Source organism: Ostrinia furnacalis, unplaced genomic scaffold (genome assembly GCF_004193835.3).
Source record: "Ostrinia furnacalis isolate ACB-3 unplaced genomic scaffold, ASM419383v2 OfSCF7586, whole genome shotgun sequence".
NCBI classification, from domain to species: domain Eukaryota; kingdom Metazoa; phylum Arthropoda; class Insecta; order Lepidoptera; family Crambidae; genus Ostrinia; species Ostrinia furnacalis.
Genome location: NW_021137825.1, coordinates 1 through 264,223, shown reverse-complemented (window position 1 = coordinate 264,223; position 264,223 = coordinate 1). Strand labels below are relative to the sequence as shown.

Here is a 264,223-nt window from a genome sequence, read left to right as displayed (position 1 = left end):
CCTAAACGCTGTTACGTACTTTCGGATCTATCTGTCACTGTCGCTCATGCTGACATCTCGTTTTGTGTGAGAGGGATGGCAACATTCAAAACTTCGGATAACGTTTTTCGGAGCAACCCTGGTCACAATGGGTGCGTTTGACGGAAGAAAGCTAGCGCTGAGAAACAAACTATACAGAGTTGTCGGCGAGGACACGTTCGCTAACTTCAGTAGTGACGTGTTTCAATTATTTTTTCGCAGTGACAACGCCTACCGCTTTTCTCCGCAACCCATTGTATCCAGCAGGGTTATTCCGAAAAACATCCGAAGTTTTGAATGTCGCCATCACTCTCACGCAAAGCGAGATGTACCAGGAGCGACGGTGACAGATAAACCTGAAACTACGTACTACCCGTTCGCGCTAAGTTTGGCGGTCCTTGGAAAGCGCGTCCCCTCCTCCAACCGCGATTAAACGCAATTAGTTAGTAATTAAACGCAATTAGTGTGTCTTATTTTACGCAAATACACAATGTTTATCAATAATAATAAATAAAAAATATTTTAAATATAGTTTGTTAAAGTTATAGACGCTTCTCTTCGAGTGAAGTCATATCGCCAGCGGCAAACTTATCGCGAACGGATAGTAGTGACGTGTTTCATTATTCGCAGTGACAGCGCCTACCGTTTAGTGACCGCCATTTTGCTTACAAGGGCTTCCAAGCGATTTTCTCCGCCAAACGCACCCATTGTAACCAGGGTTACTCCGAAAAACAACCGAAGTTTCGAATGTTGCCATCACTCTCACGCAAAGCGAGATGTACCATGAGCGACGGTGACAGATAGGTTTCAAGTGATAACCACGGTTACTTGTACTGCAACCGGAGCGCGGAGTAGTATTGCTGCGTCATAGCAGTACCTCTTGCCCTTCGTGTATCCACGGAAGACAAGAGTCGTGGTATTCTTTACGACACCTCGACATGATGCTGAGAGGATACCGTTTCGGTGACACGCACATTACCTTTTATTATAGTTACCATTAGTTTTAGTTTTATTATAATTTCTATGCCAAAATCAAGTGGCAGTGGGCGGGGCACTCAGATCATAGAAAGAGAATAGATATGAAGTCGCGCGTAACTACAACGAGAACCAGTGTCCCCATATTTCCCCCACCACAGCTCCCACACACACATTCAACTGTGTAAAAACAAAGCGACTGAGAGTCTACGACAACATGTGCAACCGGCTTAAAAGTGCTGTGATTGGCCAGAAGGCGTGCCTTATGGCCAATCAATGGCCGCGTGACGTTACGCACACTTTGAAAAAAGCAATTAGAGAGAAGAAAGATAAAATGGAGTCGATAAGATATCGATACTTTAAATCCTGGGGGCAAGGCTCGAAATTGGTTTAAAAAATGCTTGTATGAAAACCTTTTTATTATTATACGTTATTATTATGTTCTTTAACGATTTTTGCATAAAGGAGTCAGTTCCATTTTGTATGGACGAAAAACTCAGAATCAATTATTGGGACTAAATGAAGTTACCTTATATTAATTTACCCCAACCAAAGCTCAATGTCGTTATCGATGGAGTATAGAAGTTATAGACTGACAAAGTTTGTATGAAAAGTCATGGGTTAAGTAGGTACTTGCGATTTTTACCAGTATTTACAATATTGGTAATATATTATTATTTACTTTAATAATAATAACAGGATCACTGTAATTATTATTAACTACTATCGCGCATTAACTTTTTAATTATGGCGAAATTCGTACCGCCTATGTTTATCAAAAATAATGCCTATATTAGGCTTTCAACTAGCTCTTATAGTAATTACATAGTTGACAGTTACTAATCCCTTCTACTATTGTTATTGTTTTTGTAAAAACTTAAAAATCGCAAGCAACTCATGATTTTTTCATTCAAAATTAGAAAATAGAAAATAATAATTTACTTCTATTTATCGATAATAGGAAACCGTATTAGAACACGAGCCCTGCACTATGTTACGACCGGCACATGCGGCCGTACTGTGTATTTTCACGCGTCAGTGGATATCGGAAGAAATAAAATACATTGCGCAGTAGTTACGCATGACATAAAGTGGTTGCTAACTAAATCGTCAATGTACAACGTGTTTGAATTTTTATCACCACTAATTTCGATATCGCAGTAAATGTCACGGCACTGAATTCGTTCGTAAAAATGTTTAGTTTTTTTTATTTATAAGCAAAATACCAATGGATTTGCAATACTTACATGTGGTAAATGACTTCATTGTTCCTGTAGTTCTTCGTTTCACTTATGTTATTGCACGTTACGACGCATTATCCAACAATATCGGAGAACATTTCCTCAGTACGACTGAATCGCGACTAACCTGGCGTCGCGGGCGATGTTCGTTTCTGGGCATATCGCGGAGACACGTGCCACGCCCCCGTTTCACATCTATTCCCTTCTATGATCTGAGGCGGGGCACATAGCTCGTAGAGACGATGGCCGTTGGGGCAGGAAGTTCTCGAGTGGCGACCACGGGCTGGAAGATGTAGCGTGGGCAGGCTTCCGACACCGGTTCCGGACGATCTGGTAAAGGTTGCGGGAAGAGCCTGGATACGAGCAGCGCAGGACCGTTCATTATGGAAAACCTTGGGGGAGGCCTTTGTCCAGCAGTGAACGTCATTTGGCTGAAATGATGATGATGATAATTTTCTTGATGATGTTTTGTGTCGCTGAATAAAACATTTCATTTTCATGCCAGGAGCGCGCCGAAGAACTGTCATCGCTAGACAGCTGCGAGTACATTTGGGCGGGCGGCGTGGGCTTCGCGCGCTCGCCGCCGCGCGTGCCCGCGCACGAAGCCGCTCGCACTGAACTGCTGCGGCTGCTACTTACCTGCTGCAGCGAGACCGTCTACCAGCCCGCCAGCAGGGCCGCCACGCACCATAACAAGTGGATCGCGTGAGTACACACGAGCTGCTGCAGCCAGACCGTCTACCAGCCCGCCAGCAGGGCCGCCACGCACCATAACAAGTGGATCGCGTGAGTACACACGTCTATAATAATATATACATATACATATACTCCCAAGCCGCTTTCGGCTACGGTAACTGCGACAAAATTCCATTAGTCCGCAATAAGAGGGCTACCACGCTGGGCTGCCCTATCATGTGCCCTCACATGGCTACAGTAGCCAATCTTGTTGGTAAACGTGCGCGAACAATGCCGACACGTTAGGACACCGCTGATGTAGTTGTAGGTGATAGCCGCTGCTGGTCTGGCTTTAAGAGCATCGCGCTTTGAGTCAAGATCAGATTTCCGCTGCTCTTCGAAGTCGTTAACTTTTTTCCGCACCAGGCGCCTCCACTCCAGGCGGTGGCTAGCAGTTTTTTCCCACTTTAGGGGCAAATGTCTGCGGCATTGAGGCGTACCTGATGCGTCGGCAGCTTCGTTGGTGCGGTCACGTCTGGCGTATGGCTGACGAGAGGGTCGCGAAACGAATTTTCTTTTCTCCAGGTCCTTCGACGGGCAGACCGTCTACCAGGCCGCCAGCAGGGCCACCACGCACCATAACAAGTGGACCGCGTGAGTACACACGAGCTGCTGCAGCCAGACCGTCTACCGGCCGCCAGCAGGGCCGCCACGCACCATAACAAGTGGACCGCGTGAGTACACACGAGCTGCTGCAGCCAGACCGTCTACCGGCCGCCAGCAGGGCCGCCACGCACCATAACAAGTGGACCGCGTGAGTACACACGAGCTGCTGCAGCCAGACCGTCTACCGGCCGCCAGCAGGGCCGCCACGCACCATAACAAGTGGACCGCGTGAGTACACACGAGCTGCTGCAGCCAGACCGTCTACCGGCCGCCAGCAGGGCCGCCACGCACCATAACAAGTGGACCGCGTGAGTACACACGAGCTGCTGCAGCCAGACCGTCTACCGGCCGCCAGCAGGGCCGCCACGCACCATAACAAGTGGACCGCGTGAGTACACACGAGCTGCTGCAGCCAGACCGTCTACCGGCCGCCAGCAGGGCCGCCACGCACCATAACAAGTGGACCGCGTGAGTACACACGAGCTGCTGCAGCCAGACCGTCTACCGGCCGCCAGCAGGGCCGCCACGCACCATAACAAGTGGACCGCGTGAGTACACACGAGCTGCTGCAGCCAGACCGTCTACCGGCCGCCAGCAGGGCCGCCACGCACCATAACAAGTGGACCGCGTGAGTACACACGAGCTGTTGCAGCCAGACCGTCTACCGGCCGGCAGCAGGGCCGCCACGCACCATAACAAGTGGATCGCGTGAGTCGTGTTCCTTAGCCAGGTCCACACTTGTGGATCCACAGCTCTTTGGATCGAGATTCGTGTGCCTAAAGCTGCGTTTCCAACAGAGATGCGAGGATGCGGAGCGAGGGATGTGTTTGTAAAGAACCAATAGAATCGCTTCATTTACCGAGGAGGTATTGAAGAGAATAGAAGATTTGCGGCGAAGTACATTTCTACCAAAGCGACGAAAGAGAGAAGATGAGACGAGAGATCTTTTCTCTTCTCTGTTTGATCCATTTTCACCAAAAAAGCGGAAAATCTATTTGCTTCCAAGATACACTCTTACTCCTTGCCTTTACATGTCATTTTAAGCTAATGTATCCACCATCTTCTAATAAAAAAGCCACGATAGCCGAACGGTGAAGGGGTCGGAGTGGCCGACTCCAGATCCGAGGAACGCGGGTTCGAATCCCACCGCCGCTCGACTATTGTGGTGAGCCCACTTACGAGTGTGGAGTGTTACGACACAAGCTCATTTAGCTTAACACGAGGGGCTAACGGGACTATTAGTAATTTGGGCAATACAAATTGCTAATAATCTTTTAAAAAAAAGTTGTGCTTTTCTTAAGGCTATGTAACTTGGCATATAAATTGCAACAATTTCTTGTAGATACCTCACGAGTCCCGAGAATCGTCACGCGCTGCCGCTGTTCACATCGCTTCTGAACACAGTGTGTGCCTACGACCCGGTGGGGCTCGGCCTGCCCTACAACCACCTTCTGTTCAACGACACCCTGGAGCCGCTGGTGGAGGTAGGTCTTACAGTGATGTCATCAGTATTATGAACACGGTGCAGGGTTGCATGATTTAAATCAAGTTGATTTAAATCATGATTTAAATCACGATTTTTATTGCATGATTTTTTAAATAAAAATCACTGATTTAAATCAATATACTAAAATGGAATTAATGCAACGCTGGGAGTGCACATTAATCAATTGTAATGTTCAAAACAATGTTAATATTAGGTGTTCAAGTATGAAATAGACGTTCTGTATGGAAAATTAGAAAAAAATAAAATTGATACTTGTAAAAAGATATTCGTGTTTTTGTAATGAAAACAGACACCACTTAGGACGAGCTGTTTTTGACGAGTTTTTTCTTGTTTCAGTAAAAATATGACATACCATCTTACATAATTTAACTTTTTTGGCTTGCTCCCAGTACTATACCTCAATTGTACCTAAATAAACATGTTTTCCGCATGAAAAACTAAGGCAATGATTGCAAAATCGAATAAAAATCAATATAAATCAAATAAATCACGATTTATTCAAAAAAATCTGATTTTTTTGATTAAAATAAAAAAATCATGATTTTTTTCCACCTTGACACGGTGTAGTGTAAAGCTTCGGCCAAACCAACGCGTGCAGCTCGCCTCGGCGATGGCGATCACTGCGCGTGCATAGCTCGCCGCAACCAATGACAGGACGCGTTGATGTGAACTCATCGCTACATAATTCATACACAAAATCTGATCGCCATCGCGTAAGCAAGCTGCACGCATTGGTTTGGCCGAACCTTAAGAAAGCAAATAACAAGCCCCCTTACTATTAAAACTTACACGCTCGTTGAACAGTTTTTTAAAGTGACGTTTAGTATGGAAATGTCATTTTAAAACAGTGTCTAACAACTGTGTAACTTTTTATTAGTAAGGGGGAAGGTATTTAAAAGCCTATTGGTAATATTAAAATTATGAAAATCACACTCATGTTTGAATGTGTAAAAGTGCTTCTTTTAAGCCTATTTACAGAAATAAATGAGTATTATGAGTTTTTTATGAATTTATTTACAGGTAGCACTACAAATCCTAATTGTGACTTTGGACCATGACACAAGCAACACTCTCAATGAAGAAACTGATGAAGTAAGTTATTATGTAGAACATTAAAATTTGACACACTGACTTTTTATACCAATTTTCTTAAATAAGTAACTCCTCTTTCCCACTGTTTGAAAAATTACCAGTTTTTATTGGCACAGACTGACTATAGATAGTAATAAGAGTAGAAAATAAACCACATTATTGACAACATTTACTCCAGTACGTAAAAATAATGGGCACATTATTACCCATACTGTGCCAACAGCCCCAGGCTCAGCATTTATCATCCTTGTTGTTGGCATTGCGCATCCTTTTGAGGAGATCCCTTTTGATTAAATATGAAGAAGACATCAAAAATCCACTTCGCCTACGCACGTGAACAAAGTAGAATAATCCTGATAGGATGAAAATATTTTTAAAAACCTACCCTACCTACTTGCATACATAAAAAATGACTTTTTTAAGGCCTATTCAAACCTGAGCGATATTCGCTGCCGCTGTGGGTAGAGGTACATACCGCGCGGGTTTCGTTCAGGTATTTAGTATCAAGTACCGCGGCTAGAGCGTTTTCTCTGCCGCAGACGGTAGCGAATACCGCTTAGGTCTGAACAGTATTATTACCGCATACCCACTGGGTTTTCTCTGCCGCAGACGGTAGCGAATACCGCTTAGATCTGAACAGTATTATTACCGCATACCCACTGGGTTTTCTCTGCCGCAGACGGTAGCGAATACCGCTTAGGTCTGAATAGGCCTTTATGAGTTTCCAATTACCCCCAGAGTCTACCAGACAACCTGTTCATCAACTACCTCTCACGCATCCACCGCGACGAAGACTTCCAGTTCCTTCTCCGCGGCGTGACGAGACTCCTCAACAACCCGCTGGCCCAGACCTACCTGCCCAACTCCGCCAAGAAGGTCAGCCTGCACCAGGAGCTACTGGTGCTGTTCTGGAAGATGTGCGACTATAACAAGGTGCGTGGACTACTGTAACAAGGGGCGTGGACTATAACAAGGTGCGTGGACTATAACAAGATGCGTGGACTACCATAACAAGGTGCGTGGACTACTGTAACAAGGTGCGTGGACTATTATAAACAAGGTGCGTGGACTATAACAAGGTGCGTGGACTACTATAACTCCCAGTTCCTTCTCCGCGGCGTGACGAGGCTCCTCAACAACCCGCTGGCCCAGACCTACCTGCCCAACTCCGCCAAGAAGGTCAGCCTGCACCAGGAGCTACTGGTGCTGTTCTGGAAGATGTGCGACTATAACAAGGTGCGTGGACTACTATAACAAGGGGCGTGGACTATAACAAGGTGCGTGGACTACTATAACTCCCAGTTCCTTCTCCGCGGCGTGACGAGGCTCCTCAACAACCCGCTGGCCCAGACCTACCTGCCCAACTCCGCCAAGAAAGTCAGCCTGCATCAGGAGCTACTGGTGCTGTTCTGGAAGATGTGCGACTATAACAAGGTGCGTGGACTACTATAACAAGGGGCGTGGACTATAACAAGGTGCGTGGACTACTATAACTCCCAGTTCCTTCTCCGCGGCGTGACGCGGCTCCTCAACAACCCGCTGGCCCAGACCTACCTGCCCAACTCCGCCAAGAAGGTCAGCCTGCACCAGGAGCTACTGGTGCTGTTCTGGAAGATGTGCGACTATAACAAGGTGCGTGGACGTCACGACATTTAGCGATAGCCGAACGGTGAAGACGTACCGGAAAACGCAGCGTGGGACGTCCACCCACAAGGTGGACCGATGCCCTGATAAAGGTAGCGGGAAGGCGCTGGATGCAGGCCGCTACCAACCGTGCGATGTGGAAGTCATTGGGGGAGGCCTATGTTCAGCAGTGGACGTCCTGTGGCTGAAATGATGATGATGATGATGATGAACGGTGAAGAAGTTGGACTGGCCAGGAACACGGGCTCGATCCCCGCCGCTCGACTATTGCAGCGAATCCACTCGTAACACCATATACATTATCACGAAGGGTTAACGAACAATTCGTAAATACATATTGCTAAAACAGAACTGCGGAGTTACTCCGAAAAACGTTGTCCAAAGTTTCAAAGTTGCCAGCCCTCTCACGCAAAGCGATGGCACGTGACAACAAATAGACCCACGTATAGATCGTTTCATCGAAGAAGACGCGCCCCACCAATTTTTGGTCGAAGAAAGCGCGGGGTGCGGGGAGTTTGATCTGAGCAATCCGAGCGTCATTATTGTAGTGTGCGTGTGCACTCATAGATAATTTAGCGTGTACCGATAACACTCATTAGCGGAAGAATGGTGGGGCGCGTCTTCGTGGATGGAACGATAATCCGTGTTACAGAGTAGCCCTGCTGTGACTGCTGTTATAGTCTGGCCTGTGAGTACGTAGAATTTTATCCAATGACCCCAAGCTACCCATCCTTATCGCTCGCGCGTAATTATGTTGCTATCGCGCTCACACACTCACTGCGGGTGCCAGTCGCACAGTCGCGACAGCAATTATAATTACGCGCGATCGATAAGGATGGGTAGCTTGGGGTCATTGGACAAAATTCTACGTGTTCACAGACCAGGCTCTAGATGCTAGCGATTAGTCATTGTTTCATATTCAATTTGTGTAATATAAATGTATGATGTATAAATTGTTTAGTATTTAACTTGTTGCTTCAGAAATTCATGTACTACGTGCTGAAGAGCAGCGATGTCCTCGAAGTACTGGTGCCGATCCTCTACCACCTCAACGATTCGCGCGCGGACCAATGTAAGTGCGAAATATGCATATAAAATACTTACAGACGATGATTATGAAGAATATAATGTGATGAGACTAAACTGATGCATTAGACTAATTTGTATGCCGACAAGGCTGATCACGGCTTGAACACATATTTTGTTTGTACATCATACTGCTTACCTGTGTTTCACAAATAAATTATTTGAATTTGAATTTGTACCTTTTTGCAAATACTAAATTGACAGTTAAAAGGGACGTCATTAGGGCACTCAGAAACCATTTATTTCTATAGTAACGTAGTCTAGTCTAATTTCACATTTTTGAAGTGCTTTATTCTGGCTTGTTATTGACGCAATGTTGCTTCTTTGTGTTTTTGTTATTTTTATTTTTTTTTAACATCCTTTATTCATATTTTTTCCAACAACAATATAATTTTATAAAAAGGAAAACCTGTCATTGGCTATAGTATCAGTCTCTTATAACTAACATTTTCAATGTGTCGCTGTTGGTTTCTATAAATAAATAAATAAAAAATTTAAACCGGCAGGCAGTGGTGACTGAGTTTGTTGCGGCGCTTCTTCTCAGCACTTGCCAAATGTTTGTCTCGAAGCGCTGGTAGGGCAAAAAAGAATGAGACATGTATAGGCTCCTTAAGAGCATTTTACGATTTGCAAGTACTAATTTAATTAGTCTAAACAAATAAAGATAATTTTGATTTCATTTTGTTTGTTTCATACAGCTCGCGTGGGCCTAATGCATATCGGCGTATTCATCCTTCTTCTCCTATCCGGGGAGCGCAACTTCGGCGTGCGTCTGAACAAGCCCTACGCAGCCGCCGTGCCCATGGACATCCCGGTGTTCACGGGCTCCCACGCGGACTTACTGGTCGTGGTGTTCCACAAGGTGGTCACCACGGGCCACCAGCGCCTGCAGCCGCTGTTCGACTGCCTGCTCACCATCCTGGTCAACGGTCGGTCCAGCTCTTTTATCATATAATAGAGAACTTTCCCTTCTTTTGTGGGTCATAAAGGTAGCAGGAAAGCGCTGGTCGCTGGCCGCTAACAACCGGTCAACATGGAAATCATTGGAGGAGGCCTATGTTCAGAAGTGGACGTCCTATGGCTGAAATGATGATGATGATGATCATATAGTAGTTGTCGTTATTCTATTTTGTACAGTCAAAAGTCAATAGTACATCAGACTATACATTTTTGGTATAAAATAGCACCTATTTAGGCAGGGAAAATATGCATTGATCTGCATGCTTCCTGCGGGGACAGGGTAGGTTGTGTGGTGGGGTTCACCAAATCAGAAGAGCGAGGCATACTCATTAAAACATAACTCTTTCTGGCGCAGTCGGGTAAAAAGAACCCAGTGCTCCGTCACTCACTATAAGTAGGAGGGAACTGGGATCCCGGGCAAAGCCTTCTCTTATGCAAAATTGCACCTATTTTCCTTTTATGCGCTGTTCGCACGTGGTTATTGCGTTGCTTCTCAGCACTGGCCCATTTATTGTGCTGAAGCAGTGGTAGGGTTAATACTGAGCCCCGATTACGGTAATTTTTAACATCTCCAATCCAGACGCGTTTCTGATTCTGCAATACGATTGGTCAAAACAGCTGACGTACGCTGTTGAACGACCAATCGTATCGCAGAATCGAGAAGCGTGTCTGGATTGGAAACGTTAAAAGTTACCGTAATCGGGGCTCTGGGACGTGTAAAAGTGCTTTTGAAAAGCAGTGAGTTTTGAGTGAGATGAGTTTTATATTAATAGTTCACATTCTTCTCATTCCAGTGTCCCCGTACCTCAAGACGCTGTCCATGGTGGCGTCGACCAAACTCCTGCACCTTCTGGAAGCGTTCAGCACGCCGTGGTTCCTGTTCTCGCGGCCGCATCACCACCACTTGGTTTTCTTCCTACTGGAGATGTTCAACAATATGGTGCAGTACCAGTTTGATGGTCAGTTGCTTTTGTTACAACAAGAATAAATGTGTCTATCTTATTTATTTAATGAAGACTAACTTTTGTCGTGAACTCTTTACCAGAGACGTAGGTTCACGTAGTTTTTAGAAACCCTGCCATATTTAAAAGTTCTGATACTGTTAATTCTTAATAGAAAGAGAATCGATTGGTTTGCTATATTTCGGTATAAATTGATCCTTAGGGTTCCCTTATCTTCGTTTTAAGTAAATGCTACTACATTCTTCTTACACATATCACCTAACGCAGACACATATTTTAAAATCATTTCGCTGTTATCGTGCCGTGGCAGAAGTGTGCTTGCTACCGATGTTAGCATTTGTGTGACGTCATTAGTTCCGCAGCAGAGGTGTATTACCAGCGTTATTATTTTACCCATAGGTTATATGTTACCCATGTTATCATTTGTGTGACGGCACAGGCGAAGGTGTGCTGCCGACGCTATCATTTTTGTCACAAATGTTCTGTATAATTTGGAGTTTCGTGATAGTGGTATGTACGCTAACAATGCTTTTATTTGTTTGACGTCACTGGTTCTGAAGCAAAGGTGTGCTACAAGCGTTATCATTTGTCTGTAGGGTTCCCAACCCTCCCGGATTGCCCGGGAGACTCCGGAAATAATGGTTAACCTCCTGAGAGCAATATTTTCTCCGGTATTTCTAAAAATTTAATGCATCCATTGCTGCTCGTACTTGTTTATAAATTTTATCTTTAAAAGAACCAATCACATGGACCAGCATTACTAAACTCCAGGAATTATTAAATATTGATATAGATAGTGACAAATTGTACGATGAGGTTGGACTTTTGCGTGAGGTGCAACCACATCTTATTGAAGAAAATTGACTTCTTTACGAAATCGAAAGACAGAAATCCCTGTCCTGAATTAAAAAAAATGGTCACGTTTGTTCTTTCCATTCCTGTCTCTATTAATGCTTCATTCGAGCGCGTATTCAGCGTGATGGAGCAAGCGTCGTCCCTGACGTTATTTCTGTTTATCGCCAGGTAATTCGAACCTGGTGTACACCATCATCCGCAAGCGCGCGGTGTTCCACAGCCTGGCCAACTTGCCTCAGGAGCACGCCGCCATCGCGCGCTCGCTGGCCGCCGGGAAGGGCCGATCGTTCTCCGCCGCTAAGCCCGAGCTGCCCAGGTAACGAGGAATCGGTCGCGATCAGGGATGTTAAAGATATGAATTTTCGATTATGTATACAGTTACGGATATTTTGGTTTATCCGAAAGTTTCGGATAATTTCGGTTACGGATATTAGGATTTTAAAAATGTAAAATTAAAATGCTACGCGACCCCCATCCACTTTATGTCCTATGACGACACCAATGATAAAGATAAAACAGGCGGGGATATTACATGGTGCCAAAGAATGCCAGACAAGTAACATATATAAAAAATATAAAAATTTAGACTCCGCCTTAAAATATCCGAAACTTTTGAATCGGTTTCGGTTACGGTTACGGATATTTTTTTATTTCGGATATTTATTTATTTTATTTATATTTATTAAAGAAACATACAGCCTAGTTTGACACATGCAGCTTAAAATTAATATCCGATAGTTTCGGTTACGGTTACGGATATCCATAACATCCCTGGTCGCGATACGCGGATGGGTAACTTCAGTCAGTCTGTGACCACGGCCGGTGCAACCGGTCGTAACGTCAGGCAAATACAGTTAATATTTCAATGTTACCTATCCGCGTATCGCGTTAAAACCTGTTTAAATTAATTCAATCCAAATGGTTTTCTATTGAAAAGATTTGAGCCGCTACGTATATTTAAACGACGATAGTCGAACGGTGAAAGTTTCGGACTGATCGATTCGTGAACCCAACTAAAAGCATAATTTTAGCTTATCACGAGTGGTTAACGAGATTATTAGTAATTTGTATTTAAATAAATAAAGTCGTTTATTATTATTCTTAAAAATCTAATTGCTAATATTTAAAAAAAAATGGTCCACATGCTCGAAGCACTTTGGTGCACTGATAACAAAGACTCACAGACAGTCGTCCACTTATAAGGTAGTAGAAAGGCGCTGGATGCAGGTCGCTACAAACTGTGCAATATAGAAATCGTTTGGGGAGGCCTATGTTCCGCAGTGGCCGTCCTATGGCTGAAATGATGATGACAACAAAGTCCATTTTGGGTCATCATCTTACTTTAACAACTAGCAACAAAAATACACCAACTCAGTTTTTTACTATGAACACTCGTTCTATCATCTAATGTTTTGATGACGGTATGCGGGAAAAGAATCTGTAATCGAATTTTTGCCAAAATAAGACAAACCACGCGTTAAAATTATTTCTTTATAATATAACTTTTAAAAAAAAACCGACTTCAAATGCGTGAACATAAATAATACCTATTCAACAAAAAAATAATCGTTCAAATTGGTTCATAATCGGCGGAGATATTGCGTAATAGAAAAGTTCATCTCCAATTTTCCACCTTTGGGGGTGAAATATTTTCTTCAAATTCGCATGAAACCACCCTTTTGATAATACCTATTCAACAAAAAAATAATCATTCAAATTGGTTTATAATCGGCGGAGATATTTTTTTCACCCAATTTTCCACCGTTGGGGTTTTTTTTATTATTAAATTTAAATGGGACCACCCTTGAGGTATTACCTATACGCCGAAAAAAGATTTGTTCAAATCGGTTCATAATTGGCGGAGTTATCGCGTAACAAACATAGAAAAAAAAACATACGGGTCGAATTGAGAACCTCCTCCTTTTTTTGAAGTCGGTTGAAAATGACTGATAGCTGATGTTCGCTTATGTTTGAGCAGGTCGCGCAGCGCGGAGTCGGTGTCGGAGGCGGTGATGGAGGGCTCCCGGCCCGCGCAGCCCGCCGAGCCCGGCACGCTCAACCCCACGCTCGCCGAGACGCCAGGTAACGCTCGCCGAGACGCCAGGTAACGCTCGCCGAGACGCCAGGTAACGCTCGCCGAGACGCCAGGTAACGCTCGCCGAGACGCCAGGTAACGCTCGCCGAGACGCCAGGTAACGCTCGCCGAGACGCCAGGTAACGCTCGCCGAGACGCCAGGTAACGCTCGCCGAGACGGCAGGTAACGCTCGCCGAGACGCCAGGTAACGCTCGCCGAGACGCCAGGTAACGCTCGCCGAGACGCCAGGTAACGCTCGCCGAGACGCCAGGTAACGCTCGCCGAGACGCCAGGTAACGCTCGCCGAGACGCCAGGTAACGCTCGCCGAGACGCCAGGTAACGCTCGCCGAGACGCCAGGTAATCTCACAGGCTGTCCGCGTAAACACCGTGGCGACTTATGTAGGTACTATGGGCTACTGTTCTAGCTACCAATATCCGGTCATGTTGTATTGTTCTATTCCAAAGAATCACCATTTATTTTATTTTTTTANGTTTGAAGTAAAAACTGTTTTTTACTAAGTACCTGCTTAAATTTACAATTCTTTCAATATAAGGTTTATAGCCTTTCTAAATTGAGGCAGTGACATATTGAATAAATCTACATCAGAGAAGCTGTTGTCGTATAGTTCCATTATGCGACGCAAAGGTGCACGTTTACCTGCATTTGTTTTGCACATAATATTATGAAAAAACAAACGATGGACGTATGTGTTTCGTATTCTTAGTGACCGACTTGGTAGGCGAAAGCGTATACAATTAACAAATTGAGAACAGTCAAAGAAGTTATGACAAATGGCAATGCTAGATTTTGTATGGAAGGTGGCGTCTTTTTTTTTTCGCGAAAAAAAAAAGACGCCAATTTCCGGCATTGTCTTTTTGTATAGAAAAATACAATCAAGTACTGATCGCCTTTTGCTTAGTGTAGTTAAAGAATATTTATGCAAGAGGTTATCATAAGAGGACCTAGAATGGTGACATCTGTAGTTTACAGAGCGTAGATATTTACTTTGAATCGATTCTAGCAAATCACGGTACTTTTGATAAAAAGGATCCCACCAAAANAGACTGAATCATGACATGAACTTGAGTTGGTGTCTACTAATAGGCAATAATGAGTGATTTCATATCATCATCCGTATGTTATATCCTGATTGAAAATAAAATAAATCGCACAATACAAATTTAATGTAATATCAATCAAATTGCATTAAACGCAAATAATCGAATCAGAAGTATCCATCTAAAGACTGACGATTTTCTTAATCAAAAAGTTAAAACGGTCCAATAAAATAATAAACACACAGTCCTTATTCATTGCTATTTTATTTTCTTCAAACTTTTAATAAGTAAGATTCCAAGACTCGAGTGTCGTATCGTACAACACTAGCCGGCGCAGCAAACGAACTTGTCGCCGCCATTAGACACGTGCCGCCGGCCGCCGGCTAGCGCAATGTACAGTCACCAAAATAAAATTAAGAAATGCAACAAACTTTTTTTTCATCATCATCATCATCATCATGTCAGCCATAGGACGTCCACTGCTGAACATAGGCCTCCCCTAATGCTTTCCACATTGATCGATTGGTAGCGGCCTGCATCCAGCGCCTCCCTGCCACCTTTACGATGTCGTCGGTCCACCTTGTAGGTGGACGTCCCACGCTGCGCCTTCCGGTACGCGGCCTCCATTCCAGAACCTTGCTGCCCCATCGGCCGTCAGTTCTGCGCACTATGTGCCCTGCCCATTGCCACTTTTTTTTTACTATTCAAATTAAAATTGTGTTTATTGTTAAATCATAGGTACATAAGATAGGTCATAAATAAATACCAAGTTGGAAAATGATTCGGAAATTTTATTTAACTAAGTAGATGAGGTAGGTACCTACCTACCTCATCTACTTTTCTATTGTAATAGAAATGATGACATTAACGATTAATTTAAGAATGGACTTTGATTTAGGATAGTTGGAATATCAATACAAACAAATTGAAGAGTTTTATTTGCTTCAATAGTCTAATTTAATGTTTCTACATAAATTGACTAGGCCATTGAATTACATTCACAAAACAATAAGTTTGATTAATTTTTAATTATTATCTGTTATAGGATATTTTACCATGAAATACTCAAACCACAATTTAGATTAGAATCAATTGAAATCGAAAGCAAGCAGATAAAATAATAAATAAATACGTTTATTTTTTGTCGACTGTACGCCTATGCCAACTTTTCGGCTCTTGCTTTGGCGGCGTCGGCGTCTTTGTGTCAACAAAGGACGTGCGGCTTGTCGGCATTTGTCGGCGCGTGCGCTTTGATCAGTGTTGCCAGAAGGTTACTTTTGTAACCTTTTAGGTTACTTTTGAACTGCGTTGGTTACTTTTAGGTTATACTAATGAAAAGGTTACTTTTAGGTGATTTTTCAGAAATTGTAGAATTGACTTTTACAGGTTATTCAGTAAAAAATATTAATAGTGACAATTTAAAAATTATGTCATAAACTGCATTTAAACATGAATTTGATTTATTATTTGTTAAAGAAAATGAGTTCTAGCGAATGTTATTCGATAATAAAACGCAAATCCATGAAACGGTTTTATACGACCGGTCACTTTTCGGTCTTCATGGAATGGTCAAAATTTCGAATTTAGGTAAACGATCGATGATCAATTGTATTCATTTTCCATTCACACAACAACCACCTTACACAATCGCTCGCTTTTTGCCAGAAAATGTAACTTTGTAAAATCATTATAAAACACATACCTACTGAAAATTTGATGAACTTGTTCAGTGTACCGTATAGATGCCCCCATTAAATGGAATGTAGCTAGTTTAGAAGGACCCTGTATAGCCTACATTCAGGCACCATCAGTTACATATTCATACAAATGAAAGGCAAATCTAAGAAGATAGTACCTAAATTAGTTTCATAAGTAGCCATTTTAATTAATAATATGTANTGACATCTGTAGTTTACAGAGCGTAGATATTTACTTTGAATCGATTCTAGCAAATCACGGTACTTTTGATAAAAAGGATTCCAAACCTGTGTGGCATATTCGACTTGAGGTCTAATAAGTGATTTATAAAGCAGTAGATAGGTGCCAGATTTTTTGAATGGCCTACAAGTTCTCATGACAAAACCATAAAGTTGAAAGGCCTTGTTTATAATATGGTCAATGTGGATGTCAAAATGAAGCTTAGAGTCAAAAAACACGCCAAGGTCTTTAATAAGTGAAACGTTTTCAAGAGGGGTATTACAAAGAGAATATGTGAATCTAATTATATTACTTTTTTTAGTGAAGGTGATGAATTTACATTTAGGCAGGCTAAGAATTAGTTTATTTTCTTGACAATAGGAAGTTAAACGATCCAAATCATCTTGAAGTAGAACACAGTCATTAAATGTTTTTATACTACGGAAAATTTTAAGGTCATCAGCATAGAGCAAGAAATGTGAATTTTTAAAACATGTCGTTATGTCATTAATAAAGATTAAAAACAGAAGAGGACCCATAATTGAGCCTTGCGGCACACCGGATGACACATTTATTTCATCGGATGAGAATCCATTAATGACCACCCTTTGTGTCCTGTTTGTGACGTAGGATGAAAACCATCGCAATAAGTTTCCGCGTATACCGTTGTAAGCGATTTTTCGAAGGAGAATTACGTGATCCACCTTATCGAAGGCCTTGCAAAAATCTGTATAGATTGAGTCAATTTGAGTGCGCCTGTCCATATTTTCAAATAAAAAGTTAGCATATAACACAAGATTACTTACAGTCGAGCGGTTTTTGACAAATCCATGTTGTTCAGGGATAATGGAGTTATGTAAGCTTGGATAGACACAGTTATGGACTAACCTTTCCAATACCTGCGATAAGGTGGACAGAAGCGAGATCGGGCGGTAGTTAGAAATAACATTTTTTGATCCTCCCTTGAAGACAGGGGTAATATTTGCTGCCTTCCACACCAGTGGTACGTGTCCTTCGCGTAAACTACGGTTGAAAATATGAAAGACAGGAATGCTAATGGAGTCTGCAGTATGCTTAAAAAAGAACGGCGGAAGACCATCAGGTCCTGAACCCTTAGCTACGTCCAATGATTTAAGTGTTCTAATTATCGTGTCTAATGAAAAGGAAATATCACTTAGAATGACGTCATTAGTAGTAGTACATGGCAAGGAATCCAGGTCCACCGATGCTGCATCACTGTCCACATACACGGATCCAAAATATTTTGAGAACATGTTGCATATATCCTGCGGGTTGTTGGACTGCCAATCATTACATGTCATATTATCAGGAATGCCATTCTTATCCTTACGTGTTTTCACAAATGACCAAAAGAACCTCAAATCCCTATGCATACCAGTTTCGATTGAACTAATATAAGTATTATAACAGTTTTTGCATAGTGATTTAAATCTCCTACGATAAACTGCAAAAGTCTCATAATCCGACTTGTTACCGTACTTTTTCCATCTGATCCACGCTTTTTCTTTGTTTTTAAAAACATGGATAAGAGGGCGTGAAAACCAAATTGGAAATTCTTTTGATTTAGTAGGTCGTAATGGCACATGTTTTCGAATAATTTTATTTATCTCTTCGTAAAATAGGTATACGTCAGATTCCAATGAAAGCCCGTGCAGTATGTTTTCCCAATCAATAGAATTTATTTCATTATTAACATCCTCATAATTAGCCTCAATAAATTTATACTTAGGTTCTGCACAGCGAATCATTGGTTTTTGTGGAAAGTCTAAAAATATGTGTGCTATAAAGGGTGGGTGGTAATTATCTATTTGAACCAGGGGAGACAGTGGCAGCTCACAGGTACAAGTATCAGTGTTACTTATAAAAAGGTCAAGAATACGATCTACGCTATTCTTATATATATTATATTGTTTGGCATTCAATAATGATAAGAAATTAGAAAGTAGACGGTAGGTAGGTGCAAGAGATTGAATATCTCGCATAATAGCATACTTATCATTAAAAACCCATTCCACGTGTGGTAGGTTAAAGTCCCCAGAAATAAAAAAATCATTCACCGCACAAGAGGTCAATTCATAATTCAACGCATTAAATAATAATTCATATGTGTTCACGTTTTGATTTGGTGGAATGTAAACGCCACAAACTACACTACACTCATGGTGTGCAGATGCTTCGAATCTCAAGAATACATAATCAATATTAGACGGTACATTGCAACATAAGTCACCCTGAGACATTGGTGGCGGCCTGATTACGCAACGAACGGCACTTAAACCACGTCGCACCGCCACCAATACACCACCCCCGTCCAATTTACCACATGCCTCCCGGTCTCTGTCACACCTATATACCAAATAACGGGAATCCACCAGCTCACAATCGGCAATATTAGGTATTAACCACGTTTCAGTCAATATTATTATATCAAAACACTCTGCGAGAATATTATTGTATAAAGTATTAAGTTTGGTACGTAAACCCCTGCAGTTTTGATAATAAACTGTAAATTTGCTATCCATTTTCATTAAAAAACAAATAAGTAATTGTTACCAAGCTAATAAAAAAATTTAAAGGCGATAGTTTTTTACTTAGTATGTCAATGAAGTGACAATTATTACAATTTAAATAATACATTACCATCGAATCGGCAAATGAATGTTTTATCATACACATCATCATTGTACTCGTAGTATTACACTCACAAATTATCACAAAGCGTCGCATATAACCATATAAACAGTAAATAAGACTATTAATATTATGATATTTTTTAAATAGTTTCCGAAGGCAGGTAGCAAACATTACTGCGCCGGGATACACGGCACGTAAGTATCCAAGCGAGGACACAGAGCAATGCACGCTTGAGAACGCGCACTGCCAACAATCACAAATAGTAAACATTATGCTCATAATCTCACAATCACGTACAGAAAGTTGACAAATATCAGCTTCTCCGATAAAACCGCTCAGAACCAAACCAAACAAAAAATAAATATGAAAATCTAGACTATGTTTCAGCAACATCAAGTGGTTTAATTTTAAGTATATCTTTTTCAGAACGTATAGTAAACGCAGGAGAAGTGTCCTTTGCACGAACAAAGATGTTTCCATGTTTGACCCAGATGAATCTCCATCCATGTTGTCTAACTGCATCTCTTGCTCGACGAAATAACTTTTTGTTATTTAACGTTAGATGCTCGTTGATGTAGATCTTATGAGACGTTCCCTCTATTTTGAGTTGTTCAGAAGTAATATTTTTCTTCAGGCGTGCTGCCGATATAAAGTTGTCACGCGATATTTGACTTGAGAATCTAATAATTATATTCTTCGGTCGTGAGCTGGTCGGATTCATTTGTTGTACTCGATGAACTGCGACAATGTCTTGTGAAGTCACTGGCTGTTTTATAATACTGGCTATATTATGTACTACATTTAGCAAGTTCTCGCCACGCCTTTCCGGAACATTACTGATTTCGGCATTACAACTTCTCGATATTTGTTCCATGTAATCCAGCCTTGCCTGTAGCTCACCAATTTCCTTATGATCTGTCTCTGATGATATAGTACTTGTCTTTTTCTCCAGCTCGCTCAATCGATGGTCAACATCCTCAACTTTCCTTTTCAACTCATCAAATATGTCACTCATTACTCCTATTGAGGTCTTGACATCCTCAGTATCCTTTACCAGTTTGGAGATCTTTTCGTCCTGTCGTGAAAAGTAACCCTCCATCATGCTGAGAATTTTATTTTGGAAAGATTGAAGTTCATTCCTGAAGTCTGGATCTATGGTACTTGAGGCTGTTTTACGAAGTGTCACAAATGATGGAGGTGGCACCGTATCATGGTTTTCGTCCACGCTCATGTCACCAGATCTGAGCGGACCCTCACTATCGTCTGATTGATCCTTTTGGCAGAAGGTGATGTTAAGGTTGTCCATGGTAGCAACAGCACGCAGTCGCCTCTATACTAGTTATTACTCTGTGCCAAATACACAAGTCGCTAAAGCGCTGCGTCGTCGTTCTGCCGCGAAGCCGACCGGTTCGAATACACGCACACTGAGAGACAACTCGTACGCGGGAAGCGCTTGCACGCAGGCGATGCGGATGACGACGCGCGCGCGAATGATGAACTTTATGGCAAAAACTATCGCGGCTTAATTGGGTCAGGCTCATTAAAGCCGCTTCTTCACCGCAGATGATCGGTAATACATAATCGAATGTTGATAAGTTAAAAGCTATAAATTTTTGTAGGGTTTTTAGTACAGCAACTATTTATAGTCAAAATTAAGTAGGAATAAAGCTAAAATTATAAAAAATATTTTATTTAAAAGCAGGGTTATGTTTTTATGAAGCACGTTCTGTCTGTTGATCTTGTTAAGATTACGAGGATATAGGTCTCTCTGCCCATATTTGACGACATCAACATCTAGCAACTTAGTAGAACGATTGGAAATTGGAAATGACCCACATCTTGAGTGACATTCACTAAGCAGATTACCGGAAGAAATAGATTCGATCTATGACNCTTTTGACACTTTACCTGGGATTTTACACCTTCAGAAGCAGCACAAATCGTTGCACTATTGCAAGAAGGGCTCAGCCAGCGGGCTGTCGCACGTCAGCTCCACATAAGCCAGTCCTGGGTTTCGAAAGTTTTAAGTCGCTTTCGGGAGACTGGTGGCTTTATCCCGAGACCAAGTTCTGAACATTGCCGGTGCACATCGCAGAGGGAAAACCGTTTTTTCATGTCAACTTCTCTACGAAATCGTCATTTGCCTGGTATCGACGTCCAGCAAGAGCTCAGAAATGTTCGTAGGACAGCTGTTAGGAAGTGGACAGTTCGTCTAAGATATAAACAATAGAATTTGACTCCAAAAAGGCCTGCCACAGGCTTGAAAATGACGGCAGGTCACCGATAAGCACGCTTTCAATTTGATCCTACACATCTCGATGGGAAGTCGAGCAAGCCACCCCCATAAGCCAATGTTTTAGCGAACCAGCACTGCACAAATCGCTCCCCAGGCCGTCTATAGACCCGACCTCTTCGACTGCTGCACTGTAAAAACAGTCTGCATTCATCGGAAAACAAAACTCGCCTCCATTACTCGCCTTCCGAGTGCGAGATAATTGAAAGCGTGCTTGTCGATGACCTGCCGTCAGTTTCCAGCCTGTGGCAGGCCTTTTTGGAGTCAAATTTTATTGATCATATCTTAGACGAACTATCCACTCGCTAACAGCTATCCTACGAACATTTCTGAGCTCTTGCTGGACGTCAATGCCAGTCAAATAACGATTTCATAGAGAGGTTGACATGAAAAAACGGTCATCCCTCTGCGATGTGCACCGGCGCTGTTCAGAACTTGGTCTCGGGATAAAGCCACCAGTCTCCCAAAAGCGTCTTAAAACTTTCGATATCCAGGACTGGCTTATGTGGAGCTGACGTGCGACAGCCCGCTGGCTGAGCCCTTCTTGCAACAGTGCAACGATTTGTGCTGCTTCTGTAGGTGTAGAATCCCAGGTAAAGTGTCAAAAGAAGCAGAGATGTGTATGGATCAACGTGTGAACGCAAAAAACCGATAACACGTGCTTTTTTAGGGGGTAAATAGGCCGCAACTCGCGACGTATCAAACAGTTGGTATATGTCTTTTTTCTTACTTCTTCACATCAGCCGGGATATCTTTTTAAATACCGGTGTGATTTAAATGAATTTGGTATCAATTTAAAGTTAAAAGTTTAATCTTTAAAATGTTGCTACTTTTTTTGTTACTAACAAATTCGTTAGTACACAAGATCGCGTGGAAACAACTTCATGGAAGTGATTCCATACTTTTGCTCGCGAGTGTAGTTCATTCTTGTAAATTGTACTTGATGAAATTTCATTTCATATTATTTATTAATATGTAATTCAAAGCAAAAAAGGCTTATTACATCTGAATTGTCAAAAAATGACAGCTGTCAGAATTCCGTCGAATTAAAAATCGGACTTTAATATAAGTATTATAACAGTTTTTGCATAGTGATTTAAATCTCCTACGATAAACTGCAAAAGTCTCATAATCATCTCATTTGATGAGAGCTAGAGAAAAACGGAAATGAGTAGCTGGAAAGATCACTGGGCAACTAAGTATGAAAACTATACGAGGGCTGCACTAAAAGTATCGGGAATGGAATATTTCCACTGTTCCAGTCATATTAAAATCTATTTAATTGCAAAGTCCAGGGTTTTAAAAATCGTATACCATTTATTTATTTAAAAAAAGATTCTCGGTCGTATCACAAGGTCTTGTCAAACTTGTTTAGTCGTTGAGAAAATGGAATTGACTCGAGAAAATTCAAGAGCGATGATTTATTATGACTTTTGAATAAAATTTTGTAAATGTAAAATGGCAGATCGATAAATAAATAAGAGGTACTTACATAAAGTAAATCGGTTCCCGATTGGAGACTGCGTCTCGCCAAACGTATTTCAATGTCACCTCGATGGACTGAAGGAAGACTTAAAGAATGACTGGCAGTGACTAGTGGGTGATAAAATTTAGAGATCCTGTGTCCAGCACTTGACTGAAATATAAAATACTAGCTTTTGCCCGCGGCTTCACCCGCGTGAGTTTAACACAAAAACAGTGTGTTGACCGGATGATTTCTGCATTTGGTAATGAAGTCCCATCCAAAACCACAATTTATCGCTAGTTTCCTGAATTTCAACGTGGACGTGTCAAGCTCAGTGATGATCCCCGTCAAGGTCGTCCAAAAACTGCAGTCACCTAAGAAAACGTTGATGCTGTGCGTAAGCTGATTGAACAAGATCGACATGTGATATACCGCGAAATTCAGGCAACTTTAGACATTGGCATGAGTCAAATACAAATAATCTTGCATGAACAATTAGGTGTAAAAAAGTTGTTTTCCCGATGGATACCGCATTCGCTCTGTGAAGAGCAAAAAGCGGCTCGCGTTACTTGGTGCGTCAGAACTCTCGGGAGATTACATGCAGGATCCTCAAATGCTGTATACAACATCGTATCAGGTGACGAATCATGGATATACGCGTACGAACCCGAAACAAAAAACCAGTCACGAGTTTGGGTGTTCGAAAATGAATTAAAGCCAACAAAAATTGTTCGTTCACGGAGTGTTGCAAAAAAAATGGTGGCCACGTTTGTCTCCAAAACCGGCCATGTTGCGACTATTCCTCTTGGGGGACAAATTACGGTTAATGCAGATTAGTATGCTAGCATTTGTTTGCCACAGGTCGTTTCTGAACTCCGTAAAGAGAACTGCAACCGCCGCATCATCCTCCATCACGACAATGCGAGTTCTCACACCGCGCACTGGGCAAAGGAGTTTTTAGAGCAAGAAAACATAGAATTATTAGTCCATCCGCCGTACAGCCTTGACCTAAGCCCTAATGATTTCTATACTTTCCCTTAAATAAAGAATAAATTGCGTGGTCAGAGATTTTCATCACCTGAAGAAGCTGTGGAAGCCTACAAAACGGCCATTTTGGAGACCCAAACTTCCGAATGCAATGGTTGCTTCAATGATTGGTTTCGTGTATGGAAAAATGTGTCAAAGTTCGCGGAGAATACTTTAAAAAGCAATAAATACATTTTTAAATAGTAATGTTGTTTCACTTCCTTGATTCCCGAAATTTTCAGTGCCGCCCTCGTACTTCTCCCGCAGTTTATAAAAACAAAAGATACACAAAATGAAATGTGGATTAACACTCAATAATTTAGAACTACCTACTTTAATTTCTGTAGGAAATATTTCGAAAATAGGTCAGATTATGCCCAAGGACCTTTATTTATAATATTCATTACATGTCAAATTGTGACATTGTACGGGAGTATTTCCATCTCTCGTATCCACCTCTGCAACTTTTGTGTACTGTGTAGCCAGGCTTGACTGCCAATAACAACCTAACCAGTGAAGGTCAAGTTTGTCCCGGGGGAAAGTTAAATTACCATTGGACCCGCAACGAAATTACAGAAGAACATAGGAGGAGTTCGAAGTTAAGGTTCGACTTCCCTCCAGTTCCCTCCTTATACTTGAGTTTGTAAACATACATCTACAAGTGGAATTTCAATATATTTGTGTATTATTCTATGTTTATTACCCTCTTTATTAATATACTAGCGGCCGCCCGCGACTTCGTACGCGTGGATCCCGTTACGTTATAAAAGGAACTCCCATGCAAGAGACTTGTAGTTTATGGGATTTCGTGATGAGTCAGTGAGTCAATCAGTGACCTTTCGCTTTTGTAGATATTAATAAGATTATTTTTATAATTAAGATTGATTCGTAGCTGTATTTTTACTAAACGGTATTCTATGTACTGTAACTGTACCTATTAATAAATAAATAAATAATGTATTTTTGCGACCCACAGCGATAGCAGCCATGACGGAGCGCGAGTCGGCGCACCCCGCGCCGCCGCCAGAAGGCACGCAGCTACTGCCGCGCCGCAGCGGGGATGGACAAGACTTAGCAGCGACTACGCCGGAGCCAGACAATGATAAGGACAACGACGACGAAGGTGATAGTGAGCGGGTGAGTTATTGTTGAATTCCAGCCCCTACAGACATAGTCACAAGCCGCAGCGGAGACGGACAGGACCTAGCAGCTACCACGCCCGAGCCAGAGAATGATAAAGACAACGACGACGAAGACAATGAGCGGGTGAGCTACAATAGACTAAGCTCCAGCCCCCCACAGCTATATCCAAGCTACGGTCAAAACCTTCCAGACAGATAGTGAAAATGATGATACTGAGCGGGTGAGTCGATAGGAACTCTTTTTAATCCTGTGACGTCACACCCTGCGCCTGCGCCGCCGCGCCGCAGCGGGGATGGACAAGACTTAGCAGCGACTACGCCGGAGCCGGAGAATGATAAAGACAACGACGATGATGATACTGAACGGGTAAGTCATTATGGAACTTTTATTGAGCTCCCTACATGCTATAGCCATAGCAACGGGCCGTAGCGGCGACAGACAAGACCTGGCGGCAACTACGCCTGAGCCGGAGAATGATAAAGACAATGACGATAATGATAATGAGCGGGTGAGTCGACAGGAACGCTCCTTAGACCTGTGACGTCACGCCCGACGGCACGCAGCTGCTGCCGTGCCGCAGCAGCGACGAGCAAGACCTGGCTGCAACCACGCCTGAGCTAGACAACGACAAAAACAATGATGATGATGACAATGAGCGGGTGAGTTGTTGTGGAAAATTCCTAAAGCCATAGCGAGGAACCGTAGCTTAGAGGTGATAAACAAGACCTTACAGAAACTACACCCGAACCTGACAACCACAAAGACAATGACGACGATGATACCGAGCGGGTGAGTCAATACGAACTCTTCTTACGACCTGTGACGTCACCTCGCGCCGCCGCCTGAAGGCACGCAGCTGCTGCCGCGCCGCAGCGGAGACGGACAAGACTTAGCAGCGACTACGCCTGAGCCGGAGAATGATAAAGACAACGATGTCGAAGACAACGAGCGGGTGAGTTCTCAACGAATCTCAAAGTGTATATCCATTGTGAATTTACACGCGGGACAGTGCGGTTAGTAAGTGACACATTACATTGTTAAATGTTCTAACCTTTAGCTCCAACGACAAAACCGATTGGCTTGTTGGCCATTATTAACGTACGGATAGGAACGCTTGTACCAACACCAACCTCAATCACTGCCCTATGGATCTAACAATTTTTTCATCATCATCATTCATTTCAGCCATAGGACATCCACTGCTGAACATAGGCCTCCCCTCAATGATTTCCACAATGACCGGTTGACAGTGGCCTGCATCCAGGGCCTTCCTGCTGTCTTTATGAGGTCGTCGGTCCACCTTGTGGATGGACGTTCCACGCTGCGCTTTCCGGTACGTGGCCTCCACTCAGAACCTTGCTGCCATCGGCCCTCAGTTCTGCATTCTATGTGCCCTGCCCATTGCCATTTCCTTACTTTAAATTATTTTTTAAACTAAAAAATTCTATTCTGAAGACGAAAGTCTACAACCAATGTGTGTTACCTGTGATGACTTATGGCTCGGAAACGTGGCCCCTCACTATAGGCCTTATACAGAAGCTAAAAGTTGCACAGCGTGCTATGGAGAGGGCTATGCTCGGTGTTTCTTTACGAGATCGAATCAGAAATGAGGAGATCCGTAAACGAACTAAAGTTGCTGACATAGCCCGACGGATTAGCAAGCTGAAGTGGCAGTGGGCAGGGCACATAGTACGCAGAACTGACTGCCGATGGGGCAGCAAGGTTCTGGAATGGAGGCCACGTACCGGAATACGCAGCGTGGGACGTCCACCCACAAGGTGGACCGACGACCTGATAAAGGTAGCAGGAAGGCGCTGGATGCAGGCCGCTACCAACCGTGCGATGTGGAAGTCATTGGGGGAGGCCTATGTTCAGCAGTGGACGTCCTGTGGCTGAAATGATGATGATGATGAAAAAATTGTAATATCTGATTGCAGAGAGACAGCATAAGAAAGAACAGCACCGGCTCCGTCAAGTCGTCGTCCGAAGCGAACGCTTGGCGGCCCAGCAGCGCGTGGGTGGCGAGCTGGCGTGCCAAGCTGCCGCTGCAGACCATCATGCGCCTGCTGCAGGTGCTGGTGCCGCAGGTCGAGAAGATCTGCATCGACAAGTGAGTGCTGTCTTAGACAGCTTCAAGCTGCGACTGCACAGTCAACTGCAGAGTTCTATGGACGCACATACACGAACCGCTCGAGCGGTTGCAACTGATTCGGGCGGTCGACAGCACGGCGAATTCTCATCGTGCGGTCAAGCAGTCGCCAGCCATACACTGACTGCTCGAGCTGTCGACAGCTCTCGCGCAGTTATCTCCGCCCACTTTCTTTATACCACGGCGCGCGCGCTTGTCATTTGTTGAGCAGTTAATACCAACTGCTCGAGCAGTTATCACTGGCAGCTTCAAGCTGTTCGACTCTTGACTGCAAGAGTATGGCGGGCCTTACGACCGTTACATTAGGCCACCATCACGTCACAAAATAGGAGCAGAAGACGGAGCACGGACATAACACGAGCGAAGTGTCGAAAGTGTGCTGGTGCCGCTGGTCGAGAAGATCTGCATCGACAAGTGAGTGCTCTGTTGTGATGCAGTACAGACTTCAGGCAAATAAATCCTGATGTTAAATGAAGATGAGGACCTGGCCTCGAAAAGACCTAAGTTACGTTGCTTGTAGAATACACCAGCTTGCAACGAGCTCCAGAAAATGCATGCGAGTTTAACTTACCACTAGCGTGGTGCTTGAGTAAACGGACTGCGTAAGTAAGATCTCGTGCAGACTTGCGTACAAGCAATTCCTAACTGAGCAAATAGAGGGGTTATGTTTTAAGACAAACTTACGTTGGACATGGATCTGCATCCGCCGCTTGTTCCTGCCTATTAATGCACGCCTGCCTCCCGCCGCTTGTGTCAAAACGTCACACGCATACGCGCCACACTGCGCTGTTCATACTATTTTTCGATACAGAAGCGCGTGTGGACGCCCGCGTTAGCGGAGGCCCCAAGGGCAATTTGGTAAGTTTAGGTAGCGTATAATTTTTTTTATAGAAACGTAAGTACTTACGCATGGCGCTACTGTTTTCTGGGGCCATCAGAGTGGTACCATGCCTGGTCCTCTGCTGGTTTAGATGACAGCCACGGAAACGCGGAATCTAAATGGGTAGACTACTACTGGGCTCTACTTTACAGGGTGTTAGGTAAATGGGTATATGAGCCGACACTAGCCCATGTTAACATGGTCATATAAATGGTATGATGAAGTCAGAAAATTGATATCTTCATTTTAATTGTTTTAATTTTCATACAAATCGGATTTTATAAAATTTATTTTGTATGAAAATTAAAAAAATCAAAATGATGATATCAAATTTCTGACTTCACCATACCATTTATATGACCATGTTAACATGGGCTAGTGTCGGCTCATATACCCATTTACCTAACACCCTGTATACCCCCTAGTGTATTGTATGGAAAGTGTTCTTCTTCGTATGATGTTTCTGATACATGAATATTGTGCCAGGGGCCTGACGGACGAGTCGGAGATCCTGCGCTTCCTGCAGCACGGCACGCTGGTGGGGCTGCTGCCGGTGCCGCACCCCATCCTCATCCGCAAGTACCAGGCCAACGCCGGCACCGCCGCCTGGTTCCGTACATACATGTGGGGAGTCATCTACATACGGTACGTACTTGTTACAAATGTTCTAGCTGTTACAGCGTAGTAAGCCCGGTTTCCACCACGGAGCTGTGTGGAGACAAGGAGTGTTTTGGAGAAATTTATCATAAACCAAAAAAACACCATTTTAAAAGCAGATTTTTTTGCAAAAAGTGTATTTTTTTTATTATTTGTTGGCATTTTCTGAGTATTTTATGTATTTTTTTAGTATCGCCTGTTATTTAGCATCATTACTACCCCTTAGTTTAAAAGTTATTACGTTTTCTTTACAATAAGTAATTGGAAGAAAAAAAATTATATAAAAAATAAAAACTTTAAAAATATTTGACCTCTTTTTTGTCGATAAAAATAGGTCTAGTTTCACCTATTTTCATATGTACACTTTATCGTGACTCACACTGTATTGCTATCGCGACTGTGCGACGGGCGCCCGCAGTGAGTGTGCGAGCGCGACAGCAACATAATTACGCGCGAGCGATAAGAATGGGTAGCTTGGGGTCATTGGACAAAATTTTACGTGCTTACAGACCAGACTATAGCAGGAACTTACAGCGTACTAGGTCTGGTTTCCACCACGGAGCTGTGTAGAGACAAGAGATGTGCGGTGAAACTGTCCGCACCTACATGTGAGGCGTCATCTACATAATTTAAAACTTTCTCGTTCTAAAAATACTCAACGCCATATTTTTATGAGTTACGTATGTATTCTCGGCTTGCAGCATTTCAGCCGAAACTTAAACCATGAGTACTCATAAAAATTTCGCGTTGAAACCCATGTTTTTCTATTTTACTATGCCAGAGTTCGCGGGTTCGATTCCTCCACAACACGATTCAAACATTTGTGTACATTAATATATCTTGTTTATATTGGCCTGGGTATCTTCTAGTATGTTGATTTAACTAACCCTAGACGATCTGCAACAATTTTTGGTAATGAATGGATACTTACCAGCGTTCTCTGACGTCTATATCAAGTGATGCCACGAGATTAGTGTGTGCTACCGTAAACTAATGAGTTGTAAATGATAACACTATAGTTGATTCGACCGTTTATTGCCGCAGCGCTCGATTTGTATGACTGCGACATGTTCTAATAATTTTCTATTTCCAGGAACGTGGACCCGCCCATATGGTACGACACGGACGTGAAGTTATTCGAGATCCAGCGCGTATGAGGCCGCACGACGCCGCGGCGGCGCTCACCAAAGCTACAGTCTCCCAGCATTTACCTTGTTTGCGGTTGTCACGCGCGGCTTACCTTGTTTATGTATGGACACTCACGGGTAAAACCACGAATGGATTTTGCACTTTGTGTCTTTGGTGAAAGGTTTAAATCAGTTGAGCAGTTTGTCGTTTCTTTTAGGCGAATGTACAGCTTGTATACAATGTGTGTGATGTATATTCATAATCCTACACATACAAAGTGCATTTATTCTACTACGCGAACCATATCTTTTCTATTGACCCAACGTTGGAGTATAAAAAAATATAAAACCCATAGCAGCTAACATCTAGTGAACTAAAGACAGATTATTGCATTGTAGTTTTATAGTAACGTATTAAGATTCTAAAGTCCCCGTAAAGTGCATTATATCGACCTAGCGTGGTTTGGAAAAACCTTATATCCAGTAGGTAGGCTGATAATGGTAAATGAATTAACCGTTTTCATTCGTGCCTTTTACACGTTTTGTATAGTTCGTACTTCGAAGTAGTCACATCCAACGGGAATTCTCATTAAGTTGTGTCCATATTTTTGGATCTCTTTCACTTGTAGCGGTATGAGGTAAAGTCTGGTCGCCGAGCAGATAGAATTTCGTATAATGACCACAAGCTACCCATCCTTATCGCTCGCATCAATATAATGAGGGCTATCGTTTTAGCGCTCACCAGTTAGCGCCACTGTAGAGTAAGGTCCTGTCACTTGCTAGTAGCGAAGACAGTGGCACCATCTGGTGAGTGCTAAAGTGGTAGGAGGACTATCGCATTTGCACTCATCAAGATGGCGCCACTGTAGAGTAAGGTCCTGTCAATCGCCAGGGGTGCCAACTGTTAAGTATAAAAACGATAGCCCTCATTACGCGCGAGCGATAAGGACCGGACTTTAGTGACAAATAAACCCTTCAATACTACCGAATAGTAATATCGAAGTATCTTGGGTCGTGTGAAACGAAATAGGCTATCGATGTTGTTAGCGAAACGATTTTTCGCCAACGCTAGCAGAGCTGTCTGACAATCGACACGTCTTGTAAATATAAACAGGAAACAGGATAGTTAGTTCGTCACTAAAATTTTATTTTTCTAACACAAATTGAGATTTGCGGATGAGAGAAAATGAGTTACATCTTAGGTTTAAACGCTGTGCGTGACAACAAAAAACTTTTTTTTAAGTCGTGTAATCTCGTCGTAGATTTTTGGAATTTTTCTCGAAGGAATATTTTAATTACTGCTATTTTGTGAATATGTATTTGAAACAGAGCTATAACAGTTTTTATCATTAATTGCTTTGTCTCTTTCTTTCAAAATGATGATCACTGTGTTGGAACGAGACAAAACAAAACATGTTGTAGGACTTTTGGTTTGAATTAAAGAATACAATTTATTATAACTATTTTTTACGATTGTTGAGTTTTCGATGTATCGGCACAGTCGCCCGACTCATTACTATTAAAATAACATAAACAATATTAGTTACTTACTTTATTAAGTCAATAATATTAATAAAAACTTCCCTAACAGTACAATACCTATTGTCATCTAGCTGAATTTTAGTTCTGTAAGTAAATAAATGGATTTGTACGTAATTATTTAATAACTCGTAGTTATCGAACGAATAGTCTTATGAAAATTAAACCATAGTTATTCCGAATGTATCATTTGAATTTAAATGGAAATATTTTATCAATTTTATATGTAACAATATGAATAATGATTATGAAAAATATAGTTTATTAGGTTTACGAAATCTTATGATATACAAGTGCTTACTCTCTGTTTCATACTGTGGCTGTATCTAAGTGACAACTCGACTAGTCATATTTAATTATTATCTTAACTATAGACCAAGTATGGCATGTGTATCTGAAATCTGAATGGTCACCAACTCCGAAGCTTATGGTAATGTCAATTTATTTATATTATTATGTATCATAAAAAATATATACCTACATTCCTATTGTATGAGTTTACAAGCTATTTTGCTATATTTAAGAAGCATGTAATTTTGCTTTAATCGCTTTTTTCGAGTTTAATGTTCTTTTGCAACTTATTTGAATAAATGTGTAATGTTTATCTCGAAATAATTCACACATGTATTGTATGGTATGAATGAGACGTTATTGTACAGTCGATATCAAAAATTAACTTCCAGTTATAATGTACAATGCGTAATGCGGAAAATATGTACCCACATATTTATGAGCTCTTACTTTTGCTGTCGACTGTACCTGTAATAACAAGAATGTTGTAATATTACCTGTAATTAATATGTAAGTGTTACCTAATGAACACACTACCAAATACTTTAAAGAAAGTTATGTGCACCATTATTTTATTTTATTGTATAATAACTATAGCTTTAGTTACATGAAAATTAGAATATTCTATTTATTTTCTTTACGTACTTAATGTTATTAGTTGAAATATATAAGATTGAGCTTGATTTCGTTTTTGATATCTAGGTAAATAAGTTTCAATAATAATTCGAATCACAGTTATAATAATTTATTTCAATCAAGCGTCTGTTACAAAATTCAAACTGATGCTATCATACAAATAAATAAGTTACGCGAGTAACAGCCAAATAATGCCAATTATAACTAAACATCACATTCAATACTATTGATTAGGACTAGGGCTTATTAGCATAGCTGGGCACCGTTAATCAAATAGTTAACTTCGTTAATCGTTAATCCGTTACTAAAAAAATTAACTTCGTTAAACGTTAAAACGTTACATTTCGGAAGATTTAACGCAAGTTAACGTTAATCGTTAATCCGTTAACATGTGATATTAAGACGAATAAAATACCAATAAATTCGAAAGCTTGTATACTCTGTCTGACTCTGTAGAATTTATTCCTCTTTTATGTTTGCGCTACAAGCTTTCCAAATTATTTGAACCTTGCATAATATAAATTGTGGATTTTTAACATCTTAATTAAGAAAATTAAAACCTAAAAAAATCATATGATGTACATTCTCAGATCATAGTATGATCTGAGTGTACATTACTATAAAAACTACCAACGAAAATTGTTTTGAACGAGATCTAGTAAGTAGTTTTTTTTTATTACCTCGTAAATCGTAAACCGCTTACCTATTACCGCGTAATCTTTCATACAAATAACTCAAATTTAAAAAAAAATATATTAATCAATGGTACGGAACCCTTTGTGCGTGAGTCCGACACGTACTTGGCCGGTTTTTTTTTTCGTTTTAGTACAACTGCATTTCAGAATAAAAGCTTGTTTTTAAAAAGTTTTTTTTTTTAATTATAATTTTATTATACAAGACAAATCCAACAAACCCAAACTCGATAAATTTCCTCCGTTTCGTTTAGGAATTCCTATGGCCACTTCCTGACTCCATCATCAGGACCCTGGACATCATCTAGTACTAAAGTGCTCAAGAAGATAAATCCAACGAACCCAAATTCGATGCGATTCCGCCGTTTTATTTAGGAGTTTCTATGGCCGCCTCCTGACTCCATCATCAGACCAGTTCAATAGNACGTACTTGTCAGAATGCGTTTTTCAGCGTGCCTGCTGTATCTTTTTGATAAATAGTAGGTACTGGATTAACGATTAACGGACTTAGGATACTTTAACGGAAGTTAACGAGTCCGTTAACAATTTTTAAAGTTAACTTAAAAGTTAATCCGTTAATAGAAATGTTAACTTCGTTAATTAACGATTAACGGATTAACGAGTTAATGCCCAGCTATGCTTATTAGGTACATATTTATTATCATCTAGTAGAAATTAAAGAAGATTAATGTAACACGATCAGGAATATAGTGATTTAAATAATTAATTAAATTAGGTATAGATCATTTTCATATGTAATATTAGCAAGTAGTAATTAAAATTTATAAAATATCTATAGCACCAAGACTTCTATATTTATGATAAAGCAATGTTTGATTCGATGATTAGTAATGAAATATTTTGTGTCGAGTTTCGAATTATAATATGGAATTTTGAAAAATCTCAAGTAATGTTTTATAACTTGTAAACTTTATTCCTGATCGTGATTATTCCAACTGAAATTGATAGTAATCTCAATTGTGCGTCAAAGTTTTGAATATATCTCGAGAGATTCTCAAAACTCACAACTTTAGGAGCTAGGGTAAAAATATAACATCTATGAGATCATGGCATTAAAATAGTCTAGACATAGCAGGCTAGGGTGGCCTAGGCCTTTTGAAATAAGTACATTGAAGACAAAAATAGAATCTTAGGGCTCATAAGAAAATAAATCACATTCTAATGTAGATTAAAATGTACACAGAGATTTAAAATTCCCGCTAACAATATTGGAAATGTAGAAGTACCAAACACCAGTTTATCAATTACCTCAGTCAAATTCAGTTTTCAGGGTCCTATAAGACTCTGCCCGTTTCTTTTCCAATAATGTACATAGCTCGTTATATGGACACTACCCTATACACTGGACGACATACTATGTATAGACGCTATTCTAAACATTTTATACATACAGCTGCAGTTAAATATTGGGGTTTTAAAATTATGCTCACCGCATAAAACTGCATACAAAACTAAGTAGAGATATCTATTTTGTTTGATATTGAACACCACTTATTGTTATGTACAATAAATTACAATGTTTTAAAATGCGTGATAGATACAAAGGATTAATTTTTAAAATGCCTTATTAAAATTTCGTTACATAGTTTTAGTGGTCGCGAAAGTGGGGAAAGTCTAAAGCCTGATCCAGACGAGTGTAACGCGTAATGTAATATAATGTATCGTGTAATGTAATGGAAATAGTATGGGCAACACTTTACATGTAATGCTCGTAGTGCCGTCCACACGTAGAATTACACATTACACCCGTCTGGGCCCGGGATAAATAGAATGAAAATTAGGCCGAAACAAGTGCATACTAAGATATCTTCTGCTTGGAAAATATCACTAGCATCTGGTGAATTTGGGAAGTTTTGGGTGAATTATTATAAAAAAGTGATTTTTCTAACAAGTGGCATTTGAAGATTTTTTTTTAAATTCAACAATGAATTTTTGAATAATTTTAGTTTCTACTAATACAATTTAGTAGAGATAAAACTTATTGGTTTTCTAATACGCTTGTTGCGTTGTAAAGATGTTTTTAAAAATATTAAATTTAATAATCATATCTAAATTAATCATTTGAAATGATAAATAATTCATTTCACCATACTTGTTTGTCATACAAAAATGTCACAACTCAATAAAAACATCAAAGCTGTGACCTCATTTCACAAACCATTCAAATTCCATACAATTTTATATGTTTTTGGAAGTTCATTTTCTAGGGTCCCTATCTACCTTCACACCCATAGCAAACAATTCCCTGTACTTCAAAATGAGGAACCATTTACTGGAATACCCAGTTGTTTTAATAAATTAAACTAACTTATTCGTATATTGGATAGATAGGCAGTTTCTATCCATTGCGGTAAAGTTTATACACACGGAACTGACTATTTATAAATTCCTAAGTCATTTAACAAAAGAGACATATTGTATAGACATTTTGTCTGTTTAATGTAAACTAAATCTATAGTAAAATAAATTATTATGGCTAAAAAAAATAACATTACTTCTCTTTGTACAGTCGCAAGCACATTGTTCTAAAATCGCACCTGTTACAACTGCATAAAGTGACTTGCACTTAGCTTGATGTGCCGACGCTGTACAAGGAATAATATCTATCACTAACATTAAAATTACACGGATGAAATGTAACATTACAACTCGACTGAGCTAACTGCGTACCTGGCTGGAATGCGACTATCCCTCGCACTTACCCGCGTTCACCCTGTCCAACCAGAGCGTCAGTGTGACGTCACGGCCTCCGGGTACGCAGTCAACTCAACCGGGTTGTATAAGTGTCACTTATGAGATTCGTAATGTATCTACCCTTTATTTCATCACACCAATCGTCTCTTCGCACTAGTCTTCATGTTATCAACGCATTAACATTGAAGAATTATTATTTATACATGTATATTGGTTACACTACAGCACGTCAAGCTTGACACATTTATCTTGTGGCCGCTCTTATCCCACGAGTAATTGGAGTGACTTTAGTCAAGCAGCTGTCAATCTTGACCTGCAGTCGTGTGTACTCAAAATGTACTTACGCAATGGGTCTGATTCCGTACCATACATTTGTCCCTTTCCCTCCTTCGTAAAAAGGGTTGGTCTTTCAATACAAATTTTGAACCTTCAAACAAAATTCTAAGGAAGGAAAGAAATAAACGACTGTTACCGTGGAATCGAGCACAATATTATCACGAGCGAAGCTTTACCATATTTTACCATTTCTAGTCTAATATTTGTAAAATTGTAAATTTACAACATACGAGCGCCTCTTACGACTCTTGTCATTATACATTATTATTTTTAACTGGGATGAACTTCAATGGTTGACTAGATTTCACTAGAAGACGATGTTTCATAAATGAAGCGCAACAAGTGACGTTCAACGTGTGGTAGGTTACTAGAAACATGACTGTAAAAGTGTGACGTTTCGTATTGTACAATATTGTTAAAATTGTTGACCGTCACTGTTACCAATATTTTAAAAATATGTGTTAAGTTACCATTTGTTTCATGGTAGAAGGATGATGCGCATTGAAGTTACAAAACATCGTACAATCGCTTCCTTCTTCCTTAAAAATCTCACAATGCGATTGAACAAACAAATTGGCCCTTATTATGCCATTACTAAGTTCTCTCGCTACATTCTCCCATCCCAGTTAAAGTCAAGTTTATTAAAATGTACGTACTAAAGTTATTTTATTATAATCAATACACATAGCGTCATTTCCTGGTCTGCGAGGCCTCCATGCCTCGCGGTGCAAGCCGGGAGTATATCCTAACTAGGCCTACGGGTAAGGTTCGTCAACAAATAGGTCATTTAACTTAAAAGGTATAGTCAATTTTGGTAGTGACCTAAAACTGTGCATAGATTGTAAAGTATATGGTACATAAGAAGAAATAATAATGAAATTATGGTTCTGAAAATTGACTGACGGGTTCATGTAACCGAAACGACATATTGTAACTTACATAGGGACAAATGAAGCGACATGAAACATTTCGCTTCATTTGTCCCTATGTATTTAGATAAATATAAAGTTTGGAGTGTTCATAAAGCATCGGGGCATTAAGCCGCTTGTACATGCTAAGAAATATATAAAGCCATTTTTAGTCACTTGTCCGGTCCCAGCTCTGCGGAAAACACGTCTTCATGAAAATAAAATTCTCTAGATACTTATTTGCTTAATTAATGTAAAAAATCTGTACAACTTTGTTTCTGTTAAAACTTAGCACATGTCTGTTGGATTGATTTATACCTATCATTATAAAATTATATAATGTATAATATTAGTCTTCACGTTAAATGCATGCTGTGTTTGCCTGTAATAAGTTAATACATTGAACATGTACCTATTCTTATTAAGATTTATACAATTGTATGGGTGTAATTAACTGTTGGTGAACCAAATAAATAAAATAAAAAAATAAAAAAAAAAGAAAAGTCGCCGGGCCTACGCAAGAATTCCTGTAGTTTCTACACACGAACTGTGTACAGTTGCCGTCAGATATATTGGAGCAGACAAAGTGACAAAACACGTCTGCGGCAGACACGGTGAAATTCTTTCTTAAGGCCTATTCAAACCTGAGCGATATTCGCTGCCGCTGTGGAGGTACATACCACGCGGGTTTCGCTCAGGTATTTAGTATCAAGTACCGCGGCTAGAGCGACCTGAGCGATATTCGCTGCCGCTGTGGGTAGAGGTACCTACCACGCGGGTTTCGCTCAGGTATTTAGTATCAAGTATCGCGGCTAGAGCGACTTGAGCGAATACTGCCGCTGTGGGTAGAGGTACATACCACGCGGGTTTCGCTCAGGTATTTAGTACATATCAACTATCAAGTACCGCGGCTAGAGCGTTTTCTCTGCCGCAGACGGTAGCGAATACCGCTTAGGTCTGAACAGTATTTTTACCGCATACCCACTGGGTTTTCTCTGCCGCAGACGGTAGCGAATACCGCTTAGGTCTGAATAGGCCTGTAGCGTGTACAAGAAGTCTACCCTGCGCTTGTTGTTACCTCACTTTCAGAACAAATAATAACTACAACTCGCACTAACCTCACCGTCCCAAATCAGCCTAGATGATATACTCGGGCCCCGGGCGCTAGCTGAGTGCCGAGTATGGCGGCGGCTCGCGCTCCACGCCCGGCATGAGCACCGCCACGCTGTAGGGAGGCGGCGCCTCCGCCGTCTCGCGCGCCACGCTCGGGACAGGTCGCTCCGGCCCCAGTAGCGTGGCGAGGGAGATGTCGTCCGATGGCTCGGAGGGAGCTTGCTGGAAATAATAGGCAGGTGTTATTATTGTAATAGTTGTCGACGACATGATTTGTGATAGATCCAGTGAGTGGGGTAAAACCTGATAGAGCTAAGTGCGCACCTCGCTGGAATGCGACTCTCCTCGCCGCGTTCATCCCGTTTCGTCCCAGATTGTATTTAGAATTTTAGATTGTGATTGTTGTAGTTGTAAATTTGAAATCGAAGTCGTCGATGTTAAACTTTCCCTTTGCAGTTGGAGAATTGCGCATTACCCAATTATGAGAATTATTTGAGCTTTATTTTTAGTGCATAGCCGCAGAGCTAATGGCCGTTGGGGCAGAAAATTTCTCGAGTGGCGACCACGAGCCGAAAGACGTGGTGTCGGCAGGCCCGTCACAAGGTAGACCGACGATCCGGTGAAGGTCGCGGGAGGTGCCCCACGTGGCCCACTCACCGGCTCCCTGTGCGCGGTGGAGGTGACGCGCTCGGGCGGCAGCGCGGGCGGCGGGCGCGCGCGGCACAGCGACAGCGCGCAGCCCACGCCGCACCGTGCCCCACGTGGCCCACTCACCGGCTCCCTGTGCGCGGTGGAGGTGACGCGCTCGGGCGGCAGCGCGGGCGGCGGGCGCGCGCGGCACAGCGACAGCGCGCAGCCCACGCCGCACCGTGCCCCACGTGGCCCACTCACCGGCTCCCTGTGCGCGGTGGAGGTGACGCGCTCGGGCGGCAGCGCGGGCGGCGGGCGCGCGCGGCACAGCGACAGCGCGCAGCCCACGCCGCACACGCAGGCCACGGCCGCGCACACCACGCCCGCCTCGCCGCCGGCGCCGGCGCCGCTGCCTTCGCGGACGATCTGCAATCGCGACGAGATCCTTAGAGCGCTTGTAGACGTCCGTTTTTTTGACCGGACAACGGCCCGATATTTTCACCGGATTCAGCGGTGGCGTATGGTTTATAATGAACGTATGCACATGCATCGGACATAGGTCCGGCGAGAAAATTGACAGCAAACAAAGGATATCCGTTTTTTGACGGCCTGTCGTCCGGTGAAAAAACGAACGTCTACAAGCGCTCTTAGGCCCTTTTCACATGTTCCGGTTGCCGGCTATCCGGCGCCGGGTACCCGGTGGTGAAGTGTATGGGCATGCCGGATTAATTACACCGGAACATGTGAAAGCTACGTACCATGCCCATACACTTCACCACCGGATACCCGGCGCCGGTTAGCCGGCAACCGGGACGAGTGAAAAGGGCCTTAGGCCGCTTGTAAACATCCGTTTTTTGGACCGGACAACAGCCCGATATTTTCACCGGATTTAGCGGTGGCATATGGTTTATAATGAACGTGTGCACATGCATCGGACATAGGTCCGGCGAGAAAATTGACAGCAAACAAAGGATATCCGTTTTTTGACGGCCCGTCGTCCGGTGAAAAAACGGACGTCTACAAGCGCTCTTAGGCCCTTTTCACATATTCCGGTTGCCGGCTGACCGGCGCCGGGTACCCGGTGGTGAAGTGTATGGGCATGCCGGATTAATTACGCCGGAACATGTGAAAGCTACGTACTATGCCCATACACTTCACCACCGGATACCCGGCGCCGGTTAGCCGGCAACCGGGACGTGTGAAAATGGCCTTAGGCTGGTTTTAGTGTCACGCGGACCGTCCGGTGCGGACCCGCTCCGCACGGCCAATCTGTATGAACTTCTAGGGAGCGATTTAGAGTAATGCGGTTCGAACCGCTCCGCTCCCTAGCAGTTCATACAGATCGGCTGTGCGGAGCGATCCGCACTGACAGTCCGCGTGACACTAAAAGCAGCCTTAGAAGGAAGACATTTGAAGCGAGATTAGAAAGGATTTGTCACAGCGGCACTGCGACACATCTCAACTTCGCTATCATCAGATTACAATATGTAGAACTACGGAGCGGCACCGCAACGTCAACGTCCGGTGACGAACTTGGATTGCGACGTCATGACGGGCGAGTGCTGCAACCTCAGCGCCTCAGACAAACGTTTGCCTTTCATTAACACTGACCTGCTTATCGAAGTAGTACTTGGCACCAGCTAAGAAGACAGTAGCCAGCGCGAAAGACACCAGCATCCCGAACTTGAGGTGGGGTGCCATACCAGGCGAATTCTAGAGCCCCAGGGTCTCTTGACTACTAACCTGCTTATCAAAGTAGTACTTGGCTCCAGCTAGGAAGACTGTAGCCAGCGCGAAAGACACCAGCATGCCGAACTTGAGGTGGGGTGCCATCACGGGCGAATGTTATAGAACCCCATCGTCTCTGACTACTGACCTGCTTATCGAAGTAGTATTTGGCACCAGCTAAGAAGACAGTAGCCAGCGCGAAAGACACCAACATCCCGAACTTCAGGTGGGGTGCCATTACAGGCGAGTGCTGGAGCCCCAGGGCTGCGGTCCGCAGTAACGTATCGGGAGTGACGCTGCGAGCCGCCGCCAGGCTGGCGATGGTGGGCGGCGCCTTCTACCCCTCACCCTTACCATGCCAGCACTAACCTGCTTATCAAAGTAGTATTTGGCACCAGCTAGGAAGACGGTAGCGAGCGCGAAAGACACCAGCAAGCCAAACTTGAGGTGGGGTGAATTCTAGAGCCCCAGGGTCTCTTGACTACTAACCTGCTTATCGAAGTAGTACTTGGCGCCAGCTAAGAAGACAGTAGCCAGCGCGAAAGACACCAGCATGCCGAACTTGAGGTGGGGTGAATTCTAGAGCCCCAGGGTCTCTTGACTACTAACCTGCTTATCGAAGTAGTACTTGGCGCCAGCTAAGAAGACAGTAGCCAGCGCGAAAGACACCAGCATGCCGAACTTGAGGTGGGGTGAATTCTAGAGCCCCAGGGTCTCTTGACTACTAACCTGCTTATCAAAGTAGTACTTGGCTCCAGCTAGGAAGACTGTAGCCAGCGCGAAAGACACCAGCATGCCGAACTTGAGGTGGGGTGCCATCACGGGCGAATGTTATAGAACCCCATCGTCTCTGACTACTGACCTGCTTATCGAAGTAGTACTTGGCACCAGCTAAGAAGACAGTAGCCAGCGCGAAAGACACCAACATCCCGAATTTCAGATGGGGTGCCATAACAGGCGAATTCTAGAGCCCCAGGGTCTCTGACTACTGACCTGCTTATCGAAGTAGTACTTGGCACCAGCTAAGAAGACAGTAGCCAGCGCGAAAGACACCAACATCCCGAATTTCAGATGGGGTGCCATAACAGGCGAATTCTAGAGCCCCAGGGTCCCTGACTACTGACCTGCTTATCGAAGTAGTACTTGGCACCAGCTAAGAAGACAGTAGCCAGCGCGAAAGACACCAACATCCCGAATTTCAGATGGGGTGCCATAACAGGCGAATTCTAGAGCCCCAGGGTCTCTGACTACTGACCTGCTTATCGAAGTAGTACTTGGCACCAGCTAAGAAGACAGTAGCCAGCGCGAAAGACACCAACATCCCGAATTTCAGATGGGGTGCCATAACAGGCGAATTCTAGAGCCCCAGGGTCTCTGACTACTGACCTGCTTATCGAAGTAGTACTTGGCACCAGCTAAGAAGACAGTAGCCAGCGCGAAAGACACCAACATCCCGAATTTCAGATGGGGTGCCATAACAGGCGAATTCTAGAGCCCCAGGGTCTCTGACTACTGACCTGCTTATCGAAGTAGTACTTGGCACCAGCTAAGAAGACAGTAGCCAGCGCGAAAGACACCAACATCCCGAATTTCAGATGGGGTGCCATAACAGGCGAATTCTAGAGCCCCAGGGTCTCTGACTACTAACCTGCTTATCGAAGTAGTACTTGGCACCAGCTAAGAAGACAGTAGCCAGCGCGAAAGACACCAACATCCCGAATTTCAGATGGGGTGCCATAACAGGCGAATTCTAGAGCCCCAGGGTCTCTGACTACTGACCTGCTTATCGAAGTAGTACTTGGCACCAGCTAAGAAGACAGTAGCCAGCGCGAAAGACACCAACATCCCGAATTTCAGATGGGGTGCCATAACAGGCGAATTCTAGAGCCCCAGGGTCTCTGACTACTGACCTGCTTATCGAAGTAGTACTTGGCACCAGCTAAGAAGACAGTAGCCAGCGCGAAAGACACCAACATCCCGAATTTCAGATGGGGTGCCATAACAGGCGAATTCTAGAGCCCCAGGGTCTCTGACTACTGACCTGCTTATCGAAGTAGTACTTGGCACCAGCTAAGAAGACAGTAGCCAGCGCGAAAGACACCAACATCCCGAATTTCAGATGGGGTGCCATAACAGGCGAATTCTAGAGCCCCAGGGTCTCTGACTACTGACCTGCTTATCGAAGTAGTACTTGGCACCAGCTAAGAAGACAGTAGCCAGCGCGAAAGACACCAACATCCCGAATTTCAGATGGGGTGCCATAACAGGCGAATTCTAGAGCCCCAGGGTCTCTGACTACTGACCTGCTTATCGAAGTAGTACTTGGCACCAGCTAAGAAGACAGTAGCCAGCGCGAAAGACACCAACATCCCGAATTTCAGATGGGGTGCCATAACAGGCGAATTCTAGAGCCCCAGGGTCTCTGACTACTGACCTGCTTATCGAAGTAGTACTTGGCACCAGCTAAGAAGACAGTAGCCAGCGCGAAAGACACCAGCATCCCGAACTTGAGGTGGGGTGCCATAACAGGCGAATTCTAGAGCCCCAGGGTCTCTGACTACTGACCTGCTTATCGAAGTAGTATTTGGCACCAGCTAAGAAGACAGTAGCCAGCGCGAAAGACACCAGCATGCCGAACTTCAGGTGGGGTGCCATAACAGGCGAGTGCTGGAGCCCCAGGGCTGCAGTCCGTAGTAACGTGTCTGGAGTGACGCTGCGAGCCGCCGCCGGCTGGCGATGGTGGGCGGCGCCTACTACCCTTACCATGCCAGTACTAACCTGCTTATCGAAGTAGTACTTGGCTCCAGCTAGGAAGACAGTAGCCAGCGCGAAAGACACCAGCATCCCGAACTTGAGGTGGGGTGCCATTACAGGCGAGTGCTGGAGCCCCAGGGCTGCGGTCCGTAGTAACGTGTCTGGAGTGACACTGCGAGCCGCCGCCAGGCTGGCGATGGTAGGCGGCGCCTCGCCTACTTCCACATATAAGCTGGCGCCGCGCCGCCCGCCCGACGGCGCCGGTTGCGCTGGCGGGCTGAAGAATGGATTATTGTTATTTATATCGGGCTAATCTAGAGGGCATATGCTGGCGGGCTAGAGATTGGTTTTCATTATAATATTATAATATCTACGATAAAGCCATGGCAATAAATACAAGACTATTCAAACCTCTCTTTCTCACCACAGAAACTCTTGTCAATGTGAATGCTGCAACATCAGCAATTCAGCTACGTTCAGTTTGTATTTAGGTTTGTTGTTGACACAAGGACTTCAGCTTGTCCGCCAGTGAAATCGCTTACGCACGTGGGATGTGTTCAAAAGGAAAAGTTGAGCTCACTTTTTTCTCACTAAGGTTATGCATCACGCAAATTACGCGTTGCCAGGGCTGGAGATAACGATTGGTCACGGGCTCACGATTCTGCCGTAAAGCGTCCAATGAAAACACTTTATCATTTTGGAGGATGACACATCATACATTAGCATGAAGCAGTTATGCCCAATGAAATCTTACGGGAATCACATCGCAGGCGATGAAATGTAAAAAGGCAGTAATGACCTCCTAATGGTAGATGAGAGAAATGCCAGCTCTAGTAAAACAGTAAAATATTTCTAGCACATGCTCCTNCCGAACTTGAGTTGGGGTGCCATAACGGGCGAATGCTGGAGCCCCAGGGCTGCGGTCCGTAGTAACGTGTCGGGAGTGACGCTGCGAGCCGCCGCCAGGCTGGCGATGGTGGGCGGCACCTTCTATCCGTCACCCTTATCATGCCAGTACAAACCTGCTTATCGAAGTAGTACTTGGCGCCAGCTAAGAAGACAGTAGCCAGCGCGAAAGACACCAGCATCCCGAACTTCAGGTGGGATGCCATCACGGGTGAATGCTGGAGTCCCAAGGCCGCTGTCCGCAGCAGGGTATTGCGAGTGACGCTGCGAGCCGCCGCCAGGCTGGCGATGGTGGGCGGCGCCTTCTACCCCTCACCCTTACCATGCCATTACTGACCTGCTTATCGAAGTAGTATTTGGCACCAGCTAGGAAGACAGTAGCCAGCGCGAAAGATACCAGCATCCCGAATTACAGATGGGGTGCCATCACGGGCGAATGCTGGAGCCCCAGGGCTGCGGTCCGTAGTAACGTATCAGGAGTGACGCTGCGAGCCGCCGCCAGGCTGGCGATGGTAGGCGGCGCCTTCTACCCCTCACCCTTACCATGCCAGTACTAACCTGCTTATCGAAGTAGTACTTGGCACCAGCTAAGAAGACAGTAGCCAGCGCGAAAGACACCAGCATCCCGAACTTCAGGTGGGGTGCCATAACGGGCGAGTGCTGGAGCCCCAGGGCTGCGGTCCGCAGTAACGTGTCGGGAGTGACGCTGCGAGCCGCCGCTAGACTGGCAATGGTAGGCGGCGCCTTCTACCCCTCACCCTTTCCATGTCAGTACTAACCTGCTTATCGAAGTAGTATTTGGCACCAGCTAAGAAGACAGTAGCCAGCGCGAAAGACACCAGCATTCCGAACTTCAGATGGGGTGCCATAACAGGCGAATGCTATAGAGCCCCAGGGTCCCTGACTACTGACCTGCTTATCAAAGTAGTATTTGGCACCAGCTAAGAAGACAGTAGCCAGCGCGAAAGACACCAACATCCCGAATTTCAGATGGGGTGCCATCACAGGCGAGTGCTGGAGTCCCAGGGCGGCTGTCCGCAGTAACGTGTCGGGAGTGACGCTGCGAGCGGCCGCCAGGCTGGCGATGGTAGGCGACCCCTTACCATGCCAGTACATACTAACCTGCTTATCGAAGTAGTACTTGGCACCAGCTAAGAAGACAGTAGCCAGCGCGAAAGACACCAACATCCCGAATTTCAGATGGGGTGCCATAACAGGCGAATTCTAGAGCCCCAGGGTCTCTGACTACTGACCTGCTTATCGAAGTAGTACTTGGCACCAGCTAAGAAGACAGTAGCCAGCGCGAAAGACACCAGCATCCCGAACTTCAGGTGGGGTGCCATCACGGGCGAATGCTGGAGCCCCAGGGCTGCGGTCCGTAGTAACGTGTCGGGAGTGACGCTGCGAGCCGCCGCCAGACTGGCGATGGTGGGCGGCGCCTTCTACCCCTCACCCTTACCATGCCAGTACTAACCTGCTTATCGAAGTAGTACTTGGCGCCGGCTAAGAAGACAGTAGCCAGCGCGAAAGACACCAGCATCCCGAACTTGAGGTGGGGTGCCATAACAGGCGAATTCTAGAGCCCCAGGGTCTCTGACTACTGACCTGCTTATCGAAGTAGTACTTGGCTCCAGCTAGGAAGACAGTAGCGAGCGCGAAAGACACCAGCATCCCGAACTTGAGGTGGGGTGCCATTACAGGCGAGTGCTGGAGCCCCAGGGCTGCGGTCCGTAGTAACGTATCAGGAGTGACGCTTCGAGCCGCCGCCAGACTGGCGATGGTGGGCGGCGCCTCGCCCACTTCCACATATAGGCTGGCGCCGCGCCGCCCGCCCGACGGCGCCGGTTGCGCTGGCGGGCTGAAGAATGGATTATTGTTATTTATATCGAGCTAATCTAGAGGGCTAGAGATTGGGTTTCGTTATAATATCTACGTTAAAGCCATGGCAATAAATACAGGACTGTTCAAACCTCTCGTTCACACCACAGAATCTTTTGTCAATGTGAATGCTGCAACATCAGGAATTCAGCTACGTTCAGTTTGTATTTAGGGTTTGTTGTTGACACAAGGACTTCAGCTTGGCCGCCGGTGAAATCGCTTACGCACGTGGGATGTGTTCAAAAGGTAAAGTTGAGCTCACTTTCGAAGCCGAAGCAATGCATCACGCAAATTACGCGTTGCCAGGGCTGGAGATAACGATTGGTCACGGGCTCACGATTCTGCCGTAAAGCGTCCAATGAAAACACTTAATCATTTTGGAGGATGACACATCATACATTAGCATGAAGCTGTTATGCCCAATGAAATCTTACGGGAATCACATCGCAGGCGATGAAACGTAAAAAGGCAATAATGACCTCCTAATGGTAGATAAGAGAAATGCCAGCTCTAGTAACTGTTAAATATTTCTAGCACATGCTCCANCCCAGGGTCTCTGACTACTGACCTGCTTATCGAAGTAGTATTTGGCACCAGCTAAGAAGACAGTAGCCAGCGCGAAAGACACCAGCATGCCGAACTTCAGGTGGGGTGCCATAACAGGCGAGTGCTGGAGCCCCAGGGCTGCAGTCCGTAGTAACGTGTCTGGAGTGACGCTGCGAGCCGCCGCCGGCTGGCGATGGTGGGCGGCGCCTACTACCCTTACCATGCCAGTACTAACCTGCTTATCGAAGTAGTACTTGGCTCCAGCTAGGAAGACAGTAGCCAGCGCGAAAGACACCAGCATCCCGAACTTGAGGTGGGGTGCCATTACAGGCGAGTGCTGGAGCCCCAGGGCTGCGGTCCGTAGTAACGTGTCTGGAGTGACACTGCGAGCCGCCGCCAGGCTGGCGATGGTAGGCGGCGCCTCGCCTACTTCCACATATAAGCTGGCGCCGCGCCGCCCGCCCGACGGCGCCGGTTGCGCTGGCGGGCTGAAGAATGGATTATTGTTATTTATATCGGGCTAATCTAGAGGGCATATGCTGGCGGGCTAGAGATTGGTTTTCATTATAATATTATAATATCTACGATAAAGCCATGGCAATAAATACAAGACTATTCAAACCTCTCTTTCTCACCACAGAAACTCTTGTCAATGTGAATGCTGCAACATCAGCAATTCAGCTACGTTCAGTTTGTATTTAGGTTTGTTGTTGACACAAGGACTTCAGCTTGTCCGCCAGTGAAATCGCTTACGCACGTGGGATGTGTTCAAAAGGAAAAGTTGAGCTCACTTTTTTCTCACTAAGGTTATGCATCACGCAAATTACGCGTTGCCAGGGCTGGAGATAACGATTGGTCACGGGCTCACGATTCTGCCGTAAAGCGTCCAATGAAAACACTTTATCATTTTGGAGGATGACACATCATACATTAGCATGAAGCAGTTATGCCCAATGAAATCTTACGGGAATCACATCGCAGGCGATGAAATGTAAAAAGGCAGTAATGACCTCCTAATGGTAGATGAGAGAAATGCCAGCTCTAGTAAAACAGTAAAATATTTCTAGCACATGCTCCAGATAGAAGCTTGCAGTGAGAACGAGAGGAAACAGTTCTTATTGGGACAAGAAGTGTCGTGATCTAAGATCGATATTCTCCACATTTCCAGCACACAGCTTCTTTTTCTACAGCAATGTGGGCTATCGTTTTTATACTTAACAGTTGGCACCCCTGGCGATTGACAGGACCTTACTCTAAAGTGGCGCCATCTTGATGAGTGCAAATGCGACAGTCTTCCCACCACTTTAGCGCTCACCAGTGGGTGCCACTGTCTTCGCTACTAGCAAGTGACAGGACCTTACTCTACAGTGGCGCTAACTGGTGAGCGCTAAAACGATAGCCCTCATTGTTTCAGTAGCAGGTTAGTCGTTTTCAGCCAAATGACGTCCACTGCTGGACAAAGGCCTCCCCCAAGGTTTTCCACAATGAACGGTCCTGCGCTGCCCGCATCCAGGCTCTTCCCGCGACCTTCACCAGATCGTCGGTCCACCTAGTAGGAGGCCTGCCCACGCTACGTCTTCCAGCCCGTGGTCGCCACTCGAGAACTTTCCTGCCCCAACGGCCATCGTCTCTACGAGCCATGTGCCAGCAGGTTAGTACTCACTTATAATGTCGATGCGGCCGGTGCGGGCGGCGCGGCGGGCAGTCGACGGCGGCGAACCGGTGCACCGGCGCCGCCATGCCCTTGCGCGCGCCGCCCGCCACGCAAACGCGCGTGCGCCCGCGACCTACACCTGCAAGCAACCACGTCAACCTTACAACCCGTTCGCGCTAAGTTTGCCCGTCTCACAGTGTTTTAGAAACGCTCAAAATCGGACATGATTAAGTTAATGCCATCAGTCGATAGCGTCTTATGTTTCAATCACAAGAGTGAAACTCACGTGTGCTCATTTTACTTGGTTTTTGAGAAAAAAATTGTGAAAGTTGGCCGTTTTTAAAATTCCTAAAAATGAAAAAAAATTTTTTAAATAAATTAAGAGGGTTTGTAAACTTGTGATATAGCTGATTCGATTGATCATTAAAAGACGCATGTATTGTACTTTATTTCATTTCTACAAGTCAAGTAGTTCCAGAGATTTTAATTATTTTTCATTATTTAGACTTTATTTTTTTTCTTCCATCCTAAATGGAATCCGCAATTTTATTTAATACTGAACAATACTTTGGTATAGCCTCTATATAGAAATGTTTTTATCTTTCGTGGATCGTGTCTTGTACCAGAGATATATGAATTTCTTTTTTTTATTTTCGCCTATACCATTTTTTATAGCAATGTTTCATCGACGCATTGGAATATGATAAGGCGTTTTAAAGAATAATTACAAGGGGACTTCGTCATCAAAAATACGTGTCTCCCGTGCCAAATACATTGTGTCGTTTATATTATTATGGACTTTTCATCCTCTGTACTGTGTTCGGTATCTCCAGTATCTTCGGTGTCTTGGTGTTCGTGTTGGCAAGGTTGAAGTAATGAAAGTACTGCTTTAGAGAAAGGTATTCTTTTCAATTTAATTTGCTAAATGGATTTTAGCAATCTCCCTACGAGTGTGGACCCCTTCCCGTGCCACACACAACCCTTCATCGGAGTATAGTTAACGTCAGATTATATTTCAATGCGTAGATGAAACATTGCTATAAAAAATTGTATAGGCGAAAATAAAAAAAATTAAAATTCATACATCTCTGGTACAAGACACGATCCACAAAAGATAAAAATATTTCTACATAGAGGCTATACCAAAGTATTGTTCAGTATGAAATAAAATTGCGGATTCCATTTAGGATGGAAGAAAAAAAATAAAGTCTAAATAATGAAAAATAATTAAAATCTCTGGAACTACTTGACTTGTAGAAATGAAATAAAGTACAATACATGCGTCTTTTAATGATCAATCAAATCAGCTTTATCACAAGTTTACAAACCCTCTTAATTATTAAAAAAAAATTTTTTTCATTATTAGGAATTTTAAAATCGGCCAACTTTCACAATTTTTTTCTCAAAAACCAAGTAAAATGAGCACACGTGCGTTTCACTCTTGTGATTGAAACATACGACGCTATCGACTCATGGCATTAACTTAATCATGTCCGATTTTGAGGGTTTCTAAAACACTGTGCGTCTGTGGAATGCGCGTCCCCTCCCCCAACCGCGATTAAACGCAATTAATTAGTGATTAAACGCAATTGATGTGTCTTATTTTACGCAAATACGCAATTTTTATTCAGAGTCCGGCTTTTGTGTTTTTGAACCTGGCAACCCTAAGTCTACAGAAGTACCTACACCTGCAACACAAGTCTACACAATGACCTACACATGCAAGGGACCACTACATCAACCTTACTCACTACAGAAGTGCCTACACCTGCAAGCAAACACGTTAACCTTACTAAAAATCATAAAACTCATTTATTTTTGCAAATAGGCTTTTAAAAAGCACATCCCAGTATTAACCCTACCACTGCTTCGGAAAAATAAATGGGCCAGTGCTGTAGGGCTTACAAGGTGTCCCAACTAAAACTGAGCGGGTGCCCTATTAACATACATTTCTTCCTTTCTTTAAATGTAACCTTTGTATTGTCTTGTTATATGTATGTTAATAAAGTTATTCTTATTATTCTTACATTTTATTCATTCTGATTGGTTATTCAAAACATTTCGCTGCTCTGCTTCCTCTTGGTTGAAACTGGGCCTTGACAACTACACTACAGAAATAAGCTGTAACAGGACCCAGTAACGATCAAGCACAAAGGTTGTCAAAAATCAGCCGGCAATTACTATCAATCACCACTACTAGCTGACCGGTCGAACCTTGTACTGTCTGTTTGTCAGAAATAATGTAAGATTCTAATTGTGAGACAATTTTTCAAAATGGTCCAGTAGTTTGGAGTATATTCAATACATGAAATCCAATAGGCAGAAGTTTGCAATATCAAATAATTAGAAAGGAAAGGTAACCAGAACAGAATGCTGACTTTTGTGGTCACACACATATCAAGCTCAAAATTTTTACCGTCTCAAATAGATTTTTATTTAAATTTAAACTCGCATTTTGTTTGTACTTAAAAAACTTTTATAGGATTAAAATACATTTTGAACTTATTGAAATTGAAATAATAAATAAAAGGATTCAAATTATTAAAAAATTTAGACATTCCTCGGACTAATGAACACTTGAACAGCTGGCAATGTTGCAGAAATATTCATTTGATAATATTAATCTAGATAATAATAACACACAGTAAGAAAAAGCATATTCATAAATTTATTTACCAGAAGATAAGGAAGATGGAACACGGTGCCTGCCGCTGTAAGCACACTGGCTGCGTTTATCAATCCAGAAATGCATCGGTGCTCGCGGGGCGCTGACTTCCAACCAGGACCGAGGGGCGCCAGGTCACTGCTCATTCATGCTTCGCAGTAACCTGTTCTAGTTTCCGAATGGAATTTTTCACACTAAGCTCCAATCCACAAATAATTTCGTCTATTCCAACACATTTAGATTTAATTACGAACGACCATTCAAAATCACTTGGAGATGAAAATAAGAGATGAATGATTATTTACAGCACTATTTCTTTACCCTATAAATTATTTACACATTATTTTTTCACATACACATTTTAACCACACAAAAACAAATAGATATATCTCATTCACCTACGAATAAATAAGTATTGAATAAAATTTATCAAATTAAAAACTTGCATTTGCTCTTGACAGCCATTTCTTTCACATTTTGTGGGCGGGGTGCGCCGCGCGCGAAGCGCAAATCAAAACAATCAGTGCTACCAACTATAAATTCATAATAAAATCAATAAAATGTAGTTAATCAAACTAATTACTTTTAATATTTTCTAATAGGATAATAAATGAAATCATAATAAAATATTTGATAACTGATTTAATTACTATTTATAAATCATGAATACTTGTTTAAATAGAATAATACTAGATACTTCCGGAAAGTTCTACTTCGCTTTTCGTTCAGAAATCAGTGAGCCTACTACACGCTCCGAAAATCGAATCCCTTCATTTTTCGATTCGATCAAAAAGTGCAACTTGTAAAGGGGGGCGTCGTCTTTTTTAAACTACACTTAAAAATCTTGAAACTAACTGTGACCACGGGAGCGAAGCGATTTCGGAAATACAACTTTCAGTTTTATAATTTTACCTAAGGAGAAATTTCTAAACGAAATCTCCAAAGCTATAAATACAACCTCCACTGTTGCCAACATTCATTCATTTTATGACGTCTGTCAGATAAATCTGTTGGTGTTTTGTGTTGACTGCTGTTTTTATTTATTTTGTGCTATTTAACTCTACTGTCCTACATTTTTACCCAAGTGCCAGTTATAGAAAGCATATACTTTGTGTTGAGTGTTGAGTTTGAAACAAACATGACTGTTCATAAGTGTGTTGGATATAGAACTCGCGCCAGCAGGGAGTGTGAACGCACGAATCCGACATCCTACTGCCAATGCTGGTCAAAGCGAACTCCAATGCAATGGAAACAGCTGAATACTTGTTCTTGTGGAGAAGAATACGATGGTAAGCTGTGGCTACCTTTGTATTATTGGGCAAACATTTTTTTAAATCACATCAGTTGTTCAGAATTCTTAAAATCTGCTGTTATTGTTATGGTAATCATAACAGCAGATTCAATAGAATCTGGATGCTGGTTCTCAAAACCAAGTCATTGCCAAAATAAAAAAAGAAGACAATAATTAATTAGTTTAAAAAAATGCCAATTCCAAGAGCTTTGTGATGTTATACAGTCTAGTTAATATTTAACTTATTATTACTTAGATTTTCCTAACATTACCCTCAAAATCTTACAATAATATATTCGGAGATACCATCCACATATCATTTAAGTCTGTAAAATGAAATCAATAAAATTAATTCAATAAAAATGTTAAAAAACACTGTCTTTCATAGAATTTCCATGCCCATCTCTACCTCCATTCTTTTACTTAGTTTATGTTATTTTGTTAAGGAGAGTCACTCCTTCTGGCACAGGTGCCATTGCACTTACAAGAAAGAGTGCACTTCAAATTCTATTAATTATTGTTGTTAACAAAATAAACATTTTACATTTTCATTCAAACTTTTAGTAAGCGAATGGAAATGGGAACATCCAGCTGACAATGGACTGAGTTGGGTGGTGATCAGCGACGACCAGAAACAAGTGACGTTCCACCCGTTCTACAGCTCCGGCACGGCGGCTGTCCGGGGAGACACGCCGATGAAACTGGACTACCACTACTATTGGGAAGTCAAAATGCTGACTGAAACATATGGAACTGATATTGTAAGTTTTTTTTTTACTTATGTAGTAAAATTCGTGTTCGTTTAATTGTTGCACTGCACATCAACAAATAAATGGAAAGTAAAATACATTATGTACTATCGGCAACCAGGGTTCGAGGATATATATCAAGGGATATATATCTTGATATATATCGGATATATATCCGATAAATATCCAGCCGGTTTTGATGATATATATCAATTTTTAAAATTTGTAACTGTATTTGTACTTTTTCATATAAGATTTTTGTTTTTTAGTTGATTTTGCCGTATTTAGAAGAAGATTTTATGTTTTTGCTTTATTTGTCTGATTTTAAGTTTTAAAAACATTAAAAACATGTTTATGTGACACATATGCAATGGTATTCATAAATAATACAATAAAATAATAGTATAGCTTTCATACAAATTTGATATATATCAAAGTTGATATATATCGGATATATTTCATAAATATCCGATATTTTGATATTTATAATAAATATCGGATATTTTCGAACCCTGTCGGCAACAGTGTTAACTATCCATTGCCTGTCATGTCATCTCGTACTATCACAAAGAATCACCATTTGATGAGAGCGAGAGCAATAACGGAAATGGATAGTTAACAGTGTGGCCGTGTGTACAGTACAAAGTAGAAAATTTGCGCATAATGCACCCATTTATTTATTTGCTTGTCACGTCACATTTACATTCAACAAAGGTTAGTTAGTTCGTTAACATGAATTGCTGGCATACATTTAAACCACTAGTCACTAAACATTGGAGATAACAATTTATTTAATCCATTTGCAAACTTCTCCTTATCTTTATCAAAATATTTTAGTTTCCAACATCACTTTATTGTTTTATGAATCAGGCAGACTGACTAAACTGATAAATTGTCATTGAACCGTAAACAAATTGAAACTAGGTCGGTCACATTTGTACATCTTTAACATTTTAGCTATGTTTTAGTAATCTACTAGACTATTAAGGACAATAGCAAATTCACTGTAGGACATGTACTTTTTTATTTTAATTGTAATAAATTGAATATTAAATTATTTACAACGTAGCAAATTATCATAATCTTTTAATTATAAATATTAATATGGAAAACAATCCGTATGTGTACATACATATTTACATAAGTCAAGGTAGAAAACTTTAAAATGCTATAAATTGTATACAGAGTCTGCCAAGTTCACAATTGGGCAATTGGACTTGAAGTGTAATATTTTTACTACTGTAAGATATTTTCTGAATAGTTTTCCTTTCGTTTGGCAGAATGCCCCAATGTCAGGCAGTTGGCAAATGCATTGACCGGAACTGGTCTGTTTTATCTATTATTCACTTACGCATTTAATTTTATATGATTACTAGCTGTGCCCGCGACTTCGTACGCATGAAAATAGTTTGAATAATATTTCCCGTTTTGCCTCATTTTTCTTTACTCCTCCGCCCCTCTTGGCCGAGCATTGGCGTAACTATAGGGTGGCCGAGGCCCCCAGGAAAAATAACCCTATAGATACGCCAAGGGCCCCATGCACAGATTTTGCCATAGGCCTCGGATGGTATATTTACGCCACAGTCCGAGCGGTCGTGGTCACGTTGAGGCGTTGTTCACATTGGTTTTAGAGGCGGATGGATACAGCTCTCCGCACGATCGTCCGCCATCTCTCTGTGTTCTGGCATTGCCTTTCAACTAGCCGAGCATACATACCCCCCGATCTCATTCTTCCTAATATCATTCATGATGCATGTGACGCACGAACATCTCTCATGCAGTGACGTAGAAACTGTATGCGTAAGAAAACTGTATCTCTGCGCTATAACTAGGTATACTATAGATAACAGATCTCGGATGTAGATGTCCTTAACACGTTTGTTAGATGTAACATTGTGTGCTAATTGAAGGGCAAAATATCTTATCGTGCAAGTAACTAATAACTATAAGAGAATAATCAGAAGCTAACCGGCCGACCTCGCGAGATGGGTCAAGACCTCGCAACTATTTAATATGAAGTGGACAATTATTCCTATCATGGAGAATTCGAGACTTTGTCTGGTTTATCAGCATCCTGCTGCATTATATAATTTATCTTGTTACACAATAGTCGTGAAAGGCCAAAGAAAGTTCAACACTCGGAATCGTTATCAAGCTTTCTATTATACACGTCAGTTTATTTGTCGTTTCTGTGCAAGTGATGCTCCACAATCGTTGAGTATTGAAATCATTTCACAAAATGACATTTATGTAAATTATTGTAATGAATATAGAATCATATTCTTGTCTTCTAAATTTATTCTGGCCACTATTTCGGGACTGGAGCAGACTACAAGTGTTATAATAATTCTGTTATGGAGCACCACAAGCGCGATATACCGCTATTTTCATACAGCCACTCCAGCTATGTTCTTCAGATTTTCATTCAATCCATCTCTCATTGCAACTGCGTTTACCGAGCCTCCAGCTCGACGACAGTAAAAGAGATTTACTAGGCGCGGACATTTTGCGTCGATCTGTACCTCTAGCATGAACAACTTTCGTCTTCGAATCGTTTGCGTATTCGACAAAATTCGATACTCAATCTTAGAATTAAACGATAACGTGACAGTTTTGATTCTCAAAATAAGTTTCGTGCAACCATTTCTCATACTAAGTTCACTTTACGACATGTTCACAAGTTGTTGCAGTTTTCGTACTAAATCTTTTGATGGCGATTCGAATACGCAAACGATTCGAACTCGAAAGTTTTTCGTGCTAGCCGTACTGAGCAGTATAGTACAGTCAGCATCAAATAGTACATGACACCCATAGTGGCCAAGAAGTTGACAACCTTATTCCAAATTATAACAAAGGCGTGCTGCAAACTTTTTGGCTAGTTTATGTGTCGCGACCTATTTGACGCTGACTGTTTCAAATAACGCGGCAAAGTATCGAAATTTAGAAAGCCCTAACATTAAACTTTGTCCCCAGATGGTGGGCCTGGGCTCGGAAAAAGTGAATGTCTCAGACTTCCAGTTCAAGTTCACGTCTCTCCTCGGGCTTGACACGGAGTCTTACGGGCTCTCGTATACGGGGGCCGTTCGGCACAACGCCTCATCTAGCGCTGAATCGCCTGGTTTCTGTAGGGGGACCATCATCGGCGTTAGGGTCAACATGTGGCAGGGGACCCTGGAGTTTTACCTCAACAGGCAGGCGCAAGGTGGGTGTCATCCAACCACTTATTGGAAAGAGGAATTGTTTGTCTCTCTGTCTGTCAAAATACTTGCAACCACTTCCGAGTAGCGAGGAACAATCGGGGAACTACTGTTAAAGGCTTATCGCCGATCGTCTTCAAACTTCAGATAATGTAAAAGTGTTTAGAAATATGTGCACAATTTTGTTATCAAGTACATGTATTAAACACTAGCTTTCCGCCCGCGGCTTCGCCCGCGTGGAATTTTGTCTGTCACAGAAAAACTTTATCGCGCGCGTCCCTGTTTCAAAAACCGGGATAAAAACTATCCTATGATCTTTCCCGGGACTCAAACTATCTCTATGCCAAATTTCATCAAAATCGGTTGCGAGGTTTAAGCGGGAAAGCGTAACAGACAGACAGACAGACAGAGTTACTTTCGCATTTATAATATTAGTTGGGATTTAAAGGTCGATGTCCTTTACTCATCAATAGAACAAATCTTGCCAATTTGCTTGTAGCCTTATTACATAGATTTTATTTATAATTCTTCTTCTTCTTCGTCGCTACACTCTTGGCAGGAGTGGTCGTGGTCGTCACACTTGGTGGCAAGCTTCACAATCTGTCGCCATTCCTCTCGCACTTTTTTTACTTATATTTACATGTTATTCTCATGTTCTTTTTAGTATTTGTTTATCGTTAGTTAGCAACAAGACCAGGAAATTTACATGGTACTTATCTTAATTATCGTCATAGCAATAACATACAGACGAAACATTCGGTCAGAGGCCGCTTAGTAATCGGTTTAGTAATTAAATATTTCCAGATAATACCTACTTGGATCATTCTAAATATTTTGTGTGCCAAGACTGCCAACACTGATTCTTATACACGAAGTGTAAATTCTGCCTTCAATCTGTTATATCCCAATTATTGAGATGTATACCTAGTTGTCCCCATCGGTTTTAATGAAAAAAATCAGAGGCTATATTCCTTTGTGAAAGAGTACGAGTAAAAGCCCCTTATATCGGTGTTATTTCGAAGTAGGAAATGGGGTAGTTATAACTTACTGATTTTCATTTTTTTTGAGAGAGTTGCACAGCATGTGCCCTATCAAGCCTTAGATAACGTCCGCATTTCTTGCTAACTACTTTACAAAACTAGCCCGAAGCGGAAAATCGTCAATCCCCAGGCCTCCCGAACCCATTTGCCTCTAGACTCTAGAGAGTGCTCTTTCAGAGAAAACCAAATGCCCTGATGCTAATTATTATTATTATTATGTACACACACACAGTTTTGTTTTTTAAATATTATCTTTTTATTTATAAATATCTTATCACATCTTTTCTACTTCGTCTATATCGTATATTATTATTTTCTACTACGTCTGTATTTACACTTAAAATTATTATTTATGTATGTATATTTTATGCAGTATAGGTTAGTGTCCGTGACTCTCACTCGTCATGGGGCACACTGAAAACCCTCACCGGGGGCCACGGCATATGCTGAGTGGGGTCCCATTGCGATGGGCATCGCTGTGCGACAGGGTGGCACTGCTTAGTTTACTTGCTCATTCATTGTATGTTTTATGTCACCTCTGTCTCATTTGCTTTTTTTTTATTTTACCTCTTTTGTCTTTTGTGATGTCCATGGCAATAAATGTTTATTTCTTTCTTTCTTTCTAATCCTGATGTCATCTTCCAGGCATATCGTTCTACAACCTGCGACGTCATCAAGAACTCTACCCCATCATCTGCTCAACGGCCGCGCAGTCGTCCATGAGACTGATATACGCCGCCTCCTGGCGCGCGTCACTCCTGGTGGACGCAGCCAAGATCCTGGCAGCCTCTGTAGACCAGGTCAAGCTGCCCCCCGGCCTGTTTTACGCGCTGCGCAACCAGTTCTGGCTCACGATGCCTAATGGAGGTACGTCGCGGTATAATAGTTCCAACAGCTGATATACGCCGCCTCCTGGTGCGCCTCACTCCTGGTGGACGCAGCAAAGATCCTGGCAGCCTCTGTAGACCAGGTCAAGCTGCCCCCCGGCTTGTTTTATGCGCTGCGCAACCAGTTCTGGCTCACGATGCCTAATGGAGGTACGTCGCAGTATAATAGTTCCAACAGCTGGTATATGCAGCGTCCTGGCGCGTCACTCCTGGTGGACGCAGCCAAGATCCTGGCGGCCTCCGTGGACCAGGTCAAGCTACCCCCTGGCCTGTTTTACGCGCTGCGCAACCAGTTTTGGCTCACGATGCCCAATGGAGGTACGTCGCGGTATAATATGTAGTTTCAAAATCTGATATAGGCGACGTCCTGGTGCGCGTCACTCCTGGTGGACGCAGCCAAGATCCTGGCAGCTTCTGTGGACCAGGTCAAGCTGCCCCTCGGCCTGTTCTACGCATTACGCAACCAGTTCTGGCTCACGATGCCGAATGGAGGTAAGTCGCGGTATTACTGGTAAACCAGCCACTGTTACAGACCACAACTTCTTTTAAATAACACTCCATTATCTATCTATAAAAGCAAAAGGTCACTGATTGACTGACTCACTCATCACGAGATCTCATAAACTACAAGTGCTAGGAGTCTCAAATTTTACATGGGGGTTTCTTTTAGAACGTAGGTGATCAGTGCTCACTAAGAACGGATTTTACGAAACTCCACCTTAGAAGGTAAAACGGAATGGACGCGTACGAAGTCGTGGGCGGCCGCTAGTATCCAAATAAAGCGTAGATTACATACAATCAACTAGAAATTGCTATTTTTAGTTGCATTAAAACTGATAAGTAGTGCCATATGACTGTAGTTGTTTGTTTCATTCATGGTCACCTCTGATCTTCACTTTCCAATCAGTGTGTACGAAAATATTTTGATGTTTTTCTAATTACCTACAAAAAATAAACCAACATAGATAATTCATAAAAACAACCAAACAATTCCAATCGGTTATCGCTTAATTTATAATTAGTTAGCTATAATTAGTGGGGCAAGCTTTAATTAACCCACTCAGATAATAGTACACAAATATGTATCTTGTGAAAGTATGGCGGGTCGTGTGAGTTGTTCTTTATGGCTTATTTATTTATTTAATGCTAAATTAAATACCTAAACTGGCACAAAACGAATGCCTTACTATGNGTACTATAATGAAGAAGCGGAGAAGTGTTTTAAATAAATAACAAATCAGATTTCATTATTCAGGTAACCAGGAAATCTGGTTATACAAAACACTTTTCCGCTCCCCCTTGGTGGAAACCGGGCCTAAGGGTGTATTTTGGTGGACTACCGGCTTCTTTAGTGCAAACGGTCAAGTTGAGCAATCTATGTAATTTTTATATTATATCTATTCACTGTAAATTGATTACAAACATCCAAATTTATTTTTGATTAGCCTTGTCTCTTTATAATAGGTCTAGCCAGGCCTGTTCATCTCCGCAAGTTTACATCGAAAACAAAACACGCACAATGGCCCACCTACAGGATACTATTCGACAAGGCCTCACATACGAGCGAACATTGACTCACGCACGCGTATTCTTGTGTATGATGGAAGAAAATAAAGAAAATGGTGTACTAAATACTGTGCAGTATTTAACTGCCTAAATAATAATAAAAACACAGAATGTACTTTTTTAAGTTGCCTCAAGGCACTGAGAGGTAAATAAGTAGTTAATATTATTCATGATAATTAATGCTAAAATTAAATCATGTATAGCCATTTTCCGCAGTTTGGCACCTCACGTCACATCATTTTACCGAAGTCAGCCCTATAGCTTCGGCGCAGTGCCGATCACTGACGTTTGTCAACAAAATGGTGCTTGACTCTTGAGACAGGCTAAATTACACCATATTGTTAATGACATTGAGCATACATTTTTTTAAATACCTTCGCGAAGTAAAACTTCTGTACGTAGTACTTATTATTAATCTGTGGTCTAGCGCATAACTTAGTCAGTGCCTGAGGTATAGGAGCGGCACGGGAGGATATTTTTGATGACGTCAAACGTTAGCGAGACTTCAGATGTGTTTCAGATTTGTATTCAATAGTCACGTGTATTCTATCTCTCCTACATGTCATTGGCAGAAGACAGACCGTCCCTTAAAAAAATCTCTGTCACGTCATAAATGTCAATGCTACCCTACGAAGGCACTGACTCAGTTAGGCCTATAGTTACCAACATACAACACCATAAGGTTTAGGTTTCATAGCCTGTCCTTTTGGAACCCACCAACAATCAAAACAAAAGGTCTTCACAAACTATACCTAGATTGATATCTCGCCAGTTAATTAGTACTATTATAAAACGCGATAACCACCCGCTGACCGCTGACCTACAACGTGAACCCTGTTTAGTTCATTATCACTACGAGAAATAGAGTGAGTTACAATGTGGGAGATTGCGCTATCACTGCATTATAAACTATTAAAGGGTATGTATTAGTCTTAGTATGATGTAGCTGAACAATATATTTTTTTATGTGACCTAAGGTAAGCGCAGGTAATACCGACAGGGGCCCAGTACTCGTCACATTTTACAAAAACGCTTGTTAAAATTTTCCACCAACATTAAACTTAACATTTTTTATGGCATCATATTTTTGGTATTTTAATGTATAAGTTGAAATAACAACAATTAGTTAAAACATGCAATGGATACCGAATAAAAATTTTTGAAAATTCTCTTTTCAAAATTTCTCATTTTTTGGCAATTTAGGCACTGAATTTGGAATCTGACCCGTCAGTTTAGTTTTTACTTTTTGCAAAATCTATCGGGTTTAGGGAGGTGTGATTTTTTCTGTAAAAATGTTAAGTAATTTTTCTAGCCACACAACTCATAAAACGACTCTTTTTTTCATTAGTTTAATATAATTTACGTGTGACATTTATTGGTTCACTAAATTCCTTGCTTGACCCAGTACTCGTCAAAATTAACACTATTTTGACGACAATTGGGTCATGCTTATTGTATTGCACCTAAGTTCGTCAGTGAATTAATTTTGAACTTTATTGCAAGGGAATAAAGTTTAAATGACATGCAGGTTATTTAAAAAATAGCAATATTGCACTTGCAGTGACGATATTATATTTTTAACAGAATCGCATGACTGTACTGATTATTTACAAAATTATTATCATCAGTAATATACTCGTATGTATTTCAAAATGTTTTCTCCCTCACTCTCGCCGTGATATCACAGGTAAGTAAAGTACATAAGAGTTTCATAATACAGAATCCAAAGTATGCGCTCACGTCTCCATTCAAGCATTACACACTGATTAAGAGCTTACAGAGGTATTCAGGACATAGGATGTCGTTTCCCGAAAGCCCAGCCGAGTTGGATCTCTTCTAGAAGTTGGACCTACCTACTCGTAACTAGAAGTTTGGTACTATTATGCTTCAACAACATAGAGTTTCAAGTCGAAAATCTTCGAGTGGATGCAGCCAGTGCTGCATAATGTCTGTACATTATGGTATAATTTTTATTTTGTCCATGTTTATTTTTAGACATATTAGTTGAGAAGCTCTATTGAGGCCATCAGGCATTGTGCATATAGGTCTTCTAACGTCTCAGCGTAGTCCACTCCAGCCTTAGGCTTTAAAACATATTTCATGGCGGCACAGAACAGTTTTGGATATATGTATTCTCCCTGTCTTCTTACCCCTCTCTGCAAATGGATAGGCTTCGAATTCTGATCTTAGAAACAGACGGATATTGAAGCGATTGTGTGTCGTTGTAGTTCTCACTAAAAAGACGGTATAGAACATCCCAAGTCTTGATGGAATTGCTGGTTTTCTCATAGTCCACAAACGGAAGGCAAAATACTTCTGTATAATCATCGTATGTATGTGGTCTACTGAAGCCTTTTCAGAAAGCAGCTAGTTCGGAAAGCTAGGAGTAGTAAAACATCCAAGTGGAACAATTCGTCATAACTCTCGATAAATGTACAGATAACCCAGAAGTATGATGAGTATACATACAATTCTTTAATATAGTTTTGGTAGTATTAGTAATTTATGCAATACAAATTGCTAATAAACTTTTTTTTTAAATACCTCAAGGACAGTTGTTCCTACTGCTTTCAGAAGCTCAGCCGTGTCTCCATTATTTATTACGTGGTGTCTTATTGTTTTAGCAATTTAAGAGTTATTACATGTAGGTACTCTTTCCCACGGTGACATCCCGTTTTATGCAGGACCCCACTTAGTAGTAGTACTATAAGTATTTTCACACTATCATCCTGTTTGCAGTGTTAGTAAATTAAGTTCTCAAAAATATAGAGAGTACCTAGTTTGAAACTTGAAGTTTGATGTATTATTTAATTGTTAACAATCACAATTATTATTGTGGTTGGACGTTCTACGCTGTACTTTCCGGTACGTGACCTCCACTCCAGAACCTTGCTACCCCATTGGCCGTCAGTTCTGCGTACTATGTGCCCTGCCCATTGCCACTTCAGCTTGCTAATCCTTCGGGCTATGTCAGCGACTTTAGTTCGTTACGGATCTCCTCATTCCTGATTCATAAAGAAACACCAAGCATAGCTCTCTCCAATCTCCATAGCACTCTGTGCAATTTTGGGCTTATTTTATAAGGCCTATATTGAGAGGCCACGTTTCCAAGCCGTATATCATCACTGGTAACACACACTGACTTTCGTTTTTAGGCACTGAGGTAGGTACTGACGCGCTCATAAAGGTAGCAGGAAGGCGTTGGATGCAGGCCGCCACCATCCGACCGTTGTGGAAATCATTGGGGGAGGCCTATATTCAGCTGTGGACGTCCTAGATGATGATGATGATGATGATGATGAATAACAATTATTAAAAATAATTTTAATGAGCAGGACTTCATACACAAAAGCTGTCAAAATCGCTTCTTAATGTTATTTGTATTAAATTGGCATAGATGATAAATACTAAGAATAAGAAATTTATTTATAATATTCATTACACGTCAAATTTTCAAAAAATATGTAACATCACTTACAAAAACTTCAATAATTCATCAAATCTCTGCGAAGATGTTGCTTGCACTAGCTAACACTCAAAATAATTATACTTTATTACCTAGGACATAAGGTTCAAATTAGTGCCGAAAATTGACGAGTACTGGGTCACTTTGACGATAATTGGGTCAAAAGTGTCGAGTACTGGTACAAATGGGTATTTTTTCAGTTAAATAATTATTTGAATTAATTCATAATACCTACAATAATGAATAAAAATTAACATAAAACAGGAATAAATTATCTACCTGGCCATGTAATCAAATTTTTTCAAAGTCAAATAGTTTTCTCGTACCAGCGTTGCAAAGTTAGCCAAAGTGCAAAAAGTGTCGAGTATACCTACATTATGCAATAAATGATTTTGATTTGATTTGATTTGATTTGATTTAGTTGAGTAAAGTGCATTCTTCAGTCATATTCTAAACAAAGAACTAGGTGCGGTCACAAGAGCTAATGAGCAATGAGGAAATCATACCTGTGAAACTTAGAGAAATTCTTCATTGATTTATTGTTTTGGGAATATTGCTCCTGCGTGCTGTTTTGAAATTGATTTTTTGTCAATTTTCTATATATCAGCGTCTGCACATCTGACTATAATTTAATTTGTTGCAAAATAACACCCTTTAGGGCCCGTTTATATGGGATGCTGAGAGGCCGCGCGGCGGCCGGGCGATAGCTTATTTGGTACGCCAAAAGGCCGCGTGAAAGTTTTTGCGTCGTCTAACTGAAGCCTTATGATTACAAAATGTGCTCATCTGCATAGTGCATTGTACTTTTAGATATTTTCGTATGGTCCTTGCCTTGTTTTGCGATCGCGAGAACTTAAAACAAGCCTAGTTTTCTATTGCCCGTTTTCACCATCAATCCCTAATTATTAAGTGAAACCTTTGAAAACAAAATTCCTGCTATGTGTTACCATAGGAGTCACTTAAACGGTCATAAAGTTACTAATTCAAATAATTGTCCATGTAAATGCACCTTCACACTGCTCTAAGCAAACAAAAGATGTAACCGTGACTCGTGTAAAATGTGCATACAATCCATTTGACATCACTTCACCCGACTTGTTTCACTCATATGCTGTGAGCATCCTATTCAGTTGCAATAAGAGTTATATTGCAACAAAAATGTGAAGTTTGATATGTAGTTCATTATACGATTATTTAAGTGCATCCTCGTTGTTTAAATTAGGACAAANATTATATCTATTCACTGTAAATTGATTACAAACATCCAAATTTATTTTTGATTAGCCTTGTCTCTTTATAATAGGTCTAGCCAGGCCTGTTCATCTCCGCAAGTTTACATCGAAAACAAAACACGCACAATGGCCCACCTACAGGATACTATTCGACAAGGCCTCACATACGAGCGAACATTGACTCACGCACGCGTATTCTTGTGTATGATGGAAGAAAATAAAGAAAATGGTGTACTAAATACTGTGCAGTATTTAACTGCCTAAATAATAATAAAAACACAGAATGTACTTTTTTAAGTTGCCTCAAGGCACTGAGAGGTAAATAAGTAGTTAATATTATTCATGATAATTAATGCTAAAATTAAATCATGTATAGCCATTTTCCGCAGTTTGGCACCTCACGTCACATCATTTTACCGAAGTCAGCCCTATAGCTTCGGCGCAGTGCCGATCACTGACGTTTGTTGGAACCCACCAACAATCAAAACAAAAGGTCTTCACAAACTATACCTAGATTGATATCTCGCCAGTTAATTAGTACTAGTTATTATAAAACGAGATAACCACCCGCTGACCGCTGACCTACAACGTGAACCCTGTTTAGTTCATTATCACTACGACAGATAGAGTGAGTTACAATGTGTGAGATTACGCTATCTCTGCATTATAAACTATTAAAGGGTATTAGTTGAGTAAAGTGCATTCTTCAGTCATATTCTAAACAAAGAACTAGGTGCGGTCACAAGAGCTAATGAGCTATGAGGAAATCATACCTGTGAAACTTAGAGAAATTCTTATTTGATTTAAGGCCTATTCAGACCTAAGCGGTATAGCGAATACGCTACCGTCTGTGGCAGAGAAAACCCAGTGGGTATGCGGTAATAATACTGTTCAGACCTAAGCGGTAATCGCTACCGTCTGCGGCAGAGAAAACGCTCTAGCCGCGGTACTTGATACTAAATACCTGAGCGAAACCCGCGCGGTATGTACCTCTACCCACAGCGGCAGCGAATATCGCTCAGGTCGCTCTAGCCGCGATACTTGATACTAAATACCTGAGCGAAACCCGCGCGGTATGTACCTCTACCCACAGCGGCAGCGAATATCGCTCAGGTTTGAATAGGCCTTTAGGGTGGATTCGACCAAAAAAGAGTAAATATTAATCTCAAAATAAATCATCAGTCATTCGACATACATATTATTTACCATACTGAAACTGTCAACGTACCAGTTATACCAGGAGTTATTCTCAGATAAAAGTTTTGTCAAAGCGGGCCTTATTGATTGTTTTGGGAATATTGCTTCTGAATGCGGTTTTGAAATTGAAATTTTGTCAATTTTGACGGGGGTTTTGGTCAATTTGATATGATTTGATTTGATTTTCTTTATATCAGCGCCTGCACATCTGACTATAATTTTTGTTGCAAAATAACACCCTTTACGATTACAAAATGTGCATTAGCACTCCTAGTTCTTATCTCTCTCTTTCTTTTGTTCCTTGATTTTTTTTTGTTTTTGTTTGCGTTCGCGAGAACATAGAGCAAGGCTAGTTTTCTTACTACATAATTTAAATGTAAATGCACCTTTACTTACACTACATAAGCAAACAAAAGGTTGCATCGTGTGCATACAATCCATTTGATATCACCTGGCTTGTTTCACTCTTAAGCTGTGAGCATCCTATTCAGTTGCAATAAGAGTTATATTGCAACAAAAATGTGAAGTTTGATATGTAGTTCATTATACGATTATAATTATTTAAGTGCATCCTCGTTGTTTCAATTAGGACAAAGTAACGTTCATTCACAAGAGATAAAGAGATTTAATTTTAATGCAGATTGCACTGAGAGCAAACAAGAACATTGTAGTATTTGTAGTACTTTTGACTGGAATCGTATGCACTGAGAGCAAACAAGAACATTGTAGTATTTGTAGTACTTTTGACTGGAATCGTATGCACTGAGAGCAAACAAGAACATTTTAGTATTTGTAGTACTTTTGTGACTCGAATAGTACTATAAATATTTATTTCTTTATTACAATAGTATTGCGATGCATGCAGAGGCATTCGCAAGATAAAAAGGCTTAACGGAGTTTATAGCACATGTATCTTTATGACGTAATACTATGGAATCGAAAATATCGAATAATTTTGCTGGAAATTCCCAATAAGTCAATTAATCCCCCTGTTGTTTGATCACTGATCACAACAAACTTCCATAGTCCGCGACAAACATTAACACAAACCTTATACGAAAAAGACGGTATTTTGAAAATAATATTTATAAAACGATCAGCTTACTGCGCACCTCGCTAGAATGCGACTTTTCCTCCCATTCACTGCACACCTCCCCGCGTTCGCCGCGTCCGTACCAGAGCGTCGGTGTGACGTCACGGCTGCCGGGTGCGCAGCTCACTCGACCGGGTTGTAACATCCCTTAACAAGATTTTGAGACATCTTTTTTTCTCTTTTCAGGTTACATAGAACAAGAGGCTAAAGAAAAAGATATGGAGTGTGAACAACAGAAGTCGGCCAACCTGGTGAGTGAGGAGCAGACCAGCTTCTACTTTTGCTAGCGATTCGCTATCCTGGGATTCCGACACTAGCCAAGTTTTCCAGACTTAAGGCTGATTTTTCAATCGTCGGATAACTTCTAACTGAAGAATAAGTTTGGCACATTGACAGTTAGTATGGGAAATATGTCAAAATGACAAGGTTATTCTTCAGATAAAAGATATTAACTGACGATTGAAAAATCAGCCCTTAGTCTAGACTTGCTTGTCCATGGTGCTATCATAGACGAAGCGACGATTGCCGAACGGTGAAGGTGTCAGACTGGCCGACTCGTGATCCGAGGAACGCGGGCATATTTGGCTTACCACGAGGGGTTAACGGAATTAGTAATTTGTGTTTACAATTTAATATTCTTTTAAAGAAAGTCCTGAACTAAAATCTAAAATTGGGCAATCGAGTTGAGATAAATGGTAAGATAAAAAATATTACACGTGTTGCAGTTGTATGACTTTTGAGTGTGAGACTGTCTTGTGACTTGTGTTTACATTTAAAATCTTCGTTACCAAAGGATTAATATTTAAACAGAAAATTTAGATAAAAGTTTAAATGTAACTATTCGAAAGTCACTTTTTTATCATAAAACTGAAGTTACTTTAATAAAAATAAATGGCTACGTCGGAATCACCAGGAAATGTTAAATCTAGTGCCATAATTATATAATCGTAATCTCCTAAGCATTTTAAAACCCTAATCTAAATGCACTTTATTTTCATGGGCACCAAATATCATTTATCTAAATTATAATCACACATATCGCTAGCTTATTCAATGTTTATTTATTATAGATTGTAGTGTATGTATTATTGAGTATTCTTCATGAAATCAACAAAGCCTTGTATAAAAAATTTACAATTTAAGCTACGTGATTGCATGTGAAACCATTGTTCTTTAACATTTAGAAAAGAATTGTAGAGTATTGTTTCTATCAAATAATAATAAGATAAGAATTTAAAATTGTTAAAATTGAAAGGGCGGGAGCGGAAGTGAAATAATTATATTTTTGCTTAAAATAATCGTTAAAAAAGCTTTGTTAAAATTTACTTGATACACAAATCTAGGTTTGATAGAGTAATTCTAGCTTTGCTTATTTAGATTTTGAGGCTTGGTGGAAATAGTAAGGCTATAGTCTCCTTTATGTAGGCGCGTGTAGTGTCGCCATAGACCGCGTCACAATGGGTGCGTTTGGCGGAAAAAATCACTTGTAAGCGCTTATAATCAAAATGGTGATCGCTAATGGTAGTTTTCGGTGAGGAACACGGCTACCTAAGTAAACTCCGACAAACTTTACTTCGACATTTCTGAATATCGACATGACTTTACTTCGACACTACACTACTCCGACAAAGGATATTCGCCTTTGTCTAAGTAGTGTAGTGTCGAAGTAAAGTCATGTCGATAATCAGTAGTGTCGGAGTAACGTAATGTCGAAGTAACGTTTGTCGGAGTTCAGTTTTTGAGCCGAGGAACACTTGCTTACTTCAATAATGACGTGTTGTTACATTGATTTTTTAGCAGTGACAGCGCTTACCGCTTAGCGATCGCCATTAGCTTATAAGCGTTTACAGGTGCTTTTTTCCAACAAACGCAGCCAATGCTTACTATAGAATGCACTGTTCTGGTCTCCGTCCATAGAAACGTTTAACGCTGACGTACCTACGCCGCGTCGCCGCGTATAGCGTTTGAAAGAGACCGTAGCCTTAAATATTTCAGGGTTACTCCTATGTAAATATCTTCGTAGCATTGTTTTTGAGTTTAAGAAACGCACTCGCCTTATAAGCACTGTAAGTCCTCCATATCACCCTCGGCGTGCTATTGGTCCCTGTGCGCAGACGCGGCCATCGGGCGCGGGTCTGAAGCGGCGCCACTGGCAGACGTGTCTGCCGCTGCGGCCCCCCAAATAAGGGCCTTGGACCAAGCTCACCATCTAAGGCCCCCCGAGTGAGGACCTTGGACCAAGCTCACCATCTAAGGCCCCCCAAGTGAGGACCTTGGACCAAGCTCACCATCTAAGGCCCCTAAGTGAGGACCTTGGACCACCAGCTCCGGTCCAAGCTCACCATCTAACCGGTATAAAGGTGCCTGTCCACTGAAGAGGAGCGGAGAGGAGAGCGGAGCGGATCGGTGCCAATATTAACTAATCTATTTAATCCGGTAGCCCAGCGACCTAAGATGTTTTCTAGCCTCTGATAAAATAGATGTCGCCATTGACCTTAATCTTGTGCAGTGTCACACTAGTTGCTTAAACCAATCTCTGCTCCGTAAAATGAATTCTTAATCTAGCTTGCAAGATTTTTTAAGCAAATTGTGCAAGCGGAGCGGAGAACAGAATACGGAAATGGAGCGGACAAGCAGAAAAAAACCGCGCTCTGGGCTCCCTTACTTAGTAAATGGATTAACACTCCGCAACTTCGCTCCGCAATTCTTCCTCGCTCCTCTGCCTCACTGCATCAATAGACGACGTAGTCCACTTAGAGCACCCGCCCAAATAGCACCCGCAGGAAAAGCACCTGGCCTAGTCCAAGAGCACCTATCGATAAATTTATAACGCTATTCGTGGATTCAAATTTATTTTAACATTTTTGTCCACGAACAGAGAACCCGAAATATCGATAGGTGCTCTTTGTGGACTAAGCCAGGTGCTATTTGGGCAGGTGCTCTAACTGGACTACTTCCAATAGACAAAAAGAGTCTGCAACTCCGCTCCGCTTTACTCTCTTGCTCCGCCTCAATGGATATGCACCCTTATGTATTTAAGGCTAAGTTCAGAGGGAAATTAAACATAGATTTTTAATAATGAGAACTCAAATATAATGTTCTATCTAAAACTCTAGACACAGGAAAAATCATTTTAATATTATCTCTTGTGCCAAATACTTCAAAAATCTCCTACATTTTGGCCAATATGATCTTGTATGCAGTATGACTCTTATTTGACTCGGTCAGGAACCGTGAAAATATTTCTTGCATTGTTTTAATTTCATTTACTTTCATATCATTTGTCTCTGAATATCAGATAGCTAAATAAGTGTTCAGTATAATTATGATGATTTTCTCGTCGATAGTGAAAATATTCTTGTTGATGATGTGTAGAATTACTTCTTTATAATATGCATTTTTGTGCCAGATCTGAGTATTTTGTTCGAAATTCTTAGACGTGCGGAATTCACTAATTGTTCAAAATGTTCTTTGTAAAACTTTGTCAGTCACTGAATATGCAATGTGTAATAATATCGCAATATTATAAATTTAATATAACGCCCCAATAGATGTCTTTAATATTCTTCATTTTATTCATAAGGCAGTTATTTTATAATACCACATCTGAATGTTAATTGTAAATGTAGTGTAGGTATACGCTTGCACACAGCATTTATCTATGTTATAAAGTTATTTCGAATCGAGTGCATTATCCGGCTTACACATTGTTTGTAAAGTACTTTTACTGTCACGTCATATACGGACGAATGCACGGCAAATTATGTCACCGTAAAATTATGAATTCCGTCAGATTATAAGACGTAGTTAGATTACAATCTAACCTAACCCACTGGTAGTTTACAATCTCACGTGTTAATATTAAAACTAATGGTGCAAATTATTTAAAAAATTTAAAGTTGTAGTTGTGGACTTTGCATAATTGTGACAGCATTTGTAGCATTTACTAGTTTTTTTTTTGGTGGAGGGATATTTATAGATGAATTAGAAAAGTACCTAATTATGAAATTTGTTAAGTTTTGATAAAAAGTTATCACCAGACAGAAAATCTCAAAACTAATATGACAACTTGACAACGGCCTTCGCTATGTTTACTTTTGTCTACGTCTGTCTCGTCTAATTAATGATGTAACCAAATTATCGTCAAATTACTCAAAAGATATTATTTTAATACGTAATATAAATGGAGTACTTAATACTGTCTTTTTGTAATCAGTTGTAGAATTTAATTACTTATACTAAAATCAAAATATTTTGATCTCTCAATGAACTAATAAGGTTGAGGCCGATAGCCGTAACCGTCTCAGAATCTTTCTAGTAAATATACTAGATATATCATCAATAGATGATTTGATGAAATGTAATGTGTAATAATAATATGTCGCGGCTAACTTGTTAAATGGGCTAGTAACTGGAATAGCTAGACTAACTGTACATTATACGCCGGTAACTAAAGCCCGGTCTGTGAGCACGTAGAATTTTGTCCGATGACCCCAACCTTATCGCTCGTGTATATTGCTGTCGCTACTGTGCGACGGGCGCCCGCAGTGAGTGTGCGAGTGCGACAGCAACATAATTATGCGCGAGTGATAATTATGGGTAGCTTGGGGTCATTTGACAAAATTCTACGTGCTCGCAGACCAGACTATAGCTCTGGTATAAGGTGGCGAGGTGGTTAAGCTGTGCAAATAATGTTTATTTTCATGTAAGACTGTAATTTGACTAAAAGGTGAATGTTATTGTTTTCTTATAAAATAAAATAACTGTGATACACTATATCATATTTTATTGTTATCCTCTAGGTTAGTAAGTAAGTATACTACTTGGCGTACAAGGCTTTGTTGTTTGCCTTCATTTCACTGGGTTCCATTCATGGTTTCCACTCATTCCTCATAGTTTTTGGTTTTTATTTATTGTTGGCACTAGAACTGGTAGCTGTGATCACTATAATAATGAATTTGCTAATTTGTTCTAAAGAATCCATAGCCTTAGCTTAAGGCCTTAGCAGTCAAATTCGAGATTGGCCAATGGTATAATATCTTAAAAAGTTGAAAGACTGAACATCAAAATCTGCAGTTATTGCTCTTAAAAAGCAAAAATTCATTTGAAATATTATGCCCTTTGCTGAGGGCACTGCTAGCACAGTAAAAAATTCTAGTATTTATTCCCAATAATTTCATTGTTGTATTCAAATACAACTCAAACAAAAAAAATATTTTGCAATTATATTCCCACTTAGAACGACACACTTATCAAAAACTCTGTGCTAGTGCTGCACTCTGGCGGCAGAACATGGCAGTTACGTTCCAGACTATGTCCTAGGTCCCCTAGAAGGGGCTGGATGGGACAGAGGGCGTCCACAACAGTCCTCCATCGCGTTCGGCCTTGAGCTTCGCGTTTGATCTCGCTCCAAGTCTTGCCGATTTTCTTCGCCAAGTCCCAGAAGGGACAGCCTTTCCCAGATATAATTTTAACAAGATGATAATAAAGCCATCAATTGAATTACAGCTCAGTGAGATCCTGCCGAGCCAGTACATGAACGGTTTCTACGTGGACAGCGTGGACCGCGACTATCGCGTCGTGGTGTGGGAGTAGCAGCCACCGACTCGCCCAGAGGACAGATGATCACTGAAATACCTTCAGTTGGGCTGAGTGTGAGTTAAGATCAAACGTCCTCACTATACATATAGTGAGTGCGTTAAAAAATGTATGAAAATTTTAGTTCTTGAACGTTTCCGCTAGGGGCGCTGTACAATCCGTCATACATTTTAATGTAATTTTTTTACGCGTTCACTAGTAAGCACGTTTGATGTCAACTCACACTCAGCCCTGAGATACTTTCACAGATTCTATTTAAATACCTTCGGACACCTTCACAGAGTCTATCTAAGGCCTTCCACCAAGGCAGAGCTTAGCGGAGAAATGCTTGCTGTGATTGAATAACCAATCAGATGTCATTCTGTCAACTTCATTCGACCTGAATGACCACTCATTGGTTGTTCAAAATACTTCTCATCGGGAAACCTTCAAATTCCACTGTCCACCATGCTCTTTAAACACTCGACATTAGAAAAACTATTGCTTCAAATACGCACCATTGAAGCCATTCAACAGAATAATATTATTTATTTATTTATATTAGGGAAACAAACAATTTTGATATACAGACAAATAATCACACAAAAAATAGGACAAAAATCAGCAAAGTTTCCACAGTTAAAATTAATACAGAGTGCAGACTAAAAATTAAATTATTAAATACTTCTTCGCTCCGTTCCACCTACCTAGATGGAAACAGGTCTTAACCCTAAGCCTAGGTGCGTACGTGTGATTTGTCATCGTGACAGAATGTCTCTCTTTTTCTGCCTACAAAAGTGTAAAAGAGACAGATATACTGTCACAGGGACAAAAACTCACCCGTGCGCGCCTAAGGTAATACAATTCTTTGCACCACTATGCCAAAAGGAGGTATTTCCGTGGTTACAAATAGTTACTAATACTTTTAAGATGGTTGGTAGATTGTCGTTAGTCGTAATCTTCTGCCCCAAACAATCCAGGGTATCGGAACAGTACAAGGGTGGCTCTAAGAAATCGTATACCTAATCATTATAGTAATGTAATAGCTGACAAATAAGTACTTGCATTCAAATATTTTGCATAGTACCTACCTGTTTAAAAAATATATTTGTCGTTTGTTTGTTCAATCCTTTTGTGCCAGCTTTTGTGAAACAAAACTAGATAACTGCCACTTTTATAGTAGTTTAAAGGTTTAAACATTAACATTTAGGTATACGTTCATGACTTTATGTGTAAGTAGAAATAAATTCCAAATTATGTTATTTAAAATCATATTAATTTGGAAATCTTTAATGAAATCTTTAGAAAGCTAGTGTATGAATAATATTATGAAGTTTAAATTATGGATGAAATGATAATATCATTGATAAACTAAATGAATTTTTCGCTGCTAGTTTATTTTTTAGCTATTCTGGAAAAATGGGTGGAGTTTATATTTATTAGGTTTTCCTTGCTGTTCTCTCATTTGATAGTTGCAGTACTAGGCTATTATTTAGTACGTGTAGTTTTACTATGATGTCTTGTAGCTTAATTGCATTAAGTTAGACAAAAATTGCTTTAAGTATTTTTATAAGAGCATGCATCATCGAATAAGGATACATTGTAAGATTAAAATAACATTTTAAAACGTGTTAAATATTTGTTTTATTATAGCCACCATATCAGATTGCGATATCCTTCCTTTCCTTTCCCTTTCCCTATGGATGGAAGATAGTACCGTGGGCACGAATAACTCTCTTAATGTGATTGATCCATAGGATTGTATCCTTATCCTTATGGGTTTCCGCTAAAACGTCCGTGTACTATTACGTGCTCTGTGCGTCCGTCCCGGCATAACGATTAGAATAACGTTATCATTAAAGCGGTACTGAGTTGGCCAACAACTGTGTTCCATTGCTCTTATGAAAAAGTAAATTGTCATTTTCAGTTGACGTTGTCATTTTTGCTGTTTATTTTTTTTTTCAGTCGATTTGTGATTTTTGGTGAGTGCAGTTGTTTTGCTTTGTAAATAATAACCAATTTTCGTTGGCGACATAACGTAATGTTAATAACTGGACTTAATTAGTTGTTCATTTGTAGTTAATATGGTCGCCAAATAAATAAAGATTCTTTACGAGTAACTTACACTTTTTTGCAGGAATCATAATTAAAATTGACCGTAAAGTCTAAAGTAGTTCGCCCTACTTGCTGTTTCTGGGTTTTGATCGACGTTGACAACAGCGAAGATGTCTCACCACGTAAGTATGCCCTCTTTATTCGTTTATTATACATATTTTATAAGTGGTATAGCAAGGGCGGTCCCAGATGACGTCAGAGCGTAAATAGGTCGAAGGGAGCCGGGAGTAGCCTTGGCCGGGTCACAAAAACTAGAATACAATAACATTACTTCCGAACTTAATTAGAATGAGTAGGGTGACTCACCTAATTCATAGTTTCCATTAGGTACAAGTCCCTATTTATATCTTGCTGACTTCTATGTACTGTATGAATATTAGAGTATATTTGGGCGCGTGAGGTAGATACGCGCATAGTCAATTTCGTAGATGATGAGTTAGAACTGAAGAAATAGATGTTCTAGATTTCCAAGACGGCCATACACTGTTTAAAAAAAGATTTGCAGGCTTCATTAAATTATTATCTTTATCTTGTTTGTATTTATTTATTATATTCAGGTAAATAAATTCTATTTACAATATCATGATTGAAAAAACAGTAAGTTGAATAGAAAGTACTTTCTTATCTCAAAACAGGTTACATTTACAAGTAAAAAGTAAACAAAAACATTTTATTCTATGAACGTAAAATCCTTTTTCCATAAAGCGTGAACCAACCGTATTTGGAGCCCCGAACTTCAATGCGCTGGAAGATGCCAACACCCTCCGAGCCGCCATGAAGGGCTTCGGCACGGACGAGCAGGCCATCATCGACATCCTCACGGCGCGCTCCAACCAGCAGCGCCAGGCCATCTCACAGGCCTTCACCCATGAGTATGGCAGAGTAAGTATTTTTTTTTTATCTTATATCCGTGTTCCCAGCGGCAATCTGTAGGGAACTACAATAATCCATTCATGTGTCCGTTTGCACTGTTCTTTGTCATGAGTAGGGTGGAGTCCAGTGACTCAGTTGCCCTCAGTGGTCATGGTTTCTCAACTGTCCTGGAATCTACTAAGGAAACCCCTGACACTAGATCTTTGTAGTCTGCTGAATAGGCAGAGTAAGTAAACAAAACCTTTTTAGCTGACTGCACTAGAAGGAGAGCTTAAAAAATCATTACAGTTCTTAGCATTGCTGTAATGTTTTTCTGGTTTATTGGTATTGATTTTTGCTAGCATAATGTATTCTGATGCATCTATCCTCCCTAACTAGCACAACTTCAATTTTGAGTTATAATTGAATTAATTAAAGGAATTTCAGTCATAGTGGTTATGTCCAGCTAACTCTTACTTAAAAAAACTATTAGAATTCAATTGACCTACCACAAACCAAACCTGAGACTGGTGGACTGGCTACGCTCAAGGCGATTCATCACGTAACTACGCCAAAATAGTTCTGTAGTGAAAATCTTGTTGATAAAAAGTTCATTATTAAAGAACTCAAACAGGAACTGACTCAGAGTAGTAAATTACGTAAAACACCATACACTGACTCAAGGCCGCGCGTCTCGTAGTGATTCATCACAAAAACTCGTACTATGCTACTTAATCTACGTTAAATTATCAAGGCCATTCAGGTAATAGCAGTATAGTTTAACTTGCGATAAAAACAACGATATGAAGACCGAAATGATATCTGGGTGAGGTTGAGTGAGACTTAGTTTTGTCCAGGGCCGTCTTTAACCTACTAGGGGCCCTGGGCGCATAAGGATCAAGGGAGGCCCTTCTCATCTGGAGAAAGATCTTTTATGAGAACAGACGGGGCCTCCTCGATCGCGGGGCCCTGGGCACGTGCCTGGAATGCGCAGTGGGAAAGAGGGGCCTGGTTTTGTCGCCGTGATTTTAAAACATTCTTCCTCGGTCCCTCGCTGATGAAGATCGCGCCCACATAGTGTTCCTCCACAAACTGCGGTCATAAGCTGTGTGGACCGCACAATGCAAACTTCCATACATACATACGTCTATCTATATGGAGGTAACTGAAAAGTGCACGTACCTCCGTACATCTCCATGGACTTGGTATGAGTTACGAAATAGTCACGCACGGCGACAAAAGATATGACAAAAGTCACCCGAGTGTGCGAACCCTTAATTAAAAAACTTGTGGCTCAATTAAATTGAGTCATACTGGGTTTTACTTGAACATGCAATCATCATTATAGATCTGAAGAATAAATGCACATCTCAATTCTCAGTGTCTGTTCAATATTAATGAATCAGAAAAAGCTTACAACTGCAAAAACACAAATATTAATGAATCAGAAAAAGCTTACAACTGCAAAAACGCAAATCATGTTTACCCTTGTGTGGTAACATTCCTTGACATTCGATAAATGCCGAAATTCGTTTTGAATATTTTAAAGGTTGGTGCAGTGGGTACTTGCATTATTTGTATTCAGAGAAACCAAGCCTTATCAAATAAATTGGTTGCAGTACACATACAATGTTTCCATAGCAATCAATATGTAAATATTGATATGATATCACAGATTGTTATCAAAAACATTCTAACTGCATAGACCTACATCAAAAGCCTGTAACCACTAACTATAGTATCTGTGCACTAACCATACAAAGCTGTATTAACCGATTGAGTCCCAGACGGCATTAATTAATGTAATAACAATTGATTACACAGGCCTGCAAAATGAGGGTCATAACTTCCTCTCTGGAATTTGATAGCTGATTCTAAGGTATTTTGGTGCGCTGATTACGAATATGTACTTAGTTTTTCTCCATCACCTCCAGATTTTTCAAAAAAGGTACAGATAGAAAATAGGAAAAATATCACAAGTTTTCACATAAAAAAATATATATTTAAAGAAGTAAATTACTTTTAACTTAAATAACTACTAAAATATAATAACAACTTATTACTGGTCTAAATTACATGTAAATTTTATTTGTGGAACCTGGTCCTTTTTTCCTGGAAGCTTCGGTTGTCCGATTTTCGCTTAAATTTCCGGTTTGGATCGTCACGCTTCAATAACCAACAATAGTCCGCCATCATGCTAGTATTCGATCTTCCTTGATACTGGACTTCAAGCTCTTTCAAATCTTGGTGAAATCTTTCGCCATGTCTTCGTTAACTGACTGACTGACTTCTGGGAAGTAATCAATGTGCGAATTAAGAAAATTAAGTTTAATGCTCATATTACAACCCATTACACCAAAATTTGTAATCATTTTGGCCACCATTTCTTTATAGTCGGAGCATAGACATATCCATAGCATAGTAGACGAAACGATTTTGAAGCAATTTTTCTGTCCTTTTGACCACCTTGCGAAGTTCTAATTAACAAGTCGTACAAGTTTTATGAGGAGTCCAAGTTTTGTCTTGATTACAACGTATCCAAAATTACTTTTGTAAATATTATATTTTTCACGAAGTCTGTAATGCTGTTTCGTTGTTTTAACACCATAAATTTCCCGCAAATATTACAAAAACTATTCGGAGAATTTAAACAACTTCGCGATGATATTTTAAAGTTTATATCCAGTTCAACTGTTAATTTTCCAAATCAGTGCGGGTACTTACACAACAACCCTTTAGTTTATCTTTATTTCACCCTTTTCTAATAATATTTACAACAATTAGGTAATATTACCTAATCATTATGTATGCATGAGCTCATTACTAAATTAAGCCAAAATACCCCTTTTTCGACATGTTTAATGCGAATTACTTATACTCATATGTAGTAATTAACAAATTACTTATTTGCATGTATTTCTATGTCCCCATACATTAATTAAATGCAATAAAAATTAAGCTAAAGTAATTTAATGACGTTTTATAAATTTTAAAATGTAGGTGCTCAGACATTTTTGAGCAAAATCTTAAATATTCAATATCGAAAAATCCTGACGTGATGGATTTTTTTTATTATTTTTCTCGTAATCAGCACATCAGAAACTCTAGAAAACGTTACTCAGATTTCAAAGAGGAAAACCATTGCAGACCTGTGTTATCTATTGTGTCTAGATTCGCGGAGCTTGAAGGATTAATTAATTTCCATGTTAAATTTTATATTAATTTTGTAAATATAATCCCTAATGAAATTACCTATCACTTGTGTAATTTTAAATGATTATAATTATGAAATCGCACTTTATAGTCAGGAATGAGGAACCATGACAAATTTTAGATTAGTTAGAATAGAAAAAAATCGTAACATCCGATATTTTAATCTAAAATGAGTGCATGATGCTGGCAAAGAAATCAAAATCATTTTTTTATGACGCTGAGGGTACATTTCACAGGCCACAGGATTTCAAAAATTGTGGGTAGGCATACTTCTCGCCTGACAGCCACGAGTCCGACTTAACCAGCCGAGATTCCATTTCTGTGGAGGGTAGTTGACCGGAAAGCGTGCATAGTCGATCTGTTTTAATGACTGTGAATTTGAGCGTGCATCCTTGTGTCGAACGTTGACTAGCGCTAAAAATGTTTGGGACTATTCCCACCTCTCGTTCCCACCGCTGCAACTCCTGTGTAGCCAGGATCTACAGCTTGACCGCCAATAAAAACCCAACCAGTGAAGGTCAAGTTTGTCCCGGGGGAAAGTTAACTGTCATTGGATCCGCAAAGATATTAATCAGTCATTGGACCCGCAACGAAATTAATCAGATGGGACCTCAGTAGAACCTAACTAAATTATAGAAGAAGGAAGAAGAATGACCGTTTCATTTGCCCTAGGACCTGATCGATGACTTGAAGTCGGAGCTGGGCGGGCACTTCGAGGACGTGATCGTGGCGCTCATGCTGCCCCCTGAGGAGTACCTCTGCAAGGTACGTTATTGGGACCTTTAACTTTCTATCTCTTGGGTGACCAATCCTAGCCTACCCTAGCGGTAGGGTTTTTAAAATTATAAGTTGTACACTGATTCATGTTATTAGATCGATTGCATTTACACATACATGAATCATTTCTGTGCCAAGACTTATGCAGTGCCACGGAAATGATTCGTTCATTTCTTTATTAATTGACTAGCTTTCCGCCCGCGGCTTCGCGCGCGTGGACTACATTATCCACATATTTTACGGAACCCTATTTTTTTCCAAAATAAAATTTAGCCTATGTTACTCGTGGATAATGTAGCTTTCGAATGGTGAAAGAATTTTTAAAAACGGTCCAGTAGTTTTTGAGCCTATTCATTACAAACAAACAATGTTTTCCTCTTTATAATATTAGTGTAGATAACATCATTTCTTTATTCGTTGTGCTCTGTGTTTTTATCCATTTACCCCTTCACGAAAGGTCACTTTAATAACTTTGCTGACTTTAGCCAAGTCAAGCTGACTATGGAAATTGCAATCAATTATTTTTAACAGAAATGTCATAATTTGTCTCGAGTTGAAGGAATCTATGTGCTACCCTAATGCCATTGAGTACACTATTGATTGACCGTGCTTATTAGGAACTGCACCACTGCATGGAAGGCATGGGAACAGACGAGGACACGCTGGTGGAGATCCTGTGCACGCGCACCAAGAAGGAAATCGCCGCCATCGTCGAAGCCTACGAGCGCTGTGAGTCACGCTTCATACCTTTCTTACCTATATACATACAGCATGCAACTCACTCAGGAGTTTTAATGAAACTTGGAAAATTATTCTTCAAAATTTGAGCATAAAATACATTTGAAAATGTTGACACATTTGCTCTATGTCTTCGTGTCTCCATGGTCAGAACATTCGCTCAGCAAGCGAAAGGCTTTTTCTTTTTTTTTTTTTTTTTTCAAAGTTTTTAGTTGTAAAATATTGTGATGGATTAAATGAGGTCCATATTATCACGGTAATACTATCTATACAGTATTCCAACTCGGCCATATTTTTCAAATAAATGTCAACAGCCGCGCGGTACGTCACGGTATGACAACATGCGATAGGGCTGCCCACCTGCAGACCCTCTTTTCATTACATCTGCCTAATAACAATTTCTATCTAATTTTGTGATTGTAATTTTTAATTTTATTTTGAAAAACAGAATACTTCGTGAATGAAATAGGATAAAAATGCATGTTGTTTTGTGATTAGTAGATTTCATTTAAAAAATATATTTGTAATGATATATGATTTAGTAACAAATCTTATAAACCGACCGCAAAATGTATGCGTCTCGACTGAGGCGTACAAAATGCTTGATTATTATACAGGGTGTTAGGTAAATGGGTTTATAAGCCGACACTAGCCCATGTTAACATGTGCATATAAATGGTATGGTGAAGTCAGAAAATTGATATCATCATTTTAATAATTTGAATTTTATTACAAATCTGATTTTATAAATTTTATTATGTATGGAAATTAAAAAAAAATTATGATGATATCACTGACTTCGCCATACTATTTATATGCATATGTTGACATGGGCTAGTGTCGGCTTATAAACCCATTTACCTAACACCCTGTATAAATAGGTACTTGTAATTATTTTTATAAAAAAAGAGCGCTTACTGTTTAAAAACAACACATCGTCCGTTTATTGCAGTGGCACATTCGCGACACCCCCGACTTTTGCATGTCGAGCGCATACCGAGATTTGAATTTCGAAGGAATTCTCGGGTTTCGTCCGTTTATATGAAGTTACAATACTGTATGATAATATTACCGTGATATTATCCATATCGTTTTCAATCCGAATTAAAAGTAAACGAGTAAATCGATTTTGCAGTAGAATTGCTGACTAATAGTCTTGCTATGCTAGTCGTGCTTGGGAAGTCACGTGAGTTGGTCTCGGTTGACATCCCTAGTCATTGAACTTGGGTGCTTTACCAATTACCACTCGCCCTTGAACTTGGTTGTCAGTAGACACTAAGCGGATGTATAGGACTTTATTTGCAAGATCGTGGAACGAGTATTACAGGGAGCATACAGGATGAATAAAATATGATAGTAGCACTTATTTTATATCCAAGAACTTAATCTTAATTTGATTTTTTTTACACCAAAGTAATTGCACATTATTACGCCGTGAGACTCGCTATTTCTATAAATACGTTTACGGAGTGATCGTATCAAGTGTTATGATGCTCAAGGTGTCAAGCTGTACTAAGCATTTTGGGCAGGCCTCCCGCTAGGTGGACCGACGATTGGCGAGAAAACCATTATTTTGTCCAGCAATCGATGTGATTTAGCTTTTTGACGATTTGTCAAACAAACGAATCATAAAACTTTGAATAACCATAAAACTTGTCCCGCAGTGTACGACCGTCCGCTGGCGGAGCACATGTGCTCCGAGACCTCTGGAGACTTCCGCCGCCTGCTCACGCTCATCGTCACCGTAAGTCTTCATCATCATCATCACCTTATCATTCGCTGATACTAACTAAATGAATAGCTCCATACATCTAAGATACCCCGCAGACTAAACACTTATGCTGGATTTCTATATTCAATCCTAATCCAAATTATACGGATTTGGATTGTCAACTGTCAAATTTTAATATGTTTTTGGCCAAAATGACTGCGGTTTTTGATGTTTTTACATTTTTATATTGTTTATAAGACTATTTAAACAATATTAAAGTGTAAATGCATCGAAAATTTTGGAAATATAATCTAAAACTGAATTCAATTTGACAGTTGTAATCCGGATTTGGACAATGATTGAATATGGGAATCGGGCGTTAGTCGGCTGATAAACTTGGTCTGCTTTCAATTTGTATGAAGAATCGACCGATACCAAATCGGTGTAATGTGCGAACTTCCATACATGCTCGTAGGGTTGCCAGGTCCAAAAATACAAAAGCCAGACTCTGTGCTTCATTTGACCGGACATTGTACCCTAAAAGCCGGACATTTGCAATTAGTGTCACAGCTCAGCATCGGTTGCCCAACGTCCTGACTGATGTATGCGCTTCATATTATTATGTGGCTCGACTTTTGCGGCAGCCAAATAAAAAGCCGGACAGGCCGGACAAGACCGTAAAAAGCCGGACACCTGCCAACCCTACATGCTCGTACTGAACAGCTCGACCATATTATCGGTCAACAAAATGTCTGTAGTCTGCGGAGTGTCTAAAAATGGGAAGACAAAGGCAGTACATTTCTGCCTTTCTTGCCTTAATTTTTAATATCCGACCCACTAAAGAATCTTGACCTATTGATTTAAGCAGTTTTTACGTAAGCCTCCATTATTTAATTTTTGTATTTCCATAGTTGTCATTAATATTATTAGATTGTTTGTTTCCTCACCATTTGTTGGTTATTTATACAGGATGTTTGGGACATTTTATCTAAAAGTTATTAATGAAGCAAATAAATTCGGGGGAAAACTGGTGTTAATGAATCTAGGGCAGTAGCCAGTAGCTACTTTACTATACTGTTTTTCAACAAGTCCCATACACCCCGTACTTCGATCTAACACATGGATACCAGACTAGAAAATAGTTACAACACGATACTAAACAATGTAACCCATCACCATCAATATTATAATACTTAATAAGAAATATGCTTGTGCGTTTGTTTTTCGTTTGCACACTAATCATAACTAATTAATTAACTCTTCAAATTATTATCATAATGATTAAATTTGGGAGATAATCGTATGCAATGTTTGGTGTTTGTTTTTGAATTAAAATATTAATTTAAAGTGTGTTGCAGTACATCCAATCGATAAAAAATACATTCAATGCTAAGTTAATTTAATCTGATATTTTATTACATTTTCACACGAAACGGCTAACACAATACAACTGCAAGTAATCATGGGAGACCCTGAACTACATGACTCATCAAAGCACCAAGGGCTGGGTAGCACCATGTCATGTTTACTATTTCCCGGTACCATTTTTAATTTATGCCACGTCAAGGAGTGGCTAAATGGGACATGGTTCTAACTAATCGAATTACGGTCAGCAATGAAAATTGAGAGAAATAAAAAAAGGATATTGTTTTGTTTGACAGTCTTTAATTTAAAATGAGAACTTTAGTATGAATGTGTATGTATGTCACCGTAAAATTGTGAATTCCGTCAGATTATAATCTGACGTAGTCAAAGTCAAAGTCTAAGTATTTATTTGCAAAGAATAGGTACAATGGTTTAGGTGTTAAATTTAGGTAGTGCTACTATTCTGCTTAACAATATCAGCATGCAAATTTTGTGTCTAGTGACGTAGTTAAATTACAATCTAACCTAACCTAACACACTGTTAGTTTACAATCTAACGCGTTATATTATAAACTGACAGAGTTCACAATTTCACGTTGACATGTATATCGCTTAACTGGGTCAATGCCTGAGGTATGAGAGCGGCAAGGGAGTGTGTTTTTGTAAACACCAAACATCAACGAGATTTCAGATCTCCTTCAATGTGTTTAGTACGAGTTTGCAATTGCATCNTATGATTAGTGATATTATGAATATCAATGATTATGTTTTTAAATATGTAGGTTTTAAATTTTTTATGAAGAATGATTATTATGATATCAAATTGTATGAGAAATATTTTCGGACCTCCAATGATAGGAATTGAAAAGTTATGTAAGAAAATGCGCTACCATTAAGGAGACCCCTGACACTAGATCTTTGTAGTCTGCTGAATAAGCAGAGTAAGTAAACAAAAACTTTTTAGCTGACTGCACTAGAAGGAGAGCTTAAAAAATCATTACAGTTCTTAGCATTGCTGTAATGTTTTTCTGGTTTATTGTTATTGATTTTTGCTAGCATAATGTATTCTGATGCATCTATCCTCCCTAACTAGCACAACTTCAATTTTGAGTTATAATTGAATTAATTAAAGGAATTTCAGTCATAGTGGTTATGTCCAGCTAACTCTTACTTAAAAAAACTATTAGAATTCAATTGACCTACCACAAACCAAACCTGAGACTGGTAGACTGGCTACCCTCAAGGCGATTCATCACGTAACTACGCTAAAATAATTCTGTAGTGAAAATCTTGTTGATAAAAAGCTCATTAATAAAGAACTCCAACAGGAACTGACTCAGAGTAGTACATTACGTAAAACACCATACACTGACTCAAGGCCGCGCGTCTCGTAGTGATTCATCACAAAAACTCGTACTATGCTACTTAATCTACGTTAAATTATCAAGGCCATTCAGGTAATAGCAGTATAGTTTAACTTGCGATAAAAACAACGGTATGAAGACCAAAATGATATCTGGGTGAGGTTGAGTGAGACTTAGTTTTGTCCAGGGCCGTCTTTAACCTACTAGAGGCCCTGGGCACATAAGGATCAAGGGAGGCCCTTCTCATCTGGAGATAGATCTTTTATGAGAACAGACGGGGCCCTCCTCGATCGCGGGGCCCTGGGCTCGTGCCCGGAATGCCCAGTGGGAAAGAGGGGCCTATTTTAATCTATTTCAAAATGCATGATGCTGGCAAAGAAATCAAAATCATTTTTTACGACGTTGAGGGTGTACATCAGGCCACAAGATTTTAAAAATTGTGGGTAGGCATACTTCTCGCCTGACAGCCACGAGTCCAACTTAACCAGTCGAGATTCCATTTCTGTGGAGGGTAGTTGATCGGAAAGCGTGCATGGTCGATATGTTTTAATGACTGTGAATTTGAGCGTGCATTCTTGTGTCGAACGTTGACTAGCGCTAAAAATGTTTAGGACTATTCCCACCTCTCGTTCCCACCGCTGCAACTCCTGTGTAGCCAGGATCTACTGCTTGACCGCCAATAAAAACCCAACCAGTGAAGGTCAAGTTTGTTCCGGGGGAATATTAAACTGTCATTGGACCCGCAACGATATAATCAGTCATTGGACCCGCAACGAAATTAATCAGATGGGACCTCAGTAGAACCTAACTAAATTATAGAAGAAGGAAGAAGAATGACCGTTTCATTTGCCCTAGGACCTGATCGATGACTTGAAGTCGGAGCTGGGCGGGCACTTCGAGGACGTGATCGTGGCGCTCATGCTGCCGCCCGAGGAGTACCTCTGCAAGGTACGTTATTGAGACCTATAATACTCTATCTTGGGATGACAATACCTATCCTACCTTAGCGGTAGGGTTTTTTAAAAATTAAAATTGTACACACAATTTGGCATTTACACTGATTCACGTTATTAAATCAATTGCATTTACACATACATGAATCATTGCAGTGCCGCGGAAATGATTCGTTCATTTATTTATTTATTCATTGATAACATCATTTCTTTATTCGTTGATTAATAATGTTTTGTGTTTTTTATCCATTTACCCTCCATGAAAGGACTTTAACGATTTTAGTGGCTTTTTGCCAAGTAAAGCCGAGGTTGCAATTTGCAATCCATTATTTGTATTTGAAATGCCACGATAGCCGTACGGTGAAGGGGTCGGACTGGCCGACTCGCGATCCGGGGAACGCGGGTTCGGTCCCCGCCGCCGCTCGACTATTGTGATGAGCTCACTCGTCGTGACACAAGCATATTTAGCTTAGTACGAGGGGCTAAGGCCCAGAATAGACGGTGAAACGCAACTGCAAGTTTGAAACTTTCAAACTGTAACCCTGTTTTATGCAAATAAATATATTTGATTTGATATTTGAGAAAAAGCTTACAACTGCAAAAACACAAATTAATCATGTTTACCCTTGTGTGGTATTGTTCCTTGACATTCGATAAATACCGAAATTCATGTCAGTCATGTGTGGTCTCTCAACGGACGCTATGGCAGAAACTTAGATGCAACTCAAAAGTAACTAGCAGTTGCAGTTTCGTTGCAGTTGCGTTTCACCGTCTGTTCTGGGCCTAACGGTAATTTGTGCAATAACAAATCATAACAATCTAAAAAAAACAGAATCTGTCTTGAGTTAAAGGAATGTAAGATAATCCTGAGGATATAGAGTATAATTTATTGTCCAGGAGTTGCACCACTGCATGGAAGGCATGGGCACAGACGAGGATACGCTGGTGGAGATCCTGTGCACGCGCACTAAGAATGAAATCGCCGCCATCGTCGAGGCCTACGAGCGCTGTGAGTCACGCTTCATATTTTCTTACCTATCTTCATACAGCATGCAACTCACTCAGGAGTTTTAACGAAACTTGGAAAATTATTCGTCAAAATTTAAGCGTAAAATACGCTTGAAAATGTTGTCACAATGAGGGTTTTCGTGAATGAAAAATCCGCCTGATGGCAATACGTAGACACGAGATCCAAATGCTGCATGATTGGTTATTTTTGACATGACATTGACAGATATGTCACGCAGCAGTCAGACCCCACATCCACGTCCCGCCATCTAGCGGATCTTTCATTCGCGAAAACCCTCATTGCTCAAAGTCTTGGCAGCTCAGTGGTAAGAAAATTCGATCGCCAAGCGAGTTTTTTTTATCGGGCCTAAGTAGAATTTTTCACTGATAGACTCCATGCTTGGGAAATCACGTGAGGAGTTGGTCTCGGTTGACATCGCTGGTCATTAAACCTGGGTGCTTTACCGATTACCATTCGCCCTTGAACTTGGCTGAACTAAGCAAAGTGAAGGACGTTATTTTCAAGTTTGTGGAATGAGTATTACGCGGAGTATACAGGTTCTAAGATTTATAATATACATATTATTTCTTAAAATTTGATCGTAATTTGTTTTCTTTTTTCACTGAGCCACAGATAATAATATAATGCACTCCTCAAATGTATTTAAATCCCAAGGATCACTATCTTCCTTTTGGAACTATTAGGTACTATGTGTTCAATAAATGTCGAGTTGTTTGTAGTATTGTGGGTAGGCCTCCCACTAGCTGGACCAATGATCTGGTAAAAGTCGCGGGAAGCACTTGATTGCGGGCAGTGCTTGACCGGTTATTGAGAAAACCTTTGAGGGAGGCCTATGTCCAGCAGTGGACGTGATTTGGCTGAAACGAACAAACAAAAGAACCTAAAGCTTGGTCCGTGAGCACGTAGAATTTTGCGCTCGCACGCTCACTGCGGGCGCCCGTCGCACAGTCGCGACAGCAATATAATTACGCGTGAGCGATAAGGATGGGTAGCTTGGGGTCATTGGACAAAATTCTACGTGCTCACAGACCAGACTATAGTAATTGGTGAAGTAACCATAAACCTTCCCGCAGTGTACGACCGACCACTGGCGGAGCACATGTGCTCGGAGACCTCTGGAGACTTCCGCCGCCTGCTCACGCTCATCGTCACCGTAAGTCTTCATCACCATCATCTTATCACTCATCCTTGTGCCACATATTTGCGACTTGAGGTAAACACGAATACTTGGCTACGTACGCTACACATGTAGTGATAATTCAATTCAATTTGTTTATTTAGATATAACAAAGAGATCCACATAGTAATGAGAGAGAATGTTCAAGTTGCGATGTGTGTGGCCTAGGGGTCACTGAAATATGCAAGTGCTTAATTAAAAAAGTGGGAATAAAGACAACATGGAAAACTTTTCTTTCTTGCCTTGGTTTTTTATATACCGCACTAAAAAAAATTGGCTTATTGATTTAAATAGTTTTTTACGTCAGCCTTAAATTCATTAAAAACGGGTTCATTACTTATTTGTTTCTATTTCCACAAATATTGTCATATTATTTGTCTACTAACGATTTGTTTGTTATTTGTACAGGATGTTTGGGACATTTTATCAAAAAGATATCAATGGAGGAAATAAAAACTAATGCTATTGAATTTATGGCAGTAGTTCTATACTTTTAAGTGACTGCCCATAGTCCCATACACCCCGTTCTTCGATCTAACAAAACGATACCAGACTAGATAATAGTTACGACATGATACCATAACAATGTAACCCATCACCATCAATATACGAGTATGTACTTAAGAAATATGCTTGTGCGTTTGTTTTTCGTTTGCACACTAATCATAACTAATTATTAATTAACTTTTCAAATTATTATCATAATGATTAAATAATCGTCTGCAATGTTTGGTGTTTGTATGTATTTTTTGAATTAAAATATTTATTTAAAGTGTGTTGCAGTACATCCAATCGATAAAAAATACATTCGATGCTATGTTGATTTAATCTGATATTTTTTAGATTACATTTTCACACGAAACTGCTAACACAATACAACTGCAAGTAATCATGAAAGACCCTGAACTCCATGACTCATCAAAGCACCAAGGGCTGGGTAGCACCATGTCATGTTTACTATTTCCCGGTACCATTTTTAATTTATGCCACGTCAAGGAGTGGCTAAATGGGACATGGTTCTAACTAATCGAATTACGGTCAGCAATGAAAATTGAGAGATTAAAAAAAAACGATATTGTTTTGTTTGACAGTCTTTAATTTAAAATGAGAATTTTAGTATGAATGTGTATGTATGTCGCTTAACTGGGTCAGTGCCTAAGGTATGAAAGCGGCAAGAGAGGGTTTTTGTAAACATATGATATAACATGTTTTTGTAAACACCTAACGTCAGCGAGATTTCAGATCTCCTTCAATGTGTTTAGTACGAGTTTGCATTAAACGTCGTCGCTAGCGAGTGGGTCTATAAAGATTTTAGTTCTTAAAAGAATCCGCTAGGGACGCTGTACTATCCGTCATACGTTTGATGTATACTCGTACTAAGCACCCAGGGCCCCGATTACGCTAATTTTTAACGTCTCCTATACAGACAGCTGACGTCAACTGTTTTGACCAATCGTATCGCAGAATCGTTGAAGCGCGTCTGTATTGGAGACGTTAAAAATTAGCGTAATCGGGGCACAGATTTGTATGCTCTGTCACGTCATAAAATGTCAATGTCACCCCTCCCTTACCTCAGGCACTTACTCAGTAAGCGTACCTATTAGTAGGTAGTAAAATCTCAATCTGTTGCTAACCGTAGTGGGTGCAACGCCACTTTCTTTCCTATCGCTTGTGCCGGGTCGCGCGGCCTTGGGCGGCCGACGTTGCTCGCGGTTGATGAATCGATTTACACCGAGTGTTTACTTTATTAATAATTATGTGCGGATGTTTTGACCTTGCAATTATTGTATAATAATAACTACTACAGCTGTTAGTATCAAAAGTAGTTTTTTTTTGTCTACAACGAGAAAGCTCTTGGCCTGTGTTCCGCCTAATGGAAAGTGAAAGATGAAAGGCCTAGTCAAAAAATCACTTTCGAGACAGCTTTACTCGTAATGTTGAAATCTCTTCACGAAGCAAAGTAACTTAAAAATAACGCTGCTGGAGTGAAAACGTCAAGTTTGTAACTTTTACACAGATACTGTAAAAATTTCGTTATAGTTTATAAAAATTGGCTCAAATAAAAAAGCGTTCAAATAGTTGACGCAATGAACTGATACTGTAATGTTGACGTTTGTTCTGTGTATTTTCATGTGGCAGCAAAATGAACGTTTTCCATTCTATTCTATGAAATGATGTTTTTTAAACTGTAGATTTTCAATTTGTACACCGCTATAGTCTGGTCCGCGAGCACGTAGAATTTAGTCCAATGACCCCAAGCTACCCATCCTTATCGCTCGCGCGTAATTATGTTGCTGTCGCGCTCGCACACTCACTGCGGCCGCCCGTCGCACAGTCGCGACAGCAACATGCTACCCATCCTTATCGCTCGCAATTACGCGCGAGTAGCTGGGGGTCATTGGACAAAATTCTACGTGCTCACAGACCGGGCTTTAGTAATCTTCAATAAAACAACTTCGCTATTCATTCATCTTCGACACGAGCCGTCACCGCCCAAGGCATCCAAACCATAGAGTTACTACGTCTGATATCAAAGAGTGCCCACCAGGGCGCGCGCGACGAGGAAGCGGGCGTGGACCCGGCGCGCGCGCAAGAATCGGCGCAGGCGCTGTACGACGCCGGCGAGGCCAAGTGGGGCACCGATGAGGAGATATTTAACAAGGTATGTAACCCTCCTTTAGGCGCAGTTGGATAAAGAAATAACATTTTATTGAGCCTGGATTGCACCATCTTGCATTTATAATAATAACGAACCATTAAGAGCCTGTCAAACTCCATACAGAAACACCAGTTATAGTTGCGTTTAAAGTTAAGGTGGTGCAACTGACGCTAATTTTATTGTGCTGACAGTACACTTTTTTCCGTCGGGAAATTCTTTGCCGACTTTGGCCGATTGGGATGTGGGATTCTCCCCGTAAGAAGGGGGGACCTACCCACTAAAATCGACGGTGTCCTTCGGGGCCATTGAAACAGACCCACGAATTATTGTCATAAGATTGGACATTCGTCCGCGGCTCCGTCTATGGCTAGTCCCTCTAGCCAGCCAGTAAACAGTCCTCTTTAAAGGTTGTCTGAAAAAAAAAAACTTCCTAGGACCTAGCCGAATTTCGCTAACGTGTTGATCGTCCAATTGAATGGATTGATCCAATGCCAACTTTCCATTCTTTTCAAAATCATTTATCAATTGATTTGACACTGGCCAAACCCGCATGTACCAGTAATAACTAATAGATTTTTAAAATGAGAAGTACCTACTAATATCTAGTGTCTTGAAGAAAGTTGTTCAGAAACCGGTGTCACCACAGATCCTGGCTCACGAGAGCTTCGCACAACTGCGGCTGATCTTCGAGGAGTACAAGAACATCGCGGGCCGCACCATCGAGCAGGCCATCAAGGCCGAGATCGGCGGCGAGCTTAAGGACGCGCTGTCTGCCATCGGTCAGTATTCCCACTTCTCGTTCCCACCAGTAAAACTCCTGTGTAGCTAGGATCTACCTATCGGTCAGTATGATCATTTTGTTCATTTGATGAACCCGTATTAGGGCGGAGGGAATATATTTCCCACCGTATTCGTTCCCACCACTGAAATTGCTGTGTAGCCAAGATCGTATCGCTCAGTACGATGAACATATTTTAGGATCTGTTCATTCATTAACTACTAATAGGACAGAGGGAATATATTTCCCACCTTATACTTTACCATATTTCTTATCTTATGATCTATAAATAATGAAAATGTAGTGGGAAGCAAATAATCTCTCTTTATTGGCGATCAAAATTAGCAAGAGCTGCAGACTTTACAAGAGGGTTTATTTAGTATTTGTAAAGACTGCTTGTAGAGTAGCGAAAACGTCATTACACTAATTTGTGTCATTGTCAGCTGTTACAAGAAGTAGGCGAGATCAATCGAGTCCATTGCCTCGTAAGTGCGCAATGCTGGTGAAGTGGTGACTCGCCCGGAAAGACTCAATTACTTCTTGGCACATATGGATCACTTTATTAGGTCAAAGAATGCGAGAGCTATGTCATACAAGTATTACCCACATTACACTCGTATAATAAATCAAAGTTTTTATTTTATTTAGCGCTGATTTTTCAATCGTCGGATAACTTTTAACTAAAGAATTAAGTTTGGCACAGTCATTGACAGTTTTAGTATGGGAAATACAGGGTGTTACAGGTTTTTTACTATTAAAGTAATAGTTAAAATTTTATTTATATTTTTCCTGTCATTATTTTCATGTATACTCAGTATACTTCCACCCCTGAGATGGGCGTTGTTTTACAAAACCACACCCTGTATGTCAAAATGACAAGGTTTATTCTTCAGCTAAAAGATATCTGACGATTGAAAAATCAGCCCTTTAAGGATGAAGGAAAAAGATAAATCGAAATTATTCCATCATTAAATAAGATGACCTAAATCTTTTCTCCAATTAGTAAGCTTGTATCAGCACTGTTGATTTACTAAATGACTTGATTAGCTCCAACTCCAGTATCTAAATTAGCTTCCACTTGGCTAGTCCACTTTCCTCCCACTAAACCGGCCAATTCCAGTGGAGTGCGTGGAAAGCGCTGCGGCGTGGTTCGCGACGCGCCTGCGCAAGGCCATGCAAGGAATGGGCACCGACGACCGCACGCTCATCCGCATCGTCGTCAGCCGCAGCGAGATCGACCTCGGCACCATCAAGCGGGAGTACGAACGCCTCTACGATAAAACCTTGGAGAGCGAGATTAGGGTATGCGTTTGTTGCGTTGCAAGTCCACTCCACAGGTCCCAAAACTCAAGGTCTTCAACGGCAGCGTGTCGCCATTAGCAGCCTCCAAAACCCCGGTATGTAGTTTCTTCTCTGTTTTCCAGTGGAGTGCGTGGAAAACGCCCCGGCCTGGTTTGCGCAGCGCCTTCGCAAGGCGATGGAAGGCGCGGGAACGGAGGACAAGGCCCTCATAAGAATCATCGCGAGCCGCGCTGAGATAGACCTCGGCAATATCAAACAGGAGTACGAGAGTATCTACGATAAGACGCTGGAGAGCGACATCAAGGTCGGTGCGGTTTTTATTACGTTCTGTGGTGGTATTTGAGTTTGCTAGTTATTTTTTGTTAGGCTTGTACAGACGATGACCTAGGAAAGCTAAAGGTCTTAAATGTCAAGCTCGGACCTCACACAATAAAAAAATAATACAGCTCGGTTGATCAAATATTTTAGTGGCAACACCGTGTGTTCATTGGTTGGTTCACACCATTTTCTACTGTGTAAAAAGAATACTTATTTTTATAGTCAAGTATCATATTCAACTAGCTATTTATTAAATGCTCGATTAGTTAGTTATTCGAACTCAAATACTGCCACTAGCTTTTTAGCTCGATCTCAGTCCACTGCACTTATAATCCAGCACATCACTAGCATGAAAGTAATGCTTCAATATCTACAAAAATATAACATTGCATGCAGTGCATACATTCGTAGCTCTATAATACGCTTTCCATGTCGTACTCGTACAAATTACATTACTTTTATGTTGTCATGTGTCGATTATAATGGTTTTAACATTATTTTTATGTCGCTACTTTGGTGGTTTGGAAACAGGAGGTGAGATATTCGTTATTGTTATTTTATTTTTATATTTAGTTATCTGTTTGTACGTTTTGTAATTATGTTTGAGTGAAAAAAGGTGAACACGTTTACACATTGATCGTAAAATTATTTAAGGGTTGCTGTAATTTCATAATCATGAATAATCTTAGTTACAGAACTTTTCAACTTCACAATAATTTGGTAGATCACAAACTAAGACAGAAATCATGATAATCATACAGATTTTAATAATTTCAGGCATTAGCAACCCATAACTTATTCACGCAAAACTATTTCAATAATCTTGCAAGTAAATAACGCACAATTTCAACCTTCTTCCACAATACTAATTCCGCCGCGTTTCTTTCCCGCCGCATGCGCATCGCCCGCCGCTGCCGCCATCTACCGGCTCCGCACTACATTACCCGTTTGTTCCCGCGGCGCCGCAGCAGGGAGAGACATCTGGAGACTACAAGAGGGCCCTCGTCGCACTCCTTGGACCGGCGTAGAGGATGCAAGGAGGATGCACAGTACCATAGACAATTATCTGATCAGATAAATAATAAGTATCTTNAGTCTTTTCAGTGTGGCCTAAAGAAATAGAAGTTTGAAAATGTCATGTGTGAGGTGCAAACAAAAATTAAAGAGCACAAAAACCAAACTTGGTGTGTATTTCGCGAAATTCTGTTGAGCTATTATCATCAGATCAGATAAGTTGGCGCTGTGTAAATAACAGTAAGTTATGGAAACACTTTCTTTTCGGTGTCTTATGTCTAAATGTCGTGTAGATGTTGCCAGTGTTAAAAATACAATTCCTTAGAGAGCTAACTTCTTATACAATTTTAAAACGTTTTACATTATTATTATTAGTAAGATTCTTGATCAGCTTTCGGGCTACAATTTACATAAGCGAATTGATGTTGTATTTCTTTTGTATTGATATTATTATGTCTGTTTTCTGTTGAAACAGGTGTTACTCATATTGTAATTTGGTTATAATGTAGTTGCTACGTTAAATATTTGAATCTGATTGGGAAGTATTATTACTAATTTATTTATTGGATATTGTTTCTAATGTTGATTTTTCTCAAGCTGTATCTCGAATACGCTTACTGTGCTCGTGTCGCGTAGGTGTATACGTGTATAGGTGTATAGTTTTCAAGTGATAGACAGTTGCAGAAATATGCTGTATTATAGACTGTATCAAATATAGCCTATAATATAGAGCTTTTGCCTTCATGCAGTGCCTTGAGATTGTATTATTTGTCAATTGATAATATTAAAATTTTATTGATGTTGATTTTTCTTAGAATTTTATTAAAATTACATCCTGACTGAGAGCCATAATATAACATTCCCCTTGTTTAAGTTTAGCTTTAATTTTTATTTTCTTACATCACAATAAATAAGATATAGTAATGTCGCGTTTTATTACATACCTTTTCCAAATTTGTTTTGTGAGAAATCAAATGCATTGCTTCATCATAAACTTATATATATTCACATCTTCGTGATGGCCGGTTGTCGGCCACCGCACGTAACAGCCATTCTTAGTCAACAGTATAATAATCCGGAGTAAATACAAAGTAAATAAACCTGCACAACGCGCTGCGTGCGCGCATCCGTATCTTACGAGTACTATCTTCTACGACATTCAAAGCGATGTTATTTGCAAAGTAAATAGACGATATGTTTTTAATTATTTTTCTGTTTTATACACACATTTGGTTTATTATGATTAAATATATTTTTAAGATGTAAAGGCAGTAGTAAGTTCGATGGGGCACCGTCTGTGGTTCATCAGCAGTGTTCACAGGAGTTAACGAAACTATGGTGTATTTTCTTTAGGTTCATTAAATTAGGGACTTACAGACTTCAGATAGCATGGTCATGCATGCCCTTCTACTTAGATATAATACCACCTTTTGTTAACTACCTGTTTAAAAAGTACTGTTGAGTTTCTGAACACTTGTCAAGTCTCGCAAACGACTTCGGCACAGAAGGCCGCGTACATCAAATGTACCAACATTATTATGAGTAGCTAAATAATAATCATCAGAATTGGTCACAAAGAATAGTGGCAAAATTGGCAAACAATTTATAAATATGTACACGAATTGCCGCATCACATCACACGATAATTTCGCTAAGTCTGCAACGAAAACATTAAAACTAATAATTTTATACAAAGTATACATCATAAGTAACGCTAAGGAACATACTACGAAGATTCGATCGCGGCTATATGATCGAATTGTAATCGTTAGACAAGTCCTAAATGGGACAGGGACACCTTTCATACGGATAAAAAGAATTCGGCACCATTCTAAAGGACTTATTCGTAAAAGTTTGAACTATATTAAAAATGTAGGTACGTTAAATATAAGATATTGATTTCATGTATTACACATCTTTTGCTGTGCGAGTTTCATTTGTTATTCAAGAACTTTCTCGCCCTCTAAATGATTTATAATTTTCAGAATCTTCGATAGATAAAAACATGATGAATTACGTTTGAAACGGTCTAATACAAACAATATTCTTGTATGTATGCTAGTAGAAGACTTACATTGTCGATTCTAATTTGTGCTCTGTTAACATCGATTAAATTACAGAGTATAAGATTAAACTATTACAATTTGCGCATAGTTCTCTCTTATTTGATGCACAATCGGATTTATATTTGAAGACAAAGCCTTTAATTAAATCCCGCTAGAATAAAATTCTTTCATAGGGTAGTTGACAACGACACAGCTTCATTTATCATGATAATAACTTTCGGTCCCCACGTTTTATGTATGGCAACACATACAATTAATAATTTTATAATACAAGATATTTTATAATTTCATTACTTTAATCATTTAATAAGAGATCGCATTTTGATACGCTTTAAAATCTCAATCGACTAGACCGTCAACTACCCTATATTCTACCATCAATAAGGCGGTTATCACACTGCGCCGCGCTCCGCCGCGGAGCGACAGATTTAATCATTGTATGCAAGTACCTCAGTTTGTATAGAAAACACGCGCGGCACTTCACACTGACAACGCGTCCGCGCGCGTGATTTTTTCTCCGTGGCGGAGCGCGGCGCAGTGTGATAACCGCCTAACTTTTGAAATATACCTACAAGACAATTTTGTAAATAAACTGGCTATACAGGGTGAACTTTAAGAGAGTCGTTGGGGAAAGTCCATAACTTCCAGCGATAAAAGGCCTTCAGAAACAATCGATCATTATGATTGAAAGAGATGCAAAAATTAGATTATTTTATGTAAAAGTACAAGTATTTACAATTCGAAAAAACTTTGAAAGCCTTAGAATTTTCAATCGAATAGCCCTTGGACTTAGACCTTTCAAGAAATAATTTAGAATGTCAATCTAGTTTTCCAAAATTTTAATGATTAGTTATAGTCTGGTCTGTGAGCACGTAGAATTTTGTCCAATGACCCCAAGCTACCCATCCTTATCGCTCGCGCGAAATTATGTTGCTGTCGCGACTGTGCGATAGGCGCCCGCAGTGAGTGTGCGAGCGCGACAGCAACATAATTACGCGCGAGCGATAAGGATGGGTAGCTTGGGGTCATTGGACATAATTCTACGTGCTCACAGAACGGGCTTTAGACGAAGTTCCAAGAACGGTCCCCCCGATGTCAAGCCCCATGTCCGCTGCGCTCCGGTCCGCTCCGCTCCGCTGCGGTCCGCTCAGTCGTTGGCGCCGAAGAGTTTCTCTCGCAGCAGCGACAGCGGCACGATCTGCTCGTTGCCGAGCGCCGGTTGTTGCTGCTCCGCTTTGGATTGCTCACGGAGTTCTGCAAATGGAAACACTTATTGTAAACGTCATAAAAGTAATTTGAAGTTCCAATTAAAGAACGACCATTTCTGGTTAAAGGTCTTCCCCAAGGATTTTCACAATGTCCGATGTAGCGTCACCCGCATCTGGTGTTTTCCGCACCCTTCACTAGATCGTCGGTTTACCGCGCAGTAGAGTATTATGGTAGCTAAAGTCTGCCTCAATAGCCTATCGAGATTTTTGTGGCTGCTAAAAGCTTTTCTGCCCCAACTGCCATCAATTCTACGAGCTATGTGCTCCGCCCAACATCACTTAAGTTTGGGAATTACGTGGGCATGTTTGATTCTCCTACGGATCAAAATGAGCATTTGACGCAGACCGTCCCATTCGCAAAATGCGTCACACTCAGATAAAAGTTAAACCATTTTTGAAATACTATTTCAACTTGTAGGTTGAAAATGCCATTTTACGAATGGTAGATTTTTTTTACATTTTTGAATTTGTGACGAAATGCGAATGAGATGATGTGCGTCAAATCCGTGCTAGGGTTACGGGACTATTCCCACCGCTGCAACTCCTGTGTAGCCAGGATCTACAGCTTGACCGCCAATAAAAATCCAACCAGTGAAGGTCAAGTTTGTCCCGGGAGAAAGTTAGACTGTCATTGCGTCGCTTGCCTCTCTGACGTAACTGACATTTTGCAAATTTTTCAGGCGATTAGACAGATCGATTCGTCTTGCAAAATTGATTAAGATGGTGTAGAGAACTCAGTTTCGAAAAAAATGTCAGATACGTCAGTTAGAGAGGCAAGCGACGATTGGATCCACAACGAAATTAATCAGAAGAACATAGGAGGAGTTCGAAGTTAAGGTTCTTCTTCTTCTTTGTTCTTGGCAGTACTCGTCGTTGGCCGACTTGATTTGTGCCATTTTCATGCGAGTGTGGGACGAGTTATGAAGTGGGACCAAGTGGAAGTTAAAGTTCGACTAGGCCGCCCATGCTAGGTTAATATTTATTAATGTTGACCTGAATAATAAATTAGTAGGACCTAACTGGCACTGCTTACCACTTGATATTTAACCTGACATTTCAACACTTGACAATAATTAGCATGACATTTTAACAATATTTTTCCATTTTAATAATTCATTAATTCTATCTTTATTTTATAATTATCGAAACGTTTAAAAATGACATTTCCACCAAACTCAATGTGTACATTAATTTCTTTTGAAACTATTAAGATCGTCGTTCTGTCTCCTTCCTAAAGTTGCTGTGCCCTAACTGGGTCCACATTGTATAACTGCCTAAATTGTAAGACCTAATGTGAATGCTAATGTGGTTATGCAATAAACGATTGAGTATTGCTAGGGTTGTCACGTACCGTGCCAGCGCTGCAGCAGGCGGCTGTAGTGCGCGGCGCGCTCGTGGCGCTTGAGCTGCGTGAACACGTTGACGAGCCCGCGGTAGTCGTACTCCAGCCCGGAGTAGCGCTCGCCGAACAGCTTCAGGCCTGCAAGCACAATAGACAGTTTGACACCATTCCCCAATAATTCGAAATCACAACTTTTCTAAAAAGACACTTCATTCTGGCCTTAAAAACTTAATTAATTTTAAATTACCCGTAAATTACGATTTTTGGTCGCAATATAATTGTAAAAAAATAAACTTTTTTAAAAACAAGCTTTTATTCTGAATTTCGAAAGCTTGTATCGCGCATGGAATTTATTCCTCTTTTTCTCTGTTTGCGCTACAAGCTTTCGAAATTCAGAATAAAAGCTTGTTTTTAAAAAAGTTTATTTTTATTATAATTTTATTTTACACTTTTTAGTTATATCTTAATCTTAGGACCCTGGACATTATCTAACAGTAAAGTGCTTGAAAAGACAAATCCAACGAACCCAAACTCGACGAGTTTCCGCCGTTTTGTTTAGGAGTTCCTATGGCCACCTCCCGACTCCATCATCAGTCCAGCTCAATGGTACCATAATATTGCATTGTCATCGTACTTACATAAGTATACCAAATTTCAGCTCAATCGGTTGAGGAGAACTGGTCTTAAATTCAGTTGCAAGATTTGTCCCACACATACTAACAAGTGAAGTCAATATAAAGCTTGTAATAATAAAAAAGTAGTTTATTTGAGAGTTAAAATAGTGACGTCACTTGCTTGTAGTGCCATACAAAAACTATGGGAGTGTTTCGTTTTGACAGTTTTAAAAAGTACGTCAATTGATTGGAGGTGTCGCACTATGTGACGAAAGGCCGATCTAGATGGACAATATTATTTGACAATATTAATTAGCTTTAAAGGAGGTATNTAAGTTGCTCACATGGAATAATGGCAACACTTTCTTTTCGGTGTCTATGTCTAAATGTCGTGTAGATGTTGCCAGTGTTAAAAATACAATTCCTTAGAGAGCTAACTTCTTATACAATTTTAAAACGTTTTACATTATTATTATTAGTAAGATTCTTGATCAGCTTTCGGGCTACAATTTACATAAGCGAATTGATGTTGTATTTCTTTTGTATTGATATTATTATGTCTGTTTTCTGTTGAAACAGGTGTTACTCATATTGTAATTTGGTTATAATGTAGTTGCTACGTTAAATAATTGAATCTGATTGGGAAGTATTATTACTAATTTATTTATTGGATATTGTTTCTATTGTTGATTTCTCAAGCTGTATCTCGAATACGCTTACTGTGCTCGTGTCGCGTAGGTGTATACGTGTAGATGTAAGAGTACATAGTTTTCAAGTGATAGACAGTTGCAGAAATATGAAGTATTATAGACTGTATCAAATATAGCCTGTAATATAGAGCTTTTGCCTTCATGCAGTGCCTTGAGATTGTATTATTTGTCAATTGATAATATTAAAATTTTATTGATGTTGATTGTTTTTAGAATTTTATTAAAATTACATCCTGACTGAGAGCCATAATATAACATTCCCCTTGTTTAAGTTTAGCTTTAATTTTTATTTTCTTACATCACAATAAATAAGAAATAGTAATGTTGCGTTTTATTAAATACCTTTTCCAAATTTGTTTTGTGTGAAATCAAATGCATTGCTTCATCATAAACTTATATATTCACATCTTCGTGGTGGCCGGTTGTCGGCCACCGCACGTAACAGCCAATCTTAGTCAACAGTATAATAATCCGGAGTAAATACAAAGTAAATAAACCTGCACAACGCGCTGCGTGCGCGCATCCGTATCTTACGAGTACAATCTTCTACGACATTCAAAGCGATGTTATTTGCAAAGTAAATAGACGATATGTTTTTAATTATTTTTCTGTTTTATACACACATTTGGTTTATTATGATTAAATATATTTTTAAGATGTAAAGGCAGTAGTAAGTTCGATGGGGCACCGTCTGTGGTACATCAGCAGTGTTCACAGGAGTTAACAAAACCTTGGTTAATTTTTTCTTTAGGCTCATTAAATTAGGGACTTACAGACTTCAGATATCATGGTCATGCATGCCCTTCTACTTAGATCTAACACCACCTTTTGTTAACTACCTGCTTAAAAAGTGCCGTTGAGTTTCTGAACACTTGTCAAGTCTCTCAGACGACTTCCGCACAGAAGGCCCCGCGTACATCAAATGTACCAACATTATTATGAGTAGCTAAATAATAATCATCAGAATGAGGGCTATCGTATTTATACTTAACAGTTGGCACCCCTGGCGATTGACAGGACCTTACTCTACAGTGGCGCCATCTTGATGAGTGCAAATGCGATAGTCCTCCTACCACTTTAGCGCTCACAAGTTGGCGCCACTGTCTTCGCTACTAGCAAGTGACAAGACCTTACTCAACAGTGGCGCCAACTGGTGAGCGCAAAAACGATAGCCCTCATTGGTCACAAAGAATAGTGGCAACATTGGCAAACAATTTATAAATATGTACACGAATTGCCGCATCACATCACACGATAACTTCGCTACGTCTGCAACGAAAACATTAAAACTAATAATTTTATACAAAGTACACATCATAAGTAACGCTAAGGAACATACTATGAAGGTTCGATCGCGGATATATTATTATGATCGAATTGTAATCGTTAGACAAGTCCTAAATGGGACAGGGACACCTTTCATACGGATAAAAAGAATTCGGTACCATTCTACAGGACTTAATCGTAAAAGTTTGAACTATATTAAAAAATGTACGTTAAATATAAGATTTTGATTTCATGTATTACACATCTTTTGCTGTGCGAGTTTAATTTGTAATTCAAGCACTTTCTCGCCCTCTAAATGATTTATATTTTTCCACAGAATCTTCAATAGATAAAAACATGATAAATTACGTTTGAAACGGTCTAATACAAACAATATTGTTTAATGTATGCTAGTAGAAGACTTACATTATCGATTCTAATTTGTGCTCTGTTAACATCGATTATATTACACAGTATAAGATTAAACTATACAATTTGCGCATAGTTCTCTCATATTTGATGCACAATCTGATTTAGGTATATTTGAAGACAAAGCCTTTAATTAAATCCCGCTAGAATAAAATTCTTTCGTAGGGTAGTTGACAACAACAGTTATTTTTCGAAGTAAAGTGAGCTTCATTTATCATGATAATAACTTTCGGTCCCTACGTTTTATGTATGGCAACATACAATTAATAATTTTATAATACAAGATATTTTATAATTTCATTACTATCAAGAGATCGCATTTTGATACTCCTTGAAATCTCAATCGACTAGACCGCCAACTACCCTATTTTCTACCATGAATAATTTTTGAAATATACAAGACAATTTTGTAATTGCGCTATACAGAGTGAACTTTAAGAGATCTGTCGTTGGGGGAAGTTCATAACTTCCAGCGAAAAAAGGCCTTCAGAAACAATCGATTATCAATAAAAGAGATTGCAAAAATTAGATTATTTTATGTAAAAGTACAAGTATTTACAATTCGAAAAAACTTTGAAAGCCTTAGAATTTTCAATCGAATAGCCCTTGGACTTAGACCTTTCAAGAAATAATTTAGAATGTCAATCTAGTTTTCCAAAATTTAAATGATTAGTTATAATCTGGTCTGTGAGCACGTAGAATTTTGTCCAATGACCACAAGCTACCCACGTAATTATATTACTGTGCGACGGGCGCCCGCAGTGAGTGTGCGAGCGCGACAGCAACTTAATTACGCGCGAGCGATAAGGATGGGTAGCTTGGGGTCATTGGACATAATTCTACGTGCTCACAGAACGGGCTTTAGACGAAGTTCCAAGAACGGTCCCCCCGATGTCAAGCCCCATGTCCGCTACGCTCCGGTCCGCTCCGCTCCGCTGCGGTCCGCTCAGTCGTTGGCGCCGAAGAGTTTCTCTCGCAGCAGCGACAGCGGCACGATCTGCTCGTTGCCGAGCGCCGGCTGCTGCTGCTCCGCTTTGGATTGCTCACGGAGTTCTGCAAATGGAAACACTTATTGTAAACATCATAAAAGAACTTGAAAATTATAAATAACTTGAAAGAATCGAACTGCCTAAGGCTATTGAACCCACGACCTTCCGCTTGCCGGGCGACTGCTCTTCCAACTGAGCTACTCGTTCGAAGGTCGTGGGTTCAATTCCCGCCTTAGGCAGTTCGATTTTTTCTAATTAATTATAATTTTCAAATTAGTTTGAGATACGACTCTTAACGCTAAAAATTAAATAACTATCATAAAAGAACGACCATTTCTGGCTAAAGGTCTTCCCCAAGGATTTTCACAATGTTCGGTGCAGTGCCGTCCGCATCTAATGTTTCCCGTGTCCTTTACCGAAGTACCCTTTATCGTCGGTTTACCGAGCTGTAGAGTATTGTGGTAGCTAAAGTGTGCCCCAATAACCTATCAGATCTACGAGCTATGTGCTCCGCCGAACATTACTTAAAAAAAAGAACATTACTTAATAAAAGTTTATTTAACAACTTTAACATTTTTTACATTGCTTACATTGCATTGTTGTACATACATTTCCTTAAAGACCCGTTTAATGCTAAGGTTGTACCGACATACGCTTCAGTTCATAAAGTAACTGAGATTTCTACGCTAGGCTAAGCCTGTCATGTAGACAATCTTTTGTCACAAGTTAACAAAATTGTTTATATCATATGCGACCTCAACTGTCAGTCCACAACGAAAAAGAAAAATTATGAAAATTATAATATTTATGCATGCATAATTGGACCGTGTTTGTGTGTGTGTGTGTGTGTGCGTGCGTGCGCGAACGTACTTTGTTGTATACATATAGGTAAGAAGGTAAGATAATATATTTATACGTATACTTACGTTCGGGAATTACGTGAGCAATGTCGCTTTGGTTCTCCTACGGATCAAAATGAGCATGTGCTGGGGGGATTTGACTCAGACCGTCCTATTCGCAAAATGGTCACACTCAGATAAAAGTTAAATCTTATCATTTTTGAAATTATAGCTTTTTTTTAAGATTATGTATTTAGTAATTTGTTATTGCACAAATTCCGTTAGTCCCTCGTACTTAGCTAAATATGCTTGTCACGAGTGAGCTCACCACAACAGTCGAGCGGCGGCGGGGTTCGAACCTGCGTTCCTCGGATCACGAGTCGGAGTCGGCCAGTCCGACCCCTTCACCGTTCGGCTATCGTAGCTTGCAGGTTGAAAATGTTAAACAACTTTTATCAGAGTATACAGGATGTTAGGTAAATGGGTATATGAGCCGACACTAGCCCATGTTAACATGGTCATATAAATGGTATGGTGAAGTCAGAAAATTGATATCTTCATTTTAATTATTGTAATTTTCATACAAATCGGATTTTATAAATTTTATTTTGTATGAACATTAAAAAAATTTAAATGATGATATCAAATTTCTGACTTCACCATACCATTTATATGACCATGTTAACATGGGCTAGTGTCGGCTCATATACCCATTTACCTAACACCCTGTAGTATGTCCATTTTAGAATTCGTGACGTAATGCGAATTACAGTTTGCGTCAAGCCCTCGCTAGGGTTGCCACTCACCGTGCCAGCGCTGCAGCAGGCGGCTGTAGTGCGCGGCGCGCTCGTGGCGCTTGAGCTGCGTGAACACGTTGACGAGCCCGCGGTAGTCGTACTCCAGCCCGGAGTACCGCTCGCCGAACAGCTTCAGGCCTGCAAGCGTATACAATCAGGAATCAGAAAGAGAGAAAATAACTTTATTTTGGCAACAACAGATTCAGACAACAAAGACATACCCAAAAAAATAAAATAAAAAACTAATCAGCATCATCTTTATCAGATCATTCAGTCTCCACAAGAGCAAAACAAAGGCATTTAGAACCATAGTCGTAAAAAAATCTGACAAGTTTTATTAATATAGTTCCAAAATACTGAACTGTCCTATCCATGACATTGACAGTGGGGCGCCACCGTCAATACCGGATCGCTGGTTCCGATTTTTGCCATGTTGGAAACCATATAGTTGAACGATGGTAGCGCCCCCCTGTCATTGAGTTTGGTGGGACAGTTCAGCGTGGGTCATCTATACAGTTTTTTAGCAATCAAATGTGATGGAAGTTTGTCAACCTTGATGCACAAAGTAGCATCAAGAGTATACACAGCTTTTGGTTTAAGGAGGGAGACAGATTTTAAACTCTTAGCCCCTTACTATTAAAACTTACACGCTCGTTGAACAGTAGTTTAGTATGGAAATGTCATCATAAAACAGTGTTCAACAGCTGTGTAACTTTTTATTAGTAAGAGGGTTTCTCACTTCGTCGCGTAGCGTGGGGTTACGTACTATCGGGGACNGCTGGCTACAAACCCATCTCTAGAGGTATCTATTGATGATTTGACTATATATAGCAAAAACAGTCATAATTGCATTCAGTTTTGGTGCATTTAACGCTATAATACATAAACCAGTATACGTTGATACACGGTTATAAAGAATTACTACCTGATAGGAGGTCCTGTCAGCTTAAAATGGACATTTTTCTAAGAAGAAAAACAAAGCTGAATTCTTTATGGCAATTGAAAATAAATGTAAAGGATGAGTGAATAAAAATATAGAATGCCATGCCAGCCACTTTCCAGCCAATTGTTACAACAAATTCGGGAAATGTTCATTTCAATATTTCATAACTCCTCCGTTACCTCGTAAGTTTCGTATTTTATCGAAATATTCATTCCGCTTATTTTTTTCATTTTTGGGATATTTTATCCATTGTTCGTAGAACTCCCTTCGGAGTATAATATTACGTATTCTGAAAAAAAAAAGAATGAAAAAAACATTTTGGCATCAGCTTTACTAAAAAAATTGACAAGGTTCCGCACCAGTCCGCACTTTCTAATTTACTTTGAACAATACAATATGAATGAGACTACAACATATTTAAGTTGCAGCCATGGTACAACAAAGTACATGTAGTTTCTGGTCCAACAAACACAAAGTTCGCGTTAAAAATGTAATATCCATCACATTCGACAGCTATATTTTCGGCAACTGTAAAGTTATTTGCAATGTGAATGAATAAAAATGGTAGTTCTTACCATCAACTTCACGATCCATCATTAACTTTAGCACAATTAATTTTATAAACACTTTAAAATAGCGACAGACCAAATGCAGAAAAGTGAATGATTTCTTCATGAATTCCACCCGTAATGACACTTCAAAAATATTTATTAATTTATTGGAGGGTACTTGCACAAAATTATCACCAGAATCGTGACCTCCAGATAGTCGGCTATCGATTTTGCTAGTGTTATTGGAGATTTGAGTTAACCCTTTTTGTCCATCTAGATCGGCCTTTCGTCACATAGTGTGTCGACACGTTTATAGATGACCCTCGCTGAACTGTACCACCAAACTCAATGACAAGGGGGCGCTACCATCGTTCAACTTTATGGTTTCCAACATTGCAAAAATCGGAAACAGCGATCCGGTATTGACGGTGGCGCCACTGTCAATGTCATGGATCATTGAGTTTGGTGGGACAGTTCAGCGTGGGTCATCTATAGGTACATATATTATCAAGTCATTCAGTCTCCACAGGAACACTACCAAAATAACAAAATCATAGTTAAAAAAAATTCGAACAAGTGATACAGACAGCATTTTTTGGTTTTTGGCACCCAATGGCGATTTAAAACTTCATCATTTGCATCAAGATACGAGTACATAACTTTTACTTTAGCATGCGCTGTTTATACATACTATTTTTCAATACAGATTCCCCGCACAAGTTTTAAGGCTTCCACAGACCAAACGCGGGTCAGAAACAGTGCGGGTCAGTTGCAGCGCGGCTGAGGCACACTGAAAGCAGCGCAGTTTCAAAGCAGTTGCAACGCGGGTGTTTGTCAAAAATTCAATATTCGAAAACCGCTTTCAACGCGCTGCTACCGCCCTGCCTCCGGTGTGTCATGCTAATATGGCCGCCATAGTAATACAACAGCGCGGGCCTGCGTTCGCGCCGCCTGGTTTGTCGTTCGGTAGTTGCAGTGCGGCGCGGCGCGGAGTGGTTGGAGCGCGGGCCCGCGTTCAAACTGCGCTGCTACTGCCCCGCGTTTGGTCTGCCCAAGCCTTTAGTGGGGGCCCTTAGAACAAAACATGTCAGTACGTCGAGTCATATTTTATAGGGGGGAGAGGGGAACAGTGGCTCGGTTACTTACTGATGGCGATGGATCGCAGGTAGAGTGTCTCGGCGGCGACGTGCATGTTCATGTGGTAGTTGTAGAGCGAGGCCAGGAGAATATCACACACAATGTCCCCTTATAGGGGGAGAGGGGAACAGTGGCTCGGTTACTTACTGATGGCGATGGATCGCAGGTAGAGTGTCTCGGCGGCGACGTGCATGTTCATGTGGTAGTTGTAGAGCGAGGCCAGGAGAATATCACACACAATGTCCCCTTATAGGGGGAGAGGGGAACAGTGGTTCGACACTTACTGATGGCGATGGATCGCAGGTAGAGAGTCTCGGCGGCGACGTGCATGTTCATGTGGTAGTTGTAGAGCGAGGCCAGGTGCCCGATGCTGAGCCCCACCTCGTAGTCCTCCGGCCCGAGCAGCTCCTCCTTGATGGCGATGGCTTTAAGGTGCATCGTCTCCGCGTCCTGGAGAATATCACACACAATGTCCCCTTATAGGGGAGAGGGGAACAGCAGGGCCGGATTAACCATCTCGGGGCCCCTAGGCACAGCTCGTTTCGGGCCCCCCTTTGCTGCCGGGTGCCCTGCTGGGCGGCCCTGCCGGGGGACAGGGTGGTGTGTGGGACTCAAAAGGACGGGGTATACCCACTAAAACCTCCGCGGCGTTCCGTCATCGCCCAAGTGGGGGTGTCGCGAGTGTCCGGCCGTAGCCTTAGACTTCTGCGACACCACCGGCGACAGCTCGCCTACACGGCGGACCGTACACGCCCACCTTGAGGGGGGCCGACGGGAATGGCCCGAAACGCCAAGCCGTTCCCGTCAGACGGAGGTGACAAGGGTGCCCCCGCACCCCCAGCCTGCTGGCCGCCACCTGGAGGGAGAGTGGAACGGTCGTACAACCGCCTTCTCCACCCCCTTCTCCGCCTGCGGAGCGATGAGGCGAGAGGATCGTACTTCCGCTCGCGCTCCGCTGCCTCTTTCTGAAGGATGACCTCTTCGCAAAAGGAGGCGACCGCTATCCAGCATCCTTCACTTCCCAGCATGGCGTTGACCAGGCTTGGAAGCGAAAGATCCCGGCCCACGACCGCAGTGAGGACACGGCCCTACTCCTCCCAGCTTGTGCAGACCGCGAGGGTATGCTGCACCGCCTGCACCGTGTCATCCGCCGCGCCGCATTTGTGACACAGCGGGAATTCCTCTCGCCCGATCCTATGCAGGTACGAACCGAAGCAGCCATGCCCGGTCAGCACCTGCGCCAGACGGAACGTGAGAAACCCGTGCGGTCGTTCCAACCATTGGTCCAGAACAGGACCAATGGCGTCCAGAGTGCGGCGGCCAAACTGCGCGCGAGTCATGTCTTCCTTCCAGCGGTCGATCATGATCTCGCGCGCTTCCTGCCTGACGGCGCCGCGCCGTTCCGGGGTCGGGCGCTTTCCACGCGCCTTCTGGTCTGCCATTCAGTGATAGATGACAGACAAGAATCCAGCTTCTAGCTCCCAATGAGAAGTACCAGCGAGGACGCACGCCGCAGCGTGCCCTACCGTTCGGTAAGTCCTTGCGACTTTCTGCGCTATGGGCCTATGGCCCGCTGGGGCCTGCGCAGAAATCACAAGTCCTACCTATGGCACCCCCTAGTATTTTGGGGTTACCTACCGATTCAAAGATTGAAAGACAATCGCACCCCCACCCCCCCGCATCATGACATATAGACCGCAGATTTGCCATGCAGATGTGCCAGTGAGTACTAATCTGCGCGACTTGTGTCACCCCCTGATGGTTGGCACCCGGGGCGGACCGCCCCCACCGCCCCCCCCTTACGCCGCTACTGAGTATGGTGGAATGAGGGATGGTATTGAAAGCGTTGGCTATATCGAATGATACAGCATACAGCCAACACACCCTCAGTCATCCCTAGCCTCCGCAGTGAGGCTTTTTAGCCTCTGAAGGATGTCGACGGTCGACCTGTCATGTAAACCAAAGCAGTAATGCCAACACGTTAAAATGAATTAGGTTCCACAATATCGAAATAATTATGACGATTGAATGTGTAAACCAAAATAAGACGAAGTTTTAAGGTGGTTTGAGTTTTGTTACATAAAAATAATCTTTAACATTTTTTTTTTAATTTTTTAATCGGGAGTGCTGGGCCCCTGGTCATAGTGGGCCCCTAGGCACTGGCCTAAAGTGCCTTATGGATAATACGGCACTGGGGAACAGTGGCTCGTCACTTACTGATGGCGATGGATCGCAGGTAGAGTGTCTCGGCGGCCACGTGCATGTTCATGTGGTAGTTGTAGAGCGAGGCCAGAGGTGGAATTGTGTAAAGCAATCGTAATCATTTGACAGTTCATAACGTACGATTATTCTGTCAAACGCTTTGTATAACTGACTTTATCGTACGTTATGAACTGTCAAATGATTACGATTGCTTTACACAATTCCACCTCTGGTGCCCGATGCTGAGCCCCACCTCGTAGTCCTCCGGCCCGAGCAGCTCCTCCTTGATGGCGATGGCTTTAAGGTGCATGGTCTCCGCGTCCTGGAGAATATCACACACAATGTCCCCTTATAGGGGAGAGGGGAACAGTGGCTCGGCACTTACTGATGGCGATGGATCGCAGGTAGAGTGTCTCGGCGGCGACGTGCATGTTCATGTGGTAGTTGTAGAGCGAGGCCAGGTGCCCGATGCTGAGCCCCACCTCGTAGTCCTCCGGCCCGAGCAGCTCCTCCTTGATGGCGATGGCTTTAAGGTGCATGGTCTCCGCGTCCTGGAGAATATCACACACAATGTCCCCTTATAGGGGAGAGGGGAACAGTGGCTCGGCACTTACTGATGGCGATGGATCGCAGGTAGAGTGTCTCGGCGGCGACGTGCATGTTCATGTGGTAGTTGTAGAGCGAGGCCAGGTGCCCGATGCTGAGCCCCACCTCGTAGTCCTCCGGCCCGAGCAGCTCCTCCTTGATGGCGATGGCTTTAAGGTGCATGGTCTCCGCGTCCTGGAGAATATCACACACAATGTCCCCTTATAGGGGAGAGGGGAACAGTGGCTCGGCACTTACTGATGGCGATGGATCGCAGGTAGAGTGTCTCGGCGGCGACGTGCATGTTCATGTGGTAGTTGTAGAGCGAGGCCAGGTGCCCGATGCTGAGCCCCACCTCGTAGTCCTCCGGCCCGAGGAGCTCCTCCTTGATGGCGATGGCTTTCAGGTGCATCGTCTCCGCGTCCTGGAGAATATCACACACAATGGTTAAAGAGGATTACTAATGTTTGGCCAAAAAACGTTTCCCAAATTATCACATCGCAAACGTTTCGCAAATTTTCATTTGGCAAAACAACTTATTGCAAACTTTTAATTCGCAAATGTGGTTTTTGGCATATTATTGTTTAGCAAATAATTGTTTGGCAAAGTATGTTTTGCCAAATGTTTTATTTGGCAAAAATATTTCACGATAAACTATTTACAAAATAATTTGATTGGTGCATAGAATGGAATACAAATTAGCTTGTTGTTATTATTTTGTTTAGTAGGTAGTTAAGATAAGTTTGTTCTAAATTAATTTTCATATTTCATTCTTTTTATCGAAATTTCTAAACGATTAATTAACAATAGAGGTGATTCTAGGGTCACTGTTCTAACCTAACCTACTATTTTCTGCAATACCTACTTTCTGCAACCATACTATTTTCTGCAATCTCTTTGTTTTACATAAAATTCTTGTGAAAACCATGATCATCTGCCTTATGCTTTGATTTGTGGGTAACGGTGGGTAAGTATGTGTCAATTTGACCAAATAAATTATTTGGAATATTATTATAATATTTGGCAAAATAAAACATTTGCCAAGTAAAATTTTGCCAAATGATAATTTGACCAAATGAATTACTTGAGAAAAGTACATTTGCTAAAAGTTCATTTGGGAAATGAAACTTTGGCTATAAGTTGTTTGCGAAGTGAAATTTGGCCAAACGGAAGGGATACCGGTTAAAGAAGACCCGGATGATTTCACGGCTCATCGAGGGCACCGTCAGGTTTTTAGTGGGAGGTAGGTAGGACCTGGTCGTCTGACAGTAAGAGCCCCACATAACCCATAAGATAAATCACGTTAACATTTTAACTGTTATAGTGAACACATTCTTAACACAAGCTAGTTATTAATTAAATTTCACAAATTAACCCTCGAGCTAAGCTATAAAATATGCTTGTGTAATAGTGGTTTCACCACAATAGTCCAGCGGCAATGGCATTCGACCTACCGACCCCCGACAGGTCCGGAATCGGCAGTCCGACATTTTAAATAATAATGGTGCGTTCACATTGGGCGAACGGGATTGCGCGGCACGCTGGTCATCCTGCCTGCTCACCCTGCTCTTGAGTGAGCAGGATGTCGAGTTTGCCGCGCGAGCCCGTTCGCCCAGTGTGGACGCACCATTACTCTAACAGTAACGCCTAAATAAATGGGGGAGGATCGTGCGGTGAAGCAAGCGTACTGTTGGGGAGAAGTGACTTACGCCCGTATTCACAAACGATACTTGCTTAACTGAAGCAGCAAATCGAACGCACAGCGTTGAATAGAGCCCTGTGATTGGTTTATGTGTCACCCTGTGCGTCCACGCGCACTGTGAAACCTCATAGTAATGTTTGTGAATACGGGCGTAAGGACCTGCGCGATCTCTCCTTCGATACCGTCGAGAGGTGGAGCAGAGTAGACCGTAATAAAGATTATTTTGGAAGATTCACTTTGAGTCGCTGCCACTTTAGTTAACAGTAAGGCCTCACCTGGAACTTCTGCATGCTCTGGTAGAGACGGCCGAGGTTGCCGTAGTGCTTGGCGGTCTGCACGTTGTTCTCGCCGAAGGCCATCATGGACAGCCGCAGCGCCGCCTTGTGCAGCGCCTCCGACTCCTCCAGCAGGCTCGGCTCTGTACAAGCGTATGATCAACCGTCGAGACGAAATATTCATGTGAATAGCGATTGTGAAAAGATATAGTACGAAACAACTGAATTGATACTTGACTATGTAGGTTCTAAGCGAAATGAAGCATAAATCTTTGTGGTGCGGTGGCAGTATAAGGGCTACCGTATTTGCACTCATTTTATGGCTGGGTTGTACCATCTTACTTTAACAAACGTCAAAAATCTGTCAAACTCCATACAAAAACACCGGTTATCATTAAAGTTACAGTCAAAGTTAGGTGGTGCAACTCAGCCTAAATACAGCGTTTAAACAGAAGTAAGTTCTTGCGGTACGGTAATAGGGCGTTGTGGGAGGAGTGACAAGTGATGTGACTGAATAGGGCTGTCGCGATAAATTCTGGAGCACATTGGTCCCGCTGACCTTTGACGTCACAAAAACTGCTACAGATTTTACAGTGACAAACCTTTAGACCGAGTTGCACCACCAAACTTTGATGGTTACTATAGCGATAACCGGTGCTTTTTGTATGGAGTTTGACCGATTTTTGACGTTTATCAAAGCTAAAGTAAGGTGGTGCAACCCAGCCTTTATGAAACTTCAATTGTCACCCCTTCGACAGGCTTAGCTTAGCCTGTAGTGACCGTCACTGTCGAGTCGTGATAGGATCTTATTTGACAGTGGTGCCAACCTGATGAGTGTAAATACGGCAGTCCTACCGCTTCATCGCTGACATGGCACCTCTCCCGATTATTTGAATTATTTCCAAGTTGTTTCGTACTATAACTATTATCGTAAAAAAACAGCACATTCCTTAATAAAATAAAAAAGCAAAAGAACGAAAAATTGCGAGTTCAATGACAACCAAAGTGAGTCGCACAAACTGCGGGATGCATTTTGATTTTAATTGCATGCTTATTTGTTAAAAAGCAAGCGCCAAATGTATTTCAGACTTACGGATCTTTATTTTTTTCCGTAACGTTGATGAAAATGTTAATTCTTTTTCACATGAATTAGATTAAGTTTTAGTCGAATTGAATATTTAGACTGCACTTCTATTGACAAACTTTGTGAATAGAAGTCCACTCTAAATTAATTAAATAAAGTGGAAAATCGTAACATTAAATATACCGAAATCATACGTTTGCTGATCTTTTACCAGTAATACACACACCCTTTAACCTCGAAAAATTATTACATGAAATGATAAAGCAACCAAGATAGGCGAATTAAGGATAGCAAAAAAAGTATATTACAAGGAACAAAATATTTGTAAAATTAATTTTATTAGAAATTATAGTATTTTTTTATTATTCTATTTAAAATTAACACAGATTAGCTCAATATGAGCGATAATAAAATAATATCAAATTGTCACACTTCTACTACAAAATAGTAACAGAGGGCTGAGTGTGAGTTTTTTTTTCAAACGCGCTCACTAGTGAGCGCATCAAAAAATGACATTAAATGTATGACGGATCCCGCCCTAGCGGGAAACTATCAAAAACTAAAATTTTCATACATTTTTTACGCTCACTAGTGAGCGCGTTTGATTACACTCACACTCAGCCCACAGAAGACAAGCGCGTCTCAGGTTGGCGGCATTTGTGGTCGCATTGGTTTATACTGGTTTGCTATTATTGGCAATGTGTCTTTGAGCGTTGTCTATGTGAGCGTTGTCTATGTGAGCGTTGTCTATGTGTGCGTTGCACGAGCGCACTTTGTATGTATATTGTCTTCTGCTCCTATCTATTTTGTGCTTCTACAGTGTTTCTGACAATTTACATACTTTTATTTTTTATTTGGTAAGAACTTAATTATATATTTTTTTAATTTTATTTTTATTGTAACTATTTCTAGTTTAATGTCAAAAATTGATAAGACTAGTCAAATTATAATTTAGGTCGAAAGGTGTCAATTATATGAGTTATTAGTAGTGATGCAACGAATACTACTTTTACGAATACGAATATTAAATCTAATATTCGGCGAATACGAATATCTCTACATTATCATGAAATACTCATAAATTTAACTCTTTTTATTGTGGTTGATGTTTTAGTAATTAACATTTACAAATGGCATTTTTTTTTGTCATTGTATCGCTGTACTTTGTAACTAATCACAAAACAAAATAATACTTGTACAATCGACCTGCTATTGACTGTCAAATTCCAGAGAACTTACTACTTGTTACATACTGACCGGGGTTTTCTCGTCGTGTCGTTGTGGCTAGAGTGTTCGGAGACACACACGTGTGAGACAAAATTTAAAAAAAGTAGGTATTCGTATTCGTAATTATTATTTCACCGAATAGGAATATTCGGTAAATGTCTACTATTCTGCGAATACGAATATTTGTATTCGTTGCATCACTAGTTATTAGTAGACACCTTTCGACCTTATCAGTTAAATTGGTCAGTTTCTTAATTTTTATTCATTTTTAGACTATTTTTACCTTAGATTATTTAAAATTTTCTTAGCCTATCCCACAGTTGCGGCGTGACTTTTATTCCTAGATTAATACTATCAGTCTAGATAGATTTTATTTTCATTTGGTAAACGGCCTACTCCGTTCTTCATTGTTGCGGAGTGACTTTTATTCCTAGATTAATACTATCAGTCTATAGTCTTTTCGCCGAGAGTTCATAAATATTATGAAATGTCTTGCAATAGCGACTGTCGCTTAATTATCGCATTCTGTATGGCGGGCGTCGTTTGTCACAACGCGCACTGAGTACCATGGTGCGAGCCACGCAGCTGTCGTCAAGCACCCCGGCCTGCGGGCCGCTATGTGTGAAATGCAATGTGTGAAACGGAATAGATTTATTTTACATAAGACCGAAATGAATGGTATGACAGTGGGCAGGACCTTGCCCAACATTGGGATACACTATAAGCCACATGATAATATTGAAATACTTTTTACCCAACACATGGACGCCACGTGTTTGATCCGTATCCCCACGTATGCCCTAACCGGAATAATTCCCGTAAATTTAAAAGAGATAATAATAATGATAATCTACCAACTTTTTCATTATATCGACAAAAATAATTAGCGGGCCGCAATTTATAATGAGTTTAGAACATCTGATATTTAATTTTTTTTATCAACTCTCGGCGAACAGACTATAGATAGATTTTATTTTCATTTGGTAAACGGCCTACTCCCTTCTTCATTATAAATCTAGAACTTAATTATGAACAGCTCTTGGCAACACTAATAGTAGAGGTAGGGGCACGGGTATGGCTGTAAATAGCGTTAAGAGAGCCTTAGCGAGATAGTTTTAAAGTTCAAAATCGGACGTTAGTAAGCTAGCTTTTAAGGCCCTAAATGGCAACTCTTGTAGTAGAGGTGGTAAGGGGGTTAAAGTGGCCCTTAGCCAGTTAACTTTAAGTTTAGAAATGGGTCTAGTTGTATCGGCAATATTTGTAGTATTGGCGGTTGATAGCGACTCTTACAAAGCTTGTGCTAGCGATCTCCTCCAAGATGAGCGCCATTACGAGCAATCATAGTTTAAACGGGTGAAACTGGTCGTTAGTAAGCTGACTTTAAGGTTCAAAATGAGTCTAGTTGTGTCGGCATCGCTTGCAGTAAATGTGCAAAGGACGGATGAGCGAGACAAGGCGCTGCGTACCGCTGCGGTTCTGTCGCGCGTGCGTACGGTTGATCACAATGGAAATGAGTGAAAGTGGCTCTTAGCAAGCTAGCTTTAAGGTTATAAATGGGTCTAAAGCCCGGTCCATGAGAAAGCCCGGTCCATGAGCACGTAAAATTTTGTCCAATGACCCCAAGCTACCCATCCTTATCGCTCGCGCGTAATTATATTGCTGTCGCGACTGTGCGACGGGCGCCCGCAGTGAGTGTGCGAGCGTGATAGCAACATAATTACGCGCGAGCGATAAGAATGAGTAGCTTGGGGTCATAGGACAAAATTCTACGTGCTCACGGACCAGACTATAGTAGTGGCAACGTTTGTTGTATCGGCGAGTATTGTAGGGGCGGTTGAAAGTGGCCTATAGCTAACTAGTATTAGATGTTAAAATACGATTAGAAATCTAATTATATCGGCAGCGCTTGCGGTAGATGTGCAAGGGCCGGACCCGCGATCGGAGGCGCTTGTGCATACCGCTAAGGTCCTGCCCGGCGGGCGTGTCGAGCGCGATTATTTGAAACGGGTCGTTAGTAAGCTAGCTTTAAGGTTCAAAATGAGTCGGTGTATCGTCAGTTAGTGCGAGGAATGGCAGTTGAAAGTGGCTCTAGTAAATTAGTTTTAGGGTTCAAAGTGGCTCTTACCACACTAGGTTTAGGGTTCAAAGTGGCTTTTACCACACTAGGTTTAGGGTGCTAAGTGGCTCTTAGTAAATTAGTTTTAGGGTTCAAAGTGGCTCTTAGTAGATTAGTTTTAGGGTTTAAAGTGGCTCTTAATAAACTAGCTTTGGGTTTAAAATGGCTCTTAGTAAGTTAGCTTCAAGGCTCAAAATGGGTCTAATTGTATCGGCAGCGCTTGCGGTTAATATGCAAGGGCCGGACCCGCGAGCGCAGGCGCTGGTGCATACCGCTGAGGTCCTGGCCGGCGAGCGCGATTATCGTTAATACGGGTGAAACTGACCCTTTTCTAGCTAGTTTTAAAGTCGAAAATGAGTCTGGTTCTATCGGCATTAGTTTGGGGAGGAATGGCAGTTGAAAGTGGCTCTTAGTTAACTAGCTTTAAGGCTTAAAATTGTCTAAATGGGTCTAGTTGTATCGGCAGCGCTTGCGGTAAATATGCAAGGGCCGGACCCGCGATCGCAGGCGCTGGTGCATACCGCTGAGGTCCTGCCCGGCGGGCGTGTCGAGTGCAATCTCCTCCAGAATCAGCGCCTTCACGCGCTTCGCTGAAGCCAGCAGCAGGTGGTCGGGGGGCACCAGGTTCTGGAGGAAAAAAATACAATAATTAAAATCATTGTTATATCAAGCGAGAAGCTCAAGACCGAACGAGATGGAGGACTGTTGTGGACGCCCTGTGCCCCATCTAGGGGACATAGGACCATAAGTCAAGTAAGTCAAGTTAGTTGCGAACATGGGTTTACGTAGACAGGGTTACATAGGTTGAACTATCTCTATCTTTCACCTTTCGGCATGCAAAATAATATAAAATAGCTTTATTTCTTGCACACGTTACAAGGAGGGAAGAGAAATGTTAAGACTTGGGAGATTCAAAGAAAGATGGTCTGATGACATTATGACAAAATGGAGAAAGATTTTATGCAGTCAGAGGGTCACTAATGAATCAATCTAAGGGCCTTTGCTGAAACTCATGCGGTCTGTATCGAACAGCACAGTGTGGCGAAAGCGTGCGACGTTTGTATTTTAACTAAACTTGGCGTGTATTTTAACGCAGACAGACGCACGCGGCGAGTGCTCGCGTGGGACCAAACTTGCATCGAATACTTATCCGAAGCGGGCACTGGCCCGTAAGTTTTGGCTTAGACCTTAAAACAAGGTTTAGGACTAGCAATACAATTTTCAAAAATTGACTTCCGCCAAAGTCACCATAGTGTAAATCATACAAAAGTTGGCTTGCCACAGCTATTTACACAGTGGTAAACAGCTTGCGGAAGTCAATTTCTGCAAGTTTTGTTGCTAGTCTAAACCTCGCTTATGATAAATATCATTTTGTTTTTAGAACGTCCACTGTTGGACTTTATTCTAAGCCCGGTCTGTGAGCACGTAGAATTTTGGTCCAATGACCTCAAGCTACCCATCCTTATCGCTCGCACGTAATTATATTGCTGTCGCGAGTCGCGACTGTGCGACGGGCGCCCGCAGTGAGTGTGTCAGCGCGACAGCAATTAGCGATGGGCGTTATTCGTTATCACGGGTTATTAAACGAGTGATTAGCCTGACCAGTGATCACTCGTTATCCAAAAACGCCTAATCTAGTTTTTTTCTTAACGTCATACCACGTTAGAATCTCTTCGTTATTCAACACGATTGTTTCCACAACGCTCTAAAGCCAAACTAAATTCACTCTTAAGCAAACAACATAAGGTAGATGTTTGGTTGACACAAAAAATAACGTGTTTCCCGCTTCGTTATGACAGTTTTGAGGACAACGTCGTACATTGACGATTCTTGAACATATTTTTTGCAACCTAAATGAGTAAAGCGAGTAATGTATGGTGTCCAAATAATAAGGATCGCAACGAATCGAGTGCGTGTGCGAGTGAGAAAGCCATAGGACGTTAACATAAGTGTGGATGGAATAGGTATAATCTTCGTCGTACGTTAGATATTCAATCGAATTTAGTCTTATTTTGAAGGTCATAAGTTCCTAAAGGCCTTGCAGCTAACCAACCACCTAACGTTATTATTATCACTCTTGCTTGAGCCACAGAATACATAATAGTAGCAACAGAAATTGCACTCCTTTGTGTAGGATCCGATGCCGACATTTTAACGGTAATAATAATAATGCAAAATATCTAACGCACATGGTGCATTCGAAATCACACCTTACTACTAAGCTCACAAGAGCGCAATTTTTTTGTGTTCAGAATTGATCTACCTCACAGCTCAAGCGTCAGGGTTGTATAAGCAAAGTAAAATAAATAAAAACTTAATTTTAAGAAGCATTTATTGTATTTACGATTGGTAAACTTTAATCTAGTGGTGTTTGTATAATCGTACCATCTCTTAATAAACTTCAGTGTTGCGATAATTCGAAATTGGACAAACAGTTTTAAAAGGTGTAGTGTCGGAAAATAGACACGGTGAAGTAAAGTTAATGTTTATATTAGCTAAAATATTTTTTTGTTACAGTTTTTTGTCGTAAGTATTTCAAAATTATTTAAAAAGTGTAGTTTTTTTAATTATTTAAATTACTACGGTTAATTATTATTCCTAAATATTACGATTTTCCATTAAAGAAGGATAACAGTGCTGTTGGAACAATAAACCTTGATTGTGACGATGATCGACCGAGCGTGTATAGATACGCGTGTGCTCAAAGGCGCGTGGCGGGCCCTGACTGATTTGCAACTTGAAGTTGTCGCGCGCTGTAGGTAATTATATCGGCCGGCATAGGCGAGTGACGGAGGCCTGCTTGAGCGTTGTGGAAAAAAAAACTAGTTTTGAAAACGTTATGCGTGATTCGAAAACCGTCGCGTTTCGTTATTTCAAAAACCCATAACGACACATCTTTAACAGCAACATAATTACGCGCGAGCGGTAAGGATGGGTAGCTTGGGGTCATTGGACATAATTCTACGTGCTCGCAGACCAGACTATAATCACCTCGATGATGTGTATGGCGCGCTCAGCGTGGTCGCGCGCCTTGTAGAAGCGGCCGGAGGAGTATTCCAGCACGTACAGCGCGTACGCCAGGTCCTCTTGAGCCGTTGCCACGTGCAGGCTGCGAGACCCAAACACGCTGCGAAGCGTGCCCAGCGCCTCCTGTTAAACGTAAGTTAGTATTCTTTTCATTAGTATTCTTAATAAACGTAGTCATATCATCCTTACCGATTTCCCGCCTTTTGTATTTATCTGTGCACTAATATTACTATTTATAGCCTGACCAGGAACATAAAAACCCTCGCCATGTTGCGGAAAATTAATGGTACTAATTTGTTTTAATGGCAACAGTAACTGAAAACTTCATTGACATGTCACCTTGCATGTCAGTCTATTGCTGTCAAATAAACTTTATTTTAAATGTGCGCAATTGATTTTGTGAATTAAATTGCTAAAATCTTTATATAGTCGTGAAAGAAAAGTGGTTCACAATGTGTTAAAGTATTTGTCGAAGAGAAATACTAAGGGTTCGGACAATATTTTCATTGAATAATGTTTCCGACAAAGGTTGTCAAATTGACTGACATGTTTATCGTATAGTACAGTCAACTATGGAAATTAGCTGTGGTTTGTTTCAACTACCTATTTTAAAGTTTTTTGTCACTTTGTAAGTATTGAATTTTATGGAATTGGGAAAGAAGTACCGAGCTTGAAGCGTTCATGAGCAGACATTGTAGTTGAATATTCAAGTTCAGAATTTGATTATTGATGAATAATAATAAAATCCTACTTGCTCGATTGATGGTTTCATTTAATTTATTTAAACCAGTTTACCTATAATATAATACGTTTTTGTTAATTTATGAAAATATTAAATAAGCCTATAATCCTGAATCCTGATACATAAAGTTAGCCTATTAATTTAATACAGGTACGACTGTACCCAGTGTTGCACTATCAAATGCAATTGAAGCGCCTCTATGCCAGGGTTTTTATGTTCCTGGTCAGGCTATATGTATGTTTATCTAGACAATTTTATGCAGCTTTTTTATTTATTTTTTTTATTTTACCAATTTATTTATTTATTTATTTATTCTAGAAGGCTGCTTGAAGGCTTACAGAAAATCCAACGCGCCAACAAGTTATAGTGGTCAATGGTCCGTGACCCTCACTCGGCATGGGGCACACTGAAAACCAGCGCCGTGGCCTTCGTCACCGTGGGCCACGGCATATGCTGAGTGGGGTCCCGTTGCAGTGGGCATCTTGTTGGTGAATCGGTGGCACTGCTCAGTTTACTCTTGTTTTTATTTTTTCTTCTTTTATTATTATGTGCCACTGTCACGTCTATGTAATTGCCTGTATTTGTGTGACGTCCATTGTAATAAATGTATCTTTCTTTCTTTCTTTCTTTCTTAAGTAGATTCATTTTGAAACGGTTAAGGTTCGATTTCCTTTGATGTTAACATCGGCCGCGTACGACATTCGAGCGTTCTAAAAACTGGTTCTTCATCGACACGCCGTACTCCGATCGCGTTCGATGGAGGCACTAACACCTACATCCATATTCACAAATTATGCTTGCTTTAGTTAAGCAGCAACGCTATGAGAAGTCGAACGCACAGTGTTGAATAGAGCTCTGTGATTGGTTCGTGTGTGTCATTCCGCCATTCATCTCTATCGAATAGATTTTTGAGACCCTGTGCGTCCACGCGCACTGTGAGACCTCATAGTAATGTTTGTGAAATTGGGAATATGGGTGTTAGGTCTGATGTGGATTCGTGATCGAAGCGTATAGGCGCCTTAAGCTCCGTAAGCTCAATTTTAAATGATGTTTGAAATGTTTAAATCTTTGGGTTGAATTGTTGGCAAGGATTTTTTTTAAGAAAACTAGAAAAAATACAGGACATAATAATAGAATTTTTAAATCAAAATAATTGCAATCACTCAACAAGTGTTACGCACGCTCTAGTTTATTAATAAGACAGTACAACGCTCACCTCATAAACAGCAACACTGTGCGTAATAGAGTCGATATTGAGCAGGTAGAACCCATAGTCCAGTAGGGCTCCGGCGTACCGCGGGTGCTGCGCCCCCCACGCGGCGCGCGCCAGGCCGACCGCGTGTCGCACCGCCACGCCCGCGGCACTAAACAGCCGCTTCACAACGCACGCTTTACCGCAAGCTCGTACTACTTCTACTGTGATCCTGCGCATACGCAAAAAAATAAAATTAAAACTGGTATACAGGGTGTTAGGTAAATGGGTATATGAGCCGACACTAGCCCATGTTAACATGGTCATAAATGGTATGATGAAGTCAGAAAATTGATATCTTCATTTTAATTATTTTATTTTTCATACAAATCGGATTTTATAAAATTTATTTTGTATGAAAATTAAAAAAAATAAAATGATGTTATCAAATTTCTGACTTCACGATACCATTTATATGCCCATGTTAACATGGGCTAGTATCGGCTCATATACCCATTTACCTAACACCCTGTATACTCGCGCCTTTCCACGTTGATCGATTGGTAGCGGTCTGCGTCCAGCGCTTCCCTGCTACCTTATAATCATACCTTCCTGAATAATAATAGAAACACAAAATATAATCCATGCTTTTTCATGTAATTCCTCCGCCATTTTCCGCAGTTTGGCACCTCACGTCACACATCATTTTACCGAAGTCAGCCCTATGGCTTCGGCGCAGTACCTACCGATCACTGACGTTTGTCAACAAAACGGTGCTCGACTCTTGAGACAAGCTAAATTACACCATATTGTTAACGACATACATTGAGCATGAGACATGTAAAGTGCCCCATAAGGGCTACCTTTTCTTTTTTTTATTATTACTAGCGGCCGCCCGCGACTTCGTACGCGTGAATCCCGTTTTTCCGGCTAATTCCCGTTCCCGTGGGAATTTCGGGAATTCCTTTCTTAGTGCACCTCTACGGTACCTAAGCTACGTCCCTTCCAAATTTCAAGTGCCTACGTTTAGCCGTTTAGGCTGTGCGTTGATCTGTCAGTCAGTCAGTCAGTTTCTCCTTTTATATATTTAGATTTATTTTGACGTTCATAAGTGCCACTTGTGGTCTAAACTGAATAAATATTTTTTTGATTTTGATTTTGTGCACAGCGTGCACTCACCGCACGGGCGTGTGCCTCGCCAGCAGCCGCTGCGCGCGCAGGCTCCAGCGGTGCGCGGCGCTGTAGTCGCAGCGCACGAACATGAGCGCGCTGAACTCCTTCAGCACGCGCGGCGCCAGCGCCCCCATGCCCCACACGGCTTGGTGCTGCACGTTGAACCCGCCCTCCACCTCTTCAGCGTCGTCCGGCGGGGGATTCTCTAAGCTGGAAACAAAAATGATACTATAACGATATTCATTCGTTCGTTCGTTTCAGCCAAAAGACGTCCACTGCTGGACAAAGGCCTCCCCCAAGGATTTCCACAAAGACCGGTCCTGCGCCGCTTGCATCCAGGTACCTCCCGCGACCTTCACCAGATCGTCGGTCCACCTAGTGGGAGGCCTGCCCACGCTACATCTTCCAGCTCGTGGTCGCCACTCAAGAACTTTTCTGCCCCAGCGGCCATCAGCTCTTCGAGCTATGTGCCCCGCCCACTGCCACTTGATTTTAGCGATTCTGCGGGCTATGTCAGTCACTCTGGTTCTCCTACGGATCTCTTCATTTCAGATTCGATCACGCAGGGTAACTCCGAGCATAGCACGCTCCATCGCTCTTTGGGTGACCTTGAGCCTTCTTATGAGGCCCATAGTAAGCGATAACGTTAACATAGATAACGATATTATACACACAAAATCTTCAAAACACACAAAAATCCACCTTCGGCCTGATCGTCACTTACCATCAGGTGAGATACAGGCCAAGAGCTTCCTCGTTGTGGATAAAAAAAAACCCGCGCTAAAATTAGTCCTATGCGCTCCTGCACACGACGCCGACGCCGCGCCGCCCCCGCGCCTTTGAACTGTTTATACGCGCCGCGTGAAGCCCGCTGCCGCGCCACCGCGGCGACGCTGGCGAAATGAGGGCTATCGTTTTTATACTTAACAGTTGGCACCCCTGGCGATTGACAGGACTGTAGCAGAGCTACAAGTCAAGTAGAGTCCTTACCTGGTGATGTAGTCTTCATACATCTGTGGGTCAGTCTGGCAGGCCTGGTCGCGGCTGGGCGCGCGCGCGTGCGGCGCCGCCTCGTCGTAGCCGCCCTTGGACTCGTCCCGCGAGTCGCTATAGCAGAGCTATAAGTGCTTGTTCACGTAGGCACGCGCGGGCGCGGGAAACGTCGCGAGCTCGTGTTCACATTGACGACCAGGCGTTCGCGCGAGTGTGACGTACTATCGTTTCTAGCGACAAGTTCAAACTGGTTGAACTTACCTGACGTCGCGAGTGAAACGCGCGCGCCGCCGCTAGTTTGACATGAACACACACAAACATCTTCACGTGTTGAAATTACCGCGAGCGCTCCGCGCGCGCAAGTCGCTAGCTTGCCCGCTAGTTAGACCGCACGTGCGTTTCGTACGTGAACACTTGGAATCACTACATATGTTTGATATTTCGTCACCCCGCCCGCCACCGCGCCCGCGAGTCAACGTGAACAAGCACTAAGTCATGTAGAGTCCCCACCTGGTGATGTAGTCTTCATACATCTGTGGGTCGGTCTGGCAGGCCTGGTCGCGACTGGGCGCGCGCGCGTGCGGCGCCGCCTCGTCGTAGCCGCCCTTGGCCTCGTCCCGCGAGTCGCTGCAGCCCAGCAGTTGGAGGGACAAGGCATAGGTCTCCGCCGCCGCGGGGAAGCAGCAGTAAGACGACTGTGTGTTCAGTAACCTGGCGGTGGAAATGGAATCTTATTCATAAATACACTCAACATCAAATAAATCGCACCTCCCGCAACAAGCACTTTCAAACGTATGCATCCCCACTTCCCACCAATATTGGCACCATTTAAAAGCCTAATTCTAAACTTCATTTCATTAAAGGATAGGTTTTTACCCCAAAAATGTGTCTTTAGAAGGATCCAGAGTCACTTCTTCAAAAAATAGGCTATTACGCTTGAGCCAACTTTTATGGCTATAAAACTGTTAAGTTGGGATTAATCGGCATCCATCTGTTAAAGAGGATACGTGTGATCATTATTTGGTTTTATAACCATAAAATTTGGTCTAATTGATCCCAGAGGTGAGCCCAAAGTGAGGTCTCTTTTCAAGTCACATTTATGGTATATGATAATATTTTATTTAGAAATTAAATGTGTTTTTCTTTAAGGATATTTATTGGGCTTTCAAATAATACCAATCATGGTGCCCCACACCATGATTGTGTCAGAAGAAAATCTTTAAAGTTCGCGTCGCGGAAGGTGCGGTTGATTTGATGTTGAGTGTAGGTGTGAGGAGACCAGTTTTCACTTTTAGATAGAGAATTAAAGCTTCAACCACACGTGACGCGTGCAGATCGTCATCGCCGGCGCGATCATAGGCCAATGACAGGTCGCGCGGACTGTCATGGGTCGGTTAGTGTGGTTGAAGTATAGTGAAGTCAACGGTATTTGCGCCACCAGTTGATGCCCTGGTGACGGCAACTGGTGAGCTCCAATAGTGTAAGGGACTATTCCCATTTCGCGTTTCCACCGCTGAAAGCCAGGATCTATAGCTATCTATCTCCAATCCAAAGCTGTAGATCCTGGCTACACAGGAGTTGCAGTGGTGGGAAAGAGAGGTGGGAATAGTCCCGTTTATCTATCTCCAATACGGTAGTCCTCATTGATAGTATTTCTGGACGAGTCTGAAGAATTTATTAGAATAAATAATTGAAGAAGAAAATACCCCCCCCCCACACACACACACTAATACACAACACATCTACACTTTTACACACAACAGCACACACCCTACATCCATCTCTGATGCCTTTTCGTCTTCTGTGTACTTTTCATATTTCGATTTATTGGTTCCTTAAATAACGCTTCAGCTTAGCCGTACTTAATTCTACCTGTTAATCGTTATTCTTTCCTCCACAGGACAGGCAATGCCTAGTGTGGAGGTCTGTCTTTTAGTTATTGTATTGTTTGGTTCTGGCAATAAATATTTTCATTTTCATTTTTCATTTCTAACAGTTTTTCAAGATGGTGCAGGAATTAAATACACAAGAAAGAAGGTAATCAACGTGATACAGACCTGTGACAGCACTCAAGAGTGAGCCGTTTGTAGTAGGTGTCTGTCAACTTAAAAGTTGGCGTATTTAAAAGATGTCAATTTCATAAAAATATTTACATATTTTTTCTTATTTACATGAATGTGGTTTGACTACGTTTGTGTGCGTTTGCTTCGTCGCGCTCAAATTTGTTTGATGTAGGAATTAAATAACACAAGAAAGAAGGTAATCAACGTGATACAGACCTGTGACAGCACTCAAGAGTGAGCCGTTTGTAGTAGGTGCTCTGTGGCTGCGCCTGGCACACCTCGCGACATCGCTGTAACACACGCTCGGCATCCGCATACCAGCCGGCTTCGTTCAGGAACCCGCCTGCACAAATAATTAATCGTCATCATTTCATTGCGTCCCTATCCCGGAGCGTGATCCGCTACTTAAGGAATTGGGTTGAGAAGATGTTCACCTGTTTGTCTCTATAAAGTTTATAGTATAAACAATGACAACGTAAAGCTATACTCACCAGCTATTTGACATTCGCGGGACGTGCTCCGAATGTATAATGAGAGCCCGATCAATACCGAAGTTTTATGAGAGTTGCTTTCTGCAGGTAACGGATGAATGGGGGGGCTACATTCCTGGACGCCTGCCTATGATCTAGTTTGTCCAAAACTTATTCGTTCTTTCAGTGAGAAAATAGGCGACACTCAACAGTTAGCGGGTACCTATATCTATGGTTAAAAATAAATATACTTCTACGTGTCGTTATAAAATAGGCCGTAGTATGGTACTGACCGAGTCTCAGGCCCAAGTTGATGAGGTGCTCCACTTTGTGCTTGCCGGCGTCGCACCGGCTGGTGTAGATGGTGGCCAGTTCCGTGGACAGCTTCGAGCCGTGCTCGATCACCGCCTGCAACCAACACGGACAGTTAAGGAGTTGGAAGTGACAGCGCACTAGTATCAGCCGAAGAAACATTTGCCATTCCCATTCTTATAAGATACACCATACAAGAATGCATGGTAAATTCAGTGAACTGCTCCTGAATCGAATGTACCTACTACTACTATTTCTATTTATTTATATTAACCGGCAGACAGTGGTGACTGAGTTTGTTGCGGCGCTTCTTCTCAGCACTTGCCAAATGTTGGTCTCGAAGCGCTGGTAGGGTAAAAAGATTATGAGACATGTAGAGGCTCCTTAAGAGCAAAATGACGATTTGTAAGAACTATTTATTAGTCCAAACAAATAAAGAAATTTTGACTTTGACTTTGCCCTTTTTTGTTAGTTTTGGATTTCTTATGAAAAAAAAAAACACCATCGCCTAAGTGTGACTAATGCAACGTCATAGAGGACGCGTATCACATCATGATGGAGTGTTATTCTTGCATAAAATTAGCATATGAATGAGATTGGTATTTGTAATAGAATTCTAGCTAACCCGCTTTCCGATAATGCATTAAAACTGTACTCTCTTGTAAATAGCGATAAGACGACGTCATAATGTAAGTTAGATTATAAGTGTTGATCATTGTGTGAGTTCTATAAGGGTGACATCTTCTTTCAGAAGAAACCCTCCTTAAATTAAAGAATTAAAAAAAACATTTGCTTTGAAAGCCATTCATGTCCGCCTCGCTAAACTAAAGCGAGTGCGTATTCACGTACCTTATTCAATAATCTATGGATCTGACACAATAATACAGTACAATACAGACGATAGCACGTCAAACTTAACAAAATCATATAAGGGTATACGATTTTTTGTAAACAGTTTATGAACTCTAAAGAGGTCTACCTACTGGGCGTAACTTACTAAATAACAAGCTTTAATAAGGTGAAAGGTATTCAATAAACTACATTGTCTGGCTATCAATGACTTCCTGAATACTTCAAGTTCATTAAAACTATCGCATCGAATAAATAATTGTAACTGTTTACACAATTGTATGCAAAATAGATAATAGTAAAAATAGACGCAATCTAAATAAACAGTATTATTGAAAGGCTGTTTCTATATTGACCTATAGGGTCATTTGCATGCATTGTCAAGGAACATTGTGCGGTGGTAGGGATGACGCAAGTCAATGATATAATACAATACCTAGACAAACGTAGACAATAGGTAACAAACAGACCTGATTTCAGAATGCCTACTTGTTCTACGAAACAGAATATAAGGCCGGCAATACACGGACCGCTTGAAGCAGTCAGGGTCGACAGCTTCAAGCTGCGAACTGCAGAGTTCTTTGGACGCACATACACGAACCGCTCGAGCAGTTGCAACTGATTCGGGCGGTCGACAGCACGGTGAATTTTCATCGTGCGGTCAAGCAGTCGCCAGCCATACACTGACTGCTCGAGCTGTCGACGGCTCTCGCGCATTTACCTCCGCCCACTTTCTTCATTCCACGGCGCGCGCGCTTGTGATTTGTTGAGCAGTTAATACCAACTGCTCGAGCAGTTATCACTGGCAGCTTCAAGCTGTTGACTCTTGACTGCAAAAGCGGTCCGTGTATGTTGATCACTGACTAGCTGCTCGAGCTGTCCGTGTATTGCCGGCATAAGTTTTCATACTTTAGATCGTTTCAGTCATATGACGACGACTGCTGGACAAAGGCATCCCCAAGGATTCCCGCAACGACAATCCTACACTGCTCGTATCCAGGTGCTTCCCGCGATCTTCACCAGATCTTCATTCCACTTAGTGGGAGACCTGCCTACACTACGTCTTAGCCCGTAGGTACATTAAATACACGACCTTTACATGTTTTTCTGAATAAATTCAGATCATACGCACCCATAGACTAATTCACAAACTGCTGTAGCAAACTAAACTTGAAAAGCGAAATATTGTCATCCAGTTAATAATCTTTTTCTTAATCACATCATAGAAAATAATAGTACCATTACGAACGCCATTGACATAAACATAAGTGATATTATGTATTAAACGTGACTCATCGACTATCTACAGTTAGAAAATCGTTTGTCCTGTCTACTAGAACACAGTTAAAAGTACTGATTTTAAAAGAAGATATAATTAGGTATCTGGTTAATTAATTATTTGGTGATGTAAGCAAGCATTGCCTTAAAAGGACTAGAGAGATAGAAACTTGAAATTCCAATAGAGATAATGTTTGGAAATGCAAATCAGTTGTATGTAAGATAAGAAGGCACAAAGATAACGTAAAAATATTTTGTAGCTATGTATCTTTATGTATTTTTTTGTTATTGAAAACACGCCTTTCCGCGTGCAATGCACACTTGCATGCATAATGACTTAATTAGCAAGAAAACAAGATAAAAGAAAATAACTATCGTTACATAGTTTCTAGATCCCATCAACATATCTACGAGGGGACAAGATAAGTGAAATGAATACTGTTAGGACCACCATGTAACAGTGGACACTGCCGTTAGCTAGCCCGGGTTCTGCACTATGCAGCTCAAGGTCTGAATGCATTATTGGCCAATGCTGCTGCACTTGCGAAATTAAACTCTTCAATTTGAGATTAGATATCCCGGAGTTTTGAATTAGCGCAGTCATAATAATTTGCGGGCTAGGAGGCTTAAGAGGCTAGAAAGTATTTGTTAGTGCGAACTATGATGCTCTCGTCTGTGATAGGATTCCGTGGCAAGTGTCACCGAAATGTGGCAATCGTATTAGACTAGCTTTAGCTCGCAGTTCCGCCCATCGGAATGCAGATGCACCCCCGTTTATATTATAAGAAGAAAGACAATAATGAAAGGAATTCAGTAATTGAAAAGAGGCGACAATAACCCAACGGTGAAGGTATAGGAATAACAGACTCCATATCAAANATATCCAAGGAACGCTGTTGGATGTTTCGAATCCCGTCACAGCTGGACTATTATGGTAACACACTCGTATAACACTAGCTTAAGATCACCACGAAGGGTTTAAAAAAAACCGTACTAATACAAATCGAAGCTCGTTGCCTGCTGCTGTCTTTCCCGAAAACTATAATCCGGGCCTCTTCAAGGCGAGAGTGAATAAGCACTTACAGGGCAGATATGTACCATCCTAGACTGCATCCCACTTAACATCAGGTGCGATTGTGGTCAAATACCTGCCTGTTATGCATAAAAAAAAAAGCTGTAACTCAGCAATGTGTTCTAAAACTATCTTGACTGACCTGGAAGCACTGCAGCAGCCTCAGCTGCGAGCCCGTGAAGCGGAGCAGGCGCTCGATGGTGTCCAGGGAGGACAGCTCCACGCCCAGGATGCACAGCTTCTTCTCCAGGTACATCTGTGGACAATACAATAAAGCCCGTTAGAACAGTGGGTTTAGCTAGACAAGAGGCAGTTTTTGATCGAATCGAAAATCGAATTCCGAAACTCCATACAAAAAAAGGCTTTTCGACCATCTTTCGATTCATTTTGTATAGGGGCGCTGATTGTATTAAAAGGGTTAAAAGCGTTTGTCACACTGGATGCGGTCTGCGGTCAAGTCAAATGAACACAACCAGCTCCTATCTTTCCGTTCTTTGCTGGTGCCCGCATTGTCAGATTCAGATCGCATCATTCATTCACGCAGCCGCGTTCACTTTGACCTGACCGCTACTCGCAGACCGCATCCAATGTGACAAATCCTAGAAGGTCACTTCAATGTTTGTTGAAAAACTTAAACCTTACTTTCAATTAGAAATAATGTATGTTACTAATCAACGAAAGCGTTAAGCCTCAATAAGAATGAACAAAAACCAAATAATTAATTCGCAAAATGTAGAAATTTCAATCTCCATAGCAGGGGCAGACGGTATATTGGCATTAAACAGAACCTTTCCAGCAAATAATAAATTACAGATTACAATCTGTAGGAAGACCAACAATCGGGGGTCATCTACATGCAACAAACTTGTATGTATATTAACGATTACAATTTGTTTATATGTAGTACTAGTACACTATAAATGAATCACCAGCTGCTTGTTTGTTAACGATAGCCATATACGTAACTTACAACATAATTAATTTCTTATGTGTACATGAGACAAGATACAAAGTGTTATAATGTATACGATACATGCAATTTTGTAGGTAGTGTGACAAAGATTTATTGAAACAGAGTTCACATCACTCACAATTTGTTTGTTGTGTATGTTTGCTGGCCTTATTCGTTTGCAAGATTCTAAAATTACCCACACTATAAATACAATGTGGCATAACGTTGTCAGAATTCCAAGAATGGATGAAACTAAGTTCATCTTGGGCCAATATTTTGTTGCGCGCAACAAAACTTGCTAATGGTTCAATTTATTTAGTAGTTTGCATCAAAATACCGTAAAACAAGCCAGATTTACTAGTTTTAAACCTTATGAATCCAAACATAAGGTATTCTTCACAGTGCACCTCATCTGATCATTGTAATCCACGGAAGAAAACATCAGGTTACTATGTGGAGTGCAGTAAACGCAATTTTGTATGTCAACGAACGGATGCTATAGGGCTTCGCGGTGTAAAAACTTGCAATATGACTACAAAATGTTGTTTATTTTCAATGTAGTAAAGCCGGTGTCCCAAGAAACAGACGATGAGAGAGCCTAGACTTGAACTAAGAGGTTGATTAACTTACAAAATCTTATTTAAAGCTTCATAAAAGCTGTTTACCGAAAACCGATACCGAACCAAGGTGAACTTTAAGTGTGTTCTTTCTTAGCAAAATTCAATTAAAAACTGTTTTGTGAAAACAAATTGCCCGTCTTGAAATAAGCAAAAGTAATTTAATCGGTGAAGTCTAAAGCACAAAGGGTTTCAGAATATTTTTTTTTATCCTTTTCATTTATAAAGCATTATTTACGTAATACCAATTTATTAGCTTTGTTTATTTTAATTTGGACTTAAATTTTCGTTTCATTTAACACATTGTTGCCCTGGGTCAGTTACATAAACTCCTGCGCACGTCGCTTGAACCGCGTGCACGGACAATGTCCTCGGTCGCTGTACGAGTATGAACACGCAAGTTTGTTTACTTAGTGCCCACTCAACGTAGTGGGCTCTCATTTGAAAATTAGACCGGAGTGGTAATAAAATAAGGTTAATATGTAGCGGTATAAGATGATCTTGAGACATCAGCTCAAAGGTTGAAAACAAAAAAGAGATACAAGTGTTCTTTTTAAGACTCGACCACACGGTCGAATCCGCCGTGTAAGTTTTATCCTGCTTTAGTAATTTAATTTCTTGTTTTTTTACCAAACCACAGATAAAGGTCAGGCGACGATGGTGCCTTTTGCTGAAAGAATACATAACAGTGAACACAGGCTTAGACGACATTTTGCAAAAATCGGCGAAAGAACGTATCCTTAAAAATTTCTATCTAAGCCTGATGGCAGGAAGAATGCAAAAGCCATCGACTTATGCCCGTTTTCACTATCAATCCCTAATTTTTAAGTGACCCCTATAGTAACAATTACCTCAGGAATTTTGTTTTTAGGGGTCACTTAAAAAAATAAGGATTAATGGTGAAAACGGGCATTAGACTTACTAGTTATTACCTAGTCCATGTGACTGAAGTTTGTAATTTTTCATTAAAATCTCAATAATTCAAGTGTTTTCCGCGACTCTCTCGCGGCCGTATGATATCACTGCATCACACGATACGCGATAACAACGATTCATTACGTTCCATTTGTTTCCACTCGTGCGCAAGTGCAGGGCTACGTGCTATCCCAACTAATATTATAAATGCGAAAGTAACTCTGTCTGTCTGTCTGTCTGTTACGCTTTCCCGCTTAAACCTCGCAACCGATTTTGATGAAATTTGGCATAGAGATAGTTTGAGTCCCGGGAAAGAACATAGGATAGTTTTTATCCCGGTTTTTGAAACAGGGACGCGCGCGATAAAGTTTTTCTGTGACAGACAAAATTCCACGCGGGCGAAGCCGCGGGCGGAAAGCTAGTTGACTATAAATTGAACAAATACGATTGTTATTGCCGCGCTATTCATGCCCAGGGTAATTGTACGCTGACACGGCAATTATAACAAACGGTTCAATTATCCACATAAAATCGCATGACAAGACTTAATTTTACAGCAGACAGTATTATTAGTTTTTTGAATAAAAACTGTGTTTACTTATAAGCTGTAGTTTTAAAGCATGAATTGCACACTAAACTTTTTATTCATCATTGATATTGAGACATCAAAATTGTTAACTGAATTTTAATTTAAAAAAGTATACATAATAATTTAACGAAATAATAAGCGGTCGAAACTAAAATAATTGGGTGCTTACATGTCCAGCCGAACTTGTTAGTTAGCATTCACAACACGACCGCTAAATATATTTGCACACTAATTGACCATGGTAATTAGCAACGCGGTGAAACCTTGCTAATGCTTATATTAATCAGTACATTAGCAATTTGAAGAAACATTCATTCCAGATAAGGACATAAAACTAAGAACTTTAATAAACTCCTTTGATAGAGAAACAGTACAATTTCTGTTTTCTTTTTTTCCTTAAAAACACATATTATAAATGATGCTTAATAACTAGATGAGAGATTACATAAAGCGGGATTGTTAACACATACCGTTATCCGCAATTACACATATTAAATTTAATGAGCCTATAAAAACCAAAGCGTGTAACTTAATTTATTATCAAATGAAAACTAGCTCAACGACACTTTTGGCTGATATCTTTGGCCTGTCAAGTGTTGTTGTGATATAAAAAGTACCGTTAAAGTTCAACAGAAATAACAGAATGGTCTCCTGCCAAGTAAGATTAAGCTTCAATTGGCACCTATAGAAAACGCAAGCACTTTGTGTGTACCATAATAATGGGTAGCGCATTGCTTTTCAGTCGAAGGCCGTTGTGTCTGTAACGTAATTTTTAGGAGTTCTTCAGGGATCTATTTTAGGTCGCATTTTTTTTCACATCGAGAATATCTTTAAAGGACATTGTTTTTAATTACATCTTGAGAGTAAAAAGATACAATGTTCCGATAGTAAACACTTTGAGCTAATCAACGTAAATAGGCTACAAAGACGCCTTTAAACGACGCAGCTTCATTCACATTGTATCGCTGTTAAGAGCGTTGTAGCAAAAAGTTGGCGTTCGAAATTGAGGTTTTTATTGCTTGACGTCGCGTAGTGAGTGCGCAAACTGCTTTTATCTGTACAATTTCAACGCTGCGTCGACTAAACGATCTTAATCCGTAGTTGTATCGTACCTAAGACAGTACATCATACATAATAATAAAGAAATAATGTATAATTACCTATTTGATTTTTTGTCAGATGAGACTTTTAGCAAAATCAAGTTACGTAATTAATGTATTTTTCACACTAGTAAATCCCGCGACAAGTTTTTAATCTTTAAATTGAGTAAAGTAATAAGTTGATGGGTTTGAAAGAATTTATGTTTTATTTTATTCTTTTTACAGCATCAAAAGCTTGTTTATGAAAAATATTTACTATTTAAATTTTACTTTTGACTTATTAGTTTTTATGATGCGGGATGGAAAAATTNAACAACATGAATTATTTAAGGAGGATGAAATAAAAGCCACATTTCTCTTACGTTTCTCTTTAAACTTGCCCGATGAAAAGATTTGGTAGCAAATCTTTTAACAACTTATCCTATGTGCCGGTGTCGCACACAAAAAGACTCATATTTTTATTCATAAATCTCAATTCTACCTAGTATTACGTATGAGATAAGGCTATTTTAGACGCAGTGGAAAAAGTCGAAGAAAGGTGACAGCAAATTATCTTTGTTTATATTCTCACACGAAGGTAAGGCAATTCTATCCTAAAATTTAAATACTACATTTACATTTAAATACATTTTTAAAAATATTAAGGATTTTAACTGTCCATTGTTTTATAATTATAAATATGCGACGGAAAAACACCTATTCTTATTTATTTCAAGGATTTCCTGAAAGCCAGTAAAATGGTGAGTGATACAATACCTACAAATACACACACATCTCTAAAAAGTAGAATATTGTTTTCAACTTTCACGGTTACTTATAAATGTTATAAGGTTGGGATTTTTACCTTCTCTTCTTTTAGCATTCCATATTTTTTCAAACCTTTTGAAACATGGAATCCCAAATATTTAGCCTAGGCGCAGACCATCGATTTTTCGTCGGCCGATAGTTTAGTCGGGCAGTTGATCAGTATGGGCATGTATGGAAGTGCGCACATTACACCGATTCGATTTGTCCGATTCTTCATACAATTTAAAATCGGGCACAACTATCGGCCAACTAAAATTCGGTGGTTTGCGCCTAGTCTTAACCTAGGAATCAAAACAAAACCCTTTGCATTGACATAACCACCGCACCACAGTGACCATAATCATCGTCATTAAGGTCATGGAATGCCATTAATCGCACATCCAAGTGCCCTTACTTTGAAATATTCAACTGCATCATCCAGCTGCTCGCTACGTGCAAGCTGCACACTAATGCAGTCAAAAAAATTATCGACTAGATAAAAATAAATGTGTAGAACAAAAAAGTTCAAAACAAAGTGACTGTAAAGTAACATAGAAGGGCATGCAAATGCAATATAAACATATGATAATGAATTGTTATTGCAGACGATCATTCAAAAAAGAATTAGGTAGTCTCAAGTCATTCATTATTGGAAACCGTCCAATTCTCAAACGTAAGCAACAATGGTTGCGAACTTGCGATGCAATTTTCAAATCATTACGAATTAACGTAATTCTACTATAGTTATGTTTGTAATTTAGGTAGTTCCTATATTTTAGAAAAGTTTCTTGCTTCTCTGTTTGGCAGCAAAGATAGAGTTACTTGTTTGGCACTGTCAAAAACGAAATTTTCCAGCAATAAACGACGTTGATATCATCATTAAATATTATGCAATACTAATTGATATTTTAACAAGAATGTTTCGTCAGTAAGTAAGTATATCGACATTTAGCTGATATAGTCGGACGGCACTATCGGAGCATTGCAAATGTGGTGCAACATCGCAGATAGCGTCATTTTTCTGAATCTTTAGTTAATGTGTGCGGAATACGTTAATTAAATAGTTATCAATGTTGCATTTCATAAACGAAATACATTAATAGCCGATGCACTCGGGATAGTCTTGAGAAATTTTACTAAAGACTGACCAGTTTTTCACACGATGTTTTATTAAAGAATTAATTAAGTGATAAAAAGCAAAAATAGCGTCATGTTAAGGTATATTATATTGTGTTATGTTTCATTTAATATCAAGGCAACTCGATAACAGGCCGAGCTAGATTGCTTTATAAATCAATACGATAACATTTCACATAACAATACCGTTCAATCAATAAAGTTCCGCTGTAAACCTACGTTTCATGGCGAAACCTACGCAATGGCTCTATGGAAATGAATAGTTGCCGAACAGTATAGTCAGCGTCAAATAGTGACATGACACCCAAAGTGGCCAAAAAGTTAACACTACTTTATACCTTGTGTACTTTATACCCTAACAAGGCAGCAACCGCAGTTAAGGAACGGCTGGGACGAACAAGGATAGGCGCATCCAGCTCGTAAGCCTTGATAGGGTTACACTGGTTGAGGAGCTCCTTTTTAAGACTTTGGAAGCCTGCGGGTAACGAGCCATTGGACGTGGAGAGGGTCATTAATTATACACATATTTTCTACTTTGCCCAACATTTGCACGAGAACGGTTTGTCCAAAACATATGAATTTGGTCTTATTTAATGCAGGATTAAATGCCCTTCAACCGTCAGGAAGACCACTTTTCGATAGGGTAAGTCCTTTACGCGGTATAACCGGAAAACCGAAAAAGCGCCCCTTTCGAGGGCCCCCACCACTTAAGCACAACTCCGACGAAGTCGAAAATCTGGGACAATCTTTATGGGCAACTAATGAAGCCATTAAAACCCTAAAATCTTTAGTAGGAATTATTTCCTATTTAATTCATTTTTGTGTTTAATTCTACTGGCCTATTTTGGCTACTTTGGGTTTAAATAGAATTTAATAGTAGACTATTTTGTACGAACATTTAGTAAGATTGTAACCAAGAAAGGAGGCCTACAGATAACAATAAGAGCCTTGTGGGCTAAGTAGCAAAAAAATACATCAGAAAGCAGTCAATTTGTTTGGCTGGATTAGAAAGAAAGTTCTTGCATATGCACGTTTCTTAATATTAAAGTTCCACGTGCTAGTTCCATTAATGCTTGAAGGAAAAGGATAATAATGCATCTTAGCTAGACAACCAGCATGGGAAGTAAAGGACATAGCATCAATTTTCATTTTATGTGAATTAGAGGGTTGTGCTCCTGCAGCGGAGACTAAATGACCTCATGATGAAGTCAATGTCAAAGTCAAAAAAGTCAAAATTTCTTTATTTGTTTAGACTAATAAATAGTTCTTACAAATCGTCATTTTGCTCTTAAGGAGCCTCTACATGTCCCATAATCTTTTTACCCTACCAGCGCTTCGAGACCAACATTTGGCAAGTGCTGAGAAGAAGCGCCGCAACAAACTCAGTCACCACTGTCTGCCGGTTAATATAAAAAATCCCATCAAAAACAATACTTGTCAAAAAAACCAAGTCTCGCAACTCAGTTGTTCTACGGTAAAAAGTTGTGAGATCCATGTAATACCAAGTCCAGGCCAGGAAATCTTTAACGTTTTACATAAATTATTGACTTGGCCATCGATGAAAACACGTGTAAATTAAATTATTTAGTGCGATGGCCTCATTGAAAATCCCAAAGAAAAACCGTGCAGTAAGTAACCTCATCTAGACTCAGACTGCAAGCCCACCTCGGCATTATGTCCAAGCATTTGTTCGACATTATTTTGTCTCATAATATTATGGCCAATCTCATCACAATATTGAGCTAAGCTTAGTAGGCGATAAGGACCAGAATTCGCCATAACACAGACTATAAAACCTTCGTACGGCGCCGATGCGCTTCTCATTACCAGTTTATTGCATATCAGTAGCCAGCGCTAGAACCCGCAGTAACCATTCAGAATGTCTGCTAGTGTTGTCATTGCTTTGTGGTTTCGGCTATCTGTTCGGCCGTTAAGACACCCCGCAGAATACAGACTTTTATTAGGCCGATACTTTGGTCGGCTTCCAATTTGTATGTAGAATCGGCAGTTAACAAATCGGTGTAATGTGTGCACTTCTATACATGCCCATTACTGATTAACTGCTCGAACTATCGGCCGNATCGGCCGAATAAAGTGCAGTCGTCGGGGTGTCTAAGACTTAAAATCCCATTTATTGTTGAGGGGCCCCAATTCGGTTGAAGTCCTGAATCCTGAATTCCTGACACAGAATTTGACTTTACAAATACGTCATGCTGTATCAATCACCAGAGGTAGGTTGTAACAAATATGAATAGTGTTATTTCTCGAGCTTGGCATTAGTCATCGATTACTATTAAGTAAAAATATTTCCATTTGTAAATAGAACTCGCTTTTCGCTTGTTGATCCGATTAGTGCAAGACTATTGACAAATAGCAGCATAACAGCAAACTAATCTGTTGACTTGAAAACCCGTCAATAACAATTAAAGTACAATTTGGTAACAGCCAATTAAAACGGTGAACTGTGAGCGGAAGTTAAGTAAACAAGACTCAAAGCAGCACGTGACACGGCGCAGACGGTTGTGACCGCGGGCGCGTGGCGCAAGAGTATTATTATGTATTCATGCTAATGATGTGATTCATAATTGCGCTGCAATATGTTTTAACCTCCTCTTAAGTTTAAAGGGAGCCGGCGGTTAAATACGATTGATTTTTGAACTGCTCTAAATTTCCAAAGTTGCGTAGGTATTAAAGCAACTAAGTAGTAGCCATATTTTGAATGACGGATGTGGAAATATCGTGCTACTGTAGTTTATCGATTTCTCTTGCATATTCTTTGTTTTTTTTCTCACCATTAAAAGCAATTAGTTCAGTGACAATAATTTTGCTCCCATCAACTTAATTACCTTACGAACCAGATTTCCTGATAACGGTCGCTCTTGTCAAAATAAGTACGTTTATTTATGTTAAATTCACAATATTAGAATATGGGCCGAACACCGTCCCCGCACTAGTCAGCACAACAGGCCTGCTGGGTCTAATGGTGTCATCGGACTGTCAATGCCATCGCGGACGATTTGTGCCATGAGTGCATTCTAGAATGTGCACGCGCATTTGCCGAGCCTATGCACCGTTAGCAAGTTCTTGCAAATATTTTACTTTGCAAAAAGACCAACGGATTGTAGTCATTGAGTATGTAAAAAGGGCACAAAGATCCGTCAATAGACAAAAGATTTTTACAATATGTACCCATAAAGTTTCTATTATCCAGGCGTTTTCAAGGCGAGAACTCTTCCATCCTAGACTGCATCACACTTAACACCAGGTGCGATTGCGGTCAAATACCTGCCTTGTCTTGCATAAAAAAAGTATCTTTTTCATTGTTATTGTGAAATTATATTGAAATGACAACAGCCGGGCCTAATTAAAATGATTCATTGTAAAAAATATGTTACAGAATAAAAATCCCACACTTTTAATTTATTGCTTATGTGATAAAAAAATGCAAGTCGACTTCATATAACAAAGACATTGATAACGAACTCGATAAAAACACTTGAATGCAATGATGACTACTATGTCCTACTGCTTAACAATTCAATTAGATTGTGCAAAAATTACCTTTTATAGGGTGTTATGAGAGTTTAGGAGATTGGACACTCAGGTGGTGCTTCTCACTGCATACCCTCAATTTCTATCTACTAATAAGGCACCCCAAGTAGGAAAAAGTAGAAAATGAGGGCCAAGCGTTTCTCCAGTCTAAGCCTATCGCTAAATTGTCACACTTTTCTTTTCTAGGAAGCGTTGCGAGAACGCCGGGTGTGTTGACAGTTGACACAGATGTGCGCTATGGGAAAGAAATAATTGCCTTCGAGAACTTCCTACACCGCAGAAAGAACTTTGCTGCAGAATTGTACACAATGTACTGACACGAATTCCCTAGATGTCTTGTTACATATTATTTATGACCCGCGACTTTTCCCTATTTACGGTTTCTCTCAAAAAGGTGCGTCCTCCGATCAAAACTCTTGTTTCTTATAAAAGTTAGTTATTTTGAGTTTTATATTCAAAATAATCAAAGTTTCATCTCCATCAAGTGTTATGTTCGTGAACTAACTTTTGCATTGATTTATTTATGGATGATCCTTCAGATTCAGGAAAATCATTGCCTAAATAATTTGCTCGTAAAGAAAACCGGAAGATATCCATTCGCTATGAAAAATATACGTATGCGCTACGATATGCAGAAAATAAACGAGGGCACACTTTCCGGTGTGCTACAATAGTTTATCGTAATTTCGATGCACAGCAAAATACAATTATAATTATAAAGTTATTTTGAATTGCACGCATAATTAAAAATTAAAGGGAAAACACGGACAAAAAGAAATAGATAAACAGGAAGCACGGATAAGGAAAAATAAGGAACCAACATAAAACATGAAGAATGGAATATGCAAATGCATTGACTATGCCACGCCGTATTATGCCAAAGAAGAGGTCAAATTTTATGCCTAGATACGAGGTTACATTGATTCTAATAATTTAAATACGTTAATTTCATACAGTTTCTCTCTGATCTCTCTTCTATAACGTGCCCAAAAAACTAACCTAACACACACAAGATCAACCCAAAAATTCTCCAGGACTGATCTATCCACTTTTTCATCATCCGGCAACCCCACGTTCCAAAAACATTGAAAGGTATTTGTCTCCGATACCTGATATTTTCAAAAGACATTTCCTTACATAACTGCAACTGCAAGCGCATACAAATTTCAATTACATTTTAGACCTTATTAGCATAATGATAAGATCGAAGTCATTCGGCGGGTCTACACAAGGCCGCTGGCTACCGCTCAAATGCAATGCGCCCGCGCCGCTCACCTGTTTTGATTTATTTCTGTATTGTTTGTGATGTTGTCAACATTATACCTAGAATCAATGACATTTATAGGAAAAAATACTTTATACATATAAATAAATAAATAATCTTTGGACAATTTCACACAGCGCCAGCTAGCCCCAAAGTAAGCAACTTAATGCTTGTGTTATCAGAATCAGATTCAATTTCTGCCAGGCCGGGAATCGAACCCGGGACCTCTCGGCATAGTAGTCCGTTCTGAACCACTACACCAAACGGCCGACGAAATGCCGAGTCTGAAACATAATATTAATTATTATAATTAATGTTGTAGTAAGTAGGTACTGTCCCTTCTTTTTTAGAATTTACTCCGCCTTATAATTCATCATCGAATCACCTTGAACATCAATCTAGGGTGGAGAGAATACTTTATATTATTATAAAAATCAATTACATAATACACAATACAATGATTACATAAGTATTGAGCAGAAGATAAGAAGAATAGCATTGAAGAGCTAAGAAAAGTCTTATTCGTATTTAGGTACCCATGTATTTTGTATTTTATGTAAGTATTCGATAATATCGGCCACACACACTAGTAATCTCGACAGCGATAAATGAGCTCCCAGCTCCAATACCACATAGGTAATATCTAGTGACCCCTTTGGACCAAAACAATACAGCAGATTTAGTCGTAGCATCACTGCTGTTACACAATGCTATGAATTGATAACAACATACTAATTCTACTGCTACAACAAAGTAAGCAAAAATATTGTGTCGAAAGGACATTGTCAGAAACCGCCTAAAAACCGCCCAAAAACATTAACCCATCATAATTATTTTCTATTTTTTTAAATACATTAAGCACCCTTTCATTCTAATGGACACTTAAGCATTGAAAAATTAAATAAANATTTAGTGTCATAATTTTGTAGCGGTTCATACAACACATATTCCCATCAAATTTCATCACTGTAGTACTTATAGTTTCCGAGTAAATCGGCTGTGACAGACGGACAGACGGACAGACGGACAGACGGACAGACGGACAGACGGACAGACGGACAGACGGACATGACGAAACTATAAGGGTTCCGTTTTTGCCATTTTGGCTACGGAACCCTAAAAACATTGAAAGCTATTTGTCTCCGATACCTGATATTTTCAAAAGACATTTCCTTACATAACTGCAACTGCAAGCGCATACAATTACATTTTAGCCTTATTAGCATAATGATAAGATCGAAGACATTCGGCGGGTCTACGCAAGGCCGCTGGCCACCACTCAAATGCAATGCGCCCGCGCCGCTCACCTGTTTTGATTTATTTCTGTATTGTTTGTGATGTTGTCAACATTATACCTAGAATCAATGACATTTAGGAAAAAATACTTTATTATCATACATATGAAACATAATATTCATTATTATAATTAATGTTGTAGTAGGTACTTTCCCTTCTTTTTTAGAATTTACTACGCCGCCTTATAATTCATCATCGAATCTCCTTGAACATCAATCTAGGGTGGAGAGAATACGTTATTATTATAAAAATCAATTACATAATACACAAAATACAATGATTACATATGTAAGTATTGAGTAGAAGAGAAGAAGCATTGAAGAGCTAAGAAAATGTCTTATTTGTATTTAGGTACCCATGTATTTTGTATTTTATGTAAGTATTCGATGATATCGGCCACACACACTAGTAACCCCGACAGCGATAAATACCACATAGGTAATATTTCTAGTGTGACCTCTTGGTTCAAAACAATACAGCAGATTTAGTCGTAGCATCACTGCTGTTACACAATGCTATGAATTGATAACAACATACTAATTCTACTGCTACAACAATGTAAGCAAAAATATTGTGTCGAAATTTCTATTCTAAAGTTCAACTCATGTTCCATGCTTTCATCTCTAAAGAAAAAATAGGATACTTTTGAAACTGCTTTGCAGAAACGACGCGTTAATTAAATGAATCAAATTGTGCATATTTTACAAAATCCATGAGTTATTTTTTCGTCGAAAAATGTTGATAGCCTAGATAGCAAATTGATAATTTACTTCAACATTCACTTGTACATAACTTGGTTGGTGTCAACAGAAATCAGGTTAGCATATCAATAGACCAGACCACTCAGTTTATTTTAGGTTATCGATATTCGAGTTTGAGTCAATATTCAAGAATTTCGGTCTGTTAATTATTCTTGTTTTATTCGATTGTATTATTCATAATATATTTTTAATTATGTCGCCAAACTTGTAATTTCAATTCTTAAGCTTTAATTGACTATCTAAGATTGATTTAATTGAGAATGTTACTAGGTATGCAAAATCACTTGAAACCTTTGTTACAGTTAAGCTTTTACATACACAAATACATTTGTTTTTATTTCATTCAAAAATACCAAGTAGCTAGTTATGATTTTATAGGCATTCAAAGTTCGCTAAAATATCGAGTCTCCGGAAGTGGGTCTTAATTCAGCTTGCAAGATTCCACCTATACAAATTTGAGCCAGTCACTGTAATATGACGTCCCGCGCATAAAATGGCGGGCCGGCCGCCGCTCGCACCTTTAAAATTCAATATCTTGGAAACTAATGGACGTATCGAAATAATTCTTTCACATGTATTTTTTATTTTTAACAGAGAATACAGAAAGCTAAAAAACAAAATTAGTGAACATTCTTCATTCAGGCTTGCTAAATACAAAAACATTGATGCACAAATGTGTAAGTGTGGTAATGAAATACTACAGTAAGTAAATATGGGACGTATTCAATTATTGACCAATCAAAAGCAAGTGGCTCTCGTGTTCGAAAGCGTAGACAATTTTCGATACATAACTTAGCGACAAGTTAACCATGCGGATAAGGAATCCGGTCTGCGGTTGGCGACTAGCGACCACCATCAGACAATGCCGATTGTTGTCGAACGTTCGCCGTAACCAGACAAGTCAGGGTCGGCAATTGGCAGGCCACGTGACGTCACGCGTCTAAATTTATCGGTCCACACCCAGCAAACACTGCCGGGTCTTTGTTGGTGGCACGTTTTACTGGTCCAAAACCATCAATTACGTCTCCTTATTTATTCACCATGCGTATTTTGCTATTAAAACCAAAATTTATTATGCGATTGAGATCTCTAGTGCCATTTTGAATATAAATTTATGTAATATCTCTAAATTGAAACGTCTTTATTTCCGCAGCCAATACAAATATCGATATCCAATTAAGCGTTTATTTTACTGCCTTCACTGGTATCGTGCTTGAGAAATTCCAATCAATTTTCAATGAAACGTTTAAAGTTCACGATTGCTCTAATAACAACCGCCGACAGCCGACAACCTTGACCCATGCTTGCTAAACACGCGCGCTTCGGTCAATGCACTGTTGTTTTGGTAGACAAGTATGAAGTACAGTCAGCTTCAAACAGTTCGTAACACCCAGTGTCCAAATAGTTGACAACACAACCTTATTCCAACTGTAACAAAGACGTGTTGCGATTTTTTTGGCTATTTTGGGTCTCACGAACTATTGACGCTGACTGTACCCCCCCAAACCGAAGCAGCCGATAACGGGCACATAAAACGTAGTCTGCGGTCGCAAAATAACTGTCAAATGATAACAGTTCCCAGTTATGCCTCTTAAATTATAATGGGCTCGTGATTTGTAAAGATTCGCCAATAAAAACGCGGAAGAAATGTATTTTTTCACATAAAAAACTGTGTAGACGTGTAGATGTCAAACGACATTCAAATCAAATCAAATTTCTTTATTTGCGTAATTCCAGGTACATAACATACATTTTACACAAAGATGAAGCTGTAAAATTCGTCCACGAGTTTCGATGATATTACTTATTTAATTTATCCTTTAATAAACTCATCAGCTTCTTAATGAAACCAATGAAATAGGAATTGTTCATACCAATCAAAGAAAGAAAAGCAATCAATTACAACTTCACATTTCATGATTGGATGGATCTCTTTTCTAATTATGAACTGAAGAGCAAAATTTTCCCCTGTGGTTACATAGTCTAGATTTTTCGTGTTATAATTCATGTAGCGATCATGGATGCGTGAGCGTCAGCCAAGCAGTTCAAAAACAATTCCACTGGAAATACGCGAGCATAAATTCTCATTTAGGAAATTCCTATCGACGCGAATAAAATATATCACTACACTATATAACCTCGCTGCGTACGAGTAATGAAGCCACAGGCAGAATAAACAAGACAATCAAGAGTGACAACAAGATTTTTATTAGTTGCATAATACGTTACGGAGGAAACATCCAATTTGCACAACGAGTGATACTTCAAACAATTTAGAGCGTTGAAAGCCGACGGCAAGAAATGCATTTTATAACCGGTGCAATTTATGAAGCTTGTCATAAGGCCGAACTAGTTTTACTTTTAGATCAAAATCGTCTCTCTTCTACCCTCAATCATCTGTGTTCTTTCCAGCAAAGCCGTCACAGCGTGGGCTAGTTACATGTAAGCCACCCGGAGCCTCGCCATAGCAGTTGGCAATTAACATAGACGCGATTGTGGCTGCGGTCTTCTGACGAGTCAAGCATACGCAAGTGTGCAAGCGGGCCACCGGGTGACCGCGATGTGGAGTCTAGAATGCCTCCAGTCTGGCTAGGTAGCCTAGGCGAACAACTAGCTGGCATACATAGCCAAGGCTAAGCTACCAATATGACATGCATGTAGGGTTGCCAGGTCCAAAAACCAAAAGCCGGACTCTGTGCTTCATTTGGCCGGACATTTTACCCTAAAACCCGGGCATGTCACGGATAGGGGCATAGCTCACGAGTGAGTATTATCATCGGTTGCCTAACATCCTGATGCGTGCGCTTGATATTATTCTGTAGCTCGACTTTAGCTTGGCGCGGCAGCCACATAAAAAGCCTAACAAAAGCCGGACAGGCCGGACACCTGGCAACCCTACATGCATGTGAAGATATACAAAATGCTGGATGCAAGCTGGTTCTTCTTGATGAATATTTTTTTCGGAAATTATCATGATCAAGCAAATCTAAAGTATATTCGTTGTAAGTGCTATCTCACTTAACGCCGATTCTGCAAGAGAATCGTTTGAGAGGTTATGTAAACTAAAGTTGGACACTATTTAGCAAAAGCGGGCAATTAAAAAGTTTACGTTTAGCTCAAAAGTGAGTTGCAAAAATGTGTGAGGCCATTCGCGGCGGTGGTTCTAATATCGAATGTATTGAGGACTTTGACATTAGACGCCGACGATATTTTTAGTCATATAACCACTGCAATTATTTAAACTGGCACATGGTAAATCAAGTATATTTTCATATTAAACTGTCACATTTTGCATTTAGTCCAGTCAACATCGACATAGAGCGCATGTATCTACAACATATTAAAAATCTTAGATATTATATACATGCGCGTTTGTGATGTTGGATGTCCATGTTGATTGGACTAATTTGGAAAATTGGTAACATTAGCGTATCCACTTAGGGGTATTAATAGTAGGTAATATTGGGTCGGAATAAGGTCAAAAGCGTACAAAATACTAGCGATGACCTAAATTAGTATGCACTCTAAATTAGTGACGAACATTGCGCCATTAATTTCAGAGTAACTTACTTAATTTATTACTAAAGCGATAACACTCGACGACTCGGTAGATATAATATGTAATCAAACAACAGAAAATAAATATCCTTTGTTCATTAAACTTTTACCAACAAACTAGGTTATTAAACGTTTTTTTAATTTTATTGATTTGTAATATTTCTTGCATGTTATTCGTTAAACGTTACAACACTTACGTGTCTAAATAATTACATTTTAAAAAGTTTTTTGCGGAAATCAACCTTACATAAAGGCTAATGAAAAGGTTAATTTGCGGTTTAGTTAGGGCATTGCGTTTAGCCTCATTAGTTTGAGTAAGTTAAGTCATCGTTACCTAAGTGCAAGTTAGGTTTGGTTAATCATGCATCCTGCAGAGGTTGACATAACTATCGAGTAGTTAATAGTTAATAAGATCCTCAAGATGTTATGTGAGCCACTTAAGATTTTCTAAGGGTTTGTTAACGTGGTCTCGGTTTAACAAAATTGAACGTGTTTTTAGAGACTGGAATTTCTCATGATCCGCAGATCTTGGATTTGAATCCTACGTGGGACAAACAGAAAATATGATTCGTGCTTCATAGGACAAGGAATTGTCACGCATTGTTCCGATTCAGACGTCTAATAAGGCTGGATGGTTCACAAAATCAGACGTCAGGGTTGTTTCCTAAATAATCAACTCACGTGTAGAGAAGAGTATTAAATTAGAACGATTTTGCGATGGAAAATAAAACTAAGCGACGAGCGAAGAACTAAACGGATCGAAGAAGGATTGTGCAGTAATTTTGATGTCCTGAAGCATGAATGAAAACCGTTTAACAACGGTTTGGAAACACATCATGTGCTTGGATAGATTCGGAATTACTTATTCAAACGAGATAAAACGAGAATCTCTTTTATGTTTATTGTTTTAGGTTATTAAAATAAGTGATCACTTTCTCCTCAAGGTGAAATGTTTGTTCAAGTTATTATCTTGGTTCATTGTCGTAGCCGCTATGACACTGACCTCTGGCGCACAGGAAACCCTCAATGTTACTGATAACATTGTTCAAGTATCGTAAGTAAGAAAAGAAATGTTCCTTTTTGAAAGTAGCAAGTACATACTGAATGCTGAATAGCTGTCACTCATTACCTGAAATAAAAAATAACAGTTATTAAAAATATGGTATGAAAATTCGGGGATAATTTGAGGTTTAGGCGCATAATGTCAACAGTGCAAAATGTCAAATCCATAAAAATGTTAATTTATGATATTTTTATCCCATTTTAATTTTGTTGATTAGTTTAACCGCTGAGTTAATAGGTAAATTAGGTTAGGTTTAAGATTTTTTATGTATGTATTTGACATTTTGCGCCTAAACCCAATTTGATTCTAAATAGTATACTGTAATTCTTTCCAATGTGTTTGAAGACATTTATTTATTTATTTATTGTTGAAGATTTACCAACAACATATCAATTTACATGCATCGTTACATTTATTAGAAAGCTAGAATCTAAAAGATATGCCTTTACAGCTAAATACAGCATTCAAAGAAAATAAGCTTGCCGATAGAAAAAAAAGAACAGATTTTAACCAATTAATCTAGGTAGTTACACATAGAAGACATGAAATCAATAACAATTTGTGGTCCACAATTCCAATTCACAGATAGTCGTTTGTCAACCAACTTTCATGTGACATGCAGTAAAATTGAATCAAAGCCACTTTTACCGGTCGAGATTGACTCGGTGCTAATGATACACACACTGACAGTGCGATTATTGCCAACAAACTGCTCCCAGCATACAATGTTGCGGTTATTGCTAACCAAACCACTCTCACAACTAGTCTGTAAAATGAAGCCTAAAATGTGGACACGGGAATTGCATCCAATCGAAACAGAATTTACCCATAAATTGATGAAGCAATGGCAGGCAGTCTTGTCAAGGAAGATGGTTGGACATTTTTTTGGGCAGACATACGAAAAAGCGAAACTATCGCAGAATTTCCTCGAGTGTTTTATTTGACTTATCTCTCCGCTCTTGAACTAAATATTCTTCCATATAATCCAGAACAAAAGAGCGAAATTAATATTCAGTAAAAGGATATCCCTTTTCGTTTAAATCAAATGGCAGAAGTACATCTTGCAAATCGTTGTATTGTGCACACACACATACCACAAGCAATAAAATCGGTCAGCCACGGTGCTGTCAGCCTCAAAATGTGAGCAAAATAATTTTTCATAATCCAGAACAAAAAACCGAAATGCATATTATGAGTAATTTGAGAAGGATACTCCCTTTCCTTTAAATGGCAAAGCAGAAGTACATCACTTGCACATCGTCGTTGTATGTGCACACATACCAGGTCACAAGCAATAAAATCGGTCAGCCACGGTGCTGGCAGCCTCAAAAAGTGAGCAAAACAAACGTGAACAAAAGGTCGGTTTACGTAAGCCAGTGAAAGTGAAACCGCTGCAGCGCTGCGGGCTGCGTCGTTGCAGTTGCATGGCGCGGTTTCTCTTGACGCCGGTCAATCAAATTGGTGACAATTATTGAGAAAATTGAGTTTCAATATGGGGAAAGATCCCTCCCTACACTTAAAGGGCCCCCGCTGAAAATCAGTTTCAAGACAAGCCCTGGCGGTCTTGATGTACGCTGAGCGTGTGCCTTTTTGTCATAGGGGTACAAGCAGTTAACTGATCACTTGTATATTTCTCTCTGTTTGTATCTATGTCTAGCCTGCTTGTATCTTGTATACCTTTCTTTCAAATAAAAAGTTTTTTTATTCTATTCTAAACGTAAAACCAAGCTCCAAAATATGAACAGCGCGTAACTTATTACACAAATAAATCATTTTCTCAGGGAATTTTACGTATACCAGAAAATTATAAATGTATGTAGTATTCGTATCTGGATGACATTATGTACTGGATTTCACTGTACGTAATATTTCGATTTACTTATATTTTTAGGTTGGCTAGATTTAGCTCAGTCTTTAACGAAGAATCTTTCAATTTGTCTTAAAGTAACTTCTCAATCAATTGACAGGGTTAAAAGATATGACCTTTAAATTGTGTCTGTTAGAAAATCTTCTCGAATACACTTGTAGATCGCCAAGAATGGTGCAAATTAATATAATTATTATTTGTTGTCTTGAGTATGTAAAGTTACTCATACTCATAAGTAAAGACTGGCACTTACTAAGTGCGTACGTAATACATGTTGCAAATAACAAATAAAAATATTTTTGTTTCTTCAGTAATTTATTACTCACGAATATCTCGGCCAGGCTGAAATAATCAATAACATTTATCGGCGTTATCTTCTATATATATAAAAGAAAGTCGTGTTAGTTACTCCACTTATAACTCAAGAACGGCTGAACCGATTTATCTGAAAATTGTCAGGGAGGTAGTTTAGAGCCAGGAGAAGGACATAGGATACTTTTTATCCCGTTCGAAATAAAAAAAAGTCTGCTTATTTATTGCCATTAAGGCGGAACAAAGTTCGCCGGGTCAGCTAGTTATTTATAAAACGCGAGTTAATATTCATTGTTTCTTAGTTCACTGCATTATTATACGAATAACAAAAAGTTTAAATAGGTACCATTTATATTGTTTATTGTTTTACTAGTTAGAATCATTATATTCTTTTCTTTCATTCTTGCGCCTGCGACTCAATTAGCAATATTTTTTATTGGTATCATAAATCAAACCTTCGTGGGCTCAAGAATCCCTCGTTAAAATTGCATATAACCTCTTTTTACTTATTTATTTCAAACCGAATAAGCACAGAAATGGCAAATTATGCATATCGTTCATTTTATTGTAGCTTATTTATGTTTCTCTCTCTGGTCTTAACAGCTCCATTAAATAATTTATAGCCAAACTAAATTATTTATTACCCAGTTTATAGCGAATACCTAACAAAATGGGCGAGTTTAATAAATTGGATTCATTCCGTATTGGAATAGCAATATTGGAATCAGAAATCATTTGAATTAATGTTAATTTAGCTGTAAATTCTAATTTGTTGCTATATCCGGTAAGTTATTATTATTACTGGGTTTTTAATAAATGTTCAACGATACAGACTATATTATTTACCGACCCGTACTACTAAAATAGCTACCAAAATAGTCAGTAGAACTTGAAAATTATGTTACATCACGGTGATAGCAGAAAGATTGTTTTGAAGAGGAGCAATTAAAATCTAATTATTTCATTGTAGGTCCTTTTCAGGGCCCAATATACTACCTTTGGGACAACATAACAGATTTGAAGACGTCGTTATAATCGCACATTGTAGCAAAATAATGGTTGGATGTTGTACACAGCTGATCATAACTGATTGGACACTGATAACCTTTTATACAACCTATATTTTCAATACATAGTAGCCAGAGCACGTTTCCTAAAAGAGGTTAGGGCGGCCTTTGGAACATAATACCACACCAGTACATAAAATGTTAAATGTACCCAGTACTCTGATACTGATACGGACCCAGATAAACTTTGATATGACCTATATTTTCAATAGTAGTAAATGCAGCTTCCTAAACCTGCACGAGGAAGCTAAAGACGCATTTGAGTAATTGATTGGGTGTGAAGACAGCAAAAACTTTGTTTATTTCGGCACGGCTGACAGCACATCAGCCAATACCTTTATACACTAACTAGCTGTGCCCGCGACTTCGTACGCGTGAAAACCCGTTTTCGCAACATTTTTCATTGTTGCTCTGCTCCTATTGATCGTAGCGTGATATCGTATAGCCTATAGCCTTACTTGATAAATGGGCTATCTAACACTGAAAGAATTTTTCAAATCGGACCAGTAGTTCCGGAGATTAGCGCGTTCAAGTTAACAAACAAACAAACTCTTCAGCTTTATAATATTAGTATAGATATAGCACTATTACGACTACATAAGCTGCCACAAAGTCAAGCTTGATGTCGCTTGTATCTGTACAAATACACTTGTCTCAGAAGAGCTCAATATAAAAACGTGCCCCCAATATTCTGACCTTGACTCTTCACTCCACTTTCACGAGGCGTCTATCAAACAAAACGACTTACCGTGAGCGTTGAGCTCTATCACGCGTTCACACAGCAGAGTCGAGCACAATGGTGTATTCGAAAGTGAAAATAGATTTGTGGAGCAGAACTGTCCCTTAACGCGGTCGGTTAGGGCCTGCTATCACTTGGCACACTTTTTTCTGTTTTCCAAACCTACCTGACAGTGTAAAGACTTTTTTCATGACGCTCAGGTACTCGAATCTGGTACTGGTGAATCTGTTACTCTGCATTTAAACTCTGGAGTCCCTCCTTGACAATGTAATGATTAATGAAATTACTGTTGTAATCGCTATAATACAAAAGCATAAAACCAGAGTAGTTATTTTTATAATACCAGAATAACCAAATAAAAGAATAAGAGAATTTAAGATAATAATGCCAGTTTTCACCATCAATCCCTAATTTTTAAGTGACCCCTAGTATGGTAACACATAACAGGAATTTTTATGGTGAAAACGGGCATAAGTCTAATTCTTTAAAAATCTCAAAAGTTAAGGTTATGAATGATCACGATTTGCGGTCGTGTTACTTTCACAAGCTTCATATAAATTAAGTTCTGTGCCGTCAATCGTCACATAGAGCCTAGAGTGAGCGCGGTGCCTAAGAGAAATTCACTATAAAAGCGAAAGGGGCTTACACGTCACGACACGGGCGATAGGGCGATAGCGGACCCGTTCGAAACTATAGCAGTACTATTAATGTTGAGGAAAATAGATCGAGAGAGATATAAAGTAAAAGTCCAGTAGGGATTAGATATGATAATAGCTCATAATAAAGCCAAGCATGGCCATCAAAATTGTGGAAAAATTGGAGGATGTTCCTAACCAGAAAAGTCATTAAAAATAATGCACATACTAAGTATGAATCTTCATTCATACAATGGTTCGTCATCGTGTGCCAGCCAGCTGAATCACCAGACTGACACTTGCATGTGTATTCAATAACTATGCAACAAAATATTTAGCTTTATTTAAGCCAGCGAAACATTAGCCGTTGATTTGTTGTAACCCATGTAACAAAACAGGAAAGGAAAGCCTTATCATTCATTTTAAAATGTATTCACCGTAGTTGGTTTTCTCTATAGTTTTGCCTAATCTTATCGCTGTTATCACTTACGCCAATGCACGTCAATAGACACAAAATGTCAAGACTACCTGATGCAATCAGGGGTAAATTTTCTTCGTAATTCTGTACATATCATAGTTGTGGCACAAACACAGATCCTTGCGTAACCCCGCGATTTAGAAAATTTATTAACGTTAACTAACACTCGACTTTCGAAGCTTTCTATTTGTGTCAGAAAGTGGCAATTAGAGATAGTTTAAGTACATACCTAAATACATTTTTACCGTAAGTCTCTCCAACTTGAGATATTTGGGACAATATTCGCAAACAAACCTGATAAATGACTCACGATGGTGAAATAAAAAACCCGGTCGAAAGTTTGTAAAACAACCGGTTCAGTGTTTGAGAGGGTGCTGGAAAATTACTGAATGAGTGAAGTTCTCGAATATTACAGTACAGAAACAAGCGTAACATTGGTCAAAAGCACATGCTGGTGCATGTAGAAATCAATGACAAGTAAACGAATCTAATAAAACTATATTTTTTTCGCTTCTTTTTGCTAAAAATCTGGAATACGGACAGTAAAAATAGAAGTTAACCATAACATTAATGTCGGTAGCGGTTTGTTCTGACGTTATTTTTATGATGACCGAAATGTCCAAAAATAATCTTGTAGTTTAAAAATAAATCAAGTTCTATTAAGTATAATTTTAGCAGAACAAATAAAGATAAACAAGGAAGCTGGCATTATCAGTCGACTTTTTTGGAACCAAACTAAGCACCGTACCGTACATAAACAGCTAAAGCTTAGTTTGTAAAACCTCAGATATATAAGGTTAAACTAACCTGTATTCGTTTTCCTCAAACCTTACTGTTTATGGGTGGTTGATATCTTAAAAATCTGTCCAATTGTCGACCTTATTCCGTCACAGCAAACCGTTATCGTTACAAAAGTTACAGACAGGAGGCGGTTCGCCTTCACCCAAAAATGCAAATCGCTTGCTAACGGCGCCAGCAGATTTCTAACTGTAACCGCGCCGCTCCCATAACATGACAGGAAAGTGAATTGCGATAAGTGCAATATTCAACTCAATCGGGGTCTCAGTCATTTTGTCTAGCCCACCTTACGCCCACATAGTCTGGTCAGGAGATTCTCTGTTAGTAGACGTTTAAAAGACATTCTTTGGTTTGACCAGTCCAGACAGATTGGAATACCCATCCGTGTCAGATGATGCATCCATCCATATTATTGTAAATCCATACTAGATTCATAGCTCATAGGCGATGGCGACACAGTCGAGAGATATTCATCTACTCTCAAGTTTAATCCCGTTTTTTTTATATTCTAAAGAGTTGAGTCTTATCGATGTGATTTAATTTTAGTTCATTCATCGCGGTATATCGTAAGGCTAAACGTAACATAGTGAATCAATTGGTTTGTTAACAAAAAGGCACAGTAGATCTATGAAAAAGCATGATCAAATGTCCGAGCAAATACTCAAAATAGACTCAAATTGAAGCTTGATGATTCATGTACAGTCACGGAATGAAAAGGTTCGTCAGTTTTCAAATTGAATCCTTCAACGAATCGCGAGCACATATTACCTTTTGAATCTATGTTACAGAATAATCTCAAGTTAGAGAAAATAATCTTTAACTGTTCGTCAGTAAAGTTCAAAATTATTCAGATCAAAGTTGTTTGACGATTTAACTTGTCAAGAAGATTATTATGATTGATAAACTAAAACCTTCTTGTTGGTTCAACCTGCCATTATCTATTAAATAAAAAAAACTACATTTTGTAACATTGCACTGATGGGATAGAAAATTAAACAAGCAAATCCTTATTCGTTAGCAAACGTCATATTTATTTAAATGTTAGCAGCAATGTTTCTTGCACGGTTATGTTGGCAGGTTTGTATCTTTGGTCGGCCGTTTGGTGTAGTGGTTCAACTGATTTAAGGAAGCAGTCGAATAGCATGGTAGTGATGCATTCACTGGTTGATCATAATAAGACTTTTGAGAGAGTTAGGAAATTGAAGAACGAGCAGAAGGAAAGGAATGAAAGGTGGATGAATGAGGAAGAAATGAAATGTGAAGAGTTGTATAGGAACACGGTAAAAAGACAGGAAGATAGGGCCAGCACACGAGTACGGGTTGTGTGCGACAGTTCATGTAAAGGAAAGGATGGTATAATGATAAATGATTTGATGATGAAAGATCCAGTATTTAAAGATGATCGTATGACAGGTTGTGACAAAGTAGAAGAAGCGGTAGAAATTTACAAGGGAATTAATGAAATACTAATGAAAGGAGGATTTGTATCAAGAAAATGTAGAAGTAGAAAAAAGATGAAGTTTTAAATGAAATAGCGATGGGACAGGGACGGACTTACCTGGGATCGGAAACAAGATGATTTTAGATAATCGGTGAATCTCTCGGAGCTNGGTCATCCAAATCACATGTGTTTGCGAAATTTCAGCTTAATCGTTGCCTGCAAGTGGGTCTTAATTCAGTTTGCAAGATTCCACCCATACAAATATGAGCCAGTCGTTGTAATATGACGTCACGCGCATAAAATGGCGGGCCGGCCGCCTCCCGCACTTTTAAAATTCAATATCTTGGAAACTAATTAACGTATCGAAATAATTCTTTCACGTGTATTTTTTATTTTTAACAGAGAATACAGAAAGCTAAAAAACAAAATTAGTGAACATTCTTCATTAGCAATATTTTTTTATTGGTATCATAAATCAAACCTTCGTGGGCTCAAGAATCCCTCGTTAAAATTGCATATAACCTCTTTTTACTTATTTATTTCAAACCGAATAAGCACAGAAATGGCAAAGTATGCACATCGTTCATTTTATTGTAGCTTATTTATGTTTCTCTCTCTGGTCTTAACAGCTCCATTAAATAATTTATAGCCAAACTAAATTATTTATTACCCAGTTTATAGCGAATACCTAACTAACAAAATGGGCGAGTTTAATAAATTGGATTCATTCCGTATTAGAATAGCAATATTGGAATTTTGGAATTAGAAATCATTTGAATTAATGTTAATTTAGCTGTAAATTCTAATTTGTTGCTATATCCGGTAAGTTATTATTATTACTGGGTTTTTAATAAATGTTCAAGGATACAGACTATATTATTTACCGTCCCGTACTACTAAAATAGCTACCAAAATAGTAAGTAGAACTTGAAAATTATATTACATGGTGATAGCAGAAAGATTGTTTTGAAGAGGAGCAATTAAAATCTAATTATTTCATTGTAGGTCCTTTTCAGGGCCCAATATACTACCTTTGGGACAACATAACAGATTTGAAGACGTCGTTATAATCGCACATTGTAGCAAAATAATGGTTGGATGTTGTACACAGCTGATCATAACTGATTGGACACTGATAACCTTTTATACAACCTATGTTTTCTATACATAGTAGCCAGAGCACGTTTCCTAAAAGAGGGTAGGGCGGCCTTTGGAACATAATACCACACCAGTACCACAGAATAATAAAATGTTAAATGTACCCAGTACTCTGATACTGATACGGACCCAGATAACCTTTGATATGACCTATATTTTCAATAGTAGTAAATGCAGCTTCCTAAACCTGCACGAGGAAGCTAAAGACGCATTTGAGTAATTGATTGGGTGTGAAGACGGTAAAAACTTTGTTTATTTCGGCACGGCTGACAGCACATCAGCCTATACCTTTATACACTAACTAGCTGTGCCCGCGACTTCGTACGCGTGAAAACCCGTTTTCGCAACATTTTTCATTGTTGCTCTGCTCCTATTGATCGTAGCCTATAGCCTTCCTTGATAAATGGGCTATCTAACACTGAAAGAATTTTTCAAATCGGACCAGTAGTTCCGGAGATTAGCGCGTTCAAGTTAACAAACAAACAAACTCTTCAGCTTAATAATATTAGTATAGATATAGCACTATTACGACTACATAAGCTGCCACAAAGTCAAGCTTGATGTCGCTTGTACCTGTACAAATTCACCTGTCTCAGAAGAGCTCAATATAAAAACGTGCCCCCAATATTCTGACCTTGACTCTTCACTCCACTTTCACGAGGCGTCTATCAAACAAAACGACTTGTACCGTGAGCGTTGAGCTCTATCACGCGTTCACACAGCAGAGTCGAGCACAATGGTGTATTCGAAAGTGAAAATAGATTTGTGGAGCAGAACTGTCCCTTAACGCGGTCGGTTAGGGCCTGCTATCACTTGGCACACTTTTTTCTGTTTTCCAAACCTACCTGACAGTGTAAAGATTTTTTTCATGACGCTCAGGTACCCGAATCTGGTACTGGGGTACTGGTGAATCTGTTACTCTGCATTTAAACTCTGGAGTCACTCCTTGACAATGTAATATGGAAATTACTGTTGTAATTGCTATAATACCAAAGCATAAAATCAGAGTAGCTATTGTTATAATTACCCAAACTGGACGATGTAAATACAACAATTTAAGAGTTCAATAAGTCTTATTTTTTTAAAATCTGACTGTTAAGGTTATGATCAAGATTTGCGGTCGTGTTACTTTCACAAGCTTCATATAAATTAAGTTAAGTTTAATCGTCACATAGAGCCTAGAGTGAGCGCGGTGCCTAAGAGAAATTCACTATAAAAGCGAAAGGGGCTTTTACACGTCACGACACGGGCGATAGGGCGACAGCGGACCCGTTCGAAACTATAGCAGTACTATTAATGTTGAGGAAAATAGATCGAGAGAGATATAAAGTAAAAGTCCAGTAGGGATTAGATATGATAATAGCTCATAATAAAGCCAAGCATGGCCATCAAAATTGCGGAAAAATTGGAGGATGTTCCTAACCAGAAAAGTCATTAAAATTAATGCACATACTAAGTATGAATGAATGTACAATGGTTCGTCATCGTGTGCCAGTCAGCTGAATCACCAGACTGACACTTGCATGTGTATTCAATAACTATGCAACAAAATATTTAGATTTATTTAAGCCAGCGAAATTTAATTAGCCGTTCCTTTGTTATAACCCATGTAACAAAACACAGGAAAGGAAAGCCTTATCATTCATTTTAAAATGTATTCACCGTAGTTGGTTTTCTCTATAGTTTTGCCTAATCTTATCGCTGTTATCACTTACGCCAATGCACGTCAATAGACACAAAATGTCAAGACTACCTGATGCAATCAGAGGTAAATTTTCTTCATAGTTCTGCAAATATTATAGTTGTGGCACAAACACAGATCCTTGCGTAACCCCGCGCTTTAGAAAATTTATTAACGTCAACTAACACTCGACTTTCGAAGCTTTCTATTTGTGTCAGAAAGTGGCAATTAGAGATAGTTTAAGTACATACCTAAATACATTTTTAGCGTAAGTCTCGCCAACTTGAGATATTTGGGACAATATTCGCAAACAAACCTGATAAATGACTCACGATGATAAGTGAAATAAAAAACCCGGTCGAAAGTTTGCAAAATAACCGGTTCAGTGTTTGAGAGGGTGCGACTGGAAAATTACAGAATGAGTGAAGTTCTCGAATATTATAGTACAGAAACAAGCGTAACATTGGTCAAAAGCACATGCTGGTGCATGTAGAAATCAATGACAAGTAAAGGAATCTAATAAAACTATATTTTTTTCGTTTATTTTTGCTAACAATCTGGAATACGGACAGTAAAAATAGAAGTTAACCATAACATTAATGTCGGTAGCGGTTTGTTCTGACGTTATTTTTATGATGACCGAAATGTCTAAAAATAAACTTGTAAGTTTAAAAACAAATCAAGTTCTATTAAGTACAATTTTAGCAGAACAAATAAAGATTAACAAGGAAGCTGGCATTATCAGTCGACTTTTTGGGAACATAACTAAGCACCGTACCGTACATACACCCACAGCTAAAGCCTAGTTTTTAAAACCTCAGTATATAAGGTTAAACTAACCTGTATTCGTTTTCCTCAAACCTTACTGTTTATGGGTGGTTCATATCTTAAAAATCTGTCCAATTGTCGACCTTATTCCGTCACAGCAAACCGTTATCGTTACAAAAGTTACAGACAGGAGGCGGTTCGCCTTCACCCAAAAATGCAAATCGCTTGCTAACGGCGCCAGCAGATTTCTAACTGTAACCGCGCCGCTCCCATAACATGACAGGAAAGTGAATTACGATAAGTGCAATATTCAACTCAATCGGGGTCTCAGTCATTTTGTCTAGCCCACCTTACGCCCACATAGTCTGGTCAGGAGATTCTCTGTTAGTAGACGTTTAAAAAAGACATTCTTTGGTTTGACCAGTCCAGACAGATTGGAATACCCATCCGTGTCAGATGATGCATCCATCCATATTATTGTAAATCCATACTAGATTCATAGCTCATAGGCGATGGCGACACAGTCGAGAGAATATATTCATCTACTCTCAAGTTTAATCCCGTTTTTTTTATATTCTAAAGAGTTGAGTCTTATCGATGTGATTTAGTTCATTCATCGCGGTATACCGTAAGGCTAAACGTAACATAGTGAATCAATTGGTTTGTTAACAAAAAGGCACAGTAGATCTATGAAAAAGCATGATCAAATGTCCGAGCAAATACTCCAAATAGACTCAAATTGAAGCTTGATGATTCATGTGCATCAGCATTGACTTTAAATAATTAATTAGTTTACCCAGAATTACTTGCATCGACATTATAATGTAGGATAGAATTTTCCACATTAAATGTTACGGACTCTGCAGCATTTTAAAAGGACAGCAAATCGACCGCATTCCAAATGTTTATTACATAGGTCATAACTTTACCGCAACAATTAGGTTACTTCGTCGAAAAATGTTACATGCAATATTGTAAACGACAACGTAAGTTCGATCAAAAATAAAATTTGCTTAATTATGTTACAAATTGGTCATTTGCAAATTGGCAAATGGGGATGGGATGGAATTATAGGTACATACTACTATTGATTTATTAGAATATTCTTAACTTTTCTAGAGAAATTTGATAACTAATGAATTATTGGAAAAATTATAGTGCTTACTGCACTTACATTTGCACTAATAAACATGGATTTAAGCTGTATCATGATAATTACTATAAATAATAAAAACCTTAACCAACTATCTCTGTATCTAAAGATTAAAGTTACAAGAAAGCAAATATTATTATCATGATAAGATGGTTTGTGGTGGATGATGATCTTTACTAATATTATAAAGCTGAAGAGTTTGTTTGTTTGTTTACTTGAATGCGCTAATGTCAGGAACTGCTGGTCCGATTTAAAACATTATTTCAGTGTTAGAAAGCTCATTTATCGAGGAAGGCTATAGGCTATATACCATCACGATACGAGTAATAGGAGCAGAGCAACAATGAAAAATTATGCAAAAACGGGTTTTCACGCGAACGAAGTCGCGGGCACAGCTAGTAATTACTATAAAAATCCTGAACCAACTATCTCTGTATCTAAAGATTAAAGTTACAAGAAAGCAAATAATATTATTATCATGATACGATGGTTTGTGGTGGATGATGATAATAATATGGTAATGAATATGGGCGTGATTGGGACGTGGTTGTGACTTGTGATGATGCGTGGTGATAAAAATGAAACACTAGTTTTGTTCGCACCTATGTTTGCATTGTAACATCGAGGCTTTCAGTATGCTAAACTATGGTTAAATAAAGAAAAAAGTATTTTAACAAAAGACGTTTTAAATAAAACAGAGGACAAGAAATTAATATAAGAAAAGTATTCGGCCAGGATTATAAAAGAAAAGTTCCGTGGGAAGGCGACGCAACTTATGGAGTTACTATTAAAACAGTGGATGCAATTAATTCTAAAGCAAACAAAGTTTATAAAAGTATCAGGAATTTTTGTGGTCTTTTAAAAGATCAATTGATTCGGCCAGACAGAATCCGGTAATAAAAATTATAGCCGTGTACTGTGAAGTCAGAGCGGGTCACTTTTGCCTTGATAAATTGATTTTAGATTGCTCTCGCCCGTGACTATCAAAACTTGATTAGTGGGGTCAGGTTATCGATTCTGTGAAGTCGGGACCAACGGTCTACCTCTGCACAGAGATTTTGAATTCCATATAATCGGCTCGTTTGTATCTAACGCCTACAAGAAAGACGTGTTCGATGTTTCGTTACCGACTTGCCTTAAATGAATCGTCTATGTTTTATATTAAAAGCAGGGATGGGAAAAGGTTGATATTAAAAAGGTTGTTGCTAATCTTCCGTCAGTTAACAAAGATTGATTACCAATCAGTCACACCTTGGACCAAAACATGAAAGAGCGTCTGCTCATTCATAATAAGGATTGCGTAACAATAACAAGAATTCGCGAGAACCGGTGCTTGCAGAATCGCGAATAACTTTCACATAATGTAGGAAGTGCGTTGTTTGTAGAAATCTGTATGCGACGTGGGGTGCCGACTTTCGATGTGGGAACCCTCGAGAATGATAAACGATTGCCTTTCGCCAGAGTCCAGACGAAGCCATATCAATGCTTAAACTTGGTGAACGTATAATAGCGTTCAATACACCACGAGTTCGGACGTTATTGGATTTTAGATTGGTAGACAAAATAAAGGGTATTCAATATTCATATATCACAAGCTGTTTGTTATTATCGATTATATTCTGCTAGGCATTAAATGTTGCAAGTAGGTTATGAGTGTTTTTTATTTGCGGTACAAGTCGGTATTCGGTAGCGATAGTTGTCCAATCCGTGGTATTTATACCATCACGATCATGATGTACTTTTTGTCCTTTTACTAGGATTAGGCTAAAGACCTTGGTGGATTAATGGTCTTGAACATTTGAGTCTTGGCTATTTTTACTTATTTTTTGCAAGCTTTATTTTAAAACAGGCTTTGTTTGGTTTGGCTGCACACTTGTGGTCTTTATTGACGTCTTATGTATTTTTTGCCGACGTGAACTCCGTATTTTTCATGAATTGGATTCGGTGGAGGATGGATAAGATCACGATTACTGATGATTACATAGAGAACCTCCGTATATCCAATGGTTGTCTAAGTTGGATACCGTATTGAACTTTTAGGATCACAGACAATTTATTGAGTTCAAGTAACCAATTCTTTTTTCATCGTTTAAAACTCTTATTTCAAGAACATAAGGTTCTAGTTATGATTTCAACATTATGCAATTAATGGTTAAAGCACGTTAAAGGTTCAATCATTCTGTAATCTTGGACTACCCTATATTATGACTTTCTTTAGACGCCTTGACGGTATTTGGTCAGCCTAAACATCTCAGAATAGGGTCCATTGTCGGCCAATCGCAGGCTCCGACACACCGTGCAGTCACAATGAAACCTGACACCGCCGCAATTGCAGCAATCTCCTGCATTGTGCCTCAAATGTCAATAAAACTGCACTCAATTGGACAGCCCAGAATATTCCAAGAATTGATAAGGATGTTCATTTAGAGACAGATCATGGACCACTGGATGGAGAAGGATGTTTTGTAGTAGGCTGGGGAAATCTTGGAGATCCTGGAAAAAATTTGTAGGTAGGTACTAGGCTGGGGAAATCTTGCAAGATCCTGGAAAAGGTTACCCTTACAGTATGGTGACCCATACTCTTAGATGGAAGGACACCTTCATAAGATAGATATTAAGCTAATCTGTCTTAAAACAGACAGATTAGCTTAATATCTATCTTATGATTTCACAAACTAAATATACTTAACTAATTTCATCATTAAAACTAATGGACTTCTAATTACACTGTCATTATCTATAAATTACAATAAAAATTGCAAATTAGTGTACCTGTTCTACTTAAATTAAAAAGATGTTAAAAAAATATTTTTTTGTGTATATCGCAGTGGAAAATAACTCTTGAAACTTGTTGGTCTTCATACGCATAGGAAATTGAAATATTTATAAAGATTAATTGATTGTTGTCAACGGCTTCCTCAATCAATTCCAGCCTTCTTCAATCTTGATAATATCTTACCGTGTTGATATTATCAGGATATGGCAAAAGATTCTACATACTGTAATGGATGTGAAGGAGCCATTCCTTTCAAATTATTATGTTAAAATAGTTCCAGTCAAAAGAACTCTAGGACAAAAATTTTTTTGGTAATAATTAAATATTTTAATAATTAAATGAAGAGCAAGTACCTATTACTAAGCAATCATATGAGTTACATAACAGCAGGTAATTAAATAAACAATAATTATATCAAAACAACTGAATTGAGAACCTCCTGCTCTTGTTGAAAGTTANTTAATGTGGTTTAATGAAGAACAAAGTTGAATAATAGATCTTGCATAACTTTTTTTATATCTTCAATGATGCATCATAATATACAATATATCAGTATTTTAGACATCTGTGTTTGCCAATAGACAGAGATAAGTAACACTTCTATGTATACAACTGAAGTAGCTACTAAGCTTTCATTGATTTAATGGTGTAATTTTTAGTTCCATTAGCCATGTAATCATCTTTTGCAAACCTAAACACCTAGGTATTTCAGGTTTTTTGTTTACTAAACTGTTTCGTAACAAAGAACCCGTGTCATGACGAATGGATGTCTGCGCTAAGAGTGAAAGTGCCACTGGCTGCTGCCAGGCACCCACGCCATAGAGGTTCATGGTCACGTGAATTCGGCCCAACGACGCATCTCTGCAACCCTGAGATTTTACCCCGTCTGATAACAACTGGCAAGCCAAACCTGAATTATCCGATGAAATAACGGTACCTACTATCCGACCGCCTGTTTTTATCTACAATATTGCGTTTGAAAACTTACCTTAAAGTAAACATCCATAAGTATGGTATCTGGCAGCGAACGTAACTCATCTCGATAACACTTATTACTTTTATTATAACATTTTACCACGTTATGAATACACAACTCGTACAAACTATCAGGAATTTTCTTAGCGCGCAACGCCGACGACGCGTCAGCCATTTTTGCGAGATAAAGAAAAACTCGCTTCATTTTGCTGGCTCGTCTTGTCACAGGTTTCCGGAATTATTCGCACGAACTTCACACTATTTACTTCAACTTTCTATTGGTCAATTTCGCGTGTAAAATTCGCAAACTGTCGGCTGATTGGCCGTGTCAACCTTGAAGTCGACTGAATTCGGCTGTACTCGGACTCGGCTGGAAAAATATCCTCTATCCTTTTCTAACATTAGGTTAATGTGGTAAGAATAAAAACAACACAACAAAAATATGCGTTGTGTGATAGAGACAAAAATATGTATTCATGTTTCTACTTGTAATAAAAAAAAACAGCTGGTTGAGAGAAACGTCATCTGACTGATGTCGGGTCAGATCGCGGGAAGCTTTGAGAAGTAAATGAAACGCGCTCGTGGTTTTATACAAGAGCGATATGAGTATTATCTTCAGTATATTTGTATGCTGTATCATATTGATAACGTCCACGTTTGTATCACACACCCACCATGGGTGTGCGTTAAGGATAAATAAATACTTTATCGATAATATTCACTTCCACACACATGACACCATGACACACCCTTGGTGAAATCCCTAATTATTATTTTTCTCAACCCACAGATATATCTGTGCACATGACAAACGCATCTTTTTTATGATCACGATGCAATGGTGCATTTATGGCGATTTATTTATTACAATGTGACCAACATACAATGTTTATTTACATACATTTTGGGGGCTAATTACAAAAAGTTAAACACGCGTTAACACTTTACATTTTCATTTAGTGAAAATTACGTTATTTAAACACGTGTTCAACGTCTGTAGTCAATTTCTAGTTTTTTAATAATTAAAAATCTTGTTCTTGGTTCTAGCATTGATTACAACAAACTAATACTTTTAAGCCACAGGACGTCCACTGCTGCCTCCCCCAATGTAAGTCAATCCTTGGACTGGAATGATGATGATGAATACTTATGATGTAGTTTTACACCAGCGTGTGTGATAAGCGGACAAATCGTGGTGGGTCACGCACATGATCCGTGAACATAGCTAGCATAGTATTTCAACTGATTAAAAGTGAGCAGGGGGGGGTATTCAGGATTACATTTTCACGCTGAAGCGGGCTGGCCTTATCATATCATAGCACCCTTTTATTTAACGAGCTTGATCACGGTGTAAAAGTAAATAAATACAATTTATATTTTATTTCAACATTTTTATTCAGACATTTTTTAAACTAAACATATTATTTAACACTAAAATTGTTGAACAAATAACACATACGTGTCCACTAACTAAACTAACACCTTTAAAGCTGTCCTACAGGAAATAAATGCCTTTCCTTCCAACGTCTGTCGCCAGAGTAACACAATATTGTGGTCAAGTTTTTTCAGATAATGACTTTTTAGGCAATGATAATATTTCGATAAGCGAAAATGTTATAATAACTGTCAAATTACATAGGTACAAATAAATAAGTAACTCAATGAAAATAATTGGAAAATTATTTAACAGAATAATCGTAATAATTTGTGTGCAATTTTAACAAACCTTGAAAATAAAAATCAAGATGTAACATAGTACTGAGCCTGCAGTATAATGAAATTTGAATAGAGCACAATTTAGCAGTTGGGTCTGTAATGTTTACCAATCTGTCTACGCGTCCTGTCTATCACTATTCAAGAGCCAACAGCTAGAGTACTAATGGATTATTATGACCTCTTATTGGCAGCGATAAGCAGCATGCTTTTTTTAAACTATAGAACCATAGACAACGTCACTGTGATCTATCGCTTATCGCTGAGCCGTAAACTAAAACATTTACTGCTTAAAAAGAGGTCATAATGCCACCAGCTATCTATATGGACTGATGGTTTATTGTTTCCCGATGGTGAATTTGGAGATGGTCTCGAGGAGGTTGATGTAGGCGGCGTGTTCGTAGGCGGTGCTGAAGTCGGAGAGCTTCTGCACGAACTCGTTGCTGACGCCTTTCTCCTCGAGCAGGTTCATCAGAAGGTCGTATAGATACTGGGAATAGAGAAGAATGCTTTAAGTTTAGTATATTAAACCTTGAAATTAAATGATAAGTCATAAAACATGATTAATTTATTAAAATAAACTTTTTTTTATCAATACGTTTAGTTAAAAATCGTCTCAATAAAGAAAAAAGAATAGGTTGATAAAAATAGTCTAATCATTTTGATTTTCATCTAGAAAGAAAGTAAAATACTAATTTATTTACTAAAAAGTTGGCTAACCTTCAGCCGTTAATTTTAGATCATACATCTCTTGAACACAATATTTGAAAAGAAGAAAAATATTTATTTGACTTTCATTAGAGGAAGGTAAATGTCTTCTAAAGACCGACACTGAAAAATATTATGATTTTACGAAGGAAAAAAATTCATTTGAATAGCAAATGAAACCTAAGCAAATTATTATATTTGTTGGCAGTGTTTGGCTTTTGTCTGAGCATTGTAACCGAGCCACAAATGTCTACATTTTAACAAAAAAGAACATTAACAATGTCTATAAATATTTAATTAGAAAAAACAAAACAAAAACAAATACGTAACTATAGTTTTCAAATAAAATTATTAAGTTGTGTATAAAGTTTAATGTTACAAAAAAAGTTAGTATTTTCATGTTGCACATCATCGAATATTTCCCACACAGTATCGGAAATCGACTTCAACTCAATGCGGTGATATCCCCCGATTTAGGCACTCGACGCTACATGTTGAATAGCACCAAGTGTGGCAAAGAAATGGGGTTACACAAACTTGACCGAGGCCGGGATTCGAACCCACGTCACTTGCGTAGACGCAGCGATTCTGACCACGGAACCAAACGCGATAACATGTTAGGTAACGGAATTAGTAGCACCATGGTAAGTTTACATCCGAACGTGACGTCATTCAGCTACATAAGTTTGCGACAAAAAATATGACAAGAAAAAAAGGTTTAAGAACTCGGGTAAAGAAAAAAATATGTCAAGAGATAGGCAATAAGTTGTTAGCCAAGGCGCAGATCACCGACTTTTAGTTGGGTCGGATGTGATGTATGAAATCACTATGGAGATGTATTATGAAAGTGCGCACATTACACTGATTTGGTATCGGCCGATTCTACATACAAATTTGAATTGGGCCTAACTATCGGCCAACTAAAAATCATGGTCTGCGCCTAGGCTTACGTTGTACATTTTTTGCCCACTAAGGGTGTCACGAACGCTGACTTTACCAACAAAAAATATTATTATTTGCATTAAAAATACTGACCCCATCGAGAACATCTCCTGCGACTGCGTAGACTTTGTCGTTCCACTCGCCCTTGTAGATGGTCACCTCATCGATCCCGAAGATGTCGTCTAAAATTAACAATTTATCAATTAAAATTACAAGTTAAAAACATCTTCATCATCATCATCATCATCACCATCATGTCAGCCATAGGACGTCCACTGCTGAACATAGGCCTCCCCTAATGCTTTCCACGTTGATCGATTGGTAGCGGCCTGCATCCAGCGCTTCCCTGCTACCTTTACGATGTCGTTACTAAAAACATCTTAATAGAGGACAATTATCTATTATAAGGCAATCATTTGTATCATACTGCTGTGCAGAAACATAGCACAGGCTATGAATGGATTAGGGTGAACTTATCAAAAGCGCCCGACTGTAGTAGAGCCGACAGGGAGCGTTTGAAGATCTCATTTTTCGGCGACATGAAGGCCATTTACTCAATTCAATTAATTTCCTCTAACAATTTTTTTGAGATATCTGCTCTAGAAAGACTGTAATTTAAAAAAAAAGGAAGAACTACAAAACAAAGGTAATATTTTGAGACAAATAGTAATGTAAGTCACATTCCTCATATTAATCACCATTTACTTATTGTCAATCTAAAAATTATTGAGGCCTATGTTCGGCACAGGACTTTTCCCACCTCTCTTTCCCACCCCTGCAACTCCTGTGTAGCCAGATCTACAGCTTGACCGCCAATAAAAACCCAACCAATGAAGGTCAAGTTTGTCCCGGCGGAAAGTTTAAACTGTCATTGGACCCGCAACAAAATTAATCAGAAGAACATAGGAGGAGTTTGAAGTTAAGGTTCGACTTCCCTCCAATTCATAAAACCAATTGCGAACATTTAAAATAAAGTTTGTTTACAATTTGACAGCAATAGACTGACATGCAAGGTGACATGTCAATGAAGTTTTCAGTTACTGTTGCCATTAAAAGAAATTAGTACCATTAGTTTTCCGCAACATGGCGAGGGTTTTTATGTTCCTGGTCAGGCTATAACAAAAAATAACAATAACAAAGTTCATTTATATAATTAGAAAAAACAAATATGTATCAACTTTAATTCTTATTTCAAAACAAAAACAAATATGTAACTAGTTTTCAAATAAAATTATTAAGTTCTGTATAAAGTTTAATGTTACAAAAAAAGTTAGTATTTTCATGTTGCACATCATCGAATATTTCCCACACAGTATCGGAAATCGACTTCAATTCAATGCGGTGATATCCCCCGATTTAGGCACTCGACGCTACATGTTGAATAGCACCAAGTGTGGCAAAGAAATGGGGTTACACAAACTTGACCGAGGCCGGGATTCGAACCCGCGTCACTTGCGTAGGCGCAAAGATTCTGACCACGGAACCAAACGCGATAACGTGTAAAGCGACGGAATTAGTACCACCATGGTAAGTTTACTAAAAGTGACGTCATCCGGCAACATAAGCTTGCGACAAAAAATATGACGAAGAAAAAAGGTCGACCAAGATTTAAGGACTCAGGTAAAGAAAAAAATATATGTCAAGAAATATTTACAAGATAGTACAGTCAGCGTCAAATATTTTGTGACACTCAGTAACCAATAAGTTTAATAGTTTAAGCACGTCTTTGGTATGTTGTAAATTTGCCCACTTTTTGTGTCACAAACGCTGACTTTACCAACAAAAAATATTATTATTTGCATTAAAAATACTGACCCCATCGAGAACATCTCCCGCGACTGCGTAGACTTTGTCGTTCCACTCGCCCTTGTAGATGGTCACCTCATCGATCCCGAAGATGTCGTCTAAAATTAACAATTTATCAATTAAAATTACACGTTAAAACATCTTAATAGAGGACAATTATGTTTTGTTAGGTAGATCATATTTTGTATCATACTGCTGTGAAGAAACATAGCACAGGATAAGAATGTTAAATATTTATAATAGTCAGCCAGTCAATGTGTCATCAATGCTCAAAAAAGATAGGATTTGGATTAGGGTGAACTTAGCCATAGAGCCGACAGGGAGCGTTTGAAGGTCTCATTTTTCGGTTTTTTTATTATATCTCGGAAACTTCAATTAATTTACTATAACCTTTTTTCGAGATATCTGCTTTAGAAAGACTGTAATTTAAAAAAAAAAGGAAGAACAAACAACTACAAAACAAAGGTAATATTTTGAGACAAATAGTAATGTAAGTCACATTCCTCATATTAATCACCATTTACTTATTGTCAATCTAAAAATTATAGAGGCCTATGTTCGGCACAGGACTTTTCCCACCTCTCTTTCCCACCCCTGCAACTCCTGTGTAGCCAGATCTACAGCTTGACCGCCAATAAAAACCCAACCAGTGAAGGTCAAGTTTGTCCCGGCGGAAAGTTTAAACTGTCATTGGACCCGCAACAAAATTAATCAGAACATAGGAGGAGTTCGAAGTTAAGGTTCGACTTCCCTTCGTTGCAAAGTGGATGACAGGTGACAAACAATGGTTTAGTAACNGAAGTTAAGGTTCGACTTCCCTCCGTTGCAAAGTGGATGACAGGTGACAAACAAGGGTTTAGTAACCTTTATGAAAAGATATGCACCACGGACAACAAACATTAATTAAGGCCTATCTTATGAGCTACTAGCTTTCCGCCGCTTTAAAATTTTGTCTGTCACAGAAAAACTTTATCGCGCGCGTCTCTGTTTCAAAAACCGGGATAAAACTATCTATGTCCTTTCCCGGGACTCAAACTATCTTTAAGCCTAATTTCATCAAAATCAGTTCAGTGGTTTAGGCGTGAAAGCGAGACAGACAGACAGAGTTACTTTCTTAACTTACATTTATAATATCTACTATATAAAAACAAGTCGGGTTTTCCTCCCTGACGCTATAACTCCAGAACGCACGAACCGATTTCCTCAGTTTTGCATTCGTTGGAAAGGTCTCGGGCTCCGTGAGGTTTATAGCAAAGAAAATTCGGGAAAAGGGGGTAAAACGGGATCCACGCGTACGAAGTCGCGGGCGGCCGCTAGTTATAGTATAGATTAGCTACCTGCCACAAAATTGCTTAAAAAAGCACGGAAATTTTACATAGTTTCAGTTCCTGTGGCTGAAATGAAGTTGCTGCTTCACTTACTGTACTCATCGCCAGCAGTCGGCGGGGGCTCTTGCAGGAAGGAGCACGTGAAGCCGAGCGTTGTGTCCCCGCGGACCAGGTCCACCTCGAACTGCGGCTTGGAGCGCATCTCGGCGAACTCCTGCTTCTCCGGCTGGGCGTCTCCCTCGAAGTCGTCGGAGTCCACCGTGTGGTTCACGTTGAATGTTATTCGTACTCTGAAATGTGTGAAATCAATTTATTCGATTTATATCCTTGAATATTATTTTGGCCTGCTTAAAGAAAAATATTAGGTAGAAGCAGCCAGCACAGCCCAGCAGCTTTTATCAGATTTGATTTGATTAGATTTCAGCTTTCATCAATCTTTATTTATACTGAGGAAACAACAATTTGACTCCTAATCAAAAGACAAAATATGGTTGTGGTGTCTAATGTTTAATCACTAGTTAAAATAAAGTATCAGAGTATAAACAGGGTGGTCTACAAGATATCCTTTTTATTTTTAACACATGCTATTATTAGATTTGAGAGTCACAAGTTGAATGAAAATAGAATTCACTGCTTCAGCCAGTGAGACAACTAAGGTTCAATAAAATTGGTTTTGATTTTTTGAAAAAAATTATTTTGATTGGCTGCTGTAAATGTTCTATGTTAAATGCAAGATTCCTCTGTGCATGAGGATTCTGGGTTAAGATTGTTTCCAATTTTGGCCTGATCATCATTTTTCATGTGAGATGCAGGCCAAGAGCTTCCTGCCTGAAAATGGTTAAAAAAAATTACTGATGAGAAAAATATTCCTTAAACTTACAATTCATCTTGCAGTTTCTTGGTGAGGACTACTTCTGCTCCGTCTCCCTTCACTGCAAAGCCCTCCACCTCGGCGGGCAGGGCCTTTGTCTTCTGTGCCTTTCGCTCTGCCACAATCTCCTCGGTGAGGAACTCCACTAATTCCCTCTCACCTGAATAGAGGATGAGTGGTGTAAAAACTTTACTTTGTATTGAAATGCACTTAATTTTTTCACATTGAATTTTGTAACTAATCTAGCTCTGCTAAGCTTGTGTTGTGATTTTATCTATGGTGACTAGAAGACAGAATAACTGGGAACTTAATATTCATTATGTGCAGTATAAGTTACAACCCATACCTCAGTACTCTTCTTACTCTATATAAAATGCTAAATTCTATTTACTACTACAGTAAACTTATTTGTCTCATATTTTAATGCAGAAATTAAACACATTGTTTAGTCTCTGGATGTGAATATGATGTTAATGTACCCTGTATTTGGCGCTGGACCTCTTCTGGAGATGAAGAGTCCAGTGTGGCAGAATTATACAGGGAAATATTGAAAGCCGATTGAATAAATTAAACCAGAACTAATTAATTACAACAATATACAATACAAGACTAAAATTTTTGATACTTTTTCATTTATGGTTCATATAAATGGATATGGGAAGGAGGTATAGGAGAGAAGGATAGGGACTCACCAATAGCTTTGGTTTTGGTAGGTTCATTGTCTTTATCGGCTAGAAAATAAATATTTATTATTAGTTTTACAAAGTACACATAAGAATTGATGTTATACTGGAGATCAACATGTATTATCCATAAAAGCCTTGCATGGTGCAATCACATAACCTATAAAAGTACAGGTTAGGTTACCTTTTGTGTGGAGCGCCTTCAAGCCGCAGCCGCAGCTGCATGTGTTGGAATGGTTGTGGAGCAAGCTGGAGGCAGCTGGCGGCCCATCTAGCCTCTTTGAACAGCTCATGTGCCATATTCCTCGCGTGAAATCACGTTTCACTGGGGTCTGAGAACGCGATACTAAAGCCCCGGTCAGACCGGTATGCTTGACGCAACTTTGTATAACTCTGTGCGCGGTTTTTACTAAACCGTTCATTTTTGATAATTAGCAGCAAAACAATGCGCTTTTACAGAAAATTATTCGAAAATTTGACAAAGAAATAGAACGCTACAGGCTCACAGACAGGAATTATCTGTGTTGCCAGAAATAAAAAAACATACTGTCAATGAACGAATGACAAATTACTTGTACTGAGCTATAGCTCAGTATAATTTAGTTCCAAAATCACTAGTATCATACTAGATCATATCACTTTATGCGCGTTACTAGTGTCGGACACCTTGTCATCTGTCAATGTCAAATCAATTCTGTCACATTCACGTGTGCAAGTTGTGGATTTAAATTTTGTTTTTCACTGAATTTATCCCCTTTATCGCCATGGGTAAAAAGCGAAAGCTGGAAACGAAACCACAGGAGGCCCAAAAGTCTTCACCGGTAGAAGTTATTGTTGAGGATTTGGATTCACACCCGTTGTGCCTGCATGGACCTACGCTGCTGTTTTCTAGTGAAAAAGGCCGATATTTTGCCTGCTCTCTGTGTCGGAGCAAGAAGGACTGTACAGTGCACATTGACGAGGAAGATTGGCAGAAAGAAAATGTCAAGAAGAGGAACGAAAAGTACTACAGCTTAATTCCCAAACTTGATAAGGGTTCAGCATGGAGCAATTTGAAAGAGGTTATTAATTTATCATTTGATAAGAACACTTCACAATTACATTATTATTGACTATCTGCATTATATTATAAACTTTCTTCATACTTTTAAAACATTTGTGATTGAGTTTCCTCATGTGTGTGAGTGAGCTCATAGCAAAATAATTTTGAATTTCCAGGTGAAATCTCGGCATTCATCAGATAGAGCATACTGCAACACCTGCCAAGAGCTGTACATAGTGTCACAGAGCAGGAAACACATCAAAGACCACAGAGTCATCACTCCCTTGTCTGATGAACAGTTGGCGAACGCAACAACATGGTTGCCAGCATTAGACAATGACACCGTTGAAGCCCAGTACTTGTTTAGCAAGAAGTCTGTCAGCACTGTTCTTGGCATTCTTGAAAATAATGATATCAAGTAAGTTCCATATTTATTTCTGTTACAAATTAAACTTTTATGCTGAGTTGCACCATCTAACTTTAACTGTAACTATAATGATAACCTGTGTTTTTTGTATGGAGTTTGACAGATTTTTGATGTCTTTTTAAAGTCATGTAAGAAAGACATGGTAGAAAGGACAACCTAGAATCAATAAAAAAATCTTTGAATAAGATTACATAAGTGCCACTTGTGGTCTAAACTGAATAAATATTTTTGATTTTGATTTTTGTAAATCTGATAATTTTTTCAGAAACATTCTATGCATTGGTACTCCATCTATCCATGAGGCAGCCCAGGCTGATCCTAGGCTCAACTCGATACTGTTGGACTTTGATGCAAGACATGCCCTGTTTAATCACCCTGGAAAGTTCCTGTGGTACAATATGTTCAATAACTACTTGTTCAATGGCAATGATGATGAGAAGGTGCTTAAGAAGTTCTTCAAGAGTTCCAGGTAAGAAAATTATTGATAAAATGATAAAAACAATACAACTTAGTTTTCACAAATACAGTCAAAGGCATCAATGATTAGTTCTTTTCATGGTGAAATGTATTTGAAGTCTCCAACACAGGGTTGAAAAAGATTGTTTTTATCAAAACTTTTTTTTAAATATGGATTTTTTTGTATTTAATTTTGCAATAATTGCCTTTTCATTAATCCCATTTTCGGATATTGATTTAAAATTTTAAATCAGTGATTTTTATTAAAAAATCATGCAAATAAAATCTGTCTGTCTGTCTCCTTCTGACGCAGTTGGGTAATGATAATCTTAGCATTAAAATGCCAAACAACCAATTAATTAACATAAATAAATTAATTTTTACGAAACATTACAGGGAAGGTGGCTTATGTGTAGTGATAGATCCTCCATTTGGTGGCCGTGTGGAACCACTAGTGCATACCTTGAAGGAGCTCTCGGCCACATACAGAAGGCTGTGTGATAAACCTGACAATGAATGTCTACCGGTGCTCTGGGCTTTCCCTTACTTTGCAGAGCCCTACATTAGGAACATCTTGCCAGAAATGAAGATGCATGATTACCAGGTATTTAAATTTTTAGAGCAATGAACACCAGTCTTTTTTTTGTCTGCTCAATTACTAATAATTTCTTTTGTTTTAAGATTGAATATGAAAACCACAAGAAATTCCACAACAAAGCAAAGGGTCGTAAATTTGGATCTCCAGTTCGTTTCTTCACCAACCTCCCATTGCTTACAATTGATTTATCCAATGACAAGAACTACAAACTGTGTGATAAGTGCAAGTACTGGGTGTCTGCAACCAATAAACATTGTGGCAAATGCAAGGAGTGTACGAGCAAGAACGGAATGACGTATAAACATTGTAATACTTGTCAACGATGCGTGAAGCCGACGTTCTTCCACTGTGAAGAGTGTGGGAGATGTTGCCAACAGAAGGGTCATGTTTGTGGTGTGGTTGTGGAGAGCCAGGTAAACATTTTTTCTTCTTTAATTTCAAACAGAATCTTCATTTTTTCACTTTATTGAATTTTCTAGATTTACTTTTTACTTTTATTTTTAAAAGAATTGCAGATGATCTATCCTGTGCTTTTTCATTAAAATTGTTTGGCAATTCTGTTTTAATTGTAATTATTTGTTTACAGTCTTGCTACAACTGCCATGAAAAAGGCCACAAGAAATCAAATTGCCCACAACTTGAAGGGACCCCTAAGAAAAAAAAGAAGAGAGTTCATGCGTAATGATTTATTTACAACAATAAAAAATCTCTAAGACCCACTTCTTTCATTTCAATCATCATTGTCAATCAATATACATCCTCATGATTCTTGATTTATAATTATAAAACTCTTCATAAATCAATGTAAGTAAAATATCACTCTAAAATCTTCACTTAATTTACTAAAAGCGTAATTTTCACAGCATTGTTTATTATAGGGCACTGTAACAAAAAATAACAATTATATTTTTCGCACAATCCAACTCCATTAGGGGTTGACTGAAAGAGTGACAACAGTATAATTATACTTTTTTGATTAGGTATGTAGATATTGTGCAATAATTTAGAATTCTATGAAAAGTGCAATATTATCCATTTACAATAATAAGGTTTAATAGTGGGTTCACTCCCGCGCCGATTCCGTCGAGCTTGTAGATTCAGTAATTAATTCACAAAAAAACCGATTGGCTATGAATAGTCACAATGGTATAGATGAACTACAACAACAAACTGTCCCACCCGAACATTGACAAGGGGTCAGTACTGGATCGCTGGTTCCGATTTTTGCCACGTTGGAAACTAGCTGAACGATGGTGGCGCCCCGCTGTCAATGTGTTTGGTGGGACAGTTCAGTGTAGTTTATCTATATCTATCTATACTATTGAGTATAGACTTCTAATTGCCGTGCCCTACAGGGCCCATAATGTTCTAAATTTTAAGTACATAATGGATGCAATAAAATATTGAGTAAAGCCTGGTCCGTGAGCACGTAGAATCCAAGCTACCCATCCTTATCGTTCGCGCGTAATTATATTGCTGTCGCGACTGTGCGACGCGCGCCCGCAGTGAGTGTGCGAGCGCGACAGCAACATAATTACTTGCGAGCGACAAGGATGGGCAGCTTGGGGTCATTGGACGGGATTCTACGTGCTCACGGACCAGGTTTTAGACTATACTCACTTGATATTGATCTTGTTGAGCACGTTCTGCGCGGCGTCATATCGTGCCTCGACACGCTGCGCCTGGTCCAGCCAGGCCTGGCGCACCGCCGCCCAGCGCGCGCCGTGCCAGCGGAGCAGCTGCTCGCGGCTCGGAGGCGGCGCTTCTCGCTGGAACCCAGAGGATATTCTTAGCTCGTTATCATCACCAGGTCCCCTAGACCAGGGGTCTCCAAACTTTGAAGCCTTGGGGCCATATTTAATTTTTTCGGTATGTTGCAAGGGCCATAACAATTTTAATTTTTCTGTCCATCTATGCAAACATAGGCTTAGTCTTAAGCTGTCGCGCGCGGGCCGTAGTTTGGAGACCCCTGTCCTAGAAATCTAAGTAAATCGAATAGGGGCCATGCCAGGAGGAGGGGGTACTCGGTGATGAAACATATTTAGTTTAGCCATCATTATCATTAGCTCCCCTAGCCTAAGTAACATTCTTGAAGGATAGGTTATGCTTTTGGCTTATTAGTTAACATTTTCGATTGCATGAATTACTTTCGTGGAAAACAGTAAGCTATGTGTTATCTTGTCACACCACTTAATTACATTGTTTGTGCACTTATTATCATTAATTAGGTACAAAATAAAAAAAAAATAAAAATCAAAAATATTTATTCAGTTTAGACCACAAGTGGCATTTATGAACGTCAAAATGTAAATAATAAAAAAAGAAAAGGTAGCCCTTATAGGCCACTTTACATGTCTCCTTATCTTTTAGGCACATACCTTACTCATACATTACGGATCACCTGATGGTAAGTAACCATCAGGTGATCCGTCTGCTCGTTTGCCTCCTATCACATTAAAAAAAAACCTATATGTACCCGAGGACTATGACTTTAAAGAAACATAAATTTTATTTACTTACATAGTTAAGATTGATGTTATCCTTATTTCGAGCCTTCTGTTCTGGTAGTAGCTCTGGGATCCGGCTGACAGGTGGCCCCTCGGGTCCAGGTAACTCAACACTTTCTTCAGTCTGTTCAGGTTCTTCATAACTTTGCCTATTGGAAGTAAAATAAACAAACAAAATATTCACAAAACAGAATTATAGTAACAAGACATGGTAAAAAGATCATGCTGAGAAAGAATAATCATTTACCTAAGTTGCTAAATAGCAACAAAAATTATTTAAAAATTGCTAGGATACCACTAATGTCCCAGAATAATATTACACAGTTAAAATACATCTTTAATTTACCCAAAGTTCTCATAATTTTCCTTGGGCTGGTTGATCATCCAGGCTCTGCATATGGGGTATAGCGGAGAGTTTTCTTCAAACTGCGATAAGTCTACGCTCCTGTCGAAGAGCTTCAGCACGTATGATTGGCGGACTGGAGACTTCCTCCTTGGTGTATATTCCTCTTCTGAATCTTTCTTTTCCTGTCTGAGGATGCAAAATGTAAGAAAGTAAAATTATTAAAATCATCATTAAACGGTAAAATTAACTAACTTGACGGGTACATGATAAAAAAAAAAAATAAGGTGTATAAGACATAGAAATAGAAATCTTTGGACAATTTCACACAGCGCCAGGTAGCCCCAAAGTAAGCAACTTAATGCTTGTGTTATGGGTGCTAGCTTAACGAATATACTACTTATATACTTTTTTTTTTAATACATAAATATTATACATAGTCACACCCAGACCCGTCACAGAAATTAAAATTCATCATTTCAATTTCTGCCCGGCCGGGAATCGAACCCGGGACCTCTCGGCATAGTAGTCCGTTCTGAACCACTACACCAAACGGCCGACAAACCTCTATCACTGAACCACTACACCAAACAAGTCTTTAAAAATGATCTTTCTCTTAATTTACAACTTACCTTTCTTTCTTGGTTGGAGAGGGCTCGTATGACTCATCAGATTCTTCAGCAGGAGGGTCGAGCACCTCCAATAGGGCTCCTTTGAGACGCCCCCGAGCTGTAGATACTTCTTTATCTCCTGGAATTATTTTTCTTATTTATTAGTAGNCGTAATCCTGAATCCTGATACATAATTTAACACATGTACGACTGTACTCAGTGTTGCACTATCAAATGCAATTGAAGCGCCTCTATGCCAGGGTTTTTATGTTCCTGGTCAGGCTATAACAAGACTTGGAATAAACAGGTCATGCTGAGAATTTACTTTCACTGTTACACAATTTTTAATATTGTAACTAATCATTCACACAAGTTGCTAAATTGCAACAAAAATTAATTAAAAATTGCTAGGATACCTCTCATTTTCCAGAATAATATTACATTAAATACATAGTTAAGTTACCCAAAGTTCTCATAATTTTCCTTGGGCTGGTTGATCATCCAGGCTCTGCATATGGGGTAGAGCGGAGAGTTTTCTTCAAACTGAGATAAATCTACACTCCGGTCGAAAAGCTTCAGCACATATGATTGGCGGACTGGAGACTTCCTCCTTGGTGTATATTCCTCTTCTGAATCTTTCTTTTCCTGTCTGAGGATGCAAAATGTAGGTAAGTAAAATTATTAAAATCATCATTAACACGTTGGATGCCACGCGGCTCACCGGTGAGCCTCGAACAATACAATTTCCATTGTGTCTAGCATCTCGGCGTTCAATGACTTAAACGGTAAAATTAACTAACTTGATGGGTACATGATAAAAACAAATCTTTAAAAATGATATTTTTCTTACTTTAAAACTTACCTTTCTTTCTTGGTTGGAGAGGGCTCGTATGACTCATCAGATTCTTCAGCAGGAGGGTCAAGCACCTCCAATAGGGCACCTTTGAGACGCCCCCGAGCTGTAGATACTTCTTTATCTCCTGAAATTATTTTTCTTATTTATTAGTAGAGAAATACAACTGGATGTAGAGTGATTGTGATCAAAATCAAAAAAATAAAAAATATTTGTTCAGTTTAGAACACAAGTGGCACTTATGAACGTCAATAGAAAATAATAAAAAAGAAAAGGTAGCCCTTATGGGGCACTTTACATGTCTCCTTATCTTTTGGTCCCTACCAGCGCTTCGAGACAAACATATGGAAAATTGCATGATCAAATTGTAGAGTTCCACTAGAAGTTGTAAATATTTTTGTTATTGTCAGTAGGATGATGAACTTGCTGCAAGTTATTTTTAAGTTGATAATTTTAATAGCTACTGTGAATGAACTGGCCATTATGTATTATTAATGGCTTGGTAGAGTTAAGCCAGACCTAATTGAATTATACGTTTTTGGGCATTTCTTTATTATTACGCAAACAATGACGAATTGTAATGCGAGGCAACTTTCACTTGGTGGCACGTTTAAGATCGTAACTGTATTAACATACTACGTGACCTATTCCTAAATACTTAAGTAAAGTGTATATTGGTGATTTTTATAAAATAAGTTCGCTTTTATTAAAAATTCTAATAAAAAAATACATTGTACAAACCTTTGTCTTCATTTTCTTCCTCAATAATTTCTTTTTGGACGACTTGTTTAGCTGCTTTTTTGGATGGGGTTAATAATCTCCTACTCCGTTTTGGCATTGTAAAAGTAATCACACTAATTAAAACAAATGAAATGTAAATGTAGCCAAAAACACTAGAACGAAAGNCGAGACGGAAACCAAGAAAATAAATTTTGAATTGATTTTTGATCTGTCAAGCTAGCGTCAGATCCACAGATGAAAGAAAATCAGTAATGCCACAACTGTAAAAAAAACATAGTGTTGTTCTATTTGAGCTCAATCACAGGATAGCTATCAAACATTCCTCCTACATCAGATACTAGTTCCGAAATAACTTTAAATCATTCGTTCTCGTAATGCATTATTTGTTGTCAAAAAGAAATCTTGTTTGTACCCTCATTCATTCGCTCAATCTTGGGCGAAATGTCAAAGTAGTTGTAAACGAAAATAGAACAAAAATCAAGAAAATCTGCAATTTTGCACGTACATTCAGAAATTCCCGCTAGATTAGTGAAAAACTCATAAGTGAGTCCATGTGTAGTTATGGCGACGACGGCGTATGAACACGACGCCGATGGTGAGTGTACAAAGGCACGGTCTTTTTGGTTTCTCACTGAAATGCTAACATATTGCTGTTCCCTCGCTCCCAGTAAAGAATTTCGACTGAAGAACTTTTCATTCGTTGCTTGCACGCGGAGTAAATGATCGTTCCGATCCAGTTAACTCATGAATTGCTAATTATCAAAGAAGCTATCATTATCAATACGTACTTTAATGATTAATTAATCGTGTTTTTGTGGTCGTGCTGGTTATTAACTTGTGGTTAATTGAACCTGTTAAAGGTTGATTATGTGTTTCAGGATGTAAGTTTATCCCAGCCACCCAAAGACCAGACGGAACATGGCGCAAGCCGCGCCGCGTTAAGGAGGGCTACGTACCGCAGGATGAAGTGCCCCTGTACGAGAGCAAAGGCAAGCAGTTCAAGGCGCGGCAGAGCACGGGACTGCCTGTGGGACTAACTCCAGAAATTGTGGCTGCTGCCCAGAAACCCAAAAAGAGCCAGAGTGGCACTATTCAGCCAATACCAGGCATGATTATCAATGTTGAGAAAAAGAAGAAGAAAAAGAAGACAGGTATGTAACATACTTACTTTTCATTTAGGAAGTTTCAAAAACTTGTTGTCAAGTATTTTTACTCTTCTTGTTATTTCAGGAGCTGACGAGGCAGCCGAGAGACTTGCCAAGTGTGAAATCATAGAGCCAACTTTCAACACACCTTCCCCATCTAGTAATACCCCTTCCACGCAGACAGACCCTGCCAAGCGTCTTAAAAACTTGAGAAAGAAGCTCCGGGACATAGAATACCTTGAAGAGAAAATCAAATCTGGTCTCCTCAAGAACCCTGACAAAGATCAGGCTGAAAAAATGTCAAAAAAGGGTGACATTATAAAAGAAATAGAAATTTTAGAAACTCAAACTAGTTAATAGCAAGCCAAATTAAAATTGAATTTATTAAAATGAAATCATGTCTATTGGTTTTTATTATGTTGTCTTGTAAGTGTGGGTGAGAAGTGATGAAATGTTCTTTTAAATATAAATTATTTACTAACAAACGTCTGTTTTTTATTGGGATTTCAGGGATTTAGATAGGTAGATCTATCTTCGGAAATGCAAAACAAAACCTCAAATTATTGTAAAGGTGGTTTAATTAACCTCATACATAATTGGTAATAATATTTAAAAATAATCACAATTTCTTATGACATCTACTATGCTTAAAAATAATATTCGAATATAAGTGGCATATTTCCATTTTGCTATCATCAAATTTTAATACAATAAGTGAGGGTAGATCCTTTAGCCCCTTGTGCACTTCACATCTGAAAAAAATTAAAAACTTAGTCCAAATAATGATTTATGTAGGCAGTAAGAAAAAAAGATTCCACTGATCAAGCATCAAGGTCAGTTTGGTACTCACCTACACTACAGCGATTATTTAGATGAACTCGTTCCTGGCTTTTTGTCGTGCGTAGTTGCCTAAACACGCAAGAATACCTATAACTGCAATACCCAGGCCCAACACCGTGGCCAAAAAGTCGCCGAAGTCATATCCGTGGGAGGCTTCAACGTTGCTAATGCTAATTAGCGCAAATACTAAAACAAGTAACTTTAAATACATTTTTGTTGAAAAGTTAGGAAGCAAAAATCAGACGACTCGCAAAGTTNAAATAACTAAGCTTAAAATTGAGTTTTTTTTTTAGTTAAACTACGTTAGAATTTGATTTTTCCACTTAAACACCTGAAACACGTGTTGCCACTGTCACATGCGGCGAGCGACCCCCGACTCGCAAAGTTTGTTTGATGATAAGATGAGGTGTCAAAAAACTGACAATGAGAGCTGTCAAATTAACAAAAAAAAACCGTAAAAAACCGTCCACTAAAGCTTAGTTTTCACTCTCAAATCTTTTTCAAAAATGGTAAAAGTATCGTATCGGGATATCAAAATTCTCTCCTCTACACTATTATTCCGATAGCATTATTTTGAACTGATGCATGCACATCACATGCAATTCACGCAAACGGCGTTTCTAAAATATAGTGATCTGTGTTTCTAAATTGGGTTCAACTTTTGTGTGTATCGCAGTGTGTATCTCATCATTCGCATCTGTATCGCTAATGCTCGTCGACAGTGCGCTTTAATACGTTCGAGTATAGGAAAAAAAGCGCATCGCGCGCCGTGTTGGTGCGTATAGGCGCTAAAGATTTTATTCTAAAATTCGACTCGACTAAGTATGTATAATCGAATAAGAAGTCTGCACTGCACCCTTCTATCTGTCAATAATCTATGCTGTGACCTGTCAAATACGCGAAAAATGACAGATGACAGCGTTGGTGCATTGTAAATTTTGTCAATAGTCTAATCGGCAAAAAATTGCTAATTATCTGTTTCTCTGCAAGATTTTATAAGATCGTTATGTTTTCTTAGTTAAATAGCTATCATTACATGTATTTAGGATAGTTTAGTGGCTATGAACTCAGAGTAAACACTGTCGCTAATAACCTCAATATTTTGATGTAAATTGACTTTGGTGTTATATTAATTTCCCGCGATGAGTGGCGGCAAGGGGTTTGGGTTCGCTGGGTTCACGATGCCCAAGCGGAACCCTTCGAACGTGTCCCTGCACGCTGTCCCTCCGCCGTCGGCTTCTATGCACGCCGTGCCGCCCCCCACAGCGGGGCTATCCAAACAGGGCTACTCGACCATGACTTCTATCACTCAGAACGCTGTCACGGGCAACTGGGGCAGTTTAGGGAAGAAACGATCTAAAACAGAGGACGAGTAAGTTGGAATATTTGCATTTGTGTGTGCAACTTGTGTTTAAAGTAGGATTGTTCAGTTTTGTGCTTGTAAACATGAATACGCTTTAGTATGGGAGGATCTTACTTCTTTAACCTTTCCAAGTAACAAATGCTATCAAACAAATAAGTAAAGTCTGTTATCTCTACCAATACACACATAAAAGCTCACAAAGCATCACATATAACCTGTTTTGTGCAGGTACTTTGATGAAGATGATGAGCCTGCTACTCCAGCGTTAGCATACATACCAGCTCCAGGCAGTCCTTCTTATGAAGCTGCATCCAGTTCTAAGGTAATCACAATTCCATAACTGTTCATATATAAAATAAACTCAATGGCAAGTAAAAATTTGGGTTGGATTTAGAATCAAGTCGCCTGAATTTGAGGATACTGGATATACAGGGTGGAATTTCGTAATGCCACCTGGAGGGAAAGTACTCTTAATACTGTAGATAGAAAATTTTACTGAAAGAAAACATTCCTTTATTTTTGAAAAGAAAGAAAACTGCATTCAAAGATATTAATTTTTTTTTCGAAAATTCACTACCATACCATACAATTTTCTGTTCAAAATTAAAATGATTTAAGATTTCATGGTTTTCCTTTCATGTGATTTCCAAGTTTGTTAGAGAGATTTCATCCTTATACTTAACCCAATCTATTGATGCAATAAAAATATTTACAGGGTGTAATTTTGTAACACTTTATAGTTGGTTCGATTCCCGGGTGTGGTAAGCAAATTTTTGGAAATCTTTGAATGTAGTTCTATTTCTTTCATAAATAAAGGAATGATTTCTTTGAGAAAAAATTTCTATCTACAATATTAAGAGTAAGTACTTTCCTTTCAGGTGGCATTATAAAATTCCACTCTGTATAGGGGGCTTAAGGGGTGTTTTACACCCCCAAGTGATTTTGGGCGTCATAGTTGACTCCCCTTACCCCCCACCCGGGTGATAGAGGGTGCACCCTCTGCAACACCCTAAAAAGGCGACTTGATTCTTAATTTTTGCCAAAATATTTGGTAATCTGTGTAGAATTAAGACTAAATTTAAAACAAAAAAATACTTTTACGTCTGAAATGTCAGCCTGTATGAGGTGGGCGCTAACAACTGCGACACAGTCCTCGACTAATGCAGTTGCTAACGCAACAATGTTTGTGCATGTAAGTGTTTTTGTTGCCAATAAAGACTTATTTATTATTATTTTATTACTAGCTGACCCAGCGAACTTCGTACTGCCTTAGCGTAGAGATTTTCTTTATATTTTTTTCCGTAAAAAACTTGTACAGAGTATTAGAAAACTACAAAAAAAAATCAGCCAAATCGGTCAGGCCGTTTTCGTTTTATGTCGTGACAACGGAAAATGGGTTTCATTTTTATATATATAGATTATTTGTAATCTCAGCCTGACGAGGATGAAGAAGATCCTTTGGACGCCTTCATGGCGGGGCTGGAGCAGCAGGCGGCCAAGGACCTGGTGGCCAGCAAGGAGAACGAGGCCAGCGGCAAGAGCGACAGCGGCCGGGGCACTCGGGGAGACATTGATGAGTTGGACGATGAAGAGAGCTACTACAAGTTAGTCTTTTATTTTTTATACTAGATTTTGCTTTTCAATGAATTTTTCAGTGATGGTTGGAATATTTAATAAAAAAGATTTTGAATAAAAATGTTTTTTTCCAAGGCGATTATCACACTGCACCGCGCTCCGCCGCGGTACGCGGGACGACAGATTTAATCATTGTATGCAAGTACCTCAGTTTGTATAGACAACGCGTCTGCGCGCGGGATTTTTTATATGTAATCACGCGGACTGCGGCGGGACGCGGTGCAGTGTGATAATCGTCTAAATGTGAAAGTAATTATTTTGGAATGAAAATAATATTAAGGAATAATTTTAGATAAAACTTCAAACTATAAAATTGTTGGTTGTAGTCTAGTATAGGTTCTCAGTAACAATATTTCAAAATCAAATCAAAAATATTTTTATTGAGCCTTCCATTAATCTGACTTTTCTTAAACTTACAATTATTCTTGCAGATATATGGAAGAAAACCCTCTCAACACTGGTGATGATGGTTCAGACATAGAAATAGAATATGACGAGGATGGCAACCCCATAGCTCCCCCCAAAAAGAGGTTCATTGACCCACTACCTCCTATAGACCACTCGGAGATAGTATATGAGCCATTTGAAAAGAACTTCTATACTCCTCATGAGGATATTGAGAAACTTACCCCAGAGCAGGTTGAGGAACTCAAGAAGAATTTGGGAGTGAAGGTAAGAAAGAGCTAAGTTCGACATGGTGTTAGTCTTATTAATAGTTTTTTTTTTAAATAATTACTCTTAATTAATCTTCTCTATCTATAAAAGTGAAAGGTCACTGACTCACTCAGTCATCACGAAATCTCGGAAACTACAAGTGCTTGGAGGCTTAAATGTTTAATGGGGGTTCCTTTTAGAATGTAGGTGCTAACAGCTCACTAAGACGGGATTTTACGAAACTCCACTGCTAAGAGGGTAAAACGGGATCCACGCGTAACGTACGCGCGCGGGCGGCCGCTAGTAGTCAAATATTTGTTATACCCTGTTGGGTTTGGGTGCCCAACTTGAGTTTAATAAGTTTTGAATATCATGGTTTTAAATATCCAATAGGGACAGAGTCCCCAAGAAGATATTCATTAAATTGAAACCAAGCTCTTTATTGTCAACCTAAGAACTTTATCAACGATTTTAAACTGATAATTAACATAAAAAGTGTTTATTCGCAGAATATGCAAACAAAAGTTTAGCACCATTACTGATAATATGTGTTTATTATTTGACTAGATAACTGGCCCAGACCCGCCAAAGCCAGTGAGCAGTTTCGCCCATCTTGGCTTCGACGAGCAACTCATGAAGGCGATCAGGAAGTCTGAATACACGTCACCAACACCCATCCAGGCGGCTGGCGTGCCTGCGGCTTTGTCTGGCAGGGACCTTATAGGTATGGGACATAAGGTTCATATTGCTATAAATCATGTCACACTACAATGATCAGGAAGAAGGAATGGTTATCCAATTCGTATAATGACGGTTGTTCGCGGTGTGTTGTGTACTTGTGTTGTGCAATAGAGATATTAAAGTGTGCACTATGTATTAATATTGGACGATTTGTAAGCACCATGCATTAGAGAAATTTTGACTTTGTAGACATAGGATCATCTTGTAATAACACAGTTTTAGGAAGCCAGAACTCGTACACTCCTGCGCATTTATTGCGTCGTGTTTTTCTGTAGATACCTTATATGTATAAGGCACAAGAGTTATTTTGAAATGTAGTGTAGTTTAAACAAATAGCAATGTAGCAAACGATTCACAACAGCTACTACAGATAGGAATGCAATCATAACTATTAGTTGTCGCATTCTATTTTGAAATAAGAATGCAATTAGATGCGCACGCGATATGGTAATGAAACAGTCATCAACAGAAAGAAGAAGAAGAAGAATCAATTCCTGACTGTCACATTCTGGTTCTAAATCCGATTCAAATCCTTAGGTATTGCTCGCACGGGTTCCGGTAAGACAGCCGCGTTCCTTTGGCCACTTCTCATCCACATTATGGACCAGAAGGAACTGGCGCCGGGCGATGGACCCATAGGTCTTATACTGGCCCCTACCAGGGAATTGGCACAACAGGTAACCTTATGAAATTGGAAAAACTTCTTTTAAAATTTGCAAGACGTATAAAATGATTTATAATGTTTTTAATTAATAGTCATTACATTCACTCTCCTTTTGAAAGAGGTGTTAAATTCAGTTCATATTTAAACCCCGAATTCAACTGATTTCTAAACCCAGTCATTCATTATACATATTTTGCATTGATAAATATGTCGTTATATGTGTGCGTAAGCTCATTAGACTGTTGATTAGTTTTCATAAAAATAATATTTAATGACTAAATATTAAAACGCACTTTCTAGATTCAATCAATCAAAGTTTACTTTAATAAAATGCATTTTGCTTGTCAGATTTATATGGAAGCCAGAAGATTCGGCAAGGTGTACAACATACGATGCGTGTGTTGTTACGGTGGAGGCTCCAAATGGGAACAAACCAAAGCTTTGGAAGGTGAATTCACTATAATAATATGCTATTTACGGCCGATAAAGTTGCAGCGAATATTCTTAACGTTTGGTACAGATCTTTAGGCACTTTCATTGATATGGTATTATTTTTGTAGGTGGTGGAGCAGAGATTGTGGTGGGCACGCCGGGCCGTGTCATAGACTTAATCAAATGTAAGGCGACTAACTTGAAGAGAGTCACTTATTTAGTTCTCGATGAAGCCGACAGAATGTTCGACATGGGTTTCGGTAAGATTTCTATGGCACATTATATGGTTTATTTAGCATTAAATCTTTAAAAGTCTTGAATACAGATGATGATCAGGCCGCTACCAATCAGGTGATGTGGAAATCATTGGGGGAAGACTATGTTCAGCAGTAGACGTCCTGTGGCTGAAATGATGATAGGTGACCAAACTACATATTTGAATTTCAAGTTTAAGCTACACGTTGGGCGCCAAAATTTCAAAGTGGCGCCCAACGTGTGACTTTTTGAAATTTATTGTTTTTTGTATTAGAATGAAGTTGGTTAATCCTGGTTTAACGTTTATGCCCGTCAGTGCGTGCGTTAGATTTGCGCGCACGCCCAACACTGAAGTTGATTAATGTTTTCAATCGACTTATTGTCGTTTTTGGGTTGACATTAAGTTGGTTAATGTTTTGTGCTTATCGTTTGTGCTCAGAGCCTCAAGTGCGTTCGATCTGCGCGCACGTATGCTACACGTTGAGCGCTAAAATTGAAAAGTGGCGCCCAACGTGTGACCTTTTTAATTTGTCGTATCTGGATTATACTCAAGTTGTTTAATGCTAATGCCCGGTCCGTGAGCATGTAGAATTTTGTCCAATGACCTCAAGCTACCTATCCTTATCGCTCGCTCGTAATTATATTGCTGTCGCGACTGTGCGACGGGCGCCCGCAGTGAGTGTGCGAGCGCGTAACATAATTACGCGCGAGTGACAAGGATGGGTAGCTTGGGGTCATTGGACAAAATTCTACGTGCTCACAGACCAGACTATACCAACCGACTTGTAACATGAAGTTATTTGTCGTCGTTTTTGGGTAAACCTGAAGTTGGTTAATGTTCTTGCTTATTGTCTGTGCTCTTTAGAGTCTCAAGTGCGTTAGATCTGCGCGCACGTAAGCTACAGGTTGGGCGCCAAAATTATAAATGGCGCCCAACGTGTGACTAATAATTTTTTTTGGGGTTTAAACATGTAGTTGGTCAATGTTTGTTCTTATTTTCTGTGCCCTTTAGAGCCTCAAGTGCGTTCGATCTGCGCGCACGTAAGCTACAGGTTGGGCGCCAAAATTATAAATGGCGCCCAACGTGTGACTAATAATTTTTTTGGGGTTTAAACATGTAGTTGGTCAATGTTTGTTCTTTTTTTCTGTGCCCTTTAGAGCCTCAAGTGCGTTCGATCTGCGCGCACGTGCGTCCCGAGCGCCAAGCCCTGTTGTTCTCGGCGACGTTCCCGCNGGATTTAGCAATGTCTGCATATGACCTACGAACTGGCGCAAATTGGGAGGAGGCCTGGGAGTAGGAGATATTGTCCTGAGACATGGTGATCTTAATTGCCTTCTGCCGAGAGTGCTCTGGGCAGGACCTGTTTAATGCAAAATGGGGGCCCTGACAGTTAATACAAGTAGCTTTGTCTTCCGTAACTTGGCATTCCTCAGCGGAGTGTGGTTGAGTGCATCGGTAGCATCTTGGCTTGGACCGGCATTGAGACTTGACGTGGCCGAAACGACAGCAGTTCATGCATTGGATAGTTGGGAGCTGGTACGTCTCAACTGGTAATGAGTTGTGGAAGCAAAAGACTCTTTCCGGGAGAACTTGACCCTTAAATGTGACTACGACTGTTTGTGTGGGGACCCAGGAAGTTTGATTATCTTGAACTAGTTTCCTATTGAGACGGCGCGCCTTCAAAAGGATACCGCAGCCGTCTGGGGTAGTCAAGGATTCAGCGAGTTCGTCCATGGTCCAGTCTGTAGGGATATTTCGAATGAGGCCCATGCGGGTCACGTTATAAGTTGGGATGGAAGCTACATATTTGTACATGGACAAAATTTCATTACTAAGGAAATTGTTAGCAGCAGTGGATGAAAGAAATTCGACAGAAATCCTGTTTCTGCCAATTTTTTTGACTCCGTCTAAAATAATTCCCTGTATCTTGTTAGTCACAAGAAATTTGCCAAATCTCATGGGTTGTATATAAGCTGGGGAAGAAGGTTCATTTTCCACATGGGAAACGTGAACGATAAAGGGGCCTTTGTCCTGGTCGCTGTAGATTTTAGGAGCAATCACAAGTGAGGGATGTGTGTACACCGATTGATGATTTTGTGAAGATCCGTCTGTGTTTGTCCTCTTGGCGGGCTCGGAGTCAACCTCCGTATCTAGGCGGCGTTTAGTTGCCGTTTGGGAGAATAAGGGTTGGGAGACCTCCATTGTATCCGTCTGATCTGGAGGATCAGGCGGGTCGGGAGGACTAGGGTCCATTTTTGTTAAAACTTACCGAGAATAAATAAACTTATGTACCACCACCCTTGTTTTAGTAATAATTTAGCTTAAAATTGATTTTCTGTAAAAGATTACACTAGTAATTACACCAAAACTAATTGTTTTCCTGAAACACGTGTAGCCACTGACACTCGCGAGACGGAAAAAACATAAAATATGTCAAAAATGTGAAACGGTGCGGTGACATTAGTTTTTTTAATTTCGCTTGGACATTTTGGACAAGGCATTGGCATAATGAGATATACAGCCTGCAGCCTTCAGTAGCTAACCAAATGATGACATTCATGTAATTTGAAATTGGAACATGGAAGATTACCTACTTTTAAAATTAAAATCTTGCAAAAATAATTCCTACTTAGTTATTTGGAAATGTAAAGCCGAACCGAGCAAACGGGCGAGACAGTGCTCTCGGCCGAGCACTCGGCGTAATGTTCATACACACCGAGTACTCGGCCGAGCGCTCGAGTATGTGACTCGCTCACCCAACTCGGTACGTGTGATCAAGGCATAACTGACTATTGCAAGCCAATCGCTAAAAATACTAACTTTAAGCATAATCTAATCATAAATTGATAAATAGTTGAATAAGTATATTACAAGTATGTGGAAAGCAAGCTCATGTTGGTTTTTACTTTTAACTGATTTTGCCAAATGTTGTGTCTTAAAAATTCTAGCTTTCATCAGACAATGTTACTTTACTTTTCAACAAGTAAAACCTTTCTGCTTGACCGTTTCTATTGTCAACTCGCTTCAAATTAAACAATATAATATACCTATCGCAAAAAATATGCCAGTTTTTACACTGACAGAACAATTGAAAAAAGAGGCTGACAATAGTGTCTGAGTTTCTTGCGCTGCTTCTTCTCAGCACTGGCCCATTTATTGTCCTGAAGCAGTGGTAGGGTTAATACTGGGACGTGTAAAAGTGCTTTTTTAAAGCCTACTTACAGAAATAAATGAGTTTTACTGAGTTTTGTTGCGTACAGATTGCGAGCCAGTCAGCGTGTGGGCAATGATCAGGCATGGAACCCGGCACCCCATTAGCAGCAACTTGCCCACGATGCAGCACGCCGCTGTCCTGAAGGATGACATCGTGAGGAGATACCTCGAAGGTCGAGGGGAGCTGTGCGCACAGGTCTTACATATTTAACTACACGGCGAACTTTTTACCGCCTATGTTCATCAGAAATTATGTAGGATTCTAATGGTGATGGAATTTTTCAAATCGGTCTACTAGTTTTGAAGATTATCCCAACTAATATCCCAATCCCAACTAATATTATAAATGCGAAAGTATCTCTGTCTGTCTGTCTGTCTGTCTGTCTGTCTGTCTGTTACGCTTTCCCGCTTAAACCTCGCAACCGATTTTGATGAAATTTGGCATAGAGATAGTTTGAGTCCCGGGAAAGAACATAGGATAGTTTTTATCCCGGTTTTTGAAACAGGGACGCGCGCGATAAAGTTTTTCTGTGACAGACAAAATTCCACGCGGGCGAAGCCGCGGGCGGAAAGCTAGTTCAATATAAACAAACAAGTAATAAAATCTTACCTCTGCCCTTCAAGCCCTGCGGTTCGAGAAAGACATGTTGACACCATCAATCAATTGACGTACTTTTGAAAACTGTCGAAACGAAACTCTCCCATAGTTTTTGTATGGCACTATAAGCAAGTGACGTCACTATTTTGTCAACTCAATTAAACTACTTTTTTCAATTACAATGCGACCAAAAATCGTAATTTACAGGTAATTTAAAATTAATTAAGTTTTTAAGACCAAAATGAAGTGTCTTTTTAGAAAATTTGTGATTTCGAATTATTGGGGAATGGTGTCAAATAGTCTATTGTTACGCCATCTTAAATGCGACTGCTTGGAGTTTGACAGGGCCGGATCTACCTTAAGGCTTTTTGGGCTTCAGCCCAGGGCCCCTAAGTCAAATAATTCTGTCCCATTTTTTCAATATTTATATATTTTTTTAGATGGGCCTCTTAGTAGTATTAGCCCAGGGCCCCCTAAACTCACGGTCCGGCCCTGGGGTTTGATGGATTATAATATTAGTGTAGTAACATTGGAACGGAAAGAACTGGCCAAAAAAGTCAATTAAATGGACTCATTTTTATGACGATACTCACTTCGAAGTGATGATTCTTGTTTTTTTTTACAACTGATCCAATTACTAAGCTTGAATGGTGATAAATTAATATCTTAGTTATTAGGGAACTTACACATATGTTGTCGCAATCCGTAAATTACTCGTAATATTTTAGGACATCACAAACCTACAAGAGTGGTCCAACATTGAATTCATCAGCACCACCCCGGCACACCTCACTTTTGAAGGCTACAAGGAACTTCGCGATCTTGGAGTCAGGTAAAATATATTTTTATGTATAACTAGCTGACCCGGCGAACTTTGTTCCGCCTTAATGGCAATTAATAAGCACTTTTTTTATTTCGAACGGGATAAAAAGTATCCTATGTCCTTCTCCTGGCTATAAACTACCTCCCTGACAATTTTCAGCTAAATCGGTTCAGCCGTTCTTGAGTTATAAGTGGAGTAACTAACACGACTTTCTTTTATATATATAGACTAGGCAGGTATTTGACCGCTATCGCACCTGGTGTTAAGTGAGATGCAGTCTAGGATGGTACATATCTGCCCTGTAAGTGCCTATATTATAGTATTCGGGAAAGACAGCAGCAGGCAGCGAATTTCAGTCCCTAGCTGTTCGCATTATAAGAATTTTCGAAACGTTTAGTGCGAGCTGGTGGACTGTTGACAATGTAGGGATGGTACTCTAACCTGCGTCTGGTTCCTCGGTGATGGAGGGGACTGGTGGAATTAGGTCGTGTAATCACTTCGCACTTTCTCCGAAGCCTGTAGCCTGTAGAAAATTGGAAACAATAATATTTTAATATTATCAATTTAATATATTTAATAACATAAGATTTTAAACTTTCGCATTTCATTTCAATTAAAATAATAAGTCTGCTTGTGACCACGGCTGCAGCATCGCAGCCGAAACGTCAAGCCGTGAGTACCTACATAATGTAACTCATTAATAAACGTCGCGTTAAGACCCGTGTCTTACTATTTTAATTTAATAACATATGTACTGTATACGTAGGCATATTAGCATGTGGGCGGGGCACATAGCCCGTAGAGACGATGGCCGTTGGGGCAGAAAACTTCTCGAGTGGCAACTCGAGGGGCTGGAAGACATAGCGTGGGCAGGCCTCCTACTAGGTGGACCGACGATCTGTTAAAGTCGCGGGAAGAGCCAGAATGCGGGCAGCGCAGCGCAGGACCGTTCATTTATAGAAAGGTCTCCCCCGCCTTTGTCCGGTAGTGGACGTCATTTGGCTGAAACTAACGAACTTCTTTTGAACCAACAAGATTGTTTTCAGGTTTCACGATCATTTCCTGCCACTTCTCCAAGATCTGGATCAGCATCATTTCAAACCGACGCTGGAGCAGAGAACAATTCAAAGCGCCAAAGCATTCGTGGAAGGCTTGGCCCAAGGGTACCTGAAGTTTGAGATATCCAACGCCACGGATAGGGATGAGATCTTGAGGGTAAGAGGATAAATCAGGGAGAGAGTGACGATTATAAAAATTACAATTGATTAGTCAATCAATGCATAATCAAAAGATAACAGATTATGCATAGATATAAAGATATGAAGAAGTGACGATTACGAAAATAACAAGTGATTAGCTAATCATTGCATTAATCAAAAGGTAGATTGTAGCCGTCAGACGACGCAATCTTGAAATTAACATAATCTTTAGATAGCAAAACTAAAATGCGTTTTACATAATTACTTCCAGCCATATTTTTACTGCACGAAACACAACGTGGAAGTCTACAATGGCCCTCGCTCCAAAAATGAATTGAGCAAATACCATGAAACTCCAGAGTTCCAAAAAGTGAGTGAGTATGTACTCGTATTTAGTAAGTCAGTCAAAAAATGCAAGTTTTATTTTTTTTACCTACTAACCCTGGGTTGCAGCATCTCACTTTAACTATAACAAAAGTCAAAATTCTGTCCAACTTAAAGTTAAAAAAAACACGGCTTAAAGTTAAAGTTACGGTTTACAGCACACTTATCATCCCGGTAAGGGATCAACACCGTACCACCTTTCAACCGTCATCGCGTCAACCGCGAGGCGAGGCGTTTACGTTACGGTGCGGAAAAGTGTGCGTTGCAGTACGGAGTTTCATACAAACGCTTGGAGTTGATACGGTTACGATCCGTTTCCGGGTTGATAAACTAAGGGGATGCAACTTGCAACGTTAATTAACAGGTCTTGGAAAACGTCCAAAAGCGGACGGGTTTGGAACGGCCGCTGTCTCCAACAAACGTCACCGGTCTTTATGACCTGTGCCGATTCCTTCGAGCCTACAGCGCGCTGAGGACCTCTCCCTGGTGTGCTCTCTTCAGCGATGAGGAGCTGCAGATTCTGGAGTACTTGAACGATATACGACACTATTACAGGTTCGGTGCATAAGTACTTATACATTACTAGTTAGGTAAATGGGTTTATAAGACAACAGTAGCCCATGTTAACATGTGCATATAAATGGTATGGTGAAGTCAGAAAATTGATATCATCATGTTATTTTTTTTAATTTTCATACAAATATATACATTTTATTTTCTTTGTAATTTAATTTGAGACTTTTTAACCTGTTTAAAGTTATTTGTAACCTCAATCACAGGGGTGGCCAACTTGATTAGACATAAGATCTACTGTTTACTAACGAAACCCTGGGCGATTTTACATATGTAGTTTATTAGTACACAATCATGTAGTATTTTTTGCCTTGCCACGATTGACTGGATTAATATTCGCGATCGACCGGTTAGCCATCCCTGTCTATCACAATGACTCGTCCCTGTATGTGAAACGCATTTACTTTTTTCTGTGATATGTGAATACGATACGAATGCGGGTCGGTACAAAAAATACATACTAACTCAAATTATATTAATTATCTCATCTGTTTCAGAAACGGTTACGGCTCACCCATTAATCAAAAGCTGGCTGGTCCAGCTCTGGGTGAGCTTTTAGAACAATTTGAATCCTCCGTCCAACACTCCACAAAGTCCTTCACCAGCTACTTCAGTCACGACAGCATGATACAGATGATGTATTCCGCCCTTGGCCTCTTCCGGGACTACCCGGAAATATCCGGGTTTGAAAGACTACCAGACCGAAAGTGGCGGACGAGTTATATGACTCCGTTTGCAGCTAACTTTGCTTCCGTACTGCATAAGTAAGATTTTCACACAATATTATCATCTGATACAGTGAGTTTACATGTCAAAACATCTCCGAATTTAGTTTCAACTCTTGTAATAATATTTCAAAATATATCAACATTTTTGTTGAAGCCGAATAATATCATATTACAATTTACATTTGAGTCTAGCTGTATAAGTTCTTAAACTTGTGAAATTAGCCACATCTCTTAAAATATATCATTCTACTAACTAACGTTACTAAGAAAAGATCTAATTAAGAAAATATTTTTCACCAGGTGTACAAACGAAACTGGGGACATCAACCATCAAGTGCAATTCTTCATCAATGAGAAGGAGTTCCACCTCTGTCAGCCCAGGACCTGCAGCTGGACGGAGTTCAAGGACAAATTCGAACAATTCAGGAACAGTGATCTTGAATTCTGCAATATTTATAATAGTAGCACCACGGCACTTAAAAGCATCATTGTTGGTCTGTGAGACTAGGAGGTAGTTAGTACAATATTCTCATGGGTCGAAGATGGTGGACCTTTTTAGCCGCTTTTGCAATTTTGTGTTGGACAAGCGTTTGGTGCCAACATCACCAATGTTGGGGCAAGCCTCAAGATCTTGACCCGCCCTGCCATATTCACAATTTGGCATAGCATAAGTATGCCTGTTACTTAAATAAACCACTCGAGTTAAGATAGTAGAATAAAATAGTCTAATATCGTTGAGCTGAAAAAATAACTGCATAATGGTTTCTCGTTTATTGTCCACAAGTAAAAATAAACCATGAGCTCCGAACAATTCCTTCAAATACGCGTAGACAATACTTCTAAATAATTAAATTAATTTATAAATTAAACGACAAATATAATAAAGACAACACTTAATACTTTCTTCATTTGTTCCACCCTATTCCTCAAGGTGGCCCTATCTTAAATATACTAATGCTAAACATGCTGTCAACATCCAAGTCGTCAGAGCAATCGTTGACGCACCATCTGGGAGTGCTGCAGGGTTCTCAGGGAAGATTACTGGGCCCGTGTAGTTCATACTACAGAAGTCCAAGTTGGCTGTGGTATACCTCTGGAAGTAAGCGTCGAACTCCTCCCACGTACAGCCTTCTAGAGGACAGAGGTCAGTCACTTTTTCGTTGACGAAGACCTGGACTCGGTAGTTCTGACCGCCTGTTTCGTTGCAACTGTAAATGATATACAGGGTGTTAGGTAAAAGGGTATATGAGCCGACACTAGCCCATGTTAACATGGTCATATAAATGGTATGGTGGAGTCAAAAATTTGATATCATCATTTAATTTTTTTAAATTTTCATACAAAGTAATTTTATAAAATCCGATTTGTATGAAAATTAAAATAATTAAAATTAAGATATAAATTTTTTGACTTCACCATACCATTTATATGACCATGTTAACATGGGCTAGTGTCGGCTCATATACCCATTTACCTAACACCCTGTATATTAATTTTAATAACTCAAAAGGTCTTCTTAGTTCCCAGTAAATTATGATTGATAAAAACAATGAAACTGCTAGATTAATAAGTGTAAAGGTAAAAGCAGTGGACGTCTTTTGGCTGAAACGAACGAAAAGGTAAAAATATTTACGTGCTCAAAACCGCCAATATGTTATTTGAGAAGCCTCCAATGAAACTGGTCCTCCACATCCGATCAGGGTCTCTGTTAGATCCTTGAAGTACGAAGCTGTCTTTGTAAAGCCCCATCGCACACAGCGCCATCTCGAATAAGGTATCATGGGCGAAGTAGGCTGTTAATGTTCTGGTAGTATTTTTAGATTCCAAATAATTTTCAAAATTTTCATATAGGTTCTTCAGAACTGGCGCACCGAGGTTCACATTCACCTAAAAAGATTAGGTATTTATTTATTTCATTTATTGCAAAATGGTAGTATTTTGTAGCACAGCACCACGGTTTGTTTACTAACGATGTTATGCAAAGTATGGTCCTGCTCCAACATAAAAATAAGTAGGTAAAATAAACTAGTTTACTGCTCAAATACATCCAACATATTTTATAAGAATATTCAGTGCGTTAACTTGCTTAAAATGTATAAGGTTGTATCTTAGGACTCATCCACCGAAGGTTCTATGCAAATGTTAAACTTTTGTGCCAATAAAGAAATTCATAAGATACTATGTAATACCCCACACGACACGGTTATTTACTCGTAACTCAATTCAAAATTTGGATCGCTTTGGAAAATAACCGATCCCGACAGTCACCGTCAGTTATAATATTACTCTCACCCAAGACCCATAGCCGTTCCTATAGTAATGCTTGACGTCATCCCTATACTCCATGACCAGCAAGTCGGCGTTACTGAAGGCAGCACACCAGGGCGACTTGAGGTTCGGCTCCCAAGAGCGGTAGAAGCGACAGAGCTCGTACAGCGAGTCAACGTCTTCAGAAGACAGCTGGGTAGAAATTCCAAGACGCGTCTGGACATTGCTTTTGACCTGTGAAATCAATAAACGACCAAAACTAAGCAGATGTTAAATTAACTTCTCATTTTTGGTTTTACACAAACAGAGATATTGTTGAGCAAACCGTAATATTTTTGAAACTAATGCAAGAATTGCAGTTACGTTAAAAATTTGACAGATGCTTAGGTAGGTACATACATTTAAGAATTCGGGATTGTTAAAATAGTCCTGCAATTGGTCTACAAGCGCCTGCCCCTTTTTCACATCTTGTTGATATCTTTCGCAGTATTGGTACGGCTGAAAGAACAATGAAAAAAACATTGAGACCTGGTAAGTGATGGTTACATCTTGGTGATGACTACAAAAATGTTCAAATCAAAATCAAAATTCGTTTATTCGTGGAACATAGGTAACATAGGTGTTGATTCTTTATTGCGCATAACTCAAAAAAAATCAGCATGTTGGCAATTTACCTAATTAATACTCAACTCTCTGGATATTTTAATTTTAATTTCACAATCAAGTAAATAGTTAACATCAAAGTAATTTACTTATTGTAACACTTTTTTTTTTGGCGAGATTGAATACTTACCGATTTCCACAAACAAACATTCCAACGGACCGTAAGGTCACATATTACAAGGTCACATCTTGCAAAGTGTACAGTATTTCCTTTGTCACTTGATTGTGTCATTGTTAGTGATTCACTGAATTTTGATTAACTTCTATTAAAATTAATTACATTGTTTTGGTACACAGAGCAATAAATAACCTCACTTTTCGAATGTCTCCGTTTGAATCATTAACAAGAAAAGACTTATTTACACAAACCTCAATAACATTAATGGAGTCAATTACGATAAAATGTATAATTAAAAATTAATTGAGATTTAAGAGATTTAAAAAAAATAGATATTACACCTCCAACCAAATATCGTGATCCAAAGGTTCATCAACAGGAAGGCTGATCTGGCCACCTTCAGTCCAGCCATGCACGAACGCCTTGGCACTGGTCATCGTCACCTGGTCATCTCTGGATCTGAAGTAATAGTCATCCTCTTCACCTCCTGCCAGGTGCGGATACTTCTCTCGGAGTCTCTTCGCAACCTCATACAGCTCTTCGTAGCCAACTCCAGTCAAGAAAGAGATGGACACATCTAGAGTCTCGTTCCACCTCCATCGCTTCAAGTCTTCAATGTCCTAGAAACAATGTAAACTACTATAAATGTATGTTCCTTCGTGGCCTGACCTGAAAGTCCTAATTGCTGCTGGAAATTGAAATTACAATCGAATTATACGTTACCTCTAATAAAAAAAAATATGTTTGAAACCGAGCCCAACAAAACTACTGGTTTATTTGGCTGCAATAATACACAACAACTTAACTCTCTAGATTGAGATCTTAATCTTCGATTGATTATCGGCACGGTATCAGTAAATCGGCACGCGAACCACCAGGTCAGTATGGCCACAATGTGTTGTGTGTATTTTTCTCGGTTTGTGGCTGAGGCCGAGGCTGTGAACTCGTGGTGCATCAAATGAGCAAAATCAAGTAGCCCCGTGAAAAGTCTCGCCATGTCGTTACACCTACCTACCAATCACATGAGACCTCATAAGTTTACCTTTATCTCCTTCTTCTTATCGTGTCCACAAGAAACCTACACAGTGTCAGCCCAAAACTCCACTTCAAGAGTGACGTTGTCAGCGGCACTCATTAAATCCTCCTGCGTGCAGTTGCTCGGGCACTCAGGCAACGACATCATGTGCTTCATCAACTGGGGAACAAAACCGCACCTGTACTCAATGTTTGAGCCATCCCAGAATCCGACCTAAACAGATTGTCCTTACTACGGCCGACCTGCGACCGTGTCTTTTCGTTCAACAGCAATTTTCTTACGTAACGGTAAGGCTGTCGCCCGAGTTCCTGTTGCTATTCCAGGGGGCGCTGCATCACAGTCTGCTGCTTTAGTAGCCACAAACCTGAGCGCACAGCTGCCCTTTGCCCTCATGGTGGCTGCTGACAATCTCATGCTGCAGGTTGGCGACGGCCCGCATCCTCCCGATCACGCTCTCATCAGGGTTTCTGTTGCCATGCCGGTTTAGCGACCAGAGGGCAACTGCTTTGCAGTCTGCAACGTTAAATTAGAGGTAGTTGCAACGGGTGAGGTCACGAGTAGGTAGACCATATCTGTCTGATGGCGGCTGCAGTATGCGCCTGGATGCGTGCAACGTCGTCACGTCATCGTAAAGTTTCTGTACTCATGTGGCGTCGTTGTGGAAAAACTTGGCTAGCAACGTTGATTTTAGACCCGACTGAATTTTTAGGGTAGCTCCCCTACATGTAAAGTGGGGATGAATTTTTTTTCATCTTTTACCCCATCGTGTTGGGTATCGTTAGATAGTTCTTTCTTTTTAAATGACTTAGGGGTTTCTAAGACTATTTTTCGATTTAGGGATCGGTTTGAAAAATATTTAAGTTTAAAGTGCCAATTTTTATTCGAGTAGGGCGTCCCACCCCACTAAAAATTAAACTTTTGGTTCAAAAAATTTGGAAAAATTGACAATAATAGTACTTTTTATGAACTTTACTGAAAAACTATAACGGTTAAGATAGAACAGTTTAGTTTAAGAGTAATAGTAGTTTAAGTCATGTATAAAAAATCCTTAAGAGAAAATATTAAAAGCGACTTTAGACGAAGTAATTGCTTGCTTCTGGCTTGCTTCTGAAATATATTGTGTTAAAACACGGACTACTACGGAACCCTATACTGCGCGTGGCACGACACGCACTTGGCCAATTTTTATACTATGATAGTATTCTAATGTATCTATGATATTTTATATCATACAACTTACTTGGTGGTGTTGGATAATCTCTTATGTCTCCCCTCACAGCATCGTATGGTGTTTTTGAAGAAAACAGCTGATATGCACACCCATCGTTCCAGTAGCATGACTGGCTTGAAACTATGTTAACGAAAATAAATACTACTATCTCGTATGAGATCATCTTGTACTACTGCTGTGAGTCGTATCATACTCGTAGTTATATATAGCCACAGCGTCCGTCAGTCTTCAAAGAATGGAATGGCATTAAAATTATTTTTCAATTATTCAGCATTTTTTTACAAGCTTTATATTGACTTCACTTGTTAGTATGTGTGGGACAAATCTTGCAACTGAATTTAAGACCACTTCTCCTCAACCGATTGAGCTGAAATTTGGTATACTTATGTAAGTACGATGACAATGCAATTTTATGGTACCATTGAGCTGGTCTGATGATGGAGTCAGGAGGTGGCCATAGGAACTCCTAAACGAAACGGCTGAATCGCATCGAGTTTGGGATCGTTGGATTTGTCTTTTAGAGCAGTTTAGTGCTAGATGATGTCCAGGGTCCTGATGATGGATTAGGGAGGTGACCATAGGAACTCCTAAACGAAACGGCAGAAACTCATCGAGTTTGGGTTCGTTGGATTTTTCTTTTCGAGCAGTTTAGTGCTATATGATGTCCAGGGTCCTGATGATGGAGTCAGGAGGTGGTCATAGGAACTCCTAAGCGAAACGGCGGAATCGCATCGAGTTTGGGTTCGTTGGATTTGTCTTTTCGAGCAGTTTAGTACTAGATGATGTCCAGGGTCCTGATGATGAATTAGGGAGGTGGCCATAGGAACTCCTAAACGAAACGGCAGAAACTCATCGAGTTTGGGTTCGTTGGCTTTGTCTTTTCGAGCAGTTTAGTGCTAGATGATGTCCAGGGTCCTGATGATGGATTAGGGAGGTGGCCATAGGAACTCCTAAACGAAACGGCAGAAAGTCATCGAGTTTGGGTTCGTTGGATCTTTCTTTTCGAGCAGTTTAGTGCTAGATGATTTTTTTTAAGGGACGCGCGCTGGTAGCTTGACGAGCTTTTCCAGCTTCACCGGGCAGATTGCCGAGTACAGAAGGTACTCTAGCCGTTTGGCGATCGTCGGTGCGCATACCGACGTTCGCGATCGGGCCGTATCGAGCGCATAAGGCGCCCGATCAGTGGCGAACCCAACTAGAGGGTTGCCCACCGCGGTGTTGGACCAAAGTCCAGCCTACGGTGGGCTCACTCTAGTGGGCCCGATCGAGGGGGACTACGGACGCAGCCTGAGGGCGCCACGCTAGGCTCGGACCTCGGCTCAGGCCGTGTCCGGGGGACGGATTGGGGAGAACCGGCCCGGTACATGTCTGTACCGTCCGAAATGAAATGCAGGGCCTCGTACTCGCCGGCGAGTACGGTGTAACGAGCTACTGTGTTGTGGAGTAGTTGGCGTGCTTAAGGCAGTGATGTCTGACGTGTTCAGAAATTCGGTAATAGGATCGTCCGGGTCGTCTAGGACATGCCTAGGTCGTCGGTATTGGGCAGCGACATCTTTCTGTGGTGTGTACGTGGCGGCGCTAACGATAAGAGGGTTCTTGTGGTTGATCGCTTTATCAAAGTAGCGGCGAGAGGCTTCTTTCATAAAGTGATCAATCGATGGGATCTCGAAATCTCAATGGAGATTCGTGTTACGCACGAACCACGGGGCATCCGCGGCTCGGCGTAAGAATTTGTTTTGGAGGGTCTGGAATTTCTTAAGGTCTGTGCAGGAAGTGTGAGCAAACACCGGACTGGCGTAAGTCAACACTGGACGGATGCAGGTTTTGTAAATTGTCAACTTATTTCTAAGTGACAATTTACTTTTCCTTCCAACTAGGTGGTAGAGTCGGTGGGTGTAGTGGTTCGCAACGGCTCAAGACGCGTCTGAGGTGCGGAGCGAACGATAATCTCTGGTCGAGGGTGACACCTAAGTACTTGGCCTCACTCTTCAAGGAATAGTTTGGTCAAATAAGGTGAGATGGGTGGGGACATTAGGACGAGTGCGAACCGGAGGACGTTTCGCAGACAAAGCCCTAGAAAAGTACATTGCTGCACTTTTTTCGGGATTTACCTCGATACGCCACTTTCTGAACCATTCGCCTAATTGTGTGACTGCGCGTTGGAGCGCCAAGATGACGTAATTCCGATTACGTCCGGACTTGTAGAGTGCGGTGTCGTCCGCAAAGAGGGCTAAATCCGTATTCGGATATTTGGGGATGTCATTGACGTACAATGAAAAAAGAATGGGTGCTAGATGATGTCCAGGGTCCTGATGATGGAGTCAGGAGGTGGCCATGGGAACTCCTAAACGAAACGGCGGAATCTTATCGAGTTTGGGCTCGTTGGATTCGACTTCTCGAGCACTTTGGTGCTTAATAATGACCTAGAGATTGAGATACAACTAAAAAGTGTAAAATAAAATTATAATAAAAAAATACTTTTTTAAAAACAAGCTTTATCCTGAAATGCAGTTGTACTAAAACGAAAAAAATAATTGTATGCTTGGTTCAAAGAATTTTGAAAGCTTGTAGCGCAAACAGAAAAAAAAGAGGAATAAATTCCATGCGCGATACAAGCTTTTGAAATTCTTTGAACCAAGCATACAATTATTTTTTTCGTTTTAGTACAACTGCATTTCAGGATAAAGCTTGTTTTTAAAAAAGTATTTTTTTATTATAATTTTATTTCGACTTATCTTTTCATACAAAGTAATTAATTCGCTATAGTTAGATAACCGTGTTAAAATATCAATATCACATTATTGAATAATTTACATACTTATCAATGAATATTATGTAGGTAATGTACAAAATGACTAGATAGCTGGGTTACAATTTTGGACAAATCTCTATTAAGATTGATAATATCTTCGAAAATGTGCGTTTAGGAACCATTGAGTTATAATGTACAACCACGTACAACTTACAGTAATATTAATTACTTCAATCATAGGAACACGTCATGATTTTAAAATAACTCATTTTTATTCATAGAATATACTCCTAAAATTTCAGGAAATCAAAAAGAGCACGTTGTTTAGATGATTTACATATTATTTAAATAAAAAAATAAATTCTTTATTGACATAGAAGTGTTACACTTAAAACGCTTAAACAATCGGAATGAAACAAAATGTTACAACATTTTAGTGTGTGTAATTTTATTTTTTGGCTCTCGCTAAATCACCATTATTGGAGGTAACACTTATACATAATGCGGTTGACGATATTAATACAGTGTGTCCGGATTTTGTATTTTTTCAGTCTTAAAGTAGCCATTAATTAATTCATCTACTTCGATATTACTGTATTCAAAATAATAACTTCTAATACTTAATTTAATTCACTTTTTAAATTATAAATACTGTATTATTTAAATAAAGACCAAACTTATTAATACTTTTTTTATGGGACAAGAGGCAAATGAGCAGACGGATCACCTGATGGTAAGTGATTACCAGCGCCCATAGACCGTAGTCCCGGGGGCGTTATAGGTGCGTTGCCGGCCTTCAAGGTGTAAATACGCTCTCTTCAATAGAATTCGTTCGTTCTATTCTTCAAGGTGGCCCTATCTTAAGGTTCGACCAAACCAACGCGATCACATGCGATCAGCCGGCGTGCAGCTATGGTGACCAGACTTAAATGCATTGATCGCCATCGCTGCACGCCGGCTGATCGCGTGTGATCGCGTTGGTTTGGCCGAACCTTTAAACATACTAAAGATAAACTTTGTCATCATCCAAGTCTTCAGAGTACTTCTGGGCCCGTGTAGTCCATACTGCAGAAGTCCAAGTTGGCTGCGGTATACCTCTGGAAGTAAGCGTCGAACTCCTCCCACGTACAGCCTTCTAGAGGACAGAGGTCAGTCACTTTTTCATTGAAGAAGATCTGGACTCGGTAGTTCTGGCCGTCTGTTTCGTTGCAACTGTAAAAAAACAGTAATTTAACTAAAAAGCCCTTAAAGTAAGTGGCCAATAAATTAACTATATTATAAAAGCGAAAAGTCACTAATTGACTGACTCGCTCATCACGAAATCTCAGAAACTGCAAGTGCTAGGAGTCTCAAACTTTGCTTGGGGGTTCCTTTTAGAACGTAAGTGCTCACTAAGAACGGATTTTACGAAACTCCACCTCTAAGAGGGTTAGGCCTCAGCCTCGAACTTAGCGGGCAGCGGGGCGGCGGCGGCGGCGGCGCGGGAGCGGCAGGATCTTATGCGTAAAATCAAATAGACCGGTTCTCGAAAACAGCGGCGCGGCAGCGGGGCGGCAGCGGGCAACGAGCGGGCAGCGGCGAGGGAGCGGGCAACGAGCGGGCAGCGCACTCCTTCTTTTGCCCACAATAAATCGAGCGTTAGGAATAAATTTGAATCGAAATAAAATTGTCGCCGTTGTTCAGACATTTCGTTTGCGAATAAAAACAAATATCTCGACAACACAACCCCGAACACAACACTTCGCCGCTAAAGCGCCGCGCGAGCTGCCCGCTTGTTTCGAGAACGGGTCTGCGTTGCCCGCCCCGCTCCAGCGCCGCCGCCGCTCCCGCCCCGCTGCCCGCTAAGTTCGAGGCTGAGGCCTAAAACGGGATCCACGCGTATGAAGTCGCGGGCGGCCGCTAGTGAATAATAAAGTAAAACTCTAATTGAGCATTATCTTTCATGCTGCAATGCTTTTTCGGTGCAAATCGTTTAAGATATCTATAATAATCTTTAGTGCAAATCGTTTAATTTATTTTTATTTTATTAAAGATAATCGTAATCTTCAATTTCAATTAAACGATTTGCACCGAACAAAATTATCAGATACCTATGTTATTTTGATTGATACCATCAAAATCCAATGAAAGTGATTATTCAGAAGTACCTACTTTTACGATTACTAAATAAATACACTTCTTATCTAGTTTAGCAGTTTGGTACAAATAAATAAAATTACACGTTTACCTACAGTAAATAAATGTCTAAAATTTGAAGTAATTTTTTGTGAATATTTCATTATTCAGCTGCGCCCGCGACTTCGTACGCTTGAAAATAGTTCGAATAATATTTCCCGTTTAGTCGCTTGCCTCTCTAACTGACGTATCTGAAATTTTTTTCGAAACTGAGTTATCTACACCATCTTAGGGCTGATTTTTCAATCGTCGGATAATTTTTATCTGAAGAATAAACTTGTCATTTTGTCATATTTTCCATGCTGTCAATGTACCAAACTTATTCTTCAGTTAAAAGTTATCCAACGATTGAAAAATCGGCCCTTAATCAATTTCGCAAGACGAATCGATCTGTCTAATCGCCTGAAAAAGGCAAAAATGGGCTATCGAACACAAAAAAAAAACAAATTGGCCCAGTACTTTGTTTCTGAGATAAGCGTGTTCAAACAAATCTCTTCAGATTTAAAATATTAAGTATAGATTAGCAGGTAAAAATATATATTTACGTATTCAAAACAGCCAGGATGTTCCCAGCGAGGCTCCCAATGAAACTGGTCCTCCACAGCCGGTCAGGGTCTATCTCCGACCCTTGAAGTACGAAGTTGTCTTCGTAGAGCCCCATTGCACACAGCGCCATCTCGATCATGGTGTCATGGGAGAAGTAAGCCACCAATCGTCTTGCAGTATTTTCTGATTCCAAAGAAGCTTTGAAATTTTCATAGAGATCCTTCAGAACTGGCTTGCCGAGGTTCACATTCACCTAGAAAGAAAGTTTTTTGCACAATGTTCTAGTTTACATGCATGATTTTAATATTGTAATTTAATGTAACGTAAAACAAAGATGTAAAACTCAGCTGTGACCTTTTTGAAAATAAAACGTTTCAAAGTTTATAACTTATTGAATGAACCCAGCAGTAGTAATCTTTTTTTTAAGATTATTAGCAATTTGTATTGCACAAATTACTAATAGTCGCATTAGCCCCTCGTGTTAAGCTAAATAAGCTTGTGTTACGAGTGGGCTCACCACAATAGTCGAGCGGCGGTGGGATTCGAACCCGCGTTCCTCGGATCTCGAATCGGCCACTCCGACCCCTTCACCGTTCGGCTATCGTGGCTATAATCAAACCGTTAGTTCCTCTCACCCAAGACCCATAGCCGTTCCTATGGTAGTGAGTGACGTCATCTCTGTACTCCACAACCAGCAAGTCTTCGTTACTGAAGGCAGCACACCAGGGCGACTTGAGCTTCGGCTCCCAAGAGCGGTAGAAGCGACAAAGCTCGTACAGCGAGTGGACGTCTTCGGAAGACAACTGGGTCGAAATACCAAGACGCGTTTGGACATTGTTTTTGACCTGTGAAATAGATGTGTTCTATGTTATACAGTTCCAATCTTTGCCATCCGATAAGTACAAAATATTGAGATCTTTACATTTATAAATTCAGGGTTGTTGCAATAGTCTTCCAATTGGTCTACAACCGCCTGCCCACCTTTCACATCTTGCTGATATCGGTCACAGTTTTCATACGGCTGAAAGGAAAATTAAATAAACATTGAAAACGCAAATATTTGAAACTAAAAATTGACAATCAAGTCACTAGAAAGAACTAATGCTTACTCTGATGACATCATCGTGCTCCCAAGGTCCATCAACAGAAGGATTTATCTGGCTACCTTCAGTCCAACCATGCACAAACGCCATAGCACTGGTGATCGTCCTCTGTTCATACGTGGTTCTGAAGTAATAGTCGTCCTCGGTACCTTCAGCCAGATGCGGATACTTCTCTCGGAGTCTCTTCCCGATCTCATACAACTCTTCATACCCAACTCCAGTCAAGAAGGAGGCGGACTCATCTAGAGTCTCGTTCCACCTCCATCGCTTGATGTCTTCGATGTCCTACAGAGACAATGATAATGAATAAATCTTGTTTTATATTCCTTCGAGTCTTAAGTTGTCCGATTGAGTTACATCAGTTACATTAACTCCTAAGGCTGAGTTGCACCATCTTACTTTGACTTTAACAAACGTCAAAAATCTGTCAAACTCCATACAAAATACGCCGGTTATCGTTATAGTTACGGTCAAAGTTAGGTGGTGCAACTCAGCCTAAGTGTTACTAACTAATCACAATTGAATCACGTTTAGTATAAAAAACGTTTTGAAATCAAGTACAGCAAAACTACGGGTTTATTTAGTCACTGCAACGTAGACAAAACTACAGAGATTACATCTTGAATAGATAAAAATGCGATAGGATAAAATATGGGACTGGAGGACAGTATTGACAGTAATACAGTACGCAAATCACGCCAGCCTGCCTTCAAATAGACTGGTTGCCAGCGCAGCTCAGTATTAGGCAACCCCATTTTTGAATCGGCCATAATACAACCCCATAAGCTGCCTCAATGGAGAGGAATTGCTGTATTATACAGCACCGGTCGTACGCCAGGGTTCCTGTCGCCTACCACAGAACTGAGCACGCAGCTGTCTCTTGCTTTAGTGGTGGCTGCTAACGACTCCTCCTGGTCTCAGTCACGCTGTCAACCCGGGTTCCTGTTGCCGTGCCGGTTTATCAACCAGAAAGTAACCTTCACAGTTTGCAACGTTTGTAGCCACATACCTGAGCACACAGCTGCCCCTTGCCCTCGTAGTGACTGCTGACAATTTCGTCTTGCAGTTGGGCGATGGCGCGCATGCTCGCAGTCACGCTGTCAACCCGGCTTCCTGTTGCCGTGCTGGTTTATCACCATGCCGGTTGAGCGACCAGAAAGTAACCTTCACCTTCACAATCTGCAACGTTTGTAGCCACATACCTGAGTACACAGCTGCCCCTTGCCCTCGTAGTGACTGCTGACAATTTCTTCTTGCAGTTGGGCGATGGTGCGTATGCTTGCAGTCACGCTATCAATCCAGCTTCCTTTTGCCATGCCGGTTCAGCGACCAGAAAGTAACCGCTTTACAGTTTGCAACGTTTGTAGCCACTTACCTGAGCACACAGCTGCCCTTTGCCCTCGTAGTGACTGCTGACAATTTCGTCTTGCAGTTGGGCGATGGCACGCATGCTTGCAGTCGCGCTGTTACCTGGATTCCTGTTGCCGTGCCGGTTCAGCGACCAGAGAGCAACTGCTTCACAGTCTGCAACGTTTAGACGAGAGAGAGAGGGTTGTTGAAGGAAAGATAGGTTGGATTCTCGAATCATCATCATCATCATCATGTCAGCCATAGGACGTCCACTGCTAAACATAGGCCTCCCCTAACGCTTTCCATGTTGATCGATGTGGGACGACGTCCACCTACAAGGTGGACCGACGACATCGTAAAGGTAGCAGGGAAACGCTGGACGCAGGCCACTACCAATACCAACCGATCAACATGGATTCTCGAATACTTGGATATTAATTACAGTTGCCGCGAATACTCGCTATTATTCGGTATTCGGCATTACTCGACATTTTTTTGATATTCGTCGAATACCGAATAATAGCTAGTATTATTCGGCATTCGGCGAATAGTCGTTTAAAATAAACTTTTAGTGAACAAAAAAAGTATGGAGTTAAAAATAATCATATTTTTATTATTTTCCCTAATAAAACAATACACAATAATATCAATTATTATTTGTAATAGTTATGTACCTGTGCCTATCATATTCATGAAATTAACCCTCCGTGTACCAGGTGACTAAAAGTTACGTCCCGTACCAGGTGGGGGTATGACATACCCTAATAAACAAAGTAAAAAAAATCATAGAATTTTTTTTGGTGGAATTTAATATAGATTATTTACGTATGCTTATGAGGTTTAAGAAAATATCTGAGCTGAAAATATGTATTTTAACATTTTTATCATAAAAAAAACAAAAAGACACAATTTCCGTTGTTCTTGTAATTTAGGAATCAGTTTCTTATGTATAATATAATTTATAATTAGTGCCTCTAATTATGACAACCGTTTTTATTTAACAAAGTACAAGATATTAATGTACTTATAATTTAAAAGTAAATTAGAAACGACGACATCGTAAAGGTAGCAGGGAAGCGCTGGACGCAGGCCGCTACCAATCTATCAACATGGAAAGCATTGGGGGAGGCCTATGTTCAGCAGTGGACGTCCTATGGCTGAAATGATGATGATGATGATGATGAAATTAAAATCTTGAATACTTGAATTAGTAGTTTAGAAATTAAAGACTCGTGAAACGATTTGATCTTTAGACATATTTTTTTAATTACCCGACCAAGGTGTCTTTAAATGGTCAGACGACGATAATGGCAGAACCAATTTGATTCCTATTAGTTATATAATAATTATAATTGTAATTGTAATTTATAATAATGATTTTTTATGCACAAATTCACATGCCAGCTACGCTGGTGAGATAAGCTGCACCTCTTTTTAATTTAAGACCACATATTTTATTGTACCACATTATCTCGGTGTATAAATAATCTTTGAATCTTTATTCAAACTATCCAATATTATACAAAATACCGAACTTTTTGCCGAAGTCTTTTGGCTCCAAAGTAGGGTTGTTAGCAAATACTTCTGAATTGCGAATTTACTATTTTTTAAACCAAATTTTAATGAAAGCTACATATTTTTTCTACTTATAAAGAACTTACTTGCCGGTGTTGGATAATCTCTAATGTCTCCCCTCACAGTATCGTATGGTGTTTTCGAAGAGAACAGCTGATATGCACACCCATCGTTCCAGTAGCAAGACTGGCTTATAGCTATATTTACTAAAACTAATATTACTAGAGCGTGTGACATCATCATGTTTTTCTCTACTACTGATGGGAGGTGTATCATTCTCGTAGTATATTTATGGACGAAGTTATCTAGTTCGAGTGCCCCCACTTTAATTAAATAAAGCTGTGACCACATAGCGAGGAACAGTCACAGCACACACACTATCGGCCATAGTGTTAACTATCCATTTTCGTTTTTGCTCTCGTTATCATCAAATGGCGATTCTTTGCGATAGATCGAGACGATGACCGGCAATTGGTAGTTAACACTAAACACTGTTGCCGACAGTAATATACATAGTAGCAATATAATTTTACCTACATATAAATTGTATTTGGTATACAAAAGCTGACAAGTTTGAATAACACGTGAAAGATTGAATTGATAACTTTTCACAAAATTTCTACGTATTTCTTGTGGTTACAACTAAATATTTCCCGCGGCTTCTGCATGGATTACAGTGTGCCACAAAAAGACCAACTTATTTGATGCTTAACATTGTTCCTTCAAATGTTTTTACGTGCAAATCCATCCATCCATACTCTCAAACTTTCACATATAATTTTTAAGCAATTGATTAGTGTAGGTAAATAAAAAATTGTATTTTAGCTCGCCAGTGTAACGCGTCCTTACTGGAATACAGATTAGGTACGTCTAGGGTTGCCATACCCAAAAACACAAGAACCGGACTCGGTGCTTAATTTGGCCGGACATCTAACCCTAAAAGCCGGAAAAGTAGTAAGTATCACACCTCATGACTGACTACCAACCATCATCTTCGAATCGGTAGCCCAACATCAGGATACGCCCATGTGTGCTCGATATTATTATGTGCCTCAACTTTCGACTGGCGCGACAGCCACATAAAAAGCCTAACAAAAGCTGGACAGGCCGGATAACAAAATATTTGGCCAGACAAGTCCTTAAAAAGCCGGACATGTTTGACAACCCTATAGGTACGTCGCATTTGGACCCAACGTAGTTCTTAGCGATGGTGATATGACAGCTCGCGGTGATAAGATGATTGAAATAATGAATAGAATAGGTACCTACATTGATCACATCTTATCATAGTAGATAAATATTGGTAATCTAGGATAGACAACTAAACAAACGTCTGAATATTTATCTTAAATAATAGAACACTTCATTGTACACTAGCGATCCGCCCCTGCTTCGCGTAGGTATGTATTAAACTTAAAAACCTTCCTCTTGAATCACTCTATCTATTTAAAAAACCGCATCAAAATCCATTGCGTAGTTTTAAAGATCTAAATATACATAGAGACAGACAGACAGGAAAGCGACTTGTTTTATAAATGTAGTGATAGTGATGATGGTGATCACACAAAACAAATTCAAATTCAATGATTTATTTGGGCTTATTTCACTATTCCCCGTTCAACGTTAAAAATAAAATAGTAATATAACGGGGATTAATGAACTTTTTACTTCATTTATCCCCATTATAAGCTCCAATTAGCGTTAATTGGGGATGTCAATGGGGAATAGTGGAATAAGCCTTTATTTATTTGCCAGAATACAATATCACATGCTTGTTTGCTTTACCTATGCATGCTTTTATCACAAAGCAGATCATAGGTAAAGCTATTAAATTAATGTAGTATGTAACATAAAAGAAAAGAAATAAATACAAAAAACATATGGCACAATCTATATTTCAACAAAGGTCATCTCTGCAATTCTGTAATCGTATGCAATTCCTTATCAATGTATTCAGTTAACACTGAGCCATCTGTAATAGCTACTTAGTAAAGAATTCATTTTACATAAGGTCCATCTCTACATATATCCACGCCGAATAAGTCGAAAGAATTTGCCAATTTCTTTTGAAATTTAGTCCTAAGGTAATCCAGGCGATTATTGTCTCTTAATAAACTTCTTTTATTTTCAATAATGGTTCACTTTTGCTTATAAGTGTCCACATATTATGTATAAACATTTTGCAAATGACCTGTACTAGGTATAAACCCTTACCAATATTATGCTCTAATTCCAAATCACCCTGTATACTGAGTGAGTGAGTAGTGCAGGGTTTCCCATTTTTTTTTTGCCAAGGAACCCTAATTGGTTATACTTTTCCTAGCGGAACCCCCGTACTACTCCGCCCGCACGCCCTGCCCCTCCCTTGTGCGTAAACAAGTCGGTGCGAGCGAACAACGTCGGTCACGAAACGTGGGATAATATTTTTTACGGAACCCTTGCGGCCTTTCCACGGAACCCCAGGGTTCCGCGGACCACCTTTCGGGAACCGCTGGAGTAGTGTATCTTCAGAACGCCTGATTGATTACTTACAAGCATTATTATAGGCATATAGGTACAACGCATTCTATCGCCCGTATTCACAAACATTACTATGAGGTCTCACAGTGCGCGTGGACGCACGAACCAATTACAGAGCTCTATTCAACGCTGTGCGTTCGATTTGCTGCTTCACTTAAGCAAGCATCGTTTGTGAATACGGGTGTAGGTCTTGACCGCACACGGCACACGGCACCAACATCAATTAAAGTCTATATCTGCCCACAAATATCAGCTGCATATCTTTAATCTATGTGCAATATGTTTATCAAATTTTTAGGGTTTTTTGAATAATCTAAATCAATTTATTTTGCGGTCGCATGTACTAAAGTCCATCTAGTAAAATTAATGGAGATGTTGTTGATATTTGAGGGCAAATATTTAGTGGAGACTGATTTATTCATTTGTTGTGACGTATGTATCTTGTTTTAAATTCCCATTTTCCATAATGTATTTACTTATTAAGCAAACCATGATAACTACGATCAGAGATGCTCACCATGCCATCTATACTAATATTATAAATGCGAAAGTAACTCTGTCTGTCTGTCTGTCTGTCTCGCTTTCACGCCTAAACCACTGAACCGATTTTGATGAAATTTGGCATGGAGATAGTTTGAGTCCCATGTCCTAGGGATAGTTTATTTCCCGGTTTTTGACACAGGGACGCGCGCGATTAAATTTTTTGTGACAGACAAAATTCCAAGCGGGCGAAGCCGCGGGCGGAAAGCTAGTTTCCTAAGACAAAAAACATATTTTATTCGTTCTCCTATCGCAGTCGGGTAAAAAAATGCTCATTCAAAGTTATTTGTAACATAAACACATAAAACAAGGAAATAATTTTAACACAACATGTTGATATTATTTTATTGTGCTCTTTAATCTACATAAAGCTACCTACTGTTATAAAATAATAAAATCATGATAGCTATTAGGTTTCTACAGATTTTCTGATAGACTTTGATAATCAATATTTATAATTGGATTAAATTTTTCATGTAAATACCTAGGTATCTGTTAAAATTTAAAAAGCATCTCTATTTGTTTCGTTGCGACTTGTGACATATTATTTTGATCATCATCATCATCATCATTTCAACCATAGGACGTCCACTGCTGAACATAGGCCTCCCCTAATGCTTTCCACGTTGATCGATTGGTAGCAGCCTGCATCCAGCGCTTCCCTGCTACCTTTACGATGTCGTCAGTCCACCTTGTAGGTGGACGTCTCACGCTGCGCCTTCCGGTACGCGGCCTCCATTCCAGAACCTTGCTGACCCATCGGCCGTCAGTTCTGCGTACTATGTGCCCTGCCCATTGGCACTTCAGCTTGCTAATCCCTCGGGCTATGTCAGCGACTTTACTACTGTTATTTTGATGCGAATGTGCAAATCTTTTTTTTTTATTAAAACTACTGACGCAATACTTATTTTCTGAAAATTTTATTCAATCTTCTCTTTGGAGCACCGTGAATAAAGTGTATGATGTTTTGATTATCTGAAATAAAAATAACATTATTTCAAGAATGTACCAATTGCCAAGATTTTTGGATTATTGCTATGCTACCAACAAGCTGCCGGGCTGAAAGCGGGTTTGGTGTAGGTAGAATCATAACATCATCATCACCATCATCTCAGCCATAGGACGTCCACTGCTGAACATAGGCCTTCCCCAATGCTTTCCATGTTGCCCCGTTGGCAGTGGCCTGCGCCCAGCGCCTTCCTGCTACCTTTATGATGTCGTTGGTTCACCTTGCGCAGCGTGGAACATCCACCCACAAGATTCATAACGCTGAATAATATTTCTCTTTTACAACTCACAGCCATAAAAGTGTTCAAAGAGAGAGTAGTGAAGCCCCCCGCTGTGACCTTGATGACCCGTTGCGAGCGGACCATCAGTACCAGCAGGTCCCTCCTCAGAGGTGCCGACATCTCATACCAGAGGGACTCGTATACCGCATCCCCCACTTGACTGCTCTGCAATGTAAACTCAACTTTAGGTTGGTTTTAGAGTCACGCTGAAGAACGCTGGCCGTTCAGCGCTGGTAGCCGAATTGTATGAAGCGTCGGCGCCGAGCGGTCAGCGTCACTCAGGAACGTTCCCTTCAATTACATACATATTGATCTGTCAGCGCCGACGATCAGCGTGCAGTCAGCGCGACTCTAAAACCAGCCTTAAGAATTTGTCATAAGGGCGCACTTTTATTTATTAGACTACCAACAAAACAGATACAACAAAATGAGTTATTACAACTAAAAAGGCTAAAGAACTAAGGCTGGGTTGCACTACTTGCACCATCCTACTATAAAAAATCAAGAGTGTCAAACTCTATACAAAAATCTCCGGTTATGATTAAAGTTACAGTTAAAGTAAGGTGATGCAAGTCAGCCTAAGTGTTGTCTTAAGGAGAGTCCCACATAACCCACTGGCCGTCCCCATCGACCAGTGGCTACGCGCAAAGCATTTACCGGCGTTAAAAAAAAGTGTAGTCTTAATTAAAGGCTGCACAATGCATGCCTAACGGCATGCATTGTGGCCAGTTTAATAACAGAAATAAAAAAATATAAAATAAAAACTTTGTAGGTCCTATCCTAGGTCTGGGCCTAAGAATTAAATTGTAGCTTTACCACAGTCGAGAGCTCGTGGGCCTGGTAACAGTAGAGGAAGACCTGCATCAACATGCACATGAAGTATGTGGTCATTCCCAAGATGGTCATCACGTTACTGGATACCTACAAATAAATACACGAGATTATAAACCTTGTTCGTTTTATTGTTCCGTCCTTTTTATTATTACTTCAAGACAACATTTACATATGGTCGACTGATCCTAAGAAGAAGTGGCGAAAGAAAAAAAGAAACTCCAAATAAAATGAGGGCGTGCATTGACGCCCTAAAAATAACACAAGATAGCTTCATCATCATCAACAGCCCTATATACAGTCCACTGCTGGTCTATGAGCCTCCTCCATTATAGTGGCGGGTTTTGCCATAATCCCCAAGCTTGGCAGGTGGGTTGGAGATTTAGTTTAGATTAGCATTCAAAAAAACTCACAAAAGCCAACTGGTACGCCGTTACGCAGATGATGACCAAGGACACGGAGAACTGCGCCAAGATGGAGGTGGAGAAGTACTGCTGGAGCAGACCAGCCACCTGCAGAACGGACCGGTGCTGCTGCACGCAGCGCTGAAGCTCTTCTCTGATGGCCCGCTCCTGCTCTGCCTCGAACATGTTCTGGAAAATATATCTAGATTATTCAAAAGTATATTTCTGAGAGCATCGCGCACATCACATCGTTCGTTTGTTTCAGCTACATGTCCTGCTCTGCGCCATCCGTGTCCATGCTCACATTCACAGTGGCGAAAAAGCACACTGCTGTCACTCATTGCAAAACATATTTTGACCTCGTTTCCACTCTACGTAATCAGCGGATTTGCAGAGTAAGCCTAAACTGCCGAAAAGGCTAGCAGGCTATGCAGTTTTTAAGTAGCTATTTACATTTTGCAGGACCCGGCAAGAATGCCGAGCTCAGCATAACTTTCGAGGCGTTTTCAGCAGAACGTTCGGACCATTGTAATGTGAACGAACTCGCGCCAGTATCCGTGCCACTTGCTCACAATACCTTTACCTCGCTAGTCATTTCGGCGTTCAGATGAGAACTAGTCTCCAGTTTTTGTCGGATCCGATTTTATGTGAACCCCAGGATTGGGTGCCAGTTCCCAAAAATCCGCCAACCCAGCAAGTGTGGTAATAAAGCATCATCTCTCCTACCGTGACCAGCATATCGCCTCCCAGCATCCTCAGCGCAGCGGCCAGCAGCCGCAGCCGACACGTGCACTGCGCCATCATCGAGATCACCACCGTATCCAGGCTCACGTTCACAGACGCGCCCAGTAACACCGCTGACACCTAGCAAAATATAAAAAAATTAAAATATTTATTGCCTGATCAACTATGTAGGGGAAGCCCGGGCAGCACGGGTACCTTAAGAAAAGTGGCAAAAAAAACACATAAATATGCAATCAACAACAGTCTATTAATTAATAATTTATATCTTAGGTCTACAATAATTACAATCATCTTTGGAATTGTAAAGAATAAACTTAGAAACTTAAACAAATTCTACAATAAAAATGTCATTAAAAAAAAGTTCCAATTATCCATTTTGCCCGACCCCCCTGGGCAAAACGGATATGTACAGTAATAACTGCTTTAATCATTACAATCATCACAATAATAACTGCCTATGCCTGAATATAAGGTACAATCCTCGTGTGCCCACTTCTTGCATTGATTGCACTCTATCCAATCCTCGGTAGGTGGTTCAGTGTATTCTTCTGAGCACACAACATAAATATTTTGTTTTCTCCATCTGATTTTTGTTTTTGGTCATTTTTCCTCTTGACAAGTCTTGTTTGGAAGTTCTTATTTTCAGATGTGTGGTTTTGTTAGGGCCTGCTAATTCAGTTATGGCTGTCTTTACCTATCCGTTCTGCCCATATCCATCTTGCCCAAAGCACCAATATTTAAAAGTTTTATACCCACTCGTTAAATTTCTACCGGTGAAAAAAAGCAACACACACAAATAAACTTAATTTAACATGCAATCAACTAAACAGAGTCTATAAGTCAACACTTAATACGTAATACAAGAAATCAACACACATACCTTGCCAAAAATCGTAAGAAAACAGACAAAAACTTTTGATTTCGAATTGACAAAAAGTTCACGCACGTATTGTTTTGGTGGAACTATCATGGGCGTGGCTGTGTTGCTGTTTTACAGACCCGCAAACGTCCAGTAGCGCCATGTGTTGTAGGTTTTTAGTAAAATCGAGTATTCGTCTTACCCATATGCTTCTTGCCCGGGCTTCCCCTAGTACAAACTAAAAGACAGACCTCCACACTAGGCATTGCCTGTCCTGTGGAGGAAGGCATCACAATTTACAGGTAGTATTTTAGTACGGCTAAGCAGAAGTGTAATTATAATGTTTTACTGGACTCAAATCAAATTCAAATCGATTTACATGTCTCCTTATCTTATCATTTCCTTCGTCTTAACTGCGTACCTATACTTCTCAATTCCTTCGTTTCAACCAAAGGACATCTACTTCTGGACAAAGGCCTCCCCAAGAATGTTGCGTTGCGGTTATGGTATTATTATTATACATAAATACATACGGGACTTATCCCACCACACTTCCCCACCACTACAACTCCTGTATAGCTTGGCCTCCAATATAATTCACTGGTTGGGTGAAACCAGTGAAAGTTGAATTTATTGATACGCTCTAGAAGCACGAACCTGGTGCAGGTATGTGAGCTCGTAACCTGGCGAGGAGGTAGTATTATACGGATACCTGAAAATAACAATTCAATTAACCTGTATGTACAGTCGCGGAATGAAAAGGTTCGTCACCTTAGTGTCGGTTTTCGCTTGCACTAGGTACTGTATGAGTCAGACCTGCCAACATAACAGTGCAAGAAAACAGTGCTGCTAACATTTAAATAAATATGACGTTTGCTAACGAATAAGGTTTTGCTTGTTTATTTTTCTATCCCATCAGTGCAATGCAATGATGACATTGACCAATCGACAATAGTTTTTTTTATTTAATAGAAATAATAATGGCAGGTTGAACCAACAAGAAGGTTTTAGTTTATCAATCATAATAATCTTCTTGACAAGATAAATCGTCAAACAACTTTGATCTGAATAATTTTGAACTTTACTGACGAACAGTTAAAGATTATTTTTTCTAACTCGAGATTATTCTGTAACATAGTTTCAAAAGGTAATTAATGTGCTCGCGATTCGTTGAAGGAATCAATTTGAAAACTGACGAACCTTTTCATTCCGTGACTGTACGTACAACCCGGTCGAGTTAAGTGCGCACCTGGCAGCCGTGACGTCACATCGACGCATTCGAGTAAGTGGGAGGGAGAGTCGTATTCTTTTTTTTTATGTGACAGGGGGCAAACGAGCAGACGGATCACCTGATGGTAAATGATCCAGCGTGGTACGCAGTTAGCTCGACCGGGTTGTAATGGAGTAAAAACATAAAATATTAACCCCCTTACTAATAAAAAGTTACACAGGTGTTGATCACTGTTTTAAAATGACATTTCCATACTAAACGTCACTTTAAAACACTGATCAACGAGCGTGTAAGTTTTATTAGTAAGGGGGTAAGTATTTTACCCAACAGTCGAGCGCACATCAAACTATAATGTTTTCCACAATATAGCATCTATCATAACTGCATAAGATTAGAGGTCTAGCGCTAATCTTCCTTTCCTTTCTGTTATGTTATTTGTTTGGTGTGTAATAAAGTGTATTATTAATCTTAGTCAGTGCCTGAGGTAGGAGAGCGGCACGAACGGGTGTTTTTGAGATGTCAAACGTCAGCGAGACTTCAGAGGTGGAATTGTGTAAAGCAATCGCTAATCGTAATCATTTGACAGTTCATAACGTATGATAAAGTCAGCTAAACAAAGCGTTTGACAGAATAATCGTACGTTATGAGCTGTCAAATGATTACGATTGCTTTACACAATTCCACCTCTGATATGCTTCAGATTTGTATGCTCTGTCACATCATAATATGTCAATGTCACCCCTCCCGTACCGTTTCCATACCTCAGGCACTGACTGAGTTAATTGGCTAGACATATACACTCAACATCAAGTAAACCGCACCTTCCGCGACGCGAACTTTAAAGATTTTCTTCTGACACAATCATGGTACCCCAACAATATTGGTGTTATTTGAAAGCCTGTGGCGACATCTACGATACGCCACTACAAACGTGTACCAACAGATGGCGTTGTTACGACTGCACATGGCACACTCCGCCGCTCATACAAACCTGCATCGCGGTGACAGAGTTTTCTACCCTGCCAAGTAAATATAGACAAACCAAGATGGTGTAAATCGGACCTTGGTCCCCGAGCATAACACCCGCTCGGAAGAAAGCACTAACATCTAGCTTCCTTGTCTGGAACTGGTCGCCGACTTTCGTTTCTTCACATGACTGCCCGCCGACACAACATTTCGTATATCGCCGCTTCGCCAACAGAACCTTTCACCAGCGTACGATTCGTCGACAGCACAGTTCGTCATTAGATATTTCGCCTACGAACGATTCACTAAGCCGATACTTCGTCAATTAGGTAACTAATCATATTAGAATTATTCAAGTAAAGTTAGGTACTTTCGGATTTATGAAAATTAGCATTAGGGAAATACACATAATAAAACTTTTAATAGTCGATGAAAATAGAAAAAAATAAAAGAAAATAGGAAAAAACATTATGATTTAATGTAATACAAACTTAAATAAGCAATACTTTTGTAATGTAACAATCGTCAAAATCTATATTAATTAATTAAAAAAATCATGGTGAACCAAAATACGCTTTCCGCCCGCGGTTTCGCCTGCGTGGAATTTTGTCTGTCATAGAAAAACTTTATCGCGCGCGTCCTTGTTTCAAAAATACCGGGATAAAAACTATCCTATGTCCTTTCTCGGTACTAAAACTATCTCTATGCCAAATTTCATCAAAATCGGTTCAGTGGTTTAGGCGTGAAAGCAAGACAGACAGACAGACAGAGTTACTTTCGCATTTTTAATAATAGTATTAGTATAGTAAATACGAGTATTGCAATTATCAATTTATGTATAAAGTTTTTATTAAATTTGTAAATTTAAATAAGAAAAAAAAAACAAGTTTGATATGAATAAATCCGAAAGTAACTTTATTTGAATAGTTCTAAGATGAATAGTTAATTGACGAAGTATCGATTTAGTGAATTGTTCTTAGGCGAAATATCTAATGACGAACTGTGCTGTCGACGAATCGTACGCTGGTGAAAGGTTCTGTTGGCGAAGCGGCGATATACGAAATGTTGAGTCGGCGGGCAGTCATGTGAAGAAACGAATGTCGGCGACCAGTTCCAGACTCTAAATGATTAACATATACCATAAATGTGACTTGAAAATAGACCTCACTTTGGGCTTACCTCTGGGATCAATTAGACCAATTTTTATGGTTGTAAAACCAAATAAAGATCTCATGTGTCCTCTTTAACAGATGGATAAGCGATTAATCCCAACTTAACAGTTTTATAGTCATAAAAAATGGCTATAGCGTAACTACCTATTTTTTGAAGAAGTGACTCTGGATCCTTGGAAAGACACATTTTTGGGGTAAAAAAAGTTTAGAACTAGGCTTTCAAATGGTACCAATGTTGGTGGGAAGTGGGGATGCATACGTTTGAAAGTGCTTGTCGCGGGAGGTGCGATTTATTTGATGCCGAGTGTAGCTACTTAGCTTGATGTGCTGTCGATTGTTTTATGTATTGACTATTTACCAAGCTCGCGTAGGTAGCTCGCCCTTTTCAGGACTGATGGCCCAACCAAAGACGGAAATATTGGCCAGGAATGTGTAGATTGAGAATAGCAGAAAGGACTTACGAATACCGCTGAAAGGAATATTAGTCTTATTAGAAAAATTGTTCAAAATACCCGTAAACTCTGCATGTGTTTACATTTAGCAAAACTACCTTTAAGCACCGCAAACAAAAGCGGAGTATCTAGGTTATTTATTAACTAAATTGCATTATTGGCTGTCCCTGAAATTGGGACAGTCGACATTTAATTCTTAAGTCTACCTTTTCACTATCTCATGTCCCCAAGATGTATCCACAGCACGCAGCACCTGATCACAGTCTTCAATGATAGCTCTCACTTCTTCCCTCTTCCACAATATGTTGAACATCTTCAGGCCAAAAGAGATGTTTGTGAAGAGGAGGAAGGATGAGCTGGTCATCAGGGATACGTCTCCCCAGACATGTAATAGGTCCACGAATTGCACTATGATGGATATTCCTGGATAATTAAATGGTTTTACAAATCGTTAAAAGAAGTAGATTATACAATTAGATTTAATTTAGCCCTATAAGCGCATTTAGTTCGGTATACTATAAAATAATCGCATATTTACTATTAAAATCAAAGTAAGTGAACTGACAGCGTGTATTTCCGATGTTATTTGATGAGGTGCAGTCATTATTTGATATCTATCATCAAAAGTAAACGGAAAGACAAATCTGTCCCGTATCTAAATTACACAGGTACCCACCTACGAGGCTACGAGTACATGTTTGAAAAAAGTATTCAGCTTTGTTTGATAGAGCATTCGCGGTTACGTAAATACCAGTTTTGTTTGCTTGCTCTTGCAATGACACATGCTACGACAGTTAATAGTGCTACGGCAGCTAACTGTGCTACGACAATTTAAAGTGCTACGGCAGTTTACAGTGCTACGAAAATCGGACATCTTACCAGCCATAAACATGAACGTCAGAAAAGGATAACAATAGCTCAAAATATTCGTGACTTCTTTCTGCCTCGTCCAAAAACCAGTGTACAGTAGAATGGTTAAGGATATTTTCAAATCTGTGTACACATTGACGACAAAGAACTTCATTTTTGTGTTCTGTTTGGAACCCTCAGTGTTATCATTAGCGAGGATGACGCAGAACTGACGATTTCAGCGTGTAATTAGTTACCGTGCGATTGGTTTTAGGGAGTGTTCACAGTAATATAAAGATTTCAGATGGATGGATTCCGCTCAGAAGCTATAATTTGTTAGTTTCTTGTTGTTCTCAGCTGAGAACTGATGGTGAGCTCATCATCTATTGTTAAATTGAATTTTGTTATTAATAAGTTCCCTATTTTTATGACTGCCAAACGTTGAAAATAATTTGGTATATTAATCCAGTTCAACACGAAAATTTCAATACTTAATTATAATATATTCAATAATATTCATTCAATTAGTGAAGAAATAAATTAAAAATAAACATACTTAAAAGATAATATTATTAAAATACTACATAATTATATGTGTAAACTATTCGTCAATAACTCTAGCTATGTGTAAGCTAGTGGTAACTTATTGTGGTCCAAAACTTAAAACCTTTACGCTCACAGCGAGGAAAAAATACACACAAAACTTTTATGTGCCCTACCTTTACGCTAATTTTATGTTAAACTGTTAATTGGTACAATCCAAGCAATACATTAATTAAGTTGTCCTATTGATTGTCATTTGTCAATACAGAGTACTAATTGCTGACATTTGTAAATGACATGTTAATGAAAGGGAAACGTTTCGAGAAGCCTTGGGAAATAAACGACTGAGTGCCTAATTTCTGTTAGGTATTAATGTAGTTGTCCATAAGTGCCAAAATACTGGTCAAAATTGAATAAAATATTTTTAATTTTGTGTCAGGTAAACTACGATAAACTACAGGTTTTCACAGGTCACTTGCTAGGTCTCAGATCAACTTTATTGGGTACATAATAAAATAAATAAATAAATAGTAAGATTTGATAATAACTTAACTGAAATTTTATCAAGAAACACCATGCATACATTTGTTAGGTTTTATATTATGTATGTACTCGTAAATCTATATATATAAAAAAAATACTTTTTTAAAAACAAGCTTTATCCTGAAATGCAGTTGTACTAAAACGAAAAAAATAATTGTATGCTTGGTTCAAAGAATTTCAAAAGCTTGTATCGCGCATGGAATTTATTCCTCTTTTTTTTCTGTTTGCGCTACAAGCTTTCAAAATTCTTTGAACCAAGCATACAATTATTTTTTTCGTTTTAGTACAACTGCATTTCAGGATAAAGCTTGTTTTTAAAAAAGTATTTTTTTATTATAATTTTATTTTACACTTTTTAGTTGTATCTCAATCTCTAGGTCATTATTAAGCACCAAAGTGCTCGAGAAGTCGAATCCAACGAGCCCAAACTCGATAAGATTCCGCCGTTTCGTTTAGGAGTTCCCATGGCCACCTCCTGACTCCATCATCAGGACCCTGGACATCATCTAGCACCCATTCTTTTTTCATTGTACGTCAATGACATCCCCAAATATCCGAATACGGATTTAGCCCTCTTTGCGGACGACACCGCACTCTACAAGTCCGGACGTAATCGGAATTACGTCATCTTGGCGCTCCAACGCGCAGTCACACAATTAGGCGAATGGTTCAGAAAGTGGCGTATCGAGGTAAATCCCGAAAAAAGTGCAGCAATGTACTTTTCTAGGGCTTTGTCTGCGAAACGTCCTCCGGTTCGCACTCGTCCTAATGTCCCCACCCATCTCACCTTATTTGACCAAACTATTCCTTGAAGAGTGAGGCCAAGTACTTAGGTGTCACCCTCGACCAGAGATTATCGTTCGCTCCGCACCTCAGACGCGTCTTGAGCCGTTGCGAACCACTACACCCACCGACTCTACCACCTAGTTGGAAGGAAAAGTAAATTGTCACTTAGAAATAAGTTGACAATTTACAAAACCTGCATCCGTCCAGTGTTGACTTACGCCAGTCCGGTGTTTGCTCACACTTCCTGCACAGTCCTTAAGAAATTCCAGACCCTCCAAAACAAATTCTTACGCCGAGCCGCGGATGCCCCGTGGTTCGTGCGTAACACGAATCTCCATTGAGATTTCGAGATCCCATCGATTGATCACTTTATGAAAGAAGCCTCTCGCCGCTACTTTGATAAAGCGATCAACCACAAGAACCCTCTTATCGTTAGCGCCGCCACGTACACACCACAGAAAGATGTCGCTGCCCAATACCGACGACCTAGGCATGTCCTAGACGACCCGGACGATCCTATTACCGAATTTCTGAACACGTCAGACATCACTGCCTTAAGCACGCCAACTACTCCACAACACAGTAGCTCGTTACACCGTACTCGCCGGCGAGTACGAGGCCCTGCATTTCATTTCGGACGGTACAGACATGTACCGGGCCGGTTCTCCCCAATCCGTCCCCCGGACACGGCCTGAGCCGAGGTCCGAGCCTAGCGTGGCGCCCTCAGGCTGCGTCCGTAGTCCCCCTCGATCGGGCCCACTAGAGTGAGCCCACCGTAGGCTGGACTTTGGTCCAACACCGCGGTGGGCAACCCTCTAGTTGGGTTCGCCACTGATCGGGCGCCTTATGCGCTCGATACGGCCCGATCGCGAACGTCGGTATGCGCACCGACGATCGCCAAACGGCTAGAGTACCTTCTGTACTCGGCAATCTGCCCGGTGAAGCTGGAAAAGCTCGTCAAGCTACCAGCGCGCGTCCCTTAAAAAAAATCATCTAGCACTAAACTGCTCGAAAAGAAAGATCCAACGAACCCAAACTCGATGACTTTCTGCCGTTTCGTTTAGGAGTTCCTATGGCCACCTCCCTAATCCATCATCAGGACCCTGGACATCATCTAGCACTAAACTGCTCGAAAAGACAAAGCCAACGAACCCAAACTCGATGAGTTTCTGCCGTTTCGTTTAGGAGTTCCTATGGCCACCTCCCTAATTCATCATCAGGACCCTGGACATCATCTAGTACTAAACTGCTCGAAAAGACAAATCCAACGAACCCAAACTCGATGCGATTCCGCCGTTTCGCTTAGGAGTTCCTATGACCACCTCCTGACTCCATCATCAGGACCCTGGACATCATATAGCACTAAACTGCTCGAAAAGAAAAATCCAACGAACCCAAACTCGATGAGTTTCTGCCGTTTCGTTTAGGAGTTCCTATGGTCACCTCCCTAATCCATCATCAGGACCCTGGACATCATCTAGCACTAAACTGCTCTAAAAGACAAATCCAACGATCCCAAACTCGATGCGATTCAGCCGTTTCGTTTAGGAGTTCCTATGGCCACCTCCTGACTCCATCATCAGACCAGCTCAATGGTACCATAAAATTGCATTGTCATCGTACTTACATAAGTATACCAAATTTCAGCTCAATCGGTTGAGGAGAAGTGGTCTTAAATTCAGTTGCAAGATTTGTCCCACACATACTAACAAGTGAAGTCAATATAAAGCTTGTAAAAATGAAACCCGTTTTCCGTTGTCACGACATAACATGAAAACGGCTTGACCGATTTGGCTGATTTTTTTTTTGTAGTTTTCTAATACTCTGTACAAGGTTTTTACGGAAAAATATAAAAGAAAATCTCTACGCTAAGGCGGTACGAAGTTCGCCGGGTCAGCTAGTTAAAAATAAATATGTTAATATCCTTGTACATTATGCCAAACTAAGCAAAGCTTGCACTATTATTGTGTGGACTATGCATTTTCCTACTCAAAACTACTTGTAACATAAAGGAGTTATTTTATTTTTTCCCTTCCACTTGCTGCAGCAGTGTAAATAAGGAATACGATGCTTTTATTATCTGAAACAAAGAAAATAATTTGATAATTTCACTGTCGATAAAGATGCAAATATAAACAACGTTCCCTAATCAGCGAATTAAGATTACGAACTTTTCTCACTGAATAACTCGATGGTCTTTTAATTTAAAAAAACATTGACGTTTCGATAGCGAAGACTCATTTATTAATTTTATTACAATAAAGAACGCTATTTAAGTTCCCCACTACATGTCTAGCGCATTTATAACTTAAAAGGAGATTTCTGTGACGTCACACTTCAGCGAGACTTCAGCTGGGTTTCAAACTACTATGCTCTGTCATAATATTTCACCTCTCCCGTGCCGCTCGCACACCTCAGGCACTGACTCAATTACATATGTGTTACACCTATAGTATGTAAATAATACAATAAGTACATACCGCCATAAAAGAAGCCAGCGACAGCGTAGTGAAGCCTCCAGCGGTAATCTTGCTGATGCGCCGCGAGCGGATCATGACGATCAGCAGCGATCGCCGAAGCGATATCGACATCAGGTACCACGGGCACTCGTACGCTGAACCGGCTATCATAGCACTCTGCGAGAAGTAAATAATGATAGAGTTGACCGAGTTATTTCATCGATGTCCTTACTGAGATATCTAACGGTAGTTAAAGAATCACTATTTTGTTTATGACCTACACTGAACTGTTCCACCAAACTCATTGATAGGAAGGCGCCACCATCGTTCAACTACATAGTTTCCAACATAGCAAAAATCGGAACCAGCGATCCGGTATCGACGGTGGTGCCCCCCTGTCAATGTCACTGATACGATTCGTTGTAGTTGGACTGTGCATAAAAAATTTGACTGGCTGAGACTGAAAAATTCTTTGGTTTCAAGGGGCTCATGATCCAGTTTGAATTTCAGGCGATGACACGTTGTAGTAATTTATGTAAAAATAACACTCAATACTCAAAAGTTTATTGCCAAACTGCAATGTACATGTGGTGACACGAACCTCTTCTGAAAGCTGGTTGCCCTGGTAGCAGTACAGGAACACCTGGTACATCATGTTCACCAGATAGGTGCCCATTGACATAAGTCGGACGAGGTTTCCAGTTTGCTGTAACGAAGCACATAAACATTCACATTTATCATATTAGTAGGAGTAGGATAGGAAGAATGAACACCGCTGTCTACTTTGCTCAGCGGTAGAAAAGGTAGCAGGGAATCGCTGGACGCAGGCCGCTACCAATCGATGAACGTGGAAAGCATTGGGGGAGGCCTATGTTCAGCAGTGGACGTCCTATGGCTGAAATGATGATGATGATGAGGAAAGGCAGCGGACCATACGCTGGGGGAGACAAAAGATTGCCCTCAGCCGCAGTAGAAGTCGAAACAGATGCTTTCTCGGTGCAGGCGAGGAGAGCCCCACATAACTCATCGGCTCCCCCGGGCTGGCGAGTATGCAGTTTCATGCATTTTTAGGTCAAAGGAACCTATTTTTTAGGAAGAATGGGTTTAATTCGATCCACATATTTACCGATACAAGCTGGAACGCCGTGACACAAATGATGACCAGCGACACGTTGAACTGCGCAAAGGTTTGCTCGGAGAAGACGTCCTGGATCCGCTTTGCAGCCTCCAGCGCCGCCTGGTGTTCCCTCACGCATGCGCAGAGACGCGCGCGTACTATGGCCTCTTGCTCGGCGGTGTATTGCTGACAATACAGGGTGGAATTTTGTAATGCCATCTGAAGGGAAAGTACTCTTAATACTGTAGATAGAACATTTTACTCAAAGAAAACATTCCTTTATTTTTGAATAGAAATAGAACTGCTATCAAAGATTTTCAAAAATTTGCTTGCTACACTCGGGAATCGAACCAACTAAAATCTGTTAAAAATTACATCCTGTATTTTTATTGCACCGATCGTTAGGGTTAAGTATAAGGATTAAATCTCTCAAATAATTTTGATAAATCAAATGAAAGGAAAACCATGAAATCTTAAATTATTGTAATTATTTACAGAAAATTGTATGGTATCTTATCAGAAAATCTTTGAAGGCAGTTCTCTTTCTTTTAAAAAATAAAGGAATGTTTTCTTTGAGCAAAATTTTCTATCTGCAGTATTAAAGATACTTTCCCTCCAGATGTATTTACAAAATTCCACCCTGTATACAGTGTGTTTGGGATAGGGCTGGCGATAATTCAAGGGGATGTTGTGATGTCAATTTTATCGACAAAATGCCCCCATAGTGGGCCCTCCTCTTGGAATGGGGGGGCTTAATTTTTCATAAAAATTGTTTGTATTTCTTATGTGCCCGTCTTACAGATAAATAAAAAATTGCATTTGTAAGCCAATAATATGTGTCATTAAAAAAAACACAAAAATGAAAAATAATGACTAAAACTGATGAATTTTAGCTTTTATCAAAGAATTCAGTTTTGACAGGCACGTTTTTGGGGGCATTTTTGTCGATAAAATTGACATTTATAAAAAACATCGCCTTATCGCTAGCCCTATCCCAAACACACTGTATAAGCACAGACATAAGTTTTAAGTAACTTAAATACTGGCTATAGATTTCTTTATATCCTAAAGCTGGGTTGCACCATCTACTTTAACTTTGACAAACGTCAAAAATCTGTCAAACTCCATAAAAAACACCGGTTATCGTTATAGTAGTTATGGTCAAAGTTAGGTGGTGCAACTCAGCCCAAGCGATGTGAAGACTATGCAATAAAGCATTGGAAAACTACAATAAGAAGGTTTAAATTAGATACGCATTTATTTTACTTAGGTACTTAATTACACCCGTTTACTTATATTATAATTGAAAAAAAGTGCATTTTATTTTATCATCGAATTAAAAAAATCCTATAAAGTATAGAAAAATATTGTGTCAATAACAATGACCAAAAAATCTAAAAAGCGCCATCTATTAAATGTTGGGAGTACTGACTGCGTTACAAAAACTCGCTACGAGCCTACGAACTTACGACTACGCGAGCTACACCGCTACGAAAGCTCGTAGTTCTCATCCGTAGCCGCTGTCGTAGATGGCAGGATTTGCTGCGAATTCTATCTAATAGTAAGTTATTTATTTTCTTTGTATTAATCAAAATTAGTAATAACGTGTATGTGCAAATAATACGAATAATGAAATTAACTTTTCTCGCAGTGTTTGGTCCAATCGAAGTAAGAACTTGCAAGTAAAACCAGTAACACGTAAAAGCCATAATAACTATGTTATATTACACAATACATGCACGTCTTGAATACAATTGTTTCTGAAAGCTAAAAATGGTCATGGTGGTTATTATAATAATAATAAATAAATGTAAATACCATAGGACATTTTACAATACGCTTCTAGTCCCAAACTAGAAAACAGATTTTTTTTTTGTTATCCACTACGAGGAAGCTCTTGGCCTGTAGCTCACCTGATGGTACGAGTAAGTGACGATCAGGCCGAAGGTGGAAGCGAGCTTCACCCGGAATCCTCAACCACGGAGGAACTGGCTATCTTACCTCTAACTACCGGAACACATCAATGTTGTTAACATTGTTGTTATTTTGTTCTTAAATGCTAATATCGTACCAAAAAAGCTTCATTGTGCGCAACATCTATCTTAATTTCTTCTATCCTATTCAATCTACGTTACCTTCCCAGTAGCATGCAGGTCCTTGCACAGACTCCTCAGTGATAATCCCAGCAGCCTCAGCCGACAGCGACACTGCGCGATCAGTGACGTCACCAGCGAGTCCTTGCATACGTTGAGAAAGGCCGCGACGCATAGCGCTCCGATCTGGTGCATGTAGGTCAACTCGTAGGCTGGAGATTTTGACGTGTTGTATGGGTACCTGGAAGTTATTAAATGATAATAGGTACCTACTTATGCTAAATGAAAACCATTGAGTAGTCTGTTTTAGATTGGGTAGAGGAACATTGCAGGGTTATAAAACTTTAATTAACAAAATAGTTAATCTTTTAAGGAACCTTTTCCACGGAACCATATCCTCATCAGGTTGGTACCAATTTTGAAAGCCTTAATCTACGTATAAGGCTTTCAAAATCGGTAACATTTACAGAAACTCAGATTCAATATCTACTCGTAGATAGGTAAATTGCTTGTCCTAAAAAATTAGGTTATCACTAATTTGTAACCGGGATCGGAGAAATTCAGCTCTTTATCCAATAGACCTCAGAGGTATTCCCAGGACCAGGCTCTGACCTCAAATGTTACAGTCTATTGTTATTAATATTTATCAAATAGACATCATCAATTGATAGGTGTAAATAAGAGTAAGTATAAATCCCGGAATAAATTGCCAGTTTAGACATAATAATAATATTTCCAATAAAGAAACTGTCAATGTGTCAGTTATACCAGGAGTTATTCTGGGATAAAAGTTTGGTCGATTCGGGCCTTAGTGTCAACTACCCAGCAGTGTCAAACAAGAATACCTAAATAAACCGCTTGAATACAAACCAAGCTCTCAGAGGCAGCTGGTTCTTCTCCGCACTGGTTCCCCAGCCGACCATGGTCACCAGCGTCAAGCAGTTGTAGACAATGTGCAGAAATATGGTCTCACGGCTGCAACTGTAGGGACATACAACAATTAGGCTGACCTGCATCCTCTTACTTTACCTTTGATGAACGTCAAAAATCTGTCAAATTCCATACAAAAAGCGTCGGTTATTGTTATTGTTACGGTCAAAATAAGGTGGTGCAACTCAGCCTTAGACAGTAGTAATAAGTAGGTAAATGTTATAAAAGTACTTTTATGATATGCAGAATCTATCGGTATTCAATAATTCAAAATACTCGTACATTAGGGATAGAGGTTTAAAACGTTAACAACTATACTGGCCTGCAAAACGAAGTACTTCACTTTTAAAATTGCAATAAGTATAAAGTTATCTACTTTATAGTAAGTAGAGACAAGATACTTTAGTAATAAAGGACTTGAAATTAATTCAATTTTGTTACAGCTAACATTGCTATAAAACCTATAAACCCTGAAAAACAAGAACAGCATATCGAACTTCAGCATGACGTCACAGTACATAGTGAGCTGTTTAAGCATAGCTATAAAAAAATTAGAGGTATTTCAAATAGAAAAAAAAAAGAATGAAAGAATAGGATTTCTCTAAATAGTGCAGGAATACCTTTTGACAATAGCCTTCGCTTCATCACTGTCCACAGCTCTTAACACATCGTCCGCTCCCCTGATGATGGTCAGGACCTGCTTCCTCCTCCACACCATGAAGAAGATCTTGGTGGCTTGTGCCAGGTTGGTGAAGAGGACAAACGCTACTCCAGTCATGAGGGGAAGGTCGCCCCATATCATACACATGTCCACGGCTTGGATGATAAGGTAGGTCCCTGGATTTGTATAAGGACAAGTTTTATCTAGACTACCTAAATTAATTTTGTTCTAAGTATTTGAACGTTCCTTTGAAATATGTGTATTTTGTGTATGTGTATTGCTGTTGGTGAACCTTTATCAATAAATAAATAAATATGCAGAAAATTTAAATATTTCTAATACACCGTTTAATATCAACATTTGTTAAATTTGTAAATTATATATAACTTGAAAAAATCGAACTGCCTTAGGCGGGAATTGAACCCACATTCGTGTGAGATGCGAGTCTTAACGTTAAAAAATTAAATAGCATTTGTGTACGATATTTGTTAGCTTTTGTGTTGTTACTCAATCAATATTTACATAGAAAGACATGAGATTAAATGAAAGAAACGTTTAAAAATTTATTGTGTTTATCAAACATCTAATAGACGAGTATTTCTGTGAAATAAATTAATTTGAATGAAAAACCAAGGATCAAGATATTAAATATGTTAATTATGTACAGAACAAATACAATTAGGTCATTATCATAGTAAATTACTCAAACGTCATGCGAACAGCATTCAACGAAATCTGCTGCTTACCTAACAAGAACATGAAGCTGAAAAAGCCGTAGCAATCGTACAAAATCCTCTTGTTCCCTCCAAAATGCTCTGGCATCCAGAAACCAACGAGCCTCAGAGCAGTCAGAGACATGCTCACAGAGGTTGTGACGTTTTTTACAATCATTATTGCTTTTACAGAGCTTCAGATTCTCTTTTACCCTTTTGATTGGTTTCGTTGCTGTACTAATGACAGTTAAACTTTCCCAAGGCACTGACCTAGCCTATTCACATATGATGATCCTGTGATCTTGACTACACAGGATTGGTAGAAAAAAAATGGGCATAAGCAGGTCTTTTGCTGGTCCTGCCTTTTACTGACTGTACGAAGAAAGACAGTCACTGGAGAATCAAAGACAAATGAAGCTTAATTCAACCAAATGACGATTTTAGTTCGAATGTTTTAATTGCAGTTTACATTGGCTGTCAACATTTTTTACAGTTACAAAGTTTTAGTTTCTTGAAACAACATTGCCTACATATAAAATGCATGTAATCGTATATTATGCTACAGTTTAGTAGAGTAACACTGTAATAGAAAGAAACTTAATCTACGCTTAGTCTGTCTAATCAAATATCTCTAACTAAACCATGAGTGTCACAAAGTTAATATTTTTCAGTAATTATATCAATGCAAATTTTTGATTCCTTGGTGAAACCAAATATAGAATTTAAGAAAACTTACAGGTTCCCAACCACTGCTTCCTCCGCACTCGATAATTGCCAGTGTTATGTGAAATTACACACACAAATATAATTATGTTATTAGGTTATTACCTTAAACATCGCCTTCGGTTCGACTTCAAATAAACAATTCGCCTTTAGTTCAATAAACACTGAATTTCATATGTGACCTTGAAACATTTTAGGGACCATCATTGAAGACTATACTGGGGTTTAGGTATTCGTTAAATGATATAAATATTTAAAAAATTAACAGTGATAGTTCACATATTTATACAGAATAGTACTGGAAGTAATATTACATCTTTTTAGTATCATTTATTACAACTAAGTTACATAGTAGAGTGTACATGACTGACTTGATATGCTACCGCTCTGTGTACTTCCAGCTTCATACTTTATGCAAATGCACTGCTTCCTTGCAAAACACAACCTTTACGAGTAAAATCAGTTTGAAGTGAACCCACAACTAAGAATAAAACTAATTTTCTTGAAATTGCATTGAAATTCTTGAATTCCTTCTGGCATGTATCTTGATACTCATCGTAATAATTGTATTAGATATGTTTCTCGGTATGTTAAACAGGGTAGTAGATTAACATGTGTATGAGCGATAAGTCGCCCGCATGCCTCGTCAAACCTATCAGATGGGCTCGGCGACTGACCCACACTGACGCTACCATTGTACAATTTAAAGATATAGTCAATAAAAAGTATACCCATCATACTTTTTTTAGAGCATAGTATTGATGAGAAGATATTTCACACTCCTAAGCGTGCCCATTCGTTACGATATATCAGAAGTGTAAAGATGTTTCAACAGCCATGAATTAATAATAAAAGGCAGTATGAGTTGTTAAGTAATAAATAAGCTTTCCTTGTAAGCAATAAGCACAAGAAAATAAGACACAGCTTAGCGCCTACTGAAATTGTTGGTAAATTGCATTTGCATCCAACTAACTTAATTATAGCCCGACCAGGAACATAAAAACCCTCGCCATGTTGCGGAAAATTAATGGTACTAATTTCTTTTAATGGCAACAGTAACTGAAAACTTCATTGACATGTCACCTTGCATGTCAGTCTATTGCTGTCAAAGTGTAAACAAACTTTATTTTAAATGTGCGCAATTGGTTTTGTGAATTAAATTGCTAAAATCTTTTTATAGTCGTGAAAGAAAAGTGGTTCACAATGTGTTAAAGTATTTGTCGAAGAGAAATACTAAGGGTTCGGACAATATTTTCATTGAATAATGTTTCCGACAAAGGTTGTCAAATTGACTGACATGTTTATCGTATAGTACAGTCCACTATGAAAATTAGCTGTGGTTTGTTTCAACTACCTATTTCAAAAAGAATTGTCACTTTCTAAGTGTTGAATTTTATAGAATTGGGAAAGAAGTAGCGAGTTTGAAGCGTTCATGAGCAGACATTGCAGTTGAATATTCAAGTTCTGAATTTGATTATTGATGAATAATAAAATAAATTCTACTAGTTCGATTGATGGTTTCATTTAATTTATTTAAAGCAGATTACCTATAATAATATTTTTTCGTTAATTTATGAAAATATCAAATTAGCCCGTAATCCTGAATCCTGATACATAAAGTTAGCCTATTAATTTAACACAGGTACGACTGTACTCAGTGTTGCACTATCAAATGCAATTGACGAGCCTCTATGCCAGGGTTTTTATGTTCCTGGTCAGGCTATACTATTAAATTTGCTAAGCTTTATTCACCATACGAAAAGCTTATGCCCCGTGATTTTTCGTATATCGTAGTCAAAATAAAAAGTTATTCAACAGAAAAAAAATCGAATTTTAAAAGTTGTGTGGCTCATAATGAAAAGATTATGTTTTTTGGAAGTCTCATGTACACTTAACGCTTGTCAATTTTGCAAATGGACGTAGAGTTTGACTATCGTGAGCGTTCAAAAGCAGTGTTTGCTTAAATGCACTGAATGCGAAATAAAAACAAAGGCCTTTAACTTGCCGCTGCTTTAAGCAGAATAGTATACTGAAAGCTATTAAATCAGGAGGTTGTTAGGTAAGTATTCTCCGTCAATTTAGTTCCATTAAAGCTGCCTAACAAGTGGTTAGCTGCGCCAGCTATACTTTGCTTTCTCAGCTCGCAGTTAGTGATGATCGCGGGCAAAAAGTAGGATGATTGGTCAAATCTGAGAAGATCACAGCTCGGAGGCGTGTCTGCTCCAGGATTTTATTTATTTCAGCCGATATTATAAAGCTTGGTGCAGGTTAAAGGGATTAGGATCACGAATTAGTGACACACCCACTTTTTATGATGAATTAAATGTCACAGATTTGCGTGCTACTTTGGGGTCGCGCGAAGTTGTTCACGTAATCCACGCTCTGATTCCCTTGTACACCAACCTGTTATACCTGAGATTTAATACTAACTTAAATACTTTTAGGCTTATTTTATTTTTATTTTATTTTATTAAGGAAAACAAACAGTTGTATAATAAAATTTACAATTCAAACCTTATGTAAACAGTTAGGTAAGTAATTATACAACCAACACCGTTATCCACAAGAGGACTGTGGGTCTAGAATGCGCTTATATGATGCACGTGCCCATACTGCCTAGTTTTACTGAGATTTTTACACAGAATCCTCTTACACATTACACATTCATGTTGAACCAAGCCTGACAAGCAAGTACAAGGCTTGACGTTTGCCTCCGAGGCCTCTTTGGGTCCCCAGATTTTAAGTAGTCCTGACCTACCAGGCCTTGCTTGTGACGTAAGATCTGCTCCGATATACAGGGTGTTAGGTAAATGGGTATATGAGCCGACACTAGCCCATGTTAACATGGTCATATAAATGGTATGGTGAAGTCAGAAAATTGATATCTTCATTTTAATTATTTTATTTTTCATACAAATCGGATTTTATAAAATAATTTTGTATGAAATTTAAAAAAATTAAAATGATGATATAAAATTTCTGACTTCACCATACCATTTATATGACCATGTTAACATGGGCTAGTGTCGGCTCATATACCCATTTACCTAACACCCTGTATACAGACCTTCGAACAGAACTTCAATGGGACTCTAAAAAAGACATTTTTTAGTTCATATTGTGTGTCTCATCTGGAAATTGAGCCTAGTACAAGGTGTCTTAAAAGAAAGTTTATATTTAGTGGATCGATAAAAAAAAAAGTAAGCCTACACGGCAAAAAAATTTTTAGTGACTATTAAAGTACACATTTTGGGAATTTATTTCTTAAAAATAATATTGTCCAAATGTAGACCCTCACGTTCGTAGCACTCATTTAATCGAACAGTAAAATCACTTATGACGGCTCAGGCAGGTAAACTCAGTGATGGCTTCCATTTCATGACGGATATTTTCTTTCAAATACGCCAGGGAAGTTGGTTTAGTGGCTTAAACTTTATATTTAAGTTAATTCCATAGGAAAAAGCCCATAATGGTTAAATTAGGACTGTGTGGAGGCCAATTGATGTCATCTCTCCTGGAGATCAATTTTCCAAAGAAAATTTCACATGACCAGCCTCTGATTGGCTTCTTGGGGCTTTAACTCTTGCATCAATTGATTTTTGTAGGAGTATAGCTTTAGGTCTTTGTGAAAAATGTGGTGTAATAATGATCTATGCACATTTAAAGCACTAGTGTGCTTCCGACTTGAAAGGTTCGGGTCGTCACGAGCGGACTGATTAACACTCTCCACGTTTTCTACCGTTTTTGATGACCATAGTTGCCCGGATTTTTACTATTCCAGGGTTGTACGGGTCTCATAAAACTTTTTGGCCCCTTTCCTAATAAGAAGAATGCTTGGAGCATTATTTAAGTGGCGAAATCTACGCGCTACAGTCGCAGAATAACCATTTTTGTAAAATTCTCGCAAGCACAACGCGCGGTCTGCTCCCGAGAAATACTCCATAGCACCTAAATTCCCAAGAGCCAGGCTACTGATTGACATAACCCCCGCACCCCTCGGATTTGTTGCGTTCACGCAGTAAGCTAATCAAATGTAAACATTCTTTTGAGACACCTTGTACTTCCAAGTCAAGAGAGTCCAACTTTATAACACCGAAGGAGATCACAGCTCATCCGAAACTCTTTTCTATAAAGTACCACCAAAATACCACTAGACGCGGGTAGCACAGGACCGCTCGAAGGAAATCCTTGGGGGAGGCCTTTGTCCAGCAGTGGACGTCATTTGGCTGAAACGAACGAATGAACCATCAAAAAACTTTTCCAAAACTAGTGCTCATGAGCACTATCCCTTAGTGCTGCTAGTGCGTCACTTGTTGCAGTGGGCGGGGCAGACTCCGCCCCTGATCGCCGCGGAGCCTCCGCCGCAGTCAGCCCGACACCTCCGAAGCACCATGACCCATCGCCTGAGGTTCGACTTGCGAATGCTGTCGCCGGAGCGCTGACGTCTACTTAAACGGAAGGTAAGTCACTGATTTATCTTTGAGAGCCACTTGTATAGTTTTTCGTAATTTTTCCTGTGATGAAAACTTTGCTATTCAAGTTTCAAAAGTTTGTAAAGTTCTCTAGAGTACAGTGAAAAGCCACAGGCATTTTTTTCTGTGAGATATCTAAGTCCAACGATTTATCTTTGAGAGCCATTCTATAGTTTTTCGTAATTTTTCCTCTGATGAAAACTTTGCCATTCAAGTTTTCAAAGTTTGTAAAGTTCTCTGAAGTGTAGTGAAAAGCCACAGGCATTTTTTTCTAAGTTCAATGATTTATCTTTGAGAGCCATTCATAGAGTTTTCTGTAATTTTTCCTGTGATGAAAACTTTAAGTTAAGTTTCAAAAGTTTGTAAAGAGTTCAGTGGAATTCCACAAATATTTTTTCTGTGACCATACCATCGGACAATGGTTTAAAATATCCAACCGAGAAAGCGCTCAAAATATTTTGAAAATCAGCATTGATCAGAATCAGCAAATCGATGTAAATCCATGAATTTTAAAATACTTTTGCCTATAATAACTTTACTTTAATATATGCTAAAATTACCATCAAAAATAGTTCAACGAAATCATTTTTTTTCGTTTCGTTGACATAAAACTACAGAAACGTGAGAAAGATGGACTGCTACGTGGTTCTTTGGGTGGTTTGAAAGTTAACCCTTTCAAAAGATGGCAAACGTTACTTTCTCTTTATCTAGAACTGAACTTTGACCGAAGTTATCAGGCCCTTTCAACGTTTGTACCCTAAAACAATTATTTGCCAGTCTCAATAATTAACTTCGAATTTAATTTCATCGAGATCTGAACAACGATATTTTAATTAAAATATAATAATTAATACGCAGATGAGGCTATGAAACGGTTTTCAATAGCACATTTAAGTGTGCATACCTCGAGTTTCTTGGTGGTAACACAATATTACATTGAGTGTAGAAATATTACAAAATATCGCTTAAATTGACCGTAATGGGAATCAAATCCAAGATACTTGTACCTTTTACTCGACGCTATTTACCACACTTACAAGCTTTGGCCGGCATAAGTACAAAAGAGCTTAGTTTAAGTTTCAGAAGAATGTCTAATCTTCTAAAACTAAAATAAACTGTGTAACAGTAGATACACAACCTGGGTCATGGTTACATATCAAATAGTTTTGCAAGTAATTCCAAATTTAATCGAATTATAATTAAGTATTATCCTAAAATGGTTAAGGCAAAACAGAAACTCTACTCGCACTTTCAACGCATCTTAACTGATCTCCGATACAGAAACAGCCGACCTTTGTATCTTTCATCCCTTTTACTACACATTCTGCCCTTAGAATACGGAGCTTCCTGTTATCCCGTAGACAAAGCTAAATATTTACGAAAGCTTTCGCGCTAATGATGTGCAAAGCTGCGAACTATCTCGCCCTAGCCTATTTTCTTGTGGTTTGCTTGTTTCATTAACATTCTTGCCATAAGCTTAATCCTAAATTTATATTTTTCCAAAAACTATAAAACTAATTAAAGAACTAGAACTCAAACATAACGATAGATTAAGCCGATAATTTGGTATTTTTAAATCCATTCTTGACTCATAAAAAACATAAAACTCATTTTATTTTAGCAAGTAGCACTTTTACACGTCCCTGTATTAACCCTACCACTTTTTCTTCTTGTCGTGTCGACAACAAACGTACACAGTGTCAGCCCAAAACTCTAGGTACTGCAAGAGCGGCGTTGTCAGTAGCACTCATTAAATCTATACTCACCACTACTAACTACTACCTACTACTAATCTGCTGAGAAGTAGCAGCGTAGGAAACTCAATCACTGTTATTTAATATCAGTGTAGTTTCACTATGTTTCGTAGGTTACTAACAGCTGGTAACTGAGCTCCATACAATGCAAGCTGCTTCTTAATACCTGAGTATTTACTGATCGATGGTATGGGGATTTCCCCACAAGGGCATCGCGTCATTTTCTTTCAAACCTTTTCAGTTGTAATTAAGGCCGGGTAACAGAGAAAATGGCGAAAATGATGTTTTCATTTTTCATTTTTGAGGTACTAAACAGTAAAATAAAAGGCTAAGATTTTTTTTGGGCATAGTTGAGGATATTTTCTAGGGCTATTAACGGATGGAAACACGATTTGATGAAGTTGACTCGATAGAATAAATTCCCAAAGTTACCTCTATTCGTTTTCTAATTATGGTTTTATTTNCGTCCAAGACGACAATGACATGTCTAAGGATGACTTCTGTGAAAACCACTACTCAAACACCGTGCAACGTCACTCAAACGGGAAGTACATCGTTGTAATGCCACTTCTATCTAACTATGAAGAAAAAATGGGAAACTCAAGATCTATCGCTCTCTCACAATACTTACAACTGGAGAGACGATTTGAGAGAAACCATAAACTTGCTCAAATGTACCGAGACTTTATCAACGAGTACATTGAACTTGGTCACATGAAGCCGTCGTCATCGATACCTACATACCTACCGCAACATTACTTACCGCATCATGGCGTTTTACGTGAACAATCAACAACTACCAAACTAAGAGTCGTGTTCAACGCTTCTCAAAAAACTACAAGTGGCTTCAGTCTCAACCAACTACAAGAAAAGGGCCCAAATCTACAAAAAGATATTCAGGCGCTTATCTTAAAATGGAGGTCATACAAATATGCATACACCGCGGACATAGAGAAAATGTACCGCTGCATAGAAATAACTCAAGATCAACAGNGTGCGACCCGAGCGCCAAGCGCTGTTGTTCTCGGCGACGTTCCCGCGGCGCATCGAGCGGCTGGCGCGCGACGCGCTGCACGACCCCGTGCGCGTGCAGCACGGCGCGGCCGGCGAGGCCAGCGACCTCGTCACGCAGCACGCCAGGTCAGTCCCGGCCCCGTCCCGGTTACGTCTGACCTCGTCACGTAGCATGCCAGGTCGGAGAAAGATTCTGGAAACTTCAAGCCCACTACATAAATTTCATCGCTTATGTCTCCAAATTTGACCTACTCGTTCGAATTTNAAAAAAGTTATTGTCGAATAAAAAAATAAAAAAACGTTTTTTGCTTCTCCTGAAAAGTCGTACTTTGTCCTTTACGACCTTTGAGCCCAGAGGTATCGATATTTGTAGGCAAAATTGCTACAAATTATGACATAGATAACGAATTTTATTTAAGACGCATAAAAATGTTTGTAGTAGTAATAATAGTAAGTTTGTTTAAAAATGTTTTCACCCCTTTTTTCAAGATGGCGGTTGGGGGACAAGGGTGGCGACTTGAGGTTAAGCTTCTATTGTCCCAAAAATAAAATTGCGTTCTCTAATAAATGCAATACTCGGAAAAGTGCCGGAAAATGATGGGAGTTATATTATTAAATAAACTAAAGCAAGAAACCCTACAGGAATTTGTCATGATTTCGAAGGACTGGGATTTTTTGCTGAGGTAAGGTCGCGGAAAAAACGCGTAAAATTCGCAATTTATGCGGTTTTCTGGATCTAGCTAACACGGCACCAAGCATACGCGGCTGATTCCTGGAAGAAACGTTCTTCACGTCAGATCCGTGGCTATTTTTTTTTTAATTACAGAAGAAAACTAAAATTATGTGGCAAAAGAGAGCTGAAAAATAAAGCATTTTGTCGATGAGGCACCCTCATAAATCAATACAGACAGTGTGAGTCACGATAAAGTGCACATATGAAAATAGTTGAAACTAGACCTTTGAATTTTTATCAACAAAAAAGTGGTCAATTTTTTTTTTGGTTTTTTTAAATTTTTTTATAGAATTCTTTTCCTTACAATTACTTACTGTAAAGAAAACGTAATTACTTTTAAACTAAGAGGTACATCTTGATAAAATAACAGTAATAATGCTAAATAACAGGTGATACTAAAAAAATACATAAAATACTCAAAAAAGGGCAACTAATAATAAAAAATGATACATTTTGAGAAAAATCTGCATTATAATTCGTGTTTTTTTGGTTATTTGATAAATTTCTCCAAATTTTTTCTGTGGTTTTTATTACTTTGTATTATTCTCTATCGTATTACCTTTGTAAAACCTAACTTTTGAACTAAGAGGTATATCCTGATTAAATAAAAACAGTAACAATGTTAATTTACAGGCAATACTAAAAAAATACATAAAATACTCAGAAAATGCCAACAAATAATAAAAAAACGATACTTTTGAAAAAAAAAACTGCTTCTAATTCGTGTTTTTTGGTTTTTTGATAAATTTATAACAGGTGGTTTTTATTACTTTGTATTATTTTCTATCGTATTACCTTTGTAAAACCAAAAATTGCATGTCTCTATCCCTATCACAACATTTGCTATGATCGTTTGAACAAAGGCCTGCCACCACATTATTCTCCGCTACAGGTAAGGGGCCATCCATAAAGTACGTCACACGAATTTCATGATTTTTTGACCCCTCCCCCGTCCTTGTCACAGGTGTTCCCATTTCTGAGACCCCCCCCCCCCCTCCCTAGTGTGACGTCACATGTTTTGCAATTTCACATCAATTTTATTTCCATTTAAATCAAGTACTTTTTTTATGAAATCAACATTATATCAATTATTTGAAACAATTGAAATGTGATGTCACAAAACTTAGGACCCCTCTCACCCCTTGTCACACCATGTCACACTTTGTCGACCCCCNCTTATCTTAAAATGGAGGTCATACAAATATGCATACACCGCGGACATAGAGAAAATGTACCGCTGCATAGAAATAACTCAAGATCAACAAAAACTACAAAAAATTATTTGGCGTGACTCACCAACTGAAAAGCTCCGAGAGTATGAACTGTGTACCGTGACTTATGGGATGAAATGTGCTCCGTGGCTTGCTATGAGAACTCTCAAACAACTTGCAATGGACGACGGTCACAAACACCCAGAAGCAGCACGCATACTTCAAGATGAGTTTTACGTGGACGACCTTGTCAGTGGTCACAACGTACTCGATGACGCAATCAAACTTCAACAATCGCTAATCGAACTTCTAAAACTGGGCGGCATGAACCTGAGAAAATGGTCAGCGAACGACCCCATTCTACTAAATAACTTAACTGAAGATCAAATTTCATCACGCAACAACTTCGACTTCAAACATGATGAATCACTGAAAACACTTGGCCTCGGCTGGAACCCCACTACTGACAAATTCTCTTTTAATTGGGAACTGGGAGACAACGTGAAAGCTGTTCTTACAAAGAGGACATTACTATCAGAAATATCAAAACTTTATGATCCCCTGGGATGGCTCTCACCTGTCACCATTACGGCAAAACTACTGTTCCAGAAAGTATGGACGGCCAAGTTAGGGTGGGACGAAGCTCTACCCTCCGACATTCAAGACGATTGGGTCAAACTTAGAAGTGAACTTCCGCTAGTCCAAGATGTCAAACTTGACAGATGGCTAGGGGGCCAGCAATCAAACATCGAACTACTTGGCTTCTCAGATGCAAGCGAGAAGGCTTATTCATGCGTCATCTACAGTTATGTCGCTAACCCTGACGGCCCTCCAACTATAAAATTACTCACTGCAAAGACTAGGGTTGCCCCTTTGACACAAAAAACAACACTGCCAAGAATGGAATTATGTGGTGCACTACTACTTTCACAACTTGTACAGAAAATAAAAGAAGCCTTCAAAGGACACACGATTAACGTCCGAGCATGGTGTGACTCTCAAGTTGTTCTCGCCTGGCTGCAAGGAGACGTATCCAGATGGGAGAGATACGTGGCCAACCGGGTCAACAAAATCAAGCAAGTTATTCCATCAACAAACTGGCAGTACATTAAGTCAGAACAAAATCCAGCAGATTGTGCTTCTCGAGGACTGTACCCCAGCAAACTAATAAACTTTGAGCTGTGGTGGAAAGGTCCCGAGTTCCTTCAAAATGTTGAAACTGAAAAGTCAATGAAAAACCTTACTTGTTTATACACTACAAATACTGAACTTAAAACCAAGAAGGTGGAAGCCCTGAAAACAAATCAAGAACATTTTATTGAAAACTTAATAAATAAATGCAGTTCATTGTCGCGTGTAACAAGAGTCACGGCGTGGATACTGCGCTTTATTACAAACGCGCGCCGTACGACAAAACTTGACACCAAACACTTGACTACTACAGAAATATCAGCTGCTAATGAGCAAATAATTAAATTCGTGCAACGTACAGAGTTCGATAACGAGTACAGACAACTGATGAAACAAGATGTTATTTCGAACAAAAGTTGCATGTTCAAACTTAACCCCTTCTTAGACGACAAAGGGATTATACGTGTCGGCGGCCGTATCAACAACTCCAACTTACCATTTGAGATGAAACATCCCGCCATCATCCCGCGGAATGGACGTTTTACTGGTCTACTTATCGATCAAGCTCACTTTACAACACTTCACGGAGGTGCTCGATTGACGTTGGCTCATCTAAGACAACGCTACTGGATTGTTGGCGGAAATCGGGCAGTTAAAGCAAAATTACGTCATTGCATACGGTGTCATCGACACAAAACAACTGAAAGCCAACAGATTATGGCCGACCTACCACAACAACGTGTAACACCTTCCCGGCCGTTCACGCACACCGGGGTCGACTTCACTGGTCACGTGGACGTCAAACTGAACAAGGGAAGAGGCGTTAAAACTTCAAAAGGATACATAGCTATCTTTGTTTGTATGGCAACTAAAGCCGTACATATAGAGCTGGTATCAGATCTCAGTACTGAAACTTTCATTGCCGCCTTCCAAAGGATGTGTGCTCGACGTGGAACTCCAAAACATGTCTACTCGGACTGCGGCACCAACTTTGTCGGCGCATCTAAAGTATTGCGAAAGGAATCCGAACAATTCCATCTACAACTTTCTTCAGAGTTTTTTGACCACATTGGACACCAGTAGGCCTAAGATGCACGCCGTGATAACTTTTATCGACGCCAAAATGTATGGGCAAAATCGATAAAATAGCGTGATAACTGCTTATCGCGACGCGCATCCTAGGCCTACTGTAGGCCTAAGATGCGCGCCGCGATTCTGTCGTCCACTAACTGAAGATCCTGAAGAATTTGAAAACTTTTTAACTCCGGGACACTTCCTCACCGGTGGCCCTGTGATGTCACTGCCGATCTCCGACCACAGTGACGACAATATCAACTTACGTCGGCGATGGCAACTTACTGAAAATATGCTACAACAATTTTGGAAAAATTAGTCTAACGAGTATTTAACGCAACTACAAGGACGAAGCAAATGGAACAAAGCATCTGAGAACATAAAAGAAGGTGATATCGTGCTGGTCAAGGACAACAACTTGCCCCCTGGAAAATGGGCCATGGCTCGTGAGTCGTGTGCTTGAAACTCATCCCGGTTCTGACGGATACGTACGAGTGACTACTTTGAAAACTTNGATGTGTGCTCGACGTGGCACTCCAAAACATGTCTACTCGGACTGCGGCACCAACTTTGTCGGCGCATCTAAAGTATTGCGAAAGGAATCCGAACAATTCCATCTACAACTTTCTTCAGAGTTTTTCGACCACATTGGACACCTGGAGGTAGATTGGCACTTCAACGCACCAGCCTGGCCTACAGCAGGAGGCCTCTGGGAGGCTGCTGTGAGATCCATGAAGTACCACCTACGACGTGTACTCGGAGATCAGAAACTGACCTTCGAAGAGTTTCAAACTTTACTATCACAGATCGAAGCGTGCATGAACTCCAGACCTCTGTGTCCACTAACTGAAGATCCTGAAGAATTTCAAAACTTTTTAACTCCGGGACACTTCCTCACCGGTGGCCCTGTGATGTCACTGCCGATCTCCGACCACAGTGACGACAACATCAACTTACGTCGGCGATGGCAACTTACTGAAAATATGCTACAACAATTTTGGAAAAATTGGTCTAACGAGTATTTAACGCAATTACAAGGACGAAGCAAATGGAACAAAGCATCTGAGAACATAAAGGAAGGTGATATCGTGCTGGTCAAGGACAACAACTTGCCCCCTGGAAAATGGGCCATGGCTCGTGTGCTTGAAACTCATCCCGGTTCTGACGGATACGTACGAGTGACTACTTTGAAAACTCAAACTGGCGTTATAAAGCGCCCCATCGTTAAACTGTCACCGCTCCCGTTGGAAACTGAAATCAACTCCAAACTACCACTATGCACATCTGAAGAGCCTCAGCAAGACGAAATCACATCTAAACAATCAACGAAAACTAAAAATAGCAAGACAAAAGGGTTATCAGCCTTAACTACTGCACTATTAACAATGTTTATTGTTTTGACTGGATCATATGGCGAAGCGGCGTCAAGCGCTCGTATTACAACACTTGAACCCGACCGGCCGATATATTATGACACTGTCGGCAAACTGCAAATGATTCACGATGAGTGGACACTGCTTATGTACTACAACTTAACTAATTATTGGACTAAAGTTGACCAACTCAAAACTTACCTTCAAGGTTTAAGCGATCTGTGTGACAAAACGGATCCCAGATACTGCAAAACAACTTTAGATCAATTATCACACGAGATGGAACTTCTTGACTTTTACAACATGATTCTGCTAGCGCCGCATAAACACCTCTACGAACGGAAAAAACGAGGCTTGATCAACGGCATTGGCAGTATCGCTAACACCTTGTTTGGAGTTTTGGATCAACAATTCGCTGACAAGTACCAAAAAGACATTGAAACTTTACAAAACAATGAAAACTATTTACTTACTCTAGTAAAAAATCAAACTTCGATTGTTGAACTCGAAAATAAGGTGCTAAAGAAAACTGAAGACAACATAAATCGCCAAGTCTCCATGATGGAAGGCTACATGAACCAAACTGACACCAACTTAGCCAAGATCGAATCAACTATGGAAGCCATGATGGCCACTAGTTACTTCAACTCAGCGTCACTGACGGCATATTTACTCATTAAAAATATGCGAGTTATGCAAGACATGCTATTCGACACGCTCACAGACGTCTATAAAGGACATATGGACGTGCACTTACTTACTCCAGTAAACCTGATTGACCAACTTAATGACATTTCTGGAAAATTGCCGAAATCATTAACCTTACCTGTGGAAAACATAAGAGAAGACATCAAAACAGTCTACAAACTACTGTACGCAAAAGCAAGAGTTACTTCAGATTACTTTTTGTTTGAAGTTCACATTCCACTCACTTCAGACGAAGATTTCCTCATCTACAAGATGATTCCACTGCCTGTCAAGACTGAAAATGGTACAACAATTATAAACTTGCAATCTCAATACATTGCTGTCAACTTCCACAAGAACACCTACATATCTGTTACAGAAACTGATTTGAAGTTTTGTACTCAAGTCAAAACAGATAATTACTTATGTTATAAAAATGTGCCTATTTTCAACTTGCATAACTACAATGCTCCGTGCGAGGCTAAGTTATTGAGTCACAGCTCGGGGACAACTTGTGACGTCAGGCCAGCGTCGTGCAATGACGCCTGGATCGAATTACACGAACCGAACAGCTGGCTGGCCGTTTGCTGCGAGGCTTGCACTTTGCGCACGGTTTGCAACTTTGACGTGACGTCGCACTCTATGACGTCATCTGGAATAGTAAACCTAGCGCAAGGATGTGTACTACAATCCAAGGACTTCACTATTCACTCGCACAATGAATACAACAGCAAAATTATTAACATCGACCACTACTCCGAAATCCCAACTCTCAACTCTACGGCAAACAACATTATCCAATTAACTCGCCATAATGTGTCATGGAAAGTACTCCGAGAAACACATGATACTGAACTTCAAGAAATTGACGAGCGACTACATTCCCTGCACGAAAACGAAGTTTTACCCACAACCATTTCGAATCACGACATTCATCAATACACCATATGCTATGCACTCCTCAGTGCAGCAATAATTGGAATGAGTGTATGGATTACCAGAAAACTTGTCAACTATTACCGTATCAAGCACAACGGCATAACAACTCATACAAATGAAGCATTTGAACTGGAAGAAATGAAGACACACTACGGGGTGGGTCAAGAACACACAGCCCCAGCCCAGCCGCCGGCGCCGCGCCCCCGCGAGTCCCGGCCTCCAACGCCTGCTACTGCGGCACCAAAGAAGAACCACGTTACTTTTAGTTTTGACGATTAGTATTTAAAAAATTGTTTGCTTTGTAATGGCATATCTTAATCTTGATAGTTTTACTTCCTAGTTCATCTTATTTTCTTTTCGGGTTGCCAATATGTACGGGCAAGCCATCGTACATTGCACTTACTTTTACGCTTACGTTTGCGTCCTACTTTTTGGGCGCGCGTTAGTTACTATTTTAAGTATTTTTCTTTATTATAACTCAGTACGTCAACAACCATCCCACGTAACACTACTACTCAAGAAAAGATTTGCCACGATAACTCTGTCAGTATTTTACTACAATATAAACTTTAAACTTTGGAGATCTTTTCTTCGCTACGTGCTCTTCAACTCTACTTCAACTAACTTCAACTCTACTCAGATAAATGTATGGCCCTACAAACCATACAGTTTGATCATATAATAAATACTTATAAATTATGTACCTACCTACCTAGGTCCCAATGTAATATCATACATACTAATGACTTAATTTATTTTTTAGGAATCAGTGTATATCACCCATGATGCAACTACTTATTTCGCTACGATTTTATGCCACTGGGAGTTTCTATATCACTGTTGGAGATTTTGGTGGCATTCATAGCTCCACTATGTGCCATATAATAAAAAAAGTTACAAAAGCTATAGCAACTTTGAGGCCAACATTCATTCAATTGCCAAGAGGCAGTGAAGCAATAAGAAAAACCCAGGAAGAATTTTATAAAATAGCTAGATTCCCTAGAGTGATTTCAGCCATAGATGGCACCCACATTAGGATTCAATCGCCTGGTGGAAACACAGCAGAGGTATTTAGAAATAGGAAAGGCTTTTTCTCATTTAATGTCCAAGCAATGTGTTCGTCAGATTTGATATTTCAAGACATAGTAGCTCGTTGGCCTGGCTCGAGCCATGACAGTATGATATTTGCAAATTCATCGGCAAAATTCCATTTTGAGAATGGTGAATTTGGCAATGGCATTGTACTTGGTGATAGTGGTTATGAACAAACCAATTACCTATTGATTCCTTTTCAAAACCCAAATACGCCAGCTCAGAGTTTGTATAATGAATCACAAATAAGAACAAGGAATGTAATAGAGAGATGTTTTGGTGCATGGAAGCGACGCTTCCCAGTGTTAAGCATTGGATTAAGATGTAAGTTGCCACTTGCTCAAGATGTAATTGTAGCCTGTGCAATATTGCACAACTTAGCAAGAATGAAAAATGAAGAGGAACCACCAAACGATCCAGAAGTACACATTCCACCACCACCAATATTTGACCCCATCATTGCCAATCCCACTGGACAAGAAAGGTACTTAACTAGAAATATAGTGTTAGAATATTTTAATTCCTTGAATAATAGTAATAATTAAATAAAAACATTTTTACTTTAAACAATTTTTTATTTCTTCTTTATTAATGAATATTTTTATTTTAATAATAATTATAATTAGGTAGGAACCTAAACCGTACAGAAATATGCAATATTATAATGACTGTCTAGGTAAGCATGGGTATCCCTATACCATGTCATTTAAAACGGGTCCGCTACTGTTATTTTTTAATTGTAGTACAAGCAATTCATGAATTTTTTGCTTTCTTGCCTCATCATTAGCAAGATGCAACATTTTCAGTCTGTGTTCATCTTCTGTGAACTGATGTTGCTGCCTTGTAGTTTCGATTTGCAGCTGTACGAGTTCCAATCGGGCTGCACTTAACTTATCCAGTCTACCAGTTACACTCGCTTTGGAGACTTTGTCTATTTTTATAACATTTGACATCTTTGTTTTGAGATCCTTTGGATGCCAATTTACCCATTTGTTTTCTGAAAGCAAAAGTTTTAAAACATCAAACTATACATTAAATAATATTATGTTATTTATTTATTATCAATATCATATTAATGACCATTGGGTCTTGCGGCTTTGGACTCTGTCTGCTCTATAAGGGATTAAGACATGATAATGTATGTATGTAATAGTATGTATTCTATGTACAAGTCTATTATTTACTTCCTACAGAGACAATTATTGTCTGTTAGGCTGTTATTAGCAAAATTATGAACTAGTGTCCATAATTTTGCTAAAAACAGCTTAATGTTTATTTAAAAAAATTAAACAGTATGTAGGGAAAAATTGAAATTGGGACGGTTTTCGATCCCCCATTTCCTCGTGGATCATTAACTGGCGCAGTCGATGCTGATGAGAGACTGATAGTCGTTTTATTAGTTCTTGTTTTAACTTTTCGTACTTGCCATCCTCTGGAGGGTTAATAATAATGTCACGTACCTCTCTCATCGTTTTGTGCTCCAGCTGTTGTAGAATAGTGTAGTATTTCGTACCATCAGCCTTTATGCCAGCCGTCTCAAACTGCGCCTCCACCTGGGTAAACCAAAGGTCGGGATCGTCGCACCAAAATGGCGGCAAGCGTACAGCCACGCGGTTGACGGCCGCTCCTCCATCTTCTATAGCGTCCGTGTAAACTTCTTTCTCCGCCATTAATACGTTTTGTTCCAGTCCGGGTCACCAATGTAGGGTATGTAGTTAGCCTAACGAATTACGAAGTGGACTTAGTGAAAAGAAAACTCCCGTTAGAATTTAACACAGGTAGTTATATTCTCGCTACACACAATATAGTACAATCGCTATAATATCACAATACGAAGGTGCGGGCGGAGTAAGTATACGATGTTGAGATCGCGAAGTGACACGTAAGAAAATCGGCAGCGCGAGCCATGGCGTCTGCGGCGCGAGGGGGAGTGCGCGGCGCGGGCGCACAGGGCCGGCGCCAGGAAATCAGGGCCGAACTGCAGCTGAGGTGCATAGTGGTAGACACCACAAGTAATTACCTTTTTGAGATTCATTGTCTTCTTCTTTATTTATTTCTAGGATAACTGAGTGGTCCATTATATCGTTTATAAATTCATTGCTCTCTACATTTCTTTTCGGGGTCAATGACTGGTCCATATCTAAAATGATAAAAAGTATAATATGAATTAGTTACTTGCAATCATTAATGTGTACCTGTTATTGACAGCTTTATTGTAGACTAGNGGATCAACAATTCGCTGACAAGTACCAAAAGGACATTGAAACTTTACAAAACAATGAAAACTATTTACTTACTCTGGTAAAAAATCAAACTTCGATTGACAGCATATTTACTCATTAAAAATATGCGAGTTATGCAAGACATGCTATTCGACACACTCACTGACGTCTATAAAGGACATATGGACGTGCACTTACTTACTCCAGTAAACCTGATTGACCAACTTAATGACATTTCTGGAAAATTGCCGAAATCATTAACCTTACCTGTGGAAAACATAAGAGAAGACATCAAAACAGTCTACAAACTACTGTACGCAAAAGCAAGAGTTACTTCAGATTATCCTGTTTTCGCCTCCGAGATTTATTTTACCGTGTAGTACCCCTGTACGACAAGCCAATCCGCACACAATATTCAGCGTAGTAGTAGTAAAAAACAAAAGAGCGGGCAACCCCACCCCTACCACGCTGTGGGCTCGGTGTCCGAGCGGTCTCATTCAGGGGGTGATCACTTCCGTATCGGTGAGAGCTCACGCACACAGGCACAAAAGTATGGTAGTTGCTCTAGATTAAGTGTGGACACTATTCGTAAAAAATATTGCATGGTAGATTCATAAAAACCAAAATCACTGAATAAAATCATTGCAAGTATGAAAATTATCAACGAAATACCTAAATCGAAAAAGATCACACATTAATTTTCCAAAAGCATTAAGTTACGTCTTGCTTTTTCGTACAATAAAATATTTGGTAGGTTTTAAGTAGAATTTCCTAATTCTTACTGGCAACATAATTTCTTTCTTGGTGACATTTATCTACTTTGAATTTAACTGTTGTTGAGAGAAAATATTGGCTGCCAGTTAATCTGCTTTTTTATGCTCTTTGATCTGCTTGCTTGTTTTTCTCTCAATTTCTTCTTGCGATTCTCAAGAAACAACAATACGTCGAGTTGAGCATCTGTGTCTCCTCCGTATTGTTTCTTTGGGTGAACCACAAGGTGTTGTGTTGTGAGTGACTACTTTCGTGCCAGTTTTACTGAGACACTTGTTGAGAAATAGACTCCAATAGTTTTTAGTGATCATAATTTGTATGTTATCTAGTTCTTTCACAATGTCTCATATGCACCGGAGGTTAGTAAAAGTTCGCATTATAACCTAAATACGTGATGAAGTAATAAAAGGTCTGTCAATGGAGATTCATGTGAAGTATTATTTTCAGATGCTCAAAGTGTGGGGCCAATCAGGCAGAAAACCCTGAATTGAGGATGCATAGGTTCCCGTCTCTTAAGAAAAATAAAGAAAATGTTTACCAGTAAGTTCACTTCATTACATTCTAATTGGTGATTTAAAAATACGCACCAAATTATAGATCTTAGTCTTTGATGAAGATTTAAATTTGAAATTAATAAAACAACTATTTTTTTTAGATTGATGGCATGGGCAATGTTTTGTTACCCAGACCAAGACTGGTTTAACTTAAAGGCTCTTGGCACTTTGCAAAAATCGGGCAAGGTTATTTGCAGTAAGCATTTCGCAGATTCTGCTTACACAACAACTGCGAAAATACGCCTTCATAAATCTGCCACGCCATGCATGGATGAAAATAAAGAAAATCTTCATTCACCAAGAGCTGGACCGTCTCATAATAATAAGCATAATGTTTTAGGGGTAAGTAGTTCCTATTTGTAAACTTTGTCCACCATATTTGGTTAATGATAACTGATTATTTTCTAATAATATGTTACAGAGATCATAGAAATAAAATTGATATTCAATAATTTTACTTTCTTGTCTCCGCAGGCCCAATCCCAAACGGTTACTGAGGCACCAACTGCAGAAATCAAAACTCAATCAGTACCTTCAGCACCTCAAAATCAAAATCAAATCAAAGTTCAAACCTCTTTTGGTAAGTTATATATGATGAAAATATGACCACAAGTATTTATGGCGTACCATAACTAATGTAGGTAAATAAATGATTGGGGAAATTTTGGCAATCAAATTAGAGATTAAAATGAAATATGTTTAGGCGTGAAATAACAACAGACAGACTGACAGAGTTGCTTTCGCATTTATAATAGTAATATTAGTATAGATTGCCATAATAATTTTACTTTCGTGTCTCCGCAGGCCCAATCCCAAACGGTTACTGAGGAACCAACTGCAGAAATCAAAACTCAATCAGTACCTTCAGAACCTCTTTTGGTAAGTTATACATGATGAAAATATGACCACAAGTATTTATGGCATATAAACCTACCATAACTAATGTAAATAAATGCTTGGTGAAATTTTGGCAATCAAATTAGAGATTAAAATGAATTATGTTTAGGCGTGAAATAACAACAGACAGACAGACAGAGTTGCTTTCGCATTTATAATAGTAATATTAGTATAGATTTGTCATAATAATTTTACTTTTGTGTCTCCGCAGGCCCAATCCCAAACGGTTACTGAAGAACCAACTGCAGAAATCAAATCGGGACCTTCAGAACCATTTTTGGTAAGTGAAATGTAATAAAATAAGAATAAATATGAGTATTTTGTCATAATAATGACAAAATTTTAATAATACATCTAAAATAAACACAAAAAAATTCTTTTTAGAAAAAAGAACCTTCACGGAAGAAAGTACCAAGTTAAATCTGTCAGCTTCTGAAAATAAAGTTTATAATAAATGTAAATACCTATTGAAGAATGTCAACAGACTCAAAACTGCTTTAAAACAAAAAAAAGGGCTTGATGTTCTGCAATTGCTGCATTATGATGAAAATGTCCAAACACTGTTTGGGCAAAAAATAAGTCCATCAATCGCGTTAATGCTCCAGGGCGAAATGCAAAATGGCCAAAGAAAACACCAAGGAAAGCGGTGGAATCAAAATCAAAAATTTTTGGCCTTGGAACTTTATAAAAAATCCCCACGGACATATAAACTTCTAAATAGACTATTTTGCTTGCCAAGCCCGTCAACGCTAAGAAGGCTTTTGGGGAAATTTGAGTTAAAGGCCGGAATCAATAAAATTATATTTCAAAATATAAAAAAGTTATCAAGGAAAAACCCAGAGAGTAATGTATGTTTTTTAACATTTGATGAAATGTCTATTATGAAAAATATTTGCTACAATTCAAAATCAGATGAGATCGATGGTTATCAAGACCATGGGCTTCAAGGTAAATCTAAAGTACTGGCCTCCCATGCCCTGGTGTTTATGCTGGTATGGATGAGACGAAGATGGAAGCAACCTGTAGCTTTTTATTTGTCTGGCGATAATGTCACTGCAGACAGATTAACTATCCTCATCAAGGAGGTATGTGTTGCACTACATAAATTTAGAATATTATTCGATATTTATGTTTAATATTGAAAATACTAATAGCACATGTTTATTATGAATTCCAAGTTCTACACGAATGTCTTCAAACTGGCATAAATTTATGTGCGACAGTTTGCGACATGGATGGGGTCAACGTCAGGGCACTCGAGAACCTGGGATCCACTGTAGATAAGCCTTATTTCGAATTTGAAGGAGAGGAAATCGTTACTTTACCAGACCCTCCACATCTCCTGAAGTGCTTCAGGAATTTATTCATAACATATGATGTAAAATTACCCATCCCTATCCAATCTTCAACCATGGGAAATACAATAGGGACAGGTAATACTTTATTTTGAATGCCTAGTCTTATTACTAACTAGCTGTGCCCGCGACTTCGTCCGCGTGGTATAATGATTTTGGGTAGGTAGGTACTTTTAATAATTAGTAGAAATAAAAAGTAGGCTATAAATAAAAAGTAGGCTATGTCCTTTCTCAGGTCCTAGACTATCTGTGTACCAAATTTCATTCAAATCGGTTCAGTAGTTTTGACGTGAAAGAGACAGAGTTACTTTCCCATTTATAATATACTAGCTTTCCGCCCGCAGCTTCGCCCGCGTGGAATTTTGTCTGTCACAGAAAAACTTTATCGCGCGCGTCCCTGTTTCAAAAACCGGGATAAAAACTATCCTATGTTCTTTCCCGGGACTCAAACTATCTCTATGCCAAATTTCATCAAAATCGGTTGCGAGGTTTAAGCGGGAAAGCGTAACAGACAGACAGACAGAGTTACTTTCGCATTTATAATATTAGTTGGGATAGTTGGGATTAGTATGGATGTACAAAAAATATCGTTTAACTCCTTTTTTTCTAATTTCAGGTGTTGCATCTTGGAAGCACATTGAACGGTTCTTTGAACTTGATAATTGCAACCCCCACTTTGTATTCGCCCCAAAAATATCTCAAAATCACATCCAACCCAACGGGAAGGAGAAAATGAGGGTTAAGTTGGCTGCCCAGATATTCAGTCACTCCGTGGCAATGGGAATTTTTTCTAAAGCATCTACTAGTAAGTAAACCAAAAACACTTTGTTCTATTTATGGAAAAATTGAAACATAATACTATCAAATTATTTTGATATAATTTGGCATAACGAGTTCGGAAAGTTTTTGTCATTATAATACTTTGTGTAAAAATTGGTTAAGATGCAGCCACCCTTAAGCCGCCCTTTAGTTATTTACATACATAAATGATTTAATATAATCATATTTACCAAACTAGCGGCCGCCCGCGACTTCGTGCGCGTGGATCCCTTCATCTGTCTTACGCGGTTCAGATTTTTTCATACAAATGTTTTTTCCCGCTAACTCCCGTGCCCGTGGGAATTTTGCAATATCCTGTTGCAACTAAGCTTTAAGTTTACTAAGGTACCTGCATGCCAAATTTCAAGAGTATGTCTTACGCGGTTTAGATTTTTTCATACAAATGTTTTTTCCCACTAACTCCCGTTACCATGGGAATTTTGCACTATCCTGTTGTAACTAAGCTTTAAGTTTACTAAGGTACCTGCATGCCAAATTTCAAGCGTCTAACTTAAGCGGTTTAGATTTTTCATACAAAAGGATTTTCCCGCTAATTCCCGTTCCCGTGGGAATTCCTAAGTATCCTATAACCTGCCCAGGAGTATGAAGAATAATTGTACCAAGTTTCGTTAAAATCCGTCAAGTGGTTTTTGTTTCTATAAGGAACATACAGACAGACAGACAGACAGACAGACAGACAGACAGACAGACAAAAATTTTACTGATTGCATTTTTGGCATCAGTATCGATCACTAATCACCCCCTGATAGTTATTTTGAAAATATATTTCATGTACAGAATTGACCTCTCTACAGATTTATTATAAGTATAGATGCATTTTTGGCATCAGTATCGATCACTAATCACCCCCTGATAGTTATTTTGAAAATATATTTCATGTACAGAATTGACCTCTCTACAGATTTATTATAAGTATAGAAGATATAGATTAATCATTTACCAATCATGCACCAAGCAAGCACCAAAAGCTAAAGGCTCTGATTTCTGACCATAAATGTCTTAAATCAGGTTTTCATTTTATTTTTTTATCTTTTTAGTCTCTTATTCCTGTTCTCTATTTAAAGAAATGCTGTCAAAATATCAGCTTAGCTAAAACTTGTAATATTTGATTGTTTTAGATGAGCTGCCTGCAGGAGCTATTGCAACAGCCACTTTTTTGGAACATTTCAACAATTTGTTTGATTTGCTCAATGCGGATGCGCCAGACAGGCAAGAGGGAAAACCGTATAAAACTAATTTGACGGCAAACAGCCCACACACAGATTTTTTTAAAAAATCTGTTCATCTTATTAATGAAATTGAATTTATAGGATGCAAACGAAAGCCACCATCACAAGGGGGCTGGCTAAAACTTTTAAATGGGTATGAGCGATTGTGGGATACCCTGCATAAAAAGCACAAAGTAAATAGCATCGCCACAAGGCGGATAAACCAAGACCCGTTAGAAAATTGTTTTGGGTGCATAAGATCTAACTGTGGATCTAACGACAATCCCACAGTCGCTCAATTCATTGCCGGCTTAAAGACAAGCATAATTACAAATTTACGAAATGTTGTAAAAACTAAAAAAAATTGTGAACAATTAGTGGAGAAGCGAATTAGTGGAGAATTTTAAATATCTGTTCACTAAATCAAGTACTAGAAAAATTAATGAACCCATGCCCGATCCTGGCCCTAATGTTTCTGAGCATGGCATTTATATAACTGATGAAGAAGTAGAAAGCTCAGCGGAAACACAGGCATGTGCATACGTCTGTGGGTTTATTTTTAAAAAGTACGCCAACGATTGCAAAAACTGTAAGAAGGCTATGCTTGCCGAAAATCCCACTGAAATTCACCAATTTACTCAATTCAAGGAATATGTGGACGGCAAACATAGCCTTCATTATGCTAACCACAGTTTTACTGCATGTGTAGAAAAGTCCGCTGAGCTTGTTCAAAGCCATTTACAAGAACACTCACACTCAGACCACATTAAACAAAATTGTATTAAATTAATCAGAGAGCACGTTGATTTTAATTTTTTAAATACATGCCCAGAACATTGGTTAGCCAATAGAATTATGATAGAACAATCTGTATGTATAATAATGATCAAAAGATTTTGTTTAGCACAAAACCGAAAATTCTCCACTGAATCCGCCAAGAAAAGGCTGGCAAAGAAAATAAAAATATTAAAAAATTGTTAATCCTTGTTTTATTGAAGCAGCTAGATAAATAGGAGTAATAACATTCATTCGTTTAGTTTCGAGCGAGTTAGAAGAGTTCACTACCTCTTGCTCGAAATTAAATGAATGAATATAAATTGAAAATTTAGAACGAACCGCGCTGCCCAGGCAGTAGATTTTTAAATTTCCCGCTATCAACGGAATGGTAGATTTTCAAATTTCCCGCCAAATGATTAAATTGCGACAGTAGCGCAGTCTGTCCCTAATTCACAAGAACTAAACTTGACAGATAAACGTTGGGGTAATATTTTTTGTATGGAGTGGCGCTTCTTCTCTTGGAGTATGAGTATTCTTTGGTCTCATTCCTTTGTGTGCACGCGCAACGACCGCACGCAACATAAGAAAAATGCTTAAGTGACGTCACCAGGACGTTTTTACCGACAAAAAACGTGATTATTTTAAATTGTGCAGTGTAGTGACGAGAATTAGACCCAACACAAGGTTGGTTGTAACAACTATTTTGTGCAAGTGCTCGTACATTTTTATTATAAGCGTTGTGACACGACGCGTAACTTTGACCCATTTTTCGCTCCAAGTTAACGCGCGATGTTAACCAGTAGCCATTTTTGCTCTGAGGTAATGCAAGATGTTACCCAGTAGCCATTCTTTTGCTCCGAGGTAATGCGAGATGTTACCCAGTAGCCATTTTTTTCTCCGAGGTAATGCGAGATGTTACCCAGTAGCCATTTTCTGCTCTAGCGAGTTAATACGAGATATTAACCAGCAAACACTTTATATTCAGTCATTTTTGCGGGTCATTTTTTAACCAGTAGCGTTAATACGAGATATTAACCAGCAGCCACTTTATGTTCGGTTATTTTTTAACCAGTAGCAGTTTTTCGCTCTAGCGAGTAAAAACGAGACATTAACTACCGAGATAGCCAGGTATTGTAAAATTATTCACTTTTACGAGTTAAGTAGGTATCTTCTTTTCGGCCANTCTGACGGATACGTACGAGTGACTACTTTGAAAACTCAAACTGGCGTTATAAAGCGCCCCATCGTTAAACTGTCACCGCTCCCGTTGGAAACTGAAATCAACTCCAAACTACCACTATGCACATCTGAAGAGCCTCAGCAAGACGAAATCACATCTAAACAATCAACGAAAACTAAAAATAGCAAGACAAAAGGGTTATCAGCCTTAACTACTGCACTATTAACAATGTTTATTGTTTTGACTGGATCATATGGCGAAGCGGCGTCAAGCGCTCGTATTACAACACTTGAACCCGACCGGCCGATATATTATGACACTGTCGGCAAACTGCAAATGATTCACGATGAGTGGACACTGCTTATGTACTACAACTTAACTAATTATTGGACTAAAGTTGACCAACTCAAAACTTACCTTCAAGGTTTAAGCGATCTGTGTGACAAAACGGATCCCAGATACTGCAAAACAACTTTAGATCAATTATCACACGAGATGGAACTTCTTGACTTTTACAACATGATTCTGCTAGCGCCGCATAAACACCTCTACGAACGGAAAAAACGAGGCTTGATCAACGGCATTGGCAGTATCGCTAACACCTTGTTTGGAGTTTTGGATCAACAATTCGCTGACAAGTACCAAAAAGACATTGAAACTTTACAAAACAATGAAAACTATTTACTTACTCTAGTAAAAAATCAAACTTCGATTGNAGGAATACACCAATATAGATATACTTAATATATCCCTACACAAATTAAAATTTACTCTAGCGCAAAGTTTTGATAGCACATAAATACTTTTGTTTTGGAAACATATGTATATTTTGAACTTGTATTTAATACATAATTAAGGATTTATGTTTAATTGGTAAATGTGGGTACCTGCTTAAATTCACCCCATTTATATTAATGTTGTTTTATTCTTCTGTTCTCTTGTTTCTTTCTGTATTTTTATTTGTTTAGCAAACTGATACGCGTCTGTTGAACTATTTATTTTTAACAATAATGTACAATTACAGGCACTGTTTGGTCTATTGTAAAAACTTAATATTTATGTAAAACTTGTAACTATACATGACTGTTTGATGCCTTAAATAAATTAAAAAAAAAAAATAAACAAACGTTAAGTTCCACAATCTACAGTATCCTATACAGCTTCATACCTACAAACTTTTTGGTAAAAGTTTGACGTCAAGTCGGCACGGGTTATAGTTATCCGATACTAATAATATTTGATATTTTAGTTGCTAGGGTCAAATAGAAAAAACTAAAGGGTATGCGTACCTGAAATCGAAAAAAAAATTTTCGCCCTACTAGCCTGGGACACCCTACTGCTTATGTACTACAACTTAACTAATTATTGGACTAAAGTTGACCAACTCAAAACTTACCTTCAAGGTTTAAGCGATCTGTGTGACAAAACGGATCCCAAATACTGCAAAACAACTTTACATCAATTATCACACGAGATGGAACTTCTTGACTTTTACAACATGATTCTGCTAGCGCCGCATAAACACCTCTACGAACGGAAAAAACGAGGCTTGATCAACGACATTGGCAGTATCGCTAACACCTTGTTTGGAGTTTTGGATCAACAATTCGCTGACAAGTACCAAAAGGACATTGAAACCTTACAAAACAATGAAAACTATTTACTTACTCTGGTAAAAAATCAAACTTCGATTGTTGAACTCGAAAACAAAGTGCTAAAGAAAACTGAAGACAACATAAATCGCCAAGTCTCCATGATGGAAGGCTACATGAACCAAACTGACACCAACTTAGCCAAGATCGAATCAACTATGGAAGCCATGATGGCCACTAGTTATTTCAACTCAGCGTCACTGACGGCATATTTACTCATTAAAAATATGCGAGTTATGCAAGACATGCTATTCGACACACTCACAGACGTCTATAAAGGACATTTACTTACTCCAGTGAACCTGATTGACCAACTTAATGACATTTCTGGAAAACTGCCGAAATCATTAACCTTACCTGTGGAAAACATAAGAGAAGACATCAAAACAGTCTACAAACTACTGTACGCAAAAGCAAGAGTTACTTCAGATTACTTTTTGTTTGAAGTTCACATTCCACTCACTTCAGACGAAGATTTCCTCATCTACAAGATGATTCCACTGCCTGTCAAGACTGAAAAGGGTACAACAATTATAAACCTGCAATCTCAATACATTGCTGTCAACTTCCACAAGAACACCTACATATCTGTTACAGAAACTGATTTGAAGTTGTGTACTCAAGTCAAAACAGATAATTATCTATGTTATAAAAATGTACCTATTTTCAACTTGCATAACTACAATGCTCCGTGCGAGGCTAAGTTACTGAGTCACAGCTCGGGGACAACTTGTGACGTCAGGCCAGCGTCGTGCAATGACGCCTGGATCGAATTACACGAAGCGAACAGCTGGCTGGCCGTTTGCTGCGAGGCTTGCACTTTGCGCACGGTTTGCAACTTTGACGTGACGTCGCACTCTATGACGTCATCTGGAATAGTAAACCTAGCGCAAGGATGTGTATTACAATCCAAGGACTTCACTATTCACTCGCACAATGAATACAACAGCAAAATTATTAGGTAGCGCATTTTCTTACATAACTTTTCAATTCCTATCATTGGAGGTCCGAAAATATTTCTCATACAATTTGATACCATAATGATCATTTTTCATAAAAAATTTAAAACCTACATATTTAAAAACATAATCATTGATATTCATAATATCACTAATCATACATTTAGTTTTTACTAAAATTTGTTTTCATATATTTTTCTATACTAATGATCGAAACTCATAATCATTCGAATAAATAACTATAATATTCATAAATGTGATGTATCCTAATATTTCTGTACCCCNTTCGATTGTTGAACTCGAAAACAAGGTGCTAAAGAAAACTGAAGACAACATAAATCGCCAAGTCTCCATGATGGAAGGCTACATGAACCAAACTGACCTGAAAACCTTGGGCTTACATAGATAAATTACATATTACAGGTAAATCTTACTTTAGATCTGGGGCTTGACACTGTATAATAAATACTTTCTATCTATTTACTTATGTATTTATCTATAAGCAAGCCTCTTTCACTCAGCTGATTGAAATTATAAAATAGGGGAAAGAAATAGGTATATTTATTCCCAAAAAGCATGAAGCATATAGTTGAGGACTGCACAGGACTGGTCATTGCGGAAATTTCTTAGGAGAGGCCTTTGTCCAGCAGTAAGCAGTGAGTAGACGCATCTCTCACCAGATGCTGTGCATCGTCACATGCCGAATAATAATAATAATAATATTGTCGATTATTTTGCGCTTAAAACGGCCTCTACGTGTTGGATCTCTATCCCCACGCAAGCCTTATAAAGGACCGGGCCACTTTTGACCCGTGAGCTCCAAAGCGTACAAACATAATAATAATAAATCTTTGGACAATTTCACTCAGCGCCAGCTAGCCCCAAAGTAAGCAACTTAATGCTTGTGTTATGGGTGCTAGCTTAACGGATATACTACTTATATGTATACTTTTTTTTTTTTTTAAAAACATACATATTATACATAGTAACACCCAGACCCGTCACAGAAATTAAAATTCATCATTTCAATTTCTGCCCGGCCGGGAATCGAACCCGGGACCTCTCGGCATAGTAGTCCGCTCTGAACCACTACACCAAACGGCCGACTACATAATAATAGCAATGAATCACTAACCTTCACACATATTATATTTGCTGGACTCTTCTTCCGAACATTCCCCATTGCTCGTTATTTCTTCTTTTACAGATACTGTACTACTGAACTCCTGCTTTACTGTATCTTGATTTAGTATATCACCTGTAAATTTTAAGTCATATTTAAAAGACCACTTAACGGTTTTCAAGCATCTACAGTTTGGCTACAGTTTATTAGAGTAGGTGCAGATTTTATAGCTAGTAAATAATATTTATTTACAGACAGACAGTACATTTTAATTGCAATTTAGCACATATTTCTAATACACTCGAAGTCAAATAAATCGCACCTCCCGCGACAAGCATTTTCAAACGTATGCATCCCAACTTCCCACCAATATTGGTACCATTTAAAAGCCTAGTTCTAACCTTCATTTCATTAAAGGAAAGGTTTTTACCCCAAAAAGTCCTCCACGGTCTCAGCCATGACTACGATATCGTCCGCGAAACGAAGGTGGGTGATATACTCGCCGTTGATATTTGTGCCGAATCCGCTCCAGTCCAGGAGCTTGAAAACATCTTCCAGGGCGGTGGTAAACAGTTTCGGAGATATGACATCTCCCTGTCTCACCCCTCGCTGCAACTGGATAGGTTTTGAGTTCTGATCCTGGAGGCGGACCGACATTGTGTTTTCGTACAAGCCCTTCAGCGCTTCGATGTATCTATAGTCAATTTGGCACCGTCGGAGAGACTGTAGCACTGCCCAGGTCTCGATCGAGTCGAAGGCTTTTTCATAGTCCACAAACGCCAGACAAAGTGGCTGATTATACTCCTCGGTCTTCTGTATAATCTGCCGTAGCGTATGTATGTGGAAACCGGCTTGTTCGGGAGGCTGGAAGTCGTCGAGCCTGCGTGCGAGACGATTCGTGATGACTCTCGAAAACAGCTTGTAGACATGGCTCAGAAGTGAGATGGGTCTATAATTTTTCAACAAGGTTTTGTCGCCTTTTTTGAAGAAAAGTATCACCACACTTCTGTGCCATACCGTAGGCGTTTTTCCCTCAAGTATGACGGAATCGAACAGCCTCTGAAGAGCCCTTAGTACCGGCGTTCCGCCTGCTTTCAGAAGCTCAGCCGTGATTCTATCATCACCCGGTGGCCTTGTTGTTTTTTAGCTGTTTGAGAGCCATTCTAATCTCGTACAGGCTGACGTCCGGGATATCTTCGGTGTAGTGTCGGGTCAGTCTAGCTCTTGGGTCTTCGGCTAGATTTGTGACAGGTGTACGTACACTCGTGTATAATTGTCCGTAGAACTTCTCAACCTCTTCCAATAACTCAGGCCCCGACGAGATGTCTCTGCCATCCTCGGTCTTCAGCTTGGTCAGTTGACTTTGGCCAACAGACAGATCCCTAGCGAACACTTTAGAGCCTTTGTTACGCTCAATCGCCTCTTTAATACGATCTGTATTAAATTGGCGTAGATCGCGAGTCAAAGTCTTGGAGATCTGTCTGTTAAGACGCCGATACTGAGCAGCATCTTCAGAGGACTGCAGAACCAAGTTTCGTCTCTCTTCCATAAGTTTATTGGTGAGGTCAGAGATCTTTTTGGTTCCTTTTTGACGACGGGTTTTAAAGAACTTAGACCCAGTCGTTTGGACAATTTCCACGAACCTGTCATTGTATTCGTCCACATTTTCGCAGTCTACTAGGCATTCGAAACGATTTTGCAACTCGAGCTGAAGATTTCGGGGTTTTGGAGTTGGATGGGCGCTGGGCGGAGCGTAGACTTCATCAGTCGACGCCTCTCGAGCTTGGGTCTGATATTCAATGTGCCTCTTACCATTCGGTGATCGCTTCCTGTTTTGACCGAGTTGATCACAGAGACATCATTGAATATATGCTTCTTCGTCGACAAGATGAAGTCGATCTCATTTTTTATAGCGCCATTGGGATGCAGCCATGTCCACTTTCGCTGTTTTGGCTTCCTGAAGAAGGAATCATCCTGGATTACATACATACCTAATAAAAAACCCTTAGATTAATATAAGAAAAAACCCTACACTGCGCGTGGCACGACACGCACTTGGCCGGTTTTTATTTGTCACTAAGAACTAGTGGCCAGATGGAAGGGATTCTTAGTAAAGGGGCTATTGAGTATACTAACTTGAATCAGAATCATTCCAGCTGATCTGCGTATCAGAGTTGCTATCATCGTTTAGTGTAATTGTCACCTCTTGCGTACATTCGTCACTCTCAGCATCCTGCTTGGTCTCAGTGAAGTTTCCAAAGTCGTTGACTTCAATTTTGAAGCCTACCGTTGTCCCTAACGTTTCCTTTGGTATGGGCACTGAAATCAGCAAATAAATAAAATGTTTATTGAATAAAAGTTCTATGTTTTTAGAGTAAAAGAATTGAAATTTAAAATGTATGCTCTCTAGATGTTATGGAGGTGTACTGATAATGTATCTTTAGAAATCAACCCCCCTAAGGGTATAAAAGGGGCGTCAGAAGTTAGTATGTTTTTGAAGTAAGAGACTTGAAATTTAAAATGCTCTATACATGCTAAGAACGGATTTTACGAAACTCCACCCCACACTTGATGGAAATGCCGTCGTGGAACTTATTTGACTGTTTTCAAGAGGTTAATCTCATAATATTTAATAAGTGAAATTAATGCCTGAACTAGGAATAATTTATGTATTAATTACTGATACTATTTTATTAGGAAAGACTGGTTTAGCCTGTGCAGAGACAGACAGCTGTGTTCTAGTGTGAAGGCCTTTACCCAGGAAGGGTTCAAAGTATGTTTATTACACAATTAAACTAAACTGACAGTAAATATACACTGTGTCCAAAAATTCAACAATAAGTTGGTGCCATATATGGTGGACTCTATCTATTTAAAAAAGTTTTTCTTACTTTTCCTAAGGTTTAGGAATAAGAAAAAAAAAAGTCATGTCATGTTATCATGACTATGTGCACATCATGGCACCAGCTTATCGTTGAATTTTGGGAGAGTATGTATACTCAGAAATATCATCAGCAAAAAAATCATCAACGCCTAATAATAAGTACATTTACCATTGACTAGAACCATCTGCTCGTTGTCGCATTTCTGTAGCTCCTCCATGAGTTGCTCCTCCGTCCGTAACACCAACGCCTTGAAGTCCCTCGCTGCCCGCAACTGGGCCACGCAGTCGGAGCATATTAGTGTGCTTAGGTTGGTATGTGTTGATAGCTGAAGAATTTCAACAGGAAAGATTAGAGTTGGATTTAGGATCAAGTTGCCTTCTTCTTCTTTTTGTATCAATAACTAGCTTTCTGCCCGCGGCTTCGCGCGCTTGGACTACATTATCTACATATTTTACGGAATCCTATTTTTTTCCAAAATAAAATTTAGCCTATGTTACTCGTGGATAATGTAGCTTTCAAATGGTAAAAAAAAAAAATTTAAAACAGTCCAGTAGTTTTTGAGCCTATTCATTACAACCAAACAAACAAAGTTTTCCTCTTTATAATACTAGTGTAGATAGACAAATCTAGTTGCCTGAATTTGAGGATACTAGATATGTAGGGGGCTTAAGGGGTGTCGTCTCAAACACACCCAAATGATTTTGGGCGCCGGAGTAGGGTTTCTGCTCGAGCTTTCTCGAACTCGAGAAAACTCGAGAAATTTGGCTTCATTCGAGACGAGAAAAAAATTACCGGAGCTCGAGAATTCTCGAGTTTCGAATTTGAAGCTTTTAATATTCTTGAAAGCCTATTTTCTTAGACAAAAGTAAGTTTTTAATTATTTAATAGCTTAACGTTGCTTTTAGACTGGTCTAGTCTTTCGTTTTTTACCCGACTGCGTGACCCAAAGGAGTGGTGTGTCTAACAGCCTATGTATGTATGTTTTTGAAGCACCAAACTCTTGGGTCGATTTTTATGATTCGCACGTCAATCGATTTCTCTTAGTCCGGTGAGTGTCACTAAAGACATGATGTTAGTAAAAATTCAATATGGCGACTACTGGACGCCATATTGTGAAACTCAACAAACTATGGCATGTGAGGTATCGTTAGATTTGTTAACTGTGAAAGTGACACTGGGTATATCAAAATTGGAAAATATAAAAATGGCCGATTTTTGGCGCCATAATATGTATAAAAAAATTTCTAAAACCTATCGAGTGGGGTATCAATAAAGGGTTTTTAAATAGCTTGCAAAATGTATGCTCTTTAACTAAAAGATTAAAATAAAAATATTATTGAAAAATAAAATAACAACAAAAAANTTTATATTGACGAGTACTTTAATCCTACATGGTAACCAGGGTCTGATGATGGAGCCGGAAGGTGGCCTTATGAAATCCGTAATAAATCGACACAACCCCGTCGAGTTTGGGCTCGTTTTATTCGTATTGACGAGTACTTCAATCCTACATAGTAACCAGGGTCTGATGATGGAGCCGCACGGTGGTCATAGGAACTTTGCAATAAAACGACACAATACCATCGAGTTTGGGCTCGTTTGATTCGTATTGCAACGGGGCGTCTTAGCTAGCTCAGTCTGACACCCCGCTGATGTGTACCTATCCAGG

At 39.7% G+C, this 264,223-nt stretch overlaps 18 protein-coding genes and 1 long non-coding RNA gene across 33 annotated transcripts; 9 read left to right on the top strand and 10 right to left on the bottom strand.

Annotated features, from left to right (window-relative positions):
- Window positions 1-127: 127 nt before the first annotated feature.
- LOC114365386 (protein HID1) lies at window positions 128-30,488 on the top strand. Its single transcript, XM_028321941.1, has 15 exons — window positions 128-131; window positions 241-361; window positions 2,733-2,939; window positions 4,918-5,059; window positions 6,103-6,174; window positions 6,913-7,107; window positions 8,800-8,890; window positions 9,603-9,833; window positions 10,659-10,823; window positions 11,850-11,997; window positions 13,660-13,763; window positions 25,150-25,310; window positions 27,254-27,426; window positions 28,832-28,990; window positions 30,096-30,488. The coding sequence occupies exons 1-15, from the start codon at window positions 128-130 to the stop codon at window positions 30,157-30,159; spliced, it is 2,037 nt and encodes a 678-aa protein (XP_028177742.1). The 3' UTR covers window positions 30,160-30,488.
- A 7,725-nt stretch (window positions 30,489-38,213) lies between these two features.
- Window positions 38,214-51,630, bottom strand: LOC114365398 (uncharacterized). The gene is made up of 5 exons (XM_028321952.1): window positions 51,132-51,630; window positions 48,465-48,594; window positions 45,983-46,235; window positions 39,017-39,415; window positions 38,214-38,581 (listed from the first exon to the last, which is right to left on the bottom strand). Exons 1-5 carry the CDS (start codon window positions 51,205-51,207, stop codon window positions 38,411-38,413), a joined length of 1,029 nt encoding a protein of 342 aa, XP_028177753.1. The 5' UTR covers window positions 51,208-51,630; the 3' UTR covers window positions 38,214-38,410.
- A 457-nt stretch (window positions 51,631-52,087) lies between these two features.
- LOC114365402 (SPRY domain-containing SOCS box protein 3) lies at window positions 52,088-72,767 on the top strand. 2 transcript variants are annotated; one of them, XM_028321968.1, is made up of 6 exons: window positions 52,088-52,409; window positions 52,976-53,172; window positions 56,134-56,362; window positions 58,043-58,264; window positions 67,025-67,089; window positions 72,347-72,767. In XM_028321968.1, exons 1-6 carry the CDS (start codon window positions 52,259-52,261, stop codon window positions 72,431-72,433), a joined length of 951 nt encoding a protein of 316 aa, XP_028177769.1. In that variant the 5' UTR covers window positions 52,088-52,258; the 3' UTR covers window positions 72,434-72,767. The 2 variants fall into 2 exon arrangements, with proteins under 2 accessions (XP_028177769.1, XP_028177770.1); XM_028321969.1 differs by lacking the exon at window positions 72,347-72,767 and adding an exon at window positions 68,953-71,614.
- Window positions 72,768-74,338: 1,571 nt separating this feature from the next.
- AnxB10 (Annexin B10) lies at window positions 74,339-93,865 on the top strand. Of its 11 annotated transcripts, none has more exons than XM_028321958.1 (10): window positions 74,339-74,397; window positions 74,553-74,652; window positions 75,236-75,412; window positions 79,268-79,360; window positions 86,401-86,512; window positions 87,607-87,686; window positions 90,247-90,372; window positions 91,016-91,148; window positions 92,572-92,753; window positions 93,736-93,865. In XM_028321958.1, the coding sequence occupies exons 2-10, from the start codon at window positions 74,641-74,643 to the stop codon at window positions 93,793-93,795; spliced, it is 975 nt and encodes a 324-aa protein (XP_028177759.1). In that variant the 5' UTR covers window positions 74,339-74,397; window positions 74,553-74,640; the 3' UTR covers window positions 93,796-93,865. The 11 variants fall into 11 exon arrangements, with proteins under 11 accessions (XP_028177759.1, XP_028177758.1, XP_028177764.1 ...); XM_028321957.1 differs by lacking the exon at window positions 86,401-86,512 and adding an exon at window positions 79,990-80,101; XM_028321963.1 differs by having other exon boundaries at window positions 74,340-74,397; window positions 90,259-90,372.
- Window positions 93,866-99,623: 5,758 nt separating this feature from the next.
- Window positions 99,624-163,068, bottom strand: Pat1 (Protein interacting with APP tail-1). 3 transcript variants are annotated; one of them, XM_028321953.1, is made up of 14 exons: window positions 162,546-163,064; window positions 129,237-129,350; window positions 125,877-125,991; window positions 125,330-125,456; window positions 123,662-123,761; window positions 123,048-123,148; window positions 122,064-122,267; window positions 120,909-121,116; window positions 118,915-119,073; window positions 116,445-116,550; window positions 111,497-111,639; window positions 109,778-109,943; window positions 104,111-104,239; window positions 99,624-102,529 (listed from the first exon to the last, which is right to left on the bottom strand). In XM_028321953.1, the coding sequence occupies exons 1-14, from the start codon at window positions 162,735-162,737 to the stop codon at window positions 102,423-102,425; spliced, it is 1,971 nt and encodes a 656-aa protein (XP_028177754.1). In that variant the 5' UTR covers window positions 162,738-163,064; the 3' UTR covers window positions 99,624-102,422. The 3 variants fall into 3 exon arrangements, with proteins under 3 accessions (XP_028177754.1, XP_028177755.1, XP_028177756.1); XM_028321954.1 differs by lacking the exon at window positions 123,048-123,148 and having other exon boundaries at window positions 123,561-123,761; window positions 162,546-163,065; XM_028321955.1 differs by lacking the exons at window positions 99,624-102,529; window positions 104,111-104,239; window positions 109,778-109,943 and adding an exon at window positions 109,374-109,714 and having other exon boundaries at window positions 162,546-163,068.
- Window positions 163,069-163,950: 882 nt separating this feature from the next.
- Window positions 163,951-171,114, bottom strand: P32 (complement C1q binding protein P32). Its single transcript, XM_028321946.1, has 5 exons — window positions 170,768-171,114; window positions 169,910-170,060; window positions 169,123-169,319; window positions 167,711-167,799; window positions 163,951-164,735 (listed from the first exon to the last, which is right to left on the bottom strand). Exons 1-5 carry the CDS (start codon window positions 171,003-171,005, stop codon window positions 164,583-164,585), a joined length of 828 nt encoding a protein of 275 aa, XP_028177747.1. The 5' UTR covers window positions 171,006-171,114; the 3' UTR covers window positions 163,951-164,582.
- A 150-nt stretch (window positions 171,115-171,264) lies between these two features.
- On the top strand, window positions 171,265-173,905 carry LOC114365390 (rRNA N6-adenosine-methyltransferase ZCCHC4). Its single transcript, XM_028321944.1, has 6 exons — window positions 171,265-171,644; window positions 171,802-172,043; window positions 172,318-172,521; window positions 172,905-173,112; window positions 173,190-173,519; window positions 173,693-173,905. The coding sequence occupies exons 1-6, from the start codon at window positions 171,348-171,350 to the stop codon at window positions 173,786-173,788; spliced, it is 1,377 nt and encodes a 458-aa protein (XP_028177745.1). The 5' UTR covers window positions 171,265-171,347; the 3' UTR covers window positions 173,789-173,905.
- On the bottom strand, window positions 173,778-178,319 carry mip40 (Myb-interacting protein 40). 2 transcript variants are annotated; one of them, XM_028321947.1, is made up of 6 exons: window positions 178,162-178,319; window positions 177,430-177,547; window positions 177,031-177,216; window positions 175,627-175,762; window positions 174,727-174,875; window positions 173,778-173,988 (listed from the first exon to the last, which is right to left on the bottom strand). In XM_028321947.1, exons 1-6 carry the CDS (start codon window positions 178,256-178,258, stop codon window positions 173,979-173,981), a joined length of 696 nt encoding a protein of 231 aa, XP_028177748.1. In that variant the 5' UTR covers window positions 178,259-178,319; the 3' UTR covers window positions 173,778-173,978. The 2 variants fall into 2 exon arrangements, with proteins under 2 accessions (XP_028177748.1, XP_028177749.1); XM_028321948.1 differs by lacking the exons at window positions 177,031-177,216; window positions 177,430-177,547 and adding exons at window positions 175,960-176,145; window positions 176,589-176,706.
- A 247-nt stretch (window positions 178,320-178,566) lies between these two features.
- Pym (partner of Y14 and mago) lies at window positions 178,567-179,669 on the top strand. The gene is made up of 3 exons (XM_028321949.1): window positions 178,567-178,756; window positions 179,040-179,312; window positions 179,392-179,669. Exons 1-3 carry the CDS (start codon window positions 178,723-178,725, stop codon window positions 179,661-179,663), a joined length of 579 nt encoding a protein of 192 aa, XP_028177750.1. The 5' UTR covers window positions 178,567-178,722; the 3' UTR covers window positions 179,664-179,669.
- A 197-nt stretch (window positions 179,670-179,866) lies between these two features.
- LOC114365396 (uncharacterized) lies at window positions 179,867-180,397 on the bottom strand. Its single transcript, XR_003656942.1, has 2 exons — window positions 180,157-180,397; window positions 179,867-180,058 (listed from the first exon to the last, which is right to left on the bottom strand). It is a non-coding gene; the product is annotated as an uncharacterized LOC114365396 (long non-coding RNA).
- Window positions 180,398-181,050: 653 nt separating this feature from the next.
- LOC114365385 (ATP-dependent RNA helicase DDX42) lies at window positions 181,051-187,188 on the top strand. The gene is given in 9 exon segments (XM_028321940.1): window positions 181,051-181,518; window positions 181,738-181,823; window positions 182,927-183,113; window positions 183,576-183,816; window positions 184,366-184,522; window positions 185,077-185,216; window positions 185,552-185,651; window positions 185,764-185,895; window positions 187,049-187,188. Coding segments are annotated over 9 exon segments (1,413 nt in total). The 5' UTR covers window positions 181,051-181,288.
- Window positions 187,189-189,155: 1,967 nt separating this feature from the next.
- LOC114365391 (multiple inositol polyphosphate phosphatase 1-like) lies at window positions 189,156-194,199 on the top strand. The gene is made up of 7 exons (XM_028321945.1): window positions 189,156-189,300; window positions 190,431-190,534; window positions 191,572-191,740; window positions 191,996-192,094; window positions 192,473-192,663; window positions 193,179-193,445; window positions 193,710-194,199. The coding sequence occupies exons 1-7, from the start codon at window positions 189,178-189,180 to the stop codon at window positions 193,909-193,911; spliced, it is 1,155 nt and encodes a 384-aa protein (XP_028177746.1). The 5' UTR covers window positions 189,156-189,177; the 3' UTR covers window positions 193,912-194,199.
- A 94-nt stretch (window positions 194,200-194,293) lies between these two features.
- On the bottom strand, window positions 194,294-198,933 carry LOC114365389 (multiple inositol polyphosphate phosphatase 1-like). Its single transcript, XM_028321943.1, has 7 exons — window positions 198,735-198,933; window positions 197,859-198,007; window positions 196,800-197,078; window positions 196,077-196,175; window positions 195,702-195,911; window positions 195,043-195,296; window positions 194,294-194,617 (listed from the first exon to the last, which is right to left on the bottom strand). Exons 1-7 carry the CDS (start codon window positions 198,886-198,888, stop codon window positions 194,347-194,349), a joined length of 1,416 nt encoding a protein of 471 aa, XP_028177744.1. The 5' UTR covers window positions 198,889-198,933; the 3' UTR covers window positions 194,294-194,346.
- A 3,538-nt stretch (window positions 198,934-202,471) lies between these two features.
- On the bottom strand, window positions 202,472-208,463 carry LOC114365395 (multiple inositol polyphosphate phosphatase 1-like). Its single transcript, XM_028321950.1, has 7 exons — window positions 208,313-208,463; window positions 206,677-206,825; window positions 205,308-205,586; window positions 205,121-205,219; window positions 204,834-205,043; window positions 204,198-204,451; window positions 202,472-202,689 (listed from the first exon to the last, which is right to left on the bottom strand). Exons 1-7 carry the CDS (start codon window positions 208,461-208,463, stop codon window positions 202,512-202,514), a joined length of 1,320 nt encoding a protein of 439 aa, XP_028177751.1. The 3' UTR covers window positions 202,472-202,511.
- A 3,735-nt stretch (window positions 208,464-212,198) lies between these two features.
- LOC114365384 (uncharacterized) lies at window positions 212,199-230,143 on the bottom strand. The gene is made up of 17 exons (XM_028321939.1): window positions 229,962-230,143; window positions 229,175-229,391; window positions 228,495-228,605; window positions 227,667-227,865; window positions 225,541-225,717; window positions 225,016-225,120; window positions 224,436-224,591; window positions 223,979-224,035; window positions 220,114-220,312; window positions 219,441-219,657; window positions 219,141-219,251; window positions 216,071-216,125; window positions 214,537-214,674; window positions 213,820-213,999; window positions 213,392-213,496; window positions 212,585-212,740; window positions 212,199-212,261 (listed from the first exon to the last, which is right to left on the bottom strand). The coding sequence occupies exons 1-17, from the start codon at window positions 230,104-230,106 to the stop codon at window positions 212,211-212,213; spliced, it is 2,379 nt and encodes a 792-aa protein (XP_028177740.1). The 5' UTR covers window positions 230,107-230,143; the 3' UTR covers window positions 212,199-212,210.
- A 13,831-nt stretch (window positions 230,144-243,974) lies between these two features.
- Window positions 243,975-245,318, top strand: LOC114365383 (uncharacterized). Its single transcript, XM_028321938.1, has one exon. It carries the CDS (start codon window positions 243,975-243,977, stop codon window positions 245,316-245,318), a length of 1,344 nt encoding a protein of 447 aa, XP_028177739.1.
- A 91-nt stretch (window positions 245,319-245,409) lies between these two features.
- On the top strand, window positions 245,410-246,676 carry LOC114365382 (putative nuclease HARBI1). Its single transcript, XM_028321937.1, has 2 exons — window positions 245,410-245,417; window positions 245,803-246,676. The coding sequence occupies exons 1-2, from the start codon at window positions 245,410-245,412 to the stop codon at window positions 246,674-246,676; spliced, it is 882 nt and encodes a 293-aa protein (XP_028177738.1).
- A 59-nt stretch (window positions 246,677-246,735) lies between these two features.
- On the bottom strand, window positions 246,736-248,224 carry LOC114365397 (uncharacterized). The gene is made up of 2 exons (XM_028321951.1): window positions 248,152-248,224; window positions 246,736-247,128 (listed from the first exon to the last, which is right to left on the bottom strand). Exons 1-2 carry the CDS (start codon window positions 248,207-248,209, stop codon window positions 246,824-246,826), a joined length of 363 nt encoding a protein of 120 aa, XP_028177752.1. The 5' UTR covers window positions 248,210-248,224; the 3' UTR covers window positions 246,736-246,823.
- A 7,727-nt stretch (window positions 248,225-255,951) lies between these two features.
- LOC114365387 (uncharacterized) lies at window positions 255,952-262,942 on the bottom strand. Its single transcript, XM_028321942.1, has 4 exons — window positions 262,723-262,942; window positions 261,806-261,988; window positions 259,682-259,804; window positions 255,952-256,396 (listed from the first exon to the last, which is right to left on the bottom strand). Exons 1-4 carry the CDS (start codon window positions 262,769-262,771, stop codon window positions 256,362-256,364), a joined length of 390 nt encoding a protein of 129 aa, XP_028177743.1. The 5' UTR covers window positions 262,772-262,942; the 3' UTR covers window positions 255,952-256,361.
- Window positions 262,943-264,223: the final 1,281 nt, after the last annotated feature.

Bases quoted from the DNA above. Each gene is read 5' to 3' on its own strand.
- LOC114365387 (XM_028321942.1), bottom strand. From the start codon at position 262,771: ATGGAGGAGCTACAGAAATGCGACAACGAGCAGATGGTTCTAGTCAAT. The intron at 261,989-262,722 runs GTAAATGTACTT...TGCTGATTTCAG, and splicing joins GCAGATGGTTCTAGTCAATG to TGCCCATACCAAAGGAAACG. The intron at 259,805-261,805 runs GTTAGTATACTC...TAAAATTTACAG, and splicing joins CTGGAATGATTCTGATTCAA to GTGATATACTAAATCAAGAT.
- Pat1 (XM_028321954.1), bottom strand. From the start codon at position 162,737: ATGAAGCGAGTTTTTCTTTATCTCGCAAAAATGGCTGACGCGTCGTCG. The intron at 125,457-125,876 runs GTCAGTACCATA...TTATTTGTGCAG, and splicing joins CAACTTGGGCCTGAGACTCG to GCGGGTTCCTGAACGAAGCC. The intron at 109,944-111,496 runs GTGAGGCCTTAC...GATATTCTCCAG, and splicing joins AGAGCATGCAGAAGTTCCAG to GACGCGGAGACGATGCACCT.
- LOC114365397 (XM_028321951.1), bottom strand. From the start codon at position 248,209: ATGGACCACTCAGTTATCCTAGAAATAAATAAAGAAGAAGACAATGAA. The intron at 247,129-248,151 runs GTAATTACTTGT...TTTTGCTTTCAG, and splicing joins AGACAATGAATCTCAAAAAG to AAAACAAATGGGTAAATTGG.
- LOC114365383 (XM_028321938.1), top strand. From the start codon at position 243,975: ATGGAAGGCTACATGAACCAAACTGACACCAACTTAGCCAAGATCGAA.
- P32 (XM_028321946.1), bottom strand. From the start codon at position 171,005: ATGAACGGTTTAGTAAAAACCGCGCACAGAGTTATACAAAGTTGCGTC. The intron at 170,061-170,767 runs GTAACCTAACCT...TCCTCTATTCAG, and splicing joins GAAGGCGCTCCACACAAAAG to GTGAGAGGGAATTAGTGGAG. The intron at 169,320-169,909 runs GTAAGTTTAAGG...CACACATTTCAG, and splicing joins AAGAAACTGCAAGATGAATT to AGTACGAATAACATTCAACG.
- LOC114365395 (XM_028321950.1), bottom strand. From the start codon at position 208,463: ATGTCACACGCTCTAGTAATATTAGTTTTAGTAAATATAGCTATAAGC. The intron at 205,044-205,120 runs GTAAAGATCTCA...TCTATTTCACAG, and splicing joins ACAACCCTGAATTTATAAAT to GTCAAAAACAATGTCCAAAC. The intron at 204,452-204,833 runs GTGAGAGGAACT...CTTTCTTTCTAG, and splicing joins GGAACGGCTATGGGTCTTGG to GTGAATGTGAACCTCGGCAA.
- LOC114365384 (XM_028321939.1), bottom strand. From the start codon at position 230,106: ATGATTGTAAAAAACGTCACAACCTCTGTGAGCATGTCTCTGACTGCT. The intron at 228,606-229,174 runs GTATTCCTGCAC...ATGTCCCTACAG, and splicing joins GCGAAGGCTATTGTCAAAAG to TTGCAGCCGTGAGACCATAT. The intron at 227,866-228,494 runs GTTTGTATTCAA...AATAACTTCCAG, and splicing joins CAGCTGCCTCTGAGAGCTTG to GTACCCATACAACACGTCAA.
- Pym (XM_028321949.1), top strand. From the start codon at position 178,723: ATGGCGACGACGGCGTATGAACACGACGCCGATG. The intron at 178,757-179,039 runs GTGAGTGTACAA...TATGTGTTTCAG, and splicing joins GTATGAACACGACGCCGATG to GATGTAAGTTTATCCCAGCC. The intron at 179,313-179,391 runs GTATGTAACATA...TTGTTATTTCAG, and splicing joins GAAGAAGAAAAAGAAGACAG to GAGCTGACGAGGCAGCCGAG.
- LOC114365390 (XM_028321944.1), top strand. From the start codon at position 171,348: ATGGGTAAAAAGCGAAAGCTGGAAACGAAACCACAGGAGGCCCAAAAG. The intron at 172,522-172,904 runs GTAAGAAAATTA...GAAACATTACAG, and splicing joins AAGTTCTTCAAGAGTTCCAG to GGAAGGTGGCTTATGTGTAG. The intron at 173,520-173,692 runs GTAAACATTTTT...ATTTGTTTACAG, and splicing joins GTGTGGTTGTGGAGAGCCAG to TCTTGCTACAACTGCCATGA.
- LOC114365389 (XM_028321943.1), bottom strand. From the start codon at position 198,888: ATGATCTCATACGAGATAGTAGTATTTATTTTCGTTAACATAGTTTCA. The intron at 197,079-197,858 runs GTTTGTGGCTAC...CATTGTTTCTAG, and splicing joins AAGGGCAGCTGTGCGCTCAG to GACATTGAAGACTTGAAGCG. The intron at 195,912-196,076 runs GTATGTACCTAC...TTGATTTCACAG, and splicing joins ACAATCCCGAATTCTTAAAT to GTCAAAAGCAATGTCCAGAC.
- AnxB10 (XM_028321958.1), top strand. The intron at 79,361-86,400 runs GTACGTTATTGG...TTTATTGTCCAG, and splicing joins CTGAGGAGTACCTCTGCAAG to GAGTTGCACCACTGCATGGA. The intron at 87,687-90,246 runs GTAAGTCTTCAT...CTGATATCAAAG, and splicing joins TGCTCACGCTCATCGTCACC to AGTGCCCACCAGGGCGCGCG.
- LOC114365391 (XM_028321945.1), top strand. From the start codon at position 189,178: ATGATCAGGCATGGAACCCGGCACCCCATTAGCAGCAACTTGCCCACG. The intron at 189,301-190,430 runs GTCTTACATATT...GTAATATTTTAG, and splicing joins GAGGGGAGCTGTGCGCACAG to GACATCACAAACCTACAAGA. The intron at 193,446-193,709 runs GTAAGATTTTCA...ATTTTTCACCAG, and splicing joins TTTGCTTCCGTACTGCATAA to GTGTACAAACGAAACTGGGG.
- LOC114365398 (XM_028321952.1), bottom strand. From the start codon at position 51,207: ATGCATTTCTGGATTGATAAACGCAGCCAGTGTGCTTACAGCGGCAGG. The intron at 39,416-45,982 runs GTCAGTAGTCAG...TCGCGATTGCAG, and splicing joins AGTACTACTTCGATAAGCAG to ATCGTCCGCGAAGGCAGCGG. The intron at 38,582-39,016 runs GTGAGTGGGCCA...TATTATTTCCAG, and splicing joins CCACCGCGCACAGGGAGCCG to CAAGCTCCCTCCGAGCCATC.
- LOC114365386 (XM_028321941.1), top strand. The intron at 362-2,732 runs GTGACAGATAAA...CATTTCATTTTC, and splicing joins GAGATGTACCAGGAGCGACG to ATGCCAGGAGCGCGCCGAAG. The intron at 5,060-6,102 runs GTAGGTCTTACA...ATTTATTTACAG, and splicing joins CCCTGGAGCCGCTGGTGGAG to GTAGCACTACAAATCCTAAT.
- mip40 (XM_028321947.1), bottom strand. From the start codon at position 178,258: ATGCCAAAACGGAGTAGGAGATTATTAACCCCATCCAAAAAAGCAGCT. The intron at 177,217-177,429 runs GTAAGTTTTAAA...TTGCATCCTCAG, and splicing joins TCTCCAACCAAGAAAGAAAG to ACAGGAAAAGAAAGATTCAG. The intron at 174,876-175,626 runs GTAAGTAAATAA...TCTGGGTTCCAG, and splicing joins ATAACATCAATCTTAACTAT to CGAGAAGCGCCGCCTCCGAG.
- LOC114365402 (XM_028321968.1), top strand. From the start codon at position 52,259: ATGACTGTTCATAAGTGTGTTGGATATAGAACTCGCGCCAGCAGGGAG. The intron at 53,173-56,133 runs GTAAGTTTTTTT...CTTTGTCCCCAG, and splicing joins AAACATATGGAACTGATATT to ATGGTGGGCCTGGGCTCGGA. The intron at 67,090-72,346 runs GTGAGTGAGGAG...ATTGAATTACAG, and splicing joins AACAGAAGTCGGCCAACCTG to CTCAGTGAGATCCTGCCGAG.